Below are 288358 nucleotides of genomic sequence, written 5' to 3'. Positions count from 1 at the left end.
GATGAGGGAGATGATTTTTCTGAACTATGATACAGAATCGGAATTGCCTAGACATGGTAAGGCCTTGCTGTGTCTTAACAGTGGTGGCTGCCAAAAAAGCAATTACTAGAAAATGGAAATCAAAATCTAAACCAACTATACTAGAAGTAGTGAATATAGTAACAGAGAAAAAACAACTGGAACTGACATCTTTAGAAAGGGGTAGGAGCAAACTCCACAGGAAAAAAATGGGAATTGTGGGAACAATGCATACAAGGGAGGAATGAGGTATAAAAGGTGATAGGACTTAAATGAGCTATGTAATATTTTAGTGAGAAAGATTGGGTAGATTATAAGTGATGCATAATATTTGCAATGGGGAGTGTGTCGGTATTGTTTGTGATATAAAATGCTTGCAACTAAGTCTGTGTTGGTGTGGTTTGTTTTCATTTATATAAATGTATGATTGCATATGTAGTAAGTGATGGTTTAATAAAGATGTTTCTTGTTTAAAAATGGGGCAGGGATTGAATAATTTATGTAATGTTGCTTAGGTTATATGATATATAGCAATATATGTGAAGTATAATGGTTGTTAATGTTAATTTGTTGCCAGTCAATAAATGCGATATAACTGGTGAAAAATGAGTGTCCGGTTACAAGGAAAGAGACAGAAAATACCAAAACTGTCGTTTATTAGTACATCAGGTTAAGCGCTTTCATCTATCCTCCATAGACTTCTTCAGAACACCATTTCTCAAACTAACAGCCTTTAAATAGTACTAATTAATTCAAATTATCCAATCCTGTGATACACCAATTTGATCTCATGAATATTAATTTCATGGATACTGAATGACTCATCCTGACATGGATTCTCATAACACAACCATTTAAAATCATGAAAATACATAGTAAAATAACTAAACAGTTATATAACTGTTTACACATGATATAAAATTCATAATATTCAATAATAAAATTACATAGTAAAATAAAAATAAAAACTTAAAAATGTTAAAAATACAACTATTAGTTGTGTCTCACAATAAACACACAAAACTGTGGGAAACTTGTAGCTCGATGAGTATAATCAACTTGGAACAACACCTACCTACTATTAATATTACTTTTTTCTTACCCATTCTAGGCCCTTAACAGGGGCTTGGTGGGAATACAATCATTTAATCCAGGGTAAGTGGCTGCATTTAATAATATTTGCCACTTCACTTCTCTTTCCCCCAATATACCTTTCATGTCACCTCCTCTAGGATTAATCTTTACACACTCTACAATTGCAAACTTGAAAGTATTACAAGACTCACTATACTTTTTGTATACAAAACTGGAAAGAATTTAAAAAGAAAAATCCAAAATAGTGATAGAAACAACGATACAAATTCTGTAGGTACAAGCAAATGTGGACACTGCAATCAGTGTTGTGCCATATATGAGGAGCACACCCGCACTATAGATAATATCAATAAAACAACAGTAAGGTTCAAAAAGGGTAACTGTCAGACCCAGTTTGTGATTTATCTAGCCATCTGTACAAAATGTCTGTGTTTCTACATAGGAGAAACTGAGAGGAGGTTAAGAAACCAAATATATGACCATCTTTATTGTATAAGAAAGCAAGATACTAATAACACCCTATATAGGCATATTAGGAATAGTGAGACTTGTAACACTTCCAAAGCATGTAGCAACCTTTTTTGAATGATGGAAAGCACCCAGGAATTTGTGGTGATTTGTTGTCAAACTGGAAAAGACATAGTCATTTTGAGGGAAAGAGGAATCTGTCTGAGGGGCAGAAGAGCTAGAATGTCAAATTGAGGCAAGTTTATCAGGAAAAGAAGGCTTTTAACTCTTAATTCCCTGAGAAGGTTGATCAGGAAAACCCTCTTGGATGATCCCTTACCTCTGGAAGGTTGTCTTTGCTGTGTATATACAAAGAGATTTAGATGGACAATTCATCTGAAACTTAGAAATAGGAGAAATGAAGATATGTTTAAGGTCCTGCAGGACCTTCTGCTTAGACTGTAAGGTCATGAAGAGCTTGGCAGCAGCACAGCCAAACCAAATTTGATTGTCTAAAGGACAGTCCAGTAGCTTAGCCTTAATGTTTTCAGGGGAGGATTGTAACCTTAACCAGGAATATCTCCTCATAACAGACTCTCACAGTCTCCCTAAAAGAGGCATCAGAATTCCATTGTATAGAGTGACAAGCTACCTGGGAAGCCAAGTTAAAAAGGAACATGGTAGAAGACTTGACTTCTGAATCAGGCATTTCAGACAGCACTCCCCTGAGACTGGAAAGAGAGGGCATATACCTGATCACATGGGTCTGGTAAATTAAGGCCCTAAAAGCTAAGGTGACAAGCAATTTATACATTTTTCATACCTGTCCATGTCAGATGGTAAAAGTTTGAAAGAGGACAGTAACTTAGAAATCTTATCAGTAGAAAAAAATTATTGCTGGGTCAGAAGGGCCTTTGTATAAAATCTTTTGAGCCTCAGGCACTTTATGGAGCCTGCAAGGTTTCTTTGGAGCAGGAGGCTGGAAGTCAGGAGCCTGGGAAACAGAAGAAAAAGTGTCTAAATGGGCATCCAACATGCAAAATCTAAAACTACATCCTTATCAGAAGAATTACAGTCCCAAAGTTGCTTAGATGAGGAACATGACAAGGGAACAGACGAAGGGACAGATAACTCCTTCGGAGGCTTCAAAGCCATAAGAACTTTGAAATTACCCCAAGTGAAATCCTGACATTCTCTGTGTGGGTCCTTAGCCACAGGAGCCACATGTCTAGATTTGTTTCTTTTTCAAAAGAAGATCAGCCCTGACAAACTGAGGAGGGGTCAGACCCTTCTCTGAATTCAATAAGGGAACCAGAAATGTTTTCTCTAGCAAAAATTATGGGGATTCCTCTAGGTGAATTTTTCCAGCCATGGTTACCCCTCCTCATCTAGGAGAATTAGGCACAGACTCAGTGGACATGCAGGTAGCCAGCCCTCTGTCAGCCTCCACCTGGGTCATGATGTGGGGGACTGCAATGGAAACAGTCTGTGAGTTCTTCACCCAACCTGACAGATATCTGTTACAGGCTAGATAGAAGTCTCCATATGTGGCTTTTTAGACTTTTTTCTCTTAAGTGGCAGCTGAATTTCATTGTGGATGGATTCAGAAGCCATGGTTCACTTGGATAAAAACTTTAGATGTTGGTTCTCTAAACATACTGAAAGTGAAGACAGACTGCTACTTAGGGTCTTTGGTACAAATGCTTGACAAAGTTCATACTGAGAATGGTCATGGGTAGTCCCTAGACAGAAAAAGCACTTCTTATGCCTACTTTTATGGGGAATCTGCCTCCCTCCCTCACATTTTCCCTTCCTAGGTAACATCTAAAAGGTAATAGAACAAAGTAAGAAAAAGGATGGAAAAGACCCCAACAGGGTACTTATCTGCTGAAGGATTAGTGGCTGATTCAATGCAACAAACAATTTCCAGAAAGAATTCAAAAGGTAAAGTTCAGACTGGTGTCAAAGAAGTTCTGAGGATTAGGTGCTCATACACTACTTCCCTTATGTCTTGCACATAAGACAAATGTCTGACATACGGCATCTAAGAGAAGGTAAGGCTTTGGTATCTTTGGCAGGATATCCATTTAGTAAGGAATACTGCAACAATGATAAGGAACATCTTACCACAACAGTAATTGTCCTGTTGATCACTGTTGCAGTATTTCAAACTATTGGGTTATCTCAACAAATAACCTGTACATCTGGCTGGGATACCAAAGCCAAAACCTTCCATGGAGCCAAACGTCTGGCGTATGACCTAAAGCTGCTGACATAAGGGTACATAAATGAATATATGAGCATAACTCCTCAGACTATCTTCAAGGTACTAAGCCTAAATAACAAAATAAAATGGTAAGCTGAGGGGAAAGGCATAAAGACAGTGGTCTACCATATTCCATGAGAAAAAGGAAGGAAGCATAAGACAATGGTAAAGGTAGGGTCAGAAGGAAAATTGCAGCAGTAGCAGGACATCTACTACTATGATATGTTCTTGCACAACTACACTATGCCCTTCCTGAGATCACGGTTGTAGTATTTCAAACTGCTGGGTGACTCCCAAAACATGTGAAGCTTGGTGGGTGGCTGGTTTATTAACAGGATAACTGTCCAGTAAACCAGAGAGGACTGACCTAGTGAAGGTACCTCTGGATTTACAAAAAGCGTCCACTCTGCAATGTTTTCTAAAGAGATGTACAGAAGACCAAGTGGCTGCTTCAAGGATGTTTCTAGAGTCAATCCCCTTGTAAAATGCTCCAGATAAGGCCGCTGGCTCTAATAGAATGTGCCTTTGCCAGAGAAGGTAAGGATTTCCCATGCTAAATGTAGCAAAAAATAATGGATTTAGAAATCCAGTTAGCAAAGGTTTGCATAGACACTGGATTCTCTACCTTGGAAAGAGGCAAACACTTGATCAGGCTTGAGAATATCCTGTCATATCCAAACAGAATCTGAGATGTCTATGCACATCATGAGAATGCAGAATCCTCTCTTATTTTGTGGAATGAGAAAGAAGATTTATTTATTTGACATTTGTTGACCAGGAAAGTCCCTGGGTTTAAAAGCCCATTTTCAGTGGAGGCCCAGGGAGAAAAGCTCCACAGTTAAAACAAACAAATATTGCAAACAGAAATATAGCAAGCAGAATATTACCAACAAAATGTTATACAGTTAATATACAAGCCTTTGTTGAAAACCCCCACATTTATTAACAAATAATTATAACATGTCAAAAATATAGAAAAGACAGGTACATAGTTAAAATAGTTGCATACATAGGTTGCTGGTAGGATGAGTTTTGGAGTTACTGGGGATTTTGCATGTACATCTTGGATTTTGTAAAAAGTAGGTTTTTAGTGCGGTTTTAAAGGAATTTAGGGAGTCCAGTTGTGTAATAGAGGAGGGGAGGCTATTCCAGAGTTTGGCTATATTGTAGGAGTATAGGCTTTGTTCTGCTCTTTTATTGGGTTTAGCGACCTTTAGAAGGGTTCTCTCTGAGGAGTGGAGGATTCAATTATGGGCATATGTACTTAAGGTGGATGTGAGAAGCAGGGCAGCTAATGGGCTGGAAAATTAGTTTATGGGCAGTTGTAAGTTGAGTAAATTGGAGATATTGGTGAAATTCTAATGAGGACAGGTTTGAGATAGCACTGCAGTGATGTGAGCAGACAGGTTGGAGTTGAATTTTGCTATTTTACAGTATTGCTGTAGCTTATTACTGAGGGATGCATGGAGGTTGGTGAAAATGGGGCTCCCATACATAAGGGATGGAATAAGGAAAGTGTTTGCTAGTTTTATCATAGTTTGTCTATTGAGGTATAGTTTGTGATGGTATAATTTACCCAATTTGAAATGGGTTTTCTTTACTGTATTGTGTATATGTTATTTAAAGGAGAGTTTGTTGTCAATAGTAATTCCTGAAAGTTTTGCATATTGTACCTTTTCGATTTCTGTTCTGTTAAGGGAGAAAATCTTAAAATTGGAAGCAAGAGGTTTTGATGAGAATACCAGTTTAGTTTTTTGGGGCTTAAGCATTAGTTGGACATTGTTTAGCCAGGTTTATATGGAGGAAAAAGCATCTTGGGTGATTTTTTGGAGGCTAGAGAAATTATTGGAGGATAGTTGAATCATCTGCATATTGAATTAATATGCTTTGTTGGGAGGCTTTATATAAATCATTAATGAATATATTGAAGAAAAGTGGTCATACAATGGATCCTTGTGGGACACCTGTGCTGCTTGCTAGGTAATCCAATTGTTGGTTTTGCCATCTAACTGATTGCTGTCTATCATTTGGGTAAGAGGAAAACCAGGTTATTACACTTAGAGAGGAACCAATTTTCTCTAAGTGTGGCAACAGCTTAAGGTGTGATACTGTATCAAAAGCTTTTGATAGGTCCAGCAGGAGTACTGAAGTGGATAGGCAAGCACCAACAGCTTCATTCACTGTATCAGTAAAGGATAGAAAAGCTGTAGTTGTACTATGACCAGGGCAGAAACCAATGTGGGTGGTAGCTAGGAGGTTGTTGTTTATGAGGTGGTTTAGGAGTTGGGTTTGAATAAATTTTTCCAGGATTTTTGATAATGGAGAGAGAGAATGGAAATGGGCTGCTAGTTTGAAAGCTCTTGAGCATTGCCTCCTTTGTGAAGTGGGGTTATGATGGATTTTTTCCATAGTTGGGGTAAATAAGATCCAGTAACAGAATGATTGATAAGAATGCTAATAGGGTAAGCTATAGCTCTGCCTGCTAGTTGTAAGTATTTTGATGGTAAGTTATCAGCCGAGAGTGAACAGGGTTTTAATTTGGTTAGTTATTTTTGAACTAGGGCTGTAGGCAGAGGTTTGTAGTGAGAAGAGTGGACTGGGAGGAATAATATTTGCGGGTATAAGGGGGTCGTATTGAGGTATTGCTAGAGACTGGGTTGATTTTTGAGGATGAATACTTGATTAGTTTTTGGATGGTGTAAAAATGTATATTAAATATTTGTGCAATCTGGAAAGGGTTTTTGTTGGGAGCGGGTAATATGTTTTGAATGTTACCAGGATTAAGAAGGAAAGATACAGATTTCCAGAACTTTTTGGGTTAGTATTTTGGGAAGAGAGATTAGAGGAGTATTATTTTTTTATCAGTTATAAGTGTTTTTTGCCATATTTCTAATTTTTTGTAAGTTTGTTCATTTTCTAAAGTCTTACATTTTTTTCTAAATTTTCCAGGCTTTGTCTCTAGACAGGAGGGTTTGTTTGGTATACTTTGTCAACCAGGGGGCATGGTTTGCTTTTGAGCATTTAGCACAAAGAGGTGCTAGGCTATTTAGTGTGGTAAGGAAGGTGTTATTAAAATACTGAACAGCATTACCCAGGGGCAGTGATATTAATGGGAACCAGATTTGTGCTTGAAGGGTGGTAATAAATGTATCTTGGTTAAAGTGGGTGAGGTTTGGAGATGTGCAGATGGGTTCTATGGGTGTATTCAGGTAGGTGGTCACTTAGGATGCTTGGGGGAGTACCAGTATTGGTATAGTAGTAGGGGTGGGATACAAGGATCCAGTCTAATATAGCTTCAGTCAGGGTGTTTAATGCATGTGTTGGGTCTATGATTAGTTGAGTGAAGCTATGGAGATTAATGCTAGTGTTGGAGATTTGGAGGTTAGGTTTTGCCAGCTGATGCTTGTTTCACCTAGAATTATAGTTTCTTGGGGGATAGTATGGTTAATCCACCCTAGGAAGTCTTTTAAATGGGGAATGTTTTGGCCAGGGGGAATTTAGATGGTAACAATACAGAGTTGTTTATTAGGGTTTATATGGTGAGATGTCATTAAGATTTCCAGACAGCCAAAAGTGGGGGCTGGATTTGGCTGTGTATTTATTGTTAAGGAATCTCTACAGATTAAGGCTATACCCCCTTCCTTTTTTATGGATCCTATCATTACAAAGGATGTTGGAGCCTGGTGGAAGGATTTTTGAGTCTGATATATGTGCTTTAAGCCAGATTTCAGTTATTGCTACTATGTCTGGGGTGTGGTGACATAGCCAGGATTGGAACTCTTTAACTGTGTTACAGAGGCTTTGTGCATTGATAGTTACAAAGAATAGATCATGGGATTTTGGGATGTGGGTAGTTTTAGTTAGGTTCTCTGGTCCAGGATTGGGGTGAACATCTCTACTTTGGGGTTGGATTAGGAATAGATGTAGTAGGGTGTGGAGCCAGTGAGTTTTTAGTGATGGAAGTTGTGGGTAATGTGTTAATTTTAGCTTAGTGGTAGTGAGGGTGAGGGGAAGAGCATAGTGTGTTGTTTACTAAAAGGGATGGTGAGATGTCAGAGTAACTACTTGGGTTAGATTGTGAGTGGGTGGTTAGTGTTGTGGACTTTGGTGAAGAAATATTTATTCTAGAGTGAGCAGTGGTGGAGACAGACAGTAGTAGTGAAGAAGTAAGGACAATCAAGATTCTTAAAAGGCATAATAGATGATTGAGTTAGGAGGATGTGAGGGTGCATGAAATGATTAAAGTAGGTGATGGTGGAGTTGAGTAGATTGGAGAGGGAGAGGCTAGGTAGGGGAGGGGACAGTATGAATGTATGGAAGAGCATTGATCAGGGAGGTAGAGGGTGGGGCTACAGGAATTATAAATCTAGTGAAAGTGGGGGTGGGTGGAAATGGGGGTAAGCTAGAGGAGGAGGTAGGGTAGGGGAGTGAAGTGAGCCCAGAGTGAAGCGGAGGGCGAATGGAGCGGGTTGCGCCTGCATCCAAGTGTGGCAGAAAGATGACAATATTTATAGCCTGATTGAGAGACAGTTCATTTACCACTATAGGCATGAAGGAGGGACTGGACCTTAACGACACACTGTGCTTATAAAACATAAGGTAGGGTGGGTAGCCATAAGAGTCTGTAGTTTGGAGACTTGTCTAGCTGAGGGTAAAGGCTACCAGAAGAGTGGTTTTCCAAGTAAAGGATCTCAGAAAGGCAGAGGTTGCTAGTTCAAAAGAAGGGTGGCGAGTTTTTCCAGCACAAAATTGAGGTTCCAAGCAGACAGCATAGCTTTCCTAGGTGGTTGTAGGTATAGTACACCTTTTAGGAACTGTTTATCCTCTAGTCTGAACTAAAAAGGAAGATTCACATGTAGGTAAGCAAAATCAGCTGGAATATGTGCATTGATAGAGGAGCATACAGGCCAGAGTTCAACAGCTCACACAAATAATGGGGAACCACAGGGATATTCAACTGTACTGGGTCCTGATTATGACTACCACACTACATAATAAATGTTTTTCATTTGGCTATGTAAGATTTCCTGGCAGTAGGTGTTATTGCCTCCTGGAGAACCTGTAGCATGTCCTCGGAAAACTGGTGCCTTAAAGACATAAGAATCCTATCATCCATGTCATGTTGAGGGATGACAGGTTGGGATGAAGCAATGAGTCTTTTTATTTTGGGATCAAGTCCACTGTGAGGGCATACCTCTCAACTTTCCAGATTTTTGCTTATTTTTGGTCTGTTTCTCTTAAAATTTGCAGTTTACTGGCAAATCATTGAAGACTGAAGTCACTAAATAATAAATGACAGAAATGTGAATGTCAGGCTTCATATCCTTCAGAAAATACATAATGCTAAACCTGTTATTCTAATAACTAAGTTTATAGGAGCAATATTTAAAATCTCTCCCTATTTTTGACCTTTGTACTACCATTATTTCTGGCTTTGTCCAGCTTTCTTGCACTAACAGGTTGAGAGGTATATGTGAGGGGCAACTTGTGGTGATGGTCCTTGGGCTAGGTGGTAGAGAAGGGGGAACCAATGCTGCATTGGCCAAAAAGGAATCAGCCATAAGATTTATAGGTGTCCCCCTGAATCTTTATTAAAACTTTGGGAAGAACAGGCAATGGAGGGAAGACATACAGGAAACTCTCTTTCCAAGGAAAGGGTATTGCATCCATTTTCAAAGCTTAGTGACAGTATGGCAAGGTGCAAAAGAGAGGAAGTGTGTCATAAATAGAGGCAAAAAGATCTGTGAGACCACTATTTGTGGAATATGTCTAGGAAGAGCTCCCTATTCAGCATCCATTTGTGGGGGTCTTCCCTTGAACTGTTTAGAAAATCTGCCAGGACATATTCTATGAGGGAATATAAACCACTTGGAGAGAGAGAAAGAGGTTTGCTTTTATGGTCTGCTCCCATGCCAAAATAGCTAGTCTGCAGAGCTGATAATGACAGTACTATTGTCTGCCCTGCACTCTTAAGGGACCTGGATTCTGAGAGTGGAAGACCTGCAGGGCTTGGATTAGTGTCCTCATCTCCTTCAGACTGATGTGATTTGATACTAGATTTGGTAGCCACTGTCCCTGAACTCTCAAGTTGCCTGACCATGCTCCTCATGCATCTGTGTGCAATTCCTGTTGTGGCATCTGCAGTTTGGAAGGTAGACCTGGGTTGAGCTTTATCTGTGATATCCACCAAAGGATTTCCTTCTTTAAGCAAGGTAAAAGAAGAATCTCTCTCTCCAGGGGACGGGGCTGGGACCAGGTGGATTTCAAGTACCACTGTATCTTTCTCGTGTGAAGTCTAGTAAATGGGGACCATGTGGATAGTTGCACCCATGAACCCTAATGCTCTGAGAATTTCTCTTGCAGTACAAGTTTGAAGAAGAAGAGGAGAAACGAAGTAGGTGGAGAAGCTCTGCACTTCGGCAGCACAAAGGCCTGCATGATTCTGATGTCACGTCTGTAGCCCAAGAACAGTAGGTCTTGGGTTGCTTCCACTGTGGACTTCTTTAGGTTGACTGTGAACCCCAGAACTTGAAGTAGGGACAAGATGAAATTGAGGTGAGTCAAGGTGGCCTGCTGAGAAGATGCCTGTATTAACAGTTTGTCCAAATAAGGGAACATCTGGATTCCGTTGTCCTACAGTAAGCTATGACCCTGAGCAAGGCACTTTGCAAAAATTCTGGGGGCTGTACTAAGTCCAAAAGGCAAGCCACAGAACTGAATGTGTGATGAGCAAGTTGAAAACATTAGATATATCCAGGAGGAGGGGTGAATAAGGAATGTGGAGGTAGCATCCTTTAGATCCAGACACACCTGGAAAGCCTGCAGAAGAATGAATAGTAGAAGAGTTTGTAGGGACATCTTGGACATCTTGAAGAAAGGAACACTGAAAAAATTATTGAGGGTGGAGAGATCCAGTATTGGTCTTCAGTCTTCACCTTTTCTTGGGAAAAGGAACAGTCTGTAGTAGAACCCTTTCCCCACATACTGTGGAGGAACTAGCTCTCTTGTGCCTTTTTCGAGAAAAGCTTTAACGATGTGGGGAGCAAATTTATCTGATTGGGGAGGAGGAGGGATGCCACTGAATTGCAGGGCCTCCTTCCAAATCATTATGTACCCATTTTGAATAATGGAGAGATTCCATTTGTCTGTAATGATTAGGAGCCTGCTTTTAAAGGAAAAGGTGAACCTTTTGGATAGGAGATGGATGGACTGATGGGGTGGGAAGACAGGAGAGGGCTGTCAGACACACAAGAGGTAGGGAAGTTGCCCAGGGAGTCTTGGAACTTTTTTCTAGGTATTTTCCTAGCCTTATGATGAGGTCTAGATTCCCTGTGAGCAAAGGAAGTGGGCTTTGCAGGCTAGTTTCTCTGTTATCCTGCCACATAAGTATTAAAGATTTGTCTGCAGTCCTTCACTATTTTACTTTTTCTTATAAATATTTAAACAGACTAGCAGCATCCACACAAAACAATAAGTCCTTGTTCAGTGGAGAATCTAGAAGTTTTGCCTTAACATCCCTTGGGACAGGCTGAGAGCATAACCATACATATCAACTTATAACAGGGGTATGCATCATAGCTGTATTTTATGATGTGCCTAGGCACACTGGAGGCATAAGCCACCATAGACATGGTCTGCTGTTTACTGCCTGATTCCTCTGTGGAGGACAATATTTTATTTTAACTCCCCAGAATAGACAGCAAGTATTTAGTTATTTTGATCTGATAATTCAGAGCTCTAAATGCAAGAGTGGAAGACGTATAAATCCTTCTGCAATCTGTCCATTGTTCTGTTATCTTTACCTTAAAGAACGGCACTGGCAGCAAGAAGTAGCTTAGAGGGTTTGTCTGTACACGTAGAAACACAGAAGGGTCTGGCACTGCAGCAGTAGCCTTAGCTAAATTGGTTATATCCCTGCCAAAGATCTAACAGCCGGCCAACTTCCAAAGATTCAGGACACCTTCCACATGCCCAAGCTGTCAAGCAGTTTTAGCTGAGCTGACCAAAACAGAGGTTTGAGCACAAAGCCTTCAGAGCTTTTCTGGCAACAGAGAGAGGAAGGCTGAACCATGAAAGGCCAAAGCAAGAAACAGCAAAACAATGTCCACACCTTGGCAGAAAAAGTGCACCAACAAAAAAGGGAGGGGCTAGAGGGAAGGAGTGGCTACCACAGCAGTAATCATTCGAATATCTATATTTATGGTAAATCTGCACAGAAGACCAAGTAGCAGGTTCTAGAATACTTCTAGAACCTAACCCTTTCCAAAAAGGCATACATGAAGCCAAGGCCCTGATAAAGTGGGCCTTCACCCCAACTGGGATAGTTTTGCTTCAGTGAGCATAACCATCCATAGACAACCAATACGCAGAGAGTCTTTTTGACACAGGTTGCCCATTCTTACCTTCACAAGAAATGAACAAGTGATCCAAAGGTATGAAAGATTTAGTTCTGCCAAGATAGCACCAGAGTTGTCGGCACATATCCAAGGTATGAAGTATCCGTTCTCCCTCATTTTTAGGTTCAGGAAAGAAAATAGGGAGATGAATATCTTGGCTTGAAATAAACTCAGATACCACTTTTGGCATAAAATAATTAGTTCTCAAAGAAACTATGTCTCTGTGGAAAAGGAGATAGGATTGACTCATTGTAAAAGCTTGCAACTCAGAGAGACCCTTCTTGCAGAGGTCAAAGCAATCAGTAAAACTGTTTTCCATGCTAAGAACCTTATCTCAGCAAGGTTAGCTAGTTTAAATGGAAGAAGTATTAGCTTCTCTAAACCAAAATTAAGAGCCCAAGGAGGCCCCACCAGTTTTCACGAAGGCCTCTTATGCAAAGCCCCTGTCAAAAACCTTCCGACGTGAGACTGCATTGAAAGAGGAGGCTCCATGGGCAAGCATGCTGAAATGGCCAATAAATAAATCTTGACAGAGCAACTCACAAACATATTGTAAAACCAGAGAACAACTAGCCCTGAATTGGCACTGGTTAAGTTGTTAGCACCTACTAGCCCTTTCCATTGTTTTCTAGTAGCAGACATTCTTACTTCCACTAGTAACAGATGCCTTAAAGGATTTAAGACCCTATCATCCAGGCAGTAAACCGAAGTTGACTGATGTCAGGGTGTATCAAACATACCTGCAGTTGTGAGTAGATCCAGTCTGTGAGGAAGCTGAACCCTGAAAAACCAAAGTAAGGAACATACAAGTCCCTGTCCGTGACCATTTCTGAGAGAATGGAGAACCATGGTTGCCTGGACCAGAAGGGAGTCACCACAATGATCTTGGGGGATTCCTTGTGAAGCTTCATAAATATCCTGGATGTCAGTGAGAAATCATACAGGAACATTCTAAGGAAAAGAAAAGGCATTTGTCTTCCAGGCCTTATTTAATGTAGTCCTGGAACAGAATCTTGCCAGTTTATCATTCAGAGAGGAGGCAAACATGCCTACTTGATCTCTGTACAGATGGATCAAATCCTAGAAGACAAACTAGTTTCCATTCCTGAGGGTCTGCCCTGGTCCTGCTCAGCTTGTTTGCCACACAGTTTTACTCTGACAGAATGTAGTATGCCTGTAGAGTGAGGTTGTGCATGAAGCTATATCCCAAGCTAACATGGCTAGGCTGGGAAGGGGGTACTACATGGTTCCCCTTACTTGTTGACACACCATACCACTGTGGCATTGTCTAACTACTTAGAGAGGTCTTGGGGACCAAAGATGGTTCTGCTTGCATCAGTGCTTGATGTCCCACACCCCCTGCACTTTTATCCCTCCTGAAAGTGCTCCAAAAGCAAAGTCTGAGATGACTGTGGTAACTGATTGCTTTAGAGCAGGGACTGAATAGGACAAACCTGGATTTATGGATACCTGCTGTCTTTAACAAATGAGTTATCTTCTTACAACTGCCAGCACTGAGATTTGAAAAGATAAAAGGTGTTAGTGCTGGGACCCTAGAGATTTCAAATACTACTATATTTATCATGCAGAGTCTTGCCAGGGGTATCATAAGAACCATAGATGCCATGAGAATCAAAATCCTGAGGTATTCCCTCACTGTGACTGAAGTCTCAGTGAAAAACCTTAAAAATGGATCTAGAAATACACCTATTTTTTCCTGTGGAAGAAAACCGCTGATCTGTGTGAAGGAGTCAAGAAAGATATTTGATTATCCTCCTGGAATTCCAGCTTCTGTAGGAGGTCTCTCACCCAAGAGAGAGATTCCTGACACTTTGAAAAGACTCTGCAAAGATACGCAGGTCTTCTAAATATGGAAACATATGGTTACCCTGTAGCCTGAATGAGCTGTAACTGGATCTAGACACTTTGTGAACACTGTTGGTACAGTGAACAATCCAAACAGTAAGGGCAGAGAGAACCAATATGTCTCTGACACAAAAACTCTTAAGAAATATCTGAAGTCTGGATGAATGGGGATGTGATGATAACACTAGGAAACTTGAAAGAGGAAGAAGAGGCAACAGATTTTGAAGTGACATTTTGAATTTGGGCACTACCACAAACAGGTCTAGGAAAGAAAGATCCAGGACAGGTCTCCATGCATTTTATTTCTTTCTTTGGCACTAGGAACATCTTTGAACAAAATTACTTCTTTCACCTGGGAAGGAGAAATTCATTCCATCATTCCTTGGAGCAGCATGTGATGAAGAACTGCTGGAAAACAGAGTCTGGTCTGGAGAATAAGGAATGACCCACCGGAAAGGAAGAATTTCCTCCCTCTGCCATCTGTAACCTTAAGTGATTTTCAGAACTGATTTTTCTGAAACTGTCTGTTGCCAAACAGAAAAATGGAAATTCAGATTTCAGAAAAGGGGGGGGAGTTACCATGGTAGAATGGGGTCACAAGGTCTCCTGAATAATCAGTTCAGACTTGTTGGGCCTGTCTGATTTTAAGAGTTTTGATATTTCTTTTTGGAACCCCTTGCCATTTTTCCTTAGATGTCTATTTACATGTGTTTTGTTGAGACTGCTTGTTCTGGTTTCTTGCCAAAATTGGATGAGGTGATAGAAAATCCCATGAAAAATATGGAAAAGGAGGCCTGGAAGAGATTCCCTGGATTACACTGCTCCTTTGGTCACACTTTTCCATCACCTGCAGCAGAGGGGCCAAACACTAAATCACTACCAAAAGGGTGAATTTTAAATCTCATTTTTACATTGGAAGGTTCTGAGAATGTAGCTGTGGAAACCTCCTCAAGACAGTACCAGAAGCCATAGCCCTGGAAGAAATAAACAGAGTTATACACATTTTGTAAAAAATGAGTAGTGACCTATGCAATACAAGAAACCAAGCTATTTAGAGCAGCTCTTTCCTCACAAGAAGAAACTGCAGATAAAACATTCCTAATACTTTGTTAGTCAGAACACACACAAGCCTGACAGTTCAAAATTCTGAAAATCCAAGTTGCAGAAGTATAACTTTTTCCCCAAACCTATCAAGTTTTCTGACCCTCATCAGAAAGAGTAGGACTGTAACTGAATAGGTGCTTACCAGCAGAAGGATCAACTACAGCTGCTGGGTCAGGTTGGGAATAGAATACAAAAATTTAAAAGACTGAGGAGCTTTATACATTCTACCTGCCTTTTTAGGGACAGCTGGCTGAGTCAGGAAAAATGTAGGCATAATACACGCACAATACACACATCCTCTAAATAAGACAGAGCAGGAAGAATTTGTGTAAGTTCTGGAAAATCCTTCAGTAACAGCTCATACTATTTTCTGAGGAACTGAGAAACTGTGTTCTCTCGCTGAAAAAAATGGCACATTCTAACAAGAGTCTTGGAGAAAGACCCCCCCCCACCCAAACAAACAGGGAGAATCAGAAATTGTATCCGTCCCTGCAAGTTCCTGTTCACATTCAGAATCTTGAATCTCTTCACGAAGAGAGATATTAATCTATTTTGCAAGAAACTACAAGGAAGATCAATAACCTAAATTAAACTGAGTAAACTACTCCAAGCCAAAAAAAATTAGGAGTAGATACACGATTAGTTTTCTGTTTCATTTTGACAGGAAAAACAGGGTCAGCTGTTACTAACCTGCAGCAGCAGCAACTTCCCCAGGAATGGGTAAAGCATTTTAACAACAGGTAAACCTTCCTGGTTCCCTCTTCCAGGATTGATGAGTCCTTGGCCCAGGGAGGGGACTCCCAACAGCTGCAGAGGATATGGCTCATCCCTGGTCCATAGTGGCTGTAGGTGCAACACCAAAGGGATCTGGATGAAAAGACAAGTAGTCGGAGGCACAACAAATGGCCACAGCAGAATCACCAACATGTGGCCGAAGCAAACTGCTAGCATGGTATGCTGGAAAAAGCTGCTTTGTTCATTTTTTTCCTTTTTTGTGGCTGGAAGGAGGACTAAGCTTGGGACTACAAGTCTGTTCAATGGTCAAGTCAAAAATGGTGCCTCATTCCTAGGGAAGAGAAGCAGCAAATGCCAGTAAACATTATCAGACTACAAAGTTACTTCTTGACACAAAAACAGAGTAAAAGGCACTTTAAAACACTATGTCAACCCCACATAAGTAAAATAAACACAATTTCAGTTACTTTACACTTTGAAAGGAAAAATAAGTGCTCTGTTTAAAAGTATGTTATAGTCTCATGACAGTCAGTTAAAAAACACCAATCTTCACTTTAAAATAACTTTCCAGAAGAGGAAAGTGATAAAACAGCAACACAAGTAAGAAAAATGGAAGTTTTTTCCCCCCATAGGAAACTTTTCCGCCAAGCAAAGGAAGAGCACAAGCCGAAGGTTTTATTTTTTTTTTAAACAAGAAACATCTTTATTAAACTACCACTTATGACATAGGTAATCATATATTTATATCAATGAAAACAAACCATATTGACACAATCCCAGTTGCATTGCATTTTATATCACAAATCATACCGATATAATTCTAGTTGCAAAACTGTACATCACTTATAATCTACCTAAATCATTGTCAAACATCACACACCTCATTCAAGTCCTGCCTTCTTTTAAACCTCGTTCTTCCCAGTATGCATCATTCCCACAGTTCCCATTTTTCCTATATCCCCAATTCCAGTTATTGTATCTCTGTTACTATATTCAACTACTTCTACTGCAGTTGGTTTAGACTTCTATTTCCATTTTCTAGCAATTGCTTTTTTGGCAGCCATGATAATTACACTCAGCAAGGCCTTACTATGTCTAGGCAGTTCCACTTTTGTATCATAGCTCAGAAAAAAACATTTTCCTATTTACATCAATTTGCTCATCCTGCATCTCTGACACAGTAGTCTGTAGGGAATATTTAAAGTCTGCCAACTCATTACACTCCCAGAAAATATGTTCCCAATTACTTCTTTCTTCCCCATCACACCTCCAACATTTGCTGTCTACCTGAGGAAAAGTTCTCTCGAGTCTAAATGGGGTATAAAAATATATATGTAAACATTTCCAAACAAAAATCCGGAATCTTCTAGATTTTGTTTCAGATTTGGAAGACATACCTAAATCCTTTGTGTTTTTGTGAATTGCTTATCCAATCCCTTTCCAATCCTTTCTAACCTCCTCTGATTGATTCTTATATTTATTGTGCAATATTTAATGTTATACTAATTATTCCTTTTTAGTGGCAGCTTCTGTTTTAGATTCTACTAAAAACTCTACCAAAGTGCTGGTCTTTTGTCCAGGACCCCGCTACATCTTTCTCTTTGCCTATACTTTGATATCAATCCCTGATAGGGAAGGCAATCTCTAACCTGAAGTTCTAATAAATTTATAGCTTCTTCCCCCTATTACCTTCCCCTCTCTAGTTATTTGCTTCCAATACTTTGGTTCCTTTGCCAGTGTTCTCCAATAAATTCCAGCCTCCTCTTGCTTACTGTCTGTATCCCTAATTGCAGTCATCCTTATTGGAAGAATCACCTTTCGCCATTCCCATGTTGGCTTAGCTCTTAGAATAATTTCTGCTAGTTTATGAATATAATATTCTGTATGATTATTGCTATTCTCCTTAAAGGTCTCCATCCAAAATCCCACTGTCTAGTTGTTTCTTGAGCTTCCCTGGTTTCATCATCCTTTTCCACTTTGAATTATAGTTTTCTGCTTGTGCTATGTACAGCAGCCTTAACTGTGATACTCTGAAATACACCTTCAAATCAGGTAATCCCCTTGTTCTATTGAAAGAAACAGCTTATCCCACTTGACTCTTGCCATCTTCCTCTCCCAGATAAAATCCTTCAGCTCCTTACTGATTGCTATCCACAACTTCTTCTCTGATTGATAAAAATATGCCTTACCTGTGTACAAGATTAAAGGGACTAAGTTTAACTGCTTGTATCCTACTATCTAGATCAATATAACAGAGCTTCTATTTTCTCTGTTTTTGTATTATCTTTTGTTTAGCCTCTTTCCACATATCCTTGGCTGCCGCACTAGAATAATTTTTAATCCATACACAAATACTTCATTTTATCATGTCCCCATATAGATATTGCTGAATAGGTACATAATTTACCACCATTGCCTTTGTTTTAGCTTCATTAATTTTGTATCCTGAAAAGATTTGAAAAAGTCAAAATGTTCCACAACACTGTAATATCCTTTTCTGGTTTTGTCAGATATAAGATATCATCTGCAGAGACAGCCAGCTTTTCTTGACTACCATACCAATTATGTCCTTGAATTTGAGGACCTTGTTTTCTTTGCCAATGGATCTAAAATGCACATAAAAGGGAGAGAGGAAACCCATGCCTGGTTCCTCTGCTCAAGCAGAAATTGGAGAGGACCGACCCACTTTAATTTTTGCCTCTGATCCCTTTTACATCCTCCTAATCAACCTTATAATGTTATCAGGGAATGCAAATGCTTCCATTGCCTTCCTTAAAGTCCCAGCTTACTCTGTCAAATGCATTCGCTGCATCAAGACCTACCAAGTGATATTTTCTTACATTCTACTTCACTCTAGATTTTCAATGTTCTATTAAAGTTGTCAAATGTTTGTGACCCCTACACAAAACCACATTGATCCATATCTATCAATTTTCCATTCTTTTAGCCATTATAGGCAAACACTTTATAATCATGGTTTAGGATTGAAATGGGTCTGTATGAAGCTGGATCTGAAGAATTTTACCCTGCTTAGGTATTACAGCTACCACTGCTTTCTTTCAGGATGCTGGTACTTCTCCTCTTAAAATGCTGTTAAAGAAAAGCTTCCAGATCTTTATCAGGTTTTCCCTTCTAGCTTTCAACTTCCACAGGAATACCATCTATTACTGGGGACTTTCCTATAGATTGGTTATACATCACCATTTTTATTTCATGTCATCCTATCCTGTTAGTAATTGAACCTCATCTACCTCTAACATTGGCTTATTTAATTCTTCCATAAACATTTCCACGTGTATAGTTTTTTGATTTCCATGTTTCTCTGCTTTATACAGACATTCACAGAATTTCCAAAATAATTCTAATACCTCTACAGAATCTCATTACCTTCCTTGTAATAGGATCCCTAAACTTGGCAACAGCCCTTTCTACTTTCGGTTACCAGAGTCATTGTGCTAAAAGATTTTTGTGCTCTAGAGTTATCAAAAAACAGCTGTTAAACAGCAATCTTTCTAAATGCATGCATATTATCAAGGTAATCCCTTATTTTCTGTTTAGCATTCTGCAGTTGCTCCTCTTCTTGTTCTGTAAGATTTACCCTATTCAGCAATACTTTAACATTTTGTCAGTCTCTCCAATTCTTGTTACTTCTTAACCATATATCCATTTATTTTATTTCCACCCTATTTTTAAATACCACTTTAATTTTATCCCACTCCCTAGCTATATTTTAAGAAAAAAAATGCATCTTTTCTAACAGCTTCTGAATAGTTCCTTAAATTTCTCTCTCTTCAACAGATAGGGTAATGAAATAAAAATGAGACACTGGTGTTTTTTTCCCACCTGTTTTTATTTTATTTATTATTGGCACATGATCTGATATAGTTATTGGATGTGTATGAAGACCTTCAATTAAATGCACATGTTCCTATGAAATGTAAATTCTAACTCAGCACAGTTTTTGCATCTTGTGGACTATGTAAATTCACTCTGAACTCCCTAGTATTGAATTCTTCCTGCCAAATATTTTCATGAATTTCTTCAAAAGTCTACCCTTCCCTGTTATACTTTCCCTTCTAGGCCCCTCAGACACAGTTTCACTGGTATAAATCAAATTGCCACCCCACCTACAAGTAATATTCCTTGCTGAAAACTGATTACTTCTCCCAGAATTTTCTTGAGCTCCATTAAAGCAATTTTTGGTGGAATATAAATACATGCCAGTAGCCCTTAGTACTATAAATCTAGTATCTTTATCATCTTCTATGACTATTGGAGCTCCTCTTGCAGTTAATATAATTAATCCTCTTTCCTTTGTCACAGGTATTCCACTGAATAACTGTCCTGAAAACCTTTATTCAAACTCTCATGTTCAGTTCTTTCCAAGTGTCTCTCGTAGCATATCTATTTGCATTCTACATTTTTAAATATAGTTCACTACTATTTTTTTTGTATTTATCTGTGAGACCATTTACATTTAAAGACATTACAGAAAGGATCATTACATTAAAAGGTTATTATCCCCACCTGTTATGTGTAACATATTTTTGTTAAATGTCTAGTTCCATGCATTACATGCATACACTGCTTGGGAGGTGGAACTTTTAGACATTTGTTTTTTGTTATATCCATTTGAGCCTCTGTCCCACCTTGCAATACTGTTTATTAAAACCTCAAACAAACACAACCCAAGCACCCTCCTAAAACCTGTTAATGTAATACTAACACAGAAAACTATGTACATTTTCAAATATTGATGTTTTACCCTCCTAACAGGAACAAATGTCCCAAACAGACCGCCACAATCACAGACCTGAGTCTAAAGGAAAGAACATTCCATGCTAAGATGCATGATGCACCCTGTGCTTCTATTAAGTGCTGTCTGGTTTTGTCTTATCTTTATAGCTCTCCCAGCTGGGAAGACATCCAAATGCTTTTAGAGAATATTGTCTCCTAGCCAATGTCTCTATCACACTGTAGCCAATTGTTATCAGATTGTCTCCATGGAGACATGAGGAACACATACATAACTGTGACTAAGCATACACTTATTTGCTAGAAAAAAAGCCTTCTAGTATTCAATATTCTTTTCCATTACCTGCTTTCTACAACTTGTTACTAGATCAAGCCAAGGGCCACAATCTAGTCACTCCCCATGCAAGAATCCAAAAAAAAAGTGTTTTCTTTTGTCATACTCTTTTAACCACACTTTTTAAAATACTGTAGTGCCTACAGTTCTTAAAACTGAACAATGAGAAAGAAAAGGGAGAAAGAAAAAAAAAACAGGATACTAGTATAGTACAGTTGCGTACACTTACCATAAATGTAGATGTTCTAGTGTATTCACTGTTGCAGTCATTACATTTGGGTAATCTGCTGACAGGTTGACCTCAGTTGGCCTGATTAACAAAGTCTTGGGTCATGCATCGGTTGCTGTCCCTTCTTCCATGATGTCAGGTCATCAGGGGTACAAAACATGCAGCCAATGCCACATCCGTTTTTCTTGCCCCAGATGTCAGGTGACCCCCAAATGGGGAGCAAATATATATAATTAGAAACACAAAAATATACCTCCAAACAAAAGCAAATACACCAAAAAGGCTTTTAAGCATAGCAAAAGAAAGAAGTGGTATAGTAAATGAAAAATGGGGCTGGAGGGAGGGTAACCAGGACTGCAACTCTGAATTCACTCGAACATCTACATTTATGGTAAGTGTACACAACTGTGCTATGTTCATCATGTTTCACTGTTGCAGTCATTACATTTGGGTAGATTCCCAAAGCTAAGGTTGGGAGGATGGATTTATACAGCATTAGGACCAGTTATAAGGCCCTGCAAAACAGCAGTGGCAAAGCCAGCTCTGGATTTAGAGAAAATTGGTAAGTGATAATGCTTGGTGAAAGTATGAACTGAACTCCAGGTAGCAGCTTCTAAAATATCCCTGGTAGGAACACCACTGAGAAAGGCTGCTGAAGTAGATGCAGCCCTTGTGGAATGAGATCTGATCCCCCTGGGGGATAGGTTTTCCATGGTGCTTATAACAGAAGTGAATAAAATGGCTTATCCATTTAGAAATGGTTTGCTTTGAAATAGCCCTCCCCTCTGCCCCTGCAGCAAATGCTACCAGCAGTTGTTCAGATTTTCTTTGAGATTTAGTCCTGTCCATGTAGAATCTAAGTTGTCTGTGTACATCCAATTGATGTAGAATCCGCTCTCCCTTGTTCTGTGGATTGATTTAGAGCCACATTGGATACCACCTTGGGCATGAATGAAGGATTGGTCCTGAGTGACACCCTGTCCGAATGAAAGATGATGAAAGGCTCCACTGCCATAAGGGCCTGTAATTCAGATATCCTTCTAGCTGAAGTGATTGCCAAAAGGAAGGCCATTTTCCAGGAAAGACATTTTAAGTCTCCATTTGCAGCTGGCTTGAAAGGAGGTAGAGTGAGATTTTCCAATACAAAGTTAAGGTCCCAGGCAGGGGTTGGAGCTCTCCTGGATGGTCTCAAGTTTTTGGCCCCTCTGAGGTACTGCTTTAAAAGAGGATGAGAGAAGAGGGGGGGGGGTGTCTGTGTTGTAATGTGCTGAAATGGCTGAGACATGGATTTTTATGGAAGAAAAGGACAGGCCCTTGTGAAGCATCTCAGTTAAATATTGCAAAATCTGAGGTAAATTGGGTACTGCTGTGCTCATCCCTTGAGATTGATTCCAGGCACAGAATCTTTTCCATTTGTCAGCATAAGATTTTCCATTTGTCAGCATAAGATTTTCTAGTACTAGGTTTTCTCGCCTCCAAAATGACATCCATCACAGGTTTGCTGAGGGATGCTAAGGGGGAATTTAAGTGATTAGCCAAGCTGCAAGGTTCAATGTTTGGAGCGGAGGGTGTAGAATTTGGTTCTCCTGCTGAGACAGTAAGCAAGATGTCTGAGGCAGGTGCCACAGAGGAATGTGTGACACTGCACAGGAGTGGGTACCAGTGTTGGCGAGGCCAGTCTGGAGCAATCAAAATAATTTTTGGTTTGTCCTGTTTGACTTTTAGTAGAACTTTGGAGAGCAAAGGCAGAGGGGGAAAGGCATAGACTGATAGGTTTCTCCAGCTGAAGGACAGAGCATCCACTTTCCAGGCTTTTTTGTGATGAGTTCTTGTGCAAAATTTGTCCAATTGGTAGTTCTGGGGTGGGGTGAGGCAAAAAGATCTATGTTTGGGCTCCCCCATTTGTGTGCCAACAAGTCGAGAAATCAATGGTTCCAATTTCCATTCGTGAGGGTCCATGAAATTTCTGCTTAGTTTGTCTGCCAGAACATTCTGCTTTCCTGGCAGGAATTGAGCTTGTAGTTGTACTTGGTAGCTCAAGGCCGTGTTCCACAATGCCATGGCTAGTCTGCAGAGGGGGTAGGAATGTGTACCCCCTGCTTGTTTATGTACCACATAACCGTGGTGTTGTCCATCTATCAGTAATTGTCCTGGATGAAGGTAGTCCTTGAAGGCTGTTAGAGCATTCTGTACAGCTAGCATTTCTTTCTGATTGATATGAAGGTGCATTTGATTTGGGCTCCATTTGCTCTGAATGCACTTCCCTGCCAGATGAGCCCCCCATGCATAGTCTGATGTGTCTGTAGTTAGGGTTTGAGCAGCATGGGGTGGTATGAATGGCAGTCCCTTGTTTTGGTGGCAGGCCTCTGCCCACCATAGGAACTCTAGGCGCAGGCAAGGTATGACAGGAATCATTGTTTCCAGGCTGTGACAATGTTGACTCCACAAACTTTTTAAGTACCACTGAAGTTTCCTCATATGCAGTCTTGCATATGGAATTAGAAGAATGCAGGAGGCCATGAACCCCACGGCTTGCAGTACTTGCCTTGCAGATAGCAGGGTTTTTGGGGCCACCTGCTTGAAGTAAGTCACCAAATGAATTCACTTTTCTGGCTTAAGGAAAGCCATCCGGGCAGTTGTATTCAAGCTAGGACCCAGGAATGTAATCTTTTGAGAGGGTACCAGTTGAGATTTCTTTTCATTTATGGTGTACCCTAGACAGGTTAGAACTCTTTTTACAAATGCCAGATGTTTTAGAAGAATGGCCTGTTTTTCTGCCTGAATTAGACAATCATCCAGGTATGGATATATTTGAATATTTCTTTGCCTGCAAAATGCAAGTACTGGAGCCGGGAATTTTGTGAATACCCTGGGCACAGTAGACAAGCCAAAGGGTAGTGCAGAGAACTGATAATGCATGCAGCCTGCTTTGAAGTGTAGGAATCTTCGGCAAGATTCCCTGATTGGGATATGCAGGTAAGCCTCTTTAAAGAGAGTTGCCAACCAGGCATCCTTGCCTAGCATAGGGAGTAACTGGTGAAGAGTCAGCATCTTGAATTTTGGAATGTCCAGAAAGGTGTTTAGAGTAGACAGGTCCAGAATTGGATGCCATGATTTGTCTTTTCTGGGTACCAGGAAAAGTCTGGAATAGAAACCTTGTCCCTTTTCCTCTTCTGGTAGTATCTGAATAGCTCCTATGTTTAGGAGGGAAAGTACTTGTTTCTGAGCCTCTGCCTCCTGGTCTGGGGACAGGTCTGGCCACCCGTTTGGAGTTGGCAGCATGTAGAAATTAAATCTGTATCCCTGGGACACTAGATTTAAAACCCATTTATCCTGGGTAATAAGTTGCCAGTTTCTTGAATTAAGAGCCAGTTTTCCACCCAAAGGCGTGGCTAAGAGGTAAGTGCTTGGTAATTTCAAAGGGAAGTCATTGAGGTGGTGCCTTGTTGTTTCCAGATTTGGAAGTGGAAGCATCCCATTGCTTAGTTCTGAAAGTCCCTTGGGACTGAAACCTGGTGCTTTTGGAATGTCTAGGTTTGGCCGTAGTGGCTCTGGAAGGAACTGGAAAGGACCAGTTCTTAGTAGGCCAATGCCTACTAAATCTAGGAGGTTGCACATGTAAGAAATCTTTCACAGTTTGCATAGATTTAACTTTATCGTCCATCTTTTTTAGCTTTGCCATATAGGTGGTCCTGCTGTAAAGGAGCATCCAAAAGTTTTGCTTTAACATGATCAGGCAGAGACTGCTCCTTAAGCCAAGCATGCCTTCTAAGCACAGACCCAGTAACAGCAGCCCTGCAAGAGGCCTCTAAAGAATCAACCACATTGCAAAGTATGTTTGCCAACTTGTTCAGTTGAATGCAATAAATCCTGCAAATCTTCATTCTCCACACAGTCAGAAATCAACATCATTTTCTGTTTAAGCAGTCCCATGATATGCTGTTGACATTTTAGCATATGGAATTGACAGTTTAAAGCCCGGATTGCTAAGGTTGCAGAAGTATAAACCTTTTTACCCCAGCTATCCAGTGCCCTAGAGTCTCTATCAGAAGGGGTAGGATTTTTAGCAGTAGAAGCCTTAATGCCCTTGGGACCCTGAGAAATGGTTTCAGGGTCCCCAACTGGATTTTTGAAAAGGAATTTGTGGGACTCAGAAGCCCTGTAGTACCTGTCTGGTTTGCTAGGGGCTGGAGGCAAGGAATCAGGGGCCATACTGGATTCCGAAAACACATCAACTATATCTAATACAGGAGGTATAGCCAAAGGCCTATGCTGAGGAAGAAGAAAGAACTCCCCAAGCCTCTTTTTGGATTCAGAGAAATCCTGACTTTCCCAGTGGAAATGCTCCCTTAAGGTATGTAAAGTTTCCCCAAAAGAGAAATCTTCAGGTGGAGAAGCAGAGGGAATGGAGTCCTCTGCATCAGAGTCCTCATAAGTAGGTATGGACAAATCTAGATCATTAGAAGAGTCAGAATAAACAGAGTCCTGTTCAGAAGATTCATAGTCAAAATCAATCCTAGGCCTTTTAGAAGGGGGGGGGAGGGGGGTTGACTACCCCTGAACAGAGTAATTAAATCGAGCCATTTTAATCATTTGTTTTTTTAGGCATAGGGGCCTGAACATGTGGCCTGGGCATCGTTTTTTTAGAAATATATAGAGATTTAGGCCTTAGCACTGAAGTTGGAGTCGGTTTAATATGCAAGTCTGTAGGCCTGAATACACCCTCAGAAGCCGGTGCCTGCACAGCGGCTCCGGACCCATCCAAGGTAGACACATCCGCGGGTTCCATATGTGAAGCATACCGGACTCCGAATGGGTCTCAGTAGAGGCCTGCGAAACAGAAGTAATTGGGAAAGCGCCTCACTGAGTACTGGCAAACTGTCTGCAATTTTGGACCTCAACGGTCTGTCTGTCTTCTTTGCGTTTTTTCAGTATTCCGGTAGTCGGATGGCTAACCAACGTCATTTCTGGATAATTAAATCGAGAACTGAAATATTTTGAAGCAAAAATGTACAGAAGACGGATAGTGCGCTGATTAAATAGAGCACAAAACCGACAGCAAGGTACATCGTGGTCAGGGCCTAGGCAAGGAATACAGTACAAATGAAAATCCTTATGAGGTATTTGCTTCCCACAAGTAATACAATTATTAACTTTTACTGACATCGGTATGGAGAAAGAAAATGTTTCCCCAACGGGGTACTTAGCTTTTAGTTGAAGACTTCAGTTCTGAAACTCGAAAATGAAAATTTCAGGATTCGGCCGACCGGCACTTGCGTACTGCTTCTGTTTCAGGCACCACGTGGCAAGAACATCTGATGTAATGGCGTATGCTGCATCTTTTATACCCCTGACGACCTGACGTTATGGAAGAAGGGGACAGCAACCAACGCAGGACCCAAGACATTGTTAATCAGGCCGACTGATGGCAACCTGCCAGCAGATTACCCAAATGTAATGACTGCAACAGTGAAACAAGAAGAACATCCCCATTACACTTAAAATAACTGAGAAAACTTAACTTTATAGCATGTACTATAAAAATAGTACTATTAAGAAAGAATTTTCTTATAGTTAACTTTCTCCTTCCTCCTCCCCTACATATTTTCTGATCATCATTTATTGAAATCTAAGTAGCATTAACTTAACTGATGTATAATTTATCAATTACTAATCAAGCAGCATAGTTTACTTGTGTAATTAATTGAAGGGAAGTTGAGAGTGGAACAGGTTTTGTGCCACAGTGTGAAGTGGCTGTGTGTGGTCTGGGGGGGGTCTCGCTGTGGGCGAGACGAGGAGCGCTTGTGGTAGGTTTATACAACTGCATTGTGCTTTTTATTTTGCAATGGTGAAACATTTTGTAGCTGGAGTGCTTGGTTTTCCTTTGGATTGCTTCTGGACTGTGCCTGATTTGTGGGGGGAGTGCTTGGTTTTCCTTTGGATTGCTTCTGGTCTCTGCCTCGTTTGTGAAGGGGTCTGTTCGTTTTGGAGATTTGCATGTTCACAAAATATGTAACACCACAAGACATCTATGCAAGTGAGCAAAAGCTCCACCATAATATAAACAGAACCTGCTGGTAGGATTGATACTGCTTCCAAAGAAGTCCTCTGCGCTGGAACAGATGTTCATTTCAAAGTAGCTTTCTAACCCATTTTAAGACAGCCTAGGCAAATAGTTAAGTAACCATAAATACACCTCAGGTCTGGACCCACAGTCCCTTATGTAAAGGGGGAATACTTGGTAGAAAATCATTAGCTAAGCTTTAAATAATCTACCCAATTACCTCCATAGTAGGAAATGATGAACCTATAAACTTAGATATGCTGATCATTGTGAAGCATTTGCATACGATTTCAGTAGTAAGGTGGATAAATATGTTTTTAATTTATTTGCGTTTATTTAAGGTTATTTGTTTTATTGTTTGTTTATGCAAGGATGGCCTAAAATGTTTCATATGCTATTGGGTAGGTATTTCGAAATGTATGAAATAACTGATAAAGCAGGTTTGGACCAAGGCTGAATATAAGGATTATTTATATAGTGGCACTGTCCATACTTAAAAAATGTCTTTCCTCAAGAATTCTGGATAAAGCCAAAAATAATAGGAGGACAAAGGCCCAAAATCATGAACAATTTCTATGTATTATTGTAATTCACCTAAAAAGGTAATAGAACAGCAGGTCTTTTCATGACATGCAGTTTCTGAACAATAAGAAGTTTGAAACTCTGGTATTATTGGTTGATTGTAATCCTTAGTAATTTAACAAAAAAATAAAAAAAAATTACAACACACAGTAAAGCAAAATCAAAGAGAGCTGAGATGAATGGCACTTCCCACCTATAATCTAAACACGGTTTGTAAACTTTTTTGCACTCTGCCCCCCTGCCTATCATCAGCCCCCAAATGGTCACTCTACCTATTTTTCCTTATCACAAGGGAGAAGGTTGACCAGGAGAGGTCATTATTTAGACAGCCACCAAGGGTTCTTCAAGAATTTTTTTCATATTTTCTCCTTGGCCCTAACTACGCAAACCCAGTGTAGTGTCTGGGAGGGGTGTGAATGAAATGGTCTGTCCACAAAGGATGTCCCCTCATTTCCACAAGTATTGCGTCCAAGCAACCCTATCTCTTAGAGCACAAAGAGTGTTTTTTCTGATCTCCACCAGGGAAATTACATCACCCCATGTGCCCCTGAGTATGCTCAAATCTCTCCACACCCTGGGACAGACAAGTAACCCAGGTAATTTCACTCTTCTCCCTCCCTGCCTGGATTTTTCAGAGCTTGGGCTGCTAATCAAATCACAATCACCTCAGTCTCAGTCTGGATTCCATCCCTATGCACTACGGAGCTAGACTCTACTTTGTAAATTATTGAAAATGAGCTTGTTTGAGAGAGGATAGCAGTGATTAAGGTAGACAAATGTTTAAGTGCACAAGACAGGTATAATGCTGATGTCCATACCCATGTATTGTTGGATTGGCAGTTGGATCAAAAGACTAAGACTCTGAACAGTTAATGAGCTGCTTCCAATAATCAAAGGGTACAGAGTTTGAGTCTTACCACCTTCATTTACCTACTGCATGACTCTGAGCAAGAAACATAACCAGATAGTGCTCCTGGGTTGCCTCCAAAAAGGGGCACTTGTTTCCAATAGGATTACTCAGATAAAGGTATAAAATAAAAATAAAAATCTATTAATAATAGTATTGCCCATCTAGAAAGGCAGACAAAGTGATCTATTTAATGTTGAGTTCTCCTACTACTCAATCCTTACAGATGTTCTTCTAATGTACACAAGGCCCATATTGTGCCAGGGTGTACTGTGCAGAAATATACAAATGTCACCGTCTCTCACAGCACAAACACACACACACACAGTCACCAGAGTATTTTTCAGTGTGCCCACAAACGTATGCATCAGCATCATACCTCTCAGATATCCAGAGTTTTACCTCCTATTTTTGTTCTGTTCCTCATAACATTTCTGGTTTTCTGGCAAATCACCAAATCACTGAAGTCACAAAATAATGACAAACATTTGAATTTCAGACTTCATATCCTTCATAAAAATGTATGTAAATTCAAAACATCTTATATTAGCAACTTTCTAAGCTTATACAATCCACATTTAAAATGTATTCCTGATCTTGGGTCTTTACCCCCCCCCCCCCCACACACACACACATTATTTGTGGTTTTGTTCAGATTTCTTGCAATTAGAGGTTGAAAGGTATGATCAGCATTTATGCATGGGTAACTCATTAGAGGTATAGGAAAAGCACAGCTGGTGGGGTTCTAACCCCAGGTACTAGCTTATGTAAGGGACCTGTACCAATTAACCATATATACTATTTATATTTTGTAGTTTTGGGGGCATAAAATTGGTGTGTTGTCTCAGGTGCTAGATCCCCCTGCTATAGCTATATTAAATATATAGTTTAAAAGTAAACAAAAGCTGCAATATTTTCAGCAGTTTCCCCATAAATTAGAGCAAATAGACTAAACATAAACCATGCACAAGATTAACTCAATCAACTAACTCAGTAAAAAATCAAAAATGTGCAATAAACTCAGCATTGCAATATTTGAGCTAGATAAGGAACTGAAAGCATGCTGCAAACAAGTCCAATATTAAAGATCATCAGTTAAAGGTGCACTAGTGTCATGACATAACAGAAAAGAGATGTATCTTTAGATGCAGAATTTTCTTGTCCCATAATCAGGCAGGAAATGATTTAATAGCTATTTATGATAGATGTGTTACATGATCACAATAAAAATCAAGTCAGGAGAAATTACTTCTAAAAACCACTAGCTGGCAGTATAACTCTAAAAGCCTCTTCCATTATGAGAGGTTATGCAATATGCAGAAACGGATGACATTTTGCATGATTACAATTTGAATAGATTTGCCTTTCCAAGCTGAAGAACAAAGAAAACAATGCATTAACGTATCCAACTAGTCTCCAGTAAAAAAAAAAAAAAAAAAAAAACATGGAATTTAGCAGCAGATAAGTACTCCGTGATCTAGTACATTCGCTCACTTGCCTGCAGGCCTACCTACGATTTTTCAAAAACATCATGAGATCTGCTCAGTTTTCTCCTTCCAAGGCGTGGAGGCTGGAGACAGCATTCTCTAAAGCTCATTTGAGCATGTTTCTGTTCTGAGCTTCCCTCAAGACAAATGTGTCTGACTGTGTGCAACATACCCATAATCAGCTAAACACTGCTTGCAGCGTTGACATGCATACAACGGATTTACGCATGGAATTTTCATTTGAAGACCTCTATTTGTTATAATAAAAGTGGAAACTTCTGAAAATTACATATATGTCACTTGCAGTCTGAAGGACTGACAAATTTATTGTAATATTGGGAACAAGCTTGAGTGCAAAACTGAAAATGTCTGACTCGGCCATTGAGCCTTTTTCACATGCATTCTAAACATATATTATTTTTGATATCCTACCCCCACCATTGTTCCTTAGACGTGTTTTCCATAAAGTACTTCCTCAGATCATGTTAACTGAAAACTCCCCACCCTGAAAAGGAAGAAAAGCACACATACACACACACATTTCAAAATCTAGGCTTTGTTTCAGAGCATAATGACCTCCCCCATTCAACATTGTACACCTTAAGCACTCACATATCTCTCCACTGTGTCTTAGCTTCCCCAGATTACACAGTGTGTGTGTGTGTGTGTGTGTTTGTGTGCATGTGTGTATATATGTGTGCCTCTGTTTGGTGGGGGAGTAGCTTCCTTTCCATATCTGTCATCCTGCAGCTTTGAATATAGACTCTGGATTACTGTACATCTTTCTTCATTTTGGCATCTCCTATAATGTTCAGGGGGCATGAGGCTACTTAATTCCCTAGATTTGCTCATTCCCTACTCTTTCCACCAGTGAAATGAGAATCATAGGATAAGACCAGAGGCCATGTGTGCCCTGCCAATAACAACCTTCATGCTCTACTAACCTTTTCAGTGGGAGCCTATTTTAAGGTACCCATCATATTGTCCAAGCTACATATGAAGGCAAACAGCAAGATTCAGCATTGGGCAATGAACTTTTTTATTTATCCTTTGTTGGCTGGGTCAGTCCTATTAGCCTAGGAGCCTCTTTTCAGGAGAAACTAAGATGGCTTTTATACTGCCAGAGGAAATCTGGCCAGGGCATCAGGGAACTTGCCATATTCTTTTAAATATGTGCCATGAGATCTTTTACATCCACCTGAGCTACCAGCTACTCAAATAGTCAGGGCCTCAGTTTAATGTCTCATTTAAAGAATGGCAGCACCACAATATCAGCAATCAATCTCCCTGGTGTGGGAATAAAAACCACAGCCTTCTGCACTAAAGGCAAGTAAACTACCTGTTGCGCCACTGACACTTGTCTCTTCATTTAGTTTTATTTATTCCGAAATAAAGATTCAGATCTCTTGGGGGGCCATGGTGGTGCAGCGGTTAGTGTTGCCATCTCACAGCAAGAGGTTCTCCGGTTCAATTCTCGGCTGGGGTGCCTTCTGTGCGGAGTCTGCATGTCCTTCCTGTGGTTGCATGCGTTTCCTCCGGATGCTCTGGTTTCCTCCCACATCCCAAAGTCATGCAGTAGGTGGATTGGACACTCTAAATTGGCCCTAGGTATGTGTGTGTGCATGTGTATGCCTTCTGTGGAAGGCTGGCAACTCAACACCGTAAAACTCCACTGCCAATCATGAGCATATAGATGGATCCACTGTTTCCGTAACTGGGAAAAGATGAAAGATCATCCTCTTGTTCTACTACTGGCTGTACTGTTTGACACATCTAGGACAAAGGAGGCCTCAGATAATGGAATTCTTGAGAACACAAATTTTTTTTATTTATTTTACATTTGTTAACCAAGGTCCATTTTCAGTGAAGGCCCGGCAAGAAAAACACATATGAAAAAAAAGTTGACTTTATACAACAATGCAGAAAGCATCTTAGCAATATTACAGTGGTTGTTCATTTACATCCAGAAAAGTTTTTCATATACACCCTCAAAGTTTACAATAAAGATCATACCAAGAACAATAAAGATCATACCAAGAAGAAATGAGTTTAAATTAAAACATCTTATGCATTCAAAGGAGACACCCCCCCCAACCACCACCACCACCACCCCCAACCAAGGAAACCACAGTGAAAAACTTTTCTAAAGCAAAATTCACCTTACTTAAGTCAGAGGTGGTAAGTTTCACTGCCCCCACGCTAAAGGATAACATTGCCCAAGATGCAGAATCCTTTACAATTGCACTCTATGAGCACCTTACAAGGATGCATGGATCGTGCCATCCCTAGCAAAACCAGGACTCACTCCCCTAAGAGAAGGAAACCAGTCTGGTGGACCCCTGCCATCAACTGGTTATACAACAAAAGGAGGAAACTAGTTCAGAAAAAAAGCAAATCCCAAGAAGGAAAGATATCCCTGATCAGTATCAGTAAGAAACTAAGGTCCCTCATGAAATCATCCAAGGCTAACTTCGAAAGGAAAATAGCCAAGGACTCGAAAGATAACCACAAAGCCTTCTTTAGCTATGTCACAAATCTAAGTGGCAACTCACAGATATGCTCTGAGCACAAAATATACTGAACCTACTGATATTGCCAACATACTGGCAAATAGAGTCAGTGCAAACTTCACCTCCCTCTCACCTTCAAAAGGGCCCACAACAATACCAGAAAAGTGTAGTGCCCCAGAAATCACAGAAGCACAGGTGAAAACAGCCCTTTCAAAAGCCAAAAACACAGCATCAATAGGGCCAGATGGTGTCCCAGGCTGCGTCTTGCACAAACTACAGAACAAACTAACCCCCCACCTAAACATGCTGTTCAACCTCAGCCACTCCACAGGCTATGTGCCCATAGAATGGCGCACAGCAATGGTTATTCTGCTCCACAAAGGAGGAGCCACAACTGACCCTGGTAACTATCGCCCCATAAGCCTGACTAGCCTGGTCTGCAAGGCTATGGAGTGCATCATCATGGAACTCATTAACAAAGACATTGGGAACCTCCAAACACTTGACCCGACCCAATAAAATGACAATCACCCAGTGGACCAAGCAAAAGGCACATACAAAACTTTTATTTCTCTAGCGCTTCGGTGTGACCACCTTCCAGAGTACCATGGAAGGTGGTCACACCGAAGCGCTAGAGAAATAAAAGTTTTGTATGTGCCTTTTGTTTGGTCCACTGGGTGACTGTCGTTTTATTGTGGTGGAGCAGAAGTAGTAGTCATATTCACTTGACCCGACCCAGTTCGGCTTTGTTAAGTGCAGATCATGCCTACTAAACCTGGTTGACTTCTTTGAGACAGTTACCAAGGCCATAGACGAGGGAAAGGTGGTTCACACAGCCTACCTTGATCTCGCTAAGGCATTTGACACCATTCCTCACTCGGGTATTATAGAAAAACTCACCAGCCTGAACATAAACCCCTACGTCACAAGATGGGTTGCCAACTGGCTTACAGACAGAACTCACACGGTAAGAATAGCAGGCTCCAGGTCTGACTCTAAACCAGTCACAAGTGGTGTCCCGCAAGGCTCCGTTCTGGGACCCCTACTGTTCGGCATATATTTCTCAGAAGTACAGGCAAACACAGGAGGACTATGGCTAACCAAGTTCGCCGATGACTGCAAACTGGGAGCCATAATTGACTCTCCGGCTGACACGGACATCCTCCAAAAAGGCCTTACTGAGACAGACACCTGGTGTCAAAGCATGGCCTCAAGCTAAATGCCAAAAAATGCATAGTCATCCCCTTTGGGAAAAACAAAACACCCACGAATTACCACATAGGCGGCAGCCCCCTTAGTACAGAATAGGTAATAAGAGATCTGGGGACCGAGGTAGATAGTAATCTCTCCTTTGACAATCATATTGCCAAAGTAGTTAGGAAATCCTTCTATGTGGCCCATCTAATTACTACAGGGTTTGCATCTAGAAATAAAGAGGTTATAGTGCCCCTCTACTCATCACTCATCAAACCCATCATAGAGTACAATGCCCCATTTGGGATGTACCTCACAAGACTCTTCCAACAGCTTGAAAGACCACAAAAGCACATCAAGAGGATTACTGGCCTCAAACATATGTCCTATGCAGCCTGACTGAAAAAACTCCGGCTGTACTCAGTGGCATATCGCTTACTCAGAGGTGATCTCTGCCTGACTTACAAAGCCCTGTCCAACTCAGAATTGATGGACATGCTCCACCTAAAGAAATCCAAGTCACTGCGAGCCAGGCACTCTAGTGAGCTAAACCTTGCCACAACAATAAATAGAACATGCTGGAGGGATAGATTCCCATCACAGAGACTCCCCATGCTTTGGAACAAAATTCCTAACTACATTAGGCAGAGCCCCTCACTAACACTCTTCAAGAGAAGCCTTGATGAGTGGATGGGTAACAAAGTACACCCCTGGGATCATTTCATTGGCTCTGCTTGACAGAGGCTCAGTTAATTAAACAATGGGGTGGTGAAAGCCGACACACTCCGGCTAGGCTTATAAATGCCCTCAGGCAGATAGCCTGGTACCTACTTATGAACCTATAATGACATGAAGTAGGGCAAATGCTTTAGACTCCCCCACAAGTTCAACAAAATTCCAGAATTTTCAGATTTTCTTGTTCTGTCATATTTCATAAATATAATTATTGGTTTATTATCCCAAGTTTGTCAATTGGTTTATTATCCCAAGTTTGTCCATTTCCAAGTTACTGGTTTTATTCCTGTTTATCTCCATCTCCCACATCCAGTATCTGCTTCATTTCCAACATAGTCTCTATTCTTCTAGTCAACTCTCATGCTCCCTTCCTTCTCTCTAGCATTTTCCATTGAAACACAGGAAAGCATTTCACTGGTAGTCTGTGGTCTTTATTACAACAATAAGAAGCAGAATCCCCTTCTGTTTCACAGCTCACTTTTTGTTGAATAAACTTGTATTCCTCCTTAGCACATACTTCATGAACAAATGATTTTGTCCCTCCAGGAAGAATATTTTGAAGACAGCTGAGTACAGCACTTTGAATCTAATGCCTGCTTCTTGACATTCCCTGAATAGTGGAACACATTTTCTCCACTTTTGGCCTAGTGTACACTGAGTAAATCATTCTCCACACACTGTCTCACACTTTTAGTACTTTGTCCTTCTGCCACAGTTTTGTCAGAATGAACTCCTAGAGTGGATCTCCAAGAAGGAATTGAGAGACATAAGTTGCGTTTGTAAAGTCTTTGGTGCAAAGGACTGACAGATCACACAATTCTTATAGTCATAACACTATGCACCTAGACAAAAGAGGCAGTGGGAATGGAATTCTTGCAGGGAATCTGCCAACTGGAACTGCACTTTCCCCTCGTTGCAGACTTTTAATAGAGCAACAATTGATTAAAAAACAAAGAAAGGATCCCAACAAGGCACTTATTTGAACTAGAGAAGGCCAGTTGTACCAACGACCACATGTAGAACAGACCGAGGAGTGCAAAATCTGCATTTGGACTGGTGTTTAGAATGTCTGAGGATTTACACTCATACGTCCAGATATGTACCCTTACGGCTGCGGGCTTAGGTCATAAGTAGGCTGCATACTCTATTGTTTGGTTTAGTACCCTGGTCTGATATCCAGGTTATTTGATGAGATAAAATAGTCTGGAATACCGCAACAGTTATTTAAGAAATGACATTTCTTCTCCCTTCTCATTAGCAGCCAGGCATTTGATCTTAATGGATGAGATCAACACTTAACAGAGCAGCTTTCTACACAGCACTATACCATCAAATGGACGTTATAAGGTCTCTGATAGCTAGAGTGAATTTGTCAGTCCCAGACCAGACAACTAGGGTTGGAGGACAGGTTCCTTCTAAATTCTCTCTCATAGTTCTCTTCTTTTTCACCTGAACGGAGACTGCCAATGAACAGCTGAAAACCATTAAAGATGGAGTGAAAGGCTTACTTTGCCAATTCTTTAAGAGGATATTCAGGCTGTTAAGCTATGTTACAGTCTTCAGGATAAATGGCAGGCAACTTTTGCAAGAACTGACATCATGAGGCTCCCTGAAATGACAGCAAGCCATGTGGGAATCTTTACATGGGATTTGTCTACCACAGGCACAGTTTCCTCTTCTGCTACACATAAGACAAAAGATTATCTGCAACTCTTAAATGAAAAGTGAAAAGGAAGGTCCACTGACATGCAGTTATCAGTTCAGAAAGCTGACAGATGAGCAGATCACCTAAACTAAAAGCCACAGTATAGACGAGGCATCTGAATGAACTCTTCAGTGGCAAATTTGGTGCACACACATCCTTTTATAACAGCACTCTCATGCCTCTTAGGAAGTAGAGTTTGATGAAGGTGCACAAAAGGTTTTGTACACTGCCAGATGAACAATCTTTGGCATGGAATTTCACACACAGCTTTATGCTACTTCAACAGTTATCTAAGATGACCTACTAGATACTTATCATATATGGCTTCAGCCAAAATGGGATAGACCATGCTGAAGCATGCACAAAAAAGCATACTGTACCAAAAGTTATACCCACACACAGCAAGTCACAAGAGATGATCTATGCGAATCACAAATGTTCATGTGTCCAAAAGCAGCCATCATGCTGTCAAAAACCAGTGAAGCACCCTGCTGGATCAAGACAGTGACAGCCCAGCAGGGTGATTATCTTAAACTGAATACAACAGTGCTAGTTAAATTCTCTGAAGTAAAGAATGGAATGAAAGCTGACTACCCTCTCTGGGATAAGAAAGACAACTGGAGTAAAGCTTGTGCACTCTGACGCAAGGACAAGCTGTACAGTCCTCACCACAGTAAATGTCTGGACCTTTACCTACATTTCAGTAAAAAATGGCTCCAACAAAGGAGTTGTTTGCAGGAGAAGACCAGCGAACTCCAAAAGATGACTGACACTGACCATGTGTAGAAACCAAAGGTCACTTGCAATGGTTCTCAAAGGCATAAACAGCCCCACTCGCCCAGCAAAAATGTCCAACACCCAGGTTGGGCAGTCTGCAGAGTCAACCTCAAAGGTAAGTTCACTGGCACCAAAAGGAGCAACACTATGTGACACTTGAGGGCCCTCCTTGGCCTGGAACAGGAAACAGTCGATACAGTAGAAGGGGAATCATGGATGCTTCTACAGACATGAATATACATTTCCTCTTAGGAAGGTCACCAATTAGGTCCTTGAACAGCTGGTTGGACAGCACTCCCTGAAAGGATGCACACTTAGGATTTTGTTCCAGAGTTTCATTTTCAGGTATCACAAAAGGGAAGCCATCCTGCTGCTAGGCCTGTAGCACTGGTAAACACCTAGTTAAAGTTGGGTGTACAGCCTGCCTCTTATTTTAACTTAAACTGTGGTTTAAACAAGCAACACCAGTTTTAATCCCATTTTCTTATTTTTAATAAGAATGCAATGTGATATTTGACACAGATATAACATGTTATAACAGTCATATCACAATTCATATGCCAATATTGTTTCTACAGAACTAGATCTCTTTTTTGTTTATAGTTACTAAGGTGGCTCATGCTGTCAACAGAGTAGGGGAAAGCATGCATGGTAGCAAACATGCATCTTCCTCCCCCTCACTTCAGCAGCTGACCAACCACATTACTGCATCCACAAAGGGAACAAATGGACCTATTAGTTTTCTCCAGCAGGAAACATTTGCCTCCAGCTCTAGTCTAGCCTGGGAATTCATAGTGATTGGTTACCTAAAGGAATAAATAGACCAACAGGGGTGCAGGTAGGGAGAAAGTACAGTTTTGTACCTACCATAAATGTAGATGTTCGAAGATCCACATTGCTGCAGTCCTTACACTTGGGTAGTCCGCTGTCCTCGGTCGGCCCGAATATCAAAGTATAAGGCTGACGTTGGTCAAGGCGCATTAGACTGACATCAGGACGTCAGGGTACAAATGCGCATGACCGACGTCATATCCTCAGTCTTTTCTTGCCCCAGATGTCAGAAGACCCTAAAAGAAAGGTCAAAACCAAAAAACAGCAAACCACCAAGCAACCACCCTGCACTAACAATATGTACAATATATACAATAAATACAATATTTACAACCCACACCACACAACCGCCTCTAAAACAGAAGGGAAGGAGGGAGGGTAAATTGGACTGCAGCAATGTGGATCTTCGAACATCTACATTTATGGTAGGTACAAAACTGTACTATGTTCTTCATCTCACATTGCTGCAGTCCTTACACTTGGGTAGAATCCCAAAGCAGAGGTAAGGGAGGATGGCAAAACTATAAAGCAGCAGGAGCTGCCAAAATGCCCTGTAAAATAGCAGTGGCAAAACCAGCCCTAGATTTAGAGTAAAGTGGAAGGTGATAATGCTTAGAGAAAGTATGCACTGAACTCCAAGTAGCTGCCTCCAAAATATCCTTAGTTGCCACCCCTTAAAAGCTGTCAAGTGGCAGTAGCCCTAGTGGAATGAGGCCTAATCCCAGCTGGAATCTCCTTACCATGATGGGAATAACAGAAAGCAATGCAAAACCCAATCCACTTAGAAATAGTTTGTTTTGACACAGGCTTGCCCTGAGAACTCAAAGCAAAAGAAACAAATAACTGCTGAGACTGCCTGAACCCTTTAGTCCTACTCAAATAATAACGCAACTGCCTGTGTACATCTAAAGCGTGCAAAATCTTTTCCCCTTTATTTTGGGGATTTGCATAAAAAGTAGGCAAATGAATAGTTTGGTTTAAAGCCATACTAGAAACCACTTTAGGCATAAAGGAAGGATTAGTACACAAAGATACCCTATCCTTATGGAAAATTAAGAAAGGCTCAACTGCCATACGGGCCTGTAATTCAGAAACCCTTCTTGCAGAGGTAATGGCCAACAAAAAAAGCAGTCTTCCATGATAAATATTTCAACTCAGCAGTAGCTGCAGGTTCAAAAGGTTGTAGAGTGAGTTTCTCCAACACAAAATTGAGGTCCCAAGTAGGAGTAGGAGCTCTACGTGGGGGTCTTATATTCTTTGCCCCTCTAAGAAATTGCTTGAACAAATGATGAGAAAACAATGGTGGGTCACAGTCATAGTGAGCAGAAATTGCTGCAGCATGAACCTTAATAGAAGAGAAGGACAAACCTTTGTCCAGTAACTCAGTAAGATATTGAAGAGCCACACTTAAATTAGGCTCAGAAACATCAAAGTCCTTTGCTGCACTCCAAAATAAAAATCTCTTCCATTTATCTGCGTACACTTTCCTGGTACTAGGCCTTCTGGCTTCCAAAATAACATTCAAAACTTGCTGTGGAAGTTGAGACCCTCCAGAGTTCAAAACAGAATATGCCAGGCTGTTAGGTGAAGAGAGTGAAGTTTGACATTGAGTAAATGACTGTTCTCCTGAGACAGTAGGTGTGGAATTGAAGGCAAAGGCCATGGAGGTTCTCGTACCAGACTTCTCAGTAATGGGTACCAGTGCTGTCGAGGCCAATCTGGAGCTATTAAGATCATCCTTGGCTTGTCCTGTCTGACCTTCAGGAGTACCTTTGGGAGGAGAGGCAGAGGTGGAAAGGCATACACATGAAGATTGTTCCACTTGAAAGAAAGAGCATCCACTTTCCAGGCTGTGGGATGAAACCTCTTTGTGCAAAACTTTGGCAGCTGGTAATTTAGTGGAGAAGCGAACAGATCTATGTCTGGAGTTCCCCATGACACTGTCAATTCCTGAAATACATGAGGATCCAATTTCCACTCGTGGGGATCCATAATTGCCTGCTCAACGATCTGCTAAGGAGTTCTGTGCTCCGGCAGAAACCTTGCCTGAAGATGTAGCTGTAAACTGAGAGCAGTCTCCCACAAAATCATTGCTTGCCTGCAGAGAGGATAAGAATGTGTTCCCCCTTGCTTGTTGATGTACCACATGACAGTTGTGTTGTCTGTTAGAATCAACACCTGCCCTGGAAGAAGTAGATCCTTGAAAGCTATTAATGCAAATTGGACTGCTAACATCTCCTTCAAGTTGATATGTAGATGTTGTAGTCTGGCAGGCCACGTGTCTTGTATCCACTTTCCATTTAGATGAGCTCCTCAAGCTTTGTCTGAGGCATCTGTCGTTAGAATCTGACTCGCCTCTGGCCGGGTCACAGAGAGTCCCTTGTTTAGGTGACATTCCTGAGCCCACCACAAAAATTCCTTTTGAATGCAAGGTATTATTTGAATGACAGTGTCCATATCCTGGCAGTGCTGTGTCCATACATTTTTGAGATACCATTGTAGCTTCCTCATATGCAGTTTGGCATTGGGAAGCACCAGAATACAAGATGCCATGAACCCCAAGGCTTGAAGGACTGTCTTTGCAGTCAGCCTGGACTGATGAGATAGTTGATGGAAGTAAAGGGAAAGATTCTTTTGTTTGTCCGGGGTCAAAAAGGCCATCTGGGATGCTGTATTCAGTCTTACACCCAGAAAGCACATGTCCTGAGAGGGTACTAGACTGGACTTTATTTCGCTCACAGAATACCCCAGGCATCTTAGCACTGCTATCACATATTGCAGATGATGAAGAAGTTCGTCTCATTGTTGAGCCAGAATCAGGCAATCGTCCAAATAAGGATAAATCTGTATTCCTTTTAGCCTGAAGAAAGCTATCACTGGAGCCAGAACTTTGTAAACACTCTGGGCAGTAGATAAGCCAAAGGGCAATGCAGAGAACTGATAATGAGAAGTTCCAGCCCGAAAACGCAGATACTTCCTGCAACTTAGTCTGATAGGAACATGAAGGTAAGCCTCCTTGAGATCCAGAGTTACCATCCAGTGATCTTTGCCCAGCAGAGGTAAAAGCTGTTGTAACGTCAACATTTTGAACTTGGGAATGTCCAGATAAGTGTTGAGGATAGATGAATCCAAAATTGGTCTCCACGTGTTCCCCTTCTTTGGTACTAGGAACAGGCGAGAATAAAATCCTAGGCCCACTTCTGGCAGAGGGACCGGCTGTATGGCCCCTATTTGAAGTAGCAGAGAAATTTGTTTGTGAGCCTCTATTCTTTGTGGAGGAGGAACGTCTGGCATGCCTTTGAAAGGAGGCAAGGTATGGAAATAAAACCTGTAACCTTTGTGTATGATATCCAACACCCATCTGTCTTGGGTAATTAAACTCCAATTTTCCTTGAAAAGCGCCAACCTTCCTCCCAAAGGTGCTGCCAGACGAGAAGTCTCTGGCAGCTGAAAAGGTAGGTCATTGGGTCTGTTTACGAAAGGACTGACCCCTGCCCTCACCCGAAGACTGTGCAGGTGAACTCCCTGTTCTAGGCCTGAAAGCGCCCTGAGCTCTGCCCCTACCACGTCTAGATCTACCCCTAGACTGGGAATCATAAGAAGGGTACGTCCACCCCTTGGTAGGCCAATTCCTACTAAACTTCGGAGGCTGAACCTGCAAAAAATCTTTAACAGTCTGCATAGACTTAGCCTTGTCTTCCATTTTCTTTAAGACTGCCTCCACAGGTGACCCAAACAACACATCAGACTGTAAAGGAGCATCTAAAATCCTTGTCTTAACATGGTCAGATAAATTCTGATCCCTCAGCCAGGCGTGCCTGCGGAGAACTGACCCAGTGGCAGCCACCCTAGATGAGGCCTGAACAGCATCAAAACCACATTGTAAAGAATGCTTACCCACCTGTTCAGAAACATGCACCAAATCCTGTAATTCCTTACACTCAATACCTTCCGCCAGAGCATCTACCTTAGACTTCAATTGAGAAAGTAGATAGTTTTGGTATTTCAACATGTGAAACTGGCAATTCAAAGCCCTCATAGCTAAGGTGGAAGAAGCATAGACTTTCTTTCCCCATCTATCCAAAGCCCTGGCCTCTTTATCTGGAGGAACCGGATTTTTCACAACAGAAGCCTTGACACCCTTAGGCCCTTGACTAACAGTTTCTGGGTCCGCCCTAGGACTCTTAAAAAGATATTTATGAGCTTCAGGCACCCTGTAATACCTATCCGGTTTAACAGGAGCAGGAGGCACAGAATCAGGATTAAGAGAAGCCTCTGCAAACACATCTTCCACAACATCCAGAACAGGAGGTATAGCCAAAGGACTATGCTGGGGTAAGAACAAAAATTCCCTAAGCCTTTTCCTGGAATCAGAGAAGTCCTGACCTTCCCACTTAAAATGCTCCCTCATGGAATGAAGAGTCTCTGAAAAAGAAAAATCCTCTGGAGGAGAAGCAGGAGTAGTAGAATCATCCACATCAGAATCAGAATAAGGAGAATACTCCTGCAAGTCTTCAGCCGAAGACTCTGAAACATCCGAAGCCTGCTCAAAACTTCCCAACTCTGGCTCCACCCTAGGCCTCTTATCAGGAGGGGGCAAAGAACCTCTGATTAAAGTAATTAAATCTTCTGCCATTTTGAGCATGTGCTTCTTGGGCACAGATCCTGATGAACTAGGAGTGACACCAACAGAAGCTAAACCTGGCCTGCCTCTGGGAGAAGCCTTGGAAACAGAAGGAGAAGGCCTAACCACCCTAGGAAGGGAGGGGAGTACAGTAACCTGAGAAGCCCCTTCAGCCTGACCTGCCTCCTGAGAGGCCACATCCTGCAATAACAAAGTCTCCCCTTGGGACTCCAGAGAAACCTCCGGCGGAACCACCGGTTCCACCGACACCTCTAAAGAACCGGCGTCCGGTACGGACGACTCTTCCTGTCTGGGCTTAGCCGCTTTGTCTTTGCGCTTCTTCGAAGAAGCGGACGCCGGAGCATCCGACGGCATATTATAATTGCACCGCTTCCCGAAGACTAACCTGGCACAATCTAACCTTCGCTTAATAGTGCGCTTATTGAACCTAGCACAAAAGCGACACCCAACAACGTCGTGCTCAGGCCCCAAACAAGGAATACACAAAGTATGATAATCTCTATGCGGTATCTGTTTCCCACAAGAAATACAGTTATTCACTTTTTCTGACATCCGGTAAACCACTGAGGCAAGAAAAAACTAAAATATTCCCCAACGGGGTACTTAGCCAACTTTGACTCGGTCTAAAACTCCGAATTCGAAAAATTTCAGAACGCCGAACGGCACTTGCAACGCTGCTTCTGCATCGGACCATGCGGCAAAAAAGACTGAGGATATGACGTCGGTCATGCGCATTTGTACCCTGACGTCCTGATGTCAGTCTAATGCGCCTTGACCGACGTCAGCCTTATACTTTGATATTCGGGCCGACCGAGGACAGCGGACTACCCAAGTGTAAGGACTGCAGCAATGTGAGATGAAGAACATCACACTTGACACTAATAATTAGACAAAAAACTTGCACTTCACCCACCTTTTACATATTTAATTCCTGATCAGAAATTTCATCTGTGCCTCAGTCTCAAAGACCAGTAGTGTCTTGTGCCAATGTTTCTTCAATCACTGGCATGTACAACAGACTCCCACCAATCACTACTTCTATGAGCTTTCTTTAATTCTTTGAGCCCTATGTGACTACTACTTAGAAATTACTAAATCTAATTGTTCAAAACTATGACACAAACAAGAAAACTACACAATCAAGGGAAGGAATGATGAGGCCAGAAAGGGGCAATAAGGATGAGAGGGGTCTTCAGTCGATGAGCTTTCTGCAAGTCTTTGGGTATTAGGGCAATAAGAGGATAAGCACAGAGGAGACTCGGATGCTAATAGTGAACAAGAGTGACCCTGGGTGACTCCCTAATGGGAGGATCAGGGTAAAGTAATTGCTGCATTTGTGGTTGAATGGGGAAGCAAAAAGACTGCAGCATGGTTGACCCCAATGGTCAAAGATTTCCCTTGCCACTGACGGATTCAGGGACCACTTATGAGGACTCAAGATGGACCTGTTGAGTTTGTTGGCCAACATGTTAGAACTCCCAGGTATAAGAGTTGCAAGAAGAAAGCACCCGGAAGACATCAGCCATTCCCACACACTCGTAGCCTCTTTGCACAGAGGATAAGACAGTGTTCCTTCCTTGCTTGTTGATATACCAGACAACCGTCATGTTATTCATCTGAATTGCTATAGTCCTCAGAAAAAGGCATTCCTGGAAGGCTTGCAACGTTAGAAGGACTGGTCTCATCTCCAAGGACATTTATGTGCAATTTGGTCTCTATGGGGGTGTACGTGCCTTGAACTGTCCTGCACTGAAAATGACCCCAACAGGAAGGCATCAGTGGTCAATGTCGCCTTGGGTGGGGGAAGACAAAATGGCCTGTCTAGTTATAGGTCCTGAGACTGCAGTCACCAAGCAAGATGATTCCTGCATACCTGGATCAACTTTATCATCATGGACATGGGTTGAACCAGAATGGCCCACTGGACAGCCAGGGCCCACTGGAGCACTTGCATGTGATATCTGGTGAGGTGAACCAACTGAATGGCCCATCAAACCTACCGCTTGGAGAATCAAATGAACTGACAGGCGTTGCAGCTCCAGCAAGAGAGAAACCTGACTTCAAATGAGTTGAATCCTGCGGGGAGGCAGTGCTGCAGTTTCTGATACAGTGTCCAGCTGGACTCCAATGAACTCCAGGCTTTGCCAGGGAACAAGGCTGGACTTGGTCAGATTCACAGTGATACCCAGATGTTGGAAAAGAATGAGGGTATATCAGGTGGCCATTGACAGTCAGTGCCTCATGGGAGCCATGAGAAGCCAACCATCCAGGTAGGATAGACCTGGAAATCTTGCAGATGAGCTGCCACCACTGCCATGCATTTGGTAAACACCCAGGAGGCTGTGGTACGTCTGAAGGGCAGGGCTCTAATCTGGTAATGACTGGCCCCTAACTGAAAGTGTAAGTGTCTCCTGGAGCATCTGTGGTTTGTATGATAGCACACACCCTTGACACCCACTGAGCACACACAATCGTCCTTGCGCAAGAGGCGCAAAATGGACTGAACAGTGACCATCTGGAACTTGGACTTCTTGACAGACTTGGCTCGCTGAGGTCCAAAATAGGACAAGTTTCCGGCCTTCTTCGGCACCAAAAATAAGTGAAAGTTCTGGACCCTTGTTGCCCTGCTGGGACATCTTGGATGACTCTTTTTTTTGAGGAAGGGCTTGAACTTCGACACAGGCAAACTCCTTTGGCTGGGTGGAACATCCGGGAGAAACTTTTGAACTGGAGGGGACTGAGAAAAGGGAATGGAGTAACGCCCTGGAAATAATTCTTAGCACCGAATGATCAGAAACTTGTCCAGGCTAGTGGGTGAAGAGAGAGTCGGCCCCATGACTGCCTCCAGGGCAGGACACTTGGGCAGTGTTTCAGGAACACTGAAATGGCTACTCCAAGAAAGGTTCACGGGAGACCTGGTTCTGCCGACCCCTTCTGCCCCTAGAGCAACATCTGCCATTGAATCCCCTGCCCTGTCTGATGGAACAGGATTCCTGGGGAGCATCCTGACAGGAAGACTGGAGTCCTCTGGAAACAAAGTTTCTTTCTTCCCTTCTGGGTCTTAGAAAAGGACCACTGAGGAGTAGAGGACCTGAGGACTACCATGGAAAGAGTCTTAACCTCTCGCTCACTATGGGACAAGGTTTCCTTAACAGATGGACCCAAACATGGTGGAGCTGTCAAATGGGGGCATTAGTGAAAGACACCTTGAAGGGTTCTGCAATCTTGCAAAGGTGAAACCAGGAGTGCTGTCGAATTGCAATACCAGCGGCTGTTGCATGAGAGATGGCCTCCGCTGAATTGGAGATCAACCTCATTGAAGCATTAGCCAAGGAAGTCAGAGTAGACATCTTTGGAGAAGCCAGCCTAAGACTCTCTGAAGCTAGGTAAAATGTGCCAAATAATAAGTTGCTCTCAAGCCAAAAGTAGCGGAGACAAACACAAGATTTCCAAAATGGTTGACCACCTGGGACTCCCTGTTTGGGGGATGGACTGTGGACCTTTGTTCAGCTAGCTCCTTCTTGGTAGCAGTGGCCACCATGATGGCATAGATGGGGACACCTTTGCTCCAAAATGTTCTCTCCTTGGGAGGACTGAGGAATTTATTAGGTTTTTTTGGGAACAGGCTCCACTGTGTCTGGCTCTTTACAAGCCCTGCTGGCAATAAGGTCCACAAGCTCGTCAGCTGGGAGGACACCCAGGAAGAAGATGGGCCCATCCCAAAGGGTTTCAGGAACATGGACTCCTCCGAAGATGAGGCTGGAGAAAACTAACCATTTCTTTGCTTGAGAACTATGAGGATGTCCCCGAAGGACACTTCCTCAGGCAGAAGTCTGGGGGCCCCATCTCCCTTCTCAAAATCCATGTCCTCAGTTAGGGACTCTCTGGGGGAGTCCAAGTGTCTCCTCTTACACGTTCTCTTCTGAGGAGTTTCCTCCACGGTGGGCTCAGGGAAGGACTCAGAGGAAATGGGTACCCCAAGCAGGGCAGTGCCCTTCTGGAGCTCCCAGGGGGGCTGACCCTGGATGTATGATGAGGCCTCAGCACCCAAACCTAAGAAAGGCTAGGGAGGACCTAGAGAAGTCGGAGATGTGACTGCCAAACTGGAGAAATTTCTCTTTACCAGCCAGAAGGCCGATGGACTGGATGAAGCCCCTCCCCTCTCCCTCACAGCTGGGGCTGTCTGGGAAGGGGGAAGAGACCCAGACACAGCACCAAAGCTCCCTGACTATATCGGCACTGAGCCATCTAGTGCTGAAGCTCCCAAGGGAAGGCAATGGTCCAAATGATCTGGGCCAGGACCCACCTCCAGCTAGCCCACAGCTAGGTCTCAGAGGTGAGGCACACCTTGATCAGAAGGCAATGGAACAGAACCTGCCAGGGAACCTGACAGTGTCAAGATGGGTACACCCAACACCATCGGATCTCACTGGAAATCCCATGGTCCTGATGTTCCAAAAACCTGTGGGATTGGAACAGGAGAGTGGAGTCCTGTAGACAGGGAGGGTCCCCTGGTCAGGGGACAGCAGCAAGCTCAAGTCAATTTGAGCCTTGAGGAAGTGCCTCATCATCTTATTCATGTCAGACAGAAGCATATTTCTGAAAGACATAGAGGAGACTGACCAGTGTCCTGATCTTGCAGGGGATCCTACCCTGGATCCCATATCCCTATGGTCCCAGGAAGGGGATATGCTCATCTTCTTTCGGCCGTTCCTGTTTGGGGTCGCCACAGTGGATCATCTGTTTCCATTTCTTCCTGTCCTCTGCATCTTGCTCTGTCACACCAACCACCTGCATGTCCTCTCTCACCACCATCCATAAACCTTATCTTAGGCCTTCCTCTTTTCCTGTTACCTGGTAGCTTCATATCTTAGCATCTTTTTCCCAATATACTCAGCATCCCTTCTTAGCACATGTCCAAACCAAAGTAATCTTGCCTCTCTGGCTTTGTCTCCCAACCTTCTAACCTGGGCTGACCCTCTAATATACTTATTTCTAATCCTGTCCACCCTCGTCACACCCAGTGCAAATCTTAACATCTTTAACTCTGCCACATCCAGCTCTAACTCCTGCCTTTTTGTCAATGCCACTGTCTCCAACCCATACAACATAGCTGGTCTCACTACCCTCTTGTAGACCTTCTCTTTCACTCTTACTGGTACTAGTCTGTCATAAATCACTCCTGACACTCTTCTCCACCCAGTCCATTCTGCCTGTACTCTTTTCTTCACCGCTCTTCCACACTCACCATTACTCTGAACTATTGATCTCAAGTATTTAAGCTCATCCACCTTCGCCACCTCTACTCCTTGCATCCTCACCATTCCTCTACCCTCTCTCTCTCATTCACACAGACATATTCTGTCTTAGTCCTGCTGACCTTCATTCCTCTTCTCTCTAGAGCACATCTCCATCTCTCCAGGGTTTCCTCCACCTGTTCCCTACTCTCACTACATATCACAATGTCAGCTGCAAACATCATAGTCCACGGGGACTTCTGTCTGATCTTGTCTGTCAACCCGTACATCACCATTGCAAATTAGAAAGGGCTCAGAGCTGATCTTTGATGTAATCCTACCTCCACCTTAAACGCATCAGCCACTCCCACTGCAGAGCTCACCGCTGTCACACTACCCTCGTACATATCCTGTACTATTCTTACATACTTCTCTGACACTCCCGACTTCCTCATACAATACCACTTCTCTCTAGGCACCCTGTCATACGCTTTCTCCAAGTCTACAAAAACACAATGCAACTCCTTCTGACCTTCTCTGTACTTCTCCATCAACACTCTCAGAGCAAACATTGTATCTGTAGTGCTCTTTCCTGGCATGAAACCATACTGCTGATTACTAATCATCACGTCCCTTCTTAACCTAGCTTCCACTACTCTATCCCATAACTTCATGCTGTGACTGATCAATGTAATCCCTCTGTAGTTACTACAGCTCTGCACATCACCCTTAAAAATTGGTAACAAAATACTTTCTCCATTCCTCGGGAATCCTCTCACTTTCCAAGATTTCATTCAACAATCTGGTTAGAAGCTCCATTGCCATTTCACCTAAACACCTCCATGCTTCCACAGGTATGTCATCTGGATCAACAGCCTTTCCATTCTTCATAGCTATCCCTACTTCCTCCTGGCTAATCCATTGCACTTCATGATTCACTATCTCCACATCATCCAACCTTCTCTCCCTCTCATTTTCTTCATCAACCCTTCAAAGTACTCTTTCCATCTGCTCAACACACTCTCCTCGCTTTTGAGTACGTTTCCCTCATTATCCTTTATCATCTTTACCTCTTTCCTGGAGGATAGAGAGGGCGAACCTTCACTTATAATGGGATTAGACTAAACTGTTGGATCTGACAGCCTAGTTGGGTCTAAGACCTTGAACAGCATGCTGGTCAGATCTTGGAACGTCTTCAGCCTACTCAGATCCGAAGGCCTCCACTCCATGGAGGTCTTGGATCAGAGAGTCTGACCCGAGGCTCTCTGGACGACAAATCTCTGATCCGAACCTGAACTGGCTGGGCTTGGATCTGGGGATCTGTCATCAGACAGCCTCAGCTTTTTAGAAAGAGAGGAGGAAGAAGATGAACCCCAAGTGAGAAGGAGGCCTCTTTTTAGGTTCCTGAGGGGGCTTGTAAGGGGAACCTGAAAGCAGAGGACCCCCCCCCCCTAAGCTAAGCCCTTCAAAAGCTTATTGTGGCACTCCACAAGGGCCCTGGGGTTGAATGCAGCAAAAATGTCACATTCAACCTTCAGGTGCACTGACCCTAAAGCAATAAAGATGCTCCCCATGCGAGTCAGAACATGGCATCTTCTGACCGCATGAGGAGCATCTTTTACACCAAGAGGATTTATCAGCCATGCTGGTACAGTACACACACACCAGCTATAAACACCAAATAATAAAACCCCCTTACTAAAACTAAGAACCACAACTTATAACACTACTTCTTTACCCCAACAGAAAAAGTGTGGGAAACGAGAACACATTGTAGGAGGAACTCTAAAATAACTAGATTAGTAAATGGGAGGGGGAGGCAACTACTCAACGACTAAAGACGAAGTAAAGATTAATTAAGGATAAACAAATTAAGCTAAAAGACAAGAAAAAAAATATAAAGCACTTTTCTGACTAGCCTGAGCTGTTTGGATCATGTCTGAAGCATTTCAGTGGCAAACGAGATCTGGGGGTTAACATGTAGCAGGGAATTATGGGAAGGGGAGGAGCCTGAGCTCTGGATCTATCTAACAGTTGCTGGGTCGGATCCAAGACCCATCTGTGATGAATAATGACAGAGATCGCATCAGATGATGTAGACTGTGTTCTGTTGTACAGGCCAACCTTAAATTTTAACTGTCACTCTACAAAAGCTGAAAAGACTTGGCTTCTCATTGTTTTTTTATCTGACAAATTGCTCTAGTCCTGTCTGTTGATTATCAGATAGCCTGACTAAAAAAAAATTGTTCTGGAAGGCTGTCAGGGCCCCTGTGAATTCACTTGGTCTCTTACATGTTGATGGAAGACTTTCTTTCAACTCACTATACCATGTATCAATAAGATGTTAAAAGTGGGTCTCCCTAGTATAACCCAATCTACAGTCAGGATCAGAACTTTGGAGGCAGAAGTATTTACCAATCCTGTGCACATGTTCTCCATACTTACCCTCACAGGAGTCCTCTCATGTCCTGTAGGACAGGAATCCTGAGATCGATCAGACCTGGAGATTAGTTCCAAATGTTTCTGATAGTGTGATTCCTTCATACAAGTTTGGCTGAGGCACCAAAAAGAATGCAAGATATCAAAATACTTCAGTGCTATCAAAAACTATCATGCTATTGTGTCCTGTTGTTTAGAGGCTTCTAACAGGAGTAACTTGATTTTTGTTTGCTTGCCTTGAGATGGCAAGGCTTTCATATGATGGCAACCATAACAGTTCTCTGGAAAATCTACTGACAATGAAAGTGTCAAAAGAATTCCTGTCATTTACTATTACACCCAGAAAATGAAATACTACAATGATCAGAGGGTGCTGTCTCAACAGTTCTTTTGTGTCATTATTAATCACTTTTGAGGAGAAAATCATGTTCTACTTTCTGAGATAAAAAAAAGAAGTTATGTACCTACCATAACATTCCAGGTTAGTTGTCTTCTTCTCACCTTCTTTCTTGCTGGTTGGGTATGGAGCCGATCCTCGGCTCCGACTCGGCCATCTTCAAAAGCTTGAGAGCTGCTTACTGGCTCTCAGCCACCCTATATCCCATGATGCCTGGTGCTAGATACCCAGATCTCGTTTGGTAAGTCTAACTGCAGACATAATAAGAAAGGAATCCTATCCTAGAATTCATAAATCCTAACTGGACAGACTACTAGTCAGAAAGGAATAGCCAGAGAAGACTCAGCCAGTGAAAAATCAAGAGGAACTCTTCTCGGTCCACTAGGATAGGGAGATGGAGGGCGGGAAGCAAGAAAGAAGGCGAGAAGAAGACAACTAACATGGAATGTTATGGTAGATACATAACTTCTTTATGTTAAGTTGTCTATCTCACGCCTTCATTCTTGCTGTTTGGGACAGCGTCCCTAGCACCTAAAATCCTGGGTGGCTCATCGGAACAGACTCTTCAGAACAGTGGAACCAAAATCAGCTCTGCTCCTGGGAAACCACATCCAACTTGTAATGCGAAATGAAAGTATGTGGGTTGGCCCACGTAGTCGCAGCAAAAACAGATTCCACGTGCAACCTAGCTTGAAAGGCCACCGAAGTGGCTAAAGCTCTGGTGGAGTGTCCTTTTGGTTTAACTGGCAACTCTTTATTCCTCAGCTGATATATAAATGTGATGACAGAAGTCAACCACCTGGCTAAGGTTACTTTGGAGACTGGAAGACCTTGTTTACCCACAGCATAACAGGAAAAGTTGGTCAGATTTTCTAATGTCCTTAATTCTATGCAAATAAAAGCGTAGTTGCCTGTGAACATCTAACTGATGCAACTTATATTCTGCCCTGTTGGAGTGGTTGGGAAATAACACTGGAAGGTCTATGGACTGATTCAAGTTCTCTGAAGAGACCTTAGGAAGGAAGGAAGGATTAGTCCTGAGAGCAACCCTGTCATTGTGGAACACTAGGTACGGAGGACGGATAGAAAGAGCCTGAAGTTCCGACACTCTTCTGGCTGAAGTAATAGCTACCAGAAAAAGGGTTTTCCAAGATAAGAACTTCAAGGAATAAGAAGCTGCAGGTTCAAAAGGGGGCAAAATTAGAGAAGCTAAAATCAAATTTAGATCCCACGGTGGTGGAGGATCTCTCACTGGGGGCCTGAGCAGAGTGGCCCCTTTGAGAAAGGCTTTACATAGCTTATGAGACATGATATTGTTTTCCGACAGGCCAATGTGAAAATTTGAAATTGCAGCTAACTGATCTCTAATTGTAGCAGAAGCAGACCCAGCATGGAAGAGTTCCACAAGAAATTCCAAAATGTGGTGTACAGGGGCTGAAGAGGGGTCTATACTCTTGGCCTTTGCCCAGGAAGAAAAACGCTCCCACTTACTAGCGTAAGTTTTTCTAGTCGTAGACTTGTGCGATGGCAAAATAATTTTGTGTACAGAGGGGGATATATCTGGAAGCCTGGCTAAAGTTGGAAGTGGAGCAACCAAGCAGTGAGCTGGAGAGATCGTAGGGATTGGTGCAGCCCATCCGATTGATGAATCTGGAACTAGGTCCAGAGTCCAAGGCTGCTCGAGAAGATGAAGATGCAGGAACGGGAACCATATTTGTCGAGGCCAGTAAGGAGCAATGAGGATCATTTTGCAGCCCAATACGGTAGCTTTCTGTATTAGCTTCAGGATTAGGGGAAAAGGAGGGAATGCATAAAGAAGTCCCTGAGGCCAATTGTGGACTAGAGCGTCTCCGGGGGAATGTCCGAGAAGTGGAAGGAGAGAGAAGAAATTGCTGTACTTGCTGTTGAAGGGAGCTGCAAAAAGGTCACAGCAAGGTTGGCCCCATTTGCGGAAGATTTGGTCCGCAACTACCTGATTCAGAGACCACTCGTGAGGCATGAGAATTGCTCTGCTCAGCCTGTCTGCTATGACGCTGGACCTCCCAGGGATGTGCGTTGCGATCAGAAACCATTGGGAAGAGATCGCCCACTGACAGAGTGAGTGCTTCTCGACATAGGGGGTAGGACCTGGTTCCGCCCTGCTTGTTGATGTACCACACTACTGACATATTGTCTGTTTGAATTGCAATGGTCCCGGTAAGAAGAGAGTCCTGAAGAGTTTGCAACGCTAAGAGCACAGCCCTCATCTCCAAGACGTTTATATGTAGATGGTACTCGTGAGGTTGCCAGGTGCCTTGGACTGTTCTGCCCTGATAATGCCCCCCCACCCGATCAGGGAGGCGTCCGTGGTCACCGTAGCAACTGCAGGGGGGAGTACAAATGGTCTGTCGTGGGACACTGATGTGGAGACCATCCACCACGCAAGGTGCTTCTTGCATGCTTCTGTGATCATAATCATGCAATACATGGGAAGCTGCTGGAAGGACCATTGAGTGAAAAGAAGCCACTGGAGAATCATGTGAAAACGAGCTAGAGGAATGAGTATGATTGCTGCTGCCATGAGACCCAGAGTTTGGAGGACAAACCTGGCTTGAATTCTTTTGCATGCTAATAAAACCTTCACATGTTGGCGAATCACTAATACCCTGTCTGGTGGAAGGCTCGCTGACATGTCTTTGGTATTTAAATTTGGGCCTATAAACGTGATAGATTGACAGGGCAACAATGCAGATTTTTCAAAATTTATTGTGATACCTAGCCTGGAGCAAGTCTCAATAGTGCAGTCTCTGGCTTGCAGAAGGTGATGCTTGGTGGTAGCAGTGAGGAGCCAGTCATCTAGATATGGAAACACCTGGAATCCTTGCTGTCTCAGGTGAGCGGTAACTACTGCCATACATTTGGTGAACACCCTGGGGGCTGTGGTGAGACCAAAGGGCAGAGCTCTGAACTGATGATGGTTGGCTCCCAGCCGGAAGCAAAGGAATCTTCTGGAGCGTCTGTCCATTTTGATGTGGTAGTACACATCCTGAAGATCTACAGAGCACATCCAATTGTCCTGACCCAAGAAGGGTAAAAATGGACTATAGCGTGACCATCCGAAACTTCATTCTTTGTACAGACCTGTTCAGTCTGCTGAGATCCAGAATGGGTCTACAGTCCCGTCTTTTTTGGTACCAAAAAGAACCTTGAGTAAATTCCGGATCCTTGTTGGTCTGCTGGGACTTGCTGGATGGCCCTTTTTCTTAGCAGTTTTGAGACTTCTTGAACTGCTTGGTCCCTTAGATTGGGTGGAACGTCTGGAAGGGACTTGTTTAACCATAACGGGGTGCGAACAATTCTGTAGCCTCCGGATACAACAGACTGTACCCATTTGTCTTGTGTTATGTCTTGCCAGGCTCTTGGGTACAGTGATAATCTTCCCCCGACTGCCTCCAGAGGTGGGCAGCCGGGCAACCCTTCAGGGATGCTGGAAGGACTTCTCAGAGAAGGATTCTCTGCTGCCCTGATTTTGCGGACCCCCTCTGCCACGAGGGCGGCGTCTATTATTGTTCCCTCCTCTGCCCCAGGATGGGAACTCACCACTTGTGTCCGGCAAGGCTCCTTGGGATTTGTGGAACCACATCTTTCCACTCTTCTGACCCTTGGGATATGGTCTGGAAGGAGTGGAAAAACGACTCCTACGGCAGAGAGAGTCTTGCCTTCCTGCTCACACCTGGTAAGGGTATCCTTCACCTGTGATCCAAAGAGAGAGGAACCATCAAAGGGGGTGTTGGAGAAAGACACTCTGAAAGGTTCGCAAAGTTACATAGCCGCATCCAAGAGTGTCTCCTTATGGCCACGCCTGTGCCTGCGGCTCTACTCGCACCATTGGCTGCATACGAAATGAGCCTCATGGAGGAGTTCACCACTGAATTAAGAGTCGCCAGTTGGGAGGCTGCCTTAGCCTGGGCCCCCTCAACTGATGGATCTTGGAGGATATCTTCAAGCTCTATAAGCAGATCCCTTTGAAGATGGGTAAAGTGGCACAAATAATTCTGGGACCTCATGGAAAAAGTCGCTGAAGAGAACATCCGCTTCCCATAACTGTCCATCGTCCTGGACTCCTTGTTAGGGGGATGGACAGATGAAGTTTCTACCAACTCCTTCTTTGTGGCCGCCGCTACCACCATGGCATCAATGGGGACACATTTGGTCAAAAACTGTTTGTCCCATGGTGCAGTTATGAATTTAGCAGGTCTTCTGGGGGTCGGTTCTATTGTGTCTGGAGCTGACCACGTCTTCCGAGCCACCACAGACATCAGTGGGTCGAAAGGCGGAGACAACCAGGAGGTGGAAGGTCGGGATCCAAACGCGTCCAGGAATATTGACTCATCCTTGGAAGGGCTTAGGGCAGTCCAGATCCCCCTCTGCCTAAGCATCTCAATGATGTCTGAGAAGGAGACATCTTCAGAGGGGGATATCGGGGACCCTTCCAAATCCTCTAAGTCAGTATCTGATGTGACAGACTCAGGGGAGTCAACATGCTTCCTCTTGCATTTCCTTTTACGAGGTGGCTCCTCTGAATGATCAGGGGAGGCCTCGGAGGAGGAAGATACACCCAAAGGGGTGTCCTGGAGCGCTGGATCCCCACGCTTGGGGTCTGGAAGAGGGCAGAGGCTGACGCAGGCACCATAGGGGGAGAAGCCGATAGGGTCGATTGTGGGACCGACTCGGGGGCCAGTACACTCATCACCTCGAAGGCATCCGTATCAGGACGCAGAGAGGGCTCCGGTTCCGAAGAAACCAGAATCCCTCTCCGCACCGAGGGGGACTGCTCCGAGGCAGATGTGGGAGCAGAGCTCACCTGAGCCGAAGCCCAGAGGGGGAAAGCGGTGTCGGACAACGGTCCGATGCCACTCGCCCCCTCGGAGCCGACAAGGGAGTCCTGGCGCCCAGATCCCTCCAGGGACGGTACCATGGAAAGGATCGGAGCTGACGATGGAACCGGAGAAGGTATTGGAGCCGATGGTTCCACGACTCAAACCCCGACGAACTCCGGCTCCGAGCTGAAAGGATGAGTCGGAGGAGGAATATCTACAGACGTGGACAGAGCCGACACCCGATGAGGGGGGCTGGACAACATTTTAGCTAGGGCCTGCAATTTTAACAACTCTTTCCAAGTCATGGTCTGAAAGTCTTGACCGAGAAGAGTGGAATGATCGATGACTACGCTCCGACTGGAGCAGCGGTGATCTCGGAGCCGAACGTATCGACTCCAGAGAAGGAGACCTAGATCTTTTTCGAGACTCAAGACAGCTCCCGAGAAACATGTCGGAGCCGACTGGGAGAGAGGAGAATCGGTTCCAGCCGGAGCAGAGATGGATGGTACAGCTTCACCAAGCGACGGCTCCGAACTGGAAGCCGAAGGTTTAGGTGGCCTGTACGATTTCACGGGCTGAGCCTTAGCTGGTGAATCTTGGGGCTTAAGTAAACCCCTCAGGATCAACTTATTTTTGCGCTCCTGCAGGACTCTTGGACTGAATGCATGGCAAATCAAGCAAGAGTCCTGCAGGTGCACGGCGCCCAGACAATAAACACAAGAAGTGTAACCATCTGTCATTGACATCTTCTGACAGCACAAGTCACACTTCTTGAATCCGGACGGCTTAGGATCCTTGGACATCCTGAAAGAAAACCAAGGAAAGTAGTTTTGTACCTACCATAAATGTAGATGTTAGAGTGTATACCCTGCTGCAGTCATCACACTTGGGTTATCCTGCCATCAGGCGGTCCCCGCAGTCGGCCCAAATTCCAAAGTCTTGGTCCGGCGTCGGTTGCCGTCGCTTCTTCCTTGACGTCAGTGCGCCAGGGGTATATAAGAGGCATCCAACACCATTTTCTTCAGTTTTTCTTGCCCCAGATGTCAGGTGCCCCTCCAAAAAGGTGGTCAGTAGAAAGTACCAATAATAAAAGTTTAGCACAAACAAAACATCCCTCCAACTATAAGGAAATACACCACAAAGGTTGCATCGGATTTTAAGGTATTGAAAGGTTTCAGTTAGGTCAGAGGGGATGGAAGGAGGGTAACCTGGGCTGCAGCAGGGTATATACTCGAACATCTACATTTATGGTAGGTACAAAACTGTACTATGTTCGTGTTACCCTGCTGCAGTCATCACACTTGGGTTGAATCCCAAAGCTAAGGATGGGAGGTGGAGTCAAACAGGGTTAGAGGAGGCTAGAAGGCCCTGCAAAATTGCAGTGGCAAAGCCAGCTCTAGACTTAGAGTAAAGTGGTAAGTGATAGTGTTTGGTGAAAGTGTGTACTGAACTCCAAGTTGCAGCTTCCAGAATATCCTTGGTTGGCACCCCCCTGAGGAAAGCTGTAGATGTAGCTGCTGCTCTTGTGGAGTGGGGCTTTATGCTAGCAGGGACTGGTTTTCTATGATGGGTGTAGCAAAAACGTATGCAATGTCCTATCCATTTGGAAATGGTCTGTTTTGAGATAGCCTTTCCTTGTAATGCTGTAGCATAGGATACAAAAAGCTGGTCAGATTTTCTGAAAACCTTAGTTTTATCCACGTAGTAACGTAGTTGCCTGTGAATGTCCAAGGAGTGCAGGAGTCTTTCTCCTTTGTTCTGTGGATTTGGGAAGAAGGTGAGTAAATGGATGGTTTGATTTAGAGGAGGGGTTAGTTCGTAGAGAAACTCTGTCTTGATGAAAAATGAGGAAAGGCTCTACTGCCATTAGTGCCTGTAGCTCTGAGACTCTTCTGGCTGAAGTAATTGCTAGCAGCAGGGCAGTCTTCCATGATATAAACTTTAAATCAGCTGAGAAAGCTGGTTCAAAAGGTGGCAGCGTAAGTTTTTCCAGAACAAAGTTGAGGTCCCAAGTTGGTGTTGGTGCTGGTCCTGGGAGGCCTAATGTTTTTGGCCCCTCTGAAGTACTGCCTTAGAAGTGGATGTGAAAATAAGGGCAGATCCGTGTTGTAGTGAGCTGAAATAGCTGAGGCGTGGATTTTAATAGATGAAAAAGAAAGTCCTTTGTGTAACATCTCAGTTAAATATTGTAGTATCTGAGGTATGTCCGGCTCAAGGGTATTTTGGCCTTTAGCTTGGTTCCAGGCGCAAAATCTTTTCCATTTGTCTGAGTAAGCTTTCCTGGTGCTGGGCCTCCTGGCCTCCAGAATGACATCCATAACAGCTTGTGAAAGATGAGCTGGCTTGGTTGCTTAGGTGATTTGCCATGCAGCCAAATTTAAGGTTTTGAGCTGGCTGTGTAGAATCTGACTGTCTTGTGTGAGCAGATGAGGAATTTGTGGTAAAATCCAAGGTGGGCCGTGGGCCATGTTCCTGGGGCAATGAGTATCATCCGGGGTCTCTCCATCCTGACTTTCAGCAGCACCTTTGTGAGAAGGGGCAATGGAGGAAAGGCATATACTGTCAGCGTTTTCCAACTGAAAGAGTGCGCCCACTTTCCAGGCTTGATGGTGAAATGTCCTGGTGCAAAATTTTGATAGCTGATAGTTTTGGGGGTTGGCAAACAGATCTATGTCTGGGCGCCCCCATTTTTGAATTATCATTGCAAATACTTGTGGATCCAGTTTCCACTCGTGGGGATCCATGATGTTCCTGCTTAGGTTGTCTGCCAATGTGTTCTTTTTTCCTGGCAGGAATTGAGCTTGTAATTGAACTTGGTAAGCCAGTGCTGTGTTCCACAAGGTCATTGCTTGCCTGCATAGAGGGTAGGAGTGTGTACCCCCTTGCTTGTTTACGTACCACATTACTGTGGTGTTGTCCGTCCTTATTATAAGCTGTCCTGGATGTAAGAGGTCCTTGAAGGCTGTCAGAGCATTCTGTACAGCTAGCATTTCTTTTTGACTGATGTGCAGATTTCTTTGATCTGCAGTCCATATGCCTTGAATGCACTGTCCTGCCATGTGTGCCCCCCAGGCATAGTGAGATGCATCTGTTGTCATAGTTTGCCTGGCTGGGGGTAAGGTGAAAGGCTGACCCTTGTTGAGGTGACATGCCTGTGACCACCCCAGAAACTCCTGTTGAAGGCAGGGAATGAGAGGTGTCATTGTTTCCAAGCTGTGGCCGTGTTGAGCCCATACGCTTTTCAGGTACCATTGTAATTTCCTCATATGCATTTTTGCAAATGGTATTAGTAGTATGCAAGATGCCATGAAGCCCAAGGCCTGCAGAAGTTTTCTTGCAGGGAGCTGGGACTTTGTTGCCATTATTTTGAAGTATTGAGTTAGTTGTAGTTGTTTGTCTGGCGTCAGATAAGCCATCTGGACCGTTGTATTCAAGCTGGCACCCAGGAATGTTATATTTTGTGAGGGCACTAGTTTTGATTTCTTTTCATTTACTGTGTACCCTAGGCAACTTAGAAGGTGCTTTACAAAAGCCAGATGCTGTAAGAGAATGTCTTTGCTTTCTGCTTGGATGAGGCAGTCGTCCAGGTATGGGTATATTTGAATTCCTCTTTGTCTGCAGTATGCAATTACTGGTGCCAGGCATTTTGTGAAGACCCTGGGTGCAGTAGATAAGCCAAAGGCAGTGCAGAAAATTGGTAATGGGTTGAACCTGCAATGAAACGGAGGTATCTTCTGCAATGTTGTCTGATAGGGACATGCAGGTATGCCTCCTTGAGGTCCAACGTTACTAGCCAAGCTTTCTTGCCCAACATGGGAAGAAGCTGCTGTAGTGTTAGCATCTTGAATTTGGGTACTTGCAAGAAGGTGTTTAGAATCGAAAGGTCCACAATGGGTCTCCAAGCATTGTCCTTTCTGGGGACTAGAAAGAGCCTTGAGTAAAATCCTTGGCCTTGCTCCTTTGTAGGTACCAGTTGAATGGCTCTCATGTCCATGAGAGCTGTAATTTGTTTTTGTGCCTCGGCCCATTGATTTTGTGGCAGGGTTGGCATTCCTTTTATCCTTGGCAAGGTGTGGAAATGGAATCTGTATCCTTGTAAGATAATGTCTAGGACCCATTTGTCCTTTGTGATGATGCGTCAGTTGTCTGCAAAAAGTGCTAATTTTCCTCCCAATGGAGCTGCCAAGAGAGCTTTGCTTGGCAGTTTGAGGTTTAAGTCATTGTGTTTGTCTTCTAGTAGTTTGGGACCTGTCTTCTCCTCCCTTCTGTGTTGCAGTGCCCCATTGGCGAGGTTTGTAAAGGGTTTGTGCTTGACCTCTGCCCCTTGGGCGTCTGTATTTACCCCTCTGTGGTCTGTCAGAAGCTAGAAAAGACCAATTTTTTGTTGGCCAATTTCTGCTGAAGCATGGGGGTTGTACCTGTAAGAAATCTTTGACCGTCTGCATAGATTTTATCTTATCCTCCATTTTCTTTAAAACCTCTTCTGCTTTAACTCCAAACAAGACATCCTGCTGTAAGGGTGCATCTAGTAACTTTGCTTTAACATGATCAGGCAGAGTTTGTTCCTTTAACCAAGCATGCCTACGTATAACAGACCCAGTAACAGCTGCTCTACAGGAAGCTTCCAAGGAATCAAATCCATCTTGTAAAGTATGTTTGCCCACCTGTTCAGCTGCATGCAACAGATCCTGCATTTCCTAGAATTCAGACTGTTGAGGATGCGTGTTCATCTTTTGTTTTATTTGAGACATTAGGAACTTCTGGTATTTCGGCATGTGAAATTGACAATTTAGTGTTCTCACAGCTAGAGTAGCTGAGGTGTAAAACTTCTTCCCCCACCTATCTAGTGCTCTGGAGTCCCTTTCAGAGGGTACAGGATTTTTAGCCATAGAAGCCTTAGCCCCTTTGGGACCATGGGAGATTGTCTCTGTGTCAGCAGCAGGGCTTTTGTAAAGGAATTTGTGTGAGTCAGGCACTCTATAATATCTGTCTGGTTTGGCTGGAACAGGAGGCAGAGAATCAGGATTTAGACTAGATTCTAAGTAAACATCATCCACAATGTCTAAAACTGGAGGGATAGCAAGTGGTCTGTGCTGGGGGAGTAAAAGAAACGCTCAGAGCCTTTTCTTTGAGTCGGAGTAGTCCTGACCTTCCCAGTGGAAATGTTCCCTCATGTTATGTAAGGTTTCCCCAAAGGAATAGTCTTCAGGGGGAGAAGCTGAGGGAATGGAATCTTCAGCATCAGAATCTTCATAAGGGGGAAAGGAGTAATCCTGTTCCTCAGAGGAGCCTGAGGAAATAGTTGATCAGAGGAGGCATAATCCTCCTATTCTCTAGGCCTTTTGTCGTGGGGGGGGGGGTTGGGAATCCCTGATTAAAGAAATCAAATCTTCAGCCATTTTAAGCATCTGTTTCTTAGGCATGGGGCCTTGAACTGGAGACTGAAGTGCAGTCTTTTTTGGTTTTAGAGGAGTCTTAAGCTTAGCATAAGATTTTATGGTGAGAGTAGTTGGTCTGAAGACACCTTCTGAAACTGAAGGTGTTTCCAGAGCACCGGCTTCTCCTTCTGCAATGTTGTCGGTAGGGTCCAAAGAAAATGGCTGCGTCGGCCTAGAACTCTCTGCTTGAGAATCCAAAGCTGTCTGGGGTTGCAATTCTGCTGTCGCCAGGGGCTGCGTAGGCACCTCACTGAAAACCGGAGACCAGCCCAGCCGAGGCCTCGGAGTCTGGCTTCGATCTAGGCTGCCTGTCTTTATCTTTGCGTTTTTTATGCACGCTGGTAGTCGGTTGCTCTGACGGCATAGTGTAATTAAATTTCCTACTGAAGTAGTGAAGTGCGAAATCAAAGCGTCGCTTTATAGTTCGCTTATTGAACCTAGCACAAAACCGACAACCAGTGACATCGTGGTCTGGGCCTAGGCAAGGTATACAATAAGAATGAAAGTCCTTATGAGGTATTTGCTTCCCACAAGAAATGCAACTGTTAACTTTTTCTGACATCGGACTGAGGCAAGAAAAGGTTCCCCAATGGGGTACTTAGCTTTGAAGACTTCGGACTGAAATTCGATTCGAAAATCTCAGGTGTCGGCCGACTGGCACTTGCGAACTGCTTCTGCTTCGGGCACCACGTGGCAAGAAAGACTGAAGAAAATGGCGTCGGATGCCTCTTATATACCCCTGGCACATTGACGTTAGGGAAGAAGCGATGGCAACCGACGCCGGACCAAGACTTTGGAATTCGGGCCGACTGCAGGACCACCTGACAAGCAGGATAACCCAAGTGTGATGACTGCAGCAGGGTAACACGGTGAACATCAAGGAAAACACACGCACAGAAAAGTTAAGGTAACTAACCACAAAAAATACACACTACAGTTACCACAACCAAAACTACAAGAAAGGTTATATCTGCACTACTATAACCAAAATAAGAAGTTATGTACCTACCATAACGTTCCATGTTAGTTGTCTTCTCTCGCCTTCTTTCTTGCTTGATGGGTTCGGAGCCGATCCTCGGCTCCGACTCGGCACTTGCTTTAGCTCGAGAACTCCTTTTACCAGCTCGAGGCAGCCCCATATCCCATGATGCAAGGCAGTAAGTACCCAGATCTCGTTTGTTGACAAAGGGCAATAACACCAAGCATAAAATACTTCCCAAAGGAAGAAGAAACTTACAGATGGAAAAGGACCAGGTCTGAATGGTCTTTAGCATAATAGTTTCTTATACAAGGTCTGTCCAGGCCAGGGGGAAGGAGGGAGGGTCGCAAGAAAGAAGGCGAGAGAAGACAACTAACATGGAACGTTATGGTAGGTACATAACTTCTTAATGTTAAGTTGTCAATCTCGCCTTCATTCTTGCTTGATGGGACCGCCCCCAGCACCTCTATCCTGGGTGGCTCAATGGAACAAACTCTTGAGGACTGTAGAGCCAAAACTGGCTCTGTCCCTGGAGGCCAAGTCCAATTTGTAATGGGAAACAAAAGTGTGAGGAGTGGCCCAAGTGGCGCTGCACAAATAGTGTCCAAAGCCAGTCTAGCTTGAAAAGCTGTAGAAGTAGCTAAACTCCTAGTTGAATGTGCTTTAGGTTTTGAGCACAGCTGTTTTCCCCTGATCGTATAAATTTCAGTGATGACCGAAGAAAGCCATCTGGACAAAGTCACTTTAGAAACAGGAAGGCCTTTTTTATTATCCGCATAGGAAACAAAAAGTTGATCAGATTTTCTAAATTTTTTTGTTCTATCCAAATAATATCTAAGCTGACGGTGGACGTCAAGATAATGTAGTTTTTGTTCGGCTCTATCTGAATAGTTAGGAAAAAATACAGGGAGATCAATGGATTGATTCAGATTGTTCTATGAAGCGACCTTAGGTAAAAAGGATGGATTGGTTCTCAAAGATACTCTGTCTTTGTGAAAAATCAAATAGGGGGGTCGAACCGAAAGAGCATGAAGTTCAGACACCCTCCTGGCAGATGTAATAGCCAATAGGAATAAAGTTTTCCAAGAAAGATATTTCAGGGAACAAGAAACAGCTGGCTCGAAAGGGGGAAGAATCAAGGATGTCAGCACTAAATTTAGATCCCACTGAGGAGGAGGATTCCTGATTGGAGGCTTTAGTAGGAAAATTCCTTTCAAGAAGGCCCTGCAGAGCCTATGAGACATAATATTATGATCTGCTATCCCGACATGAAAATTAGAAATAGCAGCCAATTGAACTCTGACTGTGGAAGAAGAGGAGCCTGCATGAAAAATCTCTGCTAAGAAGTCCAGAACTGCCTGAACAGGGGCAGTAAAGGGATCAATATTTTGGGCCTTAGCCCAATAAGAGAAACGTTTCCATTTGCTTGTGTAAATCCTCCTGGTAGAGGATTTTAGTGAAGCTACAATGATGTCTCTAACTGGGTTAGAGATCAAAGGAAGCCTGGCTAAGGAAGGAAGTGGAGCAACCATGCTGTGAGGTTGAGAGAAGGGATTGACCGTGCAGCTGACCGGATTGGTGAATCAGTAGATCTGGCACTGGGTCCAGATGCCACGGCTGCACCAAAAGGTGATGATGGAGGAACGGGAACCAAACTTGTCGAGGCCAGTAAGGGGCAATGAGAATCAATTTGGCTCTCAAACGGTAGCTTTCTGGATCACCTGAGGGATCAGAGGAAATGGAGGAAGGCATAAAGAAGTCCCTGGGGCAAATCCTGGGTCAGAGCGCCTCTGGGGATGGCCTGACAGAGGGAAGAGGCTGAAGAAGTCTGGACATTTGCTGTTTTGGGGAGTAGCAAAAAGATCGCAACATGGACGACCCCATTCCAGAAAAATCTCTTCCGCTATAGATTGCTTGAGAGACCACTCGTGAGGCATGAGGATAGCTCTGCTCAATCTGTCCGCTATAATGTTGGTTTTCCCAGGGATATGCGTTGCTACCAGAAACCGATGAGAGGAGATCGCCCATTGCCAAAGTCTGAGCTTCTCGACACAAGGTGTAGGACTTGGTTCCGCCCTGTTTGTTGATATACCAAACTACAGACATGTTGTCTGTGTGGACTGCAATTGTCCCTATGGGAAGAAAGTCGTTGAGGGCTTGCAACGTTAAAAGCACTGCTCTCATCTCCAGGACATTTATGTGCAGATGGTACTCGAACGGTTGCCACGCCCCATGAACCATCCTGCCCTGATAATGACCCCCACCCGATCAGGGAGGCATCCGTGGTGACAGTGGCTATCGGGGACGGGGTACAAAGCACCTGCCTTGGTGAACCTGAGACGGTGATCCACCAAGCAAGATGTTGTTTGCATGTCTGTGTCACCAGAATCTGGTGACGCATTGGGAGTTGCTGGTATGACCACTGTGTGAACAGCATCCACTGAAGGAGGCGCATGTAGAATCGAGCCAGGGGAAGAAGAGTAATGGCCGCAGCCATGAGACCTAATACCTTTAGAACCATTCTGGCCTGTACTTTCTTGCTGGCCAGAATGATCCTGACATGAGTCTGAATGTCTGAAACTCTTTGTTCTGTAAGGGTAGCTGACATCCGAACAGTGTTTAAGTTTGCGCCTATGACGGTAATAGACTGGCAGGGCGATAAGGATGACTTTTCGAAGTTGATTGAGATGCCTAAATGAGAACAAAGGTCTATTGTGTAATCCCTGGCTTGTATAAGCTGATGCCTGGTGGTGGCTGACAGGAGCCAGTCGTCGAGATACGGAAACACCTGGAATCCTTGACGTCCTAGGTGAGCCGTGACCACTGCCATGCATTTGGTGAACACTCTGGGGGCTGTAGTGAGACCAAAGGGCAGGGCTCTGAACTGGAAGTGACTGGACCCCAGCCGAAAGCGGAGAAATCTCCTGGAGCGTCTGTGAATTTTGATGTGATAGTACGCATCCTGAAGATCTATTGAGCACATCCAGTTGTCCTTCTGTAGGAAGGGCAAAATTGACTGAAGAGTGACCATTCAGAATCTTGTCTTCCTGACAGACTTGTTGAGTCTGCTGAGATCCAATATTGGTCTCCAGTCTCCCGTCTTTTTGGGGACCAAAAAGAACCTTGAGTAGATTCCGGGCTCTGAATGGTCTATTGTAACTGGCTGAATGGCTCTTTTTTGCAGTAGTTTTGCGATTTCTAACTCTGCAATTTCCCTTAGACCGGGTGGTACATCTGGAAGGGAACTTGAGGGAAGGGACTTTCCTCGAAAGGAATTATGTAACCCTTGGATATGATCGACTGTACCCATCTGTCTTGAGTGAGGGAATGCCAGGCTTCTGGGTACAGTGATAATCTTCCCGACTGCCGGCAAGGAGGGACAGCCGGGCAACACCTCAGGGATGTTGAAAGTGCTTATCAGAGAGAGGCTCCCTGTTTCCCTGGTTCTTCGGACCCCTCTGCCTCTAGAGCGCGCCTGTTGTTGTTACCCCTCTGCCTCTAGGGGTAAACTGACCACGTGAATCCGGCGTGACTCCTTGGGATTTACGGAACCACATCTTCCCACCCTTCTGTCCTTTGGGATAAGGCCTAGAAGGGGTGGAAAACGGACTCCAACAGCAGAAAGAGTCTTGCCGTCCTGCTCACACCTGGTCAAGGTTTCCTTCACCTGAGGGCCAAACAAAGCTGACCCATCAAAGGGAGAATTTGTGAAGGACGCCTTAAAGGGATCCGCAAAATCACATAGTCGCATCCAGGCTTGGTGCCTAAGAGCCACACCTGTGCCTGGCTCTACTCGCCCATCCGCAGCATAAGATATTAGCCGCATGGAGGAGTTAGCAATGGAATTGAGGGTTCCTAGCTGCGAAGCAATCTTTTCTTGAGCCCCTGCAGCTGTAGGATCCTGAACTACTTCTCCCAGCTCCTTCAGGATATCTCTGGAGTCTGGTGAAGTGACAAAGATAATTCAGCGACGATAGCAAAGGTCGCTGAGGAAAACATCCGCTTGCCGTACCTATCCATGGTCCTAGAGTCCTTATTAGGAGGATGGACGGGCACGGAAGGATCTGCAAGTTCCTTTTTGGTGGCCGCAGCCACCACCATGGCATCAGCGGGACACCCTTGGTAAGGAATTGTTTGTCACTCGGGCAGTGATGAATTTTGAAGGCCTCCTAGGGACTGGCTCTACAGAGGCAGGAGCTGCCCACGCCTTACGTGCAATAACCTGCATAAGGGGGTCGAAAGGCGGAGACACCCAGGAGGTGGAGGGCCGAGATCCAAACGCCTCTAGGTATACTGACTCATCCTCAGAGGGATTGTTGGTGGGCCAGTTTCCCTCTGTTTCAGAAGTTCTAGGATGTCTGAGAAGGAGACATCCTCAGAGGGGATCTAGGGATCCCTCTGACTCATCAAAGTCAGTATCCAAGTGACAGACTCGGGGAGTCTACATGCTTCCTCTTACAAGTCCTCTTCCTAGGAGGATCTCCAAACATCAGGAGAATCCTCGGAAGAGGGGGAAATTCCCAATGGGGAAACCTGAGGCGGAGGATCTCTGGGTCCTGTAGCAAGAGAAGTGGCAGAGATGTCAACAGGTACTATAGAGGGAGGAGCTACGGGAACAGACTGCTGACTGATACCAGTGGCCAGTACACTCTTCATTACCTCGAATGCTCCCCTCCCAGGCAGGTCCGAGAGAACCCGCCCCGAAGAGCTAGGAACTCCCGGGACCACCGAAAGGGAAGTCTGCGAGGCAGATGTCGGAGCCGAGCTCACCAAGGCCGAGGCTCCAAGGGGAAGAGCGGGCTCGGACAAGGGTCCGATGCCACTCACCCCCTCGGAGGAGACCATGGAAGCCCGACCACCGAATCCCTCTAAGGAAGAGGAGATAAGAGTAGAGGCTGAAGGAACAGAAGGGGTATCCGTCCTCCAGCCGTAGCAGTAACCATGCCCGAAGACTCCAACTCCAAACTCTGGGGTAGAGTTGAAGGAGGAACTGTAACGGGGTGTGGACTAACAGTCGTCTGCTGAGACGGACTGTGTAACATTTGGGCCAGTACCTGTGACTTGAGTAATCTACTGACCACTCTCTCTAGGTCATGATCTGACAACCTGGATGACCTTGAAGATCGGCTCCGATGGCTCCGTTCCGATAGAAGAGGCGGCCGAGCCGAAGTACCGGCCCCAAGGAAGGAGCCCTCGCCCTCTTCCTGGAATGAGCCATCGGACCCGATACTACAGATCCTGTCGGCGCCGACTTCTCGGAGCCGACAGAATGTCTCGATGAATCGGCTCCAGCCGGAGCCGACACAGCCACCAAAGTAACGGTGTCGGAGCCGATCGGAGCCGACACCGATGCCTGTGCCACATGGGTGTCGGAGCCGATCGGAGCCGACATCGGCGGTCAATAGGTTCGGCACCGATAGCCATCGGTGCCGAAAGTGCTTCAGAAGCCAGAATCGGCTCCAGCCGGAGCCGATCTTGACTCCGTACGAGTCGGAGCCGAGGCCGCAGGCTTAGGAACAGAAGCCTGGGCCTTGGAAACTCTTGCTGGTTTTGATGGAGCCGACTTAGCCGGAGAGCCCTCCGGCTTAAGAAGGCCCCTAAGAACCAGTTTGTTATGTCTCTCCTGCAGGACTCTCTGGCTGAAGGAGTGACAAATAGCACAGGAGTCCTGCAGGTGAAGAGGGCCCAGACAATACAGGCAAGAAGTGTGACCATCTGTCAGAGACATCTTCTGACAGCATGAGTCACACTTCTTAAAACCTGAGACCCTCTCCTTTGACATGGTGCCGAAAAACACACACACACACACACCAGTCAAATTTAACTTAAATAAATACCAAAAGGTATTCTACAAAACCAATACACACACCCTAACAGGGGGGGGATGGGAAGGGTTTTTTTAAGATACACTAACAAAAAATTAAAGGAGACAGGGATTTCTGTCAGAAAGGGAATAAAATAAGTTTAAAACTATCAAAACAAGGTTTTTTTAGTAAAAAGGGGCTTAAAACTCACAAAAGTGAAAAACTTACCAGGAGCTGGTAAAAAGAAGACCTCCCAAGCGAAGCGGCAAACGAGATCTGGGTACTTACTGCCTTGCATCATGGGATATGGGGCTGCCTCGAGCTGGTAAAAGGAGTTCTCGAGCTAAAGCAAGTGCCGAGTCGGAGCCGAGGATCGGCTCCGAACCCATCAAGCAAGAATGAAGGCGAGATTGACAACTTAACATCTATAGTTAACTATAACTAAACTAGCTAACAGTGATAATAAAATAATTTTTGTTTTTTTAAAAGGTAAAGAGATAGAAAGAAAAGGTTATCCTCTAACTTAAACGGAAACCTTTCAGAGGTAAAGGTTGAAAGAGAAAGGGGGGAGGAGAAACTCTCTAATTAAAAGGAGTTTCTGAGGGGAAGAGACAAGGATTCAGAAAGAAATCAACTACAATACATCAGTTTTATCTAAACAAAAAATTCTACACTAAAACTAACAGTTTTATGACAAAAAAAAAACGATAACTATAACATTTTAAATTACCTGAGCCAGTAGAACAACCTCACAGCAGAAGCGGCAAACTAGATCTGGGTATCTAGCGCCAGGCATCATGGGATACATGTTGGCCTCGAGCCAGTAAGTAGCTCTCGAGCTTTTGAAGATGGCCGAGTCGGAGCCGAGGAATGGCTCCAAACCCAACCAGCAAGAATGAAGGCGAGATAGACAACTTAACATCTACTATTACTTGTTACCCATAAACATCTGAAACACCCTTTGAACTGTGGAGAATGCAAGCATCAGAACTGAAATCTAACTTTACATGGGAACTTAAGGTACTTTTTGAGAAAGTGTCTCACTGTAATTTGAAAATATGAATCTTTCACTTTACAGTGAGACTATAAGAGAATTATCATATGAAAGGAAGTTGAGTTTTCTCAATCACTATCCTGAAGTGTTTTTATATTTAAACTTATTCAGCTTGAATACGTCTCAAACTAGCCTCGTGGTGCTATCCTGTTTGAAACCAGAAAGTCTAAAATGAAAGCAGTATCCAATTTAACTGGACGGAACCTTCCAAATGCTTTTCTTTGCCAGAAGTGATTTAACAAATGAAGGCCTAGATGTACTCAAAATGTGGTTTCTGAACAAATACAGTCACATAACATATTTGAAACTATATTTAGCACCCATCTGTGCATAGTTATCGGTCATCAGGTAGAAAGAAAATTCTGAAACTTACTTTCTAAAGGCATTGTGGAAGGAGTAAAAGGGGAGTTAACAGGTATTCTGAAGACCAATGGTGCTTCCTGATGCACTTGTGTTGCAGATGGACTGCTTTTCTTCACAATCAAAAGGTGGCTCCAGTAACGCAGTCGATAAATTAGATGGCAAAAGAAAAGGTACAGCTTAAGAAAACTGTATTAGAATTATAATCTACAGGCAATCCTTGATCAGACATGTCAGAGAGGATACCAACCTTGTTACTGATAACCAGCAGAAAATTGATATGTTACAAAACATCACCATATACTTATTTTTTTGTGAGTAATGCAAATTGCAATACTCAAATGAAAATGTCTACCCCAACTTATAAATGTAAACTTACCTTGATTCCTCTTTACTACACTTCATCCTTTTTATCAGACACAGACTCAAACATCAGAGAGAGGGAAAGAATTTAAAATAAACTACTTTGTGCAGTACGCACACAATGACAAGAAAATGCTTTAATAACGACTTGCTTTAATAGCTCTCAAGTCAAATAAGTCAGTGAACACGAGGTACTACAAACTACTCTAGGTATTAAAGTGGAAAATAAAAGCAATGTGGTGAGAAATGAAAAAAGCCCCAAGCAATGCTGACTCCATATGGGAGCCTCACACACCTAACGATATTCAAAGGAAAAAATGCTGTCAAGAGATGAGCACTGGTCTTCAAGGAGTGAAGCACATCTGGTGAAACTTCTGGCTAAAACTGAAGACTTCTAAAGTGGGCAAAATCCTGATATTTTCATTTACCATTATCATGATCCCTATCTCAAAGATTGTTCGGTTCTTCTCAAATACAATGAAACTGTTCTGAGTGACATGCTACATTACCCAACACCTACAGCTGTTTGAAAATATATTTCTTCACTTGCTATTTGCAGCTTTAATGGAAGGCAAACACCTGTACAAAAGAAGCAGCTCTCTTATGAGACTGCACCTTAAACACCAAAAAGTCATTTATTTGCATCTTAAAATTATCATTACATTTCTCACAGAACTTAAGGGATTATCACTTAAGGTTTACAATGTACCAGTTCGCAACTTTAAAGAGACCTCTTCATTTTTTACCTCAATAACTGGCATATGGTGAACTTTAGTAACAACTGTAGACTGTTTTATTAATATTCTCTGGAGTTAGAGAAGTGGGGGCAATTTTTGGCATCTTAGCAGACAAATTACAAAAGACAATACACAGCATTAAGCATATATCTGGTATGGCACTATAAGTATTCATTGGTTTTAAAATCATCATCAACCAGCAATAAGGGAGTTATTTAAAATCTGCATTATGCTGTTTATTTAGGGTTCATACATGAACCAAAATGATTATGTTGTTTATTTTGCTTCTTTTAAGTCTGAACAACTTAAATTTCCACAGATGACACATGACGCTTGTGCAAATCCATACTTTACCCTTCCTTCTAAGGCAGGCTGGACAACTTTGGTAAACTTATTATGAACTCAGGAACCAGATGTTGTATAGTGTAATAAGAACAGTTACTGCACAATTATGGTAACTAGCATATTACCATATCGTCATTAACAAATCTGAAAATGATAAAGCCAGTCCTTAAAGTATGCTACATAAATAACTTAAGATAGAAAATAATTTACAAGCTACCACAGTTAATAGGCAAACCTAAAAACATTCCTGAAGATGACAGCCATCTATTTTCATCCCAAAAGTGCAAAATACAATTTTTGAAAGGAAAAAAAAATGGTAAAATGACAAGTCAGCCCTTTTAAATATTTTTTTTACTATAACTGTGGGAATCTATTTACAACTGAAATTCTACCTTGGTGGAATTTCTCGGTAACTTGCATGAACGTCAATTATTTAACATGGGCACCTCTAATCAAACATTTTCAAATTTCTCTAATATCGGACAGACTTAAAAATATATTATTAAAGCTTGAATGCTTCTGTGAACAAGACAGCCTTATCTGAAAAACATCCACCACATTAAATCTTACTTAGAGAAGACAGTATCAATTTACAAAGAAAATGGTCAGTTTAATAAGAAAGTTGATGATTAAGTGTAATGAAGTGAAGGGAAGAATGTCAGTGTAATACATAAAATGAAAAAAAAAATACAAAACTGTCATGTAGCATACAGTGTCTGCATGGCATAAAACACCATGCAGCCCTTCCTATTCAAGAAGTAAAAGCTTCTAGAAAAGTGACAACCTACAACACTGTCAATGAAGCATGGCTACTTATCAGATTTTCAAATATTGTTCTGACTTTTTAACAAATGTTTTAAAGGTCATCATTAGCAAGCAAAGGTAATTGGGAAGTAGTGGTCACAACCTGGAGTTAATATGCAGAACTTGTAAATTTACTATTAATAAATTCAAAGTCTATACTACAGTGAACTAGCTAACTCTCAAATCAACATTTAATGGAAAGGGAAATCATATAATCCCAAAGGTATGATCAGAGATAAATTACTGCAACGAATGACAAACTTTACAGGTCACACACACTTATTAAAAGCTCTGTTCTGCAGTCTTGTCATCCTGTAGTCCTCTTATCATAAAGTGCAGTCCCAGAAAACAGTTTAACTTCAAATGAACAACAGGATCAACAAAATTCTACACACTGCTTGCAAAAGCTACATTAAACCTTGGCTCTGAATTCAGCTGCCTTGGATACGAGCCTGAGGATTTCAGAGACAGCACAAAAATGAGATGTAAGCTTGACCCAGCATACAGCACAGCACAATGAATGCAAAATAATCCCGACATACAAAATTCTAAACTGAGACCAACATTTGAAGTAGGGCAAGTGGGATGACAGTGCTGATTACTACCACCAATTCAATAAATTTAAAGTCTCTTCAAACAATTTAGAAATGGAGTGCAAATGCAATATGTGTGGTTAAAAATACAAAGAATTAAATAAAGCATGTTATTGTTCACGGCAGCAGAAGTTGCTATTAACACCATGAAACTGTAGGAGCAAAATTTTTAAGACATTTCTCTCACCATTTTAACATGGACTTTGTACCACTTTGTCAACATCGGAAACCACTATCACTCTGACATTTAAATAAGGTAATCATCCATACAGAAAAAAAAAAAAACAAAACAATAAAACTCATTAAAAGACACGAATACCCCTGAAAAGGATTCAGTCATACAAGTTAATATCTAGAGCAAAAACTTCATTCTACAGTTTATAAGTCTATACAAGAAAATAAAATTATTGCATACTATGGTACCAGCAAAGACATCTACTGGCTAACATAATGGTGTCGTACAAAATAAAGTACAAGTCTGCTATATTACATAGAGTGGAATGCATTATCTGCACACACCTGTCTGTGACCAGTTGTAGTAGACTAAATGGAAGACTGAGTTAACTGATCAATGTTCAGAGTCTTCGGGCAGTTCTTGTGGCTAGAATTTTCAGACGCTAACCCTCTGCACAAAGTAGAATACTTTCAAGGGCCTCTATCAGTCATTGTTACCTAAAGATCATAATTTAAAAAAGCCATACTCCCTTTGTGTTTATATATATATATATTTCATGTCAATAAGTTACAAAGTTTAGCAATGACTGACAAAAAAGTTCATTTTTTTCCTTTGGGACAGCTATTAAACAATAAAAGAATTTCAACGTTATAGTATATAGTAACGAAAATTTAATAGCAACCAAAACTCTGAACAAACCGAAAAGATGAGAAACAAGTGAAATTCATGCTCAATTCAAAATGGTCTTCTTCTGACTGTGATGTCTATTCCAAACCTGAATGTAGTCCAGTGTCAGTAGATGGCAGAGATGCAGTAACTGGTCCAGTTTTGTGGTACGAAATAAAGCCAAAGTTAACAGGTTCACTTTTGTTGCCTGTACAACATGCAGCACCTAAGCCAATCCAAACTGTACCTTTCCTATCACAATGTTCACACAGCACTAAATGGGACAAAAAAGGATTTAGCTTATAGGTCCTCTTCAGTAGGAAAAACGCAGTTCACAGGATTTTAAAAAGAAAGAAAAAATGTAATTTACAATAGAAGGGCAAAACGTTCTTTAGCGACAGAACAATCTTTTCTTTTTCTGTACAAAGCACTGAAAGTTTAATACTGTCTAAAGGCGACCAAGCTTCTTCAAAAGAAGATGACCACTGTAGGCATTATGTTCCAGGAACACATAAATAAATGTTTCTTATTTAAATTTGTACAGATCCATATAATCAGGTTATTTTATGTGCACTGGCTTTTCCTCAGATTTTAGACGTTTTCTGCGTGGCTGTACAAAATCCTCATCAGAATCTTCTGTAACTTCGCCATCTTCCTCCTCTTCCTCCTCTTCTTCTGGTTCAGACTGAGGTAAAGGTGGGAAGGTTCTGTTTAGGTAGATTTCGCAAAGTTTGTCTTCAAAATACATGGCTACTGCTTTGCCTGCTTGTGCAACTTCAGATCCAGCCTGAGAGAGAGAAGCAGAACACAATGATTCACTGTTAGTAATGTACGACCCTTCACAGATTTATCATGGCCCAAACATGCTTACCTCATATGTGTCTTGTTTTTCTGCATAAAGCTGAATAAGTTTCATCATCTAAAAGGATATCAGAATCAAATTACATATAGATAGTATCACTGGAGAAGTACAGCTGTGGGACTTGAGGACCAACATTACCCACTTAAAAAAAGTTGCTGTTATAGACTGTATTACAAACTGTACTGCATTCAAACATTATCTAAAGCAGTATCAAAACCAGCAAGGGTATATACACTAAGCTTAAACTGGTTCTCAGTCATCACGACTGAAAATATTTTCAGCTACAACACTTACCACCTCAAGCTACCTATCAGTGCCACAAAACATAATTCTCTAAAAGACACTGTTGCAGCAGGCTCTATATGCAAGACCTAAAAGTGGTACAGACTAATGAAAAGAGAAATAAAATGACTTTATGGATACATAAACGGTAGCATTTGTGTCTCCGAGCACATAAACACACCAAACAGCATAAAATAAACTCTATGCACACAACCTTAAAACATTTAAATCTTCTAAATGAGGTTAGTGAACATCAAAAGTATACAGAGTCTAATGTTCTGTACTTAAAATACAGTGTTTCATTATAATTTTTACACACTTAAATGATCCTTTTTCTGAATACATGCCAAATGTAATAAACATGACAAAAAATATTTGTGCAAAATCTCACCATAACCACAGAAGTCCTTCTCTTCCATGTTGCAGTATTCTTAGTGTGGGATTCCCCGCCTCAGATGATCCGAACGTCGGCTCCTACACAAAAACTTAAGCCTGGCTGCTGTAGGTGCGTGGGACGTCACACATAGGGCCATAAACCAGGGAACTTAAATGTGACGTCTGCACACACAGACCTCAGAACTTAAATACTCAGACAGACAGTCCCACAGAGAATAAGTGATGTCAAACAGAGGTGTAAAGTGTCTTATGCTGGCTAGTCTGACCCTAGTCTAGGATAGTGGCTCAGAGTGCCCTTTAGAAAGGTCAACAGTAAAAAATGGGGACAGGTGGGTGGGGAAGGAATACTGCAACATGGAAGAGAAAGGGGTTCCTATTGCGTTATCGAATTGCTGAAACTTTGAACCTGAAAACATCGAACACAAGCGTTCGAAGTTTCAGAAATTAGAATTAATAAAAAAACACAGCTCAATAACTGTTGTACGCAGGGGGGCAAGCCCCCCTGCACCCCCCGCTCTTAATACACCAACTCTGAGATTGCACTACAGTGTGGAAAGGGAACCCTTTCCGCACTGTAGTGCGATCTCGGAGTTGGTATATTTAAAGAGCGGGGGTGCAGGGGGCTTGCCCCCCTTCTTATGACAGTTACTTTCTGTCTGTTTTTTTTTGTTTGTTTGAAATTATAAAACTGCAAACATACAAGTTCGATCTTGTGGTGTTTGAAGTTTTATAGTTTCGATCATGTAATAGGAACCCAGAGAAGGACATCTATGGTTACGGTAAGCTTTTACACAACTATTTTATGTCCTTCTATTCCTATGTTCAGTATTCTTAGTGTGGGAGAATACCACAGCTTAATTAGAGGGAAGGGTGGAGGTAGATGTAGCTGATTCCACAAAACCCTGCAGGATTGTTCTAACAAACCCTGCCTGGGCTCTGGATACTTGGTCCAATTTGTAGTGTCTGGTGAAGTTGTGAATGGTGGACCAGGTGGCTGCTTCCAGGATGGAGGCCTGTCCAGGCCTTTGAGGAAGGCTTTGGAGATTGATACATCCCTGGCAGAATGAACTTTTACTCCCTGGGGTAAGTGCTTGCCATGGTGGGAGTAGCGGAAGCAAATAGTTTTCCTAATCCAACAGGAAACGCTTTGGAGACTGCCTTGCCCCCCAGGGCCCCAGGGTGGAAGGATACAGAGTTGGTTAGATTTTTTGATGGACTTAGTATTCTCTAGATAAAACCTTAGGTGTCTGTGCACATCCAGGGAATGCAGTATCCTCTCAATGTCAATGGTTGGAGAGGGGAAGAAGGTGGGCAAGTGAATGGATGGTTTAGGGACAGTTCGTTGACCACTTTAGGCATGAAGGAAGGGTTAGCACGTAGGGTTACCCCATCCTTGTGGAAGGTAGTGTAGGGAGTGCAGGCCATTAGAGCTTGTAACTTTGACACCCTTCTAACTGAGGTAAGGGCCACCACCAGTAGTCTTCCATGTAAATATTTGGAGTGTAGCAGCATTGGATAGTTCGAATGGGGCTAGTGTTAGTTTTTCCATGATGAAGTTTAGGTCTGGGGGGAGAGATGGGTTTTCCTGGTGGTCTGATGTGCAAGACCCCTTTTCAGGAATAATTTGACATCTAGCATGGCCAGTAAAGGGAGGGTCAAGTAGTAGAGAGGTTGAGACTGCTGACAGGTGGACTTTCACTAAAGAGTACGAAAGACCAGCCTTAATTTAGTTCACACACACAGGTAAGGACTGGGGGGGGGGGTTTGGCTGGCAGGGATCCCTGTCCTTATGGAGACACCAGTTGGAGAATCCTTCCCATTTCGATAAGTAGGATCTCCTAGTATTTTGTTTCCTGACCTCCCTCAGGACTAAAAGCACATCCTCGGAGTAGTGGTGTCTGAACGAGATTAAATGTTTATCACCCACATCTGTTGGTGAGGGTGAATAACAGTTCCCTTTTGCTGTGTGAGTAGGTCCACCTTGTGGGGTAACTTGTGGTGACTGCCCTTGGCTAATGAGAGTAGTAGGGGGAACCAGTGCTGCCTTGGCCAATAGCGTGTCACCAGCAAGAGTTTTTATTTGTCCCTCCTGATTTTCAGGAGGCCTTTTTGAATGAGGGGGAAGGGTGGAAATAAATACAGACACCGCCCCTTCCATGGAATGCTGAAGGCATCTACCCTCCAGGTAAGTGGAGAGTGGCCCTTGATGCAGAATTTTTCCAATTGTCTGTTCAGGGGGGAGGCAAACAAATCTACCCGAGGTGTGCCCCACCAGTGGACAATGTCTAGAAAGGTGCCCTTGTTCAGCATCCACTCGTACTGTAGAGAGGATGTTCTGCTGAGAATATCTCTTTGTTTGTTGTCCTGGGAAGGGATGTATGTTGCCTGCAGGGATAAGCTGTTCCTGAAGGCAAGGTCACAGATTTGCAATGTTATCCGGCAGAGGAGGTAGGCCTTGCTACTTCCCTGTTTGTTGAGACACCACATGACTGTGGTGTTGTCTGTGAAGACTTGAAGGGGGCCCAGATGCAGGATAGGGAGGAAGGTTTTCAGGGCCAGAAGAACTGCAGTCATTTCCTTCACACTGATATGCTTCTTTTGGAGGGTAGGGTGCCAGGTCTCTTGTACCATGACGCCTTTCATGGTAGCCCTCCACCCTAGGTCTGAAGCATCAGTATGCATTTGCTGGGTTGGGGAGGGTGGTTGTAGTGGAAGGTCCAGGTTCAGAAGTATTTGTTGGCTCCACCACTTTAGTTCTGGTAATCTGGTGCTCCAGGGGATGTTGGTGTTGTGACCACACATTTTTCAAAGTACCACTGCAGTTTTTGTATGTGCATTCTGGCTAGAGGCAGCAAAGGGATGGTGGCTGCCATTAGTCCTAGGATCTGCAAGAATCGCCTTGCAGATATCTGTTGAACCTGTAAAAGGCTTTGGAAGTGAGTGGAGAGAGAAAGAACTTTGTCCTGAGGGAGGAAAGCCGGCATCAGGTCTGTTCTTATCCTGCATCCCAGAAAGATTTTGTCCTGCTGGGGGGTTAAGGATGATTTTTAGAGGTTGAGGGGGTGAATCCCAAGCACTGAAGCAGGGAAGTGGTGAACCTCAGATGGGTTTGAAGGGTGTTCTCTGTTTCTGCTAGAATGAGGATGCTGTTTAGGTAAGGATAGAGTTGAACACCTTTGGTCTACAGAAGGCTGTAGTTGGGACTAGGCATTTTGTAAATACCCTGGGTGCAGCAGATAAACCAAAGGGCAAGGCTGTAAATTGAAAGTGAGAGCAGGGCCCAGTGAAATGCAAGAATTTTCTCTGGGAGGGTTTATGGGGATATGGAGATAGGCTTCTTTTAGATCTAGTGTGGCCATATAGGCCTGGGATGGCAGCAATGGGAGTAGAGTTTGAAGGGATAGCATTCTGAATGATAGAACTTTTAGGAATAGGTTTAGAAAGGACAGATTTAGTACTGGTCTCCAAGGCCCATCTTTTTTGGGGACCTGAAAAAGTCTTGATTAGAAGCCTTTTCCTTCCTGTCCTCGAGGGACAGGTTCTATAGTTCCTAAGAGCAGAAGGTCTTGCAGTATGTGAGGAATGAGATGTAGTTGATTTTTGGAGGGAAAAGGAATGCCCCTTGGAAAGGGCTTTTCCTTTCAGGAAAGGAAATATCCATTTTGTATTATAGCCAGCACCCAGCTGTCTGATGTGATGGATTTCCAAATGGGGAGGCAGTGGGAGAGGGGGGCTGACAAGGGGAGGTGGGCAAGGCAGTCACATATTGTTGCGTCCACTTCTATCTTGAAAAAGCTGCCTTTGACTGGGTTGTTAGACCACTGGTCCAGAGGAGGTTTGCCTCCTGGTTCCTCTCCTATGCCTGGAAGAAGAAGACGTAGCCTAAGAGGGGGGGCCTCCTGACAAAGGTCGTCTTGGCAGGATAATTTCTGTAGTATTTAGAGATGGGGACTCAAGCAAGTGCTTGATGTCTTGAAGCTCTCTACTTTTTTCCTGCAGGTTTTTGAAAAGGTGTGCAGACTATTTACCAAACAGGAGGTTGTGCTCTAAAGGGGTGCCTAGGATTTTAGACTTGAAATCCTCTGGTAGTGGTTGGAGGCGTAGCCAAGAATATCTGCGGAGTACTGAGGCAGAAGCTGCAGACCGTGCAGAGGCCTCTACTGCATCATAACTGCATCTAATAGAATGCCTGGCTACCTGAGAAGCCAGGGACAGTTTAGATGCTATCTCAGTTTTGGTCGGGCAGTCATTGGTGGATGACAGGAGAGGAGAGGCTTGTGATACTAGGTCCAAGGCATATTTTATCATATGGGTTTGACAGTTGATAGCTCTGAAAGCAAGGGTGGAGGAGGTATAAACCACCTTTCCTATCCTGTCCATGTTTTTGCTATCCTTATCAGTTGGCAGAAGAGATGAAGGAATCCATCTAGATTGCTTGTCAGAGGATACAGCAATTACAGCAGGGTCTGCCAGGGGTGGTTTTACTAGGAATTTTTGATCTAGAACTTTATAGAACCTGTCAGGTCTCTTAGCAGCCTATGGTTGAGAGTCTGCATTGTTTCATGCTGAAGTGAAAGCATCAAGGTAGGCAGGAATGACTGGTGGGATGGCTGAAGGCAAGGGATATTCCACTTGGAGTAATTCAAAGTATCTCCTTTGTGTGTCAGTCATTTGGGAAGTGTCCCATCAATCTTTCATCTTTGTCAAGGTCTCCCCAAAGGTAATATCTTCTGGTGGACAGTCCCCTTCTATGTATTCCTCATCTGTGGAATAATATTTAAGTGGGTAGACAATCTGAGAGGAATAAGAGATTGATTTGTCAGAGGATGAATAGTAGGTTTCCTGTTCTTCCCCTTCCTGGGCAGCAGGCAAAGGGAGAGAAGTGGCAGAGGCAGGCCTAGAACTGAGAAGTGTAATGGTGGAGGGGGAAGAGGGTGTGGGCCTAAGGGCCATGAAGGCCTGGATCAAGGAGCTGATGAAAGATCGCCAGTCTGGGACTCCTTCAGAAGGTGGAGTCTGGTGCTTTGTTTTGTTTCTTTTTTAAAGGCATAGTTCTCGGACAGGGCCTAGGTTCAGGAGCCTGGAAAACGGTAGGGGCTTCAGGCAGTGGCATCCCAGTCGGTCGTCAGATTATATCCGATTCCCTTCGACATTGGTAGAGACTGATGTTGGAAATATCTCCATGGACAGGCTGGCCTTTACTTCTGAAGTGGCTTCCTCGAGGGGAGCCGTCAAAATAGACTGTTCTATCGGAAATTCCTCAACTCCTAAATCGGTAGCTGGCAGGAAGCTTGATGGCAGAGAGGCAAAGGAAACAGGCCTGGAAAACTTGGCCTTTTTCCATGATGGATCTGTTGGAGCAGCCAATTCGGAATCCATCCTGAGCTCTAGTTTTTTTGAGTCTCTGGTTTTCTAAGTACAGGTTAAGGGCAGCCAGAGAGCTACGAAGGGTCTTGGATACAAAAGATTAACAAATAGAGCAAGCGTTGTGGTCATGCTCTTGGCCTAGGCACAAAACACAGCAGTTGTGCATATCCTTATGCGGTATCTGGCACTCGCATCAGCATTTACCCTTCTTAGCTGATATCAGCTAACGGTAATTACAGCAAACCAAGCTCAAGCAAAATAAAGGCAAATTCCCCAATGGGGTACTTCGCTTTAGACGTCTTCAAATAAAAGATCGAAGCGATGGATGTGACGGTCGACTGCAGCTGAAAGGTCTGAGGTCTGTGTGAGCAGACGTCACATTTAAGGTCCCTGATTTATGGCCCTACGTGTGACATCCCACGCACCTACAGCAGCCAGGCTTAAGCTTTTGTATAGGAGCCGACATTCGGGTCACCTGAGGTGGGGAATCCCACACTAAGAATACTGCAACACAGGAAAAGAAGGACATTAAACAGTTATAGCCTTCCCTGGCAGCCTTCATACTTTAACGCACTTAATAGAACTGTGTACATTTTAGTCTTACTTAAAGATATCTAGTGCACTTTTTCTTAGGGGTAAAAGTTAATGTTTTCTGAAAGCATACAGACTGTTTTTCATATTTGTGAGAGAAGGAGAGATAAGAAAAGTAGAGAGAGTAATCAGTGTAAATGGGAGCACAAGCTGTACCATGCACTTTAGCATGGGTGACCTTAAAATTTAGGGTGGATAACATCTGTAGGTGCAGCCATCAATTTGGGGAAATTGTTCCCACATGGAGGGTTAAACTTCATGTTTTGAAGATGTATGTAGTTGTTTGTGTTTGTTCCAAGTTAACAAGGGATGGAAGTGTTTTGTATTTATTTTTTTGTTTGGGGGGTTTCATTAAGAAAAAGTCTTGAAAATAGATTCAAATGGAGATGAGAAGAAACAACTGTACAAAAGACCAGCCTGACAAACATTAGTATATGCATATAACACAAAAGCTGGAAAAGCACATTAAAAAACTGTCATGTATAACAGGTGGAAACAATAGCTTTTTATCATGATGGATAAGCTGTCCATATTACTCTAGAAGGTGAAAGGCCTTATAAGTATAGATGAAAAGGAAATAATATTGAATTATACTAAGAAATGCAGAATGCAAACAGCAATACTGCAAGGAAAGCATTTGGAAAGAAAAGAATAGTTGTGTAAGAACTTACCATAACCTTAAATGTCCTTCTTTTCCATGTTGCAGTATTAATTACAGTAGGGAGGTTGCTGCCTGCAGCACTGCCATTCGGCCAGTATACCAAAGTCTTTGCTCCTGGAGGGCAAGTGTGATTTCTCTTGTCAGGGCCATAAACCAACGTAGGGTATAAAAGTGACGTCTGCACGTACCCTCTTCAGAATGAACTGCCGCATACAGTAGTCCTCCTGTAGGTTGAGAAGGTCATAACAGGGGACCCTTTAGACTTGTATGTAGACTAGACCCTAGGGTACTAGGTAGGCTGTGTTTAGTGGGAAGAAGGGGAGAGGAAATGACCATGTCCCCACAGGTAGGCCAGGGTACGTTAATTAGGTAAAGTAGAGGAGCAGGTGGAGGGGGGACTGAATATAGCAACATGAGAATAAAAGGAGATCTAAGGTTATGGTAAGTTTTTACACAACTATTCTGACCTTTTATTCTCATGTTGCAGTATTCATTACAGTAGGGAGAGTACCAGAGCTTTAGGTATGAGCCTGGGTGGAGGACTGGGGTCCCTAGTCGATGAGGCCCTGAAGAACTCACATGGCAAACCCCGCTCTGGAGGCTAAGTACAGTTTGCAATGTTTAGTAAAGGTGTGAACTGAAGTCCAAGTGGCAGCTTCTAAAATGGAAGCATAGTCAATCCCTTTGAAAAAGGCAGCTGAGAAGGCAGCTCTGGGAGAGAGAGGTTTGACATGACCGTGTAAGGATTTTCCATGACAGGAATAGCACATGCCAATGGATTTAGAGATCCATGAAAATGGTCTGTTTGGAGAGTGCCTTCCCTAGAGCTCTCGGATGGAGATGAAAAATTGGTCAGACTGTCCGATAGGTCTGGTTTTGCTTAAGTAGTGCCTCAGTTGCCTGTGGACATCTAAAGAATGGAGGGTCCCCGCTGAGGAATTTTGTGGATGAGGGTAGAAAACCGGTAGGTTAATGGTCTGGTTTAATGAGAGTTCATTAACCACCTTGGGCATGAAGGAGGGATTACCCTTGACAGCAACTCTGTCCTTGTGAAAAATAAGGAAAGGTAGCCATAAGGGCTTGTATCTCTGATACCCTCCTGGTGGAGGTGAGGGCCACTAGCAGAACTGTTTTCAGGGTGCATAGTTTTAGGGATACTGAATGTGCTGGCTCAAAGGGTAGCAATGTAAGTTTTTCTAGTACAAAATTCAGGTCCCAAGGGGGATGTATAGGCTTTCTGGGGGGAATGATATGAAGTACTCCTTTCAGGAAAAGCTAGACTTCCACTCTGGAAGCCAGAGGAGGTGATATGGGCAGACAGGCAGAGATGACAGATAAATGGACTTTGAAGAGTAAGTTAGTCCTAGAGAAGTAGCTCACAAAAATATAGGAAAGGACCATAGGTATAGAAGTAGTCAGAGGGTCCTGGTTTGTCCGCGTTGACACCACTTGGAGAATATGTTCCATTTAGATGCATAACTTCTCTTGATACTAGCGTTTCTGGCCTCCTGCAGAACACCGAGTACGTCCTCTAAGTATAGGTGTCTGTAGGGAATTAGAACCCTATCACCCATAAGGTCAGTTTCAGATTGCTCACCTGGGGGTGTAGTAGGGATCCCCTGTCCTGTGTGAGCAGGTGTATTCGGTGGGGTAACCTGTGATGATCACCCTTGGCTAATAGGTGGAGGAGGGGAAAGCAATGCTGTCTTGGCCAAAAGGGGGTCACCAACAGGATTTTGGATTTGTCCTTATGTATTTTCAGGGGGGGGTTTCTGAATCAATGTGAAGGGAGGGAAGGCACAGAGGTACATTCCCTCCCAAGGAAAAGAGAAAGCGTCCACTTTCCAAGCTTGTGGATGTGGGTCCCTTGTGCAGAATCTGGGCATCTGTCTGTTCTGGGGGGAGGCAAACAGATCTGCTTGTGGAATACCTCACCTGTAGATAAGGTTCAGGAATACCTCTCTGTGAAGCATCCATTCGTGACAGGGTACTGAAGTTCTGCTGAGCATGTCTGCCATAATATTCTCTATTGAGGGAATATACACTGCTACCAAGTGAATCTGGACTGATGATGCTAAGTTCCAAATCTGGGTGGCCAGGCTGCACTGAGGGTAAGACTCTGTCCCCCCCTGCTTATTTATGTACCACAGGACCGTCCTACTGTCCGTGATCACTTTCAGGTTTCCTCGCTGAAGAGCTGATTTGAATGTTTGTAGGGCTAGCGGTAGTGCCCTCATTTCCTTGATGTTGATATGGTCCTTATGTCTTATGTTGGACCATTTTCCTTGTACAATGAATTGTTACTGGTTTATTAGTAGCACTGCACCCCAACCCCAAGTCTGATGCGTCTGTGGAGACTTGTAGGGGGGCTGGAACTTGTAGGGGGGTTCCTTGGTTGAGGTGAAGTGCTGATACCCACCACTGGCATTCCATCTTCAGACAGTGAAGTAGGGGAAGGGGCGAGTCCAGGGGCTGGGAGTGTTAGCTCCATAAGTTCTTTAGGATCCACTGAATTTTCTGCATGGGTACTCTTGCCAAAGGTAACATGGGTATAAGGGATGCCATGTGACCTAACATTCTTAGGAATTCCCGAGCTGGCAAGGAGGAGTGGGTGAGGAGATTGAAGTACAGACAGAGGTCTATGATCCTTTGGCTTGGAATGAAGGCTTTCATTCTGTCTGTTCTGATCCTGCATCCCAAGAAAACGAGGTCTTGAGTGGGGTTCATGTGAGACTTTTCGTGGTTTATGGTAAACCCTAACTGAATTAGGGTGGAAATCACCTGTTGTAGGTGGAGTAGAAGGACTTGGTGGTCTTGATGAAGAATAAACAGATTGTCTAGATATGGGTACATTTGTATACCTTGTGTTCTGCAGTGAGCAATGAAAGGCGCTAAGCACTTTGTGAACACTCGAGTAGTGGAGAGTCCAAACGGCAAGACAGAGAACTGAAAATGCCAAGAACCTATTGCAAAGCAGAGGAATTTTCTGTACCCTGGAGGCATAGGAATGTGCAGGTAGGCATCCTTCAAATCCAGGGCTACCATGAAAGCCTGTGTGGGTATGAGTGGTAAGAGCAAGGGTAAGGTAATCATTTTGAAGGTGGGTACCTTGAGAAAGAGGTTTAGGAACGATAAGTCTAGAATTGCCCTCCATGGGCTGTCTTTCCTTGGTACCAGAAACATTCTGGAGTAGAAGCCTTAAGTTTCTTTGTGGGTAGGGTACCTGTTCTATGATGCCCTGAGCTAGTAGCTGTTGAATGATGGGCGGGAAAAGATAAGCTTGGTTTGCAAGTGGCTGAGGAATACCCTGGAAGGGGGGTAACATCCACCAAGTCATGAAATATCCCCTATGAATGATGGACAGGACCCATTGTTCTGATGTAATTATCCACCACGAGGGTAGGGAGGGGGTGAGATGAAGGGATGGGGGGGGGTGTTTGGGTCTGAGGGTGGTAAGTCACAGTAGAGCTGGTCTGGTTTGGTCAGACTGACTCCGAAAGGGGGTGGTGGTGGTAGAGTTGTTTGAAACCTGGGAGTAGAGCTTTTCCTTGCTTCTCTACGTCACTTTGACTAAGCAGCTGGGTGCGAGGACTATCTTCTAACAAAGGAAGGTTTTTGTTGGTAGTTCCTGTGGTATCTGGGTATATAGGATACCAGTAAATGTTTTAGGTTTTTGAAGTTCTTTTCCATTTTCTTGAAGGTATTTGAGAAGCTCTGCTGAGGCTTGGCCAAACAGGGCCTTATTGTCCAGTGGTGCGTCAAGTAATTTTGTTTGAACATCCATAGGGAATGGTTGTAGTCTCACCCAGGAATATCGTTTCAAAACTTAGAGCCTGATGCAGCAGATTTTAATGAGGTTTCCACAGCATCATAACTGCATTTGGAGTGCCTAGTAACATTGTATGCTGTGGAAAGCAGTATGTTAATTTGGGCTTTAAAGGGAGAGTGAGGAGCCTCATAGAGGAGGGTAGAAGCTTCGGTGATGGTGTTCAGGATATACCTAGCCAAATGTGTTTGGTAGTCGACAGCTCTTATAGCCAGAGTAGAGGAGGTACACACTTTCTTCCGTAGTCTGTCCATGAATTTGCTGTCTTTATCAGTCGGGTAGAAAGCAGCAGAAGGCAACTCCCTGGATGTTTTGTCAGCAGAGACTGCAATAACTGCTGGGTCTGCTGGAGGGTTTTTAAAAAGGAACTGGGTGTCCTGAGGGACCTTACAGAAATGGTCCGGATGTTTTGAGGCTGGTGGTTGAGAGTCCGGGGACTGAGAAGCAGCTAAGAAGGCATCCTGGAAAGCAGGTAACAAAGGGGGCGCAGCAGAAGAAGATGGTTGATCCATTTGAAGAAGGTCAAAGTACCTTTTCTTGGTGTCAGATACTTCTGATGCCTGCCACTTGAAATGTTCCCTCATGAGGGAGATTGTATCGCCAAAGGTGAATTCTTCCCCTGGGGACTCGGGAGTAACCTCTTCCTCTGAGGTAATAAAATCCTTGGGGGAGTCTATTTGTGATTAAGTAATAGATTCCTCTGAAGAGGAGTAGTCTTCCTCGGATACCTCTAAAGGGGGCCGAGGAGACGCATAAGGTGGTAAATGTTGTGTCTGCAGGGCCTGGAATGCCGTAAAAAGACACTGTGAAAATACTTCCCATCCAGGAACTAGATGAGGCTCAGGATGCTTTACTTTTTGTTTTCTCTTCAAAGGAGTAGCCGGGTACAGAAAGTATCGGAGCAGACGTCTACTTGGGTGGAAGTGTAGGGAGCAGGGCCCTCCGACTGAATGAGCCGTGGTTCTCCTCCTCCATCAGGATCTGATGGCATATTAGCCTCAGTGGATGTACTTAAGAGTTTTCGCCGCCCCTGCTTTCATGGAGGTTCCTAGGTCTGGCTTGGAAACGGAGGTCTGAGAAGATCCCGGGCTTTCATTAGCCTCAAGAATCTGCTCAGACATCTGAGGCACAGTGTAGGATTCTGGCCTGATTTTCTTGGCTTTCTTCCTCGGTGGCTCACCGGATGGGCCTACTCCACCTTCCATACCAAGTGCAAGATGTGGCCATATGGCTGGAAGTGTTTTTTGGAAAAAGATTTGCTGACAGGGGCAGGACGTATGGTCGTGGACCTCGCCTAAGCAACAAATACACTTTTTGTGCGTGCCCTTGTGAGGAATTTGCCTCCCACAAGCACACTTCCCCTTTCTAGTTGACATGCATATCTTAGCAGTAATCAAAAGACAAAGAAAAACCCAACAGGGCACTTACCTGTATCGGTAGACTGAAGTGGTTTATCTGGACTGGTGCGATAACTTTAACCGGTCATCTGAAAAATAGTGATCTGCTTTCAGAACTGGCTAACAGGAGTCCGACATACACTGCAGCAGAAAAATTCTGAAGACAGTACGTGCAGACGTCACTTTTATACACTACGTCAGTTTATGGCCCTGACAAGGGATGTCACACACGTACTCCTCCAGGAGCAAAGACTTTGGTATACCGGCCGGATGGCAGCACTGCAGGCAACAACCTCCCTACTGTAATGAATACTGCAAAATGAGAATAGAAGGACACTGATCATGTGAATTTGACAGTGAGAGAATTTCAGAGTGGATATTCAGCAGAAAATCAGGTACAGAGGAAAAGGGGGGTAATTACACTAACTGCTAGAGGGGCTCCAACAGTGACAGAGGAGGGGAGAAAAGGACAAAAATGATAGATTTGTGATAGCAAGGGGCTAGTGGCAAGAGAGGATTACAATGACATGCATTTATATTCCACCGAAAACTGCTATTATGGAGCTTAAAAAACTTTTGGGAGAAACAAGCAGCATGGACCCCACTCCTTTACCTCTGAACAGTTTCATGCCCACTTCTACTCACACTTCACAGCTCTTTTCAACTATCTCTTACAGTACTTGATGGAGTTTACCACCCACTCTGGGCTTCATTCACAAACAACTTGACTCCAGGAAGACCTGACCCTGGTGTGCAGGGGGCTGCCACCGGCCTCACATCACCCACAGTCTAAACCTTTATCACATGGACTTGGGAACCTGGGTGGCACCGGGGAGACAGACTTCCATACACCACATTTCCCTGTGCCCATCACCCATGCAGAGATTTGGCACTGGTGTCTTCCCTCTTCACTCACTGTTACTTTCCTCCGCACAGTAATATGCTTAAATTCAGTGGGGTCAACACGTCTGATCTGAGATCGCGTTCCAAGCATAGTGCCGGGGGCTCGGGGGGTGGAGGGAATGGACGGACATACTGGCTCCTCCTCTGACTTGCACTTGCTCCTCTACTGCCGGAGTCCAGGTGGTAGAGGAGGGCTGACACTCACTTTCCTACCTACCTGTTAAAAAGAAAGGAATTTAAGGCAAGGGTAGAGGAAATCATTCAAGAGTTATTAGGAAAGATAGAAATATCTGCAGAAGTTATAGCTAGTGACCAGGATAAAATAAAAATGGGACTTTAAAAATAGGGGAGAAAAGAGAGAAAGATCTATGGCTAAAAAATAGCAATTACTTGGAGGAGCTAACAAAGTATTGTACAATAAGGGGAATCTCACAGAACAAGAGGAGAAGCAAATGCCGAGTGCTAGAGAGAAAATAAGGGGGCATCTCTGGACAATATACACAAGTTTAGAAAGACTGCAGTTAAGCAACTATTTTTTGATAACTCCAGAGCCCAAAAACATTTAGCACAACTTACGCAACAGAACGTTGAATAGATTGCTGCCAAACGTACAGAATATACAAGAAAAATAACCAGAGATCATATAGAGGGTTCAGAGATACTCCGGAAATTTTACGAAAATCTGAATAAAGCAGAGAAATGCAGAAATCAAGAAAGAGTACAAATGGAAATATTGACAGAAGACTTAATTATGCCAAGGTCAGAGGTAGACAAGGCCCAACAACTAACAGTTATGATATGAGGTGATGAGATAAAAACAGTAATGTATAACCAATCTTCAGGAAAGTCTCCAGGAACAGATGGTATTCCTGTGTAAGTCTGGAAATTAGGAGAGAAGAAAGTTATAAAGATCTGGAAGATTTTGTTTAATGGTATTAGCACCAACATCTCGGAAGAAAGCTGTGGTGGCTCTGTTATCTAAAGATGACAAAGACCCTTCAGACCCAGCTTCATATAGACCTATTTCAATATTAAACCATGATTATACAGTGTTTATGTCTATACTAGCTAAAAGAATGGCAAAGGTGTTGTCAAAATTGATAGATTTGGATCAGTGTGGTTTCATAGATGGGAGGTAAATATTTCACAACATTAACAGAGCAATGATGCTCCAGTGGAAAAAAGAAGTTATGTATTCACCATAATGTTCCATCCGAGTAGTTGTACTTCATTTGTCTTCAACCTGTGAGTTATGGAGCCATATCAGATCCGACTCGGCCCCATAACTAGCATCTGATCTGAGTTCCTCCCCTTACCCATAACGCCCCTGTCTCCTTCCTCCCTTCAGATTGAGTTTGCTGCTCAAAACACAAGACATACCTGAGTAAACAAGACCTTACCACTACTGGCAAACCAAATTTCCTGAGAAAAGCATGGCAAAGAGCATCCCAGAGTACCTACCATATATAAAGCCAGCACAATGCTGACAAGGTCAGGGGAAGGAGGAAGGGATTGTTGAAGACAAATGAAGTACAACTACTCAGACAGAAAGTTATGGTGAGTACATAACTTCTTTATCTGAAGTAGTTGACTTCATTTGGTCTTCAGCCTGCTGGACAGAGTCCCCAGCTACTACGCACCTGCGAGGCCCTCATGGAAGGATATTCCGGAGCACGATGGAGCCAGAAGATGTCCTGTTCCTGGATACGATGTCCAATTTATAATGTGAAATGAAGGTATGAGATGAGGACCAAGTAGCTGCAGAGCAAATATCCAATGACACCCTGGACCAAAAAGCCGCTGAATTAGCCACAGATCTGGTAGAATGAGCTTTTATCTGACCTGGTGGAGAAATTCCCTTAACAAAATACGCCCGAATAATACACTGGGAAATTCAGCGGCCAATCATAACTTTGGAGATTGGTTTCCCTATAAAGGGTTTTGAATAAGAAACAAAAAGGTCAGATTTACAAAAGACTTTCATACTGTGCAAAAAGAACCGTAATTGTCTATGCACATCCAGCAAATGTAATTTGTATTCTGCTTTATTTTGAAAATTTGGAAAAAAGACTGGAAGACTGATCGTCTGATTAATATTGCCTTTTGATGCTACCTTGGGGAGAAAGGATGAGTTAGTACATAAAGATACGCTATCTTTATGAAAAATCATATAAGGAACCTTGATAGATAGTGCTTGAAGTTCTGACATTCTCCTAGCAGAAGTAATGGCAACTAAAAAAGCAGTCTTCCAAGACATACTGTAAAGCTACCGAGGCTGCAGGTTCAAAGGGGGTCAGACTAAAGCCTGAAGCATTAAAGTAAGGTCTCACGGAGGTGTACGATTCTTCACTGGGGGTCTGAAAAGAAAGGTACTCTTAAGGAAGGCCTTGCAAAGTTTAGAAGAGGCCAACAAAATCATATTTTCCCCCACACGAAAATTAGAAATTGCAGCTAGTTGGACTTTGACAAATCCCTGCCAAAAATTCCATAAGCGCAGACACTGGAGCAGTAATGGTATCCAATGCACGTTGCGAGGCCCATAGTGAAAAATGTTCCCACTTACTACAGTATACTTTCCTGGTGGAAGACTTGTGAGCTGCCAGCAAAATGTACTTAACGGGAGAGGATAAACCAGGAGTCCTAATAATCATGGGAACTGGAGCAGCCAAGATGCGAGCTTTAGACTGTCCAGGTCTGGTTGAGGAATGAGATCTCGAAATGGATCCAACGTCCACGGTGGAACTACTAGATGAGACCACAGAGAGGGAAACCAGACTTGGCGAGGCCAGAAAGGGGCGATGAGGATCACAAAGATCTCCAGCCTGCAAGCTTTCTGAAGAAATTTTGATATCAAGGGCAGAGGAGGGATAAGCATAAAGGAGACTGGGAGGCCAAGCATGAATCAGAGCGTCTCTGGAGGCTTCCCCCTGAGGGAGGTTAAGAGCAAAGAACTTGCTGCATTTCGCATTGGAAGGAGATGGGAAAAGACTGCAGCAAGACCAACCCCACTTTTGAAAGATCTGCTCCGTTACTGAAGGATTCGGGGACCACTCATAGGGCATCAGGACAGATCTGCTGAGCCTGTCCACTAGAATGCTGGAGTGCCCCGGAATGTGCATTTCCACCAGAAAACGGCCTATGGAGATCACCCATTCCCACACTCTCATGGCTTCACGACAAAGGAGGTAAAGATCTGGTTCCCCTATTTGTTGATGTACCAGACCACCGACATGTTGTCTGTCTGGATAGCATCCTTCCCTAAAGGAAGATGGGCATGGATAGCCTGCAATGCAAGCAGCACTGCCCTCATCTCCAGGATGATGACATGGAAACTGGTCTTGGAAGGGGACCACGTGCCTTCGACTGTCCTTCCCGAGCACTGTCCTCCACCCTAGCTGGGAGGTGTCAGTGGTCACCTTGGTCTTGGGAAATGACGGGAGTAAGGGATGTCCCCTGACTAGATCTGGGGAATGAATGTACCACTGAAGAGAGTCCTTGCACACTCAGGAGATTTGAACAGGATGAGCCAATGGCAGATCTAATAAGGACCATTGAACGGCAAGGGTCCACTGAAGGATCTGCACGTGAAGGCATGCTAAGGGTAGCAGGTTGATTGTGACCACCATAGACCCCAACGCCCTCAGTACTGCTTCTGCCGTCAGAGATTGGGCTTGAAGGACATAAAGAATGTGTATCTTAGGCTGTGAATCCTGTTTGGGGTAAGGAAAACTTTTGTCTGGATAGTGTCTAACCGAGCCCCAATGAAGTCTAAGATCTGAACAGGGGCCAATGATGACTTGTTGAGAATGATGGTGATGCCCAGTCTCTGGGCTAGTGAGAGGAAATAATCCCTGGCTTGACAAAGCTGATGCTTGGAAGGGGCAGCAAGGAGCCAATCGTCTAGGTAAGGGAAGACCTGAATACCCTGAAGCCTCAGGTGAGTCGCTACTACTGCCATCACCTTGGTGAACACCCTAGGGGCTGTGGTGGGACCAAAGGGAAAACATCTGAACTGATAATGACTGGCTCCTAGCCGGAAGCAGAGGAACCTCCTAGAGAACCTGTCCATCTTGATATGGTAGTATTCGTCCTGGACGTCGATTGAGCACATTCAGTCATTCTCCTGCAGGAACGGCAGGATGTGATTGAAGTGTGACAATCTGGAATTTCACCTTGGCAACTGACAGGTTCAAGGTGGATAGATCCAAAATGGGTCTCAGGTCCCCTGTTTTCTTTGGCACTAAAAAGAATCTGGAATAAATGCATGATCCAGACTGGTCGATGGGGACAGTTTGGATGACTCTTTTTATTAGCAGCTTTTCTATTTCTAAAGCTGCTTCCTCCCTTTCCGCAGGTGGGATGTCCGGGAGGTGTTTTGTTTGAAGTGGTGGTTTGAGGAAAGGAACTGAATAGCTCCTAGATATGATCTGTTGTTATGGAGTCCCATTCCATTGGGTGTAGTGATAACCGGCCCCAGGCTTCCACCAGGAAGAAGTCGGGCAGCCCTTCAGGGCTGCTGCCCAGGTCTGTCCGAGAACAGTTCTCGAGACCTGCCATTTTTCTGAATCTCTCTGCCTCTAGGGCGGCATCTATCATAACCTCCTCTGCCTCTAGGGGATGGTGAGTCCTGAGTGTCCCAGGAAAATGCCTGAGACTACTGGAACCACATCATCTTAGCCCCTCAGGCATTCCTAGAGAAGGGTCTTTGAGGGGAGGAGAAGCAGATCCCAATGGCAGACAGTATCTTTCCATCCTTCTCATTCTGGACCAAAGTATCACGTACAGACTTCCCAAACAGGGAAGAACTGTCATACGGGGCATTGGTGAATGACGTTGTAAAGGGTTCCAAGAACTGACATAGCTGGAGCCAGGCGTGTCACCTGATGGCAACGCCTGCACCAGCAAGCCCTAGCTGCTCCTTCAGTTGCATGGGAGAGGAGACGCATGGATGAGTGACTGACTTCAGAGTGGCCATTTGAGCGGTAAACGTTTTCTTGTCTACTGCCGACATGGACTCAAGGCTCGACTCGGCGATCTCCTTTATTAGGTCTCGCTCAGGCCGAATTACATGTGTCATGTAATTCAGCACTCTTACTGGGAAGATGGTTGAAGCATACACCCTTTCCCGAATCGATCCATCATCCTTGACTCTTGGTCAGGAGGATGGGCTGAAGAGCTCTCCTGAGTTAGCTCTTTAGTGGCAGCTGCCACCACCCCATCATTAACTGGAGATCCTTTGTTCCAATATGTCCTATACAAGAGGGGGCTAAGGACTTTGTCCGGGCACTTTGGGATGAGCTCCATTGTGTCCGGTTCCTTCTACGCCCAAGATGTTATAAGATCCACTAAGGGATCAGCGTGAAGAGACACCCAGATAGCAGATGGGCTTGTGCCGAATGCCTCTAGGAACACTGATTTGTCCGGGGTTGTTTTTTTGGGAAAACCACCCCCCATTTGGCGGAGGAGTTCCATGATGTCTCCAAAGGAGACATCCTTAGGTGGTGCCCGGGAGGAACCTTCCCCCTCCTCCAAATCAGTGTCTTCGGTAAGGACTCAGGTGGCGAGTCCAAGTGCCTTCTTTTGCACGTCCATTTGCGAGGGATCTTCTCAGTGGGAATCTCTGGGGAGGACTCACGACGTCCTGCTGCCCCCAAGTGGGGGCTTCCTGAGGCAAACCGGTGGCAGGCTGTCCCCGAGATGGCAGGATGGTCGAGGCCGTACCCAAAACACAGGGATTCGGGGTTGAGTCTGAAGACAACATGGTCAAGGTTCTCAATGACACAGAGACAACCCTCTCCACAATGTCAAAGGCCGAAGGAGAATGGACATCCTGAAAAGTGCCCGTAGGAGTCATCCCTTCTGACTGGACTGGGGAGTCAAATCTGAGATTTCAGGAGCCGAGATGCTGAGGGGGAAGACTCCACTCAGGCACACTCACAGCCAACAGCAACCACTCAGATCCAATGAGGTCAGACCTGACACGCTCAAGGCAATGGCTGGCATCAAAGTACAAGGTTCCCTCGGGCACTAACCCCCTAATCCACAAGGGTCCTTGGATCACAGGGCTCCAAAACCGAAGGTCGGACTGGAGGAGGAATAATCTGGGTAAAGAAAGATTGCGAGCTCCCCTTTTCGGAGGGAGAGGGGGTAGGTAAGACTCCCATTTGGATTTGGGTGCTGATGAACTTCCGCATCATCCTATCTCTGCTTCACTATGGCTCTGGATGAAGTGGGAAAAGGAGGCTACCGACACAGGTCTGGAGTGCCGATGAGGGGAAACCCGAATGAGAGACCAGATCCGGGACTCCTCCGGCTGAGGGGAAAACCTGGGAGAATGGAGTCAGGGAAATCCTGGTCTGGTCACTGGCCTGGTTTTCGGCAGAGGCCCTGCCGGAGCCAAGTGGTCAGGTGACCGCTTCTTAGGCCTATCTTTTTTCGGCTTCTCCCCTTCCCTGGGACTCTTGGTGGGAGTCCAAGTGGCCAGGGCAGTGGAAGAAGCTGCGGCAGATGCAGAAGCTGGGGGTGCAGGGGTAACGGTCTTTCAAAATAAGCTTATTCCTCCTGTCCTTGAGTGCCCGCGGGTGAAACCTCATACAGGCAGGACAGCAGGTAAGCTGATGAGCAGCCCCCCAACATACCACGCACAGAGTGTTACCATCGGCTGGGCAGAGCTTATGGCCATACTCTGTGCACTTCCTAAAACCTAGTTTTGGGGCATCAGACATACTCCCAATACAAGCCCACCAAACCACACAAAGAGCTATAGAAAGAAACAGAAAGGAGAAAGTTTTACCCCTCCCCCGAAGACCAAATGCGAGATGAGGAGGTAGACGGTAGAGACAGATTTAGAAGGATTAGAGATAGAGAAAAAGCCCAAAAATGACGCACTTACCCAGAAAAAACGCTCAGAGCACAGACCACAATGCTTAGTGTTTCCGCGGCAAACGAGATCTGAAGGGAGGAAGGAGACAGGGGCATTGTGGGTAAGGGGAAGAGCTTGGACTCTGATCAGAAGCTAATTAAGTGGCATAGAGTCAGATCCAATACGGATCCATAACCAACAGGTTGAAGACCAAATGAAGTCAACTACTTCAGATGTAGAATCTAAGAAAATACCTCTGTTGTTGGGTTTTGATGCAGGAAAGCACTTGACGGATTAAGCTGTGATTTTATGAGTAGTGCACTGGAAACATTTGCATTCCCTGATACAATAACAAAGTTAATAAAAAGGATATAGGAAGGATTGTAGGCAAGAATTAAAGTGGGAGGTTCCTCTCAGATAAGCTGTGTTTGAACAGAGGAACCAGGTACAGTTGTCCTCTTTACTTACTTTTTATTTAGAGACACTGGTAAAGAAAATAAGGGACTCGGAAATACAAGGATAGAATTGGTATGGTAATCAAGAAAAGTTGGCTTCTTTTGCATATTATTTTGTACCCGACAGATCCAGAAAAGGACACCTCAGTGTTGTGGAACATTTTGAGACGGTTTTAAAGTCTTTTCAGGATATAAAATTAACGAAGTTAAGTTGTTTCAGCAATATCTGTACTTATGGGGACATAAAATGAAGTATTTAGTAGTATGGATTAAAAATCCTTCTGTTATGGCAGCTAAGGATATGTGGGAAGAGACTAAACAAAAGAGAATACAAAAATGAGAAACTAGAAACACTTAGTTATGTTTATGGATAGTAAGATACAAGCAGTGAAAATGTTCTCCCGTCCCTTTACTGATGCAAACTGGTTAGGCATACGTTTATTAAACCAATTATTAACAAACCTACCTTTTGCTCTGCCATCTCATCCCTCATCACGTACTACACTCCCAATTGCTCTCCCTGGAGTTCTGACCAGCTTCTGTTGGAAATTTACAAGCCCAAAAGAACAGACCAAAACCTGTACAGCTACTCAATAGCCTTGGCCTTATGCAAACCTCCTCTAACCATCAGAACTATATCATATACCCTCAACGTCAAAAAAACATTAAGAGAAACACTACTGAACTCATGGCCCTGCTCCTGTCTAAACTCTCTCATTCCCTCCTCCTCTCCCCTATTACACCCCATCTCCAACATCTTTATAGCCCTCCTTACTTCTTCTCCACTCCTACTTCACTTCACCTGCCTATCACTTTCACCCCTTCCTCTAATACTAGCCTAGTACTAGTGAGACAGTATAAAATTCTCCTGCCTCTACTGATCTACATGCTTGCACCTTCCCCAATTCCACAGGCTAACATCAGCCTAAATGTACCATCTTTTACAAAGCTTTGTTCTGTAGTATTTTTTTTCTGTATTTAGTGTTTTTCTGCATGGGGCTTTTCTCCCCTGGCCTGCGCTGAAAAAAGCTGTGGGCAATAATTAAAGAATTGAAGACATTTATATGGGAGAGCAAGATGGAAAGAGTTAAGTGGGACAAACTGATCCTTCCAATAAAACAAGGTGGTTTGGGTTTACCTGATTTGAAGGGATATTTTACAGCTACACAGTTAAGGCTCATACACAACATAGCATAAGGCTATACATTCAAAGTGGAAAGAGATGTCAAAGTAAGGGGATGTTCAAGAGATTGTGTACGATTTTGGATGCATATCCTTAGGGAGAACAACCACCAATCAGAATATTATACTCAAAGTAGCAGAAAGTATTCTAACCACTAAGCTAATAAGAGAATGATGAAAGGAGGAGATTTTGCCAGTAGGGATGACTGCAAGTAGAGGTACAGAAAATGGGCAAGAGGGCTGGAATTTACTGGAGAAACCAAGATACTGGGACCAAATAACACAAGCAGGAAAGCAATAGAGTGAGGATGAGGCTTGGATGAGGCCAAGAAGACATTTGGATTGTAGGCTATATACTGTCTTCCCTACCAGAGCTTGAGCTCAGAGTACAGGCAAAGAGAAAGGGATAGGGGATTTTAAGTGAAAGACCTGCTCTGGTAGAGTAATTAGTAAGGCATATAAAATAATGCATGATGACAATAAGAATCAAATGAGGTTAGAAAAGACTGGGAAGAGACTGGAGAAGCTATTTACAAGGAAACATTGAGAACACATATGTAAGGCTCCCAAGTATGTAAGAAGAGAGTCCAGAAGGTTTAGGATCTTTGCTTGGAAATGTGTGCATAGGTATTTTTACACCCCAAGCAAACTTCAGAGAATTTTTCCTCTGGTAGACAGCAAATGGTGGAGGTGTGGTAGTGAAGAAGCAGGTAACTGGGAACATATGTTTTAGGAGTGTAATGAGTTGGCAAATTTTGAAAATTCCTTACAGAATACTCTATCAGAAATATTTGATGGAGAAATGGCTGTAAGTAAGAACATGATTCTTTTGACCTGGGATACAGGGTCTGAATTAAGTAGGCATAATAAGGCCTTAAATTTAATTTTGTTGGCTGCCAAAAAAGCAATTACTAGAAAATGGAATTCAGTGTCTATATTAACTGTATGTGAAGTATTATTAAATACTACTAAAAGGAACTGAAAGAAGGATCTTTAGGAAAGGGAAGGAGCAAACTACATAGAAGTAAATGGAAATTGTGGGAACAATACATACATAATAATGTTCAGGAAGAGGAGGAGTGAGGGTTAATAGATGGCAGGAATTCAGCATTTTTTTTGCAATGTTGCACTGATGACATAGCAAAGAAAATGCATGTAATGCACACTGTACTTAAATGAAAAAATATTAAAATGGTTTCTCTTTTCTGTAAATACATGTTTACCTGTATCTTGCGTGATAATTTAATAAAGGTATTTAAAAATAAAGCCGAAAAAAGAATAATGACATAAGCAGTCTTCTGTCCAAAAAGGAGGATAAAGAGAGGACTGGTTAATGAAAACTGTCTCCTCCAACTAAATACAGCATTATGGAAAGTACATAGTTATCTGCTATGGAGATTAATGTTGTTAACCAACAGGCTAGCTAATTCTTCTGAGTGCCAGGAAAGTGAAACACTGACACTGCTAGCTTGTAAGAAATCTAGATTTCTGGAGGAAACAGAGTGCCTTGAGACAAACTTGTTGATGTCATGTCAGGAAGCTGCTCAGCCAAAGAACCTGATCTGGTATTGAAAAGACTGAATATTGACACTACATTGTGCTCCAAATGCAGAACACACAAAGGGACAGACAAAAGGGTAGATCTCGAAATACTATGGGATGGAGAAACCATCTTTGCTTTTTGTAAGTGCTTCTCCAAACATAAGGACAAGTCACTTCCCCTGTACTCCAACTGAGAAACCCAATACAAGCAGACAAGTTGTAGCCCAGTATGGATGTTTTCATGCAGAGTAATAACTCTAGAACTGAGCAAATACTGCCATGTGATCTGAATTATGCTGCTTCCAAAGGATATCCCTCCAGTGTTCAGGAGGAACTTGGGTGTAGTGAGACAGTGACCCAACAAGGATGCAGGTTTCCAGTGCAAGTTGAAGAATCCTCTTGTAAAGCAACCTAAAGATTGACCAGGGTAACTCCACTATCTTGACTGAGATTGTCCATCATTGAAGAAAGCCCCCATGTACGGCATCCCCCACAGTTTTGGCCTGTATCTCAAGGAAGAGAAAGATGGAAAGAAAAACGCTAGCTGGGCACATAACCTGACTGAGGAGCAGGAAATGACTAACATGATTCCAAAAATGAAACACAAAAGGGTCACATTTAGGCTTTTAAACAATAGCCAGCCATGGAGGTCAGCTCTTTTGACCCCAACAACTGGAAAAGGGAACTTAAAGCTTGAAACTTAAATAAGCTAAAGCAAGACTCAACTTAATAGCACCAAAGGAAGAGTTACAAAAGTCAGCAGTGGCGATTCCCAATAACAGCAGCAGTCCCCAGTAGTCTTCCCTATAAGAAAGGGGAGCAGGTGTCAGCTGAGATGCAGGTGACAGAAAAGCAATCCTCTCAAGAGGAGTTATGCCAAACATGAAAGTTTCCTTTCTTTAATTCCAGAAAATATGCTGAAGGGAACCCAGATGCAGCTCCTGTAAGAGTCTGCCAGCAACAAAAAAACAAAAAAAAAAAACACAGGGAAAAGGAAGATAAACATTCCAGGAGGAAGTACTAATACAGAGGCCAGAATGAAATACTGAACAAGTTTACTCTATGGCACAGGGAGCATGTGAATTTCTGAGACTTCCAGCCCTGTAAAACCCAACACTACTAACAAGATCAAACACACAAGGTCTGATATCAAATGGTTCAGTTCATTCTCCACTGGTAAGTTTCTAATGGGCTTAGCTGAGAAAGAATTTACAAAAGGACAGAAATTTCAGGGCTGTATGATGATGTAAAAATAGCACCAGGCCACCACCAGATTACATGGGACACCACAGCAGGAATGCTGCAGAAATAAAACCAAAGCTCTTATAACTGGTGCAGTGACCAGGTAGTCTTCAAATAGCTTCTGTTGGTGACTAACAAAAAAATGTTTAGAAAACACTCAAGGAAAACCAGACACCTCAAAATACTGAAACATTTACTGTACCTGACAGACAGAAAATGATTCAGAGTACTGAGACAGCTTCGAAGCCCATAACCCCCTTCTTGTCATTGGAAAAAAGCATGTTTCCTGACATTTGACAGTCCAGTTAGACGAACATATGTCCAAATACTACACCGAGAGATGAGCATAAAGGGGTGGATGACTATCACACTCCTGAGGAAGGTGTGCATCCAACTGAACAGCGGGGTCACAGCTTAAAAACGAGTTCCCCCTATATCCTCTTGTAACCATGAACCAAAGTCTGAAACCAAACAGGTAAATAACTTGAGCTACTTGCAGATTATTCACCATCAAAACCTGCAGGGAAATGAGATTCACAGTCACTCTCCTCCCTCCCTTCCAAATCATCTGTATCAATTCACCAATATCAGGCTCCTACAATGGGAAACATGTAAGAACCTAGCTCTCTGCATCCCAAGCCACTAAAATGAAAACAGTGTTATGAAGCTAGAGACTCCAACTAGTGTTGTTTCACAGATTCATCAATACCGAAGAAAATGTCTCCAGTGATTACAGTTTCCCTATAAGAACTATTTCTGAAATTTCCCACAGTCCTGTGCTGCTCAAAGAGCAACTGGCTTCTGTGCTGTGCAGCACTGCTACATCAGTTAGCTGCAGATTACACTACTTAAAGCAACCAAACTTCTTCCGGTTGCAAACATCCCCCATTCTATTTCCTTGTAAAAATAAAAATTAAATACTCACCACAACTATACATCGGTGTTGTCCATTTTCATTATTACTCAACAAATGGGTTTGGATCAGATCCGACTCGACCACTATCTAAATTCTAGGATCCTACTCTCGAGTGCCTCCCTTACCTATAATATCCCTGACCACCAAGTTACCTCAGATCGAATTTGTGCTATTATACAATGGCACAACAAGGTGTCTCAATATAGATTTGACAGAAAAGTGACAGCTGAAAGATCAGGACCTCATGTAGATCAGGATCATGATTCTTAGCAAAAATTCTGTTAGGTCTCTCCCAAAGACATGCATACAGTAAAGGTGGGAGGAAAGTTGAAGAATGAAAATGGACAACACAGAGGTATAGCTATGGTGAGTACATAACTTTTATATCTGATGTTGCCATTTTCATTCATTCCTCAACAAATGGGACAGAGTCCCCAGCTACGGTAACCTTGGCTGGCCCACAAGGAAGATTGTTCAGAATTGCAGAACCGATTGCAGCTCTGTTCCTGGATATGTCGTCTAATTTGTAATGAGCAATAAAAATATGAGCATTAGACCATGCAAGCAGCTGCACAAATGTAATCAATGGAGCCTCCAGCCTAAAAGTCAGCTGATGTGGCTACTACCTAGTTGAGTGCACTTTTGGTTGTCTTGGCAAGGTTAGGCCTCTTAAGGAATAAATCTAGGAAATACAACCGGATTTCCATTTGGCTAGAGTAGTTTTGGAAACTGGTTTCCCACCTTATTGCCAGAAAAGGAGACAGACAATTGATCAGTATTCCTAAATTCCCTAGTCCTGTGAAGTTAAAAATGAAGTGGCCTATGTACATTTAAAAGATGAAGGGTATATTCTCAGTTACTGCCAAATTTAGGAAAGAAAACTGTTAAATCGATCATTTGATATTTATTATGGAGGCAACTTTTGGCAGAAAGGAAGTATTAGTGCATAAAGTAAATCTATCTTTGTGAAAAAATTAAATATGGTGGTTTCAGAGAGTGTGCTTGGAGTTTAGATACTCGTCTTGCTGAAATTATGGTCACCAGGAAGACAGTCTACTTTAGCTGAAGGTTCAAAAAGTGAATGCACTAAAGTCTGTGATACAAAAGTCAGGTCCCAAGGTGGAGTTGGGTCTTTAACTGGGGGTCTAAGTAAGAAGGTACCTTAGAGGAAGGCCTTACATAACTTGGATGAAGCCAAAGCAGCAGCATCATCTCCAGTGTGGTAGTTGGAGATGGCTACTAACTGAACTCTGATGGTGGAGAAACTTACGCAGCTTTGAAAGACAGGATCAAGGAAATGTAAAACAGAAGGGAGTGGAGCAGTGAAAGGATTCAACCCTCTCTGATGAGCCCAAAAAGAAAACTTCTTTCATTTACTATTCTAAATCTTCCTAGTTGAAAGTTTGTGAGACAAAGAATGAAGTTGGGGAACTGGGGAGGACATGGAATGTCTTGCCATCACTGGAAATAAAGACAAATTGAGGTCAAAATGAGGCCTTCGATATCTGGTTGAAACATCCTTGATGAGTGTGACATGAGGTCTGGACTGGGATTCAGTTGCCCATGGAGGATATACTAGGTGAGACCACAGGAAGGGAAACCGCACCTGCCAAAGCCAGGAGGCGGCAATGAGGACTACTTTGCTCCTCAACAGGAGCGCTTTATGAAGAAACTTGGGAATTAAAGGCAGGGGAGGGTAAGGATAAAGGCAATTGGAGGGCCAAACATGGACCATAGCATCTCTCTTGAATGTCCCTGGGGGGGAATTAGGGCAAAGATCCTGCTGCATTTGTTGTTGAGGGGAGATGTGAACAGATCACAGCACGGCTGACCCCATTTGTGAAAGATATTTGCCACTCGCTGATTGAGAGATCATTCATAAGGCATCAGGACTGTTCTGCTGAGCTTGCCCGCTAAGACACATACTAGTGTCCACAGGAAGGAAGTATATGCTGGCAGATATATACATAGTACCAGCATGCATGCCCCTCATGTATTTAAGGGAATAGTAACAGCTCAATTTAATAGGGTTAGTAGATTAAATACTGATGAGGCATGTTTTACCATGCAACTCGATGAAATGATGACAGATTTTTTGAATAGTGGATATGATCCCAAGTTGCTGTCTGAGTTGAAAGCTAACACTATAGCTGATAGATGTACAAAGCTTAAACCTATTTTTTTACTAATGGATGAGCCATCCGTTGCCTCGGACAGGAATGCACCAAAGGACTCTAGAATTAGATATGTTACTACTTTATAATACTAGGACACATTTGGTTAAGCGGATTATCGAGAAAAAATGGGTCATCCTGATGGCATCCCCAGAGGTTAGAGCTGTTTTAGATGACAAACCCTATTTTTCCTATAAAAACATGAGAACCCTGAAAAGTAAATTAGGTTACAAGGATTTTAATAGTGGACTTAATCAGCCTCTTTCCTCTAAGCATGGTTCCTTTTTGCTGTTTGAATTGCACATGTTGTACTAATATTATGAATGTTAACAGTGATACATTTATCCATCCAGTAACTGGTAAAGTTTATAAGTTTCATCTATCAGCCACATGTGCTAGTAACAATGTGATATATTTAGCAACTTGTCTTGCATGCTCTTCCTTCTATGTGGGAAAAACAACCAGAAAGTTGAAAGAACGGATCATTGAGCATAAATCTGAGATTAGAAGAACAAATTATAAAAATGCTTTATATAAACATATAAATATGCATGGTCCTGAACATAAATTTTAAGTTTAGAGTTATAGATATTTTTTATATATCTTTGAAAGGTGGGGATACTAATAATCTTTTGGAGATCAAGGAGGATTAATGGATATTAAGGCTAGCGGCCGACCATCCACCTGGTTTAAATTCTGCCATCACACTGAAACCAATCCTTGTTAAGTTACAATGAACTAAATTATGCTGCTAAAAAGTAAAAATATAAAATATCGTTGTCCATACGTTCATATGTTAGCTGTATATGTAGTTAAAAATGTTTTAAGTTGTGAAGATTCTTGTACATTTTTATTTTTTACTTTTAACACTTCGTATGTTATCACATGACTTTGGGCTGCATGTCATGTGATTTTTATGACTCCTATTTAAACCTGTTTGGTTTCTGAATGTGTGTATAAGTATTGAAAAAGGGTAGTAACCCGAAAGCTTTGCTGCTGTTCATAAAGGTGTTTTTCCAACTATTGTGGTCCTATTCGCTAATTTTTGTGCAGTACTGTGGTGTCTTGGTGGAGAAACTTACCCAGCTTTGAAAGACAGGAGCAAGGAAATGTAAAACAGAAGGGAGTGGAGCAGTGAAAGGATTCAACTCTCTCTGATGAGCCCAAAAAGAAAACCCCTTTCATTTACTATTCTAAATCTTCCTAGTTGAAGGTTTGTGAGACAAAGAATGAAGTTGGGGAATTGGGGAGGACATGGAATATCTTGCCATCACTGGAAATAAAGAGAAAATGCGGTCAACATGAGGCCTGCGATATCTGGATGAAACATCCTTGACGAGTGTGACATGAGGTCTGGACTGGGATTCAGTTGCCCATGGAGGATATACTAGGTGAGACCACAGGAAGGGAAACCACACCTGCCAAAGCCAGAAGGAGGCAATGAGGACTACTTTGCTCCTCAACAGGAGCGCTTTCTGAAGAAACTTGGGAATTAAAGGCAGGGGAGGGTAAGGATAAAGGCAATTGGAGGGCCAAACATGGACCATAGCATCTCTCTTGAATGTCCCTGGGGGGGAATTAGGGCAAAGATCCTGCTGCATTTGTTGTTGAGGGGAGATGTGAACAGATCACAGCACGGCTGACCCCATTTGTGAAAGATATTTGCCACTCACTGATTGAGAGATCATTCATAAGGCATCAGGACTGTTCTGCTGAGCTTGTCCGCTAAGACACATACTAGTGTCCACAGGAAGGAAGTATATGCTGGCAGATATATACATAGTACCAGCATGCATGCCCCTCATGTATTTAAGGGAATAGTAACAGCTCAATTTAATAGGGTTAGTAGATTAAATACTGATGAGGCATGTTTTACCATGCAACTCGATGAAATGATGACAGATTTTTTGAATAGTGGATATGATCCCAAGTTGCTGTCTGAGTTGAAAGCTAACACTATAGCTGATAGATGTACAAAGCTTAAACCTATTTTTTTACTAATGGATGAGCCATCCGTTGCCTCGGACAGGAATGCACCAAAGGACTCTAGAATTAGATATGTTACTACTTTATAATACTAGGACACATTTGGTTAAGCGGATTATCGAGAAAAAATGGGTCATCCTGATGGCATCCCCAGAGGTTAGAGCTGTTTTAGATGACAAACCCTATTTTTCCTATAAAAACATGAGAACCCTGAAAAGTAAATTAGGTTACAAGGATTTTAATAGTGGACTTAATCAGCCTCTTTCCTCTAAGCATGGTTCCTTTTTGCTGTTTGAATTGCACATGTTGTACTAATATTATGAATGTTAACAGTGATACATTTATCCATCCAGTAACTGGTAAAGTTTATAAGTTTCATCTATCAGCCACATGTGCTAGTAACAATGTGATATATTTAGCAACTTGTCTTGCATGCTCTTCCTTCTATGTGGGAAAAACAACCAGAAAGTTGAAAGAACGGATCATTGAGCATAAATCTGAGATTAGAAGAACAAATTATAAAAATGCTTTATATAAACATATAAATATGCATGGTCCTGAACATAAATTTTAAGTTTAGAGTTATAGATATTTTTTATATATCTTTGAAAGGTGGGGATACTAATAATCTTTTGGAGATCAAGGAGGATTAATGGATATTAAGGCTAGCGGCCGACCATCCACCTGGTTTAAATTCTGCCATCACACTGAAACCAATCCTTGTTAAGTTACAATGAACTAAATTATGCTGCTAAAAAGTAAAAATATAAAATATCGTTGTCCATACGTTCATATGTTAGTTGTATATGTAGTTAAAAATGTTTTAAGTTGTGAAGATTCTTGTACATTTTTATTTTTTACTTTTAACACTTCGTATGTTATCACATGACTTTGGGCTGCATGTCATGTGATTTTTATGACTCCTATTTAAACCTGTTTGGTTTCTGAATGTGTGTATAAGTATTGAAAAAGGGTAGTAACCCGAAAGCTTTGCTGCTGTTCATAAAGGTGTTTTTCCAACTATTGTGGTCCTATTCGCTAATTTTTGTGCAGTACTGTGGTGTCTTGGTGGAGAAACTTACCCAGCTTTGAAAGACAGGAGCAAGGAAATGTAAAACAGAAGGGAGTGGAGCAGTGAAAGGATTCAACTCTCTCTGATGAGCCCAAAAAGAAAACCCCTTTCATTTACTATTCTAAATCTTCCTAGTTGAAGGTTTGTGAGACAAAGAATGAAGTTGGGGAACTGGGGAGGACATGGAATATCTTGCAATCACTGGAAATAAAGAGAAAATGTGGTCAACATGAGGCCTGCGATATCTGAATGAAACATCCTTGACGAGTGTGACATGAGGTCTGGACTGGGATTCGGTTGCCCATGGAGGATATACTAGGTGAGACCACAGGAAGGGAAACCACACCTGCCAAAGCCAGAAGGAGGCAATGAGGACTACTTTGCTCCTCAACAGGAGCGCTTTCTGAAGAAACTTGGGAATTAAAGGCAGGGGAGGGTAAGGATAAAGGTGATTGGAGGGCCAAACATGGACCATAGCATCTCTCTTGAATGTCCCTGGGGGGGAATTAGGGCAAAGATCCTGCTGCATTTGTTGTTGAGGGGAGATGTGAACAGATCACAGCACGGCTGACCCCATTTGTGAAAGATATTTGCCACTCACTGATTGAGAGATCATTCATAAGGCATCAGGATTGTCCTGCTGAGCTTGTCCGCTAAGATGCTGGAGTTCCCTGCATTACTACAAGAAAGGAGTTGGAGAAGACTGCCCACTGCCAAACTCACTGCTACTCAGGTAAGGGGATAAGACTTGGTACCCCCCTGCTTGTTGATATACCAGACTACTGACATGTTTTCTGTTTGAAAAGTAATATTTTCTAGTGGAAGAGAGCTCTGAAGGGCTTGCAATGCTAGAAGCACCACCACTTTCATCTCTACAACATTTATATGCAAACTGGTGTCTTCTGGGTACCACCTGCCTAAACGGTCCCAAGTAATACCCCCCCAAAATTGGGAGGTGCCCGTGGTCAAGGTGGTGTCCATGGGAGGAAGAATAAATGGACATCCTTGATAAACCTCCTCGGAGTGTAAACACCACAGCAGGGGTTTTCTGCAAATCTGGGATAATTTTATCAGCTGTCGTAACTGATGCTGGTGAAAAGACCACTACACTGCTACAGTCCACTGAAGCTGGAAAGGCCGCAGAAATACCTCACTAAAAGAATTACAGACCTATAGCAGATGCCCCATGCTGACCGTTTAAAAAAAACTCCAGCTATACTCTGTGGCATATCATCTACTCAGATGTGACCTCTGCTTAACATACAAGGCCATGTCAAACCCTGAGGTGTTGGACATGCTCCACTTAAAGAAATTCCAATCCCTCAGAGCCACATGCTCCAGGGATCTAAACCTGGTCATCAAAATGAACAAAACATGCTGAAGGGATAGGTTCCTGATCCAGAGATTCCCCGTACTCTGGAATAGACTGCCCATACATGTCAAGCAGAGTGCCTCCTTGGCCCTCTTCATAAGGAACCTTGATGACTGGATGGGAGACAGGAAATTCACCTCGGGGATCACGAAAGTCGCCCTGCTAGACAGGGGTCCAGGGAAGTAAATATTGTGGAATAAATATCCAGGGAATTGTTATGGCTAGGCTTGTATAGTCCTAGGGCTGACAGCCTAGTACAAACCTATGAACCTAATTCTCAGCAGTGGGTAGTAAAGTTATTGTAACAGTCATGGACCTTAGACCTTTCAGTACCATTTTTGCTGGGAAAGAAGGATGAAAGAACCTGTCTGATATGCGACATCAAAGTAAGACTCTGTTTTGAGGCAGAAGAGCTAGACCATTGACTGATCTAGACAAGGCCTTATAAACTCCAAGACTTGAGCTGTTTGAAGTTGTGACTTGTAAATATAGGAATGATACAAAAAAAAAATACACTGAAGGTGAATGGCTGAGGTATCGAATCGTTTGTGACTGGAATAAACTGTGTAACTTCTTCATTCAGAGTATTGCTGTTTGTGAAGTTGTGACTTGGTCAGACTGATAGCAATTTCCAGAGTGCGAGATATTTGGAGCAAATAATCCAAGACTCTTTCCAGAAGGCACCTGGCTGGTGTGGGTAAGGAGTCAGTCGTCTAAATAAGGAAAGACTCTGAATCTGAGCAGTCTTAGATGAGCTGCTACCACTGCCATGCACTTGGTAAAAATCCTGGGAGCTGTGGTAAGACCGAAGGGCAGGGCTTGCTCCCAGCCATAAACTTGGGCATCTTCAAGACCACCTGTTCATTCTGATGTGATAGTACGTGTCTTGAAGACTGATACAGCACATCCAGTCGTCCTTCTGTAGGACAGACAGAATGGACTAAACTGTGACCATTAGGAATTCTTTAGAAACTGGTTCAGATAACTGAGATCCAAAATGGGTCTCGGGTCCCCTGTTTTATTTGGCACTATGAGTAAATTCTGGATCCTCTTTAGTCTGGGGGGACCTCCTGTCCAGCAGCTTTTGAATCTCTAGAACTAACTCCCTCTGATTGGGTGGAACGTCAGGGAAACATTTTCTTTCTTTTTGGGAACTTGTAAAAAAGGAATGAAATATCCTCTGGATATGATCCTTTGCACCCATGAATATTTTCTGACGGCTACCCAAGCTTTTAGGTCCAAGAACAAGCACCTCTCCCAAACTGCCTCCAGAGAACGACAGTCGGGCAACCTTTCAGGAGCACTGAAAGCATCTGTCCAAGAAGGAATCTAGAGAACCTTTATTCTGCAGACCCCTTCTTTTGTAGCTATTCCGCCTTTTGCCTCTTGGGGAATAGTCTTGGCGTGAATCTTGGAAAGGTCCGTGAGATTTCCAGAACCACAACTTTTTACCGCTGTGCTGATTCCAAGAAAAGAGTATCTGCAGGGTAGAAAAGCGGATTCCCATGGCACACAAGGTCTTTCCTTTTCCTGTGGGAAGGAGTCTCTAACTGTTGGCCCAAACAAATGAGCTCCATCAATGGAGGCATTGATGAATGATGCCTTAAAGGGCTCCGCAAAATTGCACAACTGCATCCAGGCATGTCTCCTAATGGCTATGCCTGAACCGGCTGCCTGTGAGGAAACTTTAGCTGCGTGCGAGATCAGCTTAGTGGAAACATTAGTAATGGATTGCATGGTGGCCAGCTGTGATGAAAAAAGACTTGTTTCTCTGTGGACATGGACAAAGGGGTAGAGTTTTTCCTTAACTAAGTCCCTCTGTAACCTAGTGAAATGTGCCAGGTAATTCAGTGACCGTAAAGCAAAGGTCATTGAAGTATATACTTGCTTCCCAAACTTGCCCAATGCCCCAGATCTATATTAGGGGGATGGACAGTGGAGCTCTGTTCAGCCAGCTCCATTTTCGTAGCTGCCACAACCATGGCATCTACAAGGATTCCCTTGGTCCAGTGTTGTCTGTCAGAGGGAGTGCTCAGAATCTTGTCTGGGCATTTGGGGATCGGTTCCACATAGTCAAGCTCCTTCCGTGTTCTATGGGAGACCAAGACGTAGATGGTCCAGACCTGAAGTCTTCCAAGAACACAGATTCCTCCTTGGAAGTGTTTTGGGAAGACCAACCACCTTTCTGGCAAAGGATCTCTAGGATGTCTCCAAATGAGACATCCTCAGGTAGAGATCTAAGGGACCCTTCCCCTTCATTAAAATTGGTGTCTTCTATGAGGGATTCTTGTGAGAAGCCCAAGTGCCTCCTACTGCATGACCTGTTCCAAGGAGCCTCTTCAGAGGGATGGTCTGGTGAGGTGTCAGAAGAAACAGAGTTCCCTGACAGGAACTACTTGTAAACTCATTCGCGCTGGCTGTCCCTGAGGTGTAGGATGAGCAGATTCAGACATAAGAGCTACGGGGGAACAGGGAATGGATAAGATGACAAAACCATTAAAACTGTTCTGGGGTGAGAAAAAACCCTCTCCACCACCTCAAAGGCAGAAGGACCAAGAGAAACAGAGGACAATCAGATCAGAGCTAGACTCCCAGAGTAGATGATCCAAGGTCCTCTCTGATCCTCCGCTCTGAGGGAGGAGTTGAAGCTGAGCTGTCAAACACCAAAGCCTCGAGAGGAAGCGACATCTGCAAAAGCTTCAGAGTTGAAGTTAACCCCTCGGATCCTACGCTGATGCTTTGGATCCGAGAACCATTGTGCTCAAGAGGGGTAGGGTCAATCTGATCAGGGAAGTCACCAGAGTGGCAGACAGAAGAGTCAAGTCTGGCAGTTCAGCTTTCGGGGGATCTTGGATCAGTGGGCTCTGAAGCAACAGGTAAGATCAGAGAAGGACAATGCAATAACAGGCTATAAAGAAGGTTTAAGGCTCACGATCTGACAAGAGATGGAGCCGACAAGACCCCCTTCTGGATCTGTGTTCTGAAGAATTTTCATCATCATATCCACCTCCATCTCAGAAAGCCTTCAAGAGGACCTAACAGAGGAATAAGTGGAAGGTGGCCTGGAAGACATTTTAGCAGTCTCCTGAAGAAAAGGAGACTTTAACCTTGGGGATACCGGTTCTAGGGAAAACCTTGAACCACAGAGGAGATTATGGCAACAGTAGACATTGGATCAGAACTCTTTGAAACTTCTTAGTAGGCGCCGATGGAAGTGCGGACTTAGGAGACCACTTAGGGGAGTGTTATTGGTGCTCCCTGGGCTCCTCTGAATTATGAGAGAAGGTTTGAGCCCCTGATGAGATACCAGTAAAAGGAGCAGAAGCTGGAAGGGGGACTTTTAAAACAAGCTTGTTTCTCCTGTCGCTAAGGGCCCTGGCATTAAAGGCTACACAAATGGAGCAGGTGGTGTGCAAGTGTGCCAGGCCCAGACAATTAACACACTCCCTGTGGGAATCAAGAGTTGGGGATGTTATGCCCACAGAAAGTTCACTTTTTGAACCCAGAAGGCTCATCAGCCATACTGTAAATCTGCAAACGATGGCACCTACAAATACATTTTTTTTTCAGTTATACACATATATTATGCAGGTTGAAGAAAAACGGAAATTTTAATACCAACAATGGTATGACTAGAAAATACCTCAAAGTGAGGCAAGAGAGGTAGAAGGGTTACAACAATGGTAATTAAAATTACAAAAGTTAAGGAGAAGAAATACAAATTTTTGCATTCACTAAACTCACGACGAGCTCGATAAATCACAATCCTGCTCGAACCTGAAGAGCTCTGAGGTGATTCAGTGGTCAGAGGCATTATGGGTAAGGGAGGAACTCAAGAGTTGGATCCTAGAATCTACATAAAGTGGCCAAGTCGGATCAGATCATCGGTTCTGAACCCATTTGTCGACGAACGAATGAAAATGAAATCATCAAATTACATATTAAGGACCAGCAAACCATGGATAGACACTTTCCTGTCATCTCTGCAGCTAGCTTGGTGGACATGGGCATCATCAGGCAATGTGGCAGTTGCTTCATGTTGACTGACAATCACTTAATTTTGGAACAAACAGTATAAGAAATTTAGTTACACAATGTCACTGAAGACCAGACTCGGACATACAGACACAAAACACATCAAACAGTTGTCAGTAACACGCACACACACCACTTTCCATGCCAAGGACCAGACATACAGACCCACATATGCAAAGGTGCTCAAACAACTTTTTCAAACCTTAAAGGCTCCCCAGATGCTGTCCTCAGCAACTCTGCGTGCACACAAAAACAAGACAACTCCCACCACAACACACAAATCTACTCCACATAACGTCTCATCTACTGAGCCCAAAAGGCATACCACCACACAAGCCAATATTTTGGTCACAGGAGACTCCATTGTGAGACACTGATATTCTTCTCACCAGGCTAAATAAGAAGGTCACAGTTATTTGCCTGTCATGGGTACAAGATTTGCCAGATTACGCATGCACTCCGGTTACTAAACCATAAATATCAGTATGAGTCTGTCACAGTCCATGTAGGTGTAAATAAACTAAGACGTACCTCCTTGAACTACATTAGAGAAATTAATGAGTTCTTAGAATGCATATTGCAGGCTGGTATGAGCCTAGCATTGGGCAGCATTTAACTTTCTCAAAGGATGATGCTACAATATATACAGAAGATGAATGACTTTAATAATTTGCTTAGTTATTGGTGTTACTGGGGGACCAATATTTGTCAGCCTGGGAGAAGATGACTGACAGGTTATGCTGCTTTGCCAGAGATAGTCTGCATATGTCGCCACTAGGCTTTCAGATATTGGCCAAATCGTTATCTGTCTCTATAGCGTCTTTTTTAGGCATTGCCAAATGGATAAACCTTCCAACGTAGAAAAATCTAATTATGATAAGCTAAAGGTATTACTCAATGCTAGGAGTCTCGACAAAAATCTACACTCTCTGGAAGCACTCCTCACCCTGTAGAATGCTGATGTCTGCGCAGTTACTGTAACAAGGTTTGAAGCTGTGGACAGCACCTTAGCAGTGCACAGCTATAATGTCTTTCATATATTCAAACCACTCCAATGCACATGAAAAAGCAAAGGGTGGAAGTATATCAATCTACATAAAAGTTAAGTACACCAAGAGTGATAAAACACACCATGTCCAACTAATCATAAGTAAAATCCCTTACCATATATCTTTGCTAGCTACAGATCTTCCACTATGACCCAAGAAAACCATACCTCACACCTGACGATACGAGAATCTCCTACCATTCAGTCCAAACCATACTCATGGGTGATTTCAACCACATATTCATTAACTGGGAAGCTTACATGATCACTAACATGCAAGCTCAAAGATTTCTAAACCTTGTCAATGCACATGGTTTGGAACAGATAGTCTGCGCTACCACTAGGAGTACAAATCTTAGACCTGGTACTCACAAACATGGGGGAGCATTGCACCCCCTGCCCAAGTGTAATGTCCTCACTGGTTAGATATGCCCATCTAACCCCAGAACCTTTAAGAAATTTTCTAAGGCTAACTACCTCCTGTCAAACAAGGTTACAGCTAATTTCCAAGCTATCCCAAACCCAGAAAACACGGAAGCTTATAAAGAGGTGTACACAGAAGCACTGTACAACCACAAACAGCTGCAGAAAAACGGCAGTAACAGACTGAAATAAACCTAGGTCACACTGCAAAAAAAAAAATTAAATAAAACAGCCATTCTGGCGAACCCTTGGTATAAATCAGTTGCACAACAAAAGAAAGAAAATCCTGCCCGGAAGTAGGACAGGATGTGCACAACAGGGTAAAAACTCTCATTAATTTAAACAAGCAAATCAAGGAACTAGTCAAGTCTTCAAAAGCCAACTTCAAGGCAATAGCCTCTCAAGCAAAAGATAACAGCAATGCACGTTTCCACAATCTTAAGGATAACATCCAACAATGTGCTGAGTTAGTTGTACATGGCACCACTTATACCTAGCCAGAAGATAAAGTCAGCTTGAATTTCACCCCTCCCACAGGAAATATCCTCCACCATTCATCTCCTAGTTATCAGAAAAGAACAGGTTGTCACTGCTCTCTCAAAGAAAAAAAAAAGAAAACAGAGCATCAATGGGTCCCCGACAGTATCCCAGGATGCCTCTTAAATAGGCTGAAACACAAACTATCAGGCCCACTAGGATCTCTATTTAACCACAGCCTCCAGTACAGGCTTTGTCCCTGCAGAGTGGAAGACAGCAACAGTCATTCCTCTACATATAGGGGGACAGTTAACAGACCCAGAAAATTGCACACCTACAACTCTGACAAGTCTCAAATGCCATGGAAAAAAAATAATCATGGACCTGATAAACAATGACATAGGAAACCTCCAAACATTGGATCTAACCCAGTTTGGCTTCATCAAGGGCAGGTCATGCCTTCTCAAACTGGTGGACTTCTTTCAGAAAGTCATAGAGGTCATGGATGAGAGTAAAACAATACATACTGCATACCCGGACCTGGCTAAAACATTTGACATAATTCCCCACTTGGGTATTATAGATAAATTCACAAAACTGGGCGTACATCCCTACATCACCAGATGGATAGCCAAATGGTTCATGGACAGGACATGACGGGAAAATCCAGATCCAACAAGAGGCCAGTTACTAGTGGTGTACCACAGGGCTCAATGCTAGGACCTCTCCTGTTTGGGATATACTTCTCTTAAGTCAAGGCTAATGTAGATGGCCTTTGGCTGACCAAGTCTGCTGGTGACTGGAAGTTGGGGGCAATCAAGGAATCCTCAAAAGACGAAGATATCCTTCAGAAAGGTCTAACACAGAAAAATAAGTGGTGCCAGAGCCATGATCTGAAACTAAATGCAAATAAAATGCATAATTATACCTTTTGGGAAATAAAATGCATAATTCTACCCTTTGGGAAGTTGAATACCCCTGCCAATTACAGCATTAATAGCACACCACTAAGAATGGACCCAGCAGTTAGAGATCTAGGAACACAGACAGCAACCTGAACTTTGACCACCATGAGTCCACAGTTGCGAGGAAATTCTTTGTGTTACAACCAATAAGAAAGGGCATGGCATGCTGACACAAGGAGGATATAGTTTCACTATACTCAGCCCTCATCAGACCAATAATTGAATACAATGCACCTTTCGACATGTACCTAACCAGGTACTTGCAACAACTGGAGCGGTCTCAGAGGCTCCTTACAAAAAAAAAAAAAAAAATACAGGGTGCAAACAATATGTCATATGTGGACCAGCTAAAAGCCCTATCTATCCCTTTACTCTGTGATGCCTACCAACTGTTAAAATTTGATGTCTAACCTACACAGCCCTCAAATCGGGTCCTGAAGGAACTGTTACACATTCACAAACAAACTCCACAAGGATTACCTGATCCAAAGATGTAAACCTGGCCTGTGATATGAACAAAACATGCTGGAGTGACAGATGTGTCTCTCAGAGATTACCCCTTTTCTGGAGTAGTCTACCTATTCATGTAAAACAGAACCCTTCTCTGACCCTCTTCAAATGCAATTTGGATCAATGGAAGGGGAACTGTAAATCCACTTCCAGGGTAGCACCTACATCCCTTATGAACAGGGCAGTCTGTAAAATATCCAAAGGCATATGTACAAACCTAAGCCATCCTCTAGCCCCTAGGTATTGAAAATCTGGGTAAATCCAGGGAATAATGGCTAGGGTTGTAAGGACACTTGAACCGTTAGACTAGTAATCTCCTATGAACTTAGGAGTGTTCTTGGGAAGAAACTCTAGGGAGGGTCTCCAAAGAGAAGAGAGAAGAAATCTCCTTAAAGCTCTTGCTGCAACTGGATGCCAGGTCAATGCCTGACCCCTTACGGGTAGAGAAGCAAATAATGGCAAAGCAAATCATGCCATTACTGAACCCTGTGGACGTGGAAAGATCCCCAATGGCAGACTGGCAATCCCTAGATGAACTTGCACCAGGTCCAACACACATGCCAGGGGAAAGAAAGCAAACCCAGGCAATGTAGAAGACAGTGCAGGGTCTAACACTAGGCCCAAGCCATGGCCAAACAAGCACGTCTGCATCAGGGTTGCCAATGCCAGGCATACTTGGGGAGTAATGGCATCAACCAATGCAGAGGAAGAGGGTAGGGATCAGATACCAGGGGCACCAGAGATGGATGAACAAATGCAAGCAGATTCAACATATGGCTGTTAGAAAAGCAGGAGCACAAAGGTTTGGGATGCCTTTCAACAAAAACTTTCAATGAGGATTCATCTAAATTCCTCTAAGGGAACTCAGACAGGGGAGGAATCAAGACAGCTTGATAATAATGCACCCACGACATAACAGTGAAAACATCTCCAAAGCTCTCAAAGGAAGGACTGAGGAACTTGGACTGGAAAGAAATGAGACCATGCCCTTTGGGTTAGGAAGCAAGCTACACAGGAGCAACCTGAAGCTCAGTGAAACTCTACATCCACAAGTGGTGAGAATTTGGGACAAGAAGCCCCTGTCAAAGATTCATGGATGCCAATGGTTGTAGAAGAATGTATTAAGAGGCAACACTGGCCTCATATGCACCCATGAACAGCAGCATTAGTAGACCAAACCTAAACAAAATGAAACCTGAAAGTTAAGACTGAGACATCTCTAAAGAAAAGTACCCAGCAAAGGTTGAGTGCTTGACTATGTAACAAGAACGTTAGACACAAGACAACGGAGAAAAATCAACCAGCTAGAAGCAAAAAAGGTAGTAGTTAAGCTTGCTGCAAGACAAATGTCACATCAAAAAATGTCAATGCATGGAACAAATCCCTAAAGGAAGAGAAAGCATCTGATAACCTGGTAAGTGCAAATGAGGGAAAAATACCACATCATTACAGTCAGGGATGTTTGGATAGAAAAGTATCAGCATTATCCCACAAGGGTCCTGTCCTGTCTCCCTACTTTTCCGTCACTTAAACTGATATCAACAGACTGCAGCTAACCAAGCCTACTGACTGCAAACTGAGGAAAGTTATCAAGTCTCGTTCTGATACTCGTTCTCCAGCAACAGCTAAACCAAAAATGCAACGTATGTCAATAATGGACTTAGTCTTGATGCAACAAATGCAATATAGTTTTGTTTTAACTCCAGCATTACTTCCACTTGCCATATAGATAATGTTACACTTAACTTGACACAATCAAGGATTTGGGTTCCCTTTGACCATTACATCTCTGTGACGGTTAGGCAATCCTTCTACCTTGCATATCTTAGCCTTTGTAGTATCTCCTCATGGTATAAACAACCTCACGTTATTCCTCCCTTACTGGGTTCATGACTGAAAACAATGCCTCCTTTGGCATGTACTTTGTGAAACACCTAAAAACTCTAAAGACCTCAACATTCTCTCACCAAAAAAGAATTGGTAAGCAAACCACCTGCTCCAAAATCCTAAATCTATGCTACTTGCATCACTGCCATAAGATACAACAATCGCAGTACTTCCTTAGCTACCCTTATAACCAATCTGTATGACAGGGTGGGTGACTGCAAATTTTCATATGGATATATGGGCAACATCTAGTTAACAGGAGGCACTTTTAGTCATCCCATGAGTATGGGATGATATGGCCGAGCTTCTCAATGATATCCTTGGCTGTAATCTGTAAACCAGAGAGAGGGAACAATCTTCCTACCTAACAAACATGGCCAGCAGCCTGTGGCTGTTGGGATCCAATCAGAAGCTTCCAATGACAGGACGAAATGGGAAAACAGGGGAGCAAGGCAGGGGAAGAGGCAAAGTAGCTTCAGAAACTTCTGAGCATAGAATGCACTACATTACAAATCTTAAGATTAATAAAGACAATCATCTTACCACATCCACGACATTTTGGCCACTAAAGGGTGATGAAGGTGAAGTCTGCTTTATCATCTGAATTTTATGAGGAATGGAATCAAATGGAATAAGGGGACTGGTATACAAGAATCCCCCTTGTCTAAAGAAGGAGAAGACAGATAATTTTTAGAATCTCATGTCCTGCTGTGACAAACTGAAAAAAGGGTAGGAACACACACGCTTCCAGGTGGTAAACAGGGTAAGATCTTTGGCACCTCACTCTCAGAAGCCACAGATCAAACAAGACACCCAAAACCTCAGCTACAGGACAGGATTTCAGCAGTAGTTCAACATGTTAGGGAATCCACCACTGAACTAAGAGCACCTGATGACATGACTCAGTTCAGACCGCCCACCACAAGACTCGCACCACATCACTGTGGATATTGTATGACCTTTTGTCCCCTACTTATTCAGGTACCACAAGATGAATTAACTTCTGGACCACATCTTGAGAACCTATATTCAGTTTTCCACAAAAGCCACTACAGCATGGAAAAGAACAGGCAGCGTCAAGTTGAATGACATGAAGAACCCTTGCAGCAGGAGGGAACAATGTCCTTTCAACCACAATGCAGTTGAAGCTGAGTAAGCATCTGTCATAAAGACTGTGACTGCAGGAAAGACTCAATACTAGTGGAGAACAGTCCTCTGCTCCACGGTGAGACAACAGAAATCCAACAAAAGAAACAAACCTTAGTCCTGTGCAACACCCAAGTCCTCTGACACATGTAAGACACTATGAAAAAGAAAAGTTGTGTAAAATCTTGCCGTGGCCATAGATATCCTCCTCTTCACTGCTGCTGCATTCTTCACTTCAGTGATATCCTCACCAGATAGCTTCCCGATTTCGACCAGTATACAAAAGACTTTTCACCACAATAGTGTACATGGTATGTCTGGCATGCAGCTGAATGTAGGCCATAAAATGGACATACGCACATACCATCATAACTGAATGCCACAGGAGGAAAGTGTGTGTGTGTGTGTGTGTGTGTGTCCAGGAAAGACAAGAGCCCAGTAAGGAAGGCGAGAGGGGTAGAAAACTGCAGCTGTGAAAAGGAGGACATCAAATGGTTACGTAAGATTTTACAAAACTATTTTATGTCCTTCTATTCATTAATTGCAGCATTCTTCACTTAAGGGAGAGTGCCAAAGCTCACGAGGGAATGGAGGAGGCTGGAGTAGAGCAGCTTTCAATGAAGCCCTGGAGAATGTCTGTGGAAAAAAACAGTTCTGAATCTGGAGATAGAATCCAGTTTGTAATGTTTGGTGATGGTATGAATGGTAGACAAGCCAGCTGCTTCAGGAATGGCAGCGCTATCCAGACCTTTGAAGAAAGCCTCAGAAAAAGCCATGGCTCTGGTAGAGTGGGCCTTAACTGGGGAGGACAGATTCCTTCCATGGTTAGTGTAACAAAAGGAGATGGTTTTAGAGATCCAGGACGATATGGTCTGCTTAGAAGCAGGGAGACCCAGCGCCTTGGGATAGAAATTAATGAGGAGCTGGTCAGACTTCCTGAAGGGTTTAGTCTTGTCCAGGTAGTGCCTCAGTTGTATGTGAACATCCAAGGATTCTCTCACTGCAATTTTGCAGGATGGGGAAGAAGCTGGGGAGTTGGATGGATTAGTTGAGAGCGAGTTTGTTAACCACTTTTGGCATGAAGGATGGGTTAGTCCTCAGAGACAACCCGTCCTTATAGAAAATTAGAAAGGGGGGGGGGGGACAGCCATCAGGGCTTGGAGTTCTGACACCCTTCTAACCGAGGTCAAGGCAACCAGCAAGACTGTATTCCAGGTGCAGTGCTTGAGGGAAGCGGACACTGCTGGTTAAAAGGGGGGCAGAGTCAATTTCTGTAGTATAAAGTTGAGGTCCCGGGAAGGAAGGTTAGGTTTCCTGGGAGGTCTAATGTGGAGGAAGACTTTAAGGAACTGCTTCAACTCAAACCTAGAGGCAAGAGTGGGAGATAAGGGCAGACATGCAGATATGGCTGACGTGGGCTTTGACTGATGAATACGACAAGCCAGCATTGAGCAACTCACACAAGTAGGATAAAGCCACTGGAATGTCCATGGTTAGTGGATTTTGATCCTTAGATTGGCACCATAATGAAAATCTTTTCCACTTGGAAACGTATGATTTTCTAGTGTTGTGCTTTCTGGCCTTCTACAAAACCCTGAGCACGTCTTCAGAAAAGAAGTGTCTGAAAGGAATTAGAACCTCATCACCCACAAAGTCAATTGAAGAGTCGATAGGTGTGAGTGAAGGAGGGATCCCTTGTTCTGTGTGAGAAGGTCCACTCTGTTGGGTAACTTGTAGTGGTAGCCCTGGGCTAATTGAAGGAGAAGTGGAAACCAGTGCTGTCATAGCCAAAGAGGGTCACCAGCAAGATTTTTGGTCAGTCCTGCCTGATATTGAGCAGGACTTTTAGTATTAGAGGAAGGGCAGGGAATGCATAGAGAAACATCCCCTTCTATGAGAAAGATAGGGCATCCACTTTCCAAGCCAGAGGACTTGGGACTCTGGCACAAAATCTAGAAAGCTGCCTGTTCAGAGGGGAGGCAAATGGGTCTATTTTCGGAGTTCCCCATTGGAGGAACACACCCCTGTGAAGCATCCACTCGTGGGACTGAGTCCAGGATCTGCTCAGTGCATCTGCCACAAGGTTTCTGTTGAAGAGAATGTATACTGCCAGAATGGTCATTGTGTTTTTTTTCCAGGAAGTCCCATATTAGTAGGGCCAACCTGCAATGGAAGTAGGATCCCCCCCCCCAACACACACACACACACACACACACACACACACACACACACACACACACACACACACACACACACACACACACACACACACAAACACACACACACAAACACACACACACACACACACTTGTTCACATACCAGAGCAGTGTCATATTGTCAGTGAACAACTTCGGTGGGCCTGGGCAAAAAAGGGTCTGAAGGTTTGAAGGGCCAGGAGCAATGCTCTCATTTCCCTTATGTTGATGTGTTCCCTTTTCTGGGAGGGGGACCACATTCCTTGAACAGTGCATTTACCCATGGCCACGCCCCAGCACATGTCTGGGGGATCTGTGTAAATATCGAGATCTGTGTAAATATCTTGGACTGGGTCCAGAGGGTGGAGAGGTAGTCCTGGATTTACGTTTACCTGTTGAGACCACCCAGAGAATTTCCTTTTTCAAGCAAGGGATCAAGTGAAAGGGAAATTCTAGAGGATGTGACTGTTGGATCCAGACAGACCTGAGGAACCATTGGAGCTTCCTAATGTGTTGTCTTGCCAGAGGCGCCACGGTAATGGTAGATGCCATGAACCCAAGTACGTGTTGTAATTCTCAGGCTGTGATGTGGTGTAAAGGCAGAAGAGACAGGAAGAAAGTGTGAAGATCCTCTGCTTTTTGTGGGGGTAGAAATACTCATAATATGTCTGTCTGAATTCTGCACCCAAGGAAAATGTGGTCTTGGGTTGGACAGAGAGTAGATTTTTTGTAATTTATAGTGAACCCCAGGTTTCCCAGTAGGGGGAAATGGTGGTCTGGAGATTGTGTTGCAGGATCTGTGGGCTCAGGGCCTGTAGGGGTAGGCCATCCAGGTATGGCAGTATCTGGATTCCTAGTAGCCTCAATGGGCAATGACCAGAGCCAAGCGTTTGGTGAAAACTCTCGGAATGGTAGAGAGACCAAAGGGCAATGCAGAGAATTGAAAATGCCATGATACCACTGAAAAACACACATTTCCTGTAATTTAGGTGGGATGGGGATGCGCAGATAGGGATCTTTTATGCCCACAGATGCCATGAAACACTAAGGGAGGAGCAGAGGGCAAAGGGTCTGGAGAGTAAGCCTTATGAAGGAAGGGACCTTTAAGAATGTGCTGAGGTGGTACAAGTCCAGAATTGGCCTCCACAGGCCATCCTTTCTGGGCACCAGTAACATCCATGAATAGAATCCTTTTCCCTTGGAATTGGCAGGGACTTTCTGAATGGAGCCCTATAAGCAGAGATCTGAGAGGAGGTCTGGGAAGAGATATTGCTGATCATGGGAGGGCTGAGGGACACGCCAAAAGGTGAAGGTGGATAGCCAGGCCATAAAATATTCATTTCTTATGACTGAAAGGATACAGTTGTCTTGGATAATGCCTTCCCACATCCTGAGAGCTTTTGAGAGGCAGAGGGAAAGGGCGGACAGGACAGAAGCAGGATAGTCACAGACCCCCGACTCTGTCAGTAAAGGGCTGCTTTTGTTGAGGAGGGTTCTGGGGAGCCCTGGTCCTCTGAGATCTCTTTCCTCCCCTAGAAGACTTACTGCTTTAGTGCTGGATGCGGCTATGGACAAAGACAGGTTTTGAAGGGAAGTTCCTATCGAACTTTGGCACTGGTGAAACTAGGAGATGTTTTAATTCCTTAGGTTCCTTGGTCTGTTGTTGTAGGGATTTGAAAAGTGATGCAGCAGCAGGGCCAAACAGAGAGGAATTATTAATTGGGGCATCCATCAGTTTGGATTAGAAATCATCCTGAAGTGGTTGCAGCCTGAGCCAGGAAAACCTTATAAGCACAGACCCTATTGCAGCTGCCCTGGCGCAGGCCTCAGCAGCATCATAGCTGCATTTTATGGAATGCTTGGCCACTTGAAAGGAGGCTCCCGACAGAGCTAAGGTTTTCCCCTCTGACTCATGGAGGTCTGAAATGGCAGCAGTAGCCTGTGACAATAATTCTAGAGAATATTTAGTCATGTGAGTCTGGTATTTTACAACCATGAAAGCTAAAGTTGCTGAAGTGCCGGTCTTTTTACCTAATCTTTCCAAGGTTCTACTTTCCTTGCCCAAAAGCAACAGGGAGGTAGAAGGGAGCATCCTGGACAGCTTGTCAATCACAACCGAGATAACTACTAGGTCTGCTGCAGGATATTTGAAAAGGAAATTACAGTCCTCGGGGACTTTATAAAAAATGATCAAGCTTCTTAGGGGCTGGGGTCTGAGACTCCAGATTTTGAGAGGCATTTTTAAATGCATCTAAAAATGCTGGATGAACAGGTAGAACTGTAGAACTAGGTAAATCCATTTGTAGAACTTGGTAGTACCTTTTTTTTTTGTACGTCTGAAATTTGGGTGGTATCCCACTTGAAGTGCTCCCCCATTTTCAAAATGGTTTTCCAAAACAAAACTTCTTCCATGGGGGATTCAGCATCTACAGACTCTCCTTCAGGTGATACATACTCCAAAGAAGAGGGTATCTGGGTTGAGTAATCTAAGGATTCCTCTTCTTCTTCAGAAAAATCCTGTTAAGGATCCCCAGCCCTTTTCTGGGAGGATTGAGGGCTTGGGGAAGGATGAAGCACTGCTGAAGTCTGAGTAAGGGCCATAAAGGCCTGGAAAAGATTATGGGAAAAGGCCTGCCATTCAGAAGGGGCCTCTTTAGAAGCGGATAAACGTTTTGTCTTTTGCTTTTTCTTAGCTGTGGGGGCACTGTGCTGGAAGGGTAGGAGGGCCTAGTACCGGATGGGTCAGACGCCGGGACTTCAGATGAAGAGCTGCAAGCTAACCCCCTAGGATCCTCAATGCATTCAAGCCTTGGACCCCCCCCTTGACGTCCAAGTTGGACATCTGTTCAACCTCTAGCGACATGCTCACGGCTGAAGGCAAGGTGACCACAGAAATGGGTACAGCATGTGACGTTAAGCCAGAAATCCTACATGTCTCTGGGCAGACAGCACCTCAGGAGGGAAGTCGGATGGCAGAGGTGTAGCAGAAGGCATTGGTGTAAAGCTTTTGGCCTTGTGCTTCAGTGGCTCTGTATCAGACCCCGGGGGGACCTTCCAAACATTTAGTTAAACGTTTCAAATGTTGGTTTTCCAAGCACAAAGCTAGGGAATTAAGCCTGCTTCTAAGGGTTTTTGAACAAATGACTTGCAAATACTACACGACCTATAGTCATGGTTGGAGCCTAGGTAGAAGAGACACTGCATATGGCTTTCCTTATGTGGAATTTGTCTTTCACACTGGCACTTGCCCTTCCTGGATGACATGACATAAAAAAGAACAAAGAAAAAATTCCTCAATGGGGCACTTATCTGAGAAAACGACGAAGAAGCTGGAAATTGCAGAACAGACATTCAGTAGCTGACTTTCTGACTGGTGGCAGAAAAGCTCAGAGGATGGTATGTGCATATGTCCGTTTTATGGCCTATGTACGATTGCAGCCTATGCCAGACATACCACGTACCCTTCAATGGTGAAAAGTGTTTGGATTACTGGCTGACACTGGGGCACCAGCTGGCGGGGATATCCCTCAAGTGAAGAAAACTGCAGCAAGGGAATAAAACGACATCTTGTTGTTCCCAAGCTCATAAGGCAGGGTGGTGGTGGTCTGAACCCTCAACTGTGTAGTCACCTAGGCAGCCAAAAGAATGACCTTTAGTGCCTTCTCTGTGTGCAAGATCAGCTGATAATGTACAGTTTCCAGCCCCACACTGTAAGGCAATCCACTGACAAGGTAGCAGAAAACTTCTCTTAGTTTATGGGCATCTTTAAAACTTCAGTCAGAGCAGTGCTCATATCAGATTTTAGGATGGAATCTCTCAACCCAAGCCAGTCATCCAGTTAAGAGCTCATGAGTTATTCCTCCTAAAAACAAAAACACTGCAAAAGCCAATAGCATGACTAGCACCGATGCAAACACTGAGGGTGGAGATGAGACACCAAATAGCAGGAGACTGTACTGAAATGCATAGCCCATCCATGGCAAATCAAAGAAATCTAATGTTGGCCCTACAGACTGATGTGTCAAAAGGCATTCATCATGTCCAGGGATGTCACTCTGGTACTGGTTTTCAACAATGGGATTGCCTTCTGTAGAGTCAGCATCTGTAACTAGAAAAAGATGTACTCCGATAGGTTGTTGAGGCCCAAACTAGCATGCTATCCTTTCACAATCAACAGCTGTAGAAAGAAGAATCCTCAAGTCTTACTCTGAAGGATTACACTCGCTTAAAAAGGATAGTCAGGATCTGCCACAAGCCCTCACCAGAAACCATTTAGTTTTTCTGCAGGCCACTTTCCTGAATAGGACCTGAAATACTCTATGACACTGCCATTATTGAGTAAGTCAAAAACTTACTAATCTTTTGTGATGGCCCTCCCAGGTGAGAAATTGGAGACCTTTTTCCTCCAGGGAAATTTAATTATGCTAAACGATGGAATAAGACATTTAAAGTCCCTCCTTCCTCTATCCAGAAATGTCTTCTTAGGTGATGAACTGTTCTACATGGATGGGCATACATAAAGGCTGTCCACAAGACCTCCTCCTGAAAGTACAGTTGTGTACCTACCATAAATATAGATGTTCGAGTGTATTCACTGTTGCAGTCATTACAATTGGGTTATCCTGCTGGCAGGCTACCCTCAGTTGGCCTGAATTCCAAAGTTTAGGTCCGGCGTCGGTTGCTGTCACCTCTTCCCTGACGTCAGAGTGCCAGGGGTATAAAAGATGCAGCCATCGCCATTTTCTTCAGTTTTTCTTGCCCCAGATGTCAGGTGCCCCCTAAAATGGTAGGCTAAAATATGCCAATACGGATGCATGCACAAAAAACAACTTTTCCTTCATCTACAAGCAAATACACCACATAGGTTGTATAGAATTGAGAAGTACAGATAAGTCCCAGCAAAGGAAAAGGGGGATGGTGGGAGGGTAACCTGGACTGCAACAGTGAATACACTCGAACATCTACATTTATGGTAGGTACACAACTGTACTATGTTCATCGTGTTTCACTGTTGCAGTCATTACAACTGGGTTGAATCCCAAAGCTAAGGTTGGGAGGCTGGTGCTAAGTAGGATTAGGAGAGGCTATCAGTGGCAAATCCTGCCCTGGATTTAGAGTAGAGAGGTAAATGATAGTGCTTTGTAAAAGTATGCACTGAACTTCAAGTTGCAGCCTCTAAGATATCTTTGGTTGGTACTCCTCTGAGGAAGGCTGCTGAAGTGGCTGCTGCTCTGGTTGAATGTGGCCTAACGTCCTTAGGCACTGATTTGCCATGCTGTGAACAGCAGAAATGAATGCAGTGACTTATCCACTTTGAAATAGGCTTTCCTTGTGATCCTGCAGCATATGCTACTAGAAGTTGTTCGGTCTTTCTGAAAGCTTTGGTTCTGTCCAAGTAGAAGTGTAGCTGCCTGTGAATGTCCAAAGAATGCAGAATTCTCTCACCCTTATTCTGTGGGTTTGGATAAAAAGTAGGCAAATGAATTGTTTGGTTAAGGGCCACACTGGACACTACCTTAGGCACAAATGTAGGGTTTGTGTGCAGAGAAACCCTGTCAGGATGGAAAATGATAAAAGGTTCCACAGCTATGAGTGCCTGTAACTCTGAGACTCGTCTAGCAGAGGTTATTGCTAGCAGCAGAGTTGTTTTCCAGGATAGGAATTTAATATCAGCTGCAGAGGCTGGTTCAAATGGAGGCAGTGTGAGTTTTTCCAAGACACAGTTGAGGTCCCATGCAGGTATTGGTGTTCTCCTTGGGGGTCTTATGTTTTTGGCCCCTCTGAGGTACTGCCTTAGTAATGGATGAGAAAAAATAGGTGGTTCTGTATTGTAATGAGCTGAAATGGCAGAGGCATGAATTTTAATTGATGAAAAAGAAAGGCCTTTATCAAGCATCTCAGTTAAGTATTGCAAAATCTGAGGAATATTTGGAACAATCGTGTCAAAACCTAGTGCTTGGTTCCAAGCACAATCTCTTCCATTTTTCTGCATAAGATTTTCTGGTGCTAGGCCTCCTGGCCTCCAAAATAACATCCATCAGTGCTTTAGAGAGTGGTGTGCCTGACTGGCTACATTATCCGCCATGCTGCCAGGTTTAAGGTACTGAGTTGGCTGTGCAGTATTTGACTGTCTTGTTGGGTCAATAAGTGAGGAATGTGAGGTAAAGTCCAAGCTGGGCATTGAGACAAGCTCTTTAGGATTGGGTACCAGTGCTGGCGGGGCCAGTCTGGGGCAATCAGTATAATTTTTGGTTTCCCTTGTCTGACCTCGAGGAGTACCTTGGGGAGGAAAGGCAGAGGAGGAAAGGCATATACTGTTAGGCATTTCCAGCTGAAAGATAGAGCATCCACTTTCCATGCTTGCTTGTAATAAGTCCTTGTGCAGAATTTCTGTAGTTGGTAGTTGTGAGGAGAGGCAAATAGGTCTATGTCCAGGCATCACCAGTTCCTTGTTATCATGGTGAAGACTTGTGGATCCAATTTCCACTCGTGGGGATCCATTAGGTTTCTGCTTAGTTCATCTGCCAGAGTATTTGTCCTTCCTGGCAGGAATTGTGCTTGCAGACGTACTTGGTAAGTCAATGCTGTGTCCCACAAGTTCATGGCTAGCCTGCAGAGGGGGTAGGAATGCGTGCCTCCTTGCTTGTTTATGTACCACATAACTGTAGTATTGTCCGTCCTTATCAGTAGTTGTCCTGGATGAAGTAGATCCTTGAAGGCTGTCAGGGTGTTTTGAACAGCTAACATCTCTTTTTGATTGACATGTAGATGCATTTGACTTGTGGACCATGTGCCCTGAATACATCTTCCTGCCATATGGGCCCCCCAGGCATAATCTGATGCATCTATTGTCAATGTCTGCCTGGCAGTGGGTAAGGTGAATGGCTGTCCCGTGTTGTGGTGACAGGCTTTTGCCCACCATCGAAACTCCTGTTGCAGGCAGGGAAAGAGAGTAATTATTGTTTCCAGGCTGTGGCAATGTTGAGTCCAAACACAGTCTTGCATATGGAATTAGCAGAATGCAGGATGCCATGAAGCCCAAAGCCTGCAGAATTTTTCTTGCAGATAACTGGGTCTTTGTTGCCAACATTTTGAAATAAGTAGTCAGTTGTCTGTGTTTGTCTGGAGTGAGATAAGCCACCTGGGCAGTTGTATTTAAGCTTGCACCCAGGAATATTATGTCTAGAGAGGGTTCAAGATTTTATTTATTTTCGTTTACTGTGTACCCTAGACCTGTTAGTAATCTTTTTACAAACGCCAGATGCTGTAGTAGAATGTCCTTGTTCTCTGCTTGAATAAGGCAGTCGTCCAAGTAAGGATATTTGTATTCCTCTTTGTCTGCAAAATGTAATCACAGGTGCCAGGCATTTTGTGAAGACCCTGGGCGCAGTAGATAAGCCAAAGGGCAGTGCAGAGAATTGGTAATGCATTGAGCCAGCTATAAATCTGAGGTATCTTCTGCATGATTGTTTGATTGGGACATGCAGGTATGCCTCTTTTAGGTCTAAAGTCACAAGCCAAGCCCTCTTGCCCAGCATGGACAGAAGCTGCTGCAGAGTTAACATTTTGAATTTTGGGATATCCAGGAATGTGTTTAGGATAGACAGGTCCAGTATTGGTCTCTAGGCTTTGTCCTTTCTGGGCACCAAGAATAGCCTTGAGTAGAATCCTAGCCCCTGCTCTTGCTGTGGTACCAACTGAATAGCTCTCATGTCCATGAGGGATGAAACTTGTTTTTGTGCCTCTGCCCATTGATTGCGAGGCAGATCTGGCATACCGTTTGGCCTTGGCAAGGTGTGAAAGTGGAACCTGTAAGCCTTGTGATACGATATTTAGGACCCATTTGTCCTGGGTGACCTTGTGCCAATTTTGTGAAAAAAGTGCTAGTTTTCCCCCCAAAGGGGCTGCCAGAAGATAAGTGCTTGGTGCTGCCAGGGGAAAGTCATTGAGACTGTTTCCTGTATGGCTGTGATTTTTCCTCTCTGCTTTTGGAGGTAGAAGCACCCCATTGTTTAGGCCTGTATGAGCCTTGGGGCTGTGATCTGCCTCTGGGGCGTCTGTATCTGTCTCTTTGTGGCCTGTCTGACACTGGAAAGGACCAATTCTTTGTAGGCCAGTTCCTGCTGAATCTGGGAGGTTGTACCTGCAAGAAATCATTGACTGTTTGCATAGATTTAGCTTTGTCCTCCATTTTCTTCAACACCTCTTCTGCTTTAACACCAAACAAAGTGTTATGCTGTAATGGAGCATCTAATAGTTTTGCTTTGACATGATCAGGCAGATTCTGTTCTTTTAACCAAGCATGCCTCCTAATGGCAGAACCCGTAACAGCGGTACTGCAGGAGGCCTCTAGAGAATCAAAACCACATTGCAAAGTATGCTTTCCTACTTGTTCAGCTGCATGCAATAAATCCTGCATTTCTTTGTTTTCTGCACATTCTGAATTTGTTAACATTTTCTGTTTAAGCAGTGACATAAGATATTGCTGATATTTAAGCATATGAAATTGGCAATTTAAAGCTCTTACAGCCAAGGTAGCAGAAGTATAAATCTTTTTCCCCCATCTGTCCAGGGCCCTAGAATCCCTATCAGAGGGGAAAGGGTTTTTTGCAGTGGAAGTATTGACCCCTTTGGGACCCTGAGAGATGGTTTCTGGGTCAGCAGCAGGGTTTTTATAAATAAATTTATGTGAATTAGGAACCCTGTATTATCGTCTGGCTTAACAGGAGCTGGAGGTAAAGAGTCTGGAGACAGACTGGACTCTGAAAATATATCATCTACAAAGTCTAAAACAGGTGGGATAGCAAGGGGCCTGTGCTGAGGTAATAAAAGGAAGTCTCTGGGCCTTTTCTTGGATTCTGAGTAATCTTGGCTCTCCCAGTGGAAATGCTCCCTCATAGTATGCAGAGTCTCCCCAAACGAATAATCCTCAGGAGGAGAGGCTGAAGGGATAGATTCTTCAGCATCAGAATCCTCATAGGGAGGAATGGAGTATTCCTGTTTGGAAGAGGAATCAGAGGAAATGGAAACCTGGTCTGAAGATTCGTATTCTATCTCTTGCCTAGGCCTCTTATCAGGTGGGGGATGGGAACCCCTGATCAAAGTAATTAGGTCTTCGGCCATTTTAAGCATCTGTTTTTTACGCATGGTGGCCTCCCAGAAGAATGCTGTACTTGTTTTTGTCTTTAGAACTGCTTTAGTCTTTGCCTTTGAAGCTGAAGTAGGTTTCACATATAACTGTGTAGTCCTAAAAACAGCCTCAGAAGCCGATGCCTGCTCAGCGGCTCCGGACCCATCTGAGGGAATTGTTTCAGAGTGTCCAATACCTTGACTTTCCAGTGGCCTAGTCGGCTCCACGTGGGAGCTGGAAGCGGCCTGTGGCTCTGAGGTAGCGGGCGTCAGGGGCTGCGAAAGCGCCTCACTGAGAACTGGTGACAGGCCTAGCGGGAGCCTCGTCGTCGGTTTTGGACCTCGGATGCCTGTCCTTTTCTTTTTCTTTGCGCTTTTTATAAACTCCGGTAGTCGGCTGTTCAGACGGCATTATATAATTGGATCTTCTACCAAAGTAATGAAATGCAAAATCGTACTGACACTTAGTGCGTTGGTTAAATCTAGCACAAAACCGACAACTAGCAACGTTATGATCAGGGCCTAGGCAAGGAATACAGTAAGAGTGAAAACCCTTATGAGGTATTTGCTTCTCACAAGAAATACAATTATTAACTTTTTCTGACATCGGTCTGGAGCAAGAAAAAAGTGTCTCCAAAGGGGTACTTAGCTTTAATGAAAACTTCGGATCTGAAATTCGAATTTGAAAATCTCTGTAGTCGGCCGACCAGCACTTGCGAACTGCTTTTGCTTCGGGCACCGCGCGGCAAGAAACACTGAAGAAAATGACGTCAGGGAAGAGGCGACAGCAACCGACGCCGGACCTAGACTTTGGAATTCAGGCCGATTGAGGGTAGCCTGCCAGCAGGATAACTCAATTGTAATAACTGCAACAGTGAAACATGATGAACATCGAGGATGATGAGAAGGCCTGAGTACTGTGAGTCCTTTGCAAGAACATCCTTGAACAGACTGCACTACCCAACCTGTTAGCACAAAGTTACAGGGAGCAGCATGGTAGCCCAGTGTGGAAGCTGCAGCCAGTCTCGGTCCTGCTCTGGAATAAGCCACAAGTCAAGGTGAACTGAAAACTCTTCTACAGTCTGATCACCAAGGGAGGACTGAAAGCTGGACAGATGAGAGCCACAGCTGAGGCATCTAAGCCCGGTTATGGCATACCTGACAAACACTACAATTTTATCCAAAGCTTTGAACTCCTTGATAGGAATCAAAGCAGCAAGATGTTGTAGTCACTAGGATTTGAGCTGGATTAGAATCATATAACTGTCCTCGCTGTTATGTTACATCAGAGCTCATACTATTCAGCCAGGGTTTGCGCACAGGATGTCTTTCCTGGGAGTTGCAGTAGCATCCCAGTGCTTCCACAATGCACATTTGACATCCTTGGAAAAAGACTTCAAATGGTAGATGACAAAAGACTCCACGCATCACTCCTCAAATAATCACTCAAATGTTTATGGGGAAAGAATTGAGACCACAAGTCAGTTATGGTTCTTGTAAAACAGAGTTCCCACTGGTTCTTCCAGTGTTGGGATTATCCTGTGGGAAACGTAACACATCATCCTTATCTGTTTCAGAGATATCATCCTTCAAGACACCGGAGGGTGAAGAAAACAGAAGAGAAACAAGTGCCCCCAAACTTCAGACTAGGAGCTCTAATGCATGGCTAAAGTGCGTCAGGTTAAGTGTGTAACACCTATTTTACTTATTCTTTTAAGTTAAGGTTTAAGTTAGGTGTGAAGCAACATGAAGCCAGTAAAAAGAATTTGCCTGTTGTGACAGAAAAAGCTTGCTGTGTGTATGGTGTCAGTATCAGGCCACATTTTTGAGAGATGTACCCCCAACACCAAAGAGGACAATCCCAAGACTCATCCAAAAATTGCCCCAATGCTGAGGACCAAAGTGAGAGCCCTAGTTCAGGAGAACGTGCTGGTTCTTCTCTAAAACACATCAAGCTGTGCTTGACTTGGGAGAGAGGAGGCTTACAGAGAAAAGTCCTCAGTTCTAAGCATAACCATGAACGTCTGGTTACAGGTCTTGAAGGATTGTTACCTGAAAACAGACCACTTTACCAGGGAAAGCAACACCCAAAAGTGGCCGCTCGAGTGCACACCTCACATGCGCTCATATTCCTCGGAAGCAGAAGGCATGTCCAAACATGATCCCGCAATACTCAAAAGTGAAGCATTACAACAGGGACCACACTTTTTTCAGACTTGCTTCCAAAGACGATGTGGCATAGGACTGCCCCCTGTTTTCAGTGGTGCTCCAAACAAGACCTAGGGCTTTATGAGGGATCAATCCTCCCCCCTTCAATCCCTGTACTTGTCACTCATCAAATGCCCCCACCATCACAGTAGTAAGGTAGGCAAGAAGTTTCCTACTCCATCTTTAGATAGAAATATTTAATCACTGACACTTATAGCAGTGTGTGTATCTCTCTATATCTATACATACCATTGTCTTTGCTGACTGGGTTAATCTCAGTACGCTAGTGGTCTCTTCAGGGGAGACCTGAGGTGGTATTGCTACTAATAAGGGAAATTTGTACAGAGCATCGGGAACTCTTTTAGAAGTATTTTACATCCACTTGAGAAACCAACAACTCAAGCAGATGGTTTAACATCTCATCCAAACGACACCACACTCAGGAGTGCACAGTACCGCAAATAATGCTGCACTGTATTGTCAGCAATCCAATCACTTGGTGTGGGAATAGAACTTATAAGCCTTCTGTTCTTCTAACCCCAAAGATAAGTGTGCTCCCTGTTGTGTCACTGACACTGCAAACATCGTGTTCCTCTCCCAAAGAATGTAGTGCATGTCTTGGTTCATGATTAACAGCTCAGATTACTTACCTGCTTTAAAAATAAATAGGTTTGGACCAAGCAGATGTTACGTAATATTGTGAACATATATGCCGCCCACCTTTTCACAGGAGCTTCACTAAAAAAAATCTGAATTTAGAGAAATTAGGTCTTCCAACTTCAACCAGGGAGTAGCCCAATACCTGAGCCCTAGTCTGTATCTGAAGATTTCATACTGTACTCTAGTACGCGAACTACAAACCTAAGCAGAGTGCTAGTGGATGACCATAATGTTAACATTTATCCTGGGCTAGGTGTCTGGAAACAAAGAAAAAGTCCAAGTGGGCAGATTCCAAAGACACCAAAGATTTTTTTTTTAGGAGTTTAGTCTTTCTGTAATGATCCCACCAGTACACTTGGCTCAAATGTGCTCTATGGTTTATAGCACTGTAAACCTAAGAAAGATGCTACGAAAAAAAAAATTCAAGCAACAGTCTATACTTCGTCTCAAAATTTATAGCAAAACATGATTTCTTGATGGCACTCTCTAAAAAAATAAAATAAAATCTACAAAACAGACACTACTACTACTGCTTAATGAAACACGAGAATGTATGTGCAACTTTGGAAGGCATGATACACACTTCCTTCAGGATCAGCTTTTCTATGTGACTTAGGTAGGACAAGATACCTAGCGCTGCGTTCGCCACACAGACATAGCTGACTGTCCTACTGGTGTTAATCAAGAAAGGTAGCACCATCTGTGTGGGCTACACTGTCTCATTCAAACCAACACTTGAAAATTACAGCACACTCAGAGCTTTTGTCGCTCACTTTAACTTAACCACAATACTGAATTTAGCAGTACTCCGTGCAGTAATTAAGCATATTAAATATGAAAAAATTACTTCATATAACAACAAATGCAAAACCATGGCTTTCTTGTTCAGCTAAAGTGATTTTCATTCAGCTTCAGTGGTCAAGGCAAGAGCATTCCATCCTGCATGCCTGTAGTGAGGAAATGTCACAACTCAACTGCAAGCAAGGCTAAAGGGGATAATGAGTTAAGAAAGTTAAAATGCTACCTAATCTGGACCTTCTATCTGCCACAGCATTTAAATAGCCATCTTAGCTACCTGGATGATGGTCTCTTACCCCAGAGATGTGGAACAAATAGGTGGTTGAGGCAGTGGCTAGATGGCTGGCAGGCACAGAGGCTAGGGAAAAAAAATATACAAATACCTCCCCCCACACATAATGATGCAATTAACTCTTCAAAGGTACGATTTCCCCCACAGAGGGAGATAGCATTCCATCATCTCTGATGCCTCAAGGACAATGGAACTTGAGGAAAATGGAGGCAATCTCTAAATACAAATCTATACCAAAGAACTCAATTTCTGACAACTGAATTAGCATTGAGTGGACAAGACAGAAGTTCTCAGAAGATCTTCTGAAAACTGAAATTGCCTGAGCAAACTGTCAATATGCAACAAGCTCTGCAAGCACCTATCTGAACAGTAACAGTGCACTGGTATCCAAGGATTTCATATTTGCTAGATTAAATGGAATAAAACATTGTTGCCATATATGCTGGTTGTATTGCAGAAATCTGGTGCTTTTCGCAATGGAACCAACGCAGGCAAAGTCCCCAGGTTTCTCGAAAGCCAAAGCCACCAGTTTCTAGGAGCAGTCATGATGAGGAAAAAAATAAATAAATAAAGCATTCCCATTGCCTGTGATGTGCATGTCAAACGTTACGTTCCTGGAATGCAAAACAGTAAAACTCAGTGTCTTCCCAGTCATGAAAAATATAGCTGTAGAAGGAACTTATAACTGTTCATGTTTGAATTGTTGTACTGCCACAATCTTCACTTCTTGGGATATCCTGTCCTGCAGGAAGCCCACATCCAGTCTTCCACAGTTTTACCCTCCCCTGCTGCTTCAGCTGAACTCTTCCACCAAGGCGTGAACATGACAGTGGTACAAAGGGTGCATCACCCCAGCTGAAAGCCAAGAGGGGCAACCCCTGGCTCCAGCACCTGGTAGGAGAAGATGGAATGTCTACTCCAAAGGACACCAGTTCCTTCCTCTGTGAAAACAGTAGGCAAACTAGGGATGGGGGTCTGTAAGGGCAGTGAGGGGGGAACACAACTTACAGATAGGAACACCAGCCCAACCCAACAGGTGACCAAGTAGACAAGGACTGCAATGGAAACAAAAAAGAAAGGGAAGTAAAAGGGGGATGGGGAGGGAGCTTGCAGTGCAGACAAACTACCAAGATGTCTACATTTGTGTCAATTTCCTAACATATTCACTGTTAAGAGTCCTCACTTCAGAAGACTGCCAATGCAGTGGAATTTGGGTGGAGGACAGGTTTGTTACAGATGTAGCACCAAGACCAAGTAGCCATTTCAAAGATGGCCAGGGTGGTGACCCTCTTAATGAAGGCTGTGGTAGCAGCTGAGGTGCTAGTGAAATGTGCTTCTTTGTCCTGGGACTGGTTTTACATGGGGCAGGTAACTGAAAAATCTGAGTGCTAGCTATTTGGAAAGGGTCTGCTTGTTGACAGGTCCCCCCACTTTGCTTTTTGCAAATGAGACAAATAACTGGTGCACTTTCTATAATTCATGGTTTTGTGCAAAGATAATTTCAACTGTTTATGCACATCGAAGGAATGAGTGGTTCTTTCCCCTCAGCTCGGGAAAGAAAACTGGCAGCTATAGCTATAGAGTCTGGTAAGTATCAATTTTGAAACCACCTTTGGCATGAAGGAGGGGTTAGAGCACAGGGACATGCTGCCCTGGTGGAATATCAGGAAATGTCCTTTGCACATAAAGGCTTGGAGTCCTGAGTCAAGCCTAGATCAAGTGACAGCTGTTAAACATATTGTCTTCCAAGAAAGAAATTGAAGGGGAGATGACTATGTTGGCTCAAAGGTGGTCAGTCAGTTTCTCTAGAACATAGTGCATTCCTCCACTTTATTATCTCAACTAAGTGGTTTGAGATGAATGACCCTCCTACTTCGAGGAGTTGTTCAACTGAAAGCCTAGAATACAAGGACGGCTCCATGGGTAGACAAGCTGAAAGAGCAGGAGAAAACACTTTCACAGAGGAGCAAGTTAAATCTGTTCTGTAAAAGTCTGACAAATATTCCAAGACATTTGCCATTTAAGCCTTTTTGGGCTTGAGGTTCCTAGACTGGCATCAGAAGAATATTATTCGTCACTTTGCTAGGTAACACTTGTGTTTGGTTTCCTAACCAGTTTCCTGTGGTCCAGCGGTGCAATGTTCAATTCCCTCAGCCTCTACTGCCTAACTGTGTGACTCTGAACGAATCACTTAACCAGACACCTCTCCTAAGAATCTGAAAAAGGTCCATGGAGATCAGTGTTCTATCCCAGAAAAAAAATACAAATAAAATAAACCTATAAAGTTAATCATATCCTCTGCGCATTTGGCCTTGCATGGAATATGAGTAAAGACATCCAAACTGTCAGATTAATGTGATCAAGCTGGGATGCAGCAGAGACCCGACATTGTGTCAATCTACACCTGCTGAGGCAACATTGTGTACTCCTCTTGCCAGATTGTTTGGGAAAAGGAACCAGTACTAAACTGGCTAAAAAGAACTATGAGAATAATTTTAGGTCTTTCCTCCGTTGCTTTGATCAGTACCCTTAGGGTCAAGGGTATTGGAGGAAAAGAATAAATGACCAGTTCAGGTAGAAAGCATCTGTTTTTCCAGTCTCTAAAGTGCTTCTACTCTGGTGCAAAACTGTCTCAGCTACCCGTTCAGATGACAGACAAACAGGTCTAAGTCCAGAACACTCCATCTCCTAATCAGATCTAGAAGTATAATCCCATTTAATATCCATTTGCGGGGGGGTCTCACTGAGATCTCTTAGCCTGTCTGCCAGAACAATCTGTGCTGATGAGATGTAGATGATAATCAGGAATTCCACCACTTCTGCGGCTATTTCCTACACTTGCATGGCCAGCCTGCAGACTACATAGTAGTGAATCCAAACCTGTTCATGTGGTTCTGCCTTCATCTACAGTACTCCCTCCTTTAATGCAGAGGGATTCTTTCAGGGTCAGGATAGGTGCCAACATCGCCCTGATATTATGTGCTGCTGCTTCATCCTGTCCTCATTAGTTATTTGTACTAGGAAATTTTCCATACAAGCTCCTCTTATGTTTGATGAATCAGTGGTCAGAGTCAATAAAACTTATTATAGAGCCTTAAAGGGCACCCCCTGTTCTGTATACACTGTGGGGTCTACCAGAAAATTGCCTTTTTTGTCCCTCTCTCCCTCATTTTTTTTTTGCATGGCAGCAGGAAAATCTTGGTCTCTAATGGGAGTGTACAGTCACCATCTGTTCCTCGAGCAACACTGGAGCTTCCTCTTGTGCAATGATTTTAAGAGGACAATCAGAATGCATAGTGTCATGTAACCTCAAAGTCTGAGATAGTCCCAGGCTGTGTTCTTGGATTCTTCTAGAATACTGCTGAAGTACTTGGTAGATCCTATCTCTCCTGAAAGGAAAGAGACTGACCTGACAGGTTGTTCAGGCAAGCTCCCAGGATTTTAACGTTCTGACTGGGGGGTCAGGAAAGATTTATTTCTGCTGAGGTAAAGGCCCAGGACCATGAAGCGGTTCTGTGTAAATCCAGTATTTTTTGTGATGCCCCAGTTCGACTCGGCCAGGATCAGACATCATCCAAATGCCCTTTGTCCTGCAATAGGCTTTTACTGGAGGCAGATAATTTGAAAATATTATGGGGTTTAGGGAGACGTCAAAGAGCAAGGAGGTGAACTGATAGTGAATTCCCACTGGTACAAACTTCATGAATTTTCTGTACACTTTGGCTATGGGAACATGCAAATAAGATCCTTCGGGTTTAAAGTCACCATGAAGACTCCTTGAGGTAAAATGAACAGGAGTCATTGCAGGGTGAGTATCCTGAATCTGGAAACCTTCAACCATCTTTTAGATGGAAAATGTCCAGAATGGGCTATGAGCTGCCTTTTGCTGGAAGTAGAGCAACCTCAAGTGGACTTCAACATTCCTCCCCCAAGGGAACCTCTTCTACCTACACTGTCTATTAACATGCTTCACGTCACTTGTGAAATAAGGTCCACCTGGTTTCTGAGTAATGGAGGAAAAGCTTTGAACTGAAGGGTTTGCAAAAACTAAAGTTTGTATCCATTTTTAAAATGTGTTTAGAACCCACTGGATTTGTGCAAGTTCTTCACTCCTGCTTACAGAGGAGGAAGAGCCCCCCTCCAGCTGTAAGTGGCGGGGGGGGGGGGATCTGGGATGGGGACAGAAGGGCAGCCTGGATGAGTCACAGCTGATCCACCTTGGTGACTCCATATCTGAGGGCCCCCAGGCTTCTCTCTGGGTTTAAATTAATCTTTCTATATTTTCCTCTTTTCCCCTTTACCAGATATGGTGGGCTCCTGTCTGGAGTTGAAAGGCCAGTCTTGGCAGGAAAAATTCTTACTATATCTATGCAGAAAGGTCTGAAAATTTGGCCAACAGACCGAGTGGTCTTCCCCTTTTTCTCCAGTTTCTTGCAATCATAAGCAAGGGTCCAAAGAGGAGAATCCTGACTCAATGGTGTATTACGGATCTCCATATTTATACTGCCTGGCAGAGGACATGTCTCTTGATGACGGACTCCCATAGCTTCTGCCTTGCATGATGCACCAACTGTGTCACAGCTACATAAATCGAGCATGTTCTGTGATCTTTATCCTGTACCCCTTCTGCACTGGTCTTCGTTTTCTTGAACAGAATTTGCTGGTATGAAAACATGTGGGACTGGCAGTTCAAAACCTTGAAGAATAGGGTAGACGCAGTTATCCAGGGCTCTCTGCTCCTGTGTGTCCTTGGAAATATAACTCCTGTCAGGAGCAGAAATGCTCCCTTTTTAGGGTCCAAGGACACCAAGTTGGGACCTTTCTGTAAAAGTACTTGTGTATATTCTCTGAGCCTATAAAACTGGTCAGGCTTCCTGGCAGCACAGGTTAGGAGTCAGGCTTCAGTGATGCACTATGAAATACACCTGCCAGATCATTTACCACAGGAAGAACTGCTAGTGGCCTAGGTGCTGACAGACCCATGAAAGCCCTATACCTTTGTTGAGCTTGACAGTACTCCTTAAATTCCATTTAGAAGTTTCCATTATCCTATAATGGGTGTCTCCAAAAAAAAAATTATTTGTTAGAGATGAAGCGGACAGGGTGTCAGAGTCACAGGTTTTAGCTGATGTAACTGGCCCACATATGCTAGTTCATCCTCTTCAAAGGCCTAAGTCAGATGCTCCCGGGAAGGATTCACCTCTCTCATTTTACATGGGTCCCCAGACACCTCATGTGTCTCCAAGCTCAGGCCACTTGCACCTATGAAAGGACAAAGCTTTTGTCTAGACGGACTAAAGAATTACAAGAAACACAGTAAGGGGAAATGGGCTGAGGCAAGGTAGGCTGCTCCTGTTTGGTTTTAGATGTAATTCACCTCAGAGTTTCAGATACTGTTACAGACTGAGACCTCAGCATGGTGTCTGGCAACCTCCTTGAGAACTAAAATCCTTCTCTTACTTCAAAAATAATGATGCAGGTCTCCAGTGCTGAAGGACGTTTAGCTGCTAGATGAACCTCAGGCATGCTGGTCCAGGAACATAACACAAGAACCAGAAGGCTTGGATGCCTGCAGAGGAATCAAGCCAGAGACCTCAGTGGAGCACAACTCCATTAGGCTGTTGTCACAAAAATACTTAACACCACAAAGCAGAGTTTCTGAACACAGTGGAAACTAAAGATGTTGACTGCGTTCTCAATTTCCCCAATGTGTTGCTCTTTTGTTTGAATTTTTTTGGCAGAAAGTTGTTCCCATGGCAGCACAAAACTAGGTATATGCACACTTGTTGGACATAGACTCTCAGATTTCTGTTGCCTACAGATTGCCCTTGGAATGAAGGGTGCACAGTGCACACAGGAGTCCACATTGCGCTTTGGGCTGAGGAAAAACAGATACTATCAAAGTGCATGTGGAGTTCACATCACCCCCCCCCCCCCCCACCCACACACACACACACACACACACACACACACACACACACACACACACACACACACACACACACACACACACACACACACACACACACCTGCCTTTAACAAAAGCATACTCCCTACTATACGGAGAACCAAATTTAGACAGCAGCTAAGTCAGTAATTATCTACTAGACTGATTAAAAAAAAATCTCATCTGGAGAACTTGTACAGCTCCTTGGGAGACTACTGACTGATGGACGACACATGCAGCAAAAAACACACATAGCAATGCTAACTGCAAGACAAGGAAGAACTGGAGACCGCATCCGTCAATGCACGCTTTATACCACTGACATGCTCACACTCTGGTGGGAGTGTTCTGGACAAAGCACCTGGGGATGTAGACCTTGGGAAGACTGTCCATCTACAGACTACCTGCAAAACAGAAAATCACACAAAGTGAAGAAAGCAACAGCAATGAGTATGTGCTGCTGCAGCCTTCAGCTAACCAGTAAAACCAAGGGTGACCTCTCAAGAAAGACGTTTAGTCCTCAAAGGCTAACCAGTAAAACCAAGGGTGACCTCTCAAGAAAGACGTTTAGTCCTCAAAGGCTAACCAGTAAAACCAAGGGTGACCTCTCAAGAAAGACGTTTAGTCCTCAAAGGCTAACCAGTAAAACCAAGGGTGACCTCTCAAGAAAGACGGCTTAGTCCTCAAAGGCTAACCAGTAAAACCAAGGGTGACCTCTCAAGAAAGACGGTTTAGTCCTCAGAGGCTAACCAGTAAAACCAAGGGTGACCTCTCAAGAAAGACGTTTAGTCCTCAAAGGCTAACCAGTAAAACCAAGGGTGACCTCTCAAGAAAGACGTTTAGTCCTCAAAGGCTAACCAGTAAAACCAAGGGTGACCTCTCAAGAAAGACGGTTAGTCCTCAAAGGCTAACCAGTAAAACCAAGGGTGACCTCTCAAGAAAGACGGCTTAGTCCTCAAAGGCTAACCAATAAAACCAAGGGTGACCTCTCAAGAAAGACGGTTTAGTCCTCAAAGGCTAACCAGTAAAACCAAGGGTGACCTCTCAAGAAAGACGTTTAGTCCTCAAAGGCTAACCAGTAAAACCAAGGGTGACCTCTCAAGAAAGACGTTTAGTCCTCAAAGGCTAACCAGTAAAACCAAGGGTGACCTCTCAAGAAAGACTGTTAGTCCTCAAAGGCTAACCAGTAAAACCAAGGGTGACCTCTCAAGAAAGACGGCTTAGTCCTCAAAGGCTAACCAGTAAAACCAAGGGTGACCTCTCAAGAAAGACGGCTAAGTCCTCAAAGGCTAACCAGTTAAACCAAGGGTGATCTCTCAAGAAAGACAGTTTAGTCCTCAAAGGCTAACCAGTAAAACCAAGGGTGACCTCTCAAGAAAGACGGCTTAGTCCTCAAAGGCTAACCAGTAAAACCAAGGGTGACCTCTCAAGAAAGACGGCTTAGTCCTCAAAGGCTAACCAGTAAAACCAAAGGAGACTTCTCAAGAAAGACGTTTAGTCCTCAAAGGCTAACCAGTAAAAATAAAGGGTGACCTCTCAAGAAAGACGTTTAGTCCTCAAAGGCTAACCAGTAAAACCAAGGGTGACCTCTCAAGAAAGACTGTTAGTCCTCAAAGGCTAACCAGTAAAACCAAGGGTGACCTCTCAAGAAAGACGGTTAGTCCTCAAAGGCTAACCAGTAAAACCAAGGGTGACCTCTCAAGAAAGACGGCTTAGTCCTCAAAGGCTAACCAGTAAAACCAAGGGTGACCTCTCAAGAAAGACGGTTTAGTCCTCAAAGGCTAACCAGTAAAACCAAGGGTGACCTCTCAAGAAAGACGGTTTAGTCCTCAAAGGCTAACCAGTAAAACCAAGGGTGACCTCTCAAGAAAGACGGCTTAGTTCTCAAAGGCTAACCAGTAAAACCAAGGGTGACCTCTCAAGAAAGACGGTTTAGTCCTCAAAGACTAACCAGTAAAACCAAGGGTGACCTCCCAAGAAAGACGGTTTAGTCCTCAAAGGCTAACCAGTAAAACCAAGGGTGACCTCTCAAGAAAGACGTTTAGTCCTCAAAGGCTAACCAGTAAAACCAAGGGTGACCTCTAAAGAAAGACTGTTAGTCCTCAAAGGCTAAACAGTAAAACCAAGGGTGACCTCTCAAGAAAGACAGCTTAGTCCTCAAAGGCTAACCAGTAAAACCAAGGGTGACCTCTCAAGAAAGACGGCTTAGTCCTCAAAGGCTAACCAGTAAAACCAAGGGTGACCTCTCAAGAAAGACGGCTTAGTCCTCAAAGGCTAACCAGTTAAACCAAGGGTGACCTCTCAAGAAAGACGGTTTAGTCCTCAAATGCTAACCAGTAAAACCAAGGGTGACCTCTCAAGAAAGATGGCTTAGTCCTCAAAGGCTAACCAGTAAAACCAAGGGTGACCTCTCAAGAAAGACGTTTAGTCCTCAAAGGCTAACCAGTAAAACCAAGGGTGACCTCTCAAGAAAGACTGTTAGTCCTCAAAGGCTAACCAGTAAAACCAAGGGTGACCTCTCAAGAAAGACTGCTTAGTCCTCAAAGGCTAACCAGTAAAACCAAGGGTGACCTCTCAAGAAAGACGGCTTAGTCCTCAAAGGATAACCAGTAAAACCAAGGGTGACCTCTCAAGAAAGACGGCTTAGTCCTCAAAGGCTAACCAGTTAAACCAAGGGTGACCTCTCAAGAAAGACAGTTTAGTCCTCAAAGGCTAACCAGTAAAACCAAGGGTGACCTCTCAAGAAAGACGGCTTAGTCCTCAAAGGCTAACGAGTAAAACCAAGGGTGGCCTCTCAAGAAAGACGGCTTAGTCCTCAAAGGCTAACCAGTAAAACCAAAGGTGACTTTTCAAGAAAGACGTTTAGTCCTCAAAGGCTAACCAGTAAAACCAAGGGTGACCTCTCAAGAAAGACGTTTAGTCCTCAAAGGCTAACCAGTAAAACCAAGGGTGACCTCTCAAGAAAGACGGCTTAGTCCTCAAAGGCTAACCAGTAAAACCAAGGGTGACCTCTCAAGAAAGACGGTTTAGTCCTCAAAGTGCAAGCTCACTTAAGGACCATGGGAAAATGGCTCAAAGCATAGAATATAATGGGTACCTTAAACAGCATACTTCATCTTTCCAGACACAAAGCATTTGGAGCTTTACTCTAGATGACAGAAGTTCCTACAGCTAAGGGCAAATTGTAAGTTCATTTTTCGAAGTGTTATATTCTCTTGTCAGTCCAGTTTTTTAATGCCTTCAACCTTGGGTTACCTTAGGAAGACCAACTCAGACTTTTGCATTTGGTTGCCAAACATTCTATATAAACACAGCAAATTATTTACTCAAATGAGAAGACATTTATGTTGCACTCCAACACTGCAGTGTTACAGACAAAGTCAAATTAAGCCAGCTGACTTGCAATATCTAGCGAACAACATATCTTTACAGGAGAACACAAGTCTCCTGAGAATGCAAGTTAGAACAAACTACAGTAGCCAACATACCACAACAGATAGTAAGGTACCTTGCTATAATAGATTTCATGCTTTATTTTTGTGCACTTCCACTGATGTTATGTGGGATACACTGCAGTTCTAACAATAATGGAAGGCTCCTCTTGACAGCAAAAAAAAAAAAAAAAAAAAAACTAACACTGGCTTTCTGAACCAGAAAGAGCACAGGGTAGCACCATATGTGGTGAGAAGATAATTGCTAGCTACATGAAATTTTCTTGAATCTGCTGCATTAAGTGTCTCAAGCTCTTGAAAAGGAGACAAATCTTGCTCCTTGGGGTCAAGCATGGTCCTCTTGAAAATCAAATAATTCCCTGATATGACCTTTCAAAGTATTTTCTTGTGGGATGAAGAAATTGAGTAGTTACCTGCTCACTCAGGTGTATATAGACTTTGCCATACTACAACACAATTTGCCCAAAATTTTTGCAACAAATGTAACTTTAAAGTAATGGTCTGGCTTCAAGATAAAAACATACCTTCTGCCCACAGAGAAAAAAACAAAAAGCTAATAAGTAGTTAATTCTTAGTGGTGGAAGGAGAGTGTCATCCCAGCAATTGCAGTTAGTCATAGAAAGCAACTGACAAAACGGGCAGCATTACTACACATAACATGTCACTGCATGCTGCAGACCACCTACTGAAGGCAAAAGAAAGGTGACTGGTGTACACCCATCCTCTTCCTAAAAATACAAACACTGCAAAATGACTAGCAAGGAGTTCTGCATTGGTGAGCAAGGAATAACAGTGTAATTGGAAGGACAGACTTCTGGTACAGGCATACAAGGCAACAATCCTTACATAAAAAAAAAGAAGTTATGTACCCCCCCCCCCCCATAGTGCTCCAGCTGTGTTGTCCATTTTCATTCTTCAACTGATGGGTTTGGATCTGATCCCTCGGATCTGACTTGGCCATTACTAAAACACGTGGCAACCAAGAACTCTCGAGCTTCTGCCTTACCCACAAATGCACCAACCCAATTACCTCAGATCTTGTTTGCAGACTTCAGTAGAAAGGCATATGCATATTTAGGAAAGAAGAAAGTTATATCTGGAGCTTAATATAATGGACAGAAATGTCCTGTAACCATTCATTATTCCAGAAGTTTTCAAGGACGGGGGTTGCTGGGAGGGGAGTTGAGGAAGAATGAAAATGGACAAAACAGATGGAATGTTGTGGTGAGTACATAACTTCCTTATCTAACGTTGTCAATTTTCATTCTATCCTCAACTGATGGGACAGAGCCACAAGCTACTCCAAAATCCAGGGTGGAATCAAGGAAGGATATTCCTGAGCACCACGGAGACAAATGATGCTCCACCTCTGGTGACCAGATCCAATTTGTAATGAGTAATATAGGTATGGGGAGTAAAGAATAGTTGTGTAAAATCTTACCATAACCATAGATGTCCTTGTCTTCTCTGTTGTAGTATTCTTTACATATGGGTTGTACTCGGCCAATCGACCAGACATCTGGTCTGCATACAAAAGCTTATAGCTATTGCCAGTAACAAGGGACATCACACGTAGGTACTGACAATGTCGGCCATAAAAGGGACATCCGCACGTACCACCCTCAGAATAAGTAAGCCCCATGAGGAGCAAGAGTCCAAAGGACAAACAAAAAAAGATGATCATCCTAGGAGAAAGCAAATTGTAAGGGGGAAGGCAGGTGGGCTAGAACACTGCAACATAGAACGGAAGGGCATATATGGTTATGGTAAGATCTTACACATGTATTCTAGGTCCTTCTACTCAATGTTGCAGTAATCTTTACATATGGTAGAGTGCAAAAGCTCAGAAGGAATCCAAGGAGGAGGAAGGGGTACAGAAAGAAAGTGAAGAAAGATTTTCTACAAACCCATGCAAAATTGCACTATTAAACCCTTCCGTGGATCTAGAGATAGTGTCCAACTTGTATTGTTTAGTAAAAGTATGAACAGATGACCAAGTAACAGCCTCCAAAATGGAATGGGCATCCAGACCCTTAACAAAAGCACCAGATAAGGCAACAGATCTGGTAGAATGAGCTTTGACAGAAGATGGTACAGATTTCCCATGAAATTCATAGCAAAACGCACTAACTTTAGAAATCCACAAAGCAATAGTTTGGAAATGGGTAAACCCAAGGCCCTGGGATGAAAGGAGACAAAGCTGATCAGTCCTCCTAACAGATTTTGTTTTGTCTAGGTAAAATCTGAGTTGCCTATGCACATCTAAGGAATGTTAATTCCTTTCACTACAGGACTGTGGTGAAGGAAAAAAGGTGGGAAGCTGAATGGACTGATTAAGAGAGAACTCATTCACCACCTTAGGCAAGAAAGAAGTGTTAGTTCTCCAAGACAGTCTACCCTTGTGGAACACCAGGAAAGGAGGGGAAGCCATCAAAGCCTGAATCTCACATACCCTACTAGCAGAAGTCAAGGCTACAAGAAGCACTGTTTTCCAAGTGCAGTACTTTAGAGAAGCAGAGGCAGATGGTTCAGAGGGAGCCTGGGAATGCTTCTCTAGGACATAGTTGAGATCCCAAGGAGGTGGTACTGGTTTCCTGGGAGGTTTCATGTGTAAGATGCCTTTAATGAAAAGTTTCACATCCAGCTTCGAAGCTAATGGAGGCATCAATGGCAAACAAGCAGACAGAGCAGAGCAATGGGCTTTCACTGAAGAATAAGAGACCACTGTTAAGCAATTCACACAGGTAAGACAGTACTAATGGAATGTCCAGAGAAAATGGATCTAAGCTTTCTTTTCTGGGACCTAATAGAAAATCTTTTCCATTTGGAAATATAAAATTTCCTAGTATTGGGTTTCCTGACCTCCTGCAACACCGTAAGCACGTCCTGTGAGAATAGGTGCCTGAAAGGAATCAGAAGATGATCACTCAAGAGAGTCAGCTGTAGAGCGGACAGATGTGAGTGGATCAAGGTTCCTTTGTCCTGTGTGAGTAGGTCCAACTGGCGAGGCAACTTGTGATGGCTCCTGGCTAATTGCAGAAAAGGGAACCAGTGGTGTCTTGACCAAAAGGGGTCACCAGCAAGATTTTTTGGTTTGCCCTGGGGGGGGGGGGGGGGGTGCATAAAGAAACATCCCCTTCCATGAGAAAGAGACGTCATCCACCTTACAAGCCTGAGAGTGAGGGACCCTGGCACAAAAAAAGAGTAACTGTCTGTTCTGAGGGGAGGCAAAATATCCACTCTGGAGTACACAACTGGTGAACTAAATCCAGGAACACATCCCTGCGAAGCATCCACTTGTGGGACTGTTCCATGGATCTGGTTAAAGTATCTGCCACTGAATTCTGAGCTGAGGGAGGGTATACAGCATGTAGAATTACCTTGTACTGGACAGCCAGGTCCCATGCATGGAGAGCTAGAAGCCAAAAAAGTTAAGATTTGGTCCCGCCTTGCTTATGTACCACAGGACAGTGGTATTGCCTGTAAGAATCTTGAAAGGACCTGGGAAGAAAAGAGGGTGGAAAGTTTGCAAGGCCAGAAATCAAGGCTCTCCATCTCCTGGATGTTGATGTGCTCCCTCTGTTGAGCAGGAGACCAAAAACCCTGAACTTTGGTGGAAGCACATGTTGCTCCCCAACTTAAATCTGAGGCACCTGTGAAGAGTTGCTGGGAAGGCTGAGGCATGTGAAGAGATACGCCTGGATTCTGAGAGAGCTTCTGGATCCACCAATGTAGCTCTGTTTTCAGGCAAGGGAGAAGAGGGAGCAGGCCATCTAAAGGATGGGCATGGTGAAACCAAACTGTCTTCAGAAATCACTGAAACTTCCTCATGTGGAGCTTTGCAAAAGGGAGCACGGGAATTGTGGAAGCCATGAATCCGAGATGGATGGAAGATGCAGAAGGGCCTCCATGTAGACAGAGAGTAAACCTTGTCTGAGGGGAAGAAAAACATCATCAAATCTGTCAGTAACCTACATCCTAGGAAAAATGAGGTCCTGAGTAGGGATGAGACTGGATTTTTTTGAAAGTTATAGTGAATCCTGACCTCTGAAGAAATGGAATGGCTAATTTGAGGTTTAACCTTAGCTGATCCTGGCTGTTGGCCAGAAAAAAAAGGTAGTCTACATGGGGTAAACCTGAATCTCTCGAACCATCAAGAAGGCAATGGCTGGAGCCAAGCACTTAGTGAAAACCCTTGGAGCAGTGTAAAAACCAAAAGGCAGGGCAGAGAACTGAAAGTGCAAAGAACCCACCGAGAAACTTAAGAATTTCTTGTACTGAGGGGGAACTGGGATGTGCAGGTAAGCATCTTGAGAACCAGGGAAGCCAAGAAGGAGTGAGGAGGAACCAGAGGAAAAAGTTTGCAGAGAAAGAGTCCAAAAAGAAGGCACTTTTCAGGAAGGTGTTTAAATGGGAGAGATCTAGGGTAGGTCTCAAAGGACCATACCCTTTCTTGGGACAAAAAAACATCCTGGAGCAAATCGCTTTCCTTTTTGTTCTGGAGGAACAACCTGGATTGTACCCTGGTGGAAGAGTTGAGCTAGTAACTGAGGAAAGAGATGAAGTTGACTGGAAGGAGGTTGAGGGATCCCTAGGAAAGATGGAAGAATCTTCCAAGTCATAACTTTTTGGATGACAGAAAGCACCCAGGAGTCCTGAGTGATCTCCTTCCAGACAGAAAGGGAGAGAAAGAGTTGCAGAGAGAGAACAGTATGACTTGGAAAAAAGGCTTGGTTGTTACAGAGATCCAGGCCTGGCCTGAAAGGACTGCTGAGAAGGAGTTGCAGGAGCAGGTGATTTTGACTGAGGGCTCTCCTAGAAGGTTTCTTAAACCTAGACCCAGCAGAAGAGGAGGAATGAGCAAGTCTTCTGACAAAGGAAGTCTTGGCAGGAAAATTCCTGTGGAATTTGGGGACTGTGGAAACAATCAAGTGTTTTAAATCTTGGAGTTCCTTAACTTTGACCTACAAAGATTTGAAAACTTCTGCAGCAGATGAACCAAAAAGGGCAAAATTATATAAAGCAGCATCAAGCAGTTTAGCCTTCATGTCTTCAGGTAATGCCTGGAGCCTTAACCATGAATGATGTCTAAGAACAGATGCAGAGGCCGCAGCCCTGGCAGAAACCTCCACTGCATCATAACTGCATCAAATGGAATGCCTAGCTACCTGAGAAGATGTAGAAAGCAGACTGAGAACTTGAGATTTAACCTCTGAGTCAGGTAATTTGGACAAAGCATGACATTCCTGAGAAAATAAAGCAGGGAATACCTACACGTGTCTGTTAATTAACAGCCCTAATAGTTAAGGTGGACGAAGTACATACTTTTTTACCTAGCCTTTCCAATATCATGCTCTCCTCATCAGAGGGAAGCAGCTTAGCAGAAGGAGACAGATGAGAAGATTTGTCAGACACAAGACAGACCACCACTGGATCAACAGAGGGGCATTTATAAAGAAACTTGCAATCATCTGCAACCTTATAAAATCTGTCAGGTCTCTTAGGAGCAGGGGCTTGGGAATCAGGGTCTTTGGAAGTGGTAGCAAAAGCATCCAAGAAAGCAGGAAGAACATGTAGAACTGCAGAGGGTGCAGGGGCTTCCATCTGAAGAAACTCACAGTAATGTTTTTGTGCTTCTGAAACTTGGGAGAAATCCCACTTAAAAAAATATCTCATCTTATTAATAGTTTCCGCAAAAGGGGAGAAATTACACTTAAAAAAATCTCTCATCTTATTAATAGTTTCCGCAAAAGAAAGGTCTTCTATAGGGGAGTTTCCCCCCATTAGACTCCTCCTAAGGAGAAGCCTATTCCAGAGGGGAAGGCATCTGGGTGGAGTATGCCAGGGAATCTTCATCAGAAGAGGAATCTTTAGAAGCTGAATCAAGAACCTGTGCCTCCGAGGATTGCACAGAGGAAAAACCCTGAAACCCAGAAGCCAGTACATGAAAAGAAGTGAACGCTGGAACAGGAAGAGAATAAGAAGCTGTAGGCCTCAGTGCCATAAGGGCTCTAATAAGACCCTGATTAAATGCATCCCAATCTGACTGTGGAAAGGACAGAACATTTGGGTTCTTAGTTTTCTGTTTCTTTTTAACAGGCTTCTCCACTGGATGAGAGTGGCTGGATATAGGCCTAATGTCGGATAGATCCCTGGCTACAGGAAGAGTGGTACCAGAGTTTTCCATTAGAACAAGCTGCGGTTCCCCCCAAGTTACCCGAAGTGGAAGTCTGCAAGGCCTAGGACGTGCAAGGATCCACAGTCTTGACAGCTTCCCCAGAGGTACCTGCCAAAGCAGACCTGACCTCCAACTGTACCATCGGGTCTTCACTGACCTCAAGGGGAATGTCAGAGGAGGTAAGCACAGCGGAAGAGGATTCAGGTCTTAACCTGCTTACCTTCCTCTTCAAACATGGCTCCGAAGGACCCCCAGAATCCTCCATCTCATCCCTAGCTAGATATTTGAGTCTCTGGCTTGCCATAAAAAGGTTTAAGGCCGAAAGACAGTTTCACTAAGTCTTAGGCACGAAGGCTTGGCAAACAGAACACGTACGGTGATCGTGACTAGGACCCAAGCAAAACAGACAACGCTCGTGACTATCCTTATATGGAATTTTCCTTCCAGACCTACACTTGCCCTTCCTGGATGATATGAACAATAGGAAATGGCAGTAGCAAAATTACAAATCCCCAACAAGGTACTTATCTAAAGCTGGAAGGAGAGTGAAGGAATCCGACTACAGACCGTACGTAGGAGTCAACCTTTCAGAATTGCGGCAAAAAAGTTCTGGAGATGGTACGCGCAGATGTCCCCCTTTTATGGCTGATGTCAGTACCTATGTACGATGTCCCACATACTGGCAAGTAGCTATAAGCTTTTGTATGCAGGCCGAATGTTGGGTCGCTGGGCGGAACACAACCCATATGTAAAAAAAATACTGCAACACTGAGTAGAAGGAATCCCAATTTGCTGCTGCACATATATCATCCACGGACAATACGGATTGAAACACTGAGGAAGTAAACAAGGATCTAGTTGAATGGGCACATAACAGTTTAATGCTGAATTTGTTATAAACAAATGAAATGCAATTGGTTAGCCAGCTAGATAAAGTGACTTTGGCAACTGGTTTTCCCAATTTTACTTCTGTGAATGAAACAAACAATTGCTCATATTTTCTGATGCCTTTTGTTCTGTGTAGGTAGAAACATACTTGTCTGTGGACATTGAATAAATGTAATATGTATTCACCTTTATTAACAAATTTAGGAAAGAATACTGGCAAATCAATGGACTGATTGACACTGGATTCTTACAGCACCTTAGGAAGATTAGTCTGTAGTCTCTTTCCTTGTGAAAAATCAAGTATGGTGGTTTAAAGGACAAGGCTTGAATCTCAGAAATTTGTCTGTCAAAGGTAATGGATACCAGAAAGATTGCCTTCCAAGAAAGATATTTAAAGTCACATGGAGCTGCTCATTCAAAGAGGGATTTAGTAAGAGCTTTCAGTACCAGATTCAGGTCACATACAGGAACAGGATCTCTAAAAGGAGGTCTTAGACGAGGGGTACCTGTCAAGAAGGCTTTGGTTAATTTGTGAGAGGTGACACAGGAACCATCAAAACCAATGTGAAAATTTGATATGACCTACAACCACTTTAATGGTTGATGAACTAACTCCTTCTTTAAAGAGATGGGACAAAAATTCAAGAATGCTATGTATGGGAGCTGAAAAGGGTCCTTTATTATTTAGATGAGCTCAGTGAATAAACCTCTTCCATTTGCTGGAATAGAGCTTTCTGGTAGAAGGCTTATGGGAAGATACAAGCATCTAGCAGACAGGTGCCTGGCTATTAATGAAACTGTAGACCAAGCAGTCAGGCTGAGTTTGGTTATGTTTGGATGAATTATGTCTGTTGGGCTAGACAGGCGATCAGGAGTCAGATCAACAATCCAATGTTGGTGAAGCAAGCGAGGCAAAAAGAAGGGAAACCAAATTTGTTGAGGCCAGTAAGATGCAATGAGGATGGCCTTGCTTTTCAACATGGCAGCTTTCTGAAGGAATTTCAGAATTGGCTGTATGGGTGGAAAAGCGCAGAGTAGACCTGGGGAGGGGGGGCTAATCATGAAGTAGAGTATCCCTCAGTGATTCTCCCTGTGAGGGGATTAGGCAAAGTAGCTGCTGCATTTGTTATTTAGAGGGGAGGCAAAAACATCGCAGCAAAGCTGGCCCAACTGAAGGAAAATAATTTCCATGACGTTCATGTTGAGAGACCATTCGTGAGGTAGAAGAATGCAACTGCTCAGTTTGTCTGTTAACACACCGGATTTCCCTGGCATATGGATTATGAGACCGAGATTGCATGAGACAGCCCATTGTCACACACTTAGAGCTTCTAAACACAAGGGGGTAAGATCTGGTCCCTCCTTGCTTGCTGATGTACCAAACTGATAACATGTTGTTTGAATAGCAATTGTCCCCAAAGGGAGAGCATCCTGGAAGGCCTGCAACACTAGAAGAGCACTGCTCTCATCTCTACGACACTGTGAAAACTGGCCTCTGCGGGGTACCTTCTTTGCTTCTGACTGTTCTCCGCAGAAAATCCCCACCGCAGCTGGGAAGCAACTATAGTCACCATGGCCTTGGGCTGAGCGGAATGAATGGATGGCCTTTCAGAATGGGATCTGATTGAATCCACCACCTGAGATCTCTCTTACATATTTGAGTGCTTCGTACCCGATAAGACAAGGTCTAGTAAAGTTTCTACCACTGTGTGGCTAGCGTCCACTGAAGAATTCTCACGTAAAATCTGGTTAAAGGTACTAATGTTATTGCCACTGCCACTGAACTCAGAGCGCGAAGGACCAGGCGGGCTGAAATCTTGGTACTACATCTCTCTGAGCGGTGCTCTTATGGTCTAACTCTTGACAGCAGTAGGGAAGCTATGGGTGGCTTTGTGTTGAGTATTGCTCCTTTGAATTCTAGGACTCTAAGCTGGTTTAAGTTGAAACTTTTTGTAGTTTATGGTTATCCCCACAGCAGAGCAAGTCTAGAGAACCTGATCTCTTGCCCTTATCAGTTGATGCCTGGTCGAGGTGAAAATGAACTAGTCATCTAGAAATGTAAATACCCGGAATCTCTGTAGTCTCAAATAAGCTGCTACTACTACCATGCACTTGGTAAACACCCTGGGGGTTGTAGTGAGTCAAAAGGGCATTACTCAGAACTGGTAATGACTGGCTCCCACAGCAGGAAGTGTAAACACCTTCTGAATCATCTGTTCATCTTTAGATGATAGTACACATCCTGAAGGTCTACCCAGCACATCCAATCTTCCTTGCCCAGAAATGTGAGAACGGACTGAACTGTGACCATTCAATACCTGGTTAGCTGAATTGACTTGTTTAAGTTTCCTAGATCAAAAACTGGTTACCAGTCCCCTGTTTTTGTTTTTGGCAATAAATTCCAGATTCTATCTGGTCTAGTGGGACCTCTTGGATGACTCTTTTCTAGGAGCTTTTGAATTTGGACTGCTACTTATTCCCTCTGACTAGGTGGATCATCCGTATTTTTTCTCGAGTTTGCAGGAGGAAGGGAAAAGAGGATTATATAACCTATGGAAATAATCCCTCTGCACAAGAGTATCTTTTGTTAGGTCTAGCCAGGCTCTCTGGTGCAGGGACAAATGACCCCCCCACTGCCTCTAGAGGTGGGCAATCGGGACTCCTTTCAGAGTGCTGGTATGGTCTGTCACAGAAAGATTCTCTGGACCCCTGTTTTTGCGGGCCACTTGTGTTACAGGGGCATCATTGTCCATTAGATTTCCCTCCTCTGCCTCTAGGGGAACCTCCCCCACATATGTCCTCGAACAGCCCCAGAGACTTCTTGAACCACATCTTTCGACCATCTCACTGATTCCTAGAAAAGGATCTTTGAGGGATCAAAAAACATATGCCCATGGTAGACAGGATCTTTCCATCTTTTTCACACCTGGATAGTGTGTCCTTCACCCTGGGGCTAAACAAAGATGTGCTGTTAAAGGGAGCAATGATGAATGAGGGCATGAAGGGCTCTGCAAAATCACACATGCACATCTAGGCACATCTCCTAATGGAGGTGCCTGAACCTGCAGCCCTTGAGGTTCCGCAAAATCAACTTAATGGAAGAATTTGAAATGGATTGCAGGGTAGCCAACTGAGAAGTCAGATGACTGAACTTCTTTAGAAACAGCTCCTGAGAGGGTATTTGACAGCTCCTTAATGAAATCCCTCTGAAGTCTTGTGAAATATGCCAATTCAGTGACCTTAAGGCGAAGGTCATTGAAGCACAGACACACTAATCTGTCCATTGTTCAAGACTCCCTGTTGAGGGGATGGACAGTAGAACTTTCCTTGGCAAGTTCATTTTTTGGTGGCCGCCGCTATGACCATGGCATCAATGGGCACCCCTTTTCTTAAAACTGCTGGTCTACAGGTTGTGCCATAATCGTATCTGGTTTCCAAGGAATAGGCTCAGTGGTGTTGGGTTCTTTCCACATCCACCAAGAGATCACCACAATGAGTTAATCAGTGGGTGGAGTCACACAGGAGGTACAGGGTCCAGTACCAAAAGCTTCCAAGAATACAGACTCCTCAGATGAAGGGTTGCTGGGCGTCCAGCTACCTCTCTTGCTTAAGGATTTCTAGAATATCTCCAACTGAAACATCTCAAGAAGGTGACTGTGGGAACCCTTCACTGAAATCCATATCTTCTGTGATAGACTCCTCTGGTGAGTCTAGGTGCCTCTTCTTGCATATTTTTTTTTAGGGACCTCCTCAGTGGGATGATCTGGACAGGTATCAGAGGAAGAAATCAAAATTCCCTGTGTGGAAGCCTAGGGTCTTTGTACTGGCTGTCCTTGTGGAAAGACTTGGTAAGGCTCTGAGCTCACAGACATTAAGGTTGCACATTTGGAATCCAAGGGGGAAGGACCCTTCTGTTCTGCCAAGGCAGAGAAAAAGTACAGTTTTGTACCTACCATAAATGTAGATGTCCGATAGACATGCAACTGCAGTCATAACATATGGGTTTGTCCTGCCTCAGGCAGCCTTCGGTCGGCCGGATTCCAAAGTCTGGGTCCGACGTCGGCTGATGTCGCATTTCTCTCCGACGTCAGAGCGGCTGGAGTACATAAGCATCAGCCGACACCATTTTCTTCAGTGTTTCTTGCCCCAGATGCCAGGTGCCCTCCAAGGAAGGCTGTAATCAAATTTGGAAGACAAAAACAGGATTCCAGACAAATAAATGAGCAATAAAACAAATACACCATAACAGATATCCCCAGCTAAGAGAAGCAGGGATAGGAGTGGACCCTAGGCATAGAGGGGTATGGAGGGAGGGAAAATCCGACTGCAGTTGCATGTCTATCGGACATCTACATTTATGGTAGGTACAAAACTGTACTATGTCCTTCAAGAATGCAACTGCAGTCATAACATATGGGTAGAATACCATAGCTTAGCTGGGGAGGAGGAATGCTCTAGGAAAAAGATGGTGTGGCAATCAAACCCTGCAAGTCTGCTCTGGATCTGGAGTATAGAGGGAGATTGTAGTGTTTGGAGAATGTATGCACGGAGCTCCATGTAGCAGCTTCTAGAATGTCCTTAGTAGGCACCCCTCTTAAGAATGCTGTAGAGGTGGCTGTAGCTCTGGTGGAATGTGGTCTGACATTGGCTGGAACAGTCTTTCCATGAAAGGAATAACAGAATCTGATGCAATGTCCAATCCATTTTGAAATAGTCTGTTTTGAAATTGCTTTTCCTTGGACTGCAGGGGCGTAAGCTACAAAAAGTTGTTCAGACTTCCTACTGGCCTTGGTTCTGTCCAGGTAGTATCGAAGTTGTCTGTGAATGTCCAAGGTATGTAACAGTCTTTCCCCCTTATTCTCAGGATTGGGGAAGAAAGCAGGTAGATGAATAGCTTGATTTAAAGAAACCCTAGATACCACCTTTGGCATAAAAGTAGGGTTGGTCCTTAATGAAACCCTGTCTCTGTGAAAAATTATGAACGGTGGTATTGCCATTAGGGCCTGTAGTTCCGAAACCCTTCTTGCTGAGGTAATTGCCAACAGGAAAGCTGTCTTCCATGATAGAAATTGCAGGTCAACTGAAGCTGCTGGCTCAAATGGAGGTAGAGTCAGTTTTTCTAGGACAAAATTGAGGTCCCAGGCTGGCACTGGGGCCTTTCTTGGTGGCTTAATGTTCTTGATTCCCCTGAGGAATTGCCTTAGCAAAGGGTGTGAAAAGACAGGAGGATCAGTGTTATATCTAGCTGAAATAGCTGAAGCATGTATCTTTATGGAAGAATATGAGAGGCCGTTCTTTAGCATATCTGCCAAATATTCCAGGATGAGTGGGATGTTCAACAATGATACATCATGTCCCTTGCTGGTATTCCAATTGCTGAATCTCTTCCATTTTGCTAAGTAAACCTTTCTGGTGGAAGGTCTTCGAGCCTCTGTTAGTATCCGCTGAACTTCCTTGGAGAGAGATAGGCTGAGGTTATTTATGGGATCTCCCAGGCTGTTAGCTGCAGTGTCTGAAGGTTTGGATGCACTGTTTTGAAATTGTGTTTTGTCAAAAGTAGAGGCCATTGGGGAAGGGCCCACCTCCTGGTGTGACATATGCTCCGTAGTAGTGGGTACCAGTGTTGTCTTGGCCAGTCCGGAGCTATTATGATTCCCTTGGGTCTCTCTGCTTTGATCTTTAGTAATACTGAGGTCATCAGTGGCAGAGGTGGGAATGCATAGATTGTTAGGAAGTTCCAGTTGAATGACAGAGCATCTATCTTCCAAGCTTTTGGATGGTATGTCCTTGTGCAGAATTTTTGTAGATGATGGTTGAGGTGAGAGGCAAATAGGTCTACTTCTGGCCTGCCCCATGTCGAAGTGAGTTGTGTGAAGATCTTCAGATGTAACCTCCACTCGTGTTGATCTGTGAAATTCCTGCTTAGGCTGTCCGCCAACACATTGTCTTTGCCTGGAACAAACTGGGATTGTAACTGGATGTTTAGGCTCAGTGATTTTTCCCAAAGATGCATTGTCAGTCTGCAAAGGAGGTAAGAGTGGGTGCCCCCTTGCTTGTTTATATACCACATCACAGTGGTGTTGGTCTGTCCGTATCAGTAAATGGCCTTGCTGAAGTTGGTGTTGAAAGGCCTCGATGGCATGCATTACTGCCAGCATTTCCTTTTGGTTTATATGCAGATGTGTTTCCTTTGGAGACCATTGTCCTTGTATACACCTGCCTTCCATGTGCGCCCCCCATCCAAGGTCTGAGGCGTCTGTGGTCATGGTCTGTGTTATCTGTGGTTTTTTGAATGACATACCTGTGTTTGCCTGGCTCACCGAGGCCCACCATAGGAATTCCTTTTGTAGGCATGGAATGAGCGGTATGGTTGTCTCCAAGTTGTTGCTGTGCTGAGACCAAATGCTTTTTAGGTACCATTGCAGCTTTCTCATGTGTAGTCTTGCTAATGGAACCAGGAGAATGCAGGATGCCATGTAACCCAGGGCTTGTAGGAATCTCCTTGCAGTCATCTGGGTGAGTTTTGCTAAACCTTTGAAGTAATGAGTTAACATCTCTTGCTTGTCTTCTGTCAGGTAAGCCATTTGAGAGGCTGTGTCTAATTTGGCTCCTAAGAAGATTATTTGCTGGGATGGCTGCAGTCTTGACTTTTGGAAGTTGACTGTGTATCCCAGAGCTTGAAGTAATCGTATGACATAGTCCAAGTTTTTTGTCAACATCAATTTGTCGTCCGCTTGTATGAGGCAGTCGTCCAGGTACGGGTAAATTTGTATCCCCTGGAGCCTGCAGTGAGCAATTACTGAAGCCAGGCATTTTGTGAATATTCTGGGCGCAGTAGATAAGCCAAATGGCAATGCTGAGAATTGATAATGCTCTGGCCCTGCAAGAAATCTGAGGTATCTTCTGCAGCTGTCTCTGATAGGGACATGCAGGTATGCCTCCTTGAGGTCCAGAGTAATCAGCCAAGACCCCTTGCCCAGCATGGGAAGGAGTTGCTGTAGAGTCAGCATTTTGAACTTTGGTACTATGAGAAAGGTGTTTAATGCGGACAAATCCAGTATTGGTCTCCATTGAGATTCTTTTCTTGGAACAAGGAACAGTCTTGAGTAGAACCCCTGGCCTTGTTCTTGTTGTGGAACTCTTTCTATTGCTTTCATCTGAGTCAGCAGATAGATTTGCTTGATAGCCTCTGCCCTCTGGTTTTGTGGTAGGTTTGGCATGCCTTGTTTTCTTGGCAAGGTATGAAAATGGAACCTGTAGCCTCGGTCTATAATGTCCAAAATCCATTTGTCCTTTGTCAGTCTGTGCCAATTTTCTGCAAACAGAGATAATTTCCCGCCCAAGGGAGCTTCTATTTGTTCCCTGGTAGGCGGTAGTAGAGGAAAGTCATTGAGATTGTGGCTGTGGGGCAGGTGAAACCCCTGCGTCGCTTCTTTGGTTTCCTGGCTGCCATTGTCGTCCCCTGTAAGGACCTCTGTATTGGCCTCTTCCTCGGCCACGTCTGTTTTTACCCCTTTGAAACTTTTCTGGATTAGGAAAGGCCCAGTTTTTTGAAGGCCAATTCCTACTGAATCTAGGGGGTTGAACCTGGAGGAAATCTTTCACCGTCTGAACTGATTTTGCTTTTTCCTCGATGGTCTTTAACACAGCCTTAGCATTAGCACCAAAACGCTTGTTCTTTTCCAAAGGTGCATCCAGAAGTTTTGCCTTTACATGATCTGGTAGAGGTTGATCTTTTAACCATGCATGTCTACGAATGACTGCCCCTGTCATAGCTGCCCTACATGAAGCTTCCAGTGCATCATACCCACACTGTAGGAAGTGATTGCTTACTTGCTGAGTATTATGTACAGCTTCCTGCAAAGCCTTCCTGTCTAAAGGATCAGGAGTGGCCAATGTTTTTTGTAAATCTTCTAACAGGAAATCCTGATATTGTAACATATGAAAAAGGCAATTCAAAGCTCTCATAGATAAGGTAGTGGATGTGTAAACCTTTTTGCCCCATCTCTCTAATGGCCTAGCTTCCCTGTTGGAGGGCAATGGATTTTTAGAGGTGGAAGCTGAAACTCCTTTAGGCCCCTGTGAAATAGTTTCCAAATCAGCAGTATGGGCCCTGAATAAATGGGAATGAGTTTCTGGAACCCTGTAATACCTGTCTGGCTTGGCTGGAGCAGGAGGAAGAGAGTCAGGGGTAACACTAGAGTCAGAATATAAATCATCCAAAACATCAAGTACAGGAGGAATAGCTCAGGGTCTGTGCTGGGGCTTCTTAAGGAAAGTCCGAAGGCGTTTTCTGGAATCAGAATATTCCTGGCCTTGCCACTTGAAATGTTCCCTCATGGTATGCAGAACTTCCCCAAAAGAAATATCCTCAGGAGGGGAGGCCGAGGGGATGGAATCCTCTGCATCCGAGTCCTCATAGGTCTGGAAGAGCTCTTCCTGGCTATCAGAGTGGACAGAGCCCTCAGAATCTTCATCTGACAGAATAGGGTCAGAGGGTTCAACCCGGGGCGCCTTTTATCAGAAGGAGGCTGGGATCCTCTCTCAGGATGGGCCTGTGAACCTCTAATCATAGAAATTAAATCAGCAGCCATAGACATAATTTGTGTCTCTGGAGTAGGCTGAGGTAAGGTTTTAGTAGTAAGATGTTTTGTTTTGCTGGCTGCCTTAGCCCTAGTGTAGGCCTTAATAGACATGGCCATAGGAGGCCTGGCAGCTCCACGTGCAGGAGTGACCTTGTCTACAGCAATAGTCTCGGGCATTTCCTCGGTTTCGGTATCCGGAGGAAAAACAATAACTGGCATTGGAGTGATATCCGGAATCGGAGTCGTCGGTAATGCGGTGTCTTCGGTTCGGAGTGGTGGAGAGACCGTCTCAGAGGGAACCGGAGCACTCGCGGTAGGTTTTGGCGTGGAGTCGGTGGTAGACGCGGGCCGAGGATGTCGGTCCCAGTCTTTTCGTTTCTTGGGAGTTTGCGATGTCGGAAGATCCGACGGCATTGTGTAAGCAAATTTTTTGCCGAAAAAATCTTCAGCGAACTCCGCCCGGCGCCTGAGTGTGCGCTTGTTGAAGCGAGCACAGGCGACACAGGCCGAGACGTCGTGGTCTGGGCCAAGGCAAGGAAGACAGTAAGAGTGGAAATCCTTATGAGGTATTTGTTTACCACAAGAAAGACAATTGTTAATTTTTTTCAGTAATTTCTGACATCGGCTGAGGCAAGAAAAGGTCCCCAACGGGGTACTTAGCTTTTTTGATGACTTCGGAATCGAAGAATACAGGAGCTGACCGACCGGCACTTGCGAACTGCTTCTGCTTCGGGCACCGCGCGGCAAGAAAGACTGAAGAAAATGGCGTCGGCTGATGCTTATGTACTCCAGCTGCTCTGACGTCGGAGAGAAATGTGACATCAGCCGACGTCGGTCCCAGACTTTGGAATCCGGACGACCGAGGGCTGCCTGAGGCAGGACAACCCATATGTTATGACTGCAGTTGCATTCTTTAAGGACATCTGTCTTTACAGCCTCAAAGACAGATTGCCCCGGAGAAAGGGAAGACCTAGGAGCTGAAAAGGCCAGCTTTTGGACCAATACCTGAGGTAGACTCCAGAGAATTCTTCCTCACGTAGACAGAAAATGGAGATGTGATGGGCATGAAAGAGGTAAGTTGGAACATTTTCTGGGAGTGCGGTGAGTTGGTGGACTATAAGGATTCCCTGCAGGATGCAGTGCTGGAGATGCTAGGTGGGCAGATTGGTGTGACGATGGAGATGATTTTTCTGAGTTATGACACAGGATCAGAATTGCCTAGACATGGTAAGGCCTTGGTGTGTTTAATTATGGTGGCTGCCAAAAAAAGCAATTACTAGAAAATGGAAATTAAAATCTAAACTAACTACATTAGAAGTAGTGAACAAATAAATGGAACCGAACAAAACCAAGTAAGTCCAAGAATGCAGGGCGCAAAGCCAGGAACCCACAGCAGACATTTTTGTTACTCCGGGGGTGTGGTTTATGTAGCGCTATGCGATTCCTGTGACGCTTATTATGTAGGTAAAACATTAGGGCCCTCAGACAGAGGATTTACCAACATGTTGGATATCAAGCACAATAATGAGAACAATGCTTTGTAAAGGCATAGTAGCCTTTACCCTACGCATGCTTTCAAATTCTTTATAGTTGATCAAGTGGATTTGGGACCACGGGGGGGATCCTCGGATGAATTTTTAGAATTCATGGAGCTTAAGTGGCAGATTAAGATCAATGCATGCCAAGCCCCTGGATTAAATGACAGAATTTCTTTTAGTTCTGTGTTAAAGTTGAAATCTGCAATATATGTTAATTGAGGAAGTGTTTTAATTGTGGACCAATGAAAGTCTGGGGTGTGGTATTTAAAGATGTGTTTTTGTTGTAATGGTATTCTGAGGAAGTCTTATACCTTGACGAAAGCGCTTAACCTAAGGAATAAAGGATTTGTCTTGCACCTCTACGTGTCTGCTGTGGGTTCCTGGCTCTGCCCTGCATTCTTAGAAGAAGTGAATATAGTATCAGAGATAAAACAGTTAGAACTGAGATCTTTACAAAAATGTAGGAGCAAACTACATAGGAAAAAATGTAGGAGCAAACTACATAGGAAAAAATGTAGGAGCAAACTACATAGGAAAAAATGGGAACTGTAGGACAATATATACACGGGAGGCATGAGGTTTAAAAGAAGGCAGGACTTAAATGAGCTATGTAACGTTTGACTGAAAACGATTGGGTAAATTATAAGTAATGTATAATGTTTGCAACTGGGAGTGTGTCATACGGTTTGTGATATAAAATGCTTGCAACTAGGACTGTGCTGCGGTGTGGTTTGTTTTCATTTATATAAATGTATGATTGCTCATGTCATAAGTGATGGTTTAATAAAGATGTTTCTTGTTTAAAAAAAGGGTGGGGCAGGAATTGAATAATTTATGTAATGCTGCTTAGGTTATACAATATATAGCAATATATGTGAAGCATAATGTCTGATAATTTTAACTAATACAGTTTGATTACTTTTATATTAATGTAAATGCGCCTATGCCGCAAGTAAAAATTCAATAAAGGTGTTTAAAAAAAAAAAAAAAAAAAAAAAAGAGGATGCCAGCTTTTGGACCACAGTCTTCCCCCACTCCAAGGTCAAAAATCTCGAGGGGGAAGCTGAAGCACAGCTATCCAGTGCCAAGGCTACAAGGTGCAGAAATAGTTCTGACAGCCTCAGAGATGACTAATACATCAGATCTGACAAGGAGACTTTGGCTCCAAGAGCTCTCCAGATCAGACAGGATCGGTGCACTCAGAGAAAGCTTCGGATTAGAGGATAACGCAATCCTCAGATCCAAGCCAGAAGGATCCGAACGGCTAGAATCTAGAGAGAGTGAGACAGCTGAAGGAGTCAGAGGAGGAAATTGTAGTGCGGGTGTAACAGAAAAATAGACCTTCTGACCCAGAAGGAACACCCATCTGCCCCTGCTCTGAATGAACCTTTCTCACCACTCTTTCCATGTCTTCTGTGAGACTTCTGGAAGAATGAGTGGAACACACTGAAGGGGACCTGGGTCTGTCCAGAAATGGAGAAGGTACCCTAGAGGGTAGTGGATCCACCAAAGGTGAATACAGAGCCCTTGGTAAAATAACATGTCGACTGACAAGTCAATCGGACCTGACTTGGATTGTGTCAGATACGGGAAGATCAGATCATTTAATTTTGGCTTCTTCCGATCAGTGGGAATCTGATCAGACATTTTCAGCCTTTTAAAAATCAATTTGTTTTTGCCCTATACCAAAGCCCTCGGGTTGAACCTGTGGCAAACAGCGCAATCTTTTTGCAGTTAAAGTAGTCCTAAGCAGTAGAGAGGCAAAGTGTGAGAATCTGAGAAGAGGAGCTTATGTCCACACTTAGTACGTTTTTTAAACCCTTTATCTGCCATACAGTAAAAGTTAGTCAGCAAGGAGAAAACATTTGCAAGTATTTCAATTACTTTTATTTTAAGGAAACAAGAAGATAAGGGACAGAAATACCTTCACCAATGGGACCAGAAAAAAACTACATAAAATGTAGTACTATAGAAAGGATACCAGTGACAGTATTAAGAGGTAAGCACATACAAGAGAATAGAAATATTAGATACAGCAGAATGCACGCAAATAATAGTATGATAGGTAAGGGGAATACTTGAAGTAAATCCGGAAAGAAACAAAGTAATAAAATATGTTTTCACAAACTTATCTCAAAATTGCTCAAGAGTACTGGAAACCACGTCTTTCACTGGAAAACGGCAAACGAGATCTGGGGTAATTGGGGTTTGTGCACTTTGGTTAATGGAGAAGCTCGAAAGTTTTTAGTTGCCATGAGCTTTAGCAATGGAAGAGTTGGATCTGAGGGATCAGATCCAAATCCATCAGTTGAGGATAGAATGAAAATTCACATCAGATCAAAGGTGAATAGCAAACCTGCAGGTGAATCAAATAAGAGATGTTATAAAAAGACAGTGAGTGAACAGATGCAATGCCAGCAAATCAATGAGAAGACTCCTTCCTAGTATGACAAGTCTCCTTGGTGGGAGGGGAGTAATACCTAAAAGACTGAAAGTCAATGTGACACATACAGAAACAATTAAGGTATGAATTGCATTTCAGTATTTTTACTTTCCTACTTATGACAATTTAAACCAATGTTTTTACTGCATGCACAGATAGATAAAATCAATTAGCAAAAAAAGAAACAACAAATTCAACCATCTCTATTACCAACAAAAAGTGCTATTAAACCACTGGATTTTACAATGTAACAAGCTTCCAGAAGTCACTTTTTGTACCAGTGAAATAAGTCATCTGTTTTAAGCACAAAATATATATATATGCAAGTTAGCAAACTATAACTTACTTCATTAAATTTTTCACAGTTCCTAAAAATTAGCCGGACATCAGCAACAAAGTCTTCTGGTGTCAGATAGTGTTGTGAATGTTTTTTCTGGAGCTTCTTTTTCACTGTTGACATGTCCATTGGTTTCTTAATTATTTTGTAATAATTAGGTATCTGTTAAGAAAAAAAGAAGCCTATTTTAACAAAATGTGACAAAATATTTAGACCCATTAGTCATAGCCTGCATGCAGAAGTGCACCTCTTGTGATTTGATCACTAAGCTCCGCTTGCAAGGGTCTTCAAAACTTCTCTAGTTCCCTGCCTGCACATTCATGCAACTCTCGGCTTACTGCCATCCCTTCCATTAGGAAAAGGAAGTAAAATGCATCTATCAACCCCCAGGTGAAGCTCTTTTATTGTCAACCTAAATTATCTGTCACCTGCAGGAAAACATTAACAGCTACAGGAATATACAACACATACCATTTTTCATATGGCTCACCTATTCCTCTTTAGCAGCTGCATTCTTGCAATTTTTTTTCTCAGACCATCCACTGATTGAGGAATGCAACCTTGGTCTAGGAGTACAGTAAGATTTTATGAACAGGCTATAAAGGAATGCCTCCTGCACAAGCCCACCACTTCAAACCCAACCCCAAAGTTAGTAACAAGCACATTTCTTGCAAATTACAAAATAATGTAGCTATAATATCTGTACTGCTTATAAAAGACTAGTGTACATCTGCCTGTCTTAAAAGCAATTCCGAAGCTAGAGGCTGGATGTAGAAGCAAATCCTGGATGGCAGAAAAGAATCTGCAACTCACCAAGGATGGCTCCCCTCAAAGATCATACTGACACAGTAACAACATTTTTGTGCATTTAGTACTAGGCACTCAATGTATTCTACGATAACGTGGCATCCCTCTATTGTATGACAGAGTGCTATTCCTTCTCAGTAAACTGAGCACAGGGGAAAGGGATGAAGCAAAGGGCACAACCAAGGAACAAGCTACAGAAGGCCAAGTACTAATTTACTAATGTACCAGAGAAAGCCAGACTTCTGAAGTCAGAATTAGGGCAACAGCAGGTTCTGTTCACAAGACTATGACTAAAGCATAAATGCCTTCAACAGATGTTCTTGGAGTAACTTGGTGCTGCAACTGAAGTGCCATGGGGTTTTGACTGCAGGACTTTCTCACCATGAAGTGAACTTTCCAACAGGAAAACATGCAGTTGCTAGCAATTCACTTGGAAATAGTTTATTTGGCCAACTGTAAGGCTTTCCCTACCCAGCGTAAGGGAGATGAACAACTGTGAGATCTTCCTCAACTTATAGAAATTTCTAACAAAACTGAGTACTGGCAAGCTAGAAGGCAAGTTTGCAAATCATGACGTCGAAAAGAGAGGAAGAGCTTCAAGGAATATGGAGGTACAGTTCTTCTTTAGGGAGCTGCTTAGTTGGCCAGTGCTGGAACACTATCCTGTCTTCTCAATGGTTATGCTATTTAAAAACAGCTGAAGTGTAAACTATATGGGTGCTTGGGCTCAAAATCACCTGCAAAAGTAACCATCTAGGACAATACAGACCACAAACAATTTTGATTTGAGGCACAGGCCTGCTGGGTGGAAGTTTTGCTGTCAGCTTCAAACATTTCTGATACCACAACAGTAGACAAGTCAGACCCTGTGGTTAGATCATCATGCTACTGTGCGGGACATCCATAGCCTGGACCAGAGATGCTGAGCCCACATTACTTTGGCCACCAGAAGGTGATGTTGATTAGCTTTGATTTCCCCTTTGAGCTTTGTAATGATGTGTAGAAGTAAAGGAAAATACCAAGGAAGGTACACAAGAACCTTCTGCATCACAGAATGGAGAAAGCTTCAATGTAACTACCTCTTGCTTTGCTACACTTAAAACTGGGTGAGAAATGCATTCTCCTAAGAGATAAACAGGTCAAAAGTACAGTTGTGTAAAATCTTACCTTAACAGTAGATATCCTTCTCTTCCCTGTTGCACTATTATTCACCAAAGAGACCTCCTCCCAATGACAGCTCAAAGTATAGCCAGTATACAGATACCTTCAGCCATACATCACACGTACTCTTCCTGTGTAAGAAGTAGGGAATAACAGAGACTTACGGACACACACACTTAGAAGTGAAAAAGCCCCAGCAAGAGCAGAATATCCTCATGGACAAGGAACATGTGCATCCAGAAGGAAAAATAGAGGAGGAAAAAGGGAGAAGGTCCCCTTGGTCAGGAGGGAAACAAAACCCAGGCCAAGACTCAAGACAGAAGTGGAAGGTGGGAGGGAGCAAATACTGCAACAGTGAAGAGAAGGACACCTACTATTATGGTAAGATTTTACACAACTGTACTATGTCCTTCCATATCACTGCTGCAGTATTCACCTAAGGGAGAGTACAACAGCTCAAGAGGAAACCTGGGAGGAGAAAGGGAGAGAGGAACCCTTGACAAACCCATCCAGAATAGCCCTGGTGAAACCTGCTCTGGCCCTGAAAATAACATCCAACTTAGTCATCTGTTCATACTTTCACTGAACGTTACAAGTAGAAGCCTCAAGGATAGAATTGGTATACAGACCCTTGAAAAAGGTACTAGAGGAAGCAACTGCCCTAGTAGAATGTGCCTTTACAGACGAGGAGAGACGTTTGTCATGAAAGGAATAACAGAAGGAAATGGCTTTAGAAATGCAGGAGAATGACAAGAAAAAAAAAACTGCTCAGATTTGTGAACTTCAGTTTTTCTAAATAACATCTAAGCTGTCTAAGCAAATCCAAGGTGTGAAGAACCTTCTCACTGGCAGACTGCAGACAAGGAAAAAGGAAGGAAGCTGAATAGACTGATGAAGGGACAACTCACTGACCACCTTGGGCATAAAAGGAGAATTAGTAAGAAGAGACAACCTGTTTCTCTGAAAAACTAAATGAATTAATAGCCATGACAGCCTGAAGTTCAGACACTTAGCCGAAGTAAGAGACAAAAAAGAGCAGTCTTCTAAGTGCAATGTTTTGAGGAAGATGAAAAAAGCAGGCCCTGGATCAATTTTTCAAGCATAGAACTGTGGTCCCAAAAAGGTAGAATAGGCTTTTGTGAGGCCTGACATGACGGACACCTCTAAGGAATTGCTTGACCCTCAAAACCTACAGTCCAGAGGAAGACTCAAGGGCAGACGAAATTTCTGAGAGGTGAGCTTTTAACTGAAGAATATGCCAACCCAGCATGGAGCAGATCACAAAAATAACACAGAATCAGAGGAACCTTCACTGATAGAAAATCCTGATGGTGATGAGAGACGTACCAGACAAAACATCTTTTCCATTTGGACATATGATTTTCTGGTAGTGGTTTTCCTGGCATCCTGCAGAACTTGAAGCACATCCTCAGAAGAGAGATTCCTAAGAGGGATCAAAACCCTACCACCTACATTGTCAGCTTAAGAGTGGACAGGTGAAGATGGATAAAGGATCCCTTGTCTTGTGTGAAAGGATCCACCTGGCGAGGTAACTTGTGGTGACTGCCCCTGGTCAATTGAGAAAGAAGGGGGGAAACAATGCTGTCTGGTCAGTCACCAGCAATATTTTGGGAGAGTCCTACCTGAGCTCGTGCATAACTCATGCCAACAGAGGAAAAGGGGGACAAGCATACAGAAACATTCCCTTTCAAGGAAAAGACAGGGTGTTCACTTTCCAAGTTAGTGGAGAACAGCAGATGTTGTCTGTTCATAGGGGAGGCTAAAAGATCTTCCGGAGAAATACCCCACCAATGTTCTATGACCAGGAACACATACCTGTGAAACATCCATTTGTGAGCTTGTGTTCTGGGCCTGCTACAACAGCTTTCCACAAGACTGTGCTCAGAGGGAATGTAAACCACCTGAAGAGTCACTTGATACTGGCCAGCTAGATCCCAGACCTGAAGAGCTAGTCTACAAAGAAAACAGGGCTTTGTGCCCCTCCCCCACTTCACTGTGGTATTGCCTGCAAAAAATGTGATGGGTCTAGGATGAACGAGGGAATGGAAAGCTTGCAGAGCCAGAAGCAGAACCCTCATCCTTTTTATGAGGATAGGATCTGACCTCTGATGAGGAAGCCTGAGACTGGATTTTTAGTGGGCTACATGAGGCACCCCACCCCCCTGTCGGAGGTGTCCATGAAACGCTCCTGAGTGGGAACTGGAGCTTGAAAAGGAAGACCTGGATTTAGATAAGAGTTGATGAATCCACCACTGAAGCTTAAACTTGAGACAAGGAAGAGGAGGAACAGGGAACTCCACAGGGTGACAATGTTAAAGGCACACTGATTTGAGATACAACTTAAGTTTCCACATATGGAGCTTGGTGAGGAGAAGCATGGGGATTGTGGAAGCCATAAATCCTAGAACCCTGGGAAATTCCTTGGCCATGACAGAGGAAGAAAAGACTGGAAAAAAGATCATCAGAGACGCAGCCTTGGAGGCAGGAAGAGATGCCAGCATGGAAATGGTCTGAACTGATTTATGGAGGCTTACGGTGAACTGCTGACTGTGTAAAACACAAGTGGTAAACTACAGATCCTGAAGCAGTCTGCTGGGAGCAGGAGACTGAATAAGCACATCATCTAGATAGGGAAAATTTTGTAACTTTGAAGCCTATAAACAGCAATTACAGAAGCGAAACATTTGGTGAACAGCACTGTAGCAAAGCAGAGAACTAAAAATGCAAGGAAGAGAGAGAAATGTAAACATTTCCTGAAGAGAGTATGAATGAGGGATGTGAAGATGTGCATCCTTACAATCCAGAGACACCAGAAAGACCTCAGTTAGCAGAAGAGGAAATAATTTCAGAAGGGATAACATCTGAAAAGAAGGTATCTTGAAAAAGGTGTTTAGCAGGGAAAGATCCAGAAATGATCTCCATGTATCCTCCTCCTGGGGAACCAAAAATATCCTGGAGTAAAACCCCTTCCCCACCTGGGTGGGAGGAATGGGCTGAATGGTGTCCTGATCCAAGAGAGATGGCAAAACCTCTGGGAAATAAGGAAGCTGTTCCTGAGGAGACTCAAATGCCTAAAAAGGGAGGAAGGTACTTCCAAACCATGAAATATCCCTGATGGATAATGGACAGAACCCAAGAATATGAGGTGATCTGATGCCAACTTGGAAGAGACACGGACAGGCAGACGGACAAGGGGACCTGACTGAGAGGAAGGGAAAGATAATGTCAAAAAGAAGCAGGCTTATCCTGAAAAGGTGGTTTCTGAGCTGGAGGAGTGTGAGTAGACTTAGCAAGAGGAACCTGCCTAGAACCCTGCTTACCATTGGGGGGGGGGGGGCGAGTTTGCCTACGAACAAAGGCAGACTTCAAAGGACAGTTCCTCTGAAACATGAGAATAGGAGAAACAAAAAAAAAATGTTTTAGCCCCTGTAAAGCCTTACCTTCATCTTGGAGAGAGTTTAAATCAACAGCAGCAGTCTCAAAAAAGACTTATCTACAGCAACATCCACAAGTTTGGCTTTGAGGTCATTACGCAAAGTCTGATGATGTAGCCAAGAATAAGTCTCATGACTGAACCGAAAGCAGCAGCCCTGAAGAGGCATCAGCTGTATTTCACTGAATGGCGAGTAACCTGAGAAGTAGAGCCTAACAGGGAGAGGATAGAAGCCTTCCCCTCTGCATCAGGGAGGTCAGAAACCACATTAGAAACCTGATAAAGGAAGGCCAAAACATAACTGGTCATATGGGTCTGGTAGTTAATAGTCCTAAAGGACAAGGTGGTAGCAGAGTAAATCTTCTTGCTCAACCTTTCCAGGGATCTACTCTCCATATCAAAAGGAAGAGGCTTGGTAGAGGGGAACAACTTGGAGGGCTTGACAGAAGAGACCGACACAAATAAAGGGTCAGCAGAAGGGCACTTAACCTCAGGCACATTGGAGAACCTATCAAGCTTCTTTGGTGCAGGAGAATGACAAGTCATGGGCTACACAAGCTACAGAAAGTATCCAAAAGGGCAGTAAAAACAGGAGGAACAGCAGATGGTTTGGGAGACTCCATCGGTGGGAGCTCATAGTACCTTTTTTTCTTGAATATCAGAGACCTGGAAACTATCCCACTTAAAATAGTCCATCATGCGGGCAATAGTAACTCCAAAGGACAATTCTTCCAATGGAGAGTCTGGACTTAAAGAATCCTCTTCCTCAGAACCATATCCAAGAGAAAAGGAATTTGGGAAGAACAGGCCAAGGATTCTTCCCCAAAGTCCAAATCCTCATCTAAGGAGTCCAATTCCTTAGGCCTCTTAACAGGAGTGGAAGACCGGGGAGGGGGAGGAATAGAGACCCCCTGAAAAGACTTTAAGGACAAAGTATTAAATAAACCCCAAGTGAAATCCTGCCATTCATGCTGGGGATCCTTTACAAAAGGGGAAAAATGCTTTATCTTCTGTTTCTTGTCCTTGGAGGGTCAGACCCCTGATGAGAGTCTAAAATCCAAGGAATTCCCCTCAATCCCTCAGATATCAGCCGGCATTCCCCCTCAATGTCAGGTACAGACATTGGAAAAACCTCTGAGAATGTGAGAAAACTCAGATCCATGCCGGCCTCTGACAGGGTTGCAGCAGAGGAACCTGAAACAAGCAACAGACGGTCTTCAGGGCTTTCACTGGCATCAAAAGAAACGTCTAGTGAGGCTGGAAAGCAGCCAGACTGGCCTACCAAGAATAAAAAGCAATAGAAGAAATCCCAATGGGGCACTTGTCTGAAAAAAATGGCTCGGTAACCAGCACAGCAGAAGGGCATTCAGACAGATGGACAATAATGGTGTTCAGAATGAAGGCAAAGAACTTACCAGTGTTTACATCCATATGGCACCTTTATGTCCTGCATCTTGCATGGGGAGCACACAAGTGAGGTATGATACCTATAAGAGCTGAAAAAGTACAGTTGTGTACCTACCATAAATGTAGATGTTCGAGTGTATTCACTGTTGCAGTCATTACACTTGGGTTATCCTGCTGGCAGGCTACTCGCAGTCGGCCAGAGTTCCAAAGTCTATGTCCGGCGTCGGTTGCTGTTGCCTCTTCCCTGACGTCAGTGCACCAGGGGTATAAAAGATGCAACCGACGCCATTTTCTTCAGTTTTTCTTGCCCCAGATGTCAGGTACCTCCAGATAGGAAGGTTGAAAAAATTATGCCAAAAAGCATACATGTACTAAAATAAACATTTCCTTCATCTACAAGCAAATACACCACATAGACTGTATAGAATAGAGAAGTACAGAAAAGTCCCAGCAATGAAAATGGGGATGGTGGGTGGGTAACCTAGACTGCAACAGTGAATACACTCGAACATCTACATTTATGGTAGGTACACAACTGTGCTATGCTCATCGTGTTTCACTGTTGCAGTCATTACACTTGGGTTGAATCCCAAAGCTGAGGTTGGGTGGCTGGACCTAAAGAGGATTAGGAGAGGCTACCAGGCCCTGCAGAACTGCAGTGGGAACGCCTGCTCTGGATTTAGAGTAGAGAGGTAAGTGGTAGCGCTTGGTGAAAGTGTGCACTGAACTCCAGGTTGCAGCTTCTAAAATGTCTTTGGTTGGTACTCCTCTGAGAAAGGCTGCTGAAGTGGCTGCTGCTCTGGTAGAATGTGGCCTAATGCCCTTAGGTACTGATTTGCCATGTTATGCATAACAGAAGCGAATGCAGTGTCCTATCCATTTTGAAATTGTCTGCTTAGAGATAGGCTTTCCTTGTGATCCTGCAGCATAGGCTACAAACAGTTGCTCAGTTTTTCTGAAAGCTTTTGTTTTATCCAAGTAGAATCGTAGCTGTCTGTGTATGTCCAAAGCGTGCAGAAGTCTCTCCTCTTTATTCTGGGGATTTGGATAGAAAGTTGGCAAATGAATGGTTTGGTTAAGAGCCACACTGGAAACCACCTTTGGCATGAATGTTGGGTTTGTGCTTAGAGAGACCCTGTCCTGGTGAAAAATCCTGAAAGGTTCCACTGCCATTAATGCCTGTAACTCTGAGACTCTTCTTGCTGAAGTTATTGCTAGGAGCAGAGCAGTTTTCCATGATAAGAATTTTATATCACCTGTGCTGGCTGGTTCAAAAGGAGGCAGTGTGAGCTTTTCTAAAACAAAACTGAGATCCCAAGTAGGTATTGGTGCTGTTCTTGGGGGTCTTATGTTTTTTGCCCCTCTGAGGTACTGTCTTAGTAGTGGATGTGAAAAAATAGGAGGTTCTGTATTGTAATGAGCTGAAATGGCAGAGGCATGGATCTTAATAGATGAGAAGGATAGGCCTTTGTCCAGCATCTCACTTAGGTATTGTAAAATCTGAGGTATATTTGGAACAAGTGGTTCGAGCCCTTGTGCCTGGTTCCAAGCACAGGATCTCTTCCATTTTTCTGCATAAGATTTCCTAGTGCTGGGCCTCCTGGCTTCTAAAATGACATCCATAACAGCTTTAGAGAGAGGTGTGGTCTGAGTGGCTATATTATCTGCCATGCAGCCAGATTTAAGGTTCTGAGTTGACTGTGCAGAATCTGATTGCTTTGTTGAGTCAGATGAGGAGGAACTTGAGGTAAAGGCCAGGCTGGGCCTTGAGACAAGCTCTTTAGGATTGGGTATCAGTGCTGGCGTGGCCAGTCTGGAGCAATCAGGAGGCTTCTCTTGTCTGACTTTTAGGAGCACCTTGGGAAGAAGAGGCAGTGGAGGGAAGGCATAAACTGTCAGGGTTTTCCAGCTGAATGATAGAGCATCCACTTCCCATGCTTGTGAGTGAGAAGTTCTTGTGCAGAATTTCTGTAGTTGGCAGTTGTGAGGGGAGGCAAAAAGATCTATGTCTGGGCATCCCCATTTCCTTGTTATCATGCTGAAGACCTGTGGATTTAGTTTCCATTCGTGAGGATCCATGAGATTTCTGCTTAGTTCGTCTGCCAGTGTATTGTTCATTCCTGGCAGGAATTGCGCCTGCAGATGTACTTGATAGGTCAGTGCTGTGTTCCACAAAGTCATGGCTTGCCTGCAGAGGAGGTAGGAATGTGTACCCCCTTGCTTATATACCACATAACTGTGGTATTGTCCGTCTTTATTAATAGTTGTCCTGGATGTAGTAGGCCCTTGAAAGCTGTCAGGGGATTCTGTACAGCTAGCATCTCTTTGATTGATGTGAAGATGTATTTGTTCCTTGGGCCACGTGCCCTGAATACATTTTCCTGCCATATGTGCCCCCCAGGCATAATCCGATGCATCCGTTGTTATTGTCTGCCTGGCTGTGGGTAAGGTGAAAGGCTGTCCCTTGTTGTGGTGACAGGCCCGGGACCACCATCGAAACTCCTGTTGTGGGCAGGGAATTAACGTTATTATTGTTTCCAGGCTGTGGCAATGTTGAGTCCAAACACTTTTTAGATACCATTGTAGTTTCCTCATATGCAGTCTTGCATATGGAATTAGTAGAATGCAGGACGCCATGAAGCCCAGGGCCTGCAGAATTTTTCTTGCAGGGAGCTGGGTCTTTGTTGCCATCATTTGAAAGTAATGAGTCAGTTGCCTTTGCTTGTCTGGCGTGAGATAAGCCATCTGGGCAGTTGTATTTAAGCTTGCACCCAGGAATATTTCTCTTGAGAGGGCACTAGTTTTGATTTATTTTCGTTTACTGTGTACCCTAGGCAAATTAGTAATCTTTTTACAAATGCCAGATGTTTTAGTAGAATGTCCTTGCTCTCTGCTTGAATAAGGCAGTTGTCCAAGTAGGGATATATTTGAATTCCTCTTTGTCTGCAAAATGCAATTACTGGTGCCAGGCATTTTGTGAAGACCCTGGGCGCAGTAGATAAGCCAAAGGGCAGTGCAGAGAACTGGTAATGCATTGAGCCAGCTATGAATCTGAGGTATCTTCTGCAAGAGTGTCTGATTGGGACATGCAGGTATGCCTCCTTGAGGTCCAAAGTAACTAGCCAAGCCTTCTTGCCCAGCATGGGTAGAAGTTGCTGCAGTGTTAACATTTTGAATTTTGGAACATCCAGGAAAGTATTTAGGATTGATAAGTCCAGTATTGGTCTCCAGGCTTTGTCCTTTCTGGGTACTAGGAAAAGTCTTGAGTAAAATCCGTGTCCCTGTTCTTGCTGTGGTACTCTGAATAGCTCCCATGTCCATGAGAGCAGCAATTTGTTTTTGTGCCTCTGCCCATTGGTTTTGTGGCAGGTCCAGTATACCTTTTGATTTTGGAAGGGTGTGAAAGTGGAACCTGTAACCCTGAGAAACAATATTCAATACCCATAATTATGATGTCATTATGTTTTGCTAGTTCAATGTATCTAGAAATTACTATCAAATGTTAATGTATATCTATTTTCTGTTTTGGAGCTTTTCTCCCCAGGACTCCATTGAAAACGGGTTCTTCAAGGCCCAATGGACTATCCTGGTAAACCAACTGCAATAAATAAATAAATAAAATAAATAAATTTGTCCTGGGTAATTGTGTGCTAATTTTGTGAGAAAAGTGCTAGCTTTCCCCCTAGGGGTGCTGCCAAAAGGTAAGTGCTTGGCATTTGTAGAGGGAAGTCATTGGGACTGTTTCCTGTAAGGTTGTGATTTGTCTTCTCCTCCTTTGAGGGCTGAAGCACCCCATTGTTTAGGTCTGTAGGAGCCTTGGGGCTGAGATCTGCCTCTTGGGCGTCTGTATCTGCCTCTTTGTGGCCTGTCTGACACCGGAAAGGACCAATTTTTTGAAGGCCAGTTTCTGCTAAACCTAGGTGGTTGAACCTATAAGAAATCCTTTACTGTCTGCATTGATTTTGCTTTATCCTCCATTTTCTTTAACACCTCTTCTGCCTTAACACCAGACAAAGTATCATGCTGTAGTGGAGCATCCAATAATTTTACTTTAACATGTTCAGGTAAACTTTGTTCTTTCAACCAAGCATGCCTTCGAATGACAGAGTCTGTAACTGCGGCTCTACATGAAGCCTCTAATGAATCAAAACCACATTGCAGAGTATGCTTTCCCACTTGTTCAACTGCATGCAATAAATCCTGCATTTCCTTACTGTCAGGACTTTCTGAGTTCGTAAGCATTTTCTGTTTTAACAAAGACATGAGGTACTGTTGATATTTAAGCATGTGAAACTGGCAGTTTAAAGCCCTTACAGCTAAAGTAGCAGAAGTGTAAACGTTTTTCCCCCATCTATCCGGAGCTTTGGAATCCCTATCAGAGGGGACAGGGTTTTTAGCAGTGGAAGCCTTAACCCCTTTGGGACCCTGAGAAATTGTTTCTGGGTCAGCAGCAGGGTTTTGGTAAAGAAATTTATGAGAGTCAGGGACCCTGTAGTACATGTCTGGCTTGACTGGTGCGGGGGTTAAAGAATCAGGAGACAGACTGGATTCAGAGAAAACATCATAAACAATATCAAGCACAGGGGGGAAAGCCAGGGGCCTGTGCTGAGGCAATAAAAGAAAGTCTCTTGAGCCTTTGCTTGGATTCTGAGTAATCCTGGCTCTCCCAATGGAAATGCTCCCTCATGGTGTGCAGGGTTTCCCCAAAAGAATAATCCTCAGGCGGAGAGGCTGAAGGTATAGAGTCTTCTGCATCAGAGTCCTCATAAGGAGGGAGAGAATATCCCTGATCTGAAGAGGAATCAGAGGAAATAGAAACCTGGTCAGAGGAATCATAGTCAGTGTCTTGCCTAGGCCTTTTATCAGGAGGGGGATGGGAACCCCTGATCAAAGTAATTAGGTCTTCGGCCATTTTAAGCATCTGTTTCTTTGGCATGGATGACTGTCCTGGAGAATGCTGCACTTGTTTCCTTGTCTTTAATGGTGTTTTTGACTTTGCCTTGGCTACTGCAGTGGACTTAATAGTAAGCTGTGAAGGTCTGAAAACACCCTCAGAAACCGATGCCTGCTCAGCGGCTCCAGACCCATCTGAGGGAATAGTTTCCGCAGGCCCAATACCTTGAGTTTCCAGAGGCCTAGGTGTCTCCATGTGGGAGTTGGCTACGGCCTGTGGCTCTGAGGTAGCGGGTGTCAGGGGCTGCGAATGCGCCTCACTGAGAACCGGTGAACCGGCGACTGGCCTAGAAGAGGCTTTGTTGATTTTGGACCTTGGATGCCTGTCCTTTTCTTTGTCGTTGCGTTTTTTATGAATTCCGGTCGTCGGTTGTTGAATCTAGCACAAAATTGACAACTAGTAACGTTGTGGTCAGGGCCTGGGTAAGGAATACAGTAAGAGTGAAAGTCCTTATGAGGTACTTGCTTCCCACAAGAAATACAATTGTTAACTTTTACTGACATCGGTCTGGAGCAAAAAAAAGTTTCCCCAACGGGGTACTTGGCTTTATTGAAGACTTCGGTTCTGAAACTCGATTTCGAAAATCTCAGGAGTCTGCCGACCGGCACTTGCGAACTGCTTTTGCTTCGGGCACCACGCGGCAAGAAAGATTGAAGAAAATGGCGTTGGTTGCATCTTTTATACCCCTGGCACACTGACGTCAGGGAAGAGGTGACAGCAACAGACGCTGGACCTAGACTTTAGAACTCTGGCCGACTGCGGGTAGTCTGCCAGCAGGATAACCCAAGTGTAATGACTGCAACAGTGAAACACGATGAACATCTTTGGTATATTGTCCAGACATTGGGCTATCCTTGGCAGGTGATCTCTTAGGTGAAGAATACTTCAACACTTTGATATGAAGGACATTTATGCAGTGTCCCACCTCTGGAAAATCCCACAGGTTCTGAAAAGTACAGTTGTGTACACTTACCATAAATGTAGATGTTTGAGTGTATTCACTGTTGCAGTCCTAACATATGTGTTATCTGGCTCCTGGTAGCCCTCAGTCAGCCTGAATACCAGAGTCCTTGGTATATGACGTCGGCTGCCATCGGTTGTAAAACTGATGTTAGAACGTCAGGTATAAAGGGAGGCAGCTGATGCCATTTCCTCAGTTTTTCTTGCCTTAACTGTCAGGAGCCCCCCAAAAAAGGCTAAGCCAGGAAGGAAACACCCTGGAAACATGCCATCCAAAAAATAACCATAAGTAGTATGTGCCTTAAGAAAAGAGGGGGAATGGAGGGTGGGAAACCAGGACTGCAACAGTGAATACACTCAAACATCTACATTTATGGTAAGTGTACACAACTTAACTATGTTTTTCGTGTTTCACTGTTGCGGTCATCACATATGGGTTGATTCCCAAAGCCCACGAAAAAGACAAAGGGGGGAGGATGAATCACAGATTAAGGGTTGGTAAGAAGGCCCTGCAAAACTGCAGAGGCAAAACTAGCCTTGGATTTAGAAAATAAAGGTAGATTGTAATGCTTTGTGAAAGTATGGACAGAAGACCAAGTAGCTGCTTCTAAAATGTCCTTAGTAGTCACATCTCTCAGAAAAGCTGCAGAGGTAGAGGCTTCTCTAGTAGAGTGGGTCCTAATACCCTGAGGGGGAACCTTCCCATGCTGCAGGTAATAAAAGTGAATACAATGAGCAATCCATTTGGAGGTGGTTTGTTTCGAAATAGCTTTACCTTGACCTCCAGGAGCAAAACTAACCAAACTAATCGAAAGGATTTAGCCCTGTTTAAGTAAAATCTCAGCTGTCTGTGCACATCAAGAGAGTGCAGAATCCTTTCCCCTTTATTCTGGGGATTATTGAAAAAGGTAGACAGGTGAATAGACTGGTTAAGGGTCAGACTGGAAACCACTTTGGGCATAAAAGAGGGGTTAGTTCTTAGAGAAACCCAATCAGAATGAAAAATAATGAAAGGTTCTACTGCCATTAAGGCTTGCAGCTCCGAAACCCTTCTGGCTGAAGTAATAGCTAAAAGAAAAGCAGTCTTCCAGGAGAGAAACTTCAAATCTGCAGAGGCAGCTGGTTCAAAGGGAGGTAGAGTAAGCTTTTCCAGGACAAAACTTAGATCCCAAGCAGGAGTAGGAGCTCTTCTGGGAAGTCTAAGATTGCTAGCTCCCCTCAGGAACCGCTTCATTACGGGGTGAGAAAAAATGGGTTGCTCAAAAGAGCAATGAGCAGAAATTGCTGAAGCATGAATTTTGATTGAAGAAAAGGAAAGTCTACCATTAAGCAAGCCTGCTAGGTAATCAAGAATGAGGGAGAGAGGAGGATGAGAAGAGTCTTCTCCTTCAGCTAGCATCCAAGAGCAAAATCTCTTCCATTTATCTGCATAGGATTTTCTGGTGCTAGGCCTCCTGGCCTCATGAAAAAATTCCACCACCTGTTGGGAAAGATTTAAAGTATTAGCCAGGCAGTTAAATGCAGAGTTTGAAGATGAGGATGAATAAACTTTCCTCCTTCCTCAACCAACAGATCTGGTACCAAGGGAAGATGCCAAGGCTGAGCCTGGGAAAGGCTGCGAAGAAGGGGATACCAATGATGCCTGGGCCAATCTGGTGCTATAAGAATAGCCTTGGGTTTTTCGTCCCTTATCTTTATCAGCACTCTGGGAAGAAGAGGCAGAGGAGGGAATGCATAAATTGAGAGTTGTGTCCATGGGAAGGACAGCACGTCCACTCTCCAAGCTTTGTTGTGAAACTCCCTGGTGCAGAAGGTTGGAAGGAGATGATGATCCACTTGTGGAGTCCCCCAATGCTGAGTGATGCCATGGAAAATGACTTTGTTCAGATGCCACTCATGAGGATCCAAAACATGCCTGCTCAAATGATCCACCAAGGAATTTAGCCTCCCTGGAAGATACTGGGCTATTACATGTATGCCCATGGAAGCTGCTAATGACCATAGTCTCATGCTTTGTCTGCACAAGGGATGAGTGAGTCTCCCCTTGCTTGTTGATGTACCACATGACTGCGGTATTGTCTGTTATAATCAGCAGAGTCCCAGGGTAGAGTAGGTCCTTGAAAGCCAGCAAGGCCTGCTGCACTGCCATCAATTCTTTTAAGTTTATGTGCAGATGAATCTGCTGGGTGCTCCAAGTCCCCTCTATGCCCCTGCCTTCCAGATGAGCCCCCCATGCATAATCTGAGGAGTCTGTGGTGAGAGTCTGGCTGGCAGGTGGTGGGCGGAAAGGCAGACTCTTGTTCTGAGAACAAGCTGTCACCCACCAGAGGAACTCCATTTGTAGACAGGGAATTAAGGGAAGAATCAAGTCTAAGTCCTGTGTGTGCTAACACCAAAGATTCTTGAGGTACCATTGAAGTTTTCTCATAGGCAGCCTTGCATATAGGATCATCAGAATACATGAAGCCATGAACTCCACTGCTTGCAGGAATTGCCTTGCAGAGAGCTGGGTCATGCTTGCCAAGTTCTTGAAGTAAGCCGAAAATTCTTGCTTCTCTTGAGGGAGGAATACCATCTGGGTGGCTGTATTCAGACTCGCTCCCAGGAAAACAATTTCCCAACTTTGACTTCTTTTCATTGAGAGTGCAACCCAAAGAGGTGAGAATGTCCTTCACAAAGTCCAAATCCTTTTCTAGTTGTTCTGGGGAGTTTGCTTGAATGAGACAGTCGTCCAGATAAGGATAAATTTAGATGTTTCACTGCCTTCAAGGGCTGGAGCCAGGCACTTGGTAAAAACTCTGGGAGCAGTAGATAAGCCACAGGGCAGTGCAGAGAATTGAAAGTGTTGCTCCCCAGCCCTGAAGTGAAGGAACTGCCTGCAACTTTCCCTTATTGGGATGTGCAGATAAGCCTCCTTGAGATCCCAAAGTTACCAGCCATGAATCCTTGCCCAGCATAGGTAGTACCTGTTGAAAAGTGAGCATCCTGAACTTGGAAATTATCAGAAAAGTATTTAGAATACACAGATCCAAAATATGGCGCCAGATGCCCCCTTTTTTGGGTACCAGGAAAAGTCTTGAATAAAAACCTAGGCCTGCCTGATTTGCAGGAACTGGCTCTTATAGCCCCCATGGTCAGTAGAGAAGAAATGTGATTTTCTACCTCTGCCCTGAGAGTTCTGGGTATGTCTGGGTACCCTTTCAGAACAGGGAAGGTGTGAAAATAAAACTCGTAACCTTATTTTACAATATTAAGCACCCATTTGTCATCTGTGATGGTAGACCATACCTCTGCGAACCTGGCTAATCCCCCCCCCCCAAAGGAAACCCAGGGCCCGCAGAGATAGGCACAAGAAGGCCGGAGTCATTGAGAATGTTTGCTTTGGGAAGCTGGCTTAGAACTCCCTGATTTAGCAGAAGAATGCCACTGTTTAGCCCTTTGAGGGGCAGACACCTGTCCTCTGGAAGATCTGATACCCCTAGGCCTAGAGTGACCCTGCTTGCCAGGATCAGAGAAAGACCAGTTCTTGGAAGGGTAATGCCTACTGAACCGAGGAGGCTGAACCTAAAGGAAATCTTTTACAGCTTACATAGATTTCGCCTTATCCTCCAACTTCTTCAGTACCTCCTCAGCCTTACTACCAAAAAGATTGTCCTTGTGCAAAGGACCATCCAGCAATTTAGATTTAAACTGGTTCAGAAAGAGGCTGCTCCCTGAACCAAGCATGCCTTCTAATAACGGAAGCAGTGGCTGCTGATCTGCAGGAAACCTCCAAAGTGTCAAAACCACAATGTAATGAATGCTTATTAACTAGAGTGGCAGAATTCAGTAAGTCTTGTAAATCTTTGTTCTCCGACAGTTTAGCCTTAATAGCCACCAAAGTAAGCTGCTGATACTTAAGCATGTGAAAAAGGCAATTCACAGATCTAATGGCAAGGGTTGCAGAGGTATAGACTTTTTTACCCCACCTGTCCAAGGCCCTAGACTCATCAGAAGGAACAGGGTTTTTAGCAATAGTAGCCTTAACACCCTTGGGGTCTTGAGAAATAATCTCAGGATCGGCAGTAGGGTTTTTAAAAAGGAATTGATGAGAATCAGGAACCTTATAATGAAGACTTCGGTTTCCAAAATATTCGTAATTCAGGAGCTGGCCGACCGGCACTTGCGAACTGCTTCTGCTTCGGGCACTGCGCGGCAAAAAAGACTGAAGAACATGGCGTCGGCTGTGTCTTATATACTTTGGCCTCACTGACGTCAAAAGAGAAAGCGACGACAACCGACGCCGGACCAAGACTTTGGAATTCGGCCGACCGAGGGACCGCCTGACGGCAGAAAACCCATCTGTGATTACTGCAGCTGTATGCACGATGAACATCAGGGATTTTAGCAATAGTAGCCTTAACACCCTTGGGGTCTTGAGAAATAATCTCAGGATCGGCAGTAGGGTTTTTAAAAAGGAATTGATGAGAATCAGGAACCCTATAATACCTATCAGGTTTTCTGGGGGCAGGAGGGACAGAATTAGGACATCATCCACAACTACCAAAACTGGAGGTATAGCCTGAGAGCTTATGCTGTGGCAAATCCAAAAATTCCCTGATTCTCTTCTTAGACTTGAGGAAAATCCCAACATTCCCATTTAAAGTGCTCCCTAAGAGTATGCAAAGTATCTCCAAAGGAAAAATCTTCTGGAGGGGAGGCAGAAGGGCTAGAGTCCTCAGCATCACAATCCTCAAAGCCAGAAAAAAGTTGAGAATTTCCTTCTTCACCAGCAGAAATACTGGAAACCTCAGAATCTGAGACGGACAAAACATCAGGATACAATTCCCTAGCCCTCTTGGAAGGGGGAGGATGAGAGCCCCTAATCAGGGAAAGAAGACTACTAGCCATCTTTACCAACTGGGACTGAGGCACAGGAGGGGAGGCCAATGCCTGCCTGTGAGAAGGTTTGCGGCTGGAAGGTCTGCTAGCAATCCGGGGGGACTCGGGAGGCCTAGCAACTGCAGAAGTATGGCCTAAGGTAGTCTGTCTGGTTCTGGTCTCATGTCAAAGAGAAGAGATGTCAGAAGCCGGTGCTTGCATAGCGGCTCCGGACCCATCTGAGGTGGCGACAGGTGGAGGGTCTGAAGATGAAACAGCAGACTGTGGCATGGAGGACTCAGTAAAGGTCTCGGCAGAGGCCTGTGGCTGAAAATCCGTGGACTGCAGGGGCTGCAAAAGCATCTCACTGACTACCGCTGGGCTGATGACCAATTTGACGGGTGCGTCGTCAGCAGATTTAACCCTAGGCCTGTCGCGGTCCTTGTCTTTGCATTTCCTAGGTATATCCAACGCCGGCAGACCAGAAGATGCCATACAGACGAACTTAGGCCAGACTCTGAAATGTTTATACAAAATCTTAGCTCTACGGCGTATGGTACGCGGGTTAAAGGAGGCACAGAGATCGCAGTTATGGATGTCGCGCTCAAGGCCCAAACAAGTTATACAATAGGAATGAAAATCACGGTACAGAATCTGTTTTCCACAGGCAAGACAGTTATTAACTTTATCTGACATTCGTTAAAGCAAGGAAAGAGGATCCCCAATGGGGTATTTATCTAAAGGCGTCTTCAACTTGGTAGTCGGAATGCAAAAAGAAGGTAAACGGCCAACCGGCACTAGTGTGAATTGCATCTGCTTCGGGTTCCGCGGCAAGAAAGACTGAGGAAATGGTGTCGGCTGCCTCCCTTTATACTAGACGTTCTGACATCAGTTTTACAACCGACGGCAGCTGAAGTCATATACCAAGGACTCTGGTATTCAGGCCGACTAAGGGCCATCGAGAGCCGAATAACCCATATGTTAGGACTGCAACAGTGAAACACGAAGAACATCTTCAGCTTCAGAAGAACACTGAAGAAATGGATCTATGAGATCAACAGCTTAGCTTGTCAACTCCCTGGGATTTAACTGCTGACTGAGTCTTCTATGAATCACGACCTTACATGCATCACCCCCTACAAGGATTATCACTATCTCTCTCCTTGTCTGTTTAGAGATACCACATGAAGAATTAGTAGTCTGAAAAAACAAAAAAAATTAAAAGTGGCCCCTAGAAGCATCTTTTTCATAAAGACCCTCAGTGCTAAGACCACTTCAAACTCCAAATGGCTGATGTGGAGCCCATTTTCTAAAGATCTTCAAAACTGCATTACAACTGAATTGTGCTTCCCATTTCACCAGAGATGCATCCACAATAAGGACTTACAACAGGTTCACCTGTAGGAATATGAGGCTTATCATAATGTTGGGGAGTACAACCTGCCAATTCAGGGTCACCTGGCAGTTGTCTAATAAGAAAATGATATGCTAGTGTGTGGTGACTATGCAACCATGAACAGCTCACATGCCATCGAAATACCCACTTCTGAGGTATGCAGCACACACACTGTGGCCATCAAATGCCATTTCTTTACTCTGAAAAACAGTAAATGCTAGCATTTTTTCTACAGTGCTTTGTATCAGCACTTGTTTACTGGTTACTGTTTACCTTTTTATTTATTTTTTTAATAAGGTGTTTTTAATCATAATTTGGTTGAACAGCAACATAATAAACCTGACCCAAAGCAATCGGACCAAGATGACACACAACCAGCACTACGTAGCCAGAATATCAAAAAGACCTCCTAGAACCTCTCCAAGGGTAGGAATGAACTGCATGGCAGAAACTCCTGGTTATAAAGACTGCCTGCGACACAGTCAAAAAGGATTTCTCAAGAGTTTAAGGCTTCCCCACACAGGGCCTGCAGCTGCAGCAGGGTTAAACTGCAAGGATGTGTTCAGAAAGACTTCAAATGGTACTACCAAAATCAAACTGTCCAACTATAGCAATAAATGGAGACCCTTCTTCAGCAAACTTTGAATACAGCTGTTAACACCACGGTACCAGGTCTCAAACCGATGGATAGTAATACGCTTCTTCCCAAGTTATTACATGTAAAACCAAAGTACAGTAAGATATCCATACATGCTGGTTCCAATGACCTATACTGCACACCTTTAAACCACAGGAAAAACTATTTAATCAGTAAGAGAGAGAGAAGGCATCAAATGAAATAATATGGAGTGAAAGTCTACCCTATACTAAATGGAATGATTACATATTTTTTTTTTTTTTTTTTACAAAAGCTCAAATATAACTCGTGTTTGGTTTATAACTATGTTAATTGCTTATTGGGAAAAAGCAAATTCAGATAATTGGTTATTTGTTGACAACATGCTACACCTGAATAAATATGGGGCTGGTTTTGTTTTGCATAAAATATCTGCTGTAGTTAAGTCTTTTTAGACAAAATAGATTTCAACCCTGCAAGACCAACCTAATTTTGTTATAAAAAGTTTCAACATTTGTTTGAGCACAAAGCTCAAACAAATGTTATGAATTAGAAAAGCTATTTTTAACAGGGAATTACAATTAGATCAGAACAAATGCATCAGACTGCTGCAATACAGAGGAATTACATTTTCTTGGTTACGCCAAATCTGAGTGCTTAAGAGTGGGAACACACAGAGGTGGTGTTCGTATGTTAACATATGACAGTCTAAAAGCTAGCTTGTACTTTCTGATGTCACACTGTAATGTATATGTATTGATATTCATGAGACAACTACATGCTCTTCGGTGATGATCATCTTTGGCAACTGTAGTCCCAATAATGACTAAGCAGTGGAAGTACCCAAGTATAGAGAATTACATTAGAGAAGGCAATGTTTTATTTGTCAGGGGATTTTCAACTATCCATATACAAACTGGGGCCTCCCAGTGCAGTCATTCACATCTCAAACACATTCTTTGTACTGTATAATTTTATGGACTGCAACAGGTGATGTTAGACAATACTAGAGGCAATCATCTGTTAGTTATAACTGCTGTCCAACGTTCCTCACGTACTTTAAAAAAACACATTATTTCAGTTGGTATCACAGATTAACACTCCATCACATTTGAAATTAATGCCTCAATGTCCAAGACAAACATCAGGAATAAATACTATTGTAACAGCATTAATTATGCTAATTTACAAACTTCTTTAAAAAGTATTAAGTCCTGTTGAAAATATTACTGTACAAAGTTATTATGGGTACTTCAATTTAAAAAAACATTAAAGTGTTGAGGAGACCTTACTTAGTAAATCTAAGTGCCATACATCAAAATTCCCCCATGATAGGACAATAAAGTTATAGTTGTAAAAAAAAATAAATTATTTAATTATATATATAAAAAAAAGCTCGGTCATGTTTAACAAAAGAAAATGCAATGAAATCTGTAAGATTTTAAAACTAAAAATAAAGGAGAACACATGAGTATGAAACAAAGCTGGCCAGTACTGGAACAAATGAAAAAGACTTCTATAACTATGTTAAAAGGAACACCAAACAGCTGCATATGGTCTCTTCACCAATGGTTAAACAATACAATTACGTCCTGTAATTTATAGCAAAAGAATTTAATCTTAACTTTACTAATATTTGTAACAATATGGGTGAAAGGCCGCGGTGGTGGTGCAGCGGTTAGCGTTGTCGCCTCACAGCAAGAAGCTCTCTGGTTCGATTTCTCGGCTGGAGTGCCTTCTGTGTGGAGTCTGCATGTCCTCCCCACGGTCGAGTGAATTTAAAGACATGCAGGTAAGTGCGAGCATGTGTGGGTGTGCCTTCTTTGAAGGATGGGTGCCGGGCTGGCAACTCGACACCATAAAAATTCACTGCCAATCATTAGCGGACCGGAGTTCCACTGTGGCGACCCCTAACCAGGAAAAGCCGAAAGACAGTTATCAATAAGAAAATGGAAAAACACCAGAATGAAACATTCACAATAAAGCACCCTGTCCACTTAGTAGTAATAGTATTAGAGAGGTTATACAAAGCACCAAACAGGAAACAATGTAGGACCAAACAAAATTCCATTGGTACTTCTTTACAATATTAGAGAATCTTACTCCATTACTGAAGCCCACTTTTAGCAAAGTATAACGTGTCACCATTTTGGCAAATTTGTCATGTAACTCACATATAAAAGAAGAGAAACAGAGATGAGGTTCAAAATCCCCACCCTATAAGCCACACCTCAATTTTAGGGAATTGTTCTGAATTTTGTATTATACACCTCATAACTAACAACACTCTGGAATCATTAGACACGATGCAGCATGGGTTTGCTAAGGGGAAGTTCAATTTAACTAACCTCACTGAATTTTATACAACATGATTTTTAAGCCGTAAAGAAACATTTGTTCAGTGATATGATCTTTCTAGACATGGCAACTATTTATCATGCCAAAATAAAAGCCAGCAATAACCCCTACATTACCATGTGCATTATTTCTTGGTTTTGTGATAAATATCAGACTGTAGTAGCTCAAACTGTACAATCTAATTACTAACCAGTTAGATCTGGTGCTCTGCTGGGGTCAGTTTTACGCACTATACTTTTTGCAACTACATTTTATAAATCAAGTTGGCTCAGCAAATATGATGACCTCAGAACTGGTTTTACTGTATCCAATCAATAGGATGTGAATGAAATTATCTACTACATGAGAAAAATGACTACATAGGAAAACCATAATGGTCTGAACTTAAATTATGACAAATGTATTGTGGTAAGCCTGCTATTAATCACTCCATATCTAAATGCTTCAGTTTAACCAAGCTGAAGTTCTTTAAAGACACTGTGGTCTTAATTAGGTTCATAGGTAGGTACTAGGCTATTGGCCCTAGGGCCTATATAAGCCTAGCCAAATGGTACCCTGGCTTTTGCCACCCAAGAAAATGATTTTCCTGTGCCCCTGTCAAGCAGAGCCACAGACGTGATCCCCGGGGTGAATTTCCTATCTCTCATCCAATCATCAAGATTTTTCTTGAAGAGTGCTAATGATAAGGTTTGTTTGCTATAGATAGGTAGGAGTATGGGAAGTCTCTGGGACAGGAATCTATCCCTCCAGCATGTTTGGTTTATTGTGGTGACAAAGTTTAGTTCCCTAGAGTGTGTAGCTCGGAGGGATTGGGATTTCTTTACATGGAGCATGTCCAACAGCTCTGGGTTTCACATAGCTTTGAATGTTAGGCAGAGATTGCCTCTGAGTAGGCGATATGCGACAGAGTACAGCTGGAGTTTTTTGAGACGGTCTGCGAAGGGCATCTGTTTGAGGCCGGTAATCCTCTTTGTGAGGTACTTCTGTGGCCTTTCCAGTTGTTGTAGATGTCTTGTGAGGTACATACCAAAAGGGGCGTTGTACTCTATAATGAGTCGAATAAGTGACGAGTAGAGGTGAACAATGACCTCTTTTTTCCTGGATGAGAAACCTTTTGTGATGAGGTGTGCCATGTGGAAGGATTGATTGACTACTGTGGCGATGTGATTATCAAAGGAGAGACTACTGTCCACCTGTGTCCCAAGGTCTCATCACACTTTCGGTGTTAAGTAGACTACTGTCTATGTGGTAGCTCATGGATACAGAGTTTTTACCAAATGGGATGACAATGCACTTTTTGGCACTGAGCTTGAGGCCATGGCTTTGACACCAGGCATTTATCTCAGTGAGGCCATTTTGTAGGATATCCACATCATTAGGAGATTTGATTATGGCTCCTAGTTTGCAGTCATCTGCGAACATTGTTAGCCAAAGACCTTCTGTGTTAGCCTGTACTTCAGAGAAGTAGATATCAAACAGGAGAGGACCTAGGACTGAACCCTGTGGTACTCCACTTGTCACTGGTCTGAAGTTGGATTTAGAGTCTGCTACTTTCACAGTGTGGGTTTGGTCAGTTGGCAACCCATCTTGTGACATAGGGATTTATACCTAGTTTAGTGAGTTTGTCTATAATTCCAGTGGGGGATGGTGTCGAAAGCCTGGGCAAGATCTAGATAGGCTGTGTGTGTACCACCTTACCCTCATCTACAGCTTTGGTGACCGCTTCAAAGAAGTCTATCAGGTTTAGGAGACATGATCTGCCTCTTACAAACCCGAACTGGGTAGGGTCCAGAGTTTGGAGATTACCAATGTCATTGTTTATAAGTTCCATGATGATACGCTCCATAGCCTTGCAGACCAGACTCGTCAGCCTAATGGGGCAGCAGTTCCTGGGGTCCTTGGTGGCTCTCCCTTTGTGGAGTGGGATAACCGTTGCTGTGTGTCATTCAGTGGGCACAAAGCCTGAGGTGAGGCTATGATTGAACATGGTACTTAGGTGGGCTGCCAGTTCATTCTGTAGTTCATGTAGAACGCAGCCTGGGATGTTGTCAGGTCCCATGGATGCTGTGTTCTTGGCTTTGCAGTGTGTGTTTTTTTTTTTTTTTTACCTGTGCAGCCGTGATTACAGGTACTTTGCATTCTTCCGGTATAGAGATGGGCCCTTTAGGGGATGAGAGAGGGGTAAAGTTAGCACTGAACCTATCTGCCAAGATGTTGGCAATATCAGTTGGTTCTGTATATTTAGTGTCATTGTGCTGTAACTCAGAGCAGATATGAGTGTTGCCATTGAGATTCTTGACATAGCTTTAGAATGCTTTGTGGTTGTCTTTAGAATCAGTGGCGATTTTTTTTCGTAGCTAGCTTTGGAGGATTTTATGAGGGATCTCAGCTTCTTACTGAGGCTGATCACGGAGTTCCTCCAATCATGGGATTTTACTCTTTTTTGCAACAATTTCTTTCTTCTGCTGTAGAGTTTGTTTATAGCAGGGGACCACCAGAATGGCTTCCTTTTTTTGGAGGATAGCATCTTGGTTCTGTTAGGGATTGCACGATCCACGCACTTGTGTAGGTGCTTATAAAGTGCAATTGTATAGGATTCAGCAGTCTTATCTCTAGCGTCAGCATGGGTGTCGTGATGTTTGCCACTTCTGTTTTAAGAAGCGTGAAGTTGGCTTTGGAGAAATTTTTTACGGTGGTTTCCCTAATGGGGGGGTGGGGGCTAGGATGTGGATGTCTAGGGTGATTTGCTTATGGTCGGATCTGACCAACGAGGAATTGACCTCTGGTGTGGAACACCGGTTGCCCATGTTGGTAATGACCAGGTCTAGGATATTGCTGCCCCTGGTGGGGGTGTGGATAAGTTGATCCAAGGCATGGGAATTTATGAATTCCAGAAAACGTTGAGCACAAGCACAATTAGCAATAACATCTCATTTAGTAAAGATATTGATGGTACGAGATGTCAAGATATGAAGCATTTAAGAGTAATATTAACCATTACAGATGGAAAAAGTTGAATTGCCTTGTACAAATCCTACATCCATCCAAAAGAGTACAGTAGCACTTTTTGCAATTATTTTAATGGCCGAGCTAAACTACTGGAAAAGGTGCAATGCAAATTAACTTTGGCCTGAGAACTTATGCTAAAGGAACAGATTCAGAAATCAACTGTACTCTCTGCATTATCTTTATATTAGAGGCAAGCTGATACTGCCATACAAGGCTTAGCATACTGTCCTTCAAGCATTATTATATACTGATAAATATACTGGCCCATCCTTACTATGAAACAGTGACCGTAAATTGCCTAAAAAAAGTATTTAAGACAAGTGCGAGGCAGTTATTTACAAATTACAATTCCACTTTTATGGAATAAACTCCCTTTACTGGTTAGGAATTCAAGTAATATGAAAATATTTACAACCAAGCTGGATTATAGGTTGGTGAGTGTATGGCAAGGACTTGGGGGAGATGGTGTTTCAAGATGGACTTCAGACTTAAAACACTGTCCATTAAACTTATAAAAGTTGAGAAATACACGAACAATGAAGAAAGATGGAATGGCAACACTCTGCACTTAAAGTAATGCCTACCAGTGTGAGCACTGGGCTCCAAGAAGTTGACATGGCAGAAGGTATCCATCATGCCCAATGATAACATCTAGGCACCCTGAAGCAGCACCAGGGCATGAGAACTACACTGTCTCCATTTGGGAATTAAAGGCAAAAGATGTGCTCACTGAGGCCTGTAAGAGATACAAACGATTTGTCCCCATTTAAACTAGGAAAAAAAAACCCAGCAGTAAAAATCACCATCCTTCTCTAAAAAAAGAGAGCTTCTACATACCCTTTTGACAGCAGAGTTTAAGCCTCTCCTAAAAGCTCAAGCTAAGGCTGATTGGTCTTTCAATGTAGCCCTCAACTGCTGAGTTCCTACCAGTTTAAAGCGGAGTCTGAGATGATCATGTCTACATACTAGAAGTGCCGCATGACATCTCTCGAAGTTGAGTAGAAGTTGGACAATTCCACTTCCTACAGTGAAGCCCTAAACCACAAAAAGGACTGCCGCAGTGTAGGCCATTTTAAGATTAAACTGGCAAAGGGAAGGGGGAAGAAACTGAATGATGCCTGAACAGGAATGTAGCCAAAGGTCAAACATTTAAAACTCATACTCAAAGGAGTCAGTATGCACCCCTCCCCAAAAGTTCACTCCATATTTCTTTACATGCCAAACTACTATAGTCCCAATAAAGAACAGTGCCTTGTTGGCCACACTATATTAATTTCTGACCATATCATGTCACTGATAATGGGCTTTTGGATACAATGCTGCTTCGCAATACCAATATTGGTCAATAATTCTTTCTCTTACAGTGCAGCATAACATCAAAGGTACCAGAAATTACATTCACAGTCTGCCGTAATGCAAAATGAAACAATCTACACACTATTACTCATCATCATGACTGCAGCAAGCTGTATTTAACAGATATCCCAACTAATTCCACTTCATAAGATACCAACATGAGCTTAGCGTACTATCCAATGCACCTGCAAAATCTTTTGCTTCAAATCTCTACCTTACATCAAATGATTACAGTGACACAATTATCATCTTATTTTATTTATTTTACATTTGTTGACCGGCTAGTCTAACTGGATATATGTCCATTTTCAGTAGAGGCCCAGGATGAAAAGCTCCACACAAGCAAAATATTAGCAACTACAGGTACAAATACGTAAAAAAAAAAGTAACACATTTAGGTGCAGTACTATTTTAAGGTGAAGAATACAAATGTTTTATAGACAAAAATTAGTGTTAAAGTAGCAGAAGTCCAGGATTTCTAAGAATTTGGTATTAAAGTAGGATACTACCTCGTCTAATTGGAGGTGTCTTAGGGGTGACCAGTCACATGCTTTCAGTTCAGTTTGGAAGTTAATAGGGTTAAAGTTTTTGTTGGTTCAAATGGTTTTATATACGGTTGGTTTATGAGCATTGATCTTTTGCCTGGTTATGTAGGTCAGTGAGTGGTCACTGACATCAGGAAGGATTCCTGCTTCATAGGAGAGGGGATGACTATTTATCAGTATCCAGTCAAGAGTAGTTTCTTTGTTATTAGGTTTATGGAGCCTGGTGGGGGAGGTTATAGTTTGGGAAAAAACATAGAGGTTTATGTGGGTAGTCTGGTTTGCTGAGATACAGGTATTCCAGTCAATATTAAAGTCACCCAGGACAATGGTTTCTTGTGGGTAGTTAGTTGAAAGCCAGGAAAGAATATTTTCAAGGGTGTTTACATTGTTACCTGGAGGGAGGTAGGTGCATATTATATAGATGGATTTTTAGGTGTTGATTTGGAGTTTAGAGATAAGGATTTCAGCGCTGCTAATAGAAGGTGGTTGAACATTTATAGGTGTAACTTGCAACTCTGTCTTATATAATATTGCTACACCCCCACCCTTTTTGGTTGTTCGATCTAATCTCAGGATACTGTATCCTGGTGGGGTGATTTCATTGTCCTGTGTTGCAGGTTTTAACCAGGTTTCTGTTAGGCAATGGATGTCAAAGGAGTGAACACCTAAGAGGGCATGGAGGTGGGCAACTTTGTTGTTCAGGCTCTGTATGTTGAGATGAGCTATAAGGAGAGAGTTTGATGCTTTAGTGATGGATTGAGGAATACAGGGATTTGGTTTAGGTGGGTTAGAGGTGGTAGTGATGTTGGGGCCAGGGTTGGGATGGATGTCACCATCTAAAAAGTTAGTATTTTTAATTCTGTGTATGATATTTAGGAATTTACAGGGTGGGAATTTTGGTTTCATTGGTTGGTTATAGTTAAGGTGGACTAAACGATGAAACTTTGGCTCTAAATAGGAGGGTGTTGAGGTAATATTAATGCAGTTTAAGTAAGGTGGTAGGGTTGATTGTTTAAGGGATTGGTTGAAGATAGTTAAGGTTAGATGTTCATATTTAGTAAGGATATAGGTGTCATCTTAAAGTACATGACAAGTCTTTGTTATAGTCCAAATTCAAATATGATTTCATTGTTACAGAACAGATGTGGTGTCACAGGTACTGTCATAAGCACTTGTGATATCACACTCATGTTGGCACATATAAAATTGCTGCCATCATAAAATAACAGGCAGTGACCAGCAACTTTAAATAACTGGAAGCAGAGAAGTTTTCCATCACAATCCAGTTGCATCCATCAATCAATCAATACTATTGCCAACACATATCCCCCCCGTCAGATACCCTAATCTTTATCACAAAGAAGATACATTTGTTTTATACTGGGGCAACGACTCAGGAAAGCTCAAACAGGAAGGAAGGAGATCTGGAAGAAAACAATGCTGGCAACATACCTGCTCTGTAAGCTCAGCTGAGTGCATGGGTGCAAACCTAATTTCCCAATCCGAAAGGAGAAAAAAAAAGTATCTTAAATAATGAGGTATTGAATGCAAGGTAAGCAGACTTGTCAAAAGGTAAAACAAGACACCAAATAAGGAAAATCCACATTTTAAAATATTTACAACAGAATCAGTATGAAATCCTAACAGCTGAAGCTACTCTACCAGTAATACCAGTTCCACCAGAAATACAAACAAAACTTTCAAAGATCCACTATGGACCAAAAAAGCACAGGACTGGGGCACAAACTGAAAAAAAAGAAAAGCTTCATACATAAAGATGGTGAAAAACCTTGAGGCGAGTCTTTACAGTCTTCTGGAAAAGAAGCTGGAAGACGACATGACATAAAAACCTTCAAGTACCTCAATGGATTTAAAAATCTAAGCACATAACCATCACTTACACAGTTACAAAAAGTACAGTTTTGTACCTACCATAAATGTAGATGTTCGAAGATCCACATTGCTGCAGTCCTTACACTTGGGTAGTCCGCTGTCCTCGGTCGGCCCGAATATCAAAGTATAAGGCTGACGTCGGTCAAGGCGCATTTGACTGACATCAGGACGTCAGGGTACAAATGCGCATGACCGACGTCATATCCTCAGTCTTTTCTTGCCCCAGATGTCAGAAGACCCTAAAAATAAAGGTCAAAACCAAAAGACAGCAAACAACCAACCAACCACCCTTGCACTAATTATATGTACAATATATACAATATACACAATATGTACAACCCAACCCACACAACCACCTCTAACTACAGAGGGGAAGGAGGGAGGGTAAATTGGACTGCAGCAATGTGGATCTCCGAACATCTACATTTATGGTAGGTACAAAACTGTACTATGTTCTTCATCTCACATTGCTGCAGTCCTTACACTTGGGTAGAATCCCAAAGCAGAGGTAAGGGAGGATGGCTAACTACAAGGAAGCAGGAGCTGCCAAAATGCCCTGCAAAACAGCAGTGGCAAAACCAGCCCTGGATTTAGAGTAAAGTGGCAGGTGATAATGCCTAGAGAAAGTATGCACTGAACTCCAAGTAGCTGCCTCCAAAATATCCTTGGTTGCCACTCCCTCAAAAAGCTGTTGAAGTGGCAGTAGCCCTAGTGGAATGAGGCCTAATCCCAGCTGGAATCTCCTTGCCATGATGGGAATAACAGAAAGCAATGCAAAACCCAATCCACTTAGAAATAGTTTGTTTAGACACAGGCTTGCCCTGAGAACTCAAAGCAAAAGAAACAAACAACTGCTGAGACTGCCTGAACCCTTTAGTTCTGTCCAAATAATAACGTAACTGCCTGTGTACATCTAAAGTGTGCAAAATCTTTTCCCCTTTATTTTGGGGATTTGCATAAAAAGTAGGCAAATGAATAGTTTGGTTTAAAGCCACACTAGAAACCACCTTAGGCATAAAGGAAGGATTAGTGCGTAATGATACCCTATCCTTATGGAAAATCAAGAAAGGCTCAACCGCCATAAGGGCCTGCAATTCAGAAACCCTTCTTGCAGAGGTAATGGCCAACAAAAAGCAGTCTTCCATGACAAATATTTCAACTCAGAAGTAGCTGCAGGCTCAAAAGGTTGTAGAGTGAGTTTCTCCAACACAAAATTGAGATCCCAAGCAGGAGTAGGAGCTCTTCGTGGGGTCTTATATTCTTTGCCCCTCTAAGAAATTGCTTGAACAAAGGATGAGAAAACAATGGTGGAGTCGCAATCATAGTGAGCCGAAATTGCTGCAGCATGAACTTTAATAGAAGAGAAAGACAAACCTTTGTCTAGTAACTCAGTAAGATATTGAAGAGCCACACACAAATTAGGCTCAGAAACATCAAAATCTTTTGCTGCACTCCAAAATAAAAATCTCTTCCATTTGTCTGCGTACACTTTCCTTGTACTAGGCCTTCTAGCTTCCAAAATAACATTCAAAACTTGCTGAGGAAGTGGAGGCCCACTATGGTTCAAAACAGAATATGCCAGGCTGTTAGGTGCAGAGAGTGAAGCTTGACATTGAGCAAATGGCTGTCCTCCTGTGACAACAGGTGTGGAATCGAAGGCAAAGGCCATGGAGGCTTCCGTACCAGACTTCTCAGTAATGGGTACCAGTGCTGTCGAGGCCAATCCGGAGCTATTAAAATCATCCTTGGCTTGTCCTGTCTGACCTTTAGAAGTACCTTTGGGAGGAGAGGCAGAGGTGGAAAGGCATACACATGAAGATTGCTCCAATTGAAAGAAAGAGCATCCACTCTCCAAGCTGTGGGATGAAACCTTTTTGTGCAAAACTTTGGCAGCTGATGGTTTATTGGAGAAGCGAACAGATCTATGTCTGGAGTTCCCCATGACACTGTCAATTTCTGAAATACATGAGGATCCAATTTCCACTCGTGGGGATCCATAATTGGACTGCTCAACACATCTGCTAAGGAGTTCTGTGCTCCTGGCAGAAACCTTGCCTGAAGATTGAGCTGTAAACTGAGAGCAGTCTCCCACAAAATCATTGCTTGCCTGCATAGAGGATAAGAATGCGTTCCCCCTTGCTTGTTGATGTACCACATGACAGTTGTGTTGTCCGTTAGAATCAACACCTGCCCTGGAAGAAGTAATTCCTTGAAAGCTATTAATGCAAACTGGACTGCTAACATCTCCTTCATGTTGATATGTAGATGTTGTAGTCTGGCAGGCCACTTGTCTTGTATCCACTTTCCATTTAGATGAGCTCCCCAGCTTTGTCTGAGGCATCCGTCGTTAAAATCTGACTCGCCTCTGGCCGGGTCACAGAGAGTCCCTTGTTTAGGTGACATTCCTGAGCCCACCACAAAAATTCCTTTTGAATGCAAGGTATTATTTGAATGACAGTGTCCAGATCCTGGCAGTGCTGTGTCCATACATTTTTGAGATACCATTGTAGCTTCCTCATATGCAGTTTGGCATTGGGAAGCACCAGAATACAAGATGCCATGAACCCTAAGGCTTGAAGGACTGTCCTTGCAGTCAGCCCAGACTGATGAGATAGTTGATGGAAGTAAAGGGATAGACTCTTTTGTTTGTCCGGGGTTAAAAAGGCCATCTGGGATGCTGTATTCAGTCTCACACCCAGAAAGCACATGTCCTGAGAGGGTACTAGACTGGACTTTATTTTGTTCACAGAATACCCCAGGCATCTTAGCACTGCTATCACAAATTCCAAATGATGAAGAAGCTCTTCCCTTCCTTGAGCCAGAATCAGGCAGTCGTCCAAATAAGGATAGATCTGTATTCCTTTTAGCCTGAAGAAAGCTATCACTGGAGCCAGAACTTTCGTGAACACTCTGGGCAGTAGATAAGCCAAAGGGCAATGCAGAGAACTGATAGTGAGAAGTCCCAGCTCGAAACGCAGATACTTCCTGCAACTTAGTCTGATAGGAACATGAAGGTAAGCCTCCTTGAGATCCAAAGTTACCATCCAATGATCTTTGCCCAGCAGAGGTAAAAGCTGCTGCAACGTCAACATTTTGAACTTGGGAATGTCCAGATAAGTGTTTAGGATAGATAAATCCAAAATTGGTCTCCACGTGTTCCCCTTCTTTGGTACTAGGAACAGGCGAGAATAAAATCCTAGGCCCACTTCTGGCATAGGGACCGGCTGTATGGCCCCTATTTGGAGCAACAGAGAAACTTGCTTGTGAGCCTCTATTCTTTGTTGAGGAGGAACGTCTGGCATGCCTTTGAAAGGAGGCAAGGTATGGAAATAAAACCTGTAGCCGTGGTGTATGATATCCAATACCCATCTGTCTTGGGTAATTAAACTCCAATTTTCTTTGAAAAGTGCCAACCTTCCTCCCAAAGGTGCTGCCAGACGAGAAGGCTCTGGCAGCTGAAAAGGTAGGTCATTGGGTCTGTTTACGAAAGGACTGACCCCTGCCCTCACCCGAAGACTGTGCAGGAGAACTCCCTGTTCTAGGCCTGAAAGAGCCCTGAGCTCTACCCCTACCACGTCTAGATCTACCCCTAGGACTGGGAATCATAAGAAGGATACGTCCACCCCTTAGTAGGCCAATTTCTACTAAACTTTGGAGGCTGGACCTGCAAAAAATCTTTAACAGACTGCATAGACTTAGCCTTGTCTTCCATTTTCTTTAAAACTGCCTCAACAGGAGAACCAAACAACACGTCAGATTGCAAAGGAGCATCTAAAATCCTTGTTTTAACATGGTCAGACAAATTCTGATCCCTCAGCCAGGCGTGCCTGCGAAGAACTGACCCAGTGGCAGCCACCCTAGACGAGGCCTGTACAGCATCAAAACCACATTGCAAAGAATGCTTACCCACTTGTTCAGAAACATGTACTAAATCTTGCAACTCTTTACAATCAATACCTTCTGCCAGAGCATCAACCTTAGCCTTCAATTGTGAAAGGAGATAGTTTTGGTATTTCAACATGTGAAACTGGCAATTCAAAGCCCTCATAGCAAGAGTGGAAGAAGTATAAACTTTCTTTCCCCATCTATCCAAGGCCCTGGCTTCTTTGTCTGCAGGAACCGGATTCTTTACAACAGAAGCCTTAACACCTTTAGGCCCCTGGCTAACAATTTCTGGGTCTGCCCTAGGACTCTTAAAAAGAAACTTATGAGCTTCAGGCACCCTGTAATACCTATCCGGTTTAACAGGAGCAGGAGGCAAAGAATCAGGATTAAGAGAAGCCTCTGTAAAAACATCTTCCACTACATCCAAAACAGGAGGTATAGCCAAAGGCCTATGCTGGGGTACAAACAAAAATTCCCTAAGCCTTTTCCTGGAATCAGAGAAGTCCTGACCTTCCCACTTAAAATGCTCCCTCATGGCATGAAGAGTTTCTGAAAAGAAAAATCCTCAGGAGGAGAAGCAGAAGGAGTAGAATCATCCACATCAGAATCAGAATAAGGAGAGTACTCCTGCAAGTCTTCAGCCGAAAACTCTGAAACATCTGAAGCCTGCTCAAAACTCCCTAGCTCAGGCTCCACCCTAGGTCTCTTATCAGGAGGGGGCATAGAACCCCTAATCAAAGTAATCAAATCTTCTGCCATTTTAAGCATATGCTTCTTGGGCACAGTTCCAGAAGAACTAGGGGTGACACCAATTGAAACTGAACCTGGCCTGCCCCTGGGAGAAGCCTTTGAAACAGAAGGAGAGGGCCTAGCCACCCTAGGAAGGGAGGGGAGTATAGTAACCTGAGAAGCCCCCTCAGCCTGACCTGCCTCCTGAGAGGCCACATCTTGCAATAATAAAGTCTCACCCTGGGAACACAAAAAAACCTCCGGTGGAGCCACCGGCTCCACCAACACCTCTAAAGAACCGGCGTCCGGTACAGACGGTTCTTCTAGCCTAGGCTTAACTGCTTTGTCCTTGCGCTTCTTCGAAGAAGCGGGCGTCGGAGCATCCGACGGCATTTTATAATTGCACCGCTTCCCAAAGACTAACCTGGCACAATCCAACCTTCTCTTTATAGTGCATTTATTGAATCTAGCACAAGAGCGACAGCCAACAACGTCGTGCTCAGGCCCTAAGCAAGGAATACACAAAGTATGATAATCTCTATGCGGTATCTGTTTCCCACAAGAAATGCAATTATTGACTTTTTCTGACATCCGGTAAATCACTGAGGCAAGAAAAAACTAAAATATTCCCCAACGGGGTACTTAGCCAACTTTGAACTCGGTCTGAAACTTCGAAATCGAAAAATCTCAGAACGCCAACCGACACTTGCAATGCTGCTTCTGCATCGGACCATGCGGCAAAAAAGACTGAGGATATGACGTCGGTCATGCGCATTTGTACCCTGACGTCCTGATGTCAGTCAAATGCGCCTTGACCGACGTCAGCCTTATACTTTGATATTCGGGCCGACCGAGGACAGCGGACTACCCAAGTGTAAGGACTGCAGCAATGTGAGATGAAGAACATCAGAACAAGATAAACTCGCAATGGACAACTTGAGACAGATTAAAAAGCATTTTATGACAATGTAATGAATAACAGGAACTGCCTTTCTGAAGGAACAGCTGGTTGAAAACATACATAAATTTAAGAATACATGACAACTAAATTCAGCAGACTTTAAGTGACTAGGATATGGAAGGAACATGCTAAATAAATGTGCATGCACATTTCATGGTGGCAGACAAGATGGACATGTGTTCTTTGTAATAAACAACAGTGTTCTGCATCTCCTTCTCTAAAGTTTTTCATCAAAACTCGGAGGCAATACTCAAATGTTCAACAAATGTCTGAAGTGTAGCAGAAACTACTGCAAGACCTAAGCCAACAGAGGAACGGAGAATGGAAATGATGCCAAAAGGGATGACTGCAAAAATAAAAACAGGCAAGAGAGGGCAGAAATCTACTGGAGAAAATCAGCAAAAGAACCAAGGTACTGGGAGCAACTAACAAGACAAGGAAAAGTATTAAGCGTGAGATAAAGCCAAGCAGAAGTTTGGACTACATGTTAAAGACTGCCTTCACTACCAGGGACAGGGTATGCAAAGTGAAAGACAAGCTCTGATAAGAGTTTTTAGTTGAGTCTAGAAGACAAGAAGCTGTTAAAAATGGGATAACTAGTAAGACATGATAACTATAAGAATCAATCAGAGGGAGTTAGAAATAACTGAGAAGAGAGACTGGAAAGGCAATTTACAAAGGAAAAACAGGATGATGTTTATATGACTTTCAAGTCCAGAAGGTTTAGGATTTTTGCTTACAAGTGTTTGCAAAGGTGTTCTTAAACTCCAAGTGGACTTCAGAGATTTTTTTTTCTCTCAGCTAGACAGAAGGTCCACACCTCTAGCATTTGCTATTTGTCATACATTTTAGACCTTCAAGCCAGCACTTCTGATCTGCAGTTAATTAAGTTTGCAAATGACTGTAAATTGGATGGTGGTGTTTAATCTTAACTGACTCACAACTGGTGCAAGAACAATGGCATCATAGTAAATGTAAAATATGCAGAATAGTTCATTTTGGTATACAAAACAGTTTCACTTAACATATGGTAGATGCACACCCTCCAATCAGACACTGCTGTAAGGGAGGTGGGTAACTCTTGCTGATAATTCTTTATCATTTGAGCATCAGGTCTCCACTGTACTTTAGAAAACCTTGTATCTATCTGGCCCATCTAATTTCCAAAGGCATCTTCATCAGATCCAAATCTGTCTTAATTCCCTTTACTCATATTTTATCAGACCCATTCCTGAATATAATGCACATTTTGGCATGTATTTATCTAAACATATCACAACTAGACAGACCTTAGAGATTCGTGGCCTAAAAAGTCAGTTATTAGGAAAGACTGGCAGCCCTTTTTCTGCAGTCTACATGGAGATCTACACCTAGCCTTTCATGCCATGAAAGATCCAATCTTATTTTACCTCTTTGCCCTCTCAGAACTAATGGTACATCAAATACTCAGTTAAAGGAAGTAAAACTTCATCAGCAAATAAGACTCAAAGGCGTGATACATTCATATCACAACGTATCCCTTCCCGCTGGAACAAATTTCCACTACATGGAAGGGTGCTTCTGTGCTTGACAACATATAAGGTAAACTTATATAATTGGATGAGCAGCCTCATTGAGGGAAAAGGAAAATTCTGAATAAGATTTTATGGCTAGGCCTGAAATGGTTTGCAGACAGATTGCCTAGAACTTCCCTAGGAACCTATAAGAGAGAGAGAATTTTGGATATGTTTTTTGGGAGTGTGATGCATTGGCAGCTTTAAAAAAAAAACTCACTACAGAGTACTTAGGGGAACAAATGGTTGAAACTAAGGAATGATTCTTTTGAGTTAGGACACAGTGTCTGAATTGCCTAAACATAGTAAGGTTTTGCCTAGTTAATTGCTATTGACTACCAAAAAACAAACAAACTAGGAAATAGAAATCAAAATCTATACCAACTATAACTGAAAACTGAATGTTAGAAATGTGATAAAATGTGATATACATATATATATATATATATAGACCACAACATAAATGTGCCACACACATGCACAAACTGTAGGCTGCAGCTGAACTCATTAAAAAGGAAATCTGACTGCAGGACTACAAATTAAAATGTTGCATGACTCTGAGCACCCTAGACATCCATCAAAAGCAGAGCAAATGTTAATGAAAACAAGGGAGTACCAGTACCACCGAAATGCACTGCACAGATACCATCACTCAGATAAACACTTGGGCAACACACAGTTTATACCACAAGCATAGAGGGAATGTATGTATGTAGAAGACTAGCAGTATACATACTATATTTAGTCACACAGCACGGTAAGCAAAGCAGGTGGACAATATTAAGTCCATGGGACAAAAATGCCTTAGTTAAGCAACTAAGCAAGACAGGGCAGGGTATGAATAACAGAGACGGAGAGATGGTTAAAAAACATTATTTAAACAGTAACTTAGGGTAGTTCGTTCGTACATACTAGTTGTTGCATTAAACGGGACTAACTTAATGTTACAAAGAAATAGAATTAGAAATCTAGGCACACCACACAATTAAAATACCACAACATCACAACACTGAATTAGCGCAGATATACTGAAAAAGAAAAACATCAACATTTTGCAGTATAAAAGGCACCTTACGTCACCTGAAATTCAAAAATGATACTAAAATAACCCCACAACGAATCACATGAACTGTAGATGCAAACATAAACAACCTGTATTAACCATAATGTTGTTATTAATTAGAAAATGCATAATATTACTCTTTGTGGTGCAATTTCATCTGCTGCCAGTGGATCCCTTTGACTTCTATGCAGAAGGTGGAAAGTCACAGCCTTCTTTTTGTATATAAAGGACTTTTTCCTGTGAGGCTATACATTGTAAAGAATAAATTTACTGGACCATATACCATGAATAGCACACACGATTGTATTAAACATTAAAACATAAGCAAAGAAAAAAAAAAAGAAAAAAACACAAATTTAACCTGTAGACAAAAGCTCAGAAATTCAGTATTGAAAAATTACCCAAATCTGTTGGATATCAGTTTCTAAAAAGCTTTGGGAAGATAAACAATGGGTAATTAGTTCTAAATTCTAGCTAAATGTTCTAGTCCAATGGCTCTTCTTTGGCCAACAAAACCACTAGCTACGGCCATTTCCTGTAAATGAAAAATGAACAGTACTAAAGTATGTGACTGTATTTGAGTCAAAAACAAAATATTTTTTGTCATTTTACTAATATACGTCACCCTCAAAGAACCAGAACAGATTAAGCTGAGTTTACCACAGCCATTCATATTTAAAACGTCCCCATACCACACGTCAACCACTAGTAAGGATTTTTTTCTCCCTTTTCCATCTATGAACTCGGGGCTGTAGGAGTGATGGTAGTTGCCACATGGTATCCTTTTCTGTAAGCATGACCTACGTCAAAAATGATAGCATGTGTTTGTTAAGTGACAAATGAAAACAAATGGAACAAGATTAATCCCCATAGCCCCATTCTGGCCTCGTCAAGCTTGGATCCTGTGTCTACGGTCTCATCTTATAGCTCCTCTCTGGATCTTGGATCCCATCCCGGATCTTATATCTCATCCTTCGGGATTAAAACCCCTGAATCTGGTCGATCTCAAGCTCTCAGCTTGGCTGATCCAGTTCCATTACTTGCTAGGACTCCTGGTATCTCATCCGCAGTTAGATCTATCCTGGTAGCGGCGCATAAGCCTTCTACCAGGAAGGTTTACAATAGTAATGGAAGCGGTTTTCCATTTGGGCGTCTCATAGGAATTTAGACCCTTTCACTGCTCCCATCCCAGCAGTGCTCGATTTTTTATCTCATATTTTTCAGCAAGGGGCCAGTTCTTCTACTGTAAAGGTTCAAATGGCTGCCATCTCCCATTTTCACATTGGAGACCATCTCAATCCCCTCGCTTCCAAGATTTGTAAAACCTTTCTGAAAGGTATGTTTCTCTTGAGACCTCCTATTAGGAACTCCACCCCTCCATGGGATCTAACTTTGGTCCTTCAGGCTCTGACTGGACCACCTTTTGAACCTGCAGTGTCTGCTAATTTGAAATTCTTGTTCTGGAAAACTGCCTTTTTGGTAGCTATTACCTCAGCTAGGAGGGTGTCGGAGCTTCAGGCCTTCTGTGTTCAGCCCCCTTATCTTGTACTCCATAAGGACAGGGTCTCTCTCAGGACTAACCCATCTTTTCTACCCAAAGTGGCCTCTGAGGCGATCATCAATCAGTCCATTAATCTCCCAGTTTTTTTCCCTAACTATCAGAACAAAGGTGAGTACAAACTTCATTGTTAGATGTTCATAGACAGTTCCGCTTTTATTTACACAGAGCAGCTGCCTTCTGCAAGTCTGATCAGCTCTTTGTTTCCTTTGCAAAACCCTTCTTGGGTAAGCCAGTTTCGAAGGTGACTCTGGCCAGATGGATTTCTAATTGTATTCTGCTCGCATACAAACTATCTGGCCTACCAGAGCCTATAGGGGTTCATGCTCATTCTACTCGCTCTATGGCTACATCTGCTCTGGTCTAGTGTTTCCTTGGATGACATTTGTTCTGCGGCTACTTGGGCATCCTCTCATACCTTTATCTCTCACTATAAATTGGATTTAGTGTCCAGAGGAAGGGCGGCTTGCAGTGCTCCGGAATATCCTTCCTTGAGGACCTCCCAAGTTTTTGGTAACTGGGGACTCTGTCCCACAAGTTGATGACTAAATGAAGTTAACTACTTCAGATAAAGAAGTTATAAGAAAAGTGCAGTCCGGGTCTGAACTGTCTGCAAACAGCTACAGTTAACTTTGAACCTAACACCACTCTCAAGTATTCAAATGCGGTACCACCTTTAACATTCCTATAAGAAAAGTGCAGTCCGGGTCTGAACTGTCTGCAAACAGCTACAGTTAACTTTGAGTATGTGTCTAACTGTTTGAGCCAATCTTCATTTCCCCTGGAGAGCACTGTGCTTTGGCTGTAAGCAGCCCCTCCCCTGGAGAGCACTGTGTTTTGGCTGTAAGCAGCCCCCCCCCCACCACCACACACATCTTCCACTTTCTCTTATTCCCTTCTGTTAGCAAATAGTATCCATAACTGATCAATACTGTGTGTTTGTTAATTTAAACTATACCACAGTAGCCTACTGATACAAGGTTATCCTGGTTTTCCACCTGAGAAATTAAGACAAGACTTACAGTTTCAGAGCAGTCCTTGGTCAATTGTGATTGTTCTTAACACATACTTTTCTTGCTTTGGCTCATTAGCAGCAGTACAAAGAACTGCCTGCTCACACCCTTGTTCTCCCCTCCCCTACCCCGTTTATTACCTTAAGACAATCCCAGAGTTAATAAATATTACCTGTGGCAGGCACCATTTGTAAAACTACAATCCACTCTGCTACATGTCCCATGAAGGCTCAGTGTCTCTCCAGTAAGTGTTTTACAACTGTAAATGCCTACTGATGTTGAATTGTATTAGACATTTTACAACTGTATATGTTTATGTTGAATTGTGTTAGACATCTAATATGTTTTATGCTTTATTATTGATGTTACTATGGCATGCACCAAGTTGTTAATAGTATAATAGTATGTATGGTCTATTTGCACATCTGCACCTTGTTCACTAATGTTAGTCATGTAATAGTGTTGTGTGTAGACAGCTCATACTAGTGTCTAAATTATTTCTATAAGTTTGTGCTGTTACTGGTGGATAGAATCACATTAGAGAACCACGACAGATTGCTGCTCGCTATATTTTTATCTGTGGCTGCATAACTGTCTGGGTTTTTGTTTTCTAATGTTCTTCCAATTGGCTCAGTATCTGCATATACTAAGTAGTGGTTCAGGACATTGTCCTGCATGTGGTAGCTATTTGCTCAGTGTGTTTTTTATAATCTTTATAATATATATTTACCATCTCAAAAGTGCTTACTCCTCTCTGTACTCTTCTTTTCTAGACCTAACACCACTCTTAAGTATTCAACTGCGGTACCACCTTTAACATTCCTATAAGAAAAGTGCAGTCCGGGTCCGAACTGTCTGCAAACAGCTACAGTTAACTTTGAGTATGTGTCTAACTGTTTGAGCCAATCTTCATTTTCCCCTGGAGAGCACTGTGCTTTGGCTGTAAGCAGCCCCTCCCCTGGAGAGCACTGTGCTTTGGCTGTAAGCACCCCCCCCCACCACCACCACACACATCTTCCACTTTCTCTTATTCCCTTCTGTTAGCAAATAGTATCCATAACTGATCAATACTGTGTGTTTGTTTATTTAAACTATACCACAGTAGCCTACTGATACAAGGTTATCCTGGTTTTCCACCTGAGAAATTAAGAAATGACTTACAGTTTCAGAGCAGTCCTTGGTCAATTGTGATTGTTCTTAACACATACTTGTCTTGCTTTGTGATTGTTTCCAGCCCCTCATACAAGAACCTAACAGGGTCTCTACCGGCTTCGCTCCCGCCCTGCCCCTATTCCCTCCTGCCCCCAGTGGTCCCACCTTTATTGCACTCAAACCCCTCCCATCTTTCCAATAGCCAACCACAGCGCTAACCCAACACTACCTCCTCCATATTCCCTCTACTATCACACCTCTTCAACTGACATGTACAAGCATACCTTTCCTTTGCTCACTGCATGTACTCTCCTTGCATATCTTACATCCTACCAAAGCTCCATCATTCCCCCACTCAACCACTACCACTGTACTACTACTCACACCACCACCCATGTCTCACACATACTCAGCTCCCCTCCCACCAGCTCAAGAACCATCCCTATGCACCCCCCACATATTCTACCAACTATATTACTCAAACGTAAAGCATCCCTACAACTTAACATAGTAACCCTCCCACCATACCTATTACCCACAGAGAATAATCATAAACTTTCCCTTATAAACAAACACATTCAAAAACTGAGAAAACTAATAATCTCATGCATATCAAAACTAGCCCTAAGTGGAGACATCCACCCCAACCCTGGCCCTACCATCTCCAACCCCAATCCTCATAATCAGACTAGAAACCACAACTTCTCCCATATTACAGCCAATAGAAAGCCAAGTGACTTCCTTCTACTAAGCCTAAATATTAGAAGTATATCCAACAAAGTCCATGAACTCCATGCCACCATAGACTTATACTCCCCAGATATAGTCGTCCTGACAGAAACCTGGCTAAAACCTCACATTACCAGTGAGCAAATACTCCCTACAGGTTACGGCATACTAAGAGTTGACCGGCTAAACAAAAAGGAGGTGGTGTAGCTATAATATTTAAACAACATCTAAACATCCAGATCTTAAAATCATCAGCTCCACAAATAGGCAATGAAGAAATAATATATACCAACCTCAAAATTAACAAAACAAAACCATCAACATAATTGGATGCTACTTCCCACCTGGCCAAAACATCCCTCCACTAGAAAACCTCCTCAGCTGGCCTACCCACCATCTCCCCCAAGAAACTATCATCTTAGGTGATTTCAATATTGACTGGCAATCCTGTTCTGGCAACAATCCAACCCATCATGTACACCTTCATGGCTTCACCCAACTAGTCCAGTCACCAACAAGGATAAATAAAACCTCCAGCAAGCACTCTACCCTGGATTGGATACTAGTCAGTAAGAACCCCCAGTCATATATAACAGGCTGCTTATCAGATAGCCTCAGTGATCACTCCCCAACATTCCTACTCAAAAAATACCTGTACCAAGCTAAACCTGTCATCTATCGTCAAATACGTAAAAAAATAAACTTTAACCCACTCACATTCATCTCATCCCTCAAAGAATCTAACTGGCATGCTCTAAAGTACCTCAGTCTAGATGACGCAGTTGAATCTTTTAATACTACCTTCCTGAACATCCTTAATTACCATGCCCCATAAGATTTTCCAGAACCAAAGCACAACCCTCCCCATGGCTACAGAAAACCACTAAGTCAGAAATGAAAACCAGGGATAAAGCCTGGGAGCACTGGCTAAAACCAAAACCCCGCAGCTAGACAGAAATTCCTAGAACTACGCAATAGAGTCAAAAGCTAATAAAACAGGACAAATTCCAATACTACCAGTCTGCCCTAGACTCCTCACAACACAGCCCCAAACAATTCTGGTCCTCCATAAACTCCATCCTCCACCCAGGTAAAGTCAGTACCCTCCTCCTAACATTCCTCACTCCTCAGAAAATATTGCTACCTCATTCAACACACACTTCACCGAAACCATACTATCACTAGCTAAACAACACAACCCCCCTCCCCTCCAACCCACACCTTCAACTAGTAATCTCCCCACTGCCTTCTCTTTTTCTCCTGTACCTACCTCCAACATAAAAAAACTCTTAACTAAACTTAAACCCACCAAATTAGCAGCAGACACCCTCCCAAGTGAATACCTACAAATCGCAGCTGATGCTCTGGCCTACCCAGTATCCATCTTGATTAACCGATCTCTGTCAGAAAGTTACGTTCCCACATTGTGGAAAGTCTCACATATAATTCCCCTCCACAAAGGCGGACCCTCTGCAGAACTAACCAATTACCGCCCCATAGCTATTCTCGCTCCACTCTCCAAAATACTAGAGAGATGCATACACTCTCAGGTCTCACAGTACCTCCTTACTAACAACCTCCTTTCCAGTACTCAGCATGGTTTCCGACCAAACCATAGCACCACCACTGCCTTACTCTCCTTTACTAACACTATCCTTCAGCATAAAAACAATGGCTATCTCTCCTCTGCTACTTTCCTAGACCTATCTAAAGCATTTGACATGGTCCCACACAAACAACTTATCTCTGTCCTCAATAACCTATCCTTCTCACAATCAGTCACCAACTGGTTTCAGAGTTACCTGTCTGACCGCCAACAATCCGTTGTATGGCAGAATGACATACCTCCCCAACTACCTGTCTCCATAGGGGTTCCCCAAGGATCCATCCTTGGACGCCTACTTTTCTCTGTTTACACCAATAATCTAGCCTCTGCCACCAAACATGGCACACTCATCCAATACGCAGATGACTCTACCATCATCTGCTCAGCCCAGTCCCTACCCAAACTGCAAAAAGTCACACAGGAAGCCTTTTCCTCTGTTGAAACATGGTTATCCGATGCCCAATTAATACTCAACCCAAACAAAACTAAACTACTCATCTTCCAACCCACCAAACATACTCAAAACAACTCTCACTTTAACATCACAGCAAAAGACAACACCACTATATACCCAACTGAACACAGCAAATTGCTAGGAGTGGAAACAGACAATAAACTAAAATTTGACATTCACATATCCATGACCATAAAAGAAGTCCACAAAAAACTAGGAGCATTATACAGAAATAAACAATTCCTCACCAAAGCAGCAAAGATTTCAATAGCAAATTCCCACCTTATCTCCACCCTACTTTATGCCTCTCCAGTATATACCAACCTAAGGCAATGTGATCTAAACAAGCTAGAGACCTGCTAGAACAAAATCGCAAAATTCGCCACAGGGGCATCCTACCGTAGTCACCACTGTCTCTCACTTGCTGAACTGGGCTGGCTTGAATTCCCTCACCTCCTTCAGTGGTATCAACTCTCACTCACCCACAAACTAGTAAACCATCCACTAAATGTCCCATCCCTCCAGAATCTACTCCAACCCTATCGCACCACCAGACCACTAAGATCCAGCAACAAAAATCACTTGCAGATCACTAAGGCCAATAACTCTGCTGGTGAAGCACTATTCTCTTGCGCCATAGCCAAATTATGGAACTCACTTCCACCCACAATTACCTCCGTACCATCATGCACCAACTTCAAAACTTTATTAAAAGCGCACCTAAAAACATGCTGGCTATGCCCTTGCAACTCCCACTCTAATATCATCCACCCCATCCTACTACTACCTTTCTTTCACCTCCACTAACTACCTTGATGATAGCAAACTCAGATGCTCATAAGCCTAGTACTTATTATACAGCAGGAACTTCTCATTGTTACATTTGTTAATGCCTGTTATGTACTTCACAGATAAAGATTCTAGTTGTCTACTGATGTACTATGTTCTTCATCTGTAAATATGTTGTAAGTAATTTCTATGTTAAATTGTTAATCACTATGTAATCCAATGTAACTACTGTCTGTTTATTTTACTGTGGAGCTTTTCTCCCTGGGCCTCCGCTGAAAATGGACCCACGTCCAGTCGGACACTCCCGGTCAACAAATTTAAATAAATAAAAATAAATAAATAAATAAATGTACTCACCATAACATTCCATCTGCGTAGGTAACTTCATTTGTCAGCAACCGACCCTCCCTCCTTCCCCCTAACCTGGTTCTTTGATTACCTGGACCCTAGGATGGTTTATCAAGTCTTTTGTTAATCCTTAGGTTAGGGTTTTTCAGGTTGTTGTTTTGTGGTTGTGAGGTTATACAGATGGGCAAATGCAATCTGAGGACTGGAAGGAGGTCACAGGGTATTATGGGTAAGGGGAGGAGCTTGGAGCTCGGATCTCTACCTTGGAAAGCTGCCGGGTCGGATCAGATACCCACAGGTTGATGACCAAATGAAGTTAACTACTTCAGATGTTTAGTTAACAAAGACTGAGTCAGAAAGCTGGCTCTCATCAATCTTATAATAAAAAAGTCTATACAAAGTATTTGCCAGTGAAACCCTTTTCCATTGTTCCAAAAGAAAAATACTTGAGACACAGAAAAAGCATAGAAGCAGTATAAAAGAATCAGGAGTACCTTAGATGGGAGGAAAGGATGATCAGAAAGACCAGCAGGCAAAGTGAAATTAGTCTAATTAATCAACACAATGTCCTATTTTAAAAATAGATAACATATATTTTAAGCAAAGGGACTTAAAAAAACAAGTCAAATGATGACAAACTTGAAAAATGGTAGGTGCTTCTTGTATTTTCAAAGTAAAGAATAGTTGTGTAAAATTTTACCATAACCATAAATGTCCTTCTCTTCCATGAAAACTGCAACATAGGAATAGAAGGACATCTAGCAGTTTTTCCCCATTTGTACTTGGTTTCAACTAAAGACAAGCAGCCTGCATGTGCAGGTAATTAATAAGAGGTCTGAACAGTGCATTCGGAGCGAAATCTGAAAGGTACAACGTAATTCATTTTTACAGGGATACAAGCAAGCAGCTCAGTGAAAGCATGTTCCAAGTGAAACATCTGAGAAGTTCAATGAAACTAATTTTTAAAAGGATATTGACAAGAAGTTCAGTGAAAATTAAGTAAAGCAAGAAGTGAAGTAAAAAACTGTGGTAAGGAAATAGTGAAACAAGCAGCTGCCTTCCCAGTAGAATTAGTACATTAAATGCATTAAATATAACATTGAGGAATTTAATTTATTTACGGTTAGCTAGTGTACTACACTTCTTCGGTCCAAAAGTTCATGTTTACTTAAACAGAGTTGTTTTTCACATGGAAGAGGACTAAAGACTGCATAAAAGAAAAGACAGCAATCTATGAATACAGAAACACAGGGTTAACCTTAAATTTAGAATATTTATGCCTGTGGGTGCACACACTGACTTGGGATAACTGCTCCTATTGGTAGACTTCCTTTTGGGGAAATGTATAAGCTGTGTGTGCTTGCTGGAAGTTGAAACAGGAATTGTTGTTGAAAAAAAAAAAAAAAAGTATTTAGTTACTTATTTTTTAAACGTCTGGGAAAATGTGACATGGGTTTAAATAAATATGAGATGATGTAACTGCATAAAAGATAAGCCTTCCAGTCATTAGTGGGCACATGTTAGCTGCAAGATGGAAACGTGAATTCAAAATAATTGCCATGTATAATATGTGGTAGTAATACCTTATCAGAATGCCTGCTTTATTAACATTAACGTGGAATGTAAAAAAATCAGAGAGTACTGAATTATATTACGTCTAGGGTGCAAATAGCACTGATAAATGACAAGTTTTGAAATGACCAAAAGGATTTTGGGGTGGACATTCAGCAGAATATCAGGGACAAAAGAAAACAGGAGCATCACTTTGATTGTCAAAATGGCTCCAACATTGACAGAAGATGAAAAAAGGACAGACTATTTAATTTACTTACTGTTTGGTAAATAGTGATGGGTTGGTCTGAAGAACTTTTTCAGCCAGGACCCAAAAGTACAGAAACAAAAGCAAACAAGAAAAAAAGTCAAGCAGCATAAAGTACAGACAAACAAATGGAAACTCAAATGTTTTGAAAGGGTCTTAGAACAAGCATATGCTTGTTAACAGATAAATGTTGTAGAGATAAGAATTAACAGTAAAATCAAAGTTGTTTACAACATTTACAGTACAAATGAAGTCCATTTTGAATTTCAACACTTCAAGAAATAAGTAGATCATCATTTAGGATTGTGCAGGGAAAGACCGTCATGCTGGAGGGTAGCATACTAATTGCTAGCAAATGGGAAGATTAACCATAGTCTGTAATGTACTTACACTCCATTCCCTTGTCCAAGTGTACAGAGAAGGCATTTCTGAACTAGACAGAGAGAGATTCCAGGCCTCTTAATTCAGGTAGGAGTCTGTTCCATAAAGCTGGGCCAAGATGGGAGAAGGCACACTCTCCAGTAGCGGTTTTATATGGAAGCCTGCTTAATTAAGTAACAGCTTCTTCCTGTGTACTTCTTAAAAAGTAACATGGTCTTGGGTGGGTAGTTTCCATTTCAAATGTATGCTATAACCAATGTTTAGTACTTATGGATAAGGGTACCTAGGAGACAAGGTGACCTTTTGGTGATTGGAAGCCATTTCAGATGCTGTAAGACATTAGGGTGAGGTCTGCTGTTGTCATGGAGGGTAAACGTTTAAATTTTACATTCTGTTACCTTAAGTCTTTGGTGCTGAGTAAAATGTAATCAGAAGTTGCCCATACTTCAGTTTGGGAATAAAAACATTTTTTGGCTAGGGAAAACAATGGTCAATTTGTACAGCAAGGGATTACTGACAGTGGTGGAGAGTTATGCTGGCCTCTATTTACAGTCCATCTAAAAATAAAAGTTACGTACTTGCCATAATAATAGATCCGTGTTGTCTGTCTCGGTCTGGTTCAACCTTTGAGTCGCTTGATCAGACGCTAGCCAAATCCTCCAGACTTAACTCACAGGGCTCTGCCTCACCTACTCACAATCCTCCACTCCTCAACAGACACCTCATATTAAGTTTACCACATCTTAATATAGCTCTAAAATACATTTCTCACATAGAGGAGGGGGATAAAGGACTCCTACAGCAAAAGAGAAACAAACCTCTCCTACTGTGTCATCTTAGACAAGGAGACTCAAAAAAAGCAGGGGGGGGGGGGTTGAACCAGACAGAGACTGACAGACAACAGAGTTCTGTCTGTCATTATGCTAAGTATATAAAGTACAGTTGTGTAAAATCTTACCAAAATGGCAGATGTTCTTGCCCTCACTGCTCCAGTATTCTTAACTATATGGGATTCCCTGCTGTGGAAGCCTGATGTCGGGCCAGTCTTACAAAGACTTCTGAATTTAAAAGGTATGCTGAACGTCATCATATGCATGCTGCATAATGCAGGGCATAAAGGTGACATTCAGGCTTACCAAAAAACAGAAAAGATTGCCCCCGGAGGAACACCAGTCCAAGGAACCCAAGAGGTAACATGTACATCCAGGAAGGTAAAGAAGTAGGGAGATGGAGGGTGGGAGTGAATACTGCAGCAGTGAAGGCAAGGACATCTACCATTATGCTAAGATTTTAACAACTGTATTATGTCTTTACATTCACTGCTGCAGTATTTTTAATTATATGGGAGAGTGCCAAAGCTCAAGAGGAAACTAGGGAGAAGGAAAGGGCAGAAGAACTGAACTAGCAAAATCAGCCCTAGCTTTAGAGACTCAACTTGTAGTGCTTGGTGAAGGTATGCACAGAAGTTCAGGTAGCTGCTTCAAGAACAGAATTACTATTCAAGCCTTTGAAAAAAGCACCAGAAGAAGCCACAGCTCTAGCAGATTAAGCCTTAACTGAAAAAGGAAGGCTCTTGCTATGAAAAGTGTAACAAATGGAACTAGTCTTAGAAATCCAAGAAGAAATAGTCTGCATGGATACAGCAAGCACCAAAGACCTAGGATGAAAAGAAACGAATAACTGCCTTGGTCATATCCAAATAAACACAAAATTGCCTATGCATGTCCAAATATGCAGCACCCTCCCACTGTCAGTTTGTGGAAAGGGGAAAAAAGTAGGCAGATTAATAGACTGATTAAGAAAGAGCTTATTAACCACCTTTGGCATAAAAGAAAGGGTTAGTGTGCAAGGACACAATGTACTCACAAAAAAATCAAAAAAGGAGGAACAAGCCATAAGGGCCTGCAACTGAGACACCCATCTGGCAGAAGTAAGCGCTAACAAAAGAACAGTCTTCCAGGAACAATACTGTAAGGAAACTGAAGCAGCACGCTGAAAGGGAACCCAAGCCAACTTCTCCAAAACAAAACAAAGATCCCAGGGAGGAGGAACAGGCTTCCTGGGAGGTCAAATCTTAAGGACGCCTTTAAGAAAGTTTCACCCCAAATCTAGCAGCTAAAGGAGGAGAAAAAGGCAGACAAGCAGAGTTGGCAGATAGGTGGACCTTAATGGAAGAATAGGCCAAACCAGCATTGAGCAACTCGCACAAATAAGAGAGAACCAAAGGAGCATCCACAGTAAGTGGGTCCAGGTTACGAGAGAGATACCAAAAAAAACCCCCTTCCATTTGATAAGTAGGATTTCCTAGTCATAGGTTTCCTGGCCTCCTACAGGATTTACAGCACGTCCTCGGAAAAAAAGGTGTCTATGAGGAATTAAAATCTTATCATCCACAATGTCAGCTGGAGCGTGGATAGGTGGAGATGGATAAGAGATCCCTTGTCTTGTGTAATTAGATCCACCCTGTGAGGTAATCTTGTGACACTTGGCCCTGGCTAGATGTAGAAGAGGAGGGAAAGTACAGTTGGGTACACTTACATGTTCGAGTGTATTCACTGTTGCAGTCATCACACTTGTGTTATCTGCCTGCAGGTAGCCCTCAGTCAGCCCAAATACCGGAGACTTAGTATGTCTGCATCAGTTGCCATCGCTCCAGGCCTGACACCAGGACATCAGGGGTATAAAAACAGGCGGCCAAAGCCAATTACATCAGTTTTTCTTGCCCCAAATGTCAGGAGCCCCCCCAGTAGAAAGCTAAGCTATGGTGGAAAAATCTCCACCAGTAAAAAGTAAACACCAGTACCAATACTCCTGCAAGTGGTGTGTAATATAAAAAGAGATGAGAGAGACAGAGTGATAAGGGGGTTGGAGGGAGGGAAACCAGGACTGCAACAGTGAATACACTCGAACATGTACATTTATGGTAAGTGTACACAACTGTACTATGTTCTTCGTGTTTCACTGTTGCAGTCCTCACACTTGGGTTGATTCTCAAAGCTGTAGAAAGGGTGCAGGCAGTCAAGAAGTGTTGGGGCTGGCTAGAATGCCCTGCAGGACTGCAGTTGCAAAACCCACCCTGGATTTGGAAAATATAGGCAGGTGGTAATGCTTGGTGAATGTGTGTACAGAGCTCTAGTTAGCAGCCTCCAGAATGTCCTGGTAGGGACTCTCCTGAGGAATGCTGTAGAGGTAGAAGTTGCCCTTGTGGAATACGTTCTGACCCCCTGAAGGGTTGGTTTCCCATGGTGTTTGTAGCAGAAATGGATACAGTGTGCTATCCATTTGGAAACTGTCCATTTTAAAATGGCCTTGCCCTCTGCCCCTGGTGCAAAACTGAGTAGTAACTGGTTAGATTTCCTGAAGGGCTTAGTCCTATCCAGGTAGAATCTGAGCTGTCTGTGCACGTCCAAGGAGTGCAGGATCCTTTCCCCTTCACTTTGAGGATTAGGAGAAAAAGGTTGGCAAATGGACAGATTAGTTGAGAGCCACACTGGGCACCACTTTGGGCATAAAGGAAGGATTAGTCCTGAGGGAGACCCTGTCAGCATGAAAAATAATGAAGGGTTCCACGGCCATAGGTCCTTGTAGCTCAGACACTCTTCTCACTGAAGTGATGGCCAACAGCAAGGCTGTTTTCCAAGAGAGGAATTTTAAGTCTGCTGACACTGCAGGCTCAAAAGGGGGCAGTGTGAGCTTTTCTACTACAAAGTTAAGGTCCCAAGCAGGGGTTGGTGCTCTCCTTGGTGACCTTAAGTTGTTTGCTCCTCTCAGGAACTGTTTGATGAGAGGGTGAGAGAATAGGGATGGCTCAGAGTTGTAATGAGCAGAGATGGCAGAGGCATGAATCTTAATGGAGGAGAAGGAAAGGCCTCTGGGAAGTAGATCCGCTAAGTAATCCAGGATTAGAGGTAGGGAGGGCAGAGTTGTGTCCTCTCCTTTAGACTGAATCCAGGAGCAGTACCTTTTTCACTTAACAGCATAGGATTTCCTTGTACTGGGTCTTCTGGCTTCAAGAATGACATCCAGTATCTGCTTGCTTAGGCTGGACACTGGGGAAGAATTCAAGGAATAAGCCAGGCTGCAAGATTTAAGGTTTGCAGTTGCAGATGCAAGATCTGTCCCCCCTGTTGAGTGAGCAGGGTGGGGCTGTGGGGTAGGTGCCAGGGTGGCACAGGTGACAGGTTGTGCAGGAGTGGGTACCAGTGCTGGCATGACCAGTCCGGGGCAATCAGAATTGTCCTTGGTCTTTCCCGTCTTATCTTGAGCAATATTCTTGAGAGAAGGGGCAGAGATGGAAATGCATAGATTGAGAGGTTTACCCACTGGAAGGGCCCAGGGCCCTGCTGTGAGGTGTCCTGGTGCAAAATTTGCTGAGCTGGTGACTAAGAGGAAGCAAAGAGATCCACCTCTGGGGTCCCCCATTTCTGAATCAGAAGGCTGAAGGTGCTGGCCTCTAATTGCCACTCGTGTGGGTCTAGGAAACTTCTGCTTAAGTCATCTGCCAGTGAGTTTTGTTTGCCCATCAGGAATTGAGCTTGCAGATGAACCTGCATGTCCAAGGCCGTGCTCCACAGGGCCATGGCTAGCCTGCAGAGTGGGTTCACCCCTGCTTGTTGATGTACCACATAACTGTAGTGTTGTCTGCTTTTATTAGCAGGGGTCCTGGTGAGAGTACGGATCTGAAAGCTGTTACAGTGTGCTACACAGCTAGCATCTCTTTTTGGTTTACGTCCAGATGAATCTGACTTGGGCTCCAGTGGCCCTGAATGCACTTGTCGTCCAGGTGTGCCCTCCAGGCATAATCTGATGCATCTGTGGTTAGGGTCTGGGTGGCGTGAGGTAGAGTGAAGGGTAGTCCCTTGTGGTTGCATGCTGCTGCCCAACAAATAAACTCTGTCCTTAGACAAGGTATGATAGGAATGACTGTTTCCAGGTCCTAAGAATGTTGGCACCAAAGACTTTTTAAGTACCATTGAAGTTTCCTCATACGCTGTCTGGCATATGGAATTAGTAGGATGCATGAGGCCATGAACCCTAGGGCCTGAAGGATTTTCCTTGCAGACAGCTGGGTTCTGGTGGCCATTTGACTGAAATAGTCTGTCAGATATACTTGTTTTCTGATGTAAGGAACGCCATCTGGGATGCTGTGTCCAAGCTTGCTCCCAGGAATACAATCTTTTGACTGGGTACTAGTTTTGATTTCTTTTCATTGATGGTATACCCCAGGGAGATTAGAAGGTTTTTTTTTTTACAAATGTCAGGTGCTGCAACAGCATTTCCTCACTATCTGCCTGGATCAGGCAGTCGTCCAAGTATGGGTAAATTTGAATTTTTCTCTGTCTGCAGTAAGCAATGGATGGAGCCAGGCATTTTGTGAAGAGCAGTGGATAAGCCAAAGGGAAGTGCAGAGAACTGATAATGCATAGATCCTGCCCTGAAGCGAAGATATTTCCGCATGAGTCCCTTATAGGGATGTGCAGATAAGGCTTCTTTTAAATCCACGGTAGCTAACCAGGCATCTTTGGCCAGCATAGGAAGAAGCTGCTGGAGGGTGAGCATTTTGAATTTTGGTACCACCAGGAAGGTATTTAGATTGGAAAGATCTAGGATTGGGTGCCAAGTGCCCTCTTTTTTGGATACCAGGAAAAGTCTGGAATAAAACCCTTGACCCCTCTGTTCCACAGGAACAGGGTGAATTGCCCTTATAGAGAACAGGGATTGAATTTGTTTTTTTTTTTTGCCTCTGCCCACTGGTTTGGAGGAAGCTCTGGGAACCCTATTGGGGTTGGCAGTGACTGGAAATAAAATTTGTACCCCTGGGATATAATGTTGAGGACCCATCGGTCTTTGGTAATGGCAATCCAGTTTTCTGCATGATGGGCAAGTTTTCCTCCTAGGGGCACAAGCTGCTGGGCAGAGGTGGGGAGTGGAGTTGAGAAGTCACTGGGAATTCTTCCCATAAGGGGGTGGCTTAACACTCCCTGCTTTTGAAGTGGAGGCACTCCATTGCTTAGATCACTGCATACCCCGAGACTGTAGTCTGGGGGGGGGTCTGTTTCCCCTGGGTCTAATTTGAGATTGCCTAGAGGGAGCTGGAAAGGGCCAATGCCTACTGAATTTAGGAGGCTGTACTTGCAAAAAATCTTTGATTGTCTGCATAGATTTAGCCTTTTCTTCCATCTTTTTAAGAAGCTCTTCTGCTTTGGTGCCAAACAGATTGTCCTTATTCAAAGGAGTGTCTAGTTATTTTGATTTAACATGGTCTGGCAAGGTCTGCTCCTTAAGCCAAGCATGTCTTCTCAGTATAGAACCAGTGACTGCTGCCCTGCAAGATACTTCTAGGGTGTCAAAGCCACACTGCAATGCATGCTTGGTGACTTGGCTTGCGGAATGCATAAGCTCTTGGAATTGTTTATTTTCTGCACAGCCCTTAAAGGTAGCTATTTTTTGCTCAAGTACCATATGATGTTGTTGGTACTTCAGCATGTGAAACTGGCAATTCAAAGCCCTGATGGCAAAAGTTGCAGAGGTGTATACTTTCTTACCCCATCTAAGGCTCTGGAATCCCTGTCCAAAGGAATGGGATTCTTAAACTGTAGTTGCTTTGATACCTTTGGGCCCCTGGGAGATGACCTCTGGGTCAGCAGTAGGATTTCTGAAAAGGAATTTGAGAGAGTCAGGAACTCTGTAGTACCCGTCTGGTTTCCTAGGAGCAGGGGGTAAGTTATCAGGAGTTAAGTTGGATTTCATAAAGACATCATCCACAACATCCAGGACTGGGGGTATTGCTAAAGGCCTATGTTGTGGCAAGTCTAAAAATTCTCTTGAGTCTCTTGTTTTTATAACCCCGACTACCTGATGTCAGACCTGGAGTGACAGCAACTGACGCAGAAATACTAAGTCTCTGGTATTCGGGCTGACTGAGGGCTACCTGCAGGCAGATAACCCAAGTGTGATGACTGCAACAGTGAAACACAAAGAAAGTACAGTTGTGTACACTTACCATAAATGTAGATGTTCCAGTGTATTCACTGTTGCAGTCATTACACTTGGGTAATCTGCTGGCAGGTTACCCTCAGTCGGCCTGATTAACGAAGTATTGGGTTCTGCGTCGGTTGTTGTCCCTTCTTCTGTGATGTCAGGTCATCAGGGGTATAAAACATGCAGCCGATGCCATTACATTAGATTTTCTTGCCCCAGATGTCAGGTGCCCCCCAAATGGGGAGCAAATAAAGTTAAAAACACAAAAAATATATACCTCCAACCAAAAGCAAATACACCAAAAGGGCTTTTAAGCATAGTGAAAGAAAGTAGAGGTAAAGCCAGAGAACAATAGGGGGCTGGAGGGAGGGTAACCAGGACTGCAACAGTGAATACACTCGAACATCTACATTTATGGTAAGTGTACACAACTGTACTATGTTCTTCGTGTTTCACTGTTGCAGTCATTACATTTGGGTAGATTCCCAAAGCTATAGTTGGGTGGAGGGAATTATACAGCATTAGGACCAGCTATAAGGCCCTGCAGCACAGTAGTGGCAAAGCCAGCTTTGGATTTAGAGAAAAGTGGTAAATGGTAATGTTTGGTGAAAGTATAAAATGAGCTCCAGGTAGCAGCTTCTAGAATGTCCCTGGTAGGAACACCTCTGAGAAAGGCTGTTGAAGTAGATGCAGCCCTGGTGGAATGGGATCTGATCCCCTGGGGGATAGTTTTTCCAAGGTGCATGTAGCAGAAATAATACAATGGCTTATCCATTTGGAAATGGTTTGCTTTGAAATAGCCTTTCCCTCTGCCCCTGCAGCAAATGCCACCAGCAGTTGTTCAGATTTTCTTTGAGATTTAGTCCTGTTTAAGTAAAATCTAAGTTGTCTGTGTACATCCAATGAATGCAGAATCCGCTCCCCTTTGTTCTGTGGATTGGGAAAGAAAGTTGGCAAATGAATGGTCTGATTACGAGCCATACTAGATACCACCTTAGGCATGAAGGATGGATTGGTCCTAAGAGATAACCTGTCCGCATGAAAAATGGATGAAAGGCTCCGATGCCATAAGAGCCTGTAATTCGGAAATCCTTCTAGCTGAAGTGACTGCTAAAAGGAAAGCTGTTTTACAGGAGATAAATTTTAAGTCTGCAGTAGCAGCTGGCTCGAAAGGAGGGAGAGTGAGCTTCTCCAGTACAAGATTGAGGTCTCAGGCAGGGGTTGGAGCTCTCCTGGGTGGTCTTAAGTTTTTGGCCCCTCTGAGATACTGCTTTAGCAGACGACGAGAGAAGAGGGGAGGTTCTGTGTTGTAATGAGCTAAAATGGCTGAGGCACAGATTTTTATGGAAGAAAAAGGACAGGCCCTTGTGAAGCATCTCAATTAAGTATTGCAAAATCTGAGGAATGTTGGGCACTGCTGTGCTTATCCATTGAGATTGATTCCAGGCACAGAATCTTTTCCATTTGTCAGCATAAGATTTTCTAGTACTAGGTCTTCTCGCCTTCAAAATAACATCCATCACAGGTTTGCTGAGGGATGCTAAGGGTGAATTTAGGTGATTAGCCACGCTGCAAGATTCAACGTTTGGAGCAGAGTGTGCAGAATTTGGTTGTTCTGCTGAGACAGTAAGGTGTCTGAGGCAGGTGCCACGGTGGAAGGTATGACACACTGCGCAGGAGTGGGTACCAGTGTTGGCGAGGCCAGTCTGGAGCAATCAAAATAATTTTTGGTTTGTCCTGTTTGACTTTTAGTAGAACTTTGGAGAGCAGAGGAAGAGGGGGAAAGGCATAGACTGACCGGTTATTCCAGCTGAAGGACAGAGCATCCACTTTCCAGGCTTTTTTGTGATGAGTTCTTGTGCAAAATTTGTCCAAGTGATAGTTCTGGGGTGAGTCAAAAAGATCTATGTCTGGGCTCCCCCATTTGTGTGTCAACATGTTGAAAATCCATGGTTCAAGTTTCCATTTGTGAGGGTCCATGACATTTCTGCTTAGTTCGTCTGTCAGAATATTCAGCTTTCCTGGCAGGACATGAGCTTGTAGTTGTACTTGATAGGGCAAGGCCATGTTCCACAATGCCATGGCTAGTCTGCAAAGGGGGTAGGAGTGTGTACCCCCCCCGCTTGTTTATGTACCACATAACCGTGGTGTTGTCTGTCCTCATCATTAATTGTCCTGAATGAAGGTAGTCCTTGAAGGCTGTCAGTGCATTCTGTACAGCTAGCATTTCTTTTTGATTGATATGAAGGTGCATTTGATTTGGGCTCCATTTGCCCTGAATGCACTTCCCTACCAGATGAGCCCCCCAAGCATAGTCTGATGCGTCTATAGCTAGGGTTTGTGTGGCAGGGGGTGGTGTGAATGACAGTCCCTTGTTTTCGTGGCAGGCCTCTGCCCACCATAGGAACTCTAGTTGCAGGCAAGGTATAATAGGAATCATTGTTTCCAGGCTGTGACAATGTTGACTCCATAAACTTTTTAAGTACCACTGAAGTTTCCTCATATGCAGTCTTGCATATGGAATTAGAAGAATGCAGGAGGCCATGAACCCCAAGGCTTGCAGAATTTGTCTTGCAGATAGCAGGGTTTTTGTGGCCACCTGTTTGAAGTAAGTCACCAAATTAATTTGCTTTTCTGGCATAAGGAAAGCCATCTGGGCAGTTGTACTCAAGCTTGCACCCAGGAATGTAATTTTTGAGAGGGTACCAGTTGTGATTTATTTTCGTTTATAGTGTACCCTAGACAAGTTAGAACCCTTTTTACAAATGCCAGACTTTTTAGAAGAATGTCCCCGTTTTCTGCCTGAAATAGACAATTGTCCAGGTATGGATATATCCGAATATTTCTTTGCCTGCAAAATGCAATTACTGGAGCCAGGCACTTTGTAAAGACCCTGGGCGCAGTAGATAAGCCAAAGGGCAGTGCAGAGAATTGGTAACGCAAGTAGCCTGCTTTGAAGCGGAGGTATCTTCTGCAAGATTCCCTGATTGGGATATGCAGGTAAGCCTCTCTTAAATCTAGAGTTGTCAACCAGGCATCTTTACCTAGCATAGGAAGTAACTGTTGAAGAGTTAGCATCTTGAATTTTGGAATGTCCAGAAAGATGTTTAGAGTAGATAAGTCCAGAATTGGATGCCATGATTTGTCTTTTCTGGGTACCAGGAAAAGTCTTGAATAGAAACCTTGTCCCTTTTCCTCTTTTGGTACTGTTTGAATAGCCCCTATGCTCATGAGGGAAAGTACTTGTTTCTGGGCTTCTGCCCACTGATTTGGGGGCAGGTCTGGCCATCTGTTTGGAATTGGCAACGTGTGGAAATGAAATTTGTATCCCTGGGATACTATATGGCTGTTGAAGGGACTGGAAAGGACCTGTTCTTAGTAGGCCAGTGCCTACTAAATCCTGGAGGTTACACTTGTAAGAAATCTTTCACAGTTTGCATAGATTTAGCTTTATCTTCCATCTTTTTTAGAACTTCTTCAGCCTTATTACCAAAGAGACGGTCCTGTTGTAAAGGAGCATCCAACAATTTTGCTTTACCATGGTCAGGCAGAGATTGCTCTTTGAGCCAAGCATGCCTTCTTAACACAGAGCCAGTTACAGCAGCCCTGCAAGAGGCCTCCGAAGAATCAAAACCACATTGCAAAGCATGTTTTCCAACTTGTTCAGCTGAATGCAGTAGATCCTGTAAATCTTTATTTTCCGCACAGTCAGAAATTAACATTATTTTCTGTTTAAGCAGTCCCATGATATGCTGTTGATATTTAAACATATGAAATTGACAGTTTAAAGCCCTGATTGCCAAGGTTGCAGAAGTGTAAACCTTTTTACCCCATCTATCCAGCGCCCTGGAATCTCTATCAGTAGGGGTAGGATTTTTAGCAGTAGAAGCCGTAATGCCCTTGGGACCCTGCAAACTGATTTCAGGATCCACAACATGATTTTTGAAAAGGAATTTGTGGGAGTCAGGAATCCTGTAGTATCTGTCTGGCTTACAAGGAGCTGGAGGCAGAGAATCAGGAGCCATACTAGATTCTGAAAAAACATCATCAACAATGTCTAGTACAGGAGGTATAGCCAAAGGCCTATGCTGAGGAAGGAGAAGAAAATCCCCAAGTCTCTTTTTAGACTCAGAAAAATCCTGACTTTCCCAGTGAAAATGTTCCCTTAAGGTATGAAAAGTTTTCCCAAAAGAAAAATCCTCAGGGGGAGAAGCAGAAGGAATGGAATCATCTGCATCAGAGTCCTCATAAGTAGGTATAGACAATTCCTGTTCATTAGAAGAATCAGAAGAAATAGAATCCTGTTCAGAGGATTCATAGTCAATATATTTTCTAGGCCTCTTAGAAGGGGGGGGGTAGACTACCCCTGACCAGAGTAATTAAATCTTCAGTCATTTTGATCATTTGCTTCTTAGACATAGGGGCCTGCCCATGTGGCCTAGGTGTCGGTTTTCTAGACATTAGTCGAGATTTTGACCTTAGTTTTGAAGATGGCGTTGACCTAATATACAAATCTGTAGGCCTGAAAACACCCTCAGAAGCTGGTGCCTGCACAGCGGCTCCGGGCCCATCCAAGGTAGAGACATCCGCGGGTTTCATAATTGAAGCATCTCACAGCATACTCCGAATGGGTCTCGGTAGAGGCCTGCGAATCAGAATTAGCGGGTGTCAGTGGCTGCGAAAGCGCCTCACTGAGTACCAGTGAACTGACGACTGGCTTAGGAGAAGCGTCATCGGCAGTTTTGGACCTCAACGGCCTTGTCTTTTTCTTTGCATTGTTTAGGTATTCCGGTAGTCGGATTGCTAACCGATGACATTTCTGGATAATTGAACTGTGAACCAAAATAATTAGAAGCAAAAATGTACCGACATTTAATAGTGCGTTCATTAAATAAAGCACAGAACAGACAGCAAGGTACGTTGTGGTCAGGGCCTAGGCAAGGAATACAGTACAAATGGAATTCCTTATGAGGTATTTGCTTCCCACAAGTAATACACAGTTATTAACTTTTACTGACATCGGTAAGGAGCAAGAAAAAGTTTCCCCAATGGGATACTTAGCTTTTTAGTTGAAGACTTCGGATCTGAAACGCGAAAATGAAAATTTCAGGAGTCGTCCGACCGGCACTTGCGAACTGCTTCAGGCATCGCGAGGCAAGAATGACTAATGTAATGGCGTCAGCTGCATGTTTTATACCCCTGACGACCTGACATCACAGAAGAAGAGACAGCAACAGACACAGGACCCAAGACTGTTAATCAGGCCGACTGAGGGCAACCTGCCAGCAGATTACCCAAATGTAATGACTGCAACAGTGAAACACGAAGATCATCATCTGTGCTGCCAAAAGGGAGTCTCCAACAAGATTTTTGGGAACATCCTATTGAATTTTGAACAGGACTTTCAGAATGAGAGGAAGGGGAGGGAATGCATAAAGAAACATCTCCTTCAAAGAGAATGAGAGGGCTTCTACCTTTCATACCAGAGGACTTGGGGCAATGGCACAAAACAGAGGAAATTTTCTGTTCAGACAGGAGGCAAAAAGATTCACTTGAGGAGTACCCCACTGGTGGATAATGTTCAGAAACACATCCCTGTGAAGCATCCATTCGTGGGGCTGAGTTAAGGACCTGGTCAGAGTGTCCACCACAATGTTCTGACCAGAAGGGATATAAACTGCCAGTAGAGTCCCTTGACACTTGACAGCAAGATCCCATACCAGAAGTGCCAATCGACAAAGATAAGATCTCATTCCTCCGTTTGTTGACATGCCACATCACTGTGGTATTGTCTGTGAATAACTTGAGAGGCTCTGGAGAAGAGAGAGACTGAAAGGCCTCAAGAGCCAGTAGAGCAGCTCTCATCTCTTTACAATGATATGCTGCTTCTGCTAACAAGGCGATCAAACCCCCTGTACCCTTAGGGAGCCAAAAGTCGCCCTACATCCCATGTCTGAGGCATTTGTGAACAATTCCTGAGAGGGAAGAGGGGGATAAAAAGGGATACCTGGATTCAGAGACAACTACTGAATCCACCAGAGAAGTTACTCTCGGAGGCAAGGAAGAAGAGGGACTACAAATTCTAGAGGATAAGCATGTTGAAGCCACAGCGACTTCAGAAACTACTGAAAATTTCTCATATGAAGTTTGGCCATAGGGAACACTGGAATGGTGGATGTCATAAAACCCAGAACTCTGAGAAACTCCCTGGCGGTAATGGAAGCCAGAGGAAGACGAGTGTGAAAGACAAAAATGAGAATTAAGGCCTTTGGAGGGGACAGTGATGCAAGTATTGGCACTGTCTGAATCCTGAAACCCAGAAAAAAACATGATCCTGAGAAGGAGTCAGAGAAGACTTTTTGAAATTTATAGTGAACCCCAGGCTCTGAAGAAGGGATATGGCAATAAGGTGTCTGGAGAGGACGCCTGAATCAACAGGTCGCTCAAGTAAGGAAATATTTGGATTCCTTTAAGTCTGCAAAAGGCAATCACAGGAGCAAGGCATTTGGTGAACCCCCTTAGGGCAGTAGAAAGGCCAAAGGGCAAAGCAGAGAAACGCAAAAACTTCCTGAAATGAGGACAGATCGAAATATGGAGTTAAGCAACCTTGAGTTCCAGAGACACCACACAGGCCTGAGGGAGCAACAGAGGAAACAGAATCTGAAGGGACAACATCCAAACAGAAGGTACCTTCAGAAAAGTGTTTAGATGAGAGAGGTCTAGAATAGGTCTCCAAGTGCCCTGTTTTCTGGGCACTAGAAACAGTTGGGAGTAGAACCCTTTCCCCCTTTGGGGCACAAGCACCTCCTGAACAGTACCCTGGGACAAGAGATCTTGAAGAACCTCTGGTAAAAATGGAAGATGCTCTTGAGGAGGCTGAGAAATGCCCATAAACAGAATATTGGATTTCCACACCATGAATTACCCTTGATGAATGAATGACAGAACCCAAGAATCCTGAGTGATCTGAAGCCAAACCAGAACAGAAAGAGAAATGTGGCTGGGAAGGGATGGATAGTCACACAATGCCTGGTTTTGTCCAGAAAGGAAGGCTTCAGAGTCCCCGAAAACTGAGCAGCCTTAGCAGAAGTCGTCTTTGCCACTCTTTCTTACCATTAGAAGGACATGACTGCCTATAACAAAGGCAGGCTTAGCAAGGTAGTTTCTCTGAAATTTAGGCAGATGAGAAACAAACATGTTTAAGTTCCAATAAGGTCTTACCCTTATCCTGAAGGGACTTAAACCAGAAACAGCTTCCCCAAACAAAAGTTCAGAATCCACCAACTTAGTTTTAATATAATCAGGCAGAGGCTGAAGTCTAAAATACTGCCTGCGAACTGAACCAAGAACAGCACCTTTTCAAGAGGCATCCGCCTCATCATAACTAAATTTTAATAGAATGACGAATGGCTTGAGAGGAAGTCCCTAGCAAGGAAAGAAAAAGAAGCTATGTACTCACCATAACGTTCCATCTGCATTGTTGTTCATTTGTCTTCAACCTGTGGGATTAGACACAGACATTGGTGCTGAGTTGGCCACATCCAAGCTACGATGCCAAAAGTGAGCTCCTCCCCTACCCATACTGTGCCTCTCTCCTTCACTACCTCAGATCAAGTTTGCCAGCAACAATTAAGTTCCTGACCCAAATCCATAGAAAACACGGTGACAGACAACAACCCCTAGAAGAGGAGGCATAGAGAAAGAACAGAAGGCCTCCTCTGCCAGGCCAAATAATTACGGAAAGGGGGAAGGCGGGAGGGAAGATTGAAGACAAATGAAGAACAACAATGCAGATGGAACGTTACAGTGAGTACATAACTATTTTATCTGACATTGTTGTCTTCATTTGATCTTCAACCTGTGGGACAGAGTTCCCAGCTACTTCAGCCCTGGGTGGTCCTAAGGAAGGATGTTTTGGAGCATGGTGGAACCAAAGGAAGCTCTGCTCCTAGATGAAATATCCAATTTGTAATGGGATACAAAAGTGTGAGACTTAGCTCACGTAGCTGCAGTGCAAATTTCATCAACTATTACCCTGGAGGAAAAGGCTGATGAAGTAGACAAAGCATTGGTAGAATGTGCCTTCACTGCAGAAGAAAGAGGAACACCATGCTTTTGATAAATAAAAGTAATACATTTTGCAATCCAGTTGGCAATGGTTACCTTGGAAACAGGCGATTCCAATCTGCACTTTGAATATGATATCAACAGCTAATTGGACTTCCTGAAAGATTTGGTTCTATCTAGATAGAAACAGAGCTGCCGAAGTACATCAAGCATGTGTAAATGATATTCCCCTTTGTTTTGAAATTCTGGAAAGAACACAGGAAGATGAATGAACTGATTAATATTCTTCTCTGAAGCAACCTTGAGCATGAAGGAAGGATTCGGCATAAGAGAAACATGGTCTTTGTGAAAAATAAAGTAAAATACTTGTAATTCAGAAACCCGCTTAGATGAAGTAAGAGCTACCAATAAAGTAGTTTTCCATGACAGAAAAGCACAGTTGTGTACACTTACCATAAATGTAGATGTTCGAGTGTATTCACTGTTGCAGTCATTACATTTGGGTAATCTGCTGGCAGGTTGCCCTCAGTCGGCCTGATTAACAAACTCTTGGGTCCTGCGTCGGTTGCTGTCCCTTCTTCCATGACGTCAGGTCGTCAGGGGTATAAAACATGCAGCAGACACCATTTTCATCAGTTTTTCTTGCCCCAGATGTCAGGTGCCCCTCAAATGGGGAGCAAAATATATACATAAATTTATATATGCATGTAATTTAAAACGCAAAAAATATACCTCCAAATAAAAGCAAATACAACAAAAAGGCTTTTGAGCATAGTAAAAGAAAGAAGAGGTGTAAAGAGAGAACAGTAGGGGGCTGGCGGGTGGGTAACCAGGACTGCAACAGTGAATACACTCTAACATCTACATTTATGGTAAGTGTACACAACTGTACTATGTTCTTCGTGTTTCACTGTTGCAGTCATTACATTTGGGTAGAATCCCAAAGCTATGGTTGGGAGGATGGAATTTATACAGCATTAGGAGCAGCTATAAGGCCCTGAAGGACAGCAGTGGCAAAGCCTGCTCTGGATTTAGAGAAGAGAGGTAAATGGTAATGTTTGGTGAATGTATGAACTGAGCTCCAGGTAGCAGCTTCTAGAATGTCTCTGGTAAGAACCCTCTGAGAAAGGCTGCAGAAGTAGATGCAGCCCTGGTGGAATCGGATCTGATCCCCTTGGGGACAGGTTTACCATGATGCATGTAGCAGAAACTAATACAATGGCTTATCCATTTTGAAATGGCCTTTCCCTCTGCCCCTGCAGCAAATGCCACCAGTAGTTGCTCAGATTTTCTTAGAGATTTTGTCCTGTTTAAGTAGAATCTTAGTTGTCTGTGTACATCCAATGAATGCAGAATCCGCTCCCCCTTGTTCTGTGGATTTGGGAAAAAAGCTGGTAGATGAATGGTCTGATTAAGAGCCACACTAGATTCCAGTTTAGGCATGAAGGGTGGACTGGTCCTGAGCGACACCCTGTCCGGGTAGAAAATAATGAAAGGCTCCACTGCCATAAGAGCCTGTAGTTCTGAAATCCTTAAAGCAGAAGTGACTGCTAAAAGAAAAGCTGTCTTCCAAGAGAGAAATTTTATGGCTGCAGTAGCAGCTGGCTCAAAAGGAGGTAGGGTGAGTTTTTCCAACACAAAATTGAGATCCCATGCCGGAGTTGGTGCTCTCCTGGGAGGTCTTACATTTTTGGCCCCTCTGAGATACTGTTTTAGCAGGGGATGAGAAAAGAGAGGAGGCTCTGTGTTGTAATGAGCTGAAATGGCAGAGGCATGGATTTTTATGGAAGAGAATAGGCCCCTGTGAAGCATCTCAGTTAAATATTGCAGAATCGGAGGAATATTGGGCATTGCTGTGCTTATTCCTTGTGCCTGGTTCCAGGCACAGAATCTTTTCCATTTATCAGCATAAGATTTTCTAGTACTAGACCTTCTAGCCTCCAAAATGACATCCATCACAGGTTTGCTGAGAGATGTACCTGGTGAAATTAGTTGATTAGCCATGCTGCAAGATTCAGAGTTTGGAGCTGAGTGTGCAGAATTTGACAGTTCTGGTGAGAGTAGATGAGGTGTCTGAGGCAGGTACCACGGAGGCGGGTGTGACATATTGTGTAGGAGCGGGTACCAGTGTTGGCAAGGCCAGTCTGGAGCAATCAGAATAATTTTTGTTTTTTCCTGTCTGACTTTTAGTAATACCTTGGAGAGCAAAGGCAGAAGGGGAAAGGCATAGACTGATAGGTTTTTCCAGCTGAAGGATAGCGCATCCACTTTTCAAGGTTTCTTGTGATGGCTTCTTGTGCAGAATTTGTCCAGCTGATAGATCTTTTTGCCTCACTCCAAAACTATGTCAGGGCTCCCCCATTTATGTGTCAACATGCTGAAGATTTGTGGATCCCGTTTCCATTTGTGTGAGTCCATAAGATTTCTGCTTAGTTTGCCTGCCAGAGTATTTAGCTTTCCTGGCAGGAATTGAGCTTGTAGATGTATTTGGTAAGTCAAGGCTGTGTTCCACAAAGCCATGGCTAGTCTTCAAAGGGGGTAGGAATGGGTACCCCCCCTGCTTGTTTATGTACCACATGACTGTGGTGTTGTCCGTCTTTATCAGTAGTTGTCCAGGATGAAGAAAGTCCTTGAAGGCTGTCAGAGCATTCTGTACTGCTAGCATCACCTTCTGGTTGATATGCAGGTGCATTTGAACTGGGCTCCATTCACCCTGAATGCATCTCCCTGCCAGATGTGCCCCCCCCCCCAAGCATAGTCTGATGCATCTGTAGTCAGGGTTTGGTTGGCAGGCTGTGGAATGAATGACAGTCCCTTGTTTTTGTGACAGGCCTCCGCCCACCATAGGAACTCTTGCTGCAGGCACGGAATGATAGAAATCATTGTTTCCAGGCTGTGACAATGTTGACTCCATAAGCTTTTTAGGTACCATTGAAATTTCCTTATATGCAGTCTTGCATATGGAATTAGTAGAATACAGGAAGCCATGAACCCCAAGGCCTGCAGAATTTGTCTTGCAGATAACTGGGTTTTTGTGGCCACTTGTTTGAAGTAAGTCATCAATTAGATTTGTTTTTCGGGTGTAAGGTAAGTCATCTGGGCAGTTGTATTCAAGCTTGCACCCAGGAATGTAATTATTTGAGAGGGTACCAGTTGTGATTTCTTTTCGTTTATGGTGTACCCTAGGCAAGTTAGAACCTTTTTTACAAACACCAGATGCTGTAGAACTGTGTCCTTGTTTTCTGCCTGAATTAGACAATCGTCCAGATAAGGATAAATTTGAATGTTTCTTTGTCTGCAAAATGCAATTACTGGTGCCAGGCACTTTGTGAAGACCCTGGGCACAGTAGATAAGCCAAACGACAGTGCAGAGAACTGGTAATTCAAATAGCCTGCTTTGAAGCAGAGGTATCTTCTGCAAGATTCCCTGATTGGGATATGCAGGTAAGCCTCTTAAGTCTAGAGTTACCAACCAGGCATCCTTGCCTAGCATAGGCATTAACTGTTGTAGAGTCAGCATCTTGAATTTTGGAATGTCCAGGAATGTGTTTAGAATGGATGTCCAGAATTGGATGCCATGATTTGTCTTTTCTGGGTACCACGAAAAGTCTTGAATAAAAACCTTGTCCCTTTTCCTCTTCTGGTACTGGTTGAATAGCCCCCATATTCATGAGGGACATAACTTGCTTCTGGGCCTTTGCCCACTGATTTGGAGGAAGATCTGGCCATCCGTTTCAGACTGGCAACGTGTGTAAATGAAATCTGTATCCCTGGGATACTATATTTAGAACCCACTTGTCCTAGGTAATTAAATGCCAATTTTGTGCATGAAGTACTAGTTTTCCCCCTGCTACTTACAGATTTGGAGGTGGAGGCACCCCATTGTTTTGCTCTGTACGTTCCTTGTGACTGAAACCTGGAGTCTTTATAGTGTCTGGGTTTGACCTGTGCGGCTATGGTGGGTACTGGAAAGGATCAATTCTTAGTAGGCCAGTGCCTACTGAACCTGGGTAGCTGTACTTGTAGGAAATCTTTTTCAGTTTGCATAGATTTAGCTTTGTCTTCCATCTTTTCCAAAACTTCCTCTGCCTTATTACCAAATCATCTGTCCTGTTGTAAAGGAGCATCCAACAATTTTGCTTTAACATGATCAGGCAGATTTTGCTCCTTGAGCCAAGCATGCCTTATCACAGATCCAGTTACAGTGGCCCTGCAAGAAGCCTCCAAGGAATCAAAACCACATTGCAAAGTATGCTTACCAACTTGTTCAGCTGAATGCAATAAATCCTGTAACTCTTCATTTTCCACAGTCAGAAATCAACATAATTTTCTGTTTAAGTAAACCCATGACATGTTGCTGATATTTAAGCATATGAAATTGACAGCTTAAAGCCCTGATTGCCAAGGTTGTAGGTGTGTAAACCTTCTTACCCCATCGATCCAGCGCCCTGGAGTCTCTATCAGAAGGGGTAGGATTTTTAGCAGTAGAAGCCTTAGCACCCTTGGGACTATGAGAAATGGTTTCAGGGTCAGCAGTAGGGTTTTTTAAAAAGGAATTTGTGGGAGTCAGGAACCCTGTAATATGTCTGGCTTACTAGGAGCCGGAGGCAGGGAATCAGGAGCCATGCTGGATTCTGAGAAAACATCATCTACAATGTCTAGAACAGGAGTTACAGCCAAAGGCCTAAGCTGAAGAAGAAAATCCCTAAGCCTCTTTTTAGATTCTGAAAAATTCTGACTCTCCCAGTGAGAATGTTCCCTTAAGGTAAGCAAAGTTTCTCCAAAAGAAAAATCCTCAGGAGGAGAAGCAGAAGGGATGGATTCTTCTGCGTCAGAGTCCTCAGAAGGTGGAATAGAAAATTCCTGATCAGAAGAGGAATCAGAGGAAATGGAAACCTGAACTGAAGATTCATCATCAGTGCCTTGCCTAGGCCTTTAACTGGAGGGGGTTGGGAACACCTGATCAAAGTAATTAAATCCTCCGCCATTTTGATCATTTGTTTTTTAGGCATAGGGGCCCTGTGCATGTGGCCCAAGCATCAGTTTTTTAGACATAGAAGTTGGTTTTGGCCTAGGTTTTGAAGACGGCGTCAGTTTAATATACAAATCTTTAGGCCTGAAAACACCCTCAGAAGCCGGTGCCTGTTCAGCGGCTCTGGACCCATCTAATGTAGAGACATCCACGGGTTCAATACTTAAAGTGTCTCGCGGCATACCGGGCTCTGAATGGGTCTCAGTAGAGGCCTGCGAATCAAAAGTAGTGGGCATCAGGGGCTGCGAAAGTGCCTCACTGAGTACCGGAGACTGGCTTAGGAGAAGCTTCGTCGGTTTTGGACCTCAACGGTCTGTCTCTGTCTTTTTCTTTGCGTTTTTTGTGTATTCCAGTAGTCGGATTGCTAACCAACGGCATTTCTGGATAGTTAAATCTTGAGCCACAACATTTAGATGCAAAAATATACAGACGCTTAATAGTGTGTTGGTAAAATTTAGCACAAAACCGACAGCAAGGCACGTTGTGGTCAGGGTCTAGGCAAGAAATACAGTACAAATGAAAATCCTTATGAGGTATTTGCTTCCCACAAGTAATACAATTATTAACTTTTACTGACATCAGTAAGGAGCAAGAAAAAGTTTCCCCAATGGGGTACTTAGCTTTAGGTTGAAGACTTCAGTTCTGAAACTTGAAAACGGAAATTTCAGGAGTCGGCCGACCAGCACTTGCGAACTGCTTCTGCTTCGGGCACCGCCCGGCAAGAAAGACTGATGAAAATGGCATCGGCTGCATGTTTTATACCCCCTGACGACCTGATGTCATGGAAGAAGGGACAGCAACCGACACAGGATCCAAGACTTTGTTAATCAGGCCGACTGAGGGCAACCTGCCAGCAGATTACCCAAATGCAATGACTGCAATAGTGAAACACAAAGAACATCTGTAGAGCCACTCTTGCAGAGGGGGCTCAGAAGGGAGATGACACCAGCTCTTGAAGTACAAAGGTTAGGTCACAAGGAGGAAGCAAGTCCTTAACTAGAGGCCGTAAAAGAAATGTTCCTTTCAAAAGGGCCTTGCACAGTCCAGAAGCGGCCAAAGAAGAATGCTTTAGACCGATGTGGTAGAGAAACTGGCCCCTTGGTTGAAGATACAAGTCAGAAAGTATAAAATTGAAGGAATAGACGCAGTAAAAGGAAACACCAAATTGAGGGACGCCCAAATAGAAAACCTCTTCCATTTACTAGTATAAACCTTCTTGGCTGACAACTTGTGAGCAAAGCAAGATATGCTTCACAGGAGATGAAAGCCCAGGAACACTAGCCATCACTGGAACTGCAGAAGGCAAGCTGTAAGCTTCAGTCTCTCCAGATCCGAATGATAATTGTCCTCCGGATTGGAAATCAGATCCAGACATCAATCCAGAATCCAAGGAAAACTGACACTGAGACCAAAGGAGGAGAAACCAAACTTGACGAGGGCAGAAGGGGGCAATGAGGATCACGCGGCACATCGTCCTCTGAGCCTTCTGAAGGATTTCTGACATAAGGGGAAGAGGAGGGTAAGCATACAGCAGACTGGGTGGGGGCAAGCATGAACTAGAGCATCTCTGGGAGTCCCTCCTCTGAGGGGAATCAGGGCAAAAAAACTCGCTGCACTTGGCATTGGAAGGTGAGGCGAAGAGATCGCAGCTCGATTGACCCCATTTCTGGAAGATCATGTCCGCCACTGATTGTTTCAGAGACCACTTGTGAGGAGACAAATGGTTCTCCTGAGTTTGTCCACTAGGATGTTGGAACTCCCCGGAAGGTGCACTGCAACAAAAAGGCAGCCTAAGGAAAATGCCCATTCCCACAATCTCATGGCCTCTCGACAGAGGGGGTAAGATCTGGTTCCTCGCTGTTTGTTGATGCACCAGATCACAGCTATGTTGTCTGTCTGTATCGCAATAGTTCCTTGTGGGAGAAATGAATGCAGTGCCTGCAACGCCAGAAGCACTGCCCTCATCTCCAGAATGCTGATGTGTAAATTGGTCTCTAATGTTGACCACATCCCTTGAAAAGTCCACCCCAGCCAATGCCCCCACCCGAGCCAGGAGGCATTCATGGTGACTGTGGCCACAGGAGTGGGAGGCACGAAAGATCGACCTTCTGCTAAATTCTGAGTGTTCAACCACCACAGTAGGAAGGATTTGCAGATTCTGGACAGATGAATGGGATGAGACAAGGGCTGTTCCCATAAGCGACCACTGAACTGATAGGGTCCATTGGAGAAACCGCATGTATAGTCTTGCTAAGGGTAAAACAATTAGAAGTTATGTACTCACCATAACGTTCCATCTGAGTAGGTGTATTCATTTGTCTGCAACCTGTGGGTTATGGATCCGATATCGGATCCGAACCGGCATAGTTTTCCAGCTATGGATCCAAGCTCTCAGCTCCTCCCCTCACCCATAATGCCCTGCTCTACCCTCATGACCTCAGATCGAGTTTGCCAAAGCAACAATACCCTCAAAAGGGTAACAAGTAATATGCAGGAAACTGAAAGGCCAGGGGGATAGGAGGGCGGGATGGTTGCAGACAAATGAATACACCTACTCAGATGGAACGTTATGGTGAGTACATAACTTCTAAATCTGAAGTAGGATATTCATTTGTCTGCAACCTGTGGGACAGAGTCCCCAGCTACCTGAATCTTGGGGGGCCATCATGGAAGGATATTCCGGAGCACCGCGGAGCCAAAGGATGCTCTACCCCTAGATGCAAGATCCAACTTATAGTGAGAAATAAATGTATGAGATGAAGCCCACGTAGCTGCTGCACAAATATCATCTAGAGGAATCCTAGCCTTGAAGGCTGCTGAGGTAGATACTGACCGGGTTGAATGGGCATGAACACCCTCCGGTGCGGGCCTTCCTGACGCTTGATAAGCCAATAAAATGCACTGTGAAATCCAGCGGGACAGAGAAACTTTGGAAATTGGCTTGCCCAAATTGAATTTTGCAAAGGAAATAAACAGCTGGTCGGATTGCCTATGACCAGCTGTCCTGTTGAGATAAAATCTTAGTTGCCTGTGAACATCTAGTGAGTGTAGCCTATATTCACCTTTGTTTTCATACTTAGGGAAGAAAACAGGGAGGTTAATGGATTGATTGATGTTTGCTTCAGAAGCGATTTTAGGAAGGAAGGACGGGTTGGTCCTGAGGGAGACACGGTCCGGATAAAAACCAAGTAAGGAGGTTTAGCTGATAAAGCTTGAAGTTCAGAAACTCTCTTGGCTGATGTAATGGCTACCAAAAGGCTGTGTTGTAAGACAAGAATTTGAGGTCCACTGTAGCCGCTGGCTCGAAAGGGGGAGCGGTCAAGGCCTGTAGGACCAAAGAAAGGTCCCAAGGAGGAACTGCTTGCTTTATAGGGGGCCTGAGAAGGAAAGTACCCTTAAGAAAAGTTTTGCACAATTTGGCTGACATAAGAGGATTAGACTCTTGACCAATGTGATAGTGAGAAATTGCCGCCAGTTGAACTTTGACTGTGGAACTGCTGGCACCATCATTAAAGAGAGAGGTTAGAAAATCAAGCACTACGGGGAGAGGAACTGTGAAGGGATCTAGGCCTTGCCGCTCCGCCCACACAGAGAAACGTTTCCATTTGCTTCGGTAAACCTTTCTAGTGGATGGTTTATGAGCCGCCACCAAAATAGCCTTTACCGGTGAAGAAATACCGGGAGTCCTTATCAAGAGTGGAACTGGAGCAGCCAAGCGGTCAGCTTCAGGCTGTCCAGGTTCGGTGGAGGAATGCAGGATGGATGGGATATCAGATCCGGAATGGGATCTAGAATCCAAGGAGGATTCACCGAGTGAGACCTTAGGAAGGGGAACCAGATCTGTCGAGGCCAGAACGGAGCAATGAGAATCATTCTGCAACCCACCCGGGAGGCTTTCTGAAGAACTTGCAGCATCAGAGGCAAGGGTGGATAGGCATACAGAAGACCGGGTGGCCAAGCATGCACCAGAGCGTCTCTTGGGGTACCTCCGGGAGGAGGTATTAGAGCGAAAAAACTGTCGCACTTGGTGTTTGAGGGAGAAGCAAAAAGATCGCATGAAGGGTTTCCCCACCGTGCGAATATGCGTTCGCTACTTGACAATTGAGAGACCACTCGTAAGGGGTCAGAATGGTGCGACTGAGCTTGTCCGCTAGGATGTTGGACCGACCCGGAATGTGCGTTGCTATGAGAAAGCGATTGGTGGAGATTGCCCATTCCCAAACTCTCATGGCCTCTCGACAAAGAGGGTAAGACCTTGTTCCCCCTTGCTTGTTGATGTACCAGACAACAGACATATTGTCCGATTGAATCGCAATTGTTCCCAAGGGAAGAAAGTCCTGAAGTGCTAGCAACGCTAAGAGCACTGCTCTCATCTCTAGAACATTGATATGCAGTAAGGTCTCTGAATCGCTCCACGTGCCTTGGACTGTCCGCCCAAAGTGCCCCCACCCGAGGCGGGAGGCGTCCGTGGTCACCGTGGCGAGGGGGAGAAGCACAAAATGGGCGACCCTCGTGGAGATCCGGGGAGTGGAGCCACCACAAGAGGGACCGCTTGCAAGCCTTGCTGATCGCTATGGGATGATGCATGGGGAGAGCAAGGTATGACCACTGTACTAAGAGCGTCCACTGTAGAATGCGCATATTGAGCCTGGCAAGAGGAAGAAGTGCTATTGACGAAGCCATGGACCCTAGAGCCCTCAGGACCAACTCCGCTGGAACAGAACATGAATGGAGAATGGCCCGCACCTGGAGCTGCAGATTTAGAACTCTGTCCGCAGTGAGGAAGGCTCGTAAACTCCTTGTGTCTAGTCTGGCCCCTATGAAATCTAAGAGCTGAGTGGGTGCCAGGTTGGACTTGTTTGTATTTATTGTGATGCCCAGAAATGGAGCAAGATGGAGAAAGGAGTCTCGCCGAGAGAAGTAGATGCCTTGTTGGGGCGGTAAGGAGCCAGTCGTCCAGGTAGGGAAAGACCTGCACCCCCTGAAGCCTCAGGTGGGCCGCTACCACTGCTAGTACTTTGGTAAACACCCTGGGGCCTGTGGTGGGACCAAAGGGAAGGACCCGTAACTGGTAGTGACTGGCTCCCAGCCGAAGCGGAGAAACCTCCTGAGCGCCTGTCCATTAGGATGTGGTAGTACGCGTCCTTGAGATCTATCGAGCACATCCAGTGGCCTTCTCCCAGAAGGGGGAGAATAGATTGTAGAGTGACCATTCGGAATTTTTCTTTGGGGACTGCCAGATTCAAGAGAGAGAGGTCTAGGATTGGTCTTAGTTCCCCGTCTTTTGGCACTAAAAGAACCTGGAGTAGAACCCTGATCCGATCTGGTCGGGGGAACGGGCTGGATGGCTCGTTTCACTAGCAGATGGCCAATTGCTGCCAAAGCGGCCTCCCTTTGACCGGGTGGTACGCCTGGGAGGGACTCCATCTTTGGAAGGTGAAGGAAAGGAATGCGATATCCCTGGATATGATTTGGAGAACCCAGCGGTCCGATGTTATGGACTCCCATGCCGCTAGGTGCCCCGAACGTCCCCGACTGCCTCCAGAGTAGAGCAGTCGGGCAACCCTCAGGGTTGCTGCGGGCCGTTCAGAGAAAGGTTCCCTGGACCCGAAGTTTCTGGGAGCCCCTCTGCCTCTAGGGCGGCGTCCTCCCTGTCCTCCTCTGCCACTGAAGGACTGGTTGTCCGGAGCAGGCTGGGACTGCTGCGACTTCCGGAACCACATCTTCTTCTGACCCTTTTGGTTCCTAGAATAGGGCCTCTGGGGTGCAGAGAAGCGGATTCCGACGGCAGACAGCGTCTTCCGTCCTTCTCGCTCTGGGTCAACGCCTCGCGAACGGTCTTGCCAAACAGAGCAGAACCATCAAAGGGGCGCGTTAACGACGCCTTGAAGGGCTCAGAAAAATCGCAGTGGCGGAGCCAGGCCTGACGCCTAGTGACCAGTCCTGTCCTCAGCTCTAGCGGCCTCCGTAGCATGGGAGAGTAGCCGCATAGAAGTATTTGTGACTGACCTAAGAGTGGCCATTTTGGTGGAGTGCAGAGCTCTGTCCTCCTCCGAAATGGACTCAGGGGATGCAGCGATTCTTAATAAGGTCTCGCTGCATCCGAATAACATGTGCCAAATAGTTCAGCGCCCTTACCGAGAAGGTCGCCGAACTGAACATCCGCTTCCCCAAGCGGTCCATCATCCGAGACTCCTTGCTCGGTGGGTGGACTGAGGGACTCTCCTGAGCCAGTTCCCTCTTTGTGGCCGCCATCAACATGGCATCTACAGGAGGCCCCTTACTCCAATGGGTCCTGTCAGAAGGCGGGCTAAGGATTTTATCAGGTCTTTTGGGAATTGGCTCCACGGTGTCCGGTTCCTTCCACGCCCTGGTGGTAATAAGGTCCACCAGGGGTCGGCAGGGGACACCCAAGAGGTAGACGGGCCCGTTTGAATGCCTCCAAGAACACGGACTCGTCCGAGGAAGACTTGGGGCAGACCACCCCTGATACGGAGCATTTCCATGATGTCTCCAAGGAGACATCCTCGGGGTGACCGTGGGGAGCCTTCCCTTCCTCCAAGTCCGTGTCTTCAGTGAGAGACTCAGGGGAGTCAATGTGCCTCCTTTGCACGTATGCTTATGAGGAACCTCCTCTGGGGGCTGTCAGAGGAGTCCTCAGCAGCAATTTGCTCCATGGGAGCAACTTGGGGCACAGAAACGGGCTGTCCCAGGGGCCGGATGGTGGAAGCCTGGCCCAGTGCAGAGGGAGCGGGACGGAGCCGAAGCAAGTGCCGGGGTCCGGAGACCCTCAACAGAGCCCTCTCCACTACATCAAAAGCCGGGGAGCCGACCTCACCAAAGGATCCGACAATCGGCTCCCCTCGGATCCGAAGAGTGGATCGGAGCCGGCGCCAAGCACTCGGATCCGGCGACAGTGCGCCCGACACAGACGGCGCCGGCGAGCACTGATCCCCGGATCCGGCTCGGATCCAGGCTCCGAGATCGGGTCCGACGCACTCGAGGGCATGGTCGGATCCGGCACCAAGTACTATCGGCTCCGACCTCCCCGGCTCGGCTGCTCGGCTCCAGTTGCTCCGAACCCGGGAAGCGGGTCGGAGAAGGAGCAATGGGCTTGAAAAAGGGTGTTGAGCTCCCCCCCGGAGGGGGGGGAGGCAAGAGCACTCCCATCTGCATCTGGGCCTGGATGAACCTTCGCATCATCCGGTCCAGATCAGCATCCGAAAGGCTATGGGTAGATCTCGACGAGGCTACCGAGGTAGGCCTGGAATGCCTCCTCGATAGCCTCGACGGAGATCGGGTCTCCTCCTCCTCAGGACCCGGTGAGAAGCACACAGGTGACCGGAGCCGAGAAGGAGGAGACCGCACCGACAAGGAGGCCGGGGGAGAAGCCGCTTGGCTGGCGGGCCGAAACAGAGGTCTCGGCCCGCCGCTTGTGGTGCTTCTCCTCCGTCCTTTTAGATGCATCCCTCTCCTGTCCTGAAGCGGGAGTTTGAGTCCCAGGAGCAGGAGGGGTGCTACAGGGGAACAGCTGCAGCTGCAGGAGTCCCCGAAGGAGCGGGGTCGGAGCCGAGTCCGCGGTAAAGACCCGCCAAGACCAGCTTGGACCTCCGCTCCCTCAGTGCCCTGGGGTTGAACCCTGCACAAATGGAACAACCAGATGTGAGGTGTTCAACCCCAAGACACTTAACACACCGAGTGTGGCCATCAGCCGGTGAGAGCTTATGGCCACACTCGGAGCATTTAGAGAATATTGACTTAGGCTGTCAGCCATAGTCACTAAAGCTAACCAAAAGTTACAGAAGTAACTTAAAACAGTAAAGTAATAAAGAAGCACACAGGCCTCACACACACTCTACGTACCAGCGAGGGGAGGGGATAAAATATACTACTGAAAATTAAATTAAACTAAAAACAGTCAATAATGATAGGAAACCTACAACTTTCACACAAAAAAGTTTAAAGAAACCAAAAATATTCTATTCTTGAACAAGAAAAAATCCACTTAGCTGAGAGCTATGAGAACCACATCCAGTTACCAGCGCGGCAAACAAGATCTGGGGTCATGAGGGTAGAGCAGGGCATTATGGGTGAGGGGAGGAGCTGAGAGCTTGGATCCATAGCTGGAAAACTATGCCGGTTCGGATCCGATATCGGATCCATAACCCACAGGTTGCAGACAAATGAATATCCTACTTCAGATCAATGGGTTACTGCCATAGATCCCAGAGCATGAAGGATTTGGGCTGCTGAAGGCAGAGGCGGTTATAATAGGAGGACACATACCTGGTCCTGAAGAGACTGAATCCTGTCATTGGTGAGAAAGACCTTGCACAGAGAAGTATTCAAAAGCGCTCCGATGAATTCCAAGGAATGGAGAGGCTCCAATTTGGGAAAATTTATCATAATGCCCAAGGTCGAGGCTAACTGAAGGAACTGGTCCTTGGCCTGAAGAAGTTGATTGCTTGGTGGGTGCAGCTAGAAGTCAGTGGTCCAGGCAGGGGAAAATGTATCCCCTGCAGCCTGAGATATGCTGCTAGTACTGCCACCACTTTCGCGAACATGCTAGGAGCTGTCGTGAGGCCACATGAGAGAACCCTAAACTGATAATGACTGGCTCCTGACTGGAAGCGTAGGAACCTCCTGTGATGATGTCCATCTTTATGTGGTAGTATGCATCCTGGAGGTCCACCAAGCACATCCAGCAGTCCTTCCAAAGATAGGGAAGGATAGACAGAATTGTAACCATCTGGAAGTTGGTCTTGGCAATAAACCTGTTCAAGTGGCTGAGATCTAAGATGGGTATGTCCCTCCCACATCTTTTTGGACACCAAAAAGAAGCATGAGTAGAAGCCTGATCTGGATAGTTCTAGGGGGATGGGCTGGATGACTCACTTTTTGAGCAGCTTGGCAATTTCGAGTTCGGCTGCCTCCCTCTGAGCGGGTGGAACATCTGGGAGAATCTTATGGGCCTTTGGAGTGTAAAGAAAGGGTATCAAATAGCCCTTGGATATTATTCTCAGCACCAATTGATCCGAAGTGATGGCTTCCCAGGCTGATAGATGCAGAGAAAAGCGACACCCGAATGCCTCCTGGGTGGGGCAGCTGGGCAACACTTCAGGGTCGCTGGAAGGGCCTTGTCTGGGTGAGAGCTCCGAGACCCTTGTTCCCTCGAAGCCCTTCTGCCTTCTAGGGCAGCGTCTAAACCAATCATTCCCCAATCTGCCACTAGGGGAACAGTCTGCCGGTGCATCTTGATGGAAAGCCTTGGACTTCTGTAACCACAGCCTCTTAATACCCCTATGATACCTGGAGTAGAAAAGCAAATTCCAAAGGCAGACAGGGTCTTACCGTCCTCCAAGCAATGGGCTAAAGTATCCTTCACAGATGGACTGAACAGGAAAGATCCATCAGAGGCGGCGTTCATGAAGGATGCCTTGAAGGGCTCAAAGAAATCGCAAAGCTGCATCTAGGTGTGATGGCGAGTAGAGATGCCTGAACCAGCTGCTCTAGAAGTGCCTTCCATGGCATAGGAGAGGAGCCTCATAGATATATTAGAAATGGTTTTAAGAGTGGCCAGTCTAGAGGACAAGATGATCTTTTTCTCTGCAGACATTGACTCTGGGTTAGTCGCAGACAGCTCCTCGATGAGCAATCTCTGCAGCCTAGTAACATACGCCATTTAATTCACCGCCCTCAGAGAGAAGGTCGCTGGCATATAATCACGCTTCCCCAGTCTATTGCTCTAGACTCCCTGTCAGGCGGATGGACAGAGGAGCTCTCCTGAGCAAGCTCCTTTTTCGTGGTGGCTGCAACCAATAAGGCATCAACAGGGATCGTCTTCTGCCAAAAAATCCTGTCTTGCAGGGGCTAAGGATCTTGTCGGGTTGCTTGGGTACTGGCTCCATTGCACCCAGTTCCTTCCACACCCCCGCAGACAATGATGTTTACTAAATGGTTCGCAAGGGGGGGTCACCCAAAGAGTAGATGGGCCTGCGCTGAACGCCTCCAAGAACACTGAAAGTTCACCAGCAGCAGGGGGAAGATTCCACAAGTCTCCGCTTCTCCAGGGGCCTGTCGTTGTCTTTAGATCTCTCTCTCTCTCTGTTTTCCTGTCCATGTCCCTGCATTTATTCTCAGGTGACTTAACAGGAGATTGAGTCCCTACGCCCGCACCAGAAGAACTGGGCAACAAACCCTTTAAAATCAACTTGTTGCTTCTGTCCGCGAGGGTACGGGAAGAAAACAAAAGAGCACCCAGTGTCTAAGTTAGGGACACCTAAAGACACTACACACAGTGTGTTTGACCATCAGAGGGTAGGAGTTTATGCCCACACCCAGTACTTTTAAATCCCGCACCCTTCTCTGACTTGCCTGGTTTATCAGCCATGACAGAAAGACAGGCAAAGGGAACCTGACCAGAAGAGACTTAAAGATATAAATTTTGCTCTCTATGAAGAATGAGAAAGGTAGGGAAAAGTTCAGAAACTAAAAGGAAACATTTTTAACAGTACCAGAGTACAAAGATTCTCAACTAACCAAAAACTCACAACAAAGATGGAGCTCAGATGACTCGCTTGTAGCTGGAATGGTGGCAAACGAGATCTGGGATAGTGAAGGAGAGAGGGGCATTATGGGTAGGGGAGGAGCTCAGTTTTGACACCATAGCTTGGACATGGCTGGCTCAGCACTGATGTCAGTGCCTAATTCTACAGGTTGAAGATCAAATTAAGACAACAATGTCAAATCAGAGGTTTTACACACAGTCTCGGAAAAATCAGAAAAGTTGACAGGCCTGAGAAAGAAGAGCCGATACTCTACATATGTGTGTCTGATAGTTAATAGCCCTAAAAGCTAGGGTAGCAGAAGTATAAATCTTTTTGTCCAGTCTGTCCACAGTTCTGTTGTCCTTGTCAGAAGGCAATAACTTGGGCGAAGGAAGCAACTGAGACGGCTTGTCAGAGGCTAGACACTACCAAAGGGTCAGCAGCAGGACATTTATTAAAAAAGAAAAAGAAAAAAAAAAATCCTCAGGAACCCTACAATATTTATCAGGTTTCTTGGGAGCAGGAGGGAGAGAATCAGGCATCTGAGAGGCATGGGAGAAAGCATCCAGTAAAGCAGCCATGACAGCAGGAATAGCTGCAGGTGTAGGAGAGTCCAACTGCAACAACTCAGTACCTTTTATGGATATCAGAGACCAGAGTACAATCCCACTTAAAAAAAATCCATCATCCTAAAGAGTGAGTGTACCTCCAAAGGAAATTTCCTCCAAAGGAACATCAGGACTAACAGATTCCTATCCCTCTGACCCATAGTCCAAAGGAGAAGGAATCTGAGCAGAATAAGTTAGGGATTCGTCAGCAGAAACCGACTCATCCTCAGAACAACTCTGGTCTCTAGGCCTTTTAAGAGAAGCAAGAACTGAAACCCCATGAGGAGGCTTTAAGGACATTAAGGCAGAAAAAAAACTCCTGAGTAAAAGCCTGCCACTCACTTTGTGGATCCCTACAAGCAGAAGAAACTGGTTTAATTTTTAGTTTCTTTTTTAAGGGAAATTCCTGAGAAGGATCAGATCCAGGACAACAGTCGAGAACTGTAGCAGGAACTTCTTCCCCAACTAGAAACTGAGGAATTCCCCTAGTCCCCTCAGAAAAAAAAGATCAACCACGGTTCTCTCTGAACGTCCAAGGACGACACCTGCAAAGCCTCTTCAGACGTGCTGCCAACCAGATCCTCTTCGGCCTCCAACACAGTCGCAGCAGAGAAATCCGACAACAGGCGGGCAAGCCTCTGGGTTCGTAACCATCTCAGCAGAAACACCTGGCAGAGGCTGGACAGCGGAAGATTCTAGTCATACCTTTTTCACCTTCTTCTCTAACAGGTGAATTTGGGGTGGGAAATTCCTTCCACAGTATCTTTAGTGAGTTGAACATGACAGTGGTTCTCAAGATACAAGGAAAGGGAAGAAAGTCTACTATGAAGGGTTTTGGAACAAACGCCTGGCAAATAGAATGAGACGTAGGGTCATGAGAAGCACCTAAGCAAAAAAAGATGCTTATTGTGGTGGTCTCTATGGGGAATCTGTCTCCCACACTAGCATTTACCCTTCCTGGATGATATTAACTTCAAGGAACACAAAAAAAAAACAAGAAAAAAAACAAAATCCCCTAACTGGGCCACTTATCTTGCAAAAACAACAAACAAGAATAGGAAGTCCCCGGAGAATAAAAATGTGTACAAATGGCAGAATAGTCAGGAGTGAAGTGTGAAAAATAATTAGAAGCCTTTGTTTAACAATATTTTCAAAGGGTGGACACCACCATCTTGGAAGAAAGCAGTGGTAGCTGTATTACCAAAAGACTAAGTACTCTTCAGAGCCAGCTTCATACAGACCCATTTTTATTTTAAAACACGAATATAAATTGTTTAAGTCTGTAGCTAAAACATACTATAATACATACACATATATTTTAAAATTTTTAGTTTTGGAAAAAGTAGCAAGTTGTCTTGGGGGGGGGGGGGGTCGTAGCCATTTCTACTGGAGAAACAGGAATTAAGGAATTACATTGGTAGTTACTGCTAAATGCGTACAATTGGCCAGAACTTAATGACAGCATTACGACATACCATTACTGAAGTTAAAGACACTTGAAAGATAAGCAATTTCATTTTCAAGTAAATACTTTTATACAAGGGGCTAAGTTTTTTATTATATCACTGCTGCAGAAAAAATGTTTAGAATTGTGGGGTGAGGGATATGGTAACTTTTAGACATATGTGTATGTATTACCATACGTTTTTGCTTCAATAACTTTTGTAGTACTGTCACTTTAAATTTTAATGGATGATCATGCGACTCCTTAACACTATTAAAACCCGGTCAAATTCACAATGGAAGTTTCTGAGGAAGTTTTACAGATTGCAAAACGAAAGCTCTTATTTTAAAACTCTGGATTAGACATGCTTATTTTAAAACATTGGATTAAACTTGCTTTAACAGTGATTTTGGTATTTCTCTTTTTGCTGTGGAGACTCGTCAGTTCTAGCATACTTTTTGTAGTTGCAAGAAAAGACTGATATCATGATGTCGGCTGGCTCCCTATACACCCAAGGTCACCAATGTCGATTACAACATCCACCAGACTAAGGAGAAGGGAAATTTATCCTCTCGTAGTCAGGCCGGCCAAGGGCTTTCATGGCAGGAAATCCCCACAAGTCAGGACTGCAACAGTGAAACATGCACATCCACTGTTGCCTGGGCCAAAAGGCAGTCACCACAGTTACATTTGGGGATTCTTTCTGAACTTTCAGAAGCACAATGGATATCAGTGTAAAGGAAGGAAACGCATACAGGAACATTACGGTCCAAAGAAAGGAAAAGGCATCAGTCTTCCAAGCTTTCTTGCATGTAGTCCTAGAGGAGAATTTTGCCAGCATATTGTACAGAAAGGAGGCAATCATGGCTACTTGAACAGTTCCCCACATATGGATCAAATCTTGTAAGACCCTGTGATCTATCCTCTATTCATGAGGATCTTACCCCTTCTCCTGCTCAGCTTGTCTGCTTACAATTTTGGCCGGACTGAATGTAGGATGCCTGCAGTGTGAAACTGTGCTATGAAGCTATATCTCAAGCTAACATGGCTAGTCTATAAAGGGGGTATTGACCTGGTTGCCCACTAGACTGTTGATATACCATGACAGGGGTTATTGTCTTAACACGTTGAAGAGGTCCAGGGAACCAAAGATAATTCAGAAAGTTGAATGCTTTGATCAAGGCAAGCATCTCCTTTATGTTTATGTGCTTGCATTCGTCCTTGCTTGGTGTCCCACACACTTGCACTTTTTTAACCCTCCTGAAACTGTTTCCCAAGCATACTCTAAGGCATATATGGTTGCTGAAAGCTTTGGAGCAAGAAGGGAGAGGAGGAAACCTGGATTTAGTGAAATTTGCTGTCTCCACCAAGTGATTTCTCTTCTAACAAATTCCAGCAGTTGGGATTTCAAAAGTTATGCTGGGTCCAAAGAGACTTCAGATACCAATGTACCTTTCTCATGTGTAGTCCTGCTAGGAGTATCATGAGAATCACAGATGCCCTGAGACCCAAAATCTTAAGGTATCCCCTTGCACTGACCGAAGTCTGAGTGAAAATCCTTGGAAACAAACCTAGTAATAGATTTTTTCCTGTAGGAGAAAAGCACCTTGAAATGTGATGTCTAGCTCACATGTTGAGAACAAAATCATTTGTAAAGGACACAAAAAAGATTTCTGAATGTTCTCTTGGAACAACTTGTGTAAGAGCACTCTCATCCAAGTGAGAGATCCCTGACACTTTGAAAGAGACTCTGCAAAGATAAGCAAGTTGTCTAAATATGGAAAAATGTGGATTACCTGTAGCCTGCAATACTCTATAACTGGGGCTAGACACTTTGTGAACACACATGGTGCAGGGAAAAGTCTAAAGGGTAAGGTAGCAATTTGAGAACGTGATCCAGACACACACAACCTTAAGAAATACCTGAAGTCTGAATGAATATAGATGGGATGATATGCATCTTATAAATCTAGTGTGACCAGGAATCTTTAAAAAGGAAGAAGACATAACAGGTTGTGAAGTGATCTCATTTTGAACTTGGGCACTGTAGATACACCACTTCATCAGACCCAATTGATTAATCAGACCTGAGTGGTCTGTTGCATGTTTTTGTGAACATTCTGACAAAACAGGGAAGCTATCCCTGTTCCTTCTCCTTATACCGACATAAGCAGCACTTCCTTGTCCGCTGAGAGGACCCCAGTAGCCACAGAGGACAAGGCTAACACTGGTCCACAATGGCTGTAGGTGGTAAATCACTGGAATCCAGGGTAAAAGATGAGTGGGCTGAGGAACAAGCTATGGCACCAGCAGAGTTATTTACATGAGGCTGATGCAAACACTTAGCCTGCTGTGATGACAAAGGTTGCTTGCTTAACTTTTTCTTTTTGCAGCTGGAAAAAGGATCAACCATGGAACTGGTAGTTTGTTCCATGGTAAAGTTATAAATGTCTCTTTCCCAGGGAAAACTAATTACCAGTAAATATTTTAATTTTTTAAAAGCCACTTTTTCATATAAAAAATTTCAATAAAAGAACTTTAAAATGCTTTACCACCCCAAAAAGAAAAATAAACACAACTTTACCACAGAATAAATGTTTTTCTGTCACTTTAAATATCTTAAACTGACAAGAAAAAAGTGCACTCCAGTTTAAAAGTACAGTTGTCGACTCCCAGTTTGTAAAACAAATTTGTAGCTTAAAAAATGACTTTCCTAAACATTAAAGTACAATAAAACATTTTTAATGTGAAAAGTTTTTCCCCAAAGAGAACTTAATTTGCCTAGCAAAAAAACAGCACAAGCAGACCGTCAATCCTTGAAAGCCCACAGAAGAGCACTCTCTTCAATGGCAGGAAAGCTCTGAAGGGTTTGGCACCCAAACCTGTCTTTTTATAGTCAGCTCAGCTTGAGCCGGCTGATGGTTTGGGTGTGTGGAAGCTGCTTTGGAAGCTGGCTGGCACATCCTTTGTAGGACATAACGCACAGCCCTAAGGTTTTTGCAGTAGTGATCAATAAGATGAATATTAATGGGAAGGAATCTGCAAGGCCCAGGCATTCCATGATGTCCAGCAGGCTTGCTGCATTTGCAAGGAAATGTTTACACAGGCCCTTTAATACTCCAAGTAGTCTTTAGAGGATTTTCCCTCAAGTGGAGAGTACGTGACAGATTTGCAGAGATGCGAATATGAGGCATTAACAATGGTCAAGAATACTCTACAGAATGTGCTGACACAAATGCTGGGGGGCATCTTATATTAAACTAAACAATACTACTAATCTGGTGCCACAGTTCAGAATTACTGATATGTAAGACAACCTCATTGAAGTGCAATGCTACCAGAAGCCAGAAAAGCAATTACATGGACGCGGAAATCAAACATTACTCCACCTTTTCTCAGACTAGAATTTGGGGAACTCCATGTGGTGAAGCATTTCTCCAAGGTATCTGCTGTCTCTGAGGCCTCAGGAGCCACTGAGTACAGTTGTGTACACTTACCATAAATGTAGATGTTCGAGTGTATTCACTGTTGCAGTCATTACATTTGGGTAATCCGCTGGCAGGTTGCCCTCAGTCGGCCTGAATAACAAAGTCTTGGGTCCTGCGTCAGTTGCTGTCTCCTCTTCCATGACTTCAGGTCGTCAGGGGTATAAAACATGCAGCAGACGCCATTTTATTCAGTTTTTCTTGCCCCAGATGTCAGGTGCCCCCCCAAAAGGGGGAGCAAAAAAATATATTTTTTATAGGGGGGAGCTTCTAGGGTGGGAGGTTAGCATAATGGTTAAGGTGTTTGCCTTACAGACACAAGATGCAGGGTTTGATTTTCACTTGGGATACTTGGCTAGGCTTAAAATGGCCAATAAGTGCAGTTAGCCTAGTATTAATCTATCTATGAACCTATATATATATAAATATCAATAAACAGCAATATATGTAAATGCACTTTTAGCAACATAAACTTTACCTTCATCTGAAAGCAAATACACCACAAAGGCTTTAGAATATAGTGAAGGAAAGAGGAGTTATAGAAAAGTGGGATGGCGGGTGGGTAACCCGGACTGCAACAGTGAATACACTCAAGCACCTACATTTATGGTAAGTGTACACAACTGTACTATGTTCTTCGTGTTTCACTGTTGCAGTCATTACATTTGGGTAGAATCCCAAAGCTATGGATGGGAGGATGGAACTAAAGAGCATTAGGGGTGGCTATAAGGCCCTGCAGAACAGCAGTGGCAAAGCCTGCCCTGGATTTGGAGAAGAGAGGCAAATGATAATACTTTGTGAAGGTATGCACAGAGCTCCAAGTAGCAGCTTCTAGAATGTCTTTGGTTGGAACTCCTCTGAGAAAGGCTGCTGAGGTAGAGGCAGCCCTGGTGGAATGTGGCCCGATTCCCTTGGGCACAGGTTTACCATGGTGCAAGTAGCAGAAACAAATGCAGTGGCTTATCCACTTAGAAATAGTCTGCTTTGATATAGCCTTCCCCTCTGATCCTGAAGCAAATGCCACCAGTAGTTGCTCAGACTTTCTTAGAGTAGTAGCATCTTAGTTGTCTGTGTACGTCCAATGAATGCAGAATCTGCTCCCCCTTATTCTGCGGATTTGGGTAAAATGTTCGTAGGTGAATAGAAGAGCCACACTGGATACCACCTTAGGCATATTGAAGGGATTGGTCCTGAGGGATACCCTGTCTGGGTAAAATGTAATAAAAGGCTCCACAGCCATGAGAGCCTGTAGTTCTGAAACCCTTCTTGCTGAAGTGATTGCCAAAAGGAAAGCTGTTTTCCAAGATAAAAATTTTACATCCACAGTAGCTGCTGGTTCAAAAGGAGGCAGGGTGAGTTTTTCCAGCACAAAATTTAGGTCCCATGCAAGAGTTGGTGATCTTCTGGGAGGCCTTAAATTTTTGGCCCCTCTAAGATACTGTTTTAGCAGAGGATGAGAAAAGATGGGAGGCTCCGTCTTGTAATGAGCTGAGATGGCAGAGGCATGGATTTTTATTGAAGAAAAAGATAGGCCCTTGTCAAGCATCTCAGTCAAGTATTGTAAAATCTGAGGAATATTTAGTTTTGCTGTGTTTGTTCCTTGTGCTTGGTTCCAAGCACAGAATCTCTAGTACTAGGCCTTCTAGCTTCCAAAATGACATCCATCATAGATTTACTGAGAGGTGTTGTTTGAATAATTAAATGATCAGCCATGTTGCAAGGTTCAGAGTTTGGAGCTGGATGTGCAGAACTTGGTTGTTCTGCTGAGACAGTAGATGAGGTATTTAAGGCAAGTACCAAGGAGGGAGTTGAGACATATTCCTTAGGATTGGGTACCAATGCTGGCGAGGCCAGTCTGGGGCAATTAGGATCATTTTTGGTTTTTCCTGTCTGACCTTTAGTAAGACCTTGGAGAGAAGAGGCAGAGGGGGAAAGGCATAGACTGACAGGTTTTTCCAACTGAAGGATAGGGCATCCACTTTCCATGCTTGTCTGTGATAAGTCCTTGTGCAGAATGTGTTCAGTTGATAATTTTGGGGAAGAGGCAAATCGATGTCTGGGCTCCCCCATTTCTGTGTTACCATGCTGAAGATTTGTGGATCCAGTTTCCACTCGTGCAGGTCCATAAGATTTCTGCTTAGGTTGTCTGCCAGAGTATTTTGTTTTCCTGGCAGGAATTGAGCTTGAAGATGTACTTGGTAAGTCAAGGATGTGTTCCACAATGCCATGGCTAGTCTGCAAAGGGGGTAGGAATGTGCACCCCCCTGCTTGTTTATGTACCACATAACCATGGTGTTGTCCGTCTTTATCAGTAGTTGTCCTGGATGAAGTAAGCCCTTGAAGGCTGTCAGAGCATTCTGAACCGCTAGCATCTCTTTCTGGCTGATATGCAGATGTATTTGTTTTTGGCTCCATATGCCCTGAATGCATCTCCCGGCCAGGTGGGCCCCCCAAGCATAGTCTGATGAGTCTGTAGTTAGGGTTTGGGTGGCAGGGGGTAGAGTGAATAACAGTCCCTTGTTTTGGTGACATGTCTCGGCCCACCAAAGAAACTCCTGTTGTAGGCAGGGAATGAGAGGAATCATTGTTTCCAGACTGTGACAATGTTGACTCCATAAGCTTTTTAGGTACCATTGAAGTTTCCTCATATGCAGTCTTGCATATGGAATTAGTAGAATGCAGGATGCCATGAACCCAAAAGCCTGCAGAATTTGTCTTGCAGATAACTGGGTTTTTATTGCCATCTGTTTGAAGTATGTTGTCAATTGCCTTTGTTTGTATGGCATAAGGTAAGCCATCTGGGCAGTTGTATTCAAGTTGCACCCAGGAATGTAATTATTTGAGAGGGTACCAGTTGTGACTTCTTTTCATTTATTGTGTACCCTAGGCATGTTAAAAGCCTTTTTACAAACGCCAGATGTTGAAGAAGAATGTCCTTGTTCTCTGCTTGAATGAGACAGTCGTCCAGGTAAGGATAAATTTGTATGCTTCTTTGTCTGCAAAATGCAATTACTGGTGCCAGGACGTTTGTAAAGACCCTGGGTGCAGTAGATAAGCCAAAGGGCAGTGCAGAGAATTGGTAATGCAAAAAACCTGCCTTGAAGCGGAGGTATCTTCTGCACGATTCCCTTATTGGGATATGCAGGTATGCCTCAAGTCTAGAGTCACTAACCAAGCGTTCCTGCCCAGCATAGGCAGTAGCTGTTGTAAAGTCAGCATTTTGAATTTTGGAATGTCTAGGTACGTGTTCAAAATCGATAAGTCCAGTATTGGACACCATGTATTGTCTTTTCTGGGTACCAGGAACAGCCTTGAATAAAAACCTTGTCCTGTTTCCTGTTCTGGTACTAGTTGAATAGCCCCCATCTCCATGAGGGACGTAAGTTGTTTCTGAGCCTCTGCCCACTGATTTTGTGGCAGATCTGGCCAACTGTTTGGAATTGGCAATGTATGGAAATTAAATCTGTACCCCTGGGATACTATGTTTAATACCCACTTGTCCTGGGTAATTAACTGCCAATTTTGAGCATGAAGTGCTAATCCCCCCCCCCCCCCCCAAGGGGGCTGCCAAAAGGTAAGTGCTTGGTGAAGGTAGAGAGAAGTCACTGAGACTGCTAACTGTAGGGTTGTGCTTTTTCCTCCAGATTTGGAGGTGGAGGCACCCCATTGCTTTGACCTGTAAGAACCCTGTGATTGGTATCTAGAGCCTTTTGAGCGCCTGGATTTGCCTTGAGAGGCTCTGTTGGACACAGGAAAGGACGACCAATTTCTAGTAGGCCAGTGCCTACTGAACCTGGGTGGCTGCACTTGTAAGAAATCTTTTACAGTTTGCATAGATTTAGCTTTGTCTTCCATTTTCTTTAAAACCTCTTCTGCCTTATTACCAAACAGTGTATCATGCTGTAAAGGGGCATCCAACAATTTAGCTTTAACATGATCTGTCAGATTTTGCTCCTTGAGCCAGGCATGCCTTCTTATCACAGATCCAGTAACTGCGGCCCTGCAAGAGGACTCCAAGGAATCAAAACCACATTGCAAAGTATGCTTTCCAACCTGTTCTGCTGCATGCAATAATTCCTGTAATTCTTTATTTTCCACACAATCTGAAATCAACATCATTTTCTGTTTCAATAAGCCCATAACATGCTGTTGATATTTAAGCATATGAAACTGGCAGTTTAAGGCCCCAATTGCCAAGGTTGCAGATGTATAAACCTTCTTTCCCCATCTATCCAGCTCCCTGGAATCTCTATCAGAGGGGGTAGGATTTTTAGCTGTAGAGGCCTTTACACCTTTGGGACCCTGTGATATAGTCTCAGGATCAGCAGCAGGATTTTTGAATAGAAATTTGTGGGAGTCAGGAACCCTGCAGTATCTGTCTGGCTTACTAGGAGTCGGAGGGTAGGGAATCAGCAGCCATGCTTGATTCCGAAAACACATTGTCAACAATGTCTAATACAAGAGGTATAGCCAAAGGCCTATGCTGAGGAAGAAGAAGGAAATCCCCAAGCCTCTTTTTTGATTTAGAGAAATCCTGACTCTCCCAATGAAAATGTTCCCTTAAAGTATGCAAGGTTTCACCAAAAGAATAATCTACAGGAGGAGATGCAGATGGGATGGATTCTTCTGCATCTGAATCCTCATAGGGAGGAATAGAAAATTCCTGATCAGAAGAGGAATCAGAAGAAATGGAAACCTGATCTGAAGATTCATAATCAGTGTTTTGCCTAGGCCTCTTAGCGGGGGTGGGGGTGGGGTGGTTGGGAACCCCTGATCAAAGTAACTAAGTCTTCAGCCATTTTGATCATCTGTTTTTTTAGGCATAGGGGCCTAAGCACGAGGCTCATGCGTCTTTTTTAGACTTAGAAACTGTTTTTGATCTTGTTTTTGAAGTTGGCTTCGGTTTTATGTAAAAATGTTGAGGCCTGAAAACACCCTCAGAAGCCAGTGCCTGCTCAGCGGCTCCGGACCCATCCAAGGGAGAGACATCCGCGAGTTCAATACTCTGAGAATCTCGCGGCATACCGGACTCTGCTGGAGTCTCGGTAGAGGCCTGCGACTCAAAAGTAGTGGGCATCAGGGGCTGCAATAGTGCCTCACTGAGTACTGGCGACTGGCTTAGCAGAAGCTTAGTCATCGCTTTTGGACCTCGACGGTCTGTCTCTGTCTTTTTCTTTCCGTTTTTTGTGAACTCTGGTAGTCAGATTGCTAACCGATGACATTTCAGGGTAATTAAATCTGGATTCAAAATATTCTGAAGCAAAAGTATACAGACGCTTAATAGTGTGTTGGTTAAATCTAGCACAAACCCGACAGCAAGGCACGTTATGATCTGGGCCTAGGCAAGGAATACAGTACAAATGAAAATCCATATGAGGTATTTGCTTCCTACAAGTAATGCAATTATTAACTTTTACTGACATCGGTAAGGAGCAAGAAAAAGTTTCCCCAATGGGGTACTTACCTTTAGTTGAAGACTTTGGTTCTGAAACTCGAATGTGAAAATTTCAGGAGTCGGCCGGACCAGCACTTGCGAACTGCCTCTGCTTCGGGCACCGCCGCGGCAAGAAAGACTGAATAAAATGTCATCGGCTGCATGTTTTATACCCCCGACGACCTGACGTCATGGAAGAGGCGACAGCAACCGACGCAGGACCCAAGACTTTGTTATTCAGGCCAACTGAGGGCGACCTGCCAGCAGATTACCCTAATGTAATGACTGCAACAGTAAAACACGAAGAACATCAGCCTCCAGCTGAGTCTCTGTAGTGGGCAACTGGCAGGATTAGCTGATGTACCATAGGTGTTGTAACCTCAGCAGGAATGTTTGACTCAAATGTCAGACTGTGAACTGTCTCAGGGTCTTGAGTTTTTTCTTTGAGAGAAGGGCATCGGGTGCTGGGGATTATGCCATCTATGCTTGTGCAAGGCTTTTCTGACACTGCATTTCAAGGAACATGTTAAGGGAGGAAAACCTTACTGTAAGGGCATTTGGAATGAGTACCTGGCAGACAGAAGAGGATTTGTAGTCACGTTTCCGGTCTAGGCAAAAAAAAAAAAAGGCACTTAGTATGCATGTTCTTGTACAGACTATGCCTACTGCACCCCTTCTAACAAAAGTTTTCAAAACAAGCAAAATGCAAAAAAGGAAGGTTTCCCAACAAGGCACTTTTCTGAAAACTGAACAAGTTAATCAATGGTACCAACGAACTAATGTAGATCAGTCTGACAGATGCATGACCTGCACTCAGGCTAGCAGCAAGATAGTATGAGGAGCTTGTTCTTGCATATATCTATAAACCACAACACACGAGCTTGTCCCACGTCAGACATACCCCCTTGGGAAGGTAAAGCTTTGGTACCCCAGCCAGACGTCAGGGGATGAAAACCCTTATGATAAGAATATTGCACCAAGGATCTCAGTTGGAACATCTATAGGAATCTTAAGAGGTTAGAAAAGACTGGGAAGAGAGAATGGTTGAGCAATTCACAAGGAAACAATGTGAGGACATATGTATGGGCTCCCAAATACGCAACATGGTCTAAAAGATTTAGAATTTTTGCTTGGAAGTGTTTGCATAGGTACTTTTATACCACAGACGCTAAAGAATTTTTCCTCAGATACATGGCAAATGTTGGAGGTGTGATGGGAAAGAGAGGTGCTACACTAAAATAGCGGTCTTTGCTGCAAATCACCCCTTTAGAATTTATCACTGTTTTGCCCTTAAACAACTAAACTGGACTGAATTTTCACATCATCTCCACTTCAGTCAGCTATTACTAGTTCATAGTCAAATATACAATGCCAAGTGTTTGGCACTAAAAGGCATGCTTCAATACTGCAACCCTACAAAAGCTCTTTGCTCTAACGACAAATTCCTCCTGTCACTTTAGTCCAAAATGCCTCGGGAGCTTCCATAAACTCTGTAGCTACCCTCTGGAATGTCGTCCTACATGCTCTCAGCCTTTTTGAAAACCAACAGACATTCAAAATACAACTGAGAATAAAATACTCAACGTCCTGGCTTTGTAGCTGTACATCTCCTAGCATAACATCTCAGCTTTATTTTTTCCTCTTCTACTATACCTCTGCTCCCTTCTACTCTGTTACCAACTATCACTCTGTCTTCACGCACCCCTACTATACCTCTGCTCCCTTCTACTCTGTTACCAACTATCACCCTGTCTTCACCCACCCCCTACTATACCTCTGTTCCCTTCTACTCTGTTACCAACTATCACCTTGTCTTCACCCACCCCCTACTATACCTCGGCTCCCTTCTACTCTGTTACCAACTATCACCGTGTCTTCATGCACCCCCTACTATACCTCAGCTCCCTTCTACTCTGTTACCAACTATCACCCTGTCTTCACCCACCCCCTACTATACCTCGGCTCCCTTCTACTCTGTTACCAACTATCACCCTGTCTTCACCCACCCCCTACTATACCTCGGCTCCCTTCTACTCTGTTACCAACTATCACCGTGTCTTCACCCACCCCCTACTATACCTCTGCTCCCTTCTACTCTGTTACCAACTATCACTGTGTCTTCACCCACCCCCTACTATACCTCGGCTCCCTTCTACTCTGTTACCAACTATCACTGTGTCTTCACCCACCCCCTACTATACCTCGGCTCCCTTCTACTCTGTTACCAACTATCATCCTGTCTTCACCCACCCCCTACTATACCTCGGCTCTCCTCTACTCTGTTACCAACTATCACTCTGTCTTCACCCACCCCCTACTATACCTCTGTTCCCTTCTACTCTGTTACCAACTATCACCCTGTCTTCACCCACCCCCTACTATACCTCAGCTCCCTTCTACTCTGTTACCAACTATCATCCTGTCTTCACCCACCCCCTACTATACCTCGGCTCTCCTCTACTCTGTTACCAACTATCACTCTGTCTTCACCCACCCCCTACTATACCTCTGTTCCCTTCTACTCTGTTACCAACTATCACTCTGTCTTCACCCACCCCCTACTATACCTCGGCTCCCTTTTACTCTGTTACCAACTATCACTGTGTCTTCACCCACCCCCTACTATACCTCTGTTCCCTTCTACTCTGTTACCAACTATCACTGTCTTCACCCACTCCCTACTATACCTCGGCTCCCTTCTACTCTGTTACCAACTATCACCGTGTCTTCACCCACCCCCTACTATACCTCTGTTCCCTTCTACTTTATTACCAACTATCACTCTGTCTTCACCCACCCCCTACTATACCTCTGCTCCCTTCTACTCTGTTACCAACTATCACTCTGTCTTCACCCACCCCTACTATACCTCTGCTCCCTTCTACTCTGTTACCAACTATCACTGTTTTCACCCACCCCACCTTCTACCTATGCCTCTCAACTCTTAACACACAGTTCATTTATATCTCAAAATTAAATCAACCTTTTGTTAACCATCCTTTGTAAATAACCCAGTACCTTTGTACTGCAACATCTATCCTACTGCACACTTGTTTAACTATATCTGTATAAAGTATAATCAGTATAAGACGCCTTACTACTGTTATGTATAGTTACTAGCTCACCTATGCTGACATTGTAACATTTATTTTAACTGTATAATATCAACCACGTCAGGCAGCATACAAGTTAAACTTTGATTATACTTCAAATGTACTGAAGCTTTTCTCAATGGGCTATTGCTGAACAGGGGCTTTTGTGCCCAGCCAGACTTTCCTGGACAACAAATAAAAAAATAAACTGAGAACATACGTTTTGGGAGTGTGATGAGTTGGCAGACCTTACCAACTCCCTACAGAGTACACTGTCAAAAATATTGAATGGCACACTGGTGTAACTAAAGAAATTTTTTTGAGCTGGTTTACAGGGGACTGAACTGCCTAAACATAATAAAGCATTGCTAAATTTAATTCTGGTGGCAGCCAAAAAAAGCAACTACTAAAAAATGGGAATCAAAGTCTAAACCAACTGTACCTGAAGTAGTGAATATTGTAACAAAGACAAAAGAACTGGAAGTGTGATCTTCAAGAAAGGGCAAATTACATAAAAAATAAAAATTGTGGGAACAACCCATGCAGAATTAATGTTTTAGAGGATGAAAGAGGTTTAAGGGAAGGCAGCAATTGTTCACTTTATGTAATGTTTGATATGTGCATAAACTCGTGTATATAATGTATAATGTTTAACTGTGAATATGTTAATGTGATTGTTTTCTTTTATATAAATGTATGTCTGCCATCATAAGTGATAATAAAGGTTTTAGAAAATAAATTATGCTGTTTCAAATGTATTCAGCAGCTCTATTCATCTCTTGCCATACTTTCCTTAAAATTGTATCAGTTATAGTTGCAACACCTTCTAAGCCTTCAATCAAAAAGGCAACAGCTTTTGGGAATACTTCAAACACCGATTAAACACCAAACAGGAGACTTTAGGAATCTGTGCCTTCCTAATGGCATATTAAATGTATACAACTTGCAATGTTTTGCATCTAATCTCGTCTACCAAGCACGCTGATTTGCATCGACTCATTCTCTAATAACCTGCCTACTCAAGTTCAGGACTGTGGGGAGCCAATTCATTGTGATTAATTGTAAGTAATTTAATGGATAAGCAATTAGGTTAAACTATAATGTCTAAATCTTCTGGAAGCCAGTCTCAGAGTGACATTCCTTCCAACAGACACATTTTTTCTTCAAGGAATCCCCTACCTTTGATTTGTACACATACCTAGTTCTAGGGCACACAAACTTGGAGAACAGAAGAAAGGAAGAAAACAAAAGTAAAACTTACCTTCCTCCCTTACCTCCAACTCCACAAATCTGTCACAATATGCAAGCCATGCATACCTGATGTAGTGACATGCACACTTAAGGAAAATTAACCTTCCTGCTTCGACATTCCAAGATTCAATGTTCTAGGCTGCAACCAATAGGTATCCTTGAGGAGAGGATCCTATCTTTGCAGTCAGTGGGTGCAAGGAAGTGAAACCAAACCTGAAAAGCCAACAACCCACTAACAAATGTGTGAAATATACAGCTATGGACAATTTTCAGGATCACTAACTTACCAGTGGAATGTTTGTAACATGAGAGCAGGAAGGAAATACAGCCTCTACATATACAGTACCGCAGTCAAGAAATAAAGTGGAGGAATCAAATATTATGAGGCAGCAACACTAACAAAGGCACCCTTGTTCTATCCTACTTTGCGTCTATGTAATGAGAAAGACATTGCATCTAGCATTCTTGAAAATATTTCTTCAATAAGAAATGCCTAGTACTTTATTCAAATCTTGTGGATCAATACGGTTATTAGAAAAAAGTTTTTTTTTCTTTCTGTACATGCATGACCATACTATTCACTCATTCTTTTCATGTAAAGGCGTCCTAACATCTAGGAGTTCCAATGTCCATCTCCTCCTCTACTCTACACTTACTATTCTAGTAGCATATAACATTGGCACTACACCAGGTTTCGTTTATGTGCTATTCTGACAATAGGCTTCTTGAACATGTAAAATGACCATACTTTTGTAGGATATTACTACTTTGCTCTTGCAGTACATCTGAGATGTGTCTGTGACAGTGTGATTATGTTGAACACATTCAGTTTTTGCATTCATATTGTAATTTTTTTAACCCATCCTGGGTTCAGAAAAGCAAGTGACCCCAAAACTGAGAGAGAACTAATTTCAGGCACAGTTATCAGAGAAAGGCTCAACTTTTTGTCTTGTATTCACATCAGCAGTTTTTGACCAAACTGTGTCCAACCAGTGGTTAAAATAGAGTAACAGTGTCTATATGTTTTTCAGTGCCAATCAAAGCTTTAAAAACATTTTATAAGGATATTACACTCTTCACTAGATATCTACTTTAAATTCCACACACTGTTCACCAATCCTCAATACTTCCTTCTAGCAGCCTACAGTTTCACTTTTAAACATTTTTACATTTTACAATGCCAATTCCACAATACAAATAGATTTTCATACTGTTCAGCATGCTAGTTTCTCTCTCACACACACATGCAGTGTCATTCTTCTAGCTTAGATACTTCAAGCTTGATCATGAGCAAGGTTTGCTGTTCTTATAGCCACACCTATTGCAAACCTGAATTTCATAGAGCAAAGTAGTCTCTGACGTTCATCTCAGATCCTGTCTTTGTTACAGTACACTGTTGCATGACTGCCTATTATAGCAATTACTTTAACCAAAACATCTCGTCTTTATTTCTCTTTTCTACCATATTATGCTACTCACATTAACATGCAAACATTTTCAATCATTATTTTATTTTTCAACTGGGCACTAATTTAACTTTCTCCACACCTATCCAGAGGGTCTCACAGTTAGGCCTCTCCCACTCAAAAGTCTATGCCATGTTTCACCACTTCTACCGCTAACTCCTAAACTGAAACATCATCATGCAGTTCACCAAATTCAAAGTCTTTAGCTACATTCAACACTAACATATGCACTCTCTCTTTGTGCTCTTGTAAAAAACACAAACATGCAAACATTTTCAGTCATTATTTTATTTTTCAACTGGGCACTAATTTAACTTTCTCCACACCTATCCAGAGGGTCTCAAAGTTAGGCCTCTCCCACTCAAAAGTCTATGCCATGTTTCACCACTTCTACCGCTAACTCCTAAACTGAAACATCATCATGCAGTTCACCAAATTCAAAGTCTTTAGCTACATTCAACACTAACATATGCACTCTCTCTTTGTGCTCTTGTAAAAAACACAAAAAAACAAATTAATACGTGGCCAACTGCTTCTTGGCTGACAGTAATCAGGGTTTTTTTCTACTACAAGATATGGTTTCTCCTCCAGAAGAGAATTAAACAGTTAAATACCTCTGTGGTGGCTTCTCCAGCAACATGTAGGACTACAGCATACTGCATCTCTTCAGACCCTTCAGGTAATCCACTTAAATTATATACTCATATGTGATGAGGGTAGGACTGACTCCTTTCCTTGATTGATGAACTGTTGAATGATGAGCCTGTATTGCCCCTCCTTTGTTACGTATACTGCTTCAGAAATTTTAAAGATACTTACAGAATTACTCACTGCTGAACACATACCCGACTGTATTCTTGGGTTTGAATATTAACAAAAAGTATACATCTTGCCCCTTAAAGGCCTTTAGCACTACACTCAACATCCAGCAAACTGCTCAGTAAGTTGACCCTTGAGACACATACAAGGCTGAACTACATAAATGATTCATTCCTTAGTCATTAACAACTAACCTGCTTAGTACGCTACCCTCCAGTTCAACTTAAGCCTAGATCTTTTAGCAATCCCTTCCCAGACACCCTTGTATCAAAGCAGCAGGATCTTGCATCTCACAGGACAACTAGCCTAGACAGCATACAATCTTGTCACCCATCATCCATAGCCACAAATTTATATAAAGCCTTAGTATAAAAAACAGGAGTTGCAAACTACAGGCTACTAACATTTTCCAGGAAAAATTCCCCTCAAACCTTTTTACCACCACAAATGGCTTAGACCTACTGTTAAAAATTCCATCTTTGCTTGCTTGAAAGCATACATCTTCCTGGACAGAGCACCCATCAAATTTATCATTATGTATTTCATTATCATTTCCTGTGTAAGCTGCACTCACAATAACCTAATCACATAATTCATTTAAACTGCAATTTCATAAAAAATGTTATCAATTACAGGAGGTTCTCCCGTTTGATTCTCGGCTGAAGCGCCTTGTGTGTTGTCTGCATGTCCTCCCCGTGGTCGAGTGTCATTCGAAAGACATGCACAGGGCGTGCCTTTGTTGAAGGTTGGGCGTCGAGCTGGCACCTTGGCACTGTAAAAATCTACTGCCAATCATTAGCAGACCGGAGTTGCGCTGTGGCGACCCCTAACCGGGAAAAGCCGAAAGAAGAACATCTCAAGCATAAATTCAGCATCTTCATCCCACCCGTCTTCCATACACCATCACTCTCGCAACTCATCCTAAGCTGCTTCCACCTAACCAAATTCCACAAGACATTCCCCAATACAGCCCAAGTTGCCTGTTACCTCTTCTCCCACCTTTACCCTCAAGCCACTCCCCATCTCCAGGATTACAAAAAAAAAAAAACAAAACAAACAAAAAAAAAAAAAAACGCAAAACCCTTTTCCCCTGCAGCTGACAACATTCTCTAGCAAATCTTAAACTAGCTGATCATGCCATATAGCCCAATTAGTATCCTCATCAATAGATCTATACTCAAATCCATGTTTCCTCCATATTGAAAAAAGCTCATATCATAACCCTTCACGAAGGTGGAAGCTCAAATGAAGTTAAGTTCCTGCCCAGCAGCAATACTATCCCAGCTGCTGCAATATATCCTAAAAAAAAAGAAAAGAAAAAAAAAAAATCAAACATTAACCCCCTACTCAGTATGGTTTCAAGTCTGCTCAAAGTACATCTCCCACCCTTTTATCCTTCATGGACACTATAAACAGAGCAAGGGACACTGGCAAGATAGCTTCCACCCTATTCTTCTATCAGTCAGAAGTTTCTGACATGGTCTCTCACCCAAATTTCTTGCAACAACCACTTAACATTGGTCTGGTTACTCCTGTCCTATTATAATGATTCTACTCCTATTTAAATGATACAGGCCAGGTAGTACAATGGTAAGGCTATCCCCGTATCTCCCTAACACCACAGGAATAATACAAGGTTCCATCCTTATACCACTCCTTTTCAATACATTCATCAATAACCTCTACGCCGCCTCATGCCAAGCCTCTCGCATCCAGTATGCAGAGGACTCCACACTTATATACTCCTTTAACAGTTTGTTGCATCCCTCACATATAACTCAAGAATCCTCCACATCAATTGAGACCCAACTTTGCAATGCCCAACTTCTTAACATCAAAAAAATAATTTCCACTTCAACCCAAAACCCCAATGCAACAGCAAACAAAACTTAAAAGACTTTTTCACTAAACACTGAAAGAGAAGTAACCCCCCCCCCATTCAAAACTATGTATGATAATTGAAGAAAGTGTCAAATTTTGAAGTTTACATCCAAAACAACGTTGAGAAACCTCACCAATAAAATCTGCATAGTCTACAGTCACAAACATTTCTTTAATTCAACCATGAAGGTCACCCTAGCAACTACATAGCGAACTCCTACACACAGGGCCAATCCTTATAAACCTCTCAACCACACTAAAATCTAAACTCACAGCAGACTACAATGAAACTGCAAAATCTGCAACTAGCACACTTCACTCACTACTGCATTGCTCTCAACTCATTAAACTTGCTTCAAGCTCCCCCATCACCTCACCTACCTTCAGCTATTAACAGCACATAAAGTATAAACACTCTGCCTGTCCTGCCCTCAAAACATTCTTCCTTGCTATTACCTTAACTGACCCCTTTGCTCTAACATTATATCACAATCTACAAAACCAATAAATTTCCTTGTCTCTGCCTCTACTCCCACACTGTTGCAAAAAACTGGAATTCCAACCCATTGAATGTAGGTTTCGGTTTCATCTATTCAAATTCTAAATGAATTCCTATCCGATACTTGGCTCTGCTTTTGTTCCACTCCTGGCTAATCTCTTACGTACCTTTCTCCTCTTCTAGTAACTGCATTTTCTGTTCCACACTTCCTGTCTTCGTTCTTAAACAAGCTACTGTACTTATGCATTTTCCCCTACAGACTTTTCTTCCTCATGTTTTACTATTGTTAAAAGAGCTCTATGGAATTTAACTTATAATTTTGTATCTTTGATTGTGACCTGTACATGCTTTTACTGTCTCAAATACATATGTGCGGTTTTTCTCCTCAGACCTCTACTGAGGATGGGTCTTTTAGGCTCAATCAGACCTTGCAGGTAAACACAAATAATCAACTGGGTAAGTGAACTGTTCCTTCTTGAACCCTTTTTGGTCACAGTCTACAAAAAAAATGCTCATTGGCCCAACCAACTGTACTCCCATCAACCATCATGCTTTCTGGGAGGTGAGATGGGGGGTAATGAATTACCTGCAGAAAATCCATGATGACAAGAAAGTACAGTTGTGTACACTTACCATAAATGTAGATGTTAGAGAGTATTCACTGTTGCAGTCATCACATTTGGGTTACCCCTGCCAGAATAGCCCCTCAGTCGGCCCAAATACCAGAGGCTTAGTATTTCTGCGCCGGTTGCTGTCGTTTCAGAACTGACGTCAGGTCGTCAGTAGTACAAAGTAAGGCAGCCGACACCATTACATCAGTTTTTCTTGCCCTGTCTCAGAAGCCCCCAAGTGGGAGACAGGATCTGGTGGAAGATCCCCACCAGTAGAAAGCAAATACCAAAGATTCCGTGTAAGGAGGGAGAGAGGGGGGGGGATGGAGGGAGAGAAACCAGGACTGCAACAATGAATACATTCAAACATCTACATTTATGGTAAGTGTACACAACTGTACTATGTTTTTCGTGTTTCTCTGTTGCAGTCAAATTTGGGTTGATTCCCAAAGCTGAGAAAAAGGGTGGAGGCAGTCAAGAAGACTAGGGGCTGGCTAGGATGCCCTGCAAGACTGCAGTGGCAAAGCCTGCCCTGGATTTGGAGAAGATAGGCAGGTGGTAATGTTTGGTGAAGGTGTGAACAGATGTCTATGTTGCAGCCTCCAGGATGAAAGCTGCAGATCTGGAGGCTGCTCTGGTAGAGTTAGTCCTGACCCCCTTAGGGGGACGTTTCCCGTGTTGCTTGTAGCAGAAATGGATGCAGTGTGCTCATTTGGAAATGGTTTGTTTGGATATGGCTTTGCCCTCTGCTCCTGCAGCAAAGCTGACTAACAATCGATCAGTCTTTCTGAATGATTTAGTCCTGTCTAGATAGAATCTGAGCTGTCTGTGCACATCTAGAGAGTGTAGTATCCTTTCTCCCTTGTTTCCTGGGTTAGGGAAAAAGGTGGGCAAATGAATGTATTGGTTGAGAGCCATACTGGACACCACTTTTGGCATGAAGGATGGGTTAGTCCTGAGGGACACCCTGTCAGCATGGAAGATGAAGGGCTCTACAGCCTTGAGTGCTTGTAGCTTGGATACTCTTCTAGCTGAAGTGATGGCCAGAAGCAAGGCTGTCTTCCAGGAGAGAAACTTTTAACTCTGCTGAAGCTGCTGGTTCAAAAGGGGGGGGGGGGGCAGGGTGAGCTTTTCCAACACAAAGTTTATGTCCCAAGCTGGGGTAGGCACTCTTTTGGGTGGCCTCAAGTTGCCAGCCCCTCTTAGGAACTGTTTGATGAGAGGGTGTGAGAAAAGTGGTTGCTCAGTGTTAAAATGAGCAAAGATAGCTGAGGCATGAATTTTAATATAGGAAAAGGAGAGACCACTATGTAAGCAGGTCAGCTAGGTAATCCTGGATGAGAGGTAGGGAGGGATGTGCCATATCAGCTTCCTTAGCCTGGATCCAGGTGCAGAACCTTTTCCACTTGTCAGCATAAGACTTTCGAGTGCTAGGGCATCTGACCTCACGTAAAACATCTAGAACCGGTTTACTGCGATTGGCAGCTTGTACAGTGGTCAGGGAATAAACCAGGCAACCAAACTGAGGGTCTGCAATTGGGGATGCATGAATTCTCCTTCCCTCTGGGTTAGGAGGGTTGGGATCTGAGGGAGATGTCATGGTGGCAGAGAGGACAGGCTGCGCAGCAGTGGGTACCAGTGCTGTCGAGGCCAGTCTGGAGCAATTAGAATTGTCCTAGGTTTTTCATCCATTATTTTGAGCAGTACCCTGGTAATGAGAGTTAGTGGGGGGAAAGCATAGACCGAGAGGTTGACCCACTGGAAGGATAGGGCATCCACTTTCCAGGCTCTGCAGTGAGCCTCCCTGGTATAGAACTTGCTCAGCTGATGGTTGGAGTGGGAAGCAAAGAGGTCGACCTTCAGGTGCCCCATTTCTGCATTATTAGGGTGAAGGTTCTTTGGTCTAGCTGCCACTCATGTGGATCCAGAAGATTTTTGCTTAAGTTGTTTGCCAGAGAGTTTAGAGAGTCTGGCAAGAATTGTGCTAACAGGTGTAGTTGCATGGCTGAGGCTGTGTGCCAAAGGGTCATTGCGAGCCTGCACAGAGGGTAGGACTGAGTCCCTCCTTGCTTGTTGATATCAACAAGCAAGGAGGGACTCAGTCCTACCCTCTGTGCAGGCTCGCAATGACCGTTTGGCACACAGCCTCAGCCATGCAACTACACCTGGTGGTGTCTGTTTTGATCAGAAGAGCCCCTGGGGAGAGAAGGGGCCTGAAAGCTGTCAATGCATGCTAACATCTCTTTTTGGTTGATGTGCAGATGTATTTGATGTGGGCACCATTGGCCCTGTATGCACCTGCCGTCCAGGTGTGCACCCCAGGCATAGTCTGATGCGTCTGTGGTGAGGTAGCGTGGTATGGTGAGAAGGGTAGTCCCTTATTGTGGTAGCATGCTGCTGCCCACCATAGAAAATCTTTCCTTATGCAAGGTATCATTGGTATAAGAGTTTCCAGGTCTTGAGAGTGTTAACACCAAAGGCTTTTAAGGTACCACTAAAGTTTCCTCATATGCAATCTGGCATATGGAATGAGTAGAATGCAAGATGCCATGAACCCCAGAGCTTTCAGGATTTTCCTTGCGGATAAATGGGGTCTGCTGGCTAGTTGAGAGAAGCAGGTTGTCAGATAAGTTTGCTTTTCTGGTGTAATGAATGCCATCTGGGATGCTGTGTCCAGGCTTGCTCCCAGGAATATAATCTTTTGGGTGGGTACTAGTTTGCATTTCTTTTCGCTGACAGTGTACCCTAGGGAGGTCAACAGGGCCTTTACAAAGGCCAGGTGCTTGAGCAGCTTTTCCTGTCTTCCTGAATTAGGCAGTCATCTAACTATGCGTAAATTTGAATATTTCTTTGTTGGCAAAAAGCAATGGCGGGAGCCAGGTATTTTGTGAAAACTCTGGGAGCAGTAGATAAGCCAAAGGGAAGAGCAGAGAACTGAAACTGCAGAGATCCTGCCCTGAAACGTAGCTATTTCCTGCATGATTCCCTGATTGGGATGTGGAGGGTAGACCTCTTTTAGGTCTAGGGTGGCTAACCAAGCATTCTTGGAGAGCATAGGTAGTAGTTGCTGGAGGGTGAGCATTTTGAATTTTGGCATCACCAGGAGGGTGTTTAGAATGGATAGATCGAGGATGAGGCGTCAGGTGCCCTCTTTTCTGGGTAACAGGAAGAGCCTGGAGTAGAAACCTTGGCCTATCTGTTCTGCAGGAACGTGCTCATTTGCCCTCATCGAGAGCAGGGAAAGGACTTGTTTTATGGCCTCTGCCCACTGGTTTGGAGGAAGATCTGGGAACCCTTTAGGGGGTTGGTGGTGTGTGGAAAGAAAATTTGTATCCCTGGGACACTGTTGAGGACCCAGCGGGCATTGGTAATGGTGGCCCGGGTGCTTGCGTGGAGGGAGTTTTCCTCCTAGGGACAAGTGCAGGTGGGCAGAGGGAAGGGGTGGAAGTGGAGAGTCACTGCGAGTTCTTACCATGAGGGGGTGGCTTAAGCACTCCCTGGTTTTGGGGTGGTGGAACTCCATTGCTTAGATCTCTGCATTCCCTGTGGCTGTTGTCTGGGGGGTCTGGTCTCCCGGAGTCTGGGCTGAAATGACCTGGAGGGGGCAGGAAGACCTCCTCTGCCTTGTTGCCAAATAAGTTGTCTTTGTGCAAGGGTGCATCCAATAATTTGGATTTGACATGATTTGGCAAGGGCTGTTCCTTAAGCCAAGCATGCCTTCTAAGGATAGAACCAGTGACTGCTACCCTGCAAGACGCTTCTAGGGCGTCAAAACCACAGTGTAAGGTGTGCGTAGTTACTTGACTTGCAGAATGCATTAACTCTCTATTTTCTGCACAAGCAGGAAAAGATGATATTTTTTGTTTGAGGAGTTCCATGGTATGTTGCTGAAATTTTAGCATATGGAACTGACAATTTAGTGCTCTAATAGCAAGAGTAGCAGAGGTGTGTACTTTTTTACCCCATCTGTCTAATGCTCGGGAATCCCTATCTGATGGGGTGGGATTCTTAGCAGAAGTTGTTTAATTCCTTTAAGCCCTTGAGAAAAAACCTCAGGGTTAGCAGTAAGATTTTTGAAAATAAATTTGTGTGAGTTAGGGACTATATAATACATGTCAGGTTTCCTGGGAGCAGGAGGGAGGGTATCAGGAGTCAAACTAGATTCCATGAAAACATCATCCACAACATCCAAAGGAATGTCCAAAGGTCTGTGCTGTGGAAGATCTAAGAATTCCCTGAGTCTCTTTTTAGACTGAGGGTAGTCCTGACATTCCCACTGGAAATGCTCCCTTAAAGTATGTAGGGTTTTCCCAAAGGAAAAGTCTTCGGGTGGAGAGGCTGAAGGAATGGAGTCCTCTGCATCAGAATCCTCATAAGCAGAGAGGGGTTGCATGTCTTCATATACAGATGCATCAGTCATCGGACTCCTGTTCAGATAAAACTACTGAGAACAAATCTCTTTCTTTTTTAGGGGTAGCTTGGCTTCCCTTGATCAGTATTATAAGGTCTTCTGCCATTTTAAGCATTTGAGACTGAGGCAAGGAAGCAGGTGCCTGAGATGGGGTCATTGGTTTCTTGGGTGTGGTTCCTGGGCCTTAGAAACTCGGTAATTTTCGAAAGAACGGTAGACGCTAAAGAAGTAGTCCATCTGTGTCGAGAATTGGCAGTGCGAAGTACTTCCTCGGAAGCCAGTGCCTGCTCAGCGGCTCCGGACCCATCCAAGGTAGAGACATCCGCAGGATCCTTAGTCGATGAAGAGTTTTGCGGCATACTGGACTCAGAGAGGGTCTTGGTAGCGGCCTGCGAAGCCACAGAAGCGGGCATCAGGGGCTGCGAAAGCGCCTCACTGAGGACCAGAGAACTGATGACTAGCTTAACTGTAGCATCTTCAGTAGGTTTGGACCTGTGCAGTCTGTCTCTGTCTTTATCTTTATGTTTATTCGGAAGATCTGCTGTAGGATGGCTTACCAAAGTCATATCGGAATTCGAGGAATGAAAGTGAAAACGTGTAGTTCTGGCATTGAACAAAGCACAAAAATGATAGGGAGGGACGTCATGGTCTGGGCCTAAGCAAGTGACGCAGTAAGAATAAAAATCTCAGTGAAGTATTTGCTTTCTACAGGCGAGACCATTGTTAACTTTTTCTGACATCGGTTAGAGCAAGAAAAAAAGGATCCCAACGGGGTACTTAGCTTTAGAAAACTTCAGCTTCAATTCGGAAAACAAAAAGTACAGTTTTGTACCTACCATAAATGTAGATGTTCGAGGATCCACATTGCTGCAGTCCTAACCATTGGGTAGTCCGCTGTCCAGTCGGCCCGAATACCAAAGTATATGGCTGACGTCGGTCAAGGCGCATTAGACTGACGTCAGGACGTCAGGGTACTAATGCGCATGACCGACGTCATATTCTCAGTCTTTTCTTGCCCCAGATGTCAGAAGACCCTAAAAAGACAAGGCCCAATCCAAAACACCAAAAAAGCCCTGCACCAAACTTATATACAATATATATATACACATGTACAAAAATATATAGCAACTCACACCACCACCCCTAAACACAGAGGGGAAGGCGGGAGGGTAAATTGGACTGCAGCAATGTGGATCCTCGAACATCTACATTTATGGTAGGTACAAAACTGTACTATGTTCTTCATTCCACATTGCTGCAGTCCTAACCATTGGGTAGAATCCCAAAGCAGAGGTAAGGGAGGCTGGCAAATCATAAGGAAGCAGGAGCTGTCAACATGCCTTGCAAAATAGCTGTGGCAAAACCAGCCCTAGATTTAGAGTAGAGAGGAAGGTGGTAATGCTTAGAGAAAGTATGCACTGAACTCCAAGTAGCTGCCTCCAAAATATCCTTAGTTGCCACCCCTTAGAAATGCTGTTGAAGTGGCAGTAGCCCTAGTGGAATGAGGCCTAATCCCAGCTGGAATCTCCTTGCCATGATGGGAATAACAAAATGAAATGCAAAACCCAATCCACTTAGAAATAGTTTGCTTAGACACAGGCTTGCCCTGAGAACTCAAAGCAAAAGAAACAAACAACTGCTGAGACTGCCTGAAATCCTTAGTCCTGCTTAAATAATAACGCAACTGCCTATGTACATCTAAAGTGTGCAAAATCTTTTCCCCTTTATTTTGGGGATCTGCATAGAAAGTAGGCAAATGAATAGTTTGGTTTAAAGCCACACTAGAAACCACCTTAGGCATAAAGGAAGGATTAGTACGTAATGATACCCTATCCTTATGGAAAATCAGAAAGGGCTCTACTGCCATAAGGGCCTGCAACTCAGAAACCCTTCTTGCAGAAGTAATAGCCAACAAAAAGCAGTCTTCCATGACAAATATTTCAAATCAGCAGTACCCAGGCTCAAAGGTTGTAGAGTAAGTTTTCCCAACACAAAATTGAGATCCCAAGCAGGAGTAGGAGCTCTAGGTCGGGGTCTTATATTCTTTGCCCCTCTGAGAAACTGCTTGAACAAAGGATGCGAAAACAATGGTGGGTCACAATCATAGTGAGCTGAAATTGCTGCAGCATGAATCTTAATGGAAGAGAAGGACAAACCTTTGTCCAATAACTCAGTAAGATATTGAAGAGCCACACTCAAATTAGGCTCAGAAATCTCCAAATCCCTTGCTGCACTCCAAAATAAAAATCTCTTCCATTTTTCTGCATACACTTTCCTTGTACTAGGTCTTCTAGCTTCCATAATCACATTTAAAACTTGTTGAGGAAGTTGAGACCGGCTGTCTCTCAAAACAGAATATGCCATGCTGTTAGATGAAGAGAGCGAAGCTTGACATTGAGCAGGTGGCCGTCACTCTGAGACAACAGGTGTGGAATCAAGGGTAAAGGCCATGGAGGCTTCTTTACTAGACTCCTCAGTAATGGGTACCAGTGCTGCCGAGGCCAATCTGGAGCTATTAAAATCATCCTTGGCTTGTCTTGTCTGACCTTTAGAAGCACCTTTGGAAGAAGAGGCAGAGGTGGAAACGCATACGCATGAAGATTTTTCCAACTGAACGAAAGAGCATCCACTTTCCAAGCTGTGTGATGTAACCTCTTTGTGCAAAACTTTGGCAGCTGGTGGTTTAGTGGAGAAGCGAACAGATCTATGTCTGGAGTTCCCCAGGACACTGTCAACCTTTGAAATACATGAAGATCCAGTTTCCATTCGTGGGGATCCATGATTTGTCTGCTTAATACATCTGCTAAGGAGTTCTGTGCTCCCGGCAGAAACCTTGCCTGAAGAGTTAGTTGCAAGCTGAGCGCAGTCTCCCATAAAATCATTGCTTGCCTGCACAATGGGTAAGAATGTATTCCCCCTTGTTTGTTGATGTACCACATGACAGTTGTGTTGTCTGTTAGAATCAACACCTGCCCTGGAAGAAGTAACTCCTTGAAAGCCATTAATGCAAATTGGACTGCTAACATCTCCTTCATGTTGATATGTAGATGCTGTAGTCTGGCAGGCCACTTGTCTTGTATCCACTTTCCATTTAGATGAGCTCCCCAAGCAATGTCTGAGGCATCTGTCGTTAGAATCTGACTCGCCTCTGGCCGGGTCACAGAGAGTCCCTTGTTTAGGTGACATTCCTGAGCCCACCACAAAAATTCCTTTTGAATGCAAGGTATTATTTGAATGACAGTGTCCAAATCCTGGCAGTGCTGTGTCCATACATTTTGAGATACCATTGTAGCTTCCTCATATGCAGTTTGGCATTGGGAAGCACCAGAATACAAGATGCCATGAACCCTAAGGCTTGAAGGACTGTCCTTGCAGTCAGCCCGGACTGAAGAGATAGCTGATGGAAGTAACTGGAAAGATTCTTTTGTTTGTCCGGGGTTAAAAAGGCCATCTGGGCTGCTGTATTCAGTCTCACACCCAGAAAGCACATGTCTTGAGAGGGTACTAGACTGGACTTTATTTCGTTCACAGAATACCCTAGGCATCTTAGCACTGCTATGACATATTCCAGATGCTGTAGAAGGTCTTCCTTTTCTTGAGCCAGAATCAGGCAGTCGTCCAAGTAAGGATAGATTTGAATTCCTTTTAGCCTGAAGTAAGCTATCACTGGAGCCAGAACCTTTGTGAATACTCTGGGCAGTAGATAAGCCAAAGGGCAATGCAGAGAACTGATAATGAGAATTTCCAGCTCGAAACGCAGATACTTCCTGCAACACAGTCTTATAGGCACATGAAGGTAAGCTTCCTTGAGATCTAAAGTTACCATCCAATGATCTTTGCCCAGCAGAGGTAAAAGCTGTTGTAACGTCAACATTTTGAACTTGGGAATGTCCAGATAAGTGTTGAGGATAGATAAATCCAAAATTGGTCTCCACGTGTTCCCCTTCTTTGGTACTAGGAACAGGCGAGAATAAAATCCTAGGCCCCTTTCTGGTATAGGGACTGGCTGAATGGCCCCTATTTGGAGTAACAGAGAAATTTGCTTGTGAGCCTCTTCCCTTTGTGGAGGAGGAACGTCTGGCATGCCTTTGAAAGGGGCAATGTGTGGAAATAAAACCTGTAACCGTGGTGAATGATATCCAACACCCATCTGTCTTGAGTGATTAAATCCCAATTTTCTTTGAAAAGAGACAGTCTTCCTCCCAAAGGAGCTACCAGGCGAGAATCTACTGGCAGCTGAAAAGGCAGGTCATTGGGTCTGTTTACGAAAGGACTGACCCCTGCCCTCACCAGAAGTCTGAGCAGGCGAACCCCCTGTTCTAGGCCTAAAAGAACCTTGAGCTCTGCCCCTACCACGTCTAGACCTACCCCTAGACTGGGAATCAAAAGCAGGATATGTCCATCCCTTAGTAGGCCAATTTCTACTAAACTTTGGTGGCTGCACCTGCAAAAATCTTTAACAGTTTGCATAGACTTAGCTTTGTCCTCCATTTTCTTTAAAACTGCTTCCACAGGCGAACCAAATAACACATCAGACTGTAAAGGAGCATCCAAAATCCTAGTCTTAACATGCTCTGCTAAATTCTGATCCCTCAACCAGGCATGCCTGCGAAGAACAGAACTAGTGGCAGCCACCCTCGAGGAGGCCTGCACAGCATCAAAACCACATTGCAAAGAATGCTTACCCACTTGTTCAGACACATGAACTAAATCCAGCAACTCTTTACACTCTATACCTTCCGCCAAAGCATCCACCTTAGATTTCAATTGTGAAAGGAGATAATTTTGATATTTTAGCATGTGAAACTGACAATTCAACGCCTCATGGCTAGAGTGGAAGAAGTATACACTTTCTTTCCCCACCTATCCAAAGCCCTTGCCTCTTTATCAGTGGGAACAGGATTTTTAACCACAGAGGCCTTAACACCTTTAGGCCCCTGAGAAACAGTTTCTGGGTCGCCCTAGGACTCTTAAACAAATACTTATGAGCTTCGGGCACCCTATAGTACCTATCAGGTTTAACAGGGGCAGGAGGCAAAGAGTCAGGGTTCAGGGAAGCCTCTGCAAAACATCTTCCACCACATTCAACACAGGAGGTATAGCTAAAGGCCTATGTTGGGGTAAAATAAGAATTCCCTAAGCCTTTTCCTGGAATCAGAGTAATCTTGGCCTTCCCATTTAAAGTGTTCCCTCATGGAATGCAGAGTCTCTGAAAATGAGAAATCCTCAGGAGGAGAAGCTGTAGGTGTGGAATCATCCACATCAGAATCAGAATAAGGAGGAAACTCCTGCAAGTCTTCCAGAAGACTCAAGCCTCTGAATACTGTTCCAAACTCTCAAACTCAGGTTCCACCCTAGGCCTCTTATCAGGAGGGGCATAGAGCCTCTAATCATAGTAATTAAATCTTCTGCCATTTTAAGCATATGTTTCTTAGGCACAGAACCTGAAGTGCTAGGAGAAGCCCCCACTGAAGCTGAACTTGGCCTACCTCTCAAAGAAGTTTTGGAAACAGTAGGAGAAGCTCTAACTATCTTGGGAAGAGAGGGAAGAACAGTTACCTGAGAAGCCCCTCAGCCTGGCCTACCTCCTGAGAGGGCACATCCTGTAACAGTAAAGTCTCTGCCTGAGACTCCAAAGAAACTCCTGGCAAAACCTCTGGCTCCACTGAGCCTTCTAAAGAACCGACGTCCGGGACTGCCGGTTCATCAACCCTAGGCTTTGCTGTTTTGTCTTTGCGCTTTTTGGACGAAGCGGGCCGGAGCATCCGGCGGCATTTTGTAATTACAACGCTTCCCAAACACTAACCTGGCACAGTCTAACCTTCTCTTAATAGTGCGTTTGTTAAATCTAGCACAAGAGCGGCAACCAACAACGTCGTGCTCAGGCCCTAAACAAGGTATACACAGAGTATGGTAATCCCTATGAGGTATCTGCTTCCCACAAGAAATACAGTTATTCACTTTTTCTGACATCCGGTTAAATACTGAGGCAAGAAAAAACCAAAATGTTCCCCAACGGGGTACTTAGCCAACTGTGATTCGGTCTGAAACTCCGACTTCGGAAATATTTCAGAACGCCAACCTGCACTCGCAAAACTGCTTCTGCATCGGACCATGCGGCAAAAAAGACTGAGGATATGACGTCGGTCATGCGCATTAGTACCCTGACGTCCTGACGTCAGTCTAATGCGCCTTGACCGACGTCAGCCATATACTTTGGTATTCGGGCCGACTGGACAGCGGACTACCCAATGGTTAGGACTGCAGCAATGTGGAATGAAGAACATCTCAGGTAGCAACCGACCGGCACTCGTGCGAACTGCTGCTGCTTCGGGCTCCTCTGCAAGAAAGACTGACATAATGGCGTTGGCTGCCTTACTTTATACTACTGATGACCTAACGTCAGTCCTGAAGCGACAGCAACCGACACAGAAATACTAAGCCTCTGGTATTCGGGCCTACTGAGGGCTACCCTGGCAGGGATAACCCAAATGTGATGACTGCAACAATGAAACACGAAGAACATCAGACAGTCTAGACAGAGAGTATCTGGTTGTCTTTTTTTTCTTCTTTTCTTTTTGTAGTGCTTTTTCTTCTCTGCAACTGCTGGCCATCAAGACATCATTGTTACTGCAAGATGGCTATCATTCAGACAAGCCATCAGAAGGAGCTTTTCCTTTAAGCCCTACAGTTACCCAGTGTATGCCTGCAAGGTCCTAAAGGTTAGGCTTGGAGTGGGATGGTGAGATAGCTTGCAATCTGCTTCCACAACTGATGCATCTTATTTATTTATTTTATTTATTTAACATTTGTTAACCGGGCTAGTCCAGCTGGATATATTTCCATTTTCAGCAGAGACCCGAGGAGAAAAGCTCCAATTGTAAAACATACCACCACCACCACACTAAAAGGTTTAAAATAGACAAAAAGGAATTAGCTATAAATTCTAGGAAGACAAAAAGACATACTATACTAGATACATCATACATTTACAGAATATTTTACAGCATGTAAGTCTAGGGCAATCCCAAGACACTATTAGAAAAATACCTTTAAAACTTTGGTAAATCTAGTTTATGCAGACAGTTACTTTTCCTAAGGATTATATGCTAGATATATTATTAGAAAAAAAGGAAGTGAGAGAAAAAAAAAGGAGGGTATATTGATTAAGAGGCAGGGAATACTACCAACAGGGTACATTGATATCTCAGCAGACAAGATATCTAATTGTTGTCAAGTAGTAGAGATTACTTAAGTACCTTCTAATTTAGGGGAGAATATAGGAAAGAGAATAGGAGAGTGGGAGGCCAAGAGATGACAATGACTACTAATTGTAGTACTGTCTTGTTGGTCTTCAGTCCTTATGGGGACTGTAGATTGTAGGTGGAATGCACAATCCATGACATGTGCCTCCAAATCCTGTCTCGCGGACAGGCAAGCTCGCTCTGGCCCATCATTCTTCTCTCCAGTCAATTAAATACTGGTTCAGCTGGGTCACATATTACCACTAAACCAAATTAGACCAAACGTACTCACAAGGCAGCTGTAGCCACTCAGTCTTTCCACCAATTTAATGCTACTTCTACTAACCCAACGCTAACTCCGTTGCAATTTCACAACACTGTCTCAGCATGGAAGGGCATGGGGAACATCTTCATTTCTAAGCGTACTACGTCCCTTGATTTCCTCAATTACTTAGCGCCATCAGAAATCAGGACACTAGTGGCAGTACTACAATTAGTAGTATTACAGTTGCAGAGTATTTCACTTGGCACGGGAATCAGGCAGAATTGGTGGGGGGAATGCCAACAGCCTGAAAAAAAAAGGCCAGCTATTAGAGCAAAATAACAGTGATGTCGAAGCTACTGAATGTAGTTTAAAATACTGGCAAATTTTTCCCTCACAGTTAAATTATTAACGTATGACTAAAACAAGTCATATGTTTCTTAAATACAACAAGGTAAAAAACAAAAAGTTCTTCAGGCACAACTTTGTAAAATGTAACTATTTAACATTTCTGAGTAAAACAAAAATACAAAACCTAGAGTGTGCAGCTAGCTGTGTAATTTGTGTCAATGTATCAGCTCAGTATAGTACCCCAGTTACTGAAGAGTGTACTTCCATGCAAGCAGAGGTATCTTAATTGGACAGACTACCAAATTAATACATATTTGCAAGTCTGTTGCTAGTCACCTACTTACCTAGCAGGCACAGGTTGGGGAAACAAACCTCTGTCATGTGGTACAACAGGCTCACACACTGCAGCAACAGAGCTGCAACAAACAGCAGGAAGTGGGAATTTCTGATGACTATGAGCTGCAAGGCAATCCAAAGCATGCAGTGCAAACATTGCTTACACTGAGACCAAATTCTGATATGGTGAACCTCTAACTGAAGACATACTCAATCTTACATTAATAAGCTGTAAAACTCTCCACTGTTTTATGCCACTAATACCATCACTTCTGGAAGTGTTTTCTTCCTCTGCACAATGGTTTGCCCCACAAGCACTCAGCTTTAGAGAACACTGACCTGTCCTAATTCCCTGTGAAGGAAACTTTGCAAATTAGGGATTTCTTCTCTCTCTTATTCTTGTGTGTCTAGACATTAAGAGGATTGCAAAAAAATTTAAAGTGAAAAAATAATGGGGCATTTGCTTCACAATCTATACACTGTACTGCAGCAATCTGTTACTGCGACAGACCTGGGACTAAACGGCCACTGGCAGTATCTAACCTCAATCACTGCAGATCAAGCACAGCACATTTAAAGGTTTGGGACAATCTGAATCTGTTGAGCAATGATATCAGGTAGGGATACGAAACTGGGAGTCAGTGATGACAATCAGATTCCAAACTATTGTGCCCTACTGTCAAGTATGGAACTAACAAAGAGCTCCACAGGCCAGACCTGGACAAACACTCATTCCAGCTACTTAGCATCAACTTTCAATATCAAAACTCTGCTGATGATCAGACTGAAGTAAAAAAAATGAATTTCTCCTGTGGAATCCTAATAACTGACATCATGGACACATCAGCTGACTCTGACAAACTCGCCAACAACCATGTTAGCAGAAACCACTGGGGAAGATGCTACAATATATTAATTTGAAGCAAACCACAGTAAGGTTTAGCAGCTATGACGCCTGTTATGCTATCAGAACAGTCAGGCAGGCTATAATCATTCTATAGAATAGGCTACGCAATAATCCGTGGGTGAGAACAAGTTAGCTTAACACTTACCCGTCCTCTTACCATGCCTACTGTTCTATGTTCACATCAAGCTAACAGTTAAAATGACTACTATGCACCAGACTGGAGTTGTATAAAGAGAGAATTTATTACTACATTAAAAACAGATCGATAACTCAAAGACTAAGTAAGCATTAAACAAAAAGTGCTGCACAGCAGTAATAAGGCAAGGAAAGTTTACATTACTTTAATGTAGCACAGTCAGACATGTCAAGTACCACTGGTAAAACCAAAACAAAAAATAATTATTTTTCATCCCAAAAGTTTTTTATCGACAGAAAGTTTCTAAGAGTCTTTGGTCCTCAAGGAGCACAGAAAAAGAAAAGGTCCTGAGTACTGTGCCCACTCTCTGAGGAATCCAGAAAATTTAAAGTAATTCCTTGCTATCAATGTTGGCTACTCTGTGGGCAAAAGTTCAATTCAATTGCAAGCAGATTTGGTTGAATACCTTTCTTTCCCTTTCCTCATGGCAAATGGGTTGGCCTTTACAGATAAGGCCAGGGCCCTGAAAAAAGTAAGATGCAATATCACAAGTTTAGTTCCTTTGTCAGAATGTGGTTATACAGCGGTCCTCCATGATGTACAAGCAAAGTTGTTTCAGAGTCTGTCTGTAGCTGTCAGCTCAGAAGACTGAATGCACCAAGTATGACAGCTCAAGTATCACAGAAGGAAGACAACTGAATAAAATATGTACAAGTCCCCCTGAAGTACACATCTCTTACAAAAACATGAAGGAAGGCTTGGAATTCCTTTGCTCTCTTTCTGCCATGGAGACATTCCAACTGCTGATGCACAATTTTTTTGTGAAAACCTTCTGATCAGCTTGTTTTCCCTAGAGCTTGTTTATTTGGTTAACTAAATTACGGGCTGAGTGAAAAAAAGGGAGTACATCTTTTGCAGGCATTAAGATCTCTTCTACACCCTATAATTTCTATGACCCTTTTGACACCTTAAGTCCACAGAGCAGGATAGTGTCCAGTATATGTATAGCTTTTAAGTCCATTCCATGCTGGAAACGTTCAGGTGTTTTGTAGAAATTAATGCAGATACTAGAACAGAGAGGCCCTTATCCTCTGCTTGGAAAACAAGTGCGAGACTGCATGGCTTCATGTACTCTTTTTTTATTGTTTTTGCTAAATACGGAGACATCATATCAGAAGAGTATCAAAGTTAATACACACGAAGACAGAATTAATAAATGTAATCAACACACAAATGAAGTGCGACATGAAATGGCTAACCATATTATTTTGGTCATGTTAAATTTTTTTAAGACTTGATGTCAGATGACCTACCCATGGCAAAAAATAATGGCCTTACCTTTTGAGAAAGTGTTATGCTTTCCACCTGCCTCCATTATTACCTACTGACCTACTGCTGACTCTTAGGAATTCTTCAAACTCGCAACTCAATTCAAGCTGGAAAGGAAATGCTGGGAAGTATGAGCCATCTTTTTGCATTTCTGACTGCTGCTCCACATTTACATCGCAAACAGTCATAAGCATTTTCTAATGGTTGTGGACTGAATGCCAAAAGTTCCCTGTAAATTGCAATGCTCTCCAAAACAGAAAAACATAGGCTCAAGTGTCCTGTGGAGAGATATGACTTGCACAAAACTACTTTAAAGGAAAACTATAGCATATCACACCTGCAAGTTAAGCTTCCAGAAACCCTCAATACCTTCCCCATTTCAACTGTTTTTTTTTCGATGCACTTCATGAAGGTCCAACCATTACTCCTATTTGAATTTTAAACAGCTTCAGAAAGGACTACTTCAGCTTGCATGCGATACGCTAGATATCACACACTAAAGTTTGCACTGTTGGTCACTGCCCAAAAATTTACAACCTGAGACTGTCTTGTTAATATCATTTAAGTGTTACAGATTTCCCCAACAAGTAACTCTCTGGAAGAATTTCACTAACTGTTAATTTCTAAAAGCAGCTTTCTGGAAAAAGCATTTCATTTTAGCTGTTAATATGTGCTTTGCATAAAACAGTACGCAAACAAACTGATACATAAACTGGAAACTAAACATGCATGTTCATTTCTTTTTCTTTTTAAAGCATCTTTATTAAATATGACATTTTTTAACATGTGACATAGGTGTATGTGCAATAACAGAAAAGAAAACAAACCGTTACATTTCCTTTATTTTCACACATTTTACATTTCAAGAATCTTCATTCACTTCAACATCAAATGGCTCACTTCCTGCCTTCAAAGTAATGTCACGCCTCCTGAACACTATTCTTCCTGTATTGTTACCACAAAAAGTCTATTCCATTCCTCCTATGTAATTCGCTCATTCCCTTTTTTAATGATCCTGCTTCAAGTTCATTTATCTCCTTTACAATTGCCAGCACTTGAATTACAGACGGCTTAGATTTTGACTTTTTTGGCAGCCAAAAGAATTAAACTTAGTAAGGACTTACTATGTCTGGACTATTCAGATCCTAGACTTTATGTTCAAAAAGAATGATTTTCTTCATTACAACCAATTGTTCTCCCAATATTTCTAACAATGTACTCTGGAATTTTTAACATCTCAGTACTAATTAGCACACAAAGTCTCCAGATTATTTTACATTCCTCAAAAAATCAAGTTCCCAATTACCTCTTTGTGGATATGCTCATTTCTAGCCACTTTGTTGCTTTTATTCACTTAATTATAAAATTAATAACCGCATCACAAATTACATGTAGCTACCATATATGCCTTACTATTTGAAGTGACAATTGTGCTTCACCAATGAATGAACCGAGATAACAGTTATAACTAAACAAACCCTTGTGACCAACAGCACCTGAGCCGAAAAGGAACTAAAAGAACAAAAACACAATGTTTATTTGTTGTTTTAGTTATTTTTCAGCCCCAGTGCTGTTGGTTGCAAGACTTTGTTTAGTTCTAACTGTTATCTCAGCTCTTTCATTGGTGAAGCACAAGGGCTTGTTTGTTTAGTTTTTTATATGCCCTTTCCTTTTAATTTAACAGTTACAACTAGCAAAAGTGAGGAAGGGTCTTGCCTTGCAAATGTTTAGGCACTACAGCTTTCAACACAACTTTCTTTCTTCCCCTCCCCTTTAGAAAGTGTAAACGAGCCATGTAAGACTTTTACAAGCATAAAAAAGCAAAAATCATAATTGCACAGTTAAGACACTGCTTCTTCATGGACAAGCTGAAGAGGTAGTGATTTCCAGCATTATCACTGGAACTATACGTAAATAAATTCTTGCTTATGATAGCTGGGCTATAACTTACACTGATCCAAATTCCACTCTGGGATGAAGACAGACTGTAAAACAAAAATAAAGACAATACTCCATTCCATTCACTGTGGCCATTTTGGACTATAGGAAATTAAGTCAAGATAAGACAGCGTGACTCCGATGCACTGATAATGCACAGAATATCAACATATACGTGCTTTCAGTTTTAGAGTGGATAGGTGAGCTACACAAACTATAAGAGTACTGATGAAATCAATAGAAACTTACAACAAACTGTTATGCAATATCTATATATACATGTGAAACAAACTTTTCTAAGTGGGTATTTTCTCTCTTTTTAATTTGGGTAGTACAGAGATTAGGCTACTAATGTGGCGCAGCAGTTAGCACTGTCGCCTCACAGCAAGAGGTTCTCTGGTTTGATGGGGTGCCTTCTGTGTGGAGTCTGCATGTTCTTCCTGCGCTTGTGTGGGTTTCTTCCGGGTGTTCCGGTTTCCTCCCACATTCCAAAGACCTGCGTCTGGAGCACTTCTCCCTGGGCCTCCGATGAAATTGGGCTCTGTCGCTGTTGGACTTTCCCAGTAAACAAAACAAAGAATGGCAGCAACCATCGGGACTGCTGAAAATGAAATGCTGCATATAAACAGCTGTAGTGGGGGAAGTCAAGATATGCGAGAAGCTTCTTGAAGATTGCCCTCTTATGATGCACCATACTGGCAAATTTAAATTCACATTCTTTTCAAAAGAGCACAACACTACACAGCTGATGGGTCTGTTTTCTACAATCCACTGAAATGAATGTATAATTCTCTCAATCCTAGATCCTTCACATTTAAACCATACTTCACACAAGAATACTCACTGAAGCTGGAACAGGTTCCTGAAATTCAATTCCAAGTTCATGGCAATAGAGGTAAAGTAAAAGACGCTCACACTTCTAGGGAAAAAAAAAGAAAAAAATACACTAAAATGATGCTTCTTAGTACACAATAAATATAAAATTATTTTAAAAAAGAAATTTACATTAATGACCAACCGTGAAAATTTGTACCACAAAGCAAAAGTGAATTATAACCTTATTGCGCATACAATGAGCATAGTAAATACAAGTCACTTGTTTTAACTTGCATGTCATGTTGCGATCATACTTCATCCTCTCTCAAAATGTACTTGAATTCCAGAAATATCCTTTTTTAGCCATTGAGTAATATACCTTTAGAATGTTATAGTTATTCCACTTTGTAATAAGTGCCCAATAAAAATCCAATGAAATGTAAATGTTAATTCTAAGAACACACATGAAAGCATCCTAAATTTATTTTAGCTTGGTTAATCAGGTATAGATGGCTCTCATTACCCTTTTCAGCCACTGCTAAGACTAAAGGCAAACAAGACTACACAATACACATCACAGAAACTGTTACACAATCAGCTGTAACAGCTACACTTATTTATTTACACTCTTGTGCAGACTCAGCCCCTTCATACAAGTCAAACAAATATATACATCAGTTAGACCAGCTATCTATAAATTAAAACAGCTGTTGAGTACTGCAGTTGCAGGAAGAAACAAAGCAACATATGTAAAAGTACAACTTCGACTAGCACATCAACCTGTACTTGTTTATAGCACGTCACCGGATCAACAAAATTCTTCTTCTTGTGCAGAAGAGAAGCATGTCTTTAGGAGAGTGATGTGCACTATTTGTCTATACAGACACACTGTATGTAAACAAGTCACCAGTTCTTGAGTTCACAGCAACATTAAGCTCTTGAAACAGGATCTACGGCTTATCTGAAAGGCAGACAGACTAGTTTACCTAATTACCTAGTTTCATGCTCAAGTTCTTAGGGACTGCATGAAGGTAAAGAACTTTAGTCAGAAATGCTCCAAAAACATCAATAAGTTATTTCAACAGCCAGCCTAAAAGCATAAAATGATTACAGTAAATCCTTTCCTCTTCACATGAGATGGATGTCAACACCAGAAATCAGTCTAATTAATGTAACTATTTATGGAGTAAAGCCAGATGTGTTACTAGAGCCCAGAAGGTTTTTGCTCAGAAAGACTTGGAAATGTTCCAATGTTCAAGCCAAAAGGCCCCACAGTCCATAAGATGGACGTAAGAAGGGGGCATAGAAATGTTCAGAAAGGTGAAGCTGATGTATTGGATAAATCGGTGGACACGGGATATATTTTAATTTGACAAGCTGATCTGCATGCCAGTTAAAAGAGGGCAGCATTCAAGTGATAACTACATGACCATCATGCCACCAAAAAAAATTAAGGTCACCTTCCTTCGATAATGCCCGCCCCCTAACACAACAATACTAAGCACCAAAAAGATGACAAAACACTAAACCAGCAGCCTTGCAAGTCTGCAAAAGGTCCTACTTATGTGATCTTGCCTATAAAACAAACTATACTCAGTATCAATTAGCAAAACACAAGGTCTGTAGACTACTTTATATAACCTGCATGCCTCAGGTTTTGTCATCAAATGGTTCTTAAGCAAAATCACTTCAAATGAAGGATGAAATACAAAACATCTGAAGAACAGAAATCTAACCCAGGGGGATCCAGATGGCATGATATTTCTAATCCCACTCCCTAAACTACAAATGGATTTCTAACCTTAAGGATTCCTAGAATACAGAGTACCATCCAACTACTTGCCCAGCAGAGTGCTAGCAGTTAAATTCCCTACTTGAAAATAGCAAAAGTGGAAAAATACAAACCCTCTAACAGTTCCACTGAAAGAATCGCTGGTATACCACAGCCCAAAATAATCACCTAGAAAACACTGGAGATTCCACCTACAGTCTGGCGATCCTAAAACCACTTAAGCATTGCTACTGATACTAATCGTGACAGCAGTTATGGGGAGACTGAGACAAGGAAATCTCCCAGGGAACCAAAGACAAATCAACTACCACAATACTCCAAACCTCAAACACATACCTGATTTGGGTAGAGATATACCTAGATGAGACCTAAATATTAAGCTTACTGTCCAGTAGCAATTATCAACGTCAGGGCCAATGTAATTAACAGCCATCTCCAAAAGGGTTACTGCAAGACACTGTCACCGCATTCTCAATTCTTGTGTGTATGGTAAACAAAACATCCCAATGAACCAAACCTATACAGTTAAAACACTATTCAGAACAACCTAATTTGGGTGACCGACTTCTTATCTAGTGACCTAGGCACTGCCCCCATTTGGTCACCCAGACCAGAGCTAAGGAGTAGAGAAACTCAAACAATTTTTCCTGGAATTCTCTCAGGTTAGCACATCTTAGCCATATATACACATTTGAGTTACTGTGCATACATTGTAGCTGTCAATATCGCATTGATATAGCTCCTTGACACTACTGTTTTAGTGGATGGTCACTGTTTCTTCAACAGTGATGAATGCATTTCCTAACAGTCTGCAGCCTGGGGAGACTATCCCTTTGCTCCTTCTCAGCTACAGCACTGCTGCTGGACTCCACCCCAAACACACTTTCATGCCACTCCAGACAAAGCTCTTTACCAGGATGGTTCTTTCCTCTGCAAGGGAGTTTAATGTTTGAGTAACCAATCTACACTGTGACCCCCAGGCAACAGCTGAAGAAGAAAGCATCTATGAAGTACACAGCATACTATCAAATATTAGTGTGCTTTTTTGTACATGACCTTCATATACAGCAAAATAATGGGTATAGTTCCCCATACTAAAGGGGTGGCGTAAGCCACAAAACTATGGGCTAGGCTTGTAAATGCCCTCGGGCAGATAGCCTAGTATGAACCTATGAACCTATGAAATGGGACAGAGAACAGCACCCCACCATTTCTCACAAATTACTACTGAAGTTCTTGTGCATGACATCTCCTGTTCTCAAATGAAAGGGCGATATGATTCTGAAACTCCCTCCATGACATGGGTATGTACTTGCATCGTCACCTCTATATAAAATAAATAAATAAATAAATCAGGCACCTACCATCCAGATGCAAAATCTTAACCCAGCCAATATTACAGCAAAGTACCCCACTACTAAACAAACATAAGATTCTGCCAATGCAGGGAAAATCTCTGCTTAAAGTACTCCTATTAGAGCGCTCTGCATGGCAGATGTCACTTTACTGGAAAGGGCGAGATGACTTCAATTTAAAAGGTGGTCTATGAACAGATGAATTCTTGTTTTTATGTTCCAAGACTTTTGTTCTTTCACAGCCAACCATCAATCCAGTTCATATGTACAATCTGCCCTAGCACCCCCCCACCAATATCACTGACCACATGACTGTAGCAGGGGTGAGACCTGACTGCCAGACTGGAGTGACTTCCTGCCCTAAATCACCATCTCTATGAAGCCAAAGAATGCACACACACACACACACACACACACACACACACACACACACACACACACACACACACACACACACACACACACACACACACACTCTGAAGTAAAGAAACTGATTCCAGCACCAAGTACATGATTTTATATATGCAGCCCAGCTAAAATTCTATGCACTATTTATTAGTACTGGCATGCTGTCTTGTCAGCAGTGTGTTGTTGTTCATGTCCACTGACAGGTGCCGTGCCACAAACTGGTCATGTTGAAGTAATTCCTCACAACATAATAAAGTACAGTTGTGTGCACTTACCATAAATGCAGATGTTTGAGTGTATTCACTGCTGCAGTCCTGACATATGGGATTTCCTACTTCAGAAGCTCTTGGTCAGCCCAACTACCAGAGTATAAAAACGTCCTCCTCCCTGGGCTGGCGGATGCCTTATCCTGACATCAGTACAGCTGGGTATAAAGGGAGCCAGCCGACACCATGACATCAGTTTTTTCTTGTCCCTAGAAGGTAGGAGCCCCACAGACGAACTTTAAACAAGGACAAAGTTAGAGGAAAGGAGGCCTGTAGGACATCCTTGCAGAGAAAGAAGCTGTTAATGTAAGGAGAACAGAGGGGATGGAGGGATGAAAAGAAGACTAACAGTGAATACACTCTAACATCTACATTTATGGTAAGTGTACACAACTGTACTATGTTCTGAGTGTTTCACTGTTGCAGTCCTAACTTATGGGACGATTCCCAAAGTTAAGATGAGGGTGGAAGGTGCTCTAAGGAGAAGAGAGGATGCCCTGCAAGACGGCAGTTGCAAATCCTGCTCTCGACTTGGAGAAAGCTGACAGGTGGTAGTGTTTGGTAAAGGCATGCACCGATGACCAAGTAGCTACTTCCAAAATTTTTTCAGAAGGTACCCCCCCCCCCCCCCCAAGAAAAGCTGTGAAGTTGGAAATGGCCCTAGTTGAGTGGGTCCTAATGGCAATTAGGGACATCGTGGTTTGGGCCTAAACAAGCGACCCACAAGGTATGAAAGTCTCTGTGTAGGATTTGTTTACCATAAACTTTATCTGACATAAGTCACAGGTAAGAAAGAGAGCTCCCTAAGGGGGTATTTAGCTTTAGAAGATTTCTCACTTCAGTGTGGACCAACTGATGCACTCACAACTGCATCGGGCTCCAACAGTAATAAAGACCGAGGTCATGGCACTGGCTGGCTCCCTTTATACCAGCTGTACTGATGTCAGGGTATGGCATCTGCCACCTGAGTCGGGCCAACCAACTGCTTCCGAAGCAGGAAATCCCACAAGTAAAGACTGCAACAGTGAAACACAAAGAACCTCCTCAGTTATACATTCTTTATAGGTTCATAGGTAGGTACTAGGCTAACGGCCCTAAGTAAGCCTAGCCAACAAGGTTCCCTGGCTTACGCCACCCAAGAAAGTTAATTTCCTGTGCACCTGTCGAGCAGAGCCACAGAAGTGACCCCCGGGGTGTATTTCCTATTTCCCATCCACTCATCAAGATTCTTCTTGAGTGCTAATGAGGAATTTTGCTTGACATAGATGGGTAGCTTGTTCCAGAGTATAGGAAGTCTCTGGGAAGGAATCTATCCTTCCAGCATGTCCTGTTTACTGTGGTGACAAGGTTTAGGGTCCCTACAGCGTGTAGCTCAGAGGGATTGGGATTTCGTAAGGTGTAACATGTCTAACAGCTCTGGGTTTAACATAGCTTTATATGTTAGGCAGAGAGGTCCTCGGAGTAGGCGATATGATACAGAGTAAAGCTGGAGTTTTTTTGAGACTGTCAGTGTAGGGCATCTGTTTGAGGCCAGTAAACCTCTTTGTGAGGTACGTTTTGTGGCCTTTCCAGCTACTGTCAGATGTCTTGTGAGGTACATTCCAAAAGGGGCATTGTACTCTACAATAGGTCTAATGAGTGTCGAGTAGAGGGGAACAATGACCTTTTTTTTTCCTGGATGAGAACCCTTTTGTGATGAGGTGTGTCACACAGAATTTCTTGACTACTGTGGTGATGTGATTATCAAAGGACAGACTACTGTCCATCTGGGTCCCACGGTCTCATCACACATTCAGCGTTAAGTAGACTGGCGTTTATGTGGTAGTTCATGGGTACAGAGTTTTTACCAAAGGGGATGACAATGCACTTTTTGGCACTGAGCTTGAGGCCATGGCTCTGACACCAGGCATCTGTCTCAGTGAGACCCTTCTGTAGGATGTCCACATCATTTGGGGACTCAACTATGACTCCTAGTTTGCAGTCATCTGCGAACTTTGTTAGCCAAAGGCATTCTGTGTTAGCCTCTACTTCAAAGAAGTAAATACCAAACAGGAGAGGTACATGGACTCATGTGGTACTCCACTTGTCACTGGTTTGAAGTCAGATTTGGAGTCTGCAACTTTTACAGTATGGGTTCTGTTAGTGAGCCAGTTGGCAACCCATCTTGTGACGTAGGGATTTATACCTAGTTTAGGGAGTTTAGCTATAATTCCAGAATGGGGGATGGTGTCGAAAGCCTTGGTGAGGACAAGATAGGCTGTGTGAACCACCTTACCCTCGTCTACGGCTTTGGTGACTGCCTCAAAGAAGTCAATCAGGTTCAGGAGGCATGATCTGCCTTTCACAAACCCAAACTGTTTGAGGTCCAGAGTTTGGAGGTTACCAATGTCTTTGTTATGAGTTCCATGATGATAAGTTCCATGGCCTTACAGACCAGGCTCGTCATGCTAACAGGGCGATAGCTCCTGGGATCAGTGGTGGCTCCCTCTTTGTGGAGTGGGATAACTGTTGCTGTATGCCATTCAGTGGGCACAAAGCCTGATGTGAGGCTATGACTGAACATGGTGCTTAAGTGGGGAGGCAGTTCGTTCTGAAGTTCGTGTAAAACGCAGCCTGGGATGTTGTCCGGTCCCATGGATGCTGTATTTATGGCTTTTACCTATGGAGTTGTGATTACAGGGACTCTGCATTCTTCCTGTATAGATATGAGCCCTTTAGAGGGTAAGAAAGGGGTAAAGTTAGCACTGAACCTATCTGCCAGGATGTTGGCAATATCAGCTGGTTCTGTAATTTTCATGCCGTTGTGCTGCAACGCAGAGCAGATCTGGGTGTTGCCATTGAGATTCTTGACATAGCTATAGAATGTGGTTGTCCCCAGAATCATTGGCAATTTTGTTTTCGTAGCTAGCTTTGGAGGATCTTATAAGGGATTTCAGGTTCTTACTGAGGCTGACCAGTGAACTCCTCCACTGATGGGATTTTACTCTCTTTTGCAACAGTTTCTCCTTCTGTTGTACAGTTTGTTTATTGCAGGGGACCACCCGATTGGCTTCCTTTTTTTTGGAGGATAGCGTCTTGGTTCTGTTTGGGATAGCACGATCCATGCACTTATTTAAGTGCTTATAGAGTTCATTTGTGTAGGATTCAGCAGTCATAACTGTATTGTCCATCTGTATGGGTGTCATGAAGTTCACCACTTCTGTCTTAAGAAGCATGAAGTTGGCTTTGGAGAAATGTTTTTACCATGGTTTCCTTAATGGGGGGTGGGGGCGGGATGTAGATATCTAGGGTGATTAGCTTATGGTCGGTTCTGACCAACGAGGAGTTGACTTCAGGTGTGGAACACCAGTCACTCATGTTGGTGATGACTAGGTCTAGGATATTGTTGCCCCTGGTGGGGTGTGGATAACTTGATCCAGGGCATTGGAATTTATGAATTCCAGACAGCGTTGAGCGAAGGAGTTGGTACATGAGTAGTTTTTCCAGTTAATGGTTGGGTAGTTGAAATCACCCATTATTAGGGTGTTTGGTTGAACCCTAATACTTTCCAGTATATCAAGAAAAGAGAAGTGGGAATCCTGGGGCATGGTGGGGGATCTGTAGCAAGCTGCAATTTGGATTGCAGTTTTTCCCAGACTTGGTTGCACTTGAATAACCTCGGATGCATTATGCTGAGCAACTAGCCTGGAGGTGTGGATATCCTTAATGAATATGGACACACCTCTGACTTTGGTGTTCCGGTCCAGGTTAGGTGGCCAAAAAGTGTGGTATGAGTTACGGCCTGGTAATACAGGGGTGCTTTCTGGAACCTTGAACCAGGTCTCAGTCACTGCACAGATATCGATGTTCTCCATTTTAAGGAGTGTCTCGAGGGAGTTCATTATGAGATTTAGACTTCTAGCATTGAGTAGCATTACCCTCAGTTTTTGCTTCCTGTTCCTGTTATGGTGGTGAATTTGTCATTTGAACCTTGCCTAATAAAGGCACTATAGGGGTGGCAAGAGCCTTAGCCCAGTATCCGGAATCCCAGGGATGACAGGTGCAGGCCATCTCTGGCAAAGCATAGTGGTCTGTCGATTATGTTATCCCAGGCAGACAGATACTGGATCCCCTTAGAATGACACCAGAAGCTTAGCCAATTGTTGAAGTCAATCATTTTGTCTTTGTACTGCGGTATAATTCTGGGCGATGGCAGGATGCTACTCAGGGCAAGGGCCTAACCCCCTGGGCTACAAGATCAGAGAGCACTTCCATGTCTCTTTTCATGTAGTCCAGGGAGGTACATCTCAGGTCATTCACACCAACATGGACAATGAGAGAGTCATATTTGTACTTGTGGAGTGACCTGAGTGCACGGGTTATGTGGCGAATCCGGACACCTGACAGCCAGCTGACAGTAACCTTTTTCCTTGTTTAGTCTGGTGAGTGGGACATCAGTGTGCCTGAATATAGAGTCACCTATGACTAGTGTTTTGAGTACGTTGTTTTACCTTATGGGCTGTGGCTGAGTGGCACACTGAGCCTGTGGGCTATGTTTAATTTGGGTTGTGTTGGGAGGGTTGGAGGTTGCTTGCGTTTCTGCTTTGGAGGTCTCTGTTGCTGGAGCAGATTATTATTGAAAGCCTCCGCAAATGTTTTTTTTGTTTCCATATGTGGATTTTGGTGGTGCAGGTTTAGTGGGACTATGTGATGAGTGTGGTGTGGTGCAAGTGTTTACCTTCTCCTCTTGACTGTCAAGTTTAGTCTTGGTTAGAGAGCTTTACCTCCAGTTTGGCTAGATAAGTGCATCTCTCACAGGTTGTAGTGTGGGTGGTAGGAGAGGGTTGTCTGTATACACGAGGCAATTGCTATATTGCCCCAAGATGCCCAGATTAAGCAGATAGACAGGAGACAACACTGGGCGCTGACCCTTGGACATGCCTGAATAAAAAACTATTTTCCTCTAGACAAGTGAGGAAAATGAGTACAAGAGCTGTTTTTCTCTAAGCAAGTGAGGAAAGTACAAAAACTGTTTTCCTCTAGTTAATAAGGGAAGGTTGAGTGCTGTTCTAATTTGTAGCTTATTTAGTGCTTACAAGAAGTTCTGAGCATGAATAACCAAATCCAAGTGTTAAAACTAAGAATCTGTGTCTGAACTAGACAAGTTACAGGAACGAAACAAGTGCAAATGCGGGCTTTTAAATCAGAAATTTGAAAGAGATGGAAAAATTGCCCAAATGGCCAATAAGTACAATTTCTGGGCCAGAAACCACTCTTTATGTGGTAGATAGGTTACCTAGTGCTTACCACTCCCACTGATAAGCTGCTAGCAGGCTTCCCTCCAACACAGAAAGACTTGGGGGCCTCAGGAGCTTACAAACAGTCCTGGATATAGAAAATCTGTATCTGGACTAGACTATTTACAGAAAAGGCAGGAAACTAGCGTAATTTTCTTTTTGTTACAGTTAAGCAGAACACAGGGAGATTCTAGCAAAGTTTTTTTTTTTCCTGTCAAGGAAAGGGAGAGAGGAGAAGCAGAAGATGACAAAAATGTGAATGTACAGGCTCAGACAGAGCCACTTGGACAGGATGCCCCTTTAGAACAGGCCCCTTTGAGGCGTTCAGAGCACATGAGGAACCAAAATACGAACCAGCAGCAACAGAATTATCGGAACCAGTGGAGATACAACTCACAATGGCGACAGAGATAGAATTGGACACAAACTCTACTTTTTCTAGCTGTTTGGTCGATGAGGCTATACCACAGACTGGTCCGACTGTCATCACTAATGTTGAAGGTGACTTTAACCTGTATAATTATACAGTGCAAGATTTTAGTTGTGAGCATGCTACACTTTTAAGCAAAGGGTTTAATTTTGCACTGTCTGGGCATGCGAAAATTGAGAATGTGTTAATGGATTTTAAACTGTATCTGAAAAAGTTCAATTTGTGTCTATTGTTTAAAAATAGTAACAGGCAGAACGCTACCAGTGAGATTACCTGTAAACGTTTATTTAATCCACCAATGCAACTATCTCTTATTATCTTTGAGAAAGTATGGGAATTTGAGTTTAGGAAAATATTAGGGAGTGCTTGTTTGAATACCAAACACAACCTCACCCTTGCAGAATTTAATTTACTCAAATTATTGTGTTTAGACAAAACTTTAAGAGTTATGAACCCTGACAAGGCTGGGGGAGTTGTTAAGACAAAGGGAGGACTACTGCAACAAGATGAATATGATGTTATTTGATGACAATATGCATGAGGGAAGCCTCAGTTAATTTAGTAAATTTATCCTATGCGCACACTGATTACCTCGTCAAAGAGGTGTTAGACCAAGGTGCTATTTCTTTTGAGGAGTACATTTTTTTGTCTCATGAGTATTTTCAGACATCCGAACATACACAAAGATTTGACAGACCCCCCCCCCCCCACTTTGTCCCATTGTAAATGCCTCTAAGGCCAAAATACACCCTCTAGCAAAATAGATTGACATCAAATTGAAGAACTGTTTAGATGCTAGTGCCACTGTTTGTAAAGACTCTTGGGATTTTTTGAAGAAAATTAGAAATTTGCCTTTGAGGGATGAGATAATGTTTTTGACCACTGATGTTGTCGATTTATTTAATGTTATTCCCCATGAGCTTGGCATTGAGTGGTTTCAGGATTTTTTGTTTTCCACAGGAAACGTTTCTAATAATGAAATATATGTTTTGGCTACACTTATGGAAACTGTTCTCAAGAACAATTACATGTTCTTTGAAGGTCAATATTTTTTACAGAAATGTGGAGTGGCTATGCGGGTATCTTGTGCCCCCATTTTCTCCAACGTAATCATGCTGGAGTGGGAGAAAAGGTATTTAAGGGGTGTCATTATGAGAAATATTGGGATTCCTATTGTCGCTTTTTGGATGACATTTTTGTTTGGAAGGGGCGAATGGATGACATTGTGCCTTTTCTTGATTATTGCAACAGCACTACCACCTTTTTGAGATTTACCTTCAATATGAATCAACACAGTATTGGTTACTTAGATATGGAAATTAGTAAGGATTATTCCCAGCAGAAGTATGCGAGTAACATTTATCGGAAGCCCACTTACTCGAACAGCCTTCTGCATTATGACAGTAGCCATCCATACCACCAAAAGAGAGGCCTTATCAAGGGCTAACATGTTAGGTTGGCATGCTTGGTGTCTGAGGAGGGACTACTTTTTCATGAAGGTGAAAATTGAAGAATATGTTCATTAATTGTGGTTACCCTGAACCCCTAATTTCTAATATTTTTACTGAGGTTGCCAACAAAACAGATCGGGTTTTTTATAAACCCATCCTGAGGGATAAAGAGGTTTACTTCGGTGACCAACCCCCTACAGGAAAGGTTGAGAACAGCATGTTTTTGCATGCATTTGTCACAGCATACAGCACTGACCATGCCAATACAACAAGAACTGCAATATTTTCTCGTGTTTTGAGGGGAATGTATTGGGAGTGAACCTAAGGTTGTATTCTGGAAAGGGAAATCTATTAAGGACCAACTTGAATGGCCAGGATTAAATAATAGGAGAACTGGGACGTACAAATGTGGAGGATGTTCACACATTAAGGAAAGGAATTTATTTTCAGTTAAT

The 288358-nt window shown here is 43.5% G+C and overlaps 1 protein-coding gene across 1 annotated transcript; it reads right to left on the bottom strand.

The window, feature by feature from the left end:
• Positions 1-70377: 70377 nt before the first annotated feature.
• Positions 70378-277226, bottom strand: LOC122805774 (E3 ubiquitin-protein ligase TRIM33-like). The gene is made up of 5 exons (XM_044076041.1): positions 277128-277226; positions 276954-277028; positions 161172-161324; positions 73804-73851; positions 70378-73719 (listed from the first exon to the last, which is right to left on the bottom strand). Exons 1-5 carry the CDS (start codon positions 277224-277226, stop codon positions 73492-73494), a joined length of 603 nt encoding a protein of 200 aa, XP_043931976.1. The 3' UTR covers positions 70378-73491.
• Positions 277227-288358: the final 11132 nt, after the last annotated feature.

Source organism: Protopterus annectens, chromosome 7.part0, assembly GCF_019279795.1.
Source record: "Protopterus annectens isolate FY-2018-M chromosome 7.part0, PAN1.0, whole genome shotgun sequence".
Taxonomy (NCBI): Eukaryota; Metazoa; Chordata; order Ceratodontiformes; family Protopteridae; genus Protopterus; species Protopterus annectens.
This window is presented reverse-complemented; position numbering and strand designations above follow the sequence as displayed.

Bases quoted from the DNA above. Each gene is read 5' to 3' on its own strand.
- LOC122805774 (XM_044076041.1), bottom strand. From the start codon at position 277,226: ATGACATGCAAGTTAAAACAAGTGACTTGTATTTACTATGCTCATTGT. The intron at 73,852-161,171 runs GTAAGTTATAGT...ATATCCTTTTAG, and splicing joins ACTGTGAAAAATTTAATGAA to ATGATGAAACTTATTCAGCT. The intron at 73,720-73,803 runs GTAAGCATGTTT...TCTCTCTCTCAG, and splicing joins AAAAACAAGACACATATGAG to GCTGGATCTGAAGTTGCACA.